General features: G+C 38.1%; 2 long non-coding RNA genes across 4 annotated transcripts; one reads left to right on the forward strand and one right to left on the reverse strand.

The window, feature by feature from the left end:
• Positions 1 to 24,116: 24,116 nt before the first annotated feature.
• Positions 24,117 to 46,101, reverse strand: LOC110135264 (uncharacterized). The gene is made up of 4 exons (XR_011487566.1): positions 46,030 to 46,101; positions 36,626 to 36,735; positions 25,057 to 25,174; positions 24,117 to 24,200 (listed from the first exon to the last, which is right to left on the reverse strand). It is a non-coding gene; the product is annotated as an uncharacterized lncRNA (long non-coding RNA).
• Positions 46,102 to 106,709: 60,608 nt separating this feature from the next.
• LOC139035199 (uncharacterized) lies at positions 106,710 to 228,593 on the forward strand. 3 transcript variants are annotated; one of them, XR_011487805.1, is made up of 4 exons: positions 106,710 to 107,072; positions 108,816 to 108,967; positions 191,938 to 192,018; positions 227,039 to 228,593. It is a non-coding gene; the product is annotated as an uncharacterized lncRNA (long non-coding RNA). The 3 variants fall into 3 exon arrangements; XR_011487806.1 differs by lacking the exons at positions 191,938 to 192,018; positions 227,039 to 228,593 and adding an exon at positions 179,972 to 180,153; XR_011487804.1 differs by lacking the exons at positions 191,938 to 192,018; positions 227,039 to 228,593 and adding an exon at positions 170,043 to 170,401.
• The last annotated feature ends 59,765 nt before the right edge of the window (positions 228,594 to 288,358 follow it).

Below are 288,358 nucleotides of genomic sequence, written 5' to 3' on the forward strand. Positions count from 1 at the left end.
TTAACATAAGTGAGGCATTTTCTAGGACTTGGAGTTGTTTTGGAGGGTTGAAAATATTCTTTGTTATTATAAGACTTAACCCAAACAGCTTAGATTTTCATTTCTCACTGTACAATTTTCCAAGGGCTCCACACCTGTCTAGTCCTTTCTTTCTCTGTTATCCTTGCCCCTTTTAGCCTTCTTTATTCATACCCCCCACCATGATTAAAAGTTCTTTGCATGACTGAGATTCTATGACTCTCTTGTTCGGGGAGACAGGCTTAGGTGTTGATTCATGTCTTCAGTATGTCAATATATGGAGCTCACAGCAATTTGACACTCCATACCTGATGAACCAAAAATTGAGTGAACTGTAGTTGTTATGTTTCCCTAGGTTGTTATAAGGTTTAACACTTACAGACAAGGGTGCAACTCCAGGGAAAAGACCTGTTTTTCCAGGGGTTACTGAACCCCTGGTCTTGGTTTAGACTAATCCCTCCTGTTAGCAGCACTTATTACTATTACAAGACAGGACAGCCTTCAGTGCCAGAGCTTCCCACCAACAGAGAAAAGCTCAGGGACCCGACTCAGTAGCCACAAATTCCAGGTATGATGTGGGAGAATGTCTGAGATAAGAGACAATAAAAGCGGTAGGAACTGTGAAAAAATCTGTTGTACAGAAGCTGAAAAGGGAGAGATTAACTCAGTAAGTTGTCAGCTCATTTTCTTACTGTGCTATCAGGAGCTTTAACTAAAAATTAAAAATAAAAAAATCTGTTTGATCTCCTGTATTGGAGATGTATTTCAAGGCCTGTACCTGTCACTGAAATCTACAAAGTGTGCTTCAGCTATAAATCTCTGTCCTTGAATGTACACATGCAATTATCTTAGAGAGATCTGGCTCCCATAAAAATGACAATTGTCATTCCTGGTCTTGCTTTCCTTCATATAAATGTAATGTTTATGTTTTAAAAATAGCCTTCAATTGATAGGTAACAGAGAAATTTATGTCATTATCATATTAAATGCCATATCAAGTATTTTTCAGTAGTGAGGAAAAAAACCAAACTTTTTCTTTAAACTTTATTTCTTCTGGGGAGCAACACTGAAAAGACATCAGTAAAATGACAAATTCAGTGTGAGATTCTGTGTTTGAAACATTTTAGATTTTCATGCATCCTGACTGTGATGATGTTTCTGATTATAACAGTGACTTGAGCTGCTTCCTCTAAGCTGCAGTGCAAAAATTGTACAAGTTTGCCATTGCCAGACTCAGTTTTCCTGCTGGTTAATGATTGTGCTATATATTTGAGATCTGGTAGTGCTTTTCAAATATAAGAGCCTAAACTTAAAATGAGTTTTAGTTTTAAAAAAAATTAAGTCTATATGGTAGGGTTTAATAATCATGAAAAACTCTCACGAGTTTTGCACTCTTGTCAGTGAGATTGTGGTTCTTTGGGACAGGGACTGTGCCTGTGCCTAGCATATTCTGTACTAGGTGATAGAGCAAACACACAAACACCTGTGGCCTGAGTTCAAAGACCCTGTTCTCAGTTACTATTAATATCTTACGCTGAATGAATGTTTTGACATTTCTATAACTAACTTACAGCTTAATAGCTTTTGTTTCATTGTTAATAGTAATAATAAGTAGTGGTTGTTACTTTTCGAAGTCATTATCCTGTGTCAAACTCAGTATCATGAACTTGCCATACGTTATCCTTTTTTAATCTTTCACTGGCCAAGAGGTTGCTGTTACTATTTTGATGATACAGCTGCTGCTGCTAAATCACTTCAGTCGTGTCCAACTCTGTGCGACCCCATAGACGGCAGCCCACCAGGCTCCCCCGTCCCTGGGATTCTCCAGGCAAGAACACTGGAGTGGGTTGCCATTTCCTTCTCCAATGCATGAAAGTGAAAAGTGAAAGTGAAGTCGCTCAGTTGTGTCCGACTCTTAGCGACCCCATGGGCCGCAGCCTACCAGGCTCCTCCGTCCATGGGATCTTCCAGGCAGGAGTACTGGAGTGGGGTGCCATTGCCTTCTCCTTGATGATACAGATGAAGCAATAAACTGTCAGAGAAGTCAGGAACCAACGCCAGGTCATATAACATATAACATAAGTGTCATACAGAAGTTCTGATATATATATGATTTTAAGAAATTAATTGCTTCAATTGCTCCTGTGAGGCTGGCAAGTCTGAAATGTATAAAGCAGGAGGACAGGCTGGAAATTCAACAGCGGCTGACATTGCAGTCTAGAGGTATACGCAATGGGGTTGATTATAAAGACCCTACATTGAAGTCCACTAAAAACATTCTACCAAACTGCATTCAAAAGAGAGCCCTCAAGGACCCACAGGATGGTTTCCTAGTCTCCACCTCTGCTCAGTCAGTACTGCCCTAGACTTGGGCAAGAGAGCCTTTGGGTCAAGGATGTGAGATAGGTTGGGACCTGTGACCTGGGACCTTTGCTGCAATGCTTGCTCCTAGACAAATGTCTCCCTAAACAACACAATACAGAGAAATTATAAGGGGTTAAAAAATAAGCATGCATGCACAGTTGGGGGAAAATTATGGACAGCAAAATACAAAAAAACCCCAAAATTCCCAATTGCAATTGTCACTTCTGAAGAGCTAGGAGCAAAATAAGGGTACTACACATGCCCCCTGCACACACCACCACTAAAGGGGTGGGCGAAACACCCAAGCCACCCCTTCAGCCCAACCTCGGGACACACCCTTACCCTCACCTCATGTAAGGAGCCAGCTTGCCTCCCCTCTGCAATGAACAAGCAAGCAAGGGAAGCTGCCACTTCTTTTCTTCCCACTACTACAGCAGTGGCCCCAACAAAGCCTTGCCTGAATTTCTTGCCTGACCTTTTGTCAATTTCCATTGATTAAGGAGCCAAGAGCCCTGGTTGGTAACAGCTTCACACAAAGCACCTTGCCTGGGTGAGTGTAACCCTCCCCGGGCAATACTATCTGAGATCTATGGGCCTGATGGACATGGGCCCACCAGGAGCCACTGCCTGCTCTCTAGGCCATTGTCTGGGTGGTACTCCAGGCTCTGGATTTCTTTGCTCAGATGGTCTGAACCTGAATAATCCTCCCCTGCAAGGTTTTATCATCCAAGGATGTACCACAAAGCCACTTCACAGAAACTGTGGGCAGTGCTCACAAGATGCCTCTCAAGTTCCACCATGGGAGATGGAACTGGGAATAGGAAGAAAAAGTGAGTGGAGTCTAGGCTGGGCACCAGGGACTAGGGGCCAGGAGCTGGCCTATCTCATTCCAGAATTTTCTGTCACAAACTCTGAGGAATCTAAGAATTCTGTATTTGAGCATGTCCTTACCCACCATTATGAATATTTATTTGATGAAGTAGGAGGATGGATTATGCTTATTTTAATGGTTGATTTCATTTATAAATGCTTCATTTTAAGTGTTTACGTGTACGGGCTCCATTTGCACCTTGGCCTGGGCCCCGTCAGTGTCGAGGGTGGAATTCTTCTTAGGACCCTTATGACCCCTCAGGGGTCCGTGAGGAAACGAAGAGGCCGAGGACACAGCGTACGGGCTTCCCGATCTTATTTCTAATCAGAGCAGTGTTTTTATTTGTTTCTTATTTCAGATTTTGTTGGAAAAATAATCATTTTACTGGCTTAAAAATAAATACTTCAGGGACTTCCCTGGTAGTCTCGAGGATAAGACTTCACCTTCCAACATAGGGGGTGAGGGTTTGATCCCTGGTCAGGGAGCTAAGACCCCACCATGTCTGGTGGACAAAAAGCTAAAACATAAAACAGAAACAATATTGTAACAAATTCATTAAAGAGTTTAAAAATGATCCACATCAAAAAAAATCTTAAAAAGTAAATGTTTGAAGAAACCCCAGCAATTATAGGACTAAAATTTAAAAGGACTTTCATGCTTATGCTCAGTTGCTAAGAGGTATCCAACTCTTTGTGACCTCATGGAGTGTAGCCTGCCAGGATTCTCTGTACATGAGATTTTCCAGGCAAGAATACTAGAGTGAGTTGCCATTTCCTTCTCCAAAAGGGCTATAGAAGTCTACTAAAACACTGATTTTGCTAATGAGGAAACCAGGTATCACAGAAGATTAGAGAGTTTCATAGTTCTTGTTTAGTGTTCTTTACCTCCTTGGTTATGGTTATGGCTTGCCTTTGGTTAGGCTTCTTGAAGAAGCAATCTGAGGTGAAATACAGAAGCATTTAGTTTTCTTTAAGATACCCAACATACCTTTTCAGGTACCTCCTCACACTTACTTCAGTGGCTCAGTTATCCAGATTCCTCTCTCCTTGCATCCATATTTACTGAAATTTGAGCATAAGAAAACTCAGTCATTTTAAGAATAAAAATTACATGGTACTGTTCCCAAGGGCAAAAACATTTTAGGCTATTGTCTGATAGTAGAACAAAGTGTTTTTTGGTGGGCAAGTGTATTTTGAGCATGCAATGGATTTAAAGCAGCAGGAATTTTTTTTGATTTGGGATGTTACACCATATTTGTCCCCTATCAGTCCCCCTCTAGAGGTAAAGAGTTATTAATGGTATTAGGTACCTGGAAAGAATTTAAGTTTCTCACTTTTTTTTTTAACCCCTCAGGTTGTAGGGAGAATCTAAAAGCAGTAATCCTACCTAACAGTGGTCTCAGATTTGCCATCCCACAACCCATGAAGCAGTAGAATGTCACTGGAAGACATCTGGAGGCAAGAGGAGAACCTCTCCTACAGCAATGAGATCTTTAGCTTTCTGCTTGAGAGACCAGAGACTTAAGAGTCCATCTTCCCTGGGCTGAGCACACCTTCACAACCAGTGCTTCTCTCCACACTTCCCATTCTGGACTTTACCCCAGCCACTGCTTTCCCCGGTCCTTCTCATCTCCCCTTCGCAGCTTTCATCTTTTCTCTGTTCTCCACCAGCACTCTCCGCATGCAACTGACTTCATCCTTTCACAAGGCTCTTCTCCTGACATCCTCTCCACTAAGATTTTATCATCTCACGTTCAATAGCTCGGTTTGCATCCCCTCAGTGTTGAATTAAACTCCTGTGGGAAATGGAGGAACACTGACTTTGTCTAAAGTTTCCATCTATGTAAATCCATGGCTAATTCATTTCAATGTATGACAAAAACTACTGCAATGATGTAAAGTAATTAGCCTCCAACTAATAAAAATAAATGGAAAAAATAAATAAATAAATAAAGTTTCCATCTCTGTGTGCTGATAGCCCAGAATCGCCATCCTGAGACTCTGGGGACACAGGAGCTCTTGGTGGATGACTTTTAGGAAGCAACTCCATTGCTCCAGGCAGCATACCAGGTGCAAAGAGCATTGTTTCTGGTTGCAGCAAATCCTACAGGTAGAGGAACCCAAAATACTAGCTTGTTGAGTTCAGGACATTATCCTCTAGTATGCATAACAGTTTGAGTAGGTAGCAAGACCTAATTATATATGCTGGAAAAAATCTGCTAATGATGATGATGACTCTAGATTCTTGGAACCAACAAAATGGGAATAAAAAATATAAAAGCATAATTTTGCTATTAAGAGTATTAACCATTATAGTACTTATACTGTGCTCTCTGGTTTGTATAACTTACTACTACACCACAATGATTATGCATTTTCTTATACATATTTTGCAATAATATTTTATATGTTTAATAATTTGATTATATACTATTTTCTCTTTAAGTTCAGTTTGCAAAATCTGTTGCTCAAGTAATATAATTTTTTAATGCAACATGATTATTTGCTTTCTTCATGCAAAAACAAAAATTAAAATCTGTATGTTTATCCAAAATATAGTGGCAATGCAAGATATTCTTAACAAAACCACATATGCAGTTTGTATAGTATACTTTGAAACTCCGTGATATTTTGTCTGCATGTATTTATTATAAGATGTATAATATTAACAATATATGATATTAAATAATGCATAATTTATTAAATAGAGTATAATCTTGCTCTCTGAATTTGAAGTTGGGTTAAAGATGAGCTAGGGGACCATAAAGACTACTGAATAGTTGGATTTTCTAACACATTTCAGGTGGAAGAGACCAGAAACTACCCTTCCTCTTAGGAAGTCCTTGGCTTATTGGAGAGGTTGTAACTGTTGCGGTTAACAATGTAAACTCTGGAGCCCTGTTGTGTGGGTTTAAATTTCAGTTTTGTTACTTATTGAACAAATTACTTAGCCTCTCTGTGTCTTAGTCTCCTCAGGTGTAAAATGGAAATAATAACAGAACCTACTCCATAGGGCTTTTGTAAGAACCAAACCTCTTATTACATATTCTATTTTTTTTTTAACTTTTTTTTTTTTTTACCAAATCAGTTTTACCTTTCTCAAAATGGTTAGGAGACCTGTGAATTCAGAAAGTGAAAAAAATTGTTTGATAGTTCTGGCAAGGGAATGTCGGCCTTCATTTGTGATGAGTTATAAGCAGAGATCAGTAGAATCCTATGAGAAAATTAAACATCTTCAACTGAAGATTCCCGAATGCTTGAGTCAGTAGCTGCCTATTTATCCCAGTGGACTTCAAGATTAAGTTCAAAGTTATTGTGAATACTGTGCTCTATTTGAACAGAAGACTGGAGTTAGACATAAAAATTATTAAAAGCTGATTGCATTAACTTGCACCTAACCATTATATTTCTTTAAGTTTTATATATATATATATATATATATATATATTTACTTAAATAAACATGTGTATATATACATGTGTATAGTGTTAAAATAGCAAAAAGTTAACAGTAAGAATGGCATATGTATGTATAAACTACATACACACATGAATGGAAGCAGGTACTAAAATCAAATATTCAGTCTGTTTGGGAAACTTATTTACTTACACAGAAGACCATAGTCTAGGCACCATTATTCACCCTGTGACAGCTACTGGAGCTGTAGATATGGTATCTGAGAGGAAATAAACAGTCTTACACATGCACACTTAGCAAACAAAACTAAACCTGATGATTGTTGTCACTTCTCCAGCAACTTTGACAAAATTTTTTCATTCCACTAAATTAAATGGGAACACCGGGAATCCTAGATGCTAAACCTGCCTTTACCTCTGAGCATCTCTGTGGGCTTGGGCCAACTACTTCACTTCTCTGAGCCTCAGCTTCCTCATAAGAAGTCTTGATTAGATGATTGATAAGGCATCTCCTAGATCTAAGATTATATAACTTTGAATTCCTTATATGTGAGGAGTTTGAAGCAAGATGGAGCCAAATCAATTTTGACAGGAAACAAAACATATGGGGCTCATAAATAAAAACTACTGAAAGAACTGAAATAAAAATATAAACTCCAGGAGAAAGTTCTTAGAAATTTGTATCAATAATTATTTTACATCCGTTTAAAAGGCTGTATACTTTTCCCTTTACTAATTTCTAGTTTTAGGTATGCTTTTTAGAAACACCATTGCTAACCATGAACACTTATCATCTCTCATGTCATAATTAACCATTTCTTTTTTTTAATGTTGATTAAAAGGGGAATAAAATCTTTCCTTTTGATAGGTGCCATTGCTTGACAGTTATAAGTCCCAAAATATGTCATAAAATAAGATGTTGGTTAATCTTTAAACCTGATCTTTGTTAGTTTGAGTCCTTAAAATCAGGAAGATTTTCTGCTATAAGAACCCTACTTCTTGATAACTATACTGAAGTTTCATTACCAAAAATGTATGTGAAGTGAAGTCGCTCAGTCGTGACCGACTTTTTGCAACCCCATAGACTATAGCCTCCCAGGGTCCTCAGTCCGTGGGATTTTCCAGGCATGAATACTGGAGTGGGTTGCCATTTTTCCTTCCTGACCCAGGGATCAAACCCAGGTCTCCCGCATTATAGGCAGACACTACCGTCTAAGCTACCAGGGAAGCCTCCTAATTAAAAAAATAAAATTGTCCATATTACTGGATGGTTGCTATATGTCAAACACTGTACTAAACATTTATTTAGTCCTCACCATAATCTACTGCAATAAGTGCTATAAAAGCTCTTTTTACAGATGAGGAAAAGAGAATGAAGAAATTTTAGTTACAAGTTTGTAAACATCAGAGTTAGAACTCAAACCCTTTGTCAGTTTGGCTATAAATGTTATACAGTGTTTTAAATTATCATCGTTGGCAATGTTGTAAATGCTTAGTTTTCAATGATTCCTTTTAATTTGAATATATACCATGATGCTGGAATATTTCATAATTGATGAATTTAGTTCTATGTAATGTAGGCATTCTTTCCTCCTATAGTACTTTCAAATCTGACAAGGGAATATTATCCTTTAACCAGTGACCACATCTTGAGAGTATTTTATGTAACAAATATCTAAATGAACTTATTATATATTAATCACCAACCTCTTACAGATATTGTCAATTAATTATCACTCTAATAAAATGAGTAAATACTATTATTATCTTTTATATGTATCCGATTTTACAGAAGAGAAAACTGAGACAAAGAAAGGTTAGAACTCTTGCCTGAGACCATAACGGCTAGTGAACGGCTAGAACTGAAACTCAGGTAGTCTGACTCAAGAGTATGAGATTTTAACTAACTTCTTGCACTTGGGATATTTTGTTTGTTTGCTTGCTTGCTTTTTTAAATTTTTGATATTGCCTTCTCACTTCATAGTTTTAGAGGTTTGAGCTTAAATTAACTGCTCTGACTACTGACAGATATTTGCCGCCTCTCACAGGACTGTATAGTGAACTCACACAGAAATAATCCGAAACCACCCCCAGCACTTGAGAATGTGCTGCCTAGTAGGCACTGGACAAAGGCCACAGGCAACGCAAGTTACAGAAAAACAAATACAGTGTATGTCTTTTTATTGCACTTGATTAACATCATAAATAGTTTGGCAGTGATCTTAGATAGTTTTGCAGTGACAAGAATTCTAGGAAGAAAGTAGAAAGCATAGAGTTTGACTTCAAAGTTTGTTCATGCTAGTTACTGAGCTACTTTTGTCTCAGTATGGCAGCATTTCCCAAAGGCTTATACTCCAAATCTGAGTCTTTCTGGGCTCCGCTGTATTGATGAGCTCCTTATTTTAGAAAGCTCAGCTAACATGAAGGCCATCAGCTCACTGTTGGGTGGGAAGTCTTGAAAGGTGGGTAACTTTGGCAGCATACCAACTATATCAACTACACACCCCCACTTTTCCTACCCTCTATGTTCCTTACTCCCCACAGGGTGCCTAAGAAAACAATCGGGTTATATTAGCTTGGCTTTATGGAAAAACTCAACTAACATATTTAACACACTGGCTACGGGTTCATTAAAAACTGCCTTACGAAGTTGGCCCTGATACCAAGCAATATGAGGAGGAAGAAGCAACTTGTATGGAAAATCAGGACTTTCCAGCTGTTAGAAAGAAACCCCCCAAGGGCTGTGGAGTTGTAATGTCTCAAGAATGGAAAGAAAGTGCTGACAGCACTGCATTTCTGATGGCACCCACAGTTAGCAGATATGCAGGTGATCCTGATGAGTTTAAGCTTCCTTCCCAGTTGGGGGACAGATGCTGTGACTGTGGTAATCGTGGGTGCATAAAGAGACCCCAGCAAGAGTATAAGTGAAAGGGAGGGCGCCTTCCTGAAGACATGAATATCAAAGCCGAATGCTGATAGAGGACACAGTCAATCGGCTTAGCTGGTGAAGGCAGGCTCCTGCTGTGATAAAAAATATGAGGCAAAATATGAGGCAAATCTGATAAAAAGCATATTTTTAAACTGCTGTGCTTGAGACAGCATGGTTTAGTGCTTGGGCTTTCTCCCCAGTTCAGTTGCAAACTAAGCTGGCTCTGAGAACCTCTCCTCTGCTTTGGGAAAGCTGCTCCTCCAAGACAGGGCCGACATTTTTGGCGTGGTGGTCTGGAGAAGTTTGCATTGGCACCCTCTGGATTGAAACTGGACGCTGCATAAACAAAGTTCTGCAGTTCCCAGTGCTGCCAGACCCTTAAACTCCATAAACATCAGTATTCATCCCCCACCCCCACTCCAGTGAAAATGAAAAGAAAATGAAACTACGTTGGAGATTGTTTCCCTTGAATAAACACCAAACATACTCCAAAAACCAAAGCTGCTCTCCTCTCTGATATTAAACCCAGTAATTACACTATGAAACCCAAGCCTATAAATTCAAGCTTGGGAAGGTAAAATTGTGGAGAGGGAGAAACCTAGTAAAACGTGTCCACCCTGTCCATGCATAGACCTTTTTCTTTTGAATGCTCTTCAGTATGATATAAATCTCCCTCCACTCCAGTGAAAATCATTACACCCCACTGTTTCTACGATGTACCTCCCTTTCATACTCAGAATACTTGACTCAAATACATAAGCATTCCAGGTACAAGAAAATTGGTGCCCTTCAGTATGTTAGAGTTTATTTTGTGTGTCTGGCAATGTGTGTTTCCCCCACATATCTGAAATGATGAAATCTTTGAAAATAGATGCTGGGGCTGTGTTATCCTGTCTAACAGGTAACCAGCTTACCAGGAGGCTAAGTGTCTGAGGACAAGTTATGTTGTTTCAAATCAGGCCCAATTTTGGGTTGTCTGTTTGCTCAGGTGGCCCCATTCTCCTAAATAAAATAATATCATTCAGGTTTCCCCAGAACTCTGGTTACAATGACACTCTTCCCTTAGTCATTCAGAATGAAATTCAGGCAAGGAGACTTTGGCACTGACAATTAGGTGCAAGCATTGGAAAGAAGATTTTTTTGGCCTCACTTCTTTATCCCTATTTTGCCTTCTTCTGAAGGTTGCATTCATCTGAAAATAATGACAGAAGAACTTTGAGTTTCAGTTCAGAATTTATTTGATTCATTTAATCTTTTAATATAGAGAAAAGTTTGGAATAGTTTGGACAATTAAAAGAAACTTTTGTAAAGAAAATTTTCTTATACTTGAAAAAATAGACCTTTTCCTGTTTAATAGAATGTTTTATATGCCAGAGAGGCTAAAGCTAATATAGCAGTGAAATAAATAAACCCTCAGCCCACTTGCCAAATGTATCCCTTCGAACTGGATTTCTCAATTTTGTATTTAAAGGGAATTTGTCTACATTTTGGGATATGTATTTGTGCGTACTTTTGTCCTTTGTCTCCAATCTATTCTGTTCACAATATCTTTCTCTCTCTTTCCAGAAAGATGCGATTAGGGTCTTATCTTGCTTTTTAATGTGGCTCTCTGCTTCCTTAATTTAGGTCACAGCTACATTTGTGCCAAGCAGGGCCTTGTACTGGGCCATCTTGCCACATCTCTAAGTGCACCTGCTGGACGGCAAGGTCAATGCCTTCTAGCTCCCTGTGGTGCATACCCCTTCCACTGACCCAAACTGGAAACAATTTAAAGTTTGCTTGTGGCCTTTTCTTTCTCTCCCACATTCTATTTCTATATGTTCTCAAGCCTTCTTTTCCTCAGGCAAAGATAGATGAGAGTCACCACTTTTTATTGTCCTGGTGCCATGGGGTGTTTTATTCTGCAGATGATAGCCTTTCAAACACCTGTGAACACACAGATAACCAGGATGATGCATAAAAACTATTTTATTAAAGGCTAAGATTTGCTAGAGACACAGCTATGTGGGGCTGTGGGCTCCCATTCTAGCACAGCTTCCTTCAGCTGCCTAATGTTCAACTTTTATAATTGTCTGTTTATTAATTTCTACTCTAAAATGACATATTAAAGAATCCATCTTAAGAGTAAAAGTAGAACAAGATAGTAAGACCAAACAGACATAAGACGCATTTCTGAATTAAATGGTAAAACTAGAGTCTCAACTTTCTAATGGGCTGATATTTATAAACTTATGCTAAAAAAATCAAGACCTCTGCTAATGTGACAATGGAATAATAATGATGTTAAATATAGTTTTTTAAAAACTGTCTTGGCCAAAGGGTAACTTCACATTTGGCTAACAGAAGAGAGGATGGGTTATCAGAGTGAACATGGATTAGATAGAACAAGGAAGATGAGAAAGACAGAAAATAAGCTATGAAGTGACTTCCCTGGTGATCCAGTGTTTAGGGGTTAAGAATCTGTCTTCCAATGCAGGGGATGTGGGTTCCATCCCTGGTAGGGGAAGATCCTGAATGCTGTGGGGCAAATAAGATCTATGCTGCAACTAAGATCCGACGCAGCCAAATAAATAGTTATTAAAAAAAGAAGAAAGAAAATACATTATGAGAAAAGCCCACAGACTATTTAAGACTTTGGGGTCTTCTGTGTTATGATGTTGTTTTTCAGTAAATACATCCTGGAAAGTCAAGTGATTATCTAAAGGGTTTATCATGTGTGTGGTATCTCAGATTCAACAGAACAATATAATTAGTTCATTTGCAAATTTCAGTTAGGGTGGGCAGAACAAAGTAGGAATGAACACTAATTGTTGTCAACCACATTCACAATGGCTAGATTTGTATCTCAGAATGCCCATTCTGTTAATTTAGAACAGCAGATATAACTGATAAAAATATCTCTCTTAGCTATGTGGAACTGTGTTCCTCATAGAGTCTATTTAAGAAATATATTCAATGAGGAATGAAGTTGTATTATCTTAAAGAAAGGTTACTGTTGTCAAGTAACAATCAATTGTTCTCCAATAGAATCATAAAGGGAACCGACCACACAAATGAGTGAGTAATTTGTGTCAGAGTGTATACTCACTCCCCTAGATCATGTGGATCAAGGTACACCTACATTTCCCAAACTTAACCTTTTTCGTATGACTATAGCATGGGGTATAGTTGATTAAAATTTAAAATTATTTTATTTTATGACTTTGCTGCTGCTAAGTTGCTTCAGTTGTGTCTGACTCTGTGCGACCCCATAGAAGGCAGGCCACCAGGCTCCACCGTCCCTGGAATTCTCCAGGCAAGAACACTGGAGTGGGTTGCCATTTCCTTCTCCAATGCATGAAAGTGAAAAGTGAAAGTGAAGTCGCTCAGTTGTGTCTGACTCTTTGCGACCCCATGGACTGCAGCCTATCAGGCTCCTCCGCCCATGGGATTTTCCAGGCAAGAGTACTGGAGTGGGGTGCCATAGCCTTCTCCGGGTTATGACTCTTTAGTTTCCTCAATAAGAGGACTGATTAGCAACCAAATTACAAATAACATAAAGGAAAATCTTCTAACAACTTGTTTCCTAAATTCTATTCTTACATTTTGGTTTGGTTAAGATATAATTTAAGGACACACACAGCTTTTTAAAATGATGAATTCATAAAAAAGGAATTGTTAAGAATCAAGGGAAGAACAAGAGAAAATTACAGTCAAGTCCTTCATCCCTTGCTTCACAAAGAAAGTGGTGAGGAAGAGGCACAACCCACTCAGTTATTCTGAATCTTTGTTTCAGCCAGTTCCCCTGATGTTTACCCTGTTCCCACTCTCTTAGTCCGGAAATTTATGGCTCTATACTTGTCATTGCTTTGGATAGAAAGAATCACTTCCTCTGGTATCTCAAGCTCTCTATTTCCCTGTTATATTTTCCTGGTTAATCAAGCACCGTGTGTTTTACAACTTTCATGTTTTTCTCATTTTTTTTTTGTTTGTTTCTAGTAGTCTATCCCTGCTCAATTTTTTTATTCTACCAGCATTGCATGGTATATGTTTGTAACTATATAACATCCTGCACTAAGTGGAACCGCAAGAGGAAAGGACGGTTGAGTCACACATGAAGTCTGCCATTTTGAACCAGTCTCTCATAAAAAGATTTCTTGGAGAAAGACTACTACTGGCTCAGTACTGGGGTAAACAATGACCAGGAGTATTAGAGGATGGTACTGTGCTTTTACTTAGTAGTTCTGTTCATTTTTTAATCTGCCCTGTTTTCTATCTATTCATTCATTAAAAAAGTTATTCTGGTTTTCATAGCTTTATTTTGCTCTTTCATATCTGCTACTACAAGTTCCTCTCATTCTCCTTTGAAAAAGTGAAGTCGCTCAGTCGTGTCCAGCTCTTTGCGACCCTATAGACTGTAGCCCACCAGGCTCCTCCATCCGTGGGATTGCCATTTTCTTCTCTCATTCTTCTTTATTTCTTAGTTATTAATAGTATTATTTTTTCTAAACAATCCTGATCATTCTTTGTCATCAGTAATTATATTAACTTTGGGTACACAATGCAACTGGTTTTTGATATGTAAAAATATCAATCAAGCAATTTTATAACTTCAGATAATGTGTATTTTAAGTTAGCAAACTTGATTTATGAGATATAATAGTTTTCCACAGACTTGGGAAGACATATTCATAAGACTACATTATTAAAAGGGGTGTAGGACATGTTTGAGAGATTTTTCAGATTTGCAAAAGACGTCAAAAATTAAACTGTATCATAAAGATTATAATAAATTTGAAAGTAATTTCAATAAAAATCTCATTTTCAACATTAAAACTTCTTATCCAAGAATATAATATATCTCTTAATGTATTAAAGACTTCTCACATCTCTTAGTAAAATTTTATAATTCTGAGTATTTTATATAAACTTAGGTATATTTGGTTAAGCTTATGTCTAGATATTTTATATTTTTGTTTCATATTAAGAATGATATTTTTATGTCATGATTTCTAACTTATTGTATTGAAAATCTATAAAAGTTACTTTTTTATACAATTATTTTATAGATGATTCACTTACTAAATTAGTTCATATTAATTTGAATATATTTAATTGATTCTTTGGGTTTTCTAAATAGGAACTTTTAGGTAAGAAATTATATTATGGGCAAATAATTTCCATGTGCCAGTATTCATGTATTTCATGCCTTTTCCTTGTTTTATAAAGAGGCTAAAATTTCTAAAGGTGGCAGTTTTTCATTCTTTTCTTGTTCTTTGTTAAATGATAATGCCTTTAGTGTTTAAACATTAAACATATATAGGCCAAAATTATTTATTTATTTATTCATCACCTTTTTTTTTTCAATGTGTCTGAGTATTGAGAATTATTGAAATACAGAAAGCAAAATAAAGACTTTTGATAAATTTAATGCAATCCCAATAAAAATACTTAGCAAAATGATTCTGAGATTTATGCAGGATGGAGACCTCTTAAAAATAAGCAAAATCTTTTATAAAAGGAGAACACTAAGAAGAAATTTTCCCTGTATGATAAATATATTTATGAAATATAATAACAAATATAATTACAAAATTATAATGGGGGTGTTCAATACATACCAACTGTATAGTTTTAGATTTAGCTGGTAAAAATATGGGAAACCAGTTAAATTTGTATTTCAAGTAAACAATGAATAGTTTTTCTTATTGTATGTTTCATTCAATATTTGCAACACAGTTATACTAATTCATATTTAACTGAAAGTCTTATGCTTTACTGGCACATTAACTGAATGCTTGTATGTAAATGTGTGTGTGTGTATATATATGTATATATATGCATATAGATGTACCCTGTGTACCACTGAAGTACAGAATGGAGAGACAGACATAATTCTCATAGAACTCTCAGAATATAACCCTCACAGAACATAACCCTCATAGAACTCTCAAAAATAGCAAAAATGAATACTTTAAAAAAATATTTAATTAATTTATTTTAATTGGAGGATAATTCTTTACAATGTTGTGATGGTTTTTTCCATACATCAACCAACATCAATCAGTCACAGGTATACATGTATCCCTCCATCCTGAAACCCCCTCCTACCTTCCTCCTCACCCTACCCCTCTGGGTTGTACCAGAGCACTTGCTTTGGGTGCCCCTGCTTCATGCATCAAACTTGCACTGGTCATCTATTTTACATACTGTAATATACATGTTTCAATGCTATTCTCTCAAATCATCCCACCCTTGCCTTCTCCCACTGAGTCTGTTCTTTCCACCTGTATCTCCTTTGCTGCCCAGCATGTTGGATCATCATTACTGTCTTTCTAAATTACATATATTTAATATTAATAAACAGTATTTGTCTTTCTCTTTCTGACTCACTTCATACTGTAAAATATGCTTCAATTTCATCCACCTTATTAGCACTAACTCCTTTTTATAGCTGAGTAATATTCCATTGTGTATATGTATCACAACTTCCTTACCATTCATCTGCTAATGAACATATAGATTGCTTCCATGTCCTAGCTATTGTCAATAGTTCTGCAATGAACACTGGGGTACATGTGTCTCTTTCAATTCTGGTTTCCTCAGGGTATATGTCCAGCAGAGGAATTGCTGGGTTGTATGGCAGTTCAATTAAACTTAAAAGCTTTTGCACATTGAAGGAAACTATAAGCAAGGTGAAAAGACAGCCTTCAGAATGGGAGAAAATAATAACAAATGAAACAACTAACAGATAATTAATTTCCAAAATATACAAGCAGTTTGTGCAACTCAATACCAGAAAAACAAACAACCCAATCAAAAAGTGGGCAAAAGATCTAAACAGACATTTCTCCAAAGAAGACATACAGATGGCTAATAAACAAATGAAAAGATGCTCAATATCACTCAGTATTAGAGAAATGCAAATCAAAACCACAGTGAGATATCACCCATCAGAATGGCCATCATTAAAAAGTCTACAAACAATAAATGCTGAAGAAGGTGTTGAGAAAAGGGAACTCTCTTACACCGTTGGTGGGAATGCAAACTGGTACATCCACTATGGAGAACAGTGTGGAGATTCCTTATAAAAACAAATCATTGATAATCAGTAGATAGTTCAAAACAGTTCTGGGTGTACTTAAGTACTTAATATATGATAAAGGTAGTTTTCAAAATTAGTGTGAGAGCAGATAAATTAGTTTTAAAGTATCAGTGGTATAATTGGTCATCCACTGGAAAGAGAGCTAATTAAACTAGACTGCTACCTAACACTTAAATTCCTGACAACTAGGAAAAAAAAATAAATGAAGAAACTGTAAGAATACATTTCATCTTTTTAGAATGAGCAAGATATTTCTGAATAAGATGCAAAACTTAAAATATGTGAAAGGAAAATATTGTAGACTTTAAATTAATTATAATTTCTTTCAACAAGTCCATAAAGATAAGTAATAGACTGGTAAAAATATAAGAATAAAATAATAATGTCAATTTTAAAATGATTGCTTACAAATTAAGAAGAAAAGTTGAAAAATGAAGAATGAGAAACTATACAGATAAAAATTTTTAAACCTATTAATAATGAAGAGAATTCAAATCAACAATGAAAAGCTGTCAGTTTTCACTTTTCAAATTTATAAGAACAAAGATAAAATATATAATTTTACCAAAAATAGGAAAAAAGCACTCCATGAAGTATTTTGTAGACTATACAGTGTTGTGAAACAATATTTTTCAGAGAATACTTGGCATTATTTAACAATATTTTGTAAACTGTACTCTTTGATTTTGAAAGTTTGCTTTTAAGAATCTCATCTAGCAAAATAGTTACACATGTGTACAAATATAAATTTCAATGATCATAGTTTCTGTATTGTTTTATTAAGAAATATAAAAACCTAAATAGCCACCATAGTACACAGCATAATGACCCCCACAGTTACCAAGTTTTAATGTCTAGAGCCTGTGACTATTACTTTCTATGACAAAAGGAGGACCATAATTTAGTTCCAAATTTGACTTAAAATTAGAATATTAATAAGCTAAGAATTTTGAGATGAGAAAATTATCTTGGATTATCCAGATGGGCCCTAAATACCATCACGAGTAGCCTTGTAAGAGGGAGTCAGAGGATAATTTAACACACACTGAAGAGAAGGCCACATGAAAACAGAGCAGATAGAGATCTGAAAATGCTGTCCTTGAAAACTACAGTGATGTGACCACAAGTCAAGGAGTGCTGGCAGGCTTCAAAGGGCAAGGAATGGATTTTCCCTGAGCACCTTTGGAGAAATCAAAAGCTGGAAGAGGCAAGGAATGGGTTCTCTGGAGGCGAGTGTAGCCCTACTGCCAAGCTGCTTTTGGCCCATCAATACTGATTTCAGGCTTTTGGTCACAGTATCATGAAAAAATATGATCCTGTTGTTTTAATTCATCTAGTTTGTGTCTAATTGTTTCAGCGGCCACGGGAAATTAATACACCCACCAAAAGGGGAAAAGTCATATAAATTATGTTCTGTCAATATACAGGAATTTAATCATTGCAATAAGTGGTAGCTTTATATTTATATATATATACATGAAAATTTTTCTAAGACATAAATTTAAGCAGAATAATATTTAGACTATGTATGTGAAAAAGAAAAGTAAGCCTGTATGTGTGTTCATATAAGTACAGAGGTGGGTACTTATCTAGATATTATTTTTAAATGTAAAAGTGCAATATTCACCTATAGAAAGGGTGTAGGTTGGAGGGAGAAGTTAGAGAATTTTCACAGTATTAGTTGTTTAGGTGTTCTGCAACATACATAATTTGTATAATATTTGTATCATTTTTAAAAGTGGAAAGAATTTCTCCAATCTATAATTTTTTTGCAGATCCCAAATATCCAATCTCTTGACTACTCATTAAATATTTGTCTCTGTCACTAGACTTAAAGTTGCTTGAGAGTAAGAACTTTGCTCACTCTTGTTTCCAGCACCTAATGCAGTGCTGTCACATAAAATACTTTTAAAAAATATCTCTGGAATGAATGATGGGCTGTAATGTCTGTCAGCAGCAGCCAAAGGTGACTACACCCATAAACTGACAGCCAAGTCAGGCAATACCTAAGGAAATGACAGCTCCTACCTTCGTTTTGCCTGTCCTTTCCCTCCAAGAATATGACGGCAGCAGCAGCAGCTTAAGCAGGAAGATAATCCTAAATAACCCACCTCTGTTTCCATCAGGCAACTAGTTCACTGTCACAAGCTTGGGATATTCTAAGGGAATCCCAGCTGGTGTCGCTCTTACTGTAATGCCAAGGACAGAGTCTTGTCGGTCAAAAGCAATGTGGTGAATCAGTGCAAAGACATAGGGCAAATCCAGAATGCCATTTGTAAGAACAAGTATGGTTCCTTTCCTGCAGAAGTTTCCAGGGCAGGGACCAGTGTCTTTGCCACCCATTCATCCTATGAGAGAAAGGCATGCTTGACTGAGGCAAAGTAGGGAACTGAGCCAGTTGACTGCCTTGGCCGATTAGCATCCCATACTACCTGTGGCTGCCGTGGACCGGATCTGTGCAGGCTGAGTGCATGAAGGCTCTGGTGCATGATACATTTAAGGAAAAATTAATCTGGAAAAAACAAAAAAGCCCATAGCACTCAAATGTCTAGCTATGTTTATAGAAGTTGTGGGTTAAATTTCACTTCACAGGCTTTGTCCCTTACATTGACAAGTTAGATAAGATGATCTCATTTTTTAAATAGCTTTTTGTGTTTAGGTATTTCTCTGGCAATTTTGTATTACAATTTAAAAATCAACTAGCTTATGCCTATACTCATGTTGGTTATGTTATTTTGAACTTGATTTCTGAGACTCCTGACAGCTTTTGAAAGATTTAACAACTGGCAGCAAGAAAAACTCCTATAGAATCTGTTTGACAAAGTTTTTTTCTTCTGAAAAAAACGGCATCATTTAGCAGGTAATATATTGCAATAAAAATATGGTTATGCAATAATGGTTCATTAACATGACAAATCATAACATAACCTTTTCTATTAAATGTAGAAAGCAATTTATTGAAATGAAGACATCTTCTTCCCTATGGCACTTTTCCATAGTCATTGGTTTGAAAGGATTTTTTTATTATTATTCAAAACAGTCATTTTGATTTGCAAGGAGATAACAGTTGTTCATGACATTTTTATTTCTGCATAAACAGATTTCCATTTTGGCGAAGGTTAATACAGTAGGAATTTGTTTTTACTTTTGGATATACTATGATACCACTAGAGCACTTTGTTTGGTATGGAACTGCTAATTTATCCTTTATGCCTTTATGATCTTGTCAGGGCTGCATGTCTCCCTTAGTTTTTCTAATCTAAAATAATCCCAGTGAAATCCTTTGATTGTCTGTTTGGACCTGCTCCATTCCTAAAGCAGGAATGTAATGGGCTTTATGGCACTACTTGGGAGTAATTTATCCAGCAGAGTGACTATAGATACTTGTTTTAATAAGAATATGCTTTATGGTAAGTGGGGACTGCTATTTAATTAGCCAAAGGGAAAGTAGTTCATGATACAATCTGTTCCAATCATCTTGGACATTAAACAAAAAGTCAGGCTAAGTTATTTATGTACATGCACTTTATTTGTAGTTGCTTTGAGCAAACCTCTTCTCTGAAACTTTATAGCATTTTCTGAGTGAGCTGAATTGTAGCGGGGAGGAATAGGGGAAGAAAAGGACATGAGATTATCCCATAAAAATTTTGAAGAAGAAACAGAAGGTTTGCTTATTGCTATCAAGGTTGTGAGTACAGCCATACCAAATGGAAAACAGGCAGAGAACTATGATTTATCATCTGCCATTTGGTACTTTGCATCTTTAGTGCTTTGTTGGTGGAAGAATGTTACAGGATGTTAGTAAAGCATTATGGGTGTGTGTGTGTGTGTGTGTGTGTGTGTGTGTGTGTGTTACTGTGTGTGTTTCCCTTAGATTTCCATTGCCTTCCACAGAAAGATGTTTCTGAAAATTCACAACTATGGTCTTATACTTTTTATTTTAAAAAAAGTAAAAGAAATTCAAGATGTTCAACAAAGATCCAATCATTTCAATTCTTAGAGCAAAATTAAGCAGATGGACACTTCTTAAGGATTTTTCCTCCCTAAGAAAGTTATAATGATGATATAATGAATGTGCACATATGCTCAGTCGTGTACAACTCTTTGTGACCCCATGGACTTCAGCAAGCCAGGCTCCTCTGTCCATGGGATTTTCTAGGCAAGAATATTGGAGTGGGTTGCCATTTCCTCCTCCAGGGGATCTTCCCACACAGGGATCAAACCCATGTCTCCTGAGTCTCCCGCATTGGCAGGTGGATTTTTAACCCCTGAGCCACCTCGTAATAAATGTAAGTAGTATTTATTTCTAATTGGCCAACACTTGTGGCAAGTAAGTAACTGATGATTCAAAGGACTGCTACAAGTATGTTTGTGGATGGATAAAAAAAAGGAAACAAAATACGAGGCTTTAATCCTAGGATATCATCTCTCAGATTATGACTTGCTCATTAGGTATATTTTTCTCCCTTCCTTGGTATAAACTAGAGCTTCTTGGTGCTGCTGCTGCTGCTAAGTCACTTCAGTCATGTCCGACTTTGTGTGACCCCATAGACGGCAGCCCACCAGGCTCCCCGGTCCCTGGGATTCTCCAGGCAAGAATACTGGAGTGGGTTGCCGTTTCTTTCTCCAATGCATGAAAGTGAAAAGTGAAAGTGAAGTTGCTCAGTCTTGTCCGACTCTTAGCGGCCCCATGGACCAAAGCCCACCAGGCTCCTCCATCCATGGGATTTTCCAGGCAAGAGTACTGGAGTGGGGTGCCATTGCCTTCTCCAAGAGCTTCTTGGTGGCTCAGCAGTAAAGAATCTGCCTGCCATGCAGGAGCTGCCAAATTGAACTCAGGTTCAATTCCTGGGTCAGGAAGACCTGCTGGAAGAGGGCATGGCAACCCACTTGCCTGGGCAATCCCATGGACAAAGGATCCCTGGTAGGCTAGAGTCCATAGGGTCATAAAGAGTTGGACATGCCTGAAATGACTTAGCATGCACACACAGGTGTAAACTACTCAGAGTCACCTGTTGTAAGCACAAAGAACCCAGGTGCTGAAATCATGGTTCCATTCCACTTCACTCTCAGGTGTTTGGGAAGCAAGGTCTAAACCACCTTCCCTAGGTTCTCTCTCCACTAGGTAGCCCTGCCCAAAGGATCACATGAGCTAACATTTGTGAATGCCTTTTGTAAAGTGCATGTCTAGTGTAAGTTAACACTTGCTTGTAAAACTCTGTGAGCATAAGGTTTGGATTATAATTGTGTTTGCACACCCTCAAGCAGGGCATTCTGCATAGCCAGGCTCCCTGAGTGAAATCTAGGTGAACTGGTCTCTGCTCTCCAGCAGTTTGAGGCATTCGGCCCCTGTTTCCTGTCACGTCTATTATTTCGTCCATAGTGCATGTCTTGCTCTTTTCAAAATGACTTATAAAACTACAACTCAAACTAGTGCGTTTCAAATTATGTAGTTTTTCTCTAGTAATCTGAGCAACAGATCATTACCTTCACAATTCACCAGTCTCTCGGTAGCAAGGCAAGGAGGTGGTGGCCAGTCTAGAGGCACAGTGTGAACCGAGAACTCTAGTGGCTGGCCAGGAAGTCAGTGTTAATGATTACCCTCCATAAGACCGTTGTATAACTTTCCTGTTATTTTCATTTTACACCTTTAGCTTCTCTCTACCATTAGCAGGCTTTCTCCATGTCTTTGTCTTCTCCTGGGAAAGTCTTTGCTGCTGCCTAAACAACACCTCAAGAATGGTTGCATATTGTCATATCCTAGACAGCTCAGAGAGGTTACAAAAGGTTTTGGAGTCATTACTGTTTGAACAATTGACTGCCACACAATCCAGGTCATCGGGAAACAGAGGCAGTGCAATTGCCCCCATGAAATGACACTGGTTGAGTCTGTGTTTAGTGCTTTTAATGTAAGAAGACAGAAAAGGAAATACTAAAGACCAAACTTTCCTTCAACTCTGCAATCTCGCACAGCCCTCAGTGACTTGGAAAGTTTTCTGACAGGAGACAGTGTGCAGAGCGAACAAGTTACTCCCCTGCCTCCTCCTGGAGACGTGTAAGCAGCTGGTGCCTGCAAGCCCTGGCTGGAAGGGAGTAAATGCACGACTGATATTAAACAAATATAGGCTTGTGCCAGGAACTCAGAAAAGATTCTATATACAATGGAATGGTACGGTTCAAAGGGCCTGGCATGGTTCATGATCACTTTAAGTGTTAGTGTCAAGGGTTGGTGTATCAGAGTCAATAATTTTTTTAAAGGCACTTATTTGATTTTTCTTTGGAGTTCTCTAGGTTATTTTGCTACAGTTTTATTAGCATGGCATATTGTTTCATTGTGCAAATTGTTAATTACCATAAAGCTAGTGTTCTTCAATTTTTGTTGGTTTTCATGGTCAGATTTGATTCACTTTCAAGTGTCACATTATTTTTATCTTTTCTTAACAAATCAGTTTAACATCATTTTTCATTCAACCCAAGGCTGCAACTCATTGTCACCAATCTGAGCTGAAAGTGGGGATAAAATTAAGTGTAAGTTCAGTTTCTTCTCATTACACTGGTGTTCAAAGGTCTGAGTCAGGCAATAGAAAGCTTGGACACACAGTTAACAATTCAGATATCTCATTCATCAAGTAATACTTATGAAATGAGTCTGAGTGGCACTGATCTAAGTGGCGAGTAAAATGAATTAAATACCCTATACCTGTTTCCTGATGGTTTCCTGATGGTGTCAGTCTTGTTGACATTGAAGCTGAGTGAGCCACAGTTGTCTTCATCTTGTTATGCGATAGCTACTCAACTGATTTGTTGACAAAATTGAATGAGATGTATAAAAAAGAAAAAGAAAAACCCTGAAAGTCAAGCAAACATAGAACTTAATATGAATGAACTAGATGGGCTAGCACCTTTTTTATCATCAACTTTGCAATGCTGAAAGTTCTGGAAGAGTTTAAGAGGAGTGGAGTGGATATCTAACTCTATATCAAGATTTATGCTTATTGTTACCATTATGGTGTGTTTCAGCTTCCCAGATTAGCCCTAGTGGTAAAGAACATGCCTGCCAGTGTAGGAGATGCAAGAGACACCAGTTTGATCCCTGAGTTTGGAAGGTCCCCTTGAGAAGGAAATGACGCCCCATTCCAGTATTCTTGCTTGGAAAATTCCATGGACAGAGGAAGCTGGCAGACTTCAGTCCATGGGACTGCATAGAGTCAGACATGACTGAGCAGGCATGGTGTGTTTCACATTGTATGGCTTATTTTTTTCTTTCTCACCAAATCACAAACTCCTAGAAGGCAGATTTCATGTTTTATTTTGTTTTTTCCTTTTTTTGTCCCCAGCATCTTTTACAATTTCTGCAGCAGGAAAGTGCTCAAGAACTGTTCCACATTGGATGAATAACGTGAATGAATGAACAAAGGAATGAACACAGCTTAGTCAGGAGTAGGGCCTTTGTGCATCAAATCCTAGTTGTTGTTTTCACTTTCCCAGGGTCACTTCACACCTCAGATGATGCTCTTTGCTATTTAAGTAAATTTTCAGAGAAAATAATTAGGTTATAATCCCATTCAAAATGGACCTCAGCCTAAAATTGCTGCACTAAAATGATTATCTTGTAGGAACCTGAGTGTCTGAAGAATAATTAGCATCCTGCGCCAGTTGGTGTTTTTTCTTCAGTCAGAGGTCCCATATTATGGATTTCCTAACATTATTTTTTAATAGGAAAAGGAAAAGTATAAATTATAGAAATTAAGATATTAATATTTCTATTTGTCCTATTGCTCATAATCATAACCCAATTTGTAAGGTTCTGTGCTAAGAGTTTAGTATATATAATCTGAACTTTATTGTGTTTGATTTGTTTAAACATTTTGCTATTTCTTGTTCTCGGAAGGCAACAAAAATAACTCATCACCTGTTTGGTAAAATGTTAAAAACCACCTTTAAAAACTCAAATTCTTTCAAAGCGCCCTTGAATCGATTAGCTCCTTTTTCTCATGTCAGCCGTGGAATGAGATCATACCTATATGATAGTGTGATCTCTATTTTACAAATATGTAAAATATCCCTATTTTACATATGATCTCTGTTTTACAAAGAACACTGAAGTTTTTTAATCTATTTAATGCTTGGATAGGACACTGCTTACATATGAGCCACAGGAGGTGCTGGATCTGCTTCCAGTAACTCATAGCCTAGATGAGGCTGGCTGGTCATTAGACTCAGGTATCCAGGGCCCCTGCATTAGACATGGGGCTTTAGAGCACCCTACTGCCCTCCTCTGACTGTTTTTGTTTTTTGTTTTTTCCCATTGGACCAAGGAGATGTGTTCACCTAGAACTTGAGCCACCATCCCTTCTAGACCACAGGCCAGGTACCTGAGACCCAGAGTTCCCCCCTCAGTGAGGAAGCCTTGCTTCTTGGGTTTGTGTAGAGCCTCTTCCCCAGGTTCATTCTCCCAAGGGCACACCACTAATTCCTAGGCCAGATAGGTTTCTGCAAAAGAAAAAAAAAAAAATGGCCAACATGGAGCAAGAAACAGCAAAGGATGGGAAGAGAAGAGTGGACAGCTCCAAACAAAATTTAGGGACAGGTCTGAGAAAAGGAGGTTAAATTAGGAACTACAACACTACCCATGGTAAGAGGTATGGTGGAAGTGAACAGAGAATGCTATGGAAAGATGGAGAAGGACACAACTCAGGTGGGCAATGTGGGTGGGAGGAAGACATGTTGGCAAAGGCTCTTAGAGAAGTTAAATCTTAGAGGCTTGGTTAGAATTATGTTATGGGGGCAGAAAAATGGAAGGTGTTTTAGTAGAGGGAAGGATGTATAGAGGCATGGAGGCATAAGATCACTTATGAGATCTTGAGGTCTTATGAGATCTTCAGGTCCAAGAAACTCATGGACCTGAAATTTCTTCCATGTGGCTGAAAAAAACAGAGGGGCACAAATAAATTGGAGGGGAGAGACGGACAATTGTTGCTATTTAGCTGCATTCACTACCTTTCTTATGGAAATATGAATTTGATTTTATTTGGATTCTTTCCATTGGGTATCATTGGGCAGGACTAATACAATGCCTGGTTTCTGTTAGCCTGAGAACAAAAAGAGTGACAAAAGACCAAAATTACTGAGATCCTTGTGTTTACAGAAGCATTCCCATGTGAAACAGTCAAGCAGCTTCTAGCTTTGAGACCTTTTGAAATACCCTGGTTTTCCCCAGCATCTAATCTTGCTTCTGCCACCTTCTATTCCAATCTATTAGCACCACATATCCTTCTAAGAAATTTGATTTTTAATTAAATAAATTATAGTCAGTATCAATAGATTGAAATCGGAGTCCTCGCTGGTATTAGAAGAAACCATGGACTGATTAGCAAAGGCCTTGAATGCCAGCTGTGGAATTTGGACTTTATTTTGAAGGTAATGAAGAATTGTAATAAACATGAATGAAATGGGGCTAAATGACTTGTCAAAATGTCTGGCCATTCTAACTTACCAACTTCCTAAGAATCTGGAATTCTCTGTAAAGGTAGTATATTAAACATGCAGCCCTCAGTAAGACAAAGAAAGCATGGTAACTGCTATTATTCTTCCTAATACTATTAAAGTCATTGTAGCTTTCCAAATGATTTAATTTTGTTCGAGAATGAATGAATATCGAGCTCATAGCACTCCTGTACTTTCCCTTTTTATATTTGGATCACAAAATAATAATTGTTGCCTAGATGAAGACATTTATAAGTCCATAGGAATAATGCTGTGTATGCATTCTTCTTTGCAATTTTCATACACTTTTATCTGTTCCATGTATAAATACTAAGAATAGATTCACTATGAATTAGTTAAGTGAGAATAAACTTGTGTATTCTGAAAGCATATATTTATTATGATTTACCTGTCCACATTGACCAAAAGTTATTTTTATGTTTTAAAGAAGAAAGATAATTGTGCAAGGAGATCCAACCAGTCCATCCTAAAGAAGATCAGTCCTGGGTGTTCACTGGAAGGACTGATGTTGAAGCTGAAACTCCAATACTTTGGCCACCTTATGCGAAGAGTTGACTCACTGCAAAAGACCCTGATGTTGGGAGGGATTGGGGGCAGGAGGAGAAGGGGACGACAGAGGATGAGATGGCTGGATGGCATCATCGACTTGATGGACATGAGTTTGAGTAAACTCCGGGAGTTGGTGATGGACAGGGAGGCCTGACATGCTGCGATTCATGGGGTGACAAAGAGTCAGACATGACTGAGCGACTGAACTGAGCTGAACTGATTTAACTCCTGAACTGATTTATTCATTCAATTAGCAGCTATTTATTAAGATATTTTAAAGCAAGGTACTATACTAGGCACATTTTATGATGATTCACCCAAGTAGTTCTTAAACATCAAGTGGGTGACAAAACAATTGTGTGCCATGCATTGTTTTAGAATCACTCTGGCAATTCTAAGTTTAGTCATTTTGAATAAAATCTCTTCAAATCTTTGAAAATATAGATGTTCCAGGGATCTAGCAAATGAAAGAAATTATGTATGACTGTCTGGGGGTGGGGTGTGCATCTGTGCATCTTTGTGGTTTTTGCAAATATGGGGATCACAGAGTAAAAATGAAACCTTGATGCCCTTATGACTTTACTGGCTATTGTACTCTGAAGACAGCAAGCTTAGATGTTTTGAAATTTATAGTTTCCTGGAGCTTTTCCACAAACAGTTTTGACGTAGTATAGAATACTTGATCAACTGTCACCCAAGGCGATTTGAAGGAAATGCAGGAAAAGGAAAGGTCTATTTTGAACCTTGAAAATGCAAGGTCTTCTCTTCTACCATGATGAGGAAAAATTGCCCTTTTCCTTCTAGAGAAGATCTATGGAACACTGAGGTTGAAATCCCAAACTCTGCAATACTAAGATTTCTGGAAATCATCACTAAACTGCTAAGGAGCATTTGCAGCTCTTTGCAAAGCTTGCCAGAAGACAACTTTAGTAAGAACTGGAACTTTATGATCATAGATATTATACCTGACACCATCCCATGGTTAAAAATGAATTTGGAAAGATACATGGACTCAATTAGCAAAGCAATGACGAACAAGCAGCATTCCAAAAATCCTCATTCTCTGATACTTTGACATTTATAGCTGTCTGATTTTAAGAATAATGCTTAATCTTATTCCGTCTCAGTCATCTCATCTTTAAACAGAGCTAAGAATACCTACTTCTTCAGATTACTGGGACAATTTCATGAGATAACGTACATAAAGTGCAAAATGAAATTCCTGGTATATACTAGGAGTTGAATAGATGCTGTGTCCTTTCTGCTCTTGTTAGTGCCTTACACGATTTATGCCTAGGAGAAGGTCAGGTTCCTCGGAAAATGGTATTCACTTTATCAATAGTAGGGATAAGAAAGTTATCTACCAATTATTGAACACCTACTTTGTTTCAGGTTAAGAAGCTGTTCAATATTATGTCTCTATCACACAATGACGTCAAATAAACCTTATTATCTTCATTTTGCAGATAAAGGAAATAAAACCCAGAGAGGCTAGGTGACTCATCTAAGAACATATAGCCAGTCAATGAAGCTGCATGTGATTTTAGGCCTGATTCCACAGCTTATACTCTTTCTATTTGTCCACACATGTCAGTTAAAAGACTGTAATTAAGAAGTTAATCAATCACTTATGCAAATGACTACCGGAATGGATACATCAAAAGTGGTTAAGCATTATAGACATCATAGTGATATCTGGGTATTTTTCTTATATTTCTGAACTCTATTGATAGTAAACATTTTATTTCTCAGTTTTCTTAAAATCTAAGTTAAAAATATTAAGATTTGATATTTACAAGCATGCTCATTTGAATTTTTTAAAGTGAATTTTCCTAAAGTGAATTTTCCCATGATGTCTCATCTATTAATACACATATGCTGTCCCTATACACACAGAGCAATGTGAGGCTTTCTTGTCTAACAGGAGCAAGCTGGAGGAATTGAAGCCATCATCTATACCTTAGTTCCCTGGGTTGGAGTGTTAATGTATGAATATCACTTGGCCTCAGGGTGCAGTCACATGAGGCATTCTCAGTTAATTTCACTATTTGATAAAGAATCAAGAATGTCTTATCAGAGGTCCTTCCACAGGGATTTGCCTTCCCATTTCATATTGTCAGTACCCTTTACAGTAAGGCTTGATAAATTCTCACTAATGATTATGATCCAATGTACTTATATTTTACTGTCAATAATTACATATGTGAATGTATGCATGGATGCCCAGCTGCACCAGATGAAGAGGGCCCAGAGGCTTATTTTCCCAGGTGATTTTTCTGAGTAACTATTTTGCCTTATTGTAGCCGTCATGGAGAGCAGTGAACTTTATTTCCCTTGCTGTTCTCTCCTTCCACTTGCCTGGTCAGAGTACTGTGGTGTGAGTGGGTACCCTCTGTAATCTCAGTGCTAAGCACATTGGTATGTTGTTCTAACTTGCCATTTTCTCCTCTTAAAAGTCTTTCTGTACTACATTATAAATACCAAAAGAATGTTAGTAGAAAAAAACACATAAATGCATGTTATTTTGTTTTTAAAGACTTTATAGGAGGTTGAGTTTTTTGGGGGGAAGCTGGGACAAGGAGAAGTATTGTTTTCACTTTTAATTTCATGTTGACCAATATTTTTACTGTGGGTAAAATTAAAATAGACTTTTTCCTGTGTTTTAACCAAGATATATATTTTTAAGCACTAGGCATTTTACAGCATATACCTAACTTCTTCCAAGAGTCAAGCCTATGGACAAATGACTTTTGCTTGAAGATATAGTTCCTCCCATCACCACCCATTAAAACTTGCTTATGATGACAAATTCAAGTTCAGCAATAAATGATTTCCCTTTGCCTTTTTTCCCTCTAAAGAAAGAAAGTGAATTTTCTTGTTGAATATTTGAGAAATGCGTATGGAAACCAATCACTGGGCCTAGTCTAGTAGGTGGTAATGAAACAAGTCAACTAAAAGAAATGAAAGGAATGGTGAGACTCAAGTATATGGGAGAGAGTGACAGAATGTTTTAATGCAGTCTAGTGAGAAGCATGACAGGTTTGGATTCCTACACCAAAGATGCCAGTGAGATTCCCTCCTCATGGCAAACAAATGTTTGTTTCTGATTAGTAGTGATAATAACGCCAACCCTAAAATGAAAAGCGACATGTGAACAAAGTACTGCCTAAGAATTGAAGCCTTGGAATGGTTACTTCTTGAAAGCATGAAATCTTTTTCTTTGAAAAATTCATGAGAAAAAAATTGAACAGCAATTTTAAAGACTAGTTTAGGTACTCTTTAGACCAAAATGTGTTAGTTGATTTATTTTAGGAACATATAAAGACACTATGCTTAATAAATGATAACATTATAGATTAAGCCAGAGTCCTCTTTAATCACAGCATGCCTGCATGCTCAATTGCTTCAGTTGTGTCCGACTCTTTAGACCCCATGGGCTATAGCCCACCCAGCTCCTCTGTCCATGGGATTCTCCAGGCAAGAATACTGGAGTGGGTTGCCATGCCCTCCTCCAGGGATCTTCCTGACCCACGGATCAAATCCCTGTCTCTTGCATCTAATGCAGGCAGATTGAAGGCAGATTCTTTACCCACTGATCCACTGTGGAAGCCCCTCTAATCTCAGAGGTAACCATTATTCTGAGTTTGATGTGTATTCTTCTAATTCATTTTTCCTCCCTAATCCCAACAATTTGTGTTACGACTTCTTGATTGAAAGCACAAGTGTGATTATAGCAGTAGCACTGATTTTCAGGTATGGCTTGTAGAATTATTCTCATTACTTTAAAGTCAGATCTTGTATAATTCATTTTTGTAATTCTGTTTAGTATTTCCCCAGGTCTTCCAATACTTAAAAAGAAACACACAACAGGGAAATAGCTCCTGAGGCAGCACTCAGATGGCGAGAATTCTACAATCACTTATTAAATTGTTCTCCTAAATCTTGAGTGGCTTTATAAGATGGAAATTCAAAGGATGCTACAATGTATTGAATACCATTATACTTAAAAGAAAATGGGAGTTCAGAAAGTTAAATCTAGTAGGGATTCTATGGGAAGCCTTCTTATTCTTTCACCTCTCATCACCTACCCCTTCTCTTAGTATCTTGCAGAGATAGGGAAGAAGAACTAAACATCAAACTAAAATTATCCAAACCTTTGCTCTTGCTTACTCGAAGTCAGCCAGTCTACTCTTTTATGATGCTGCTTGGTCAGAGAGTTATTATTAGGATTTATAAGCAGTCCCATGATAGACTTAGATTTTTTAGGTGTTTATAACTGTCATAAAAATTTAGTATGGCATGCAAGGTCTCAACCTGGCAGTAAATTTTGCAATAATACTTCTCTGTATTATAAGAAAGTTGTTTGTCCATCCTCAAGGAGTTGGAAAAATGGTGGAACAGAATAAGATTTTATTGTACCTGGAAAATTTTGACAGTGAGAGGAAGAAGCTATCTTGTTTTACACAAAGTGTTCTACGTGCCAAGAGGAATGATAACATAGGGTAAAGTATATTAGACCACAGAACAGTTTCTGCACTTACCAGCTAATTCACTTTGGACAAATTATTTAACATCTCTGTCCCTGAAATTCCTTATTTGCACAATGAGGATAATAACAGTAACTGCCTTATAAGGTTCAGGGGAACATTGAAGAAATTAATATGTGGTAAACATTTAGAATAGTACCAGGCATATAAAACAACTATGTGTTTGTTATTTAATATTTTCTTAGAGAGCCAGCTAAATTCTCTAAATTCTTGTCCAGACAGCTTTGCTGATGATTAAGGTATGTTTTCAGGTTACATATAGGTTAACACAAAACATAATTCTTATAATTACTATGTGACATATATAGTCAGAGAGTAACTGTGAGTAGCATTTCTCACTTTTATATTTTTGTTCGACACAGTCTAGGGACAAGAAACAGAACTCTATGAAATGCCATCATACACCCAGAAAGGGAGAGGCAGACAGACAAAGCTGACTCCAAAGTAGAGTAGAGGGTGTGCGTTGGACTGCAAGGTAAAGTATCTAGCAGAGATCATGGTTTTGATCTTGGTTAACCTGAGTCTCAAGCAGATGTTAGTCTCAGATCTCACTTCTCAAAGGGTCTTATCATTTAGGATTAGATATGATTGGCTGTAAAGAAAACATGAAGTTTCTTCTAAACAACTTTCCCCAAAGATAAGAATCAGTTTAGTGGGTAGACAGGGCACTTTCTCAACAAAGCCTTGGCAGGCTGGTGTTTGTAAGAAGCTGCCCTTTGAGTTCTTTGACTGCTGAATGATAATCTCTTTCTAAAGATCTTTGTAAATCTTTAGCATGACATATAGGAAAAAATGGGGTCAAAGCATAATGCTTCTATTTTTCACATTATAAAAGTGCCTGCTTCTTTTTCTTTCTCCCTCCTTCTAAGCCAGTGATGTGTGTGGTGTGAGTGTGTGTGTGTGTGTGTGTGTGTGCGCGCTATGAGCATTTGTGAATTTTTTTTCCAATGGTACATTTATCTCTACTATGTTTTAGGCCTGTACTGTGGTCGTTACACATTATGTCACAATAATATTGAGAGATAAATACTCGCATTCCCATTTAAAAGAAGAGAAAGAGGTCCAAATAAGATAAACTTGCAGAATTAGTTAGATAGGGAACCTAGGCTTGAGCATAGGTATGACTCCAAGACACGGGCTCTTACTATAATAATGAGCTCATTTTTGAGACAGGCCTGGATGTTCACTAGAAGGACTGATGTTGAAGCTGAAACTCCAATACTTTGGCCACCTGATGAGAAGAGCTGACTCATTTGAAAAAACCCTGATGCTGGGAAAGATTGAGGGCAGGAGGAGAAGGGGACGACAGAGGATGAGATGGTTGGATGGCATCACTGACTCAATGGACATGGGTCTGGGTGGACTCCGGGAGTTGGTGATGCACAGGGAGGCCTGGCGTGCTGCGGTTCATAGGGTCGCAAAGAGTTGGACACAACTGAGAGACTGAACTGAACTACCTTTAGGAGTTCCTAACTTTCTAAGTCATGGAAATATTAGTTGTCGTATAGAAGAGATAGGTAGAATTTGTTTCTGGCTCTCCTTTCACTCATTTTCTTATCATCATCCTTTCCAATCATTCACTCTCATGTTCCTTTTTTCTCATTTTGTTGTAAACTCAACAAATCAAATTCATTTGAAACTTAATTGCCTAGGTCTCAGTTATCAAGGCTATGTTTGGTAATTAGAGCTAATTTAGTAGACCAGTTTATACTAAATCTACTCAGTTTCCCTTGCAGAGCTGCACTTCTGGCCCTTCCACCCAGCCTACTCCACTGCTTCCAAACACCATCAGGACCCTTTAACATGGAGCATGCCAGCATGAATTGAAACTGACATGAAGCAGAAACAAAAAGTAGCTCTGACGTATTTTCCCACAAACAATTTCCACAATAGGCAGTACGGAACTATTTCCTCTTCATTCTTCCTGCGCCAATGACAAGTTCTTATTTGAAACTTTTTGAGGCTGAAGATTGATAACTTCCATGTTCAGCTCACATTGAGCACTTTTCCCCTCCTCTGTTTCCCCTCTTAAGTTTGCTATTTGTGCACACACCTCAATCCTAGTAGATAATGGATAGGTTTGCCTACCTAGGGTTTGGTGATTTTATTAACCTGTGAGATCTCTTCTTCAGCATCAGTGCCTTGTATGAGTTGCAGTGAAGCAGAAGTTAGAGTCAACTTAGGGGCATTTCAAGTTCAGATTCTTGCTCTGAGTTCAAATTCTTACTCTGTTAGTCATTAACACAGTGATAATGGGCAGATCAATAAGCCTTACTGAGTCTCAATTTACTCATGTAAAAGATAAAGAATTATAGAATCTAGTTCATGGAGTTGTGGATTCAACAAGACAATTCATATAAAATACTGCATATGTTATGTCAGTTATATCTCAATAAAACTAGGGGAAAAAATGCTTCATGTAAGATCTGACACATAATAATGCATCGGTGTTATATCTGGCAAAACTTTTTAAACTGTGAAAGCCAGCATCAGCAGGCCTGTAGTGCTGTGATTTGCAAAGACTGAGGTAGAACGCTGAGAATCATGGGAGATGTATGTGGTGAAACTAACCACTCGCTGTAGCTTGTTCCCCTTGTAATCTGGATTTGTGCCTTATAAGAAATATAAAAATATTGTGGATTCTGGATCCGAGATCATTAGTTATTTTTATTTAGTTATACTCTCAAATAACTATTGAATGTTTATTATTTACTAATGCTAGTTATCAGAGAACTAGTTATCTGAGAACAAGCTGGGTTTATAAAAGGCAGAGGAACCAAAGATCAAATTACCAACATTCCCTGGATCATATACAAAGAAAAGGAATTCCAGAAAAACATCTACTTCTGCTTCATTGAGTATGCTAAAGGTTTTGACTCTGTGTATCACAACAAACTGTGGAAAACACTCAAAGAGATAGGAATAGAAGCCCACCTTACCTGTCTCCTGAGAAACTTATATGCACGTCAAGAAGCAAGAGTTAGAATTGCACATGAAACAACAAACTGGTTCCAAATTGGGAAAGGAGTTAGTCAATGCTGTATAATGTCACTTTGTTTATTTAACAGATATGAAGAGTACATCATGTGAAATCCCAGGCTGGATGAAGCATAAGCTGGAATCAAGATTGCCAGGAGAAATATCAACAACCTCAGATATGCAGATGATACCACTCTAATGATAGAAAGTGAAGGGAAACTAAAGAACTTTTGATGAGAGTGAAAGAAGAGAGTGAAAAAGCTGGCTTAAAATTCAACATTCAAAAAACTAAGATCATGGCATCTGGTCCCATTACTTCATGGCAAAAGAAGGGGGAAAAGTGGAAGCAGTGACAGATTTTATTTTCTTGGGCTCCAAAATCAATGAGGACTGTGACTACAGCCATGAAATTAAAAGACATTTGTTCCTTGGAAGGAAAGCTATGACAAACCTAGATAGCATATTAAAAAACAAAGACATCACTTTGACGACAAAGGTCCATATAGTCAAAGCTGTGTTTTTTCCTGTCATGTATGGATGTGAGAGGAGGACTGTAAAGAATTGAGCACCAAAAAATTGATTCTTTTGAATTGTGGTTGCTGGAGAAGACTCTTGAGAGTCCCTTGGACTGCACGGAGATCAAACCCGTCAGTGCTAAAGGAAGTAAAACCTGAATATTTATTGGAAGGACTAGTTGAAGCTCCAATACTTTGGCCACCTGACTTCAGTCCATGAGGTTACAAAGAATCGGAAACGACTGAAACAACTCAGCACAAAAGTACCTGATTCAGAGTGTACTCATTGGAAAAGACCCTGATGCTGGGAAAGATTGAAGGCAAAAGTAGAAGAGGGGGGCAGAGGATTAGATGGTTAGATAGTATCACTAACTCAATGGACACAAATTTGAGCAAACTCCGGAAAATAGTGACATACAGGGAAGCCTGTCATGCTGCAGTCCGCTGGGTCACAAAGAGTTGAACATGACTTAGCAATTGAACAACAATAACAAAAAAAAAACAACAAAAGTTGTCAGAGCAAGTATCCTCAAAAGGTACAGGTTAGTAAACATTATCCCAAAAAAAGATATTTAAAGGTAATGTGCTTCATTTTATATAAATCTGTCTTTTATTAAAAGAAATTTGATGCCATATAAAATGCATTCAGTAATATGACATTTTCTTGATCTGATTACAAGATATGAGTTTTCTTGCTTGAAGGAAGAGTTAATTTTCAATCTACAGTCAGCTTGGTGACTCTAAAATGAATTTTGCTGTTTGGGACAATTTTTTTGCATCAGTGTGGTATAAACTATCATATATTGTTATATAAATTATAATATATGATAACAACCATTGTAGCTTACAATGTGGATTGCAACAACTGAAATTTTTTTGTATAGTCTGTTCACTCCTGAATGCTCAGCACCTAGAACAGTTCCTGATACATACTGCTAATGATACGTTTTGCTATTATATACTAGATTTTTGTGCTATAGTCTATCAACATTGATAAGAAATGGATCCTCCTAAAAAGATACTCACCATAAGCTAAGTGAGAATATAAGTAAATCCATTAAAATAATTAAAAGATATATGCTTGGGTAAAATAATGGCCATTTTGCCTGCTGAATTTAGAGATGGAGAATTTAGGTTTTCAAATGAGTAGTTTTCCAGATGAACATAAATAGAAGTTGGAAGACATTTAAGCCTAAAATGATGGATCTATGGAAAACCATGTTACCTTCAGTATTTTCAAATAGTTTGGAATGACAAGATCTAATAGCGTGAAAGAAGGGTGTCAAGGAATAAGGCAGGAAAAGAGGGCAGCACCCAGGTCTTAGAAAGTCTTTGTGCCCTTGAGAAGCAAACTCTCGTATCTTGTGGGAAAAGGGGAACCATTCATGCAGAGTTTTGAAAGTGGAGACATGTAATTTTTCCTCTGATAAAGATCAATTTTTATATGGTAATAAGACTGGAGGAAATCAGCAGGCAACTTGCTATCATTTCAGAAGAAATAACAAAAGCATTTAAATAAGACAAAGTCAGAGTGGCAACTTGAGTAGATGTTAAGAGGTGGAATAAAAGGAATGAATGAGGCAAGCAAAGTGGTCATGAATAAGGCAAGCAGAGGAAAGGCCAACCTTTCTTGCTTGGGTAGAAAGTGGATGGTAGAACCATTAATCAGAAAGGTAAATTCAATTTTGGAAATGTAGGATTTTCATGTGGAGATACCCAATAGGTAATTATTACATACTAGGTTTGTAGCACAGAAGTAAAGTTCAGGTTGGTGGTATATCTGGCATTTTCAGTGTTTATAAAATCATCCAGAAAGATTATTAAAAATTAAAAGAGAAACAGCATACCTTTAAAGAGAGTTCTCTGAGAAGTTGTCATAAAGCAGACGTCTCCAGTGGACAAGTCACATCTGCATAGACAAGGCTCTCCAAACAGCTTTCTGTATTACACCCTCATCCTAAAAAGATGAATGGAAATCTTAACATTAATATCATCAATAATAAACATAATAATAACCCATTGTATAAGATGATCCATTGAGATACAGAAAGAAAATATTGCAGCTTTTAAGTATGTTTATTGTACATATTATGAAAAAGAATGCAGTTAACTTATAAGAAAAATCTAGTAAGAAATTAAAATAAATCTCACTCAGTCCATGTTTCAAGGTCCTTCAGCTCAGTCGCTCAGTTGTGTCCAACTCTTTATGACCCCATGGACGGCAGCACACCAAGTCTCCCTGTCCATCACCAACTCCCAGAGCTTGCTCAAACTCATGTCCATCAAGTCAGTTATGCCATCCAAACATCTCATTCTCTTTTGTCCCCTTCTCCTCCTCCCTTCAATCTTTCCCAGCATCGGGTTCTTTTCTAAAGTGTCAGTTCCTTGCATCAGGTGGCCAAAGTATCGAAGCTTCAGCTTCAGCATCAGTCCTTTCAATGAATATTCAGGACTTATTTTCTTTAGGAATGACTGGTTTGACCTCCTTGCAGTCCAAGGGACTCTCAAGAGTTCTTTGAAGAGGGTAATAATTCTATAAGGCAAAATATTTAACAGAGTCCTCTTCAACTCATTTATTTTACCTGCATTGTAGTATTTTCCAGTTGGTGTAGGGCCAGTGATGAGAATTCACAGATTATGTTATCAGATTTCAACTAAACTAACTCTTCTAAGGGCTTCCCAATTTGCACCAGTGGTAAAGAACCCACCTGCCAATGCCGGAGATATAAGAGACACTGGTTCAATCCCTGGGTCAGGAAGATCCTCTGGAGGAGGGCATGGCAACCCACTTGAGTATTCTTGCCTGGAGAATCTGATGGACAGAGAAGCCTGGCAGGCTACAGTCCAAGGGTCTCAAAGAGTCAGACATGACTGAAGCAACTCAGCTGCCCAATACTTCTAAATTAGCAAGCAGTTCACAAAATTTCCAGTAAGGAAGCAATGTTGACTAAAGATAATACCAGTAAAGCAAGCACAGATGATATAGGAAACATATACAGCTGATATCTCCACTCACAGAATAAACTCAGGAACTAAAAACAATGAAAATTTATTTGGATATTCCAATATTCTTTCAAAATGAGTTTAAAAAAATCAAGAAAAGGTACTTGAAATACAGATTATCATCCATTATCATGACAATGAGCTTCAAATAGAAAATATGAATTGTGATATTAGCTAATGACCTTTAAAATAATCTTCATTCCATTATTGTAAACTTATATTTTGTGCATATATTTTAAGGTACTCAGAGACTATCACATAATGTAATTAACAAATAAGGTACATATATAGAAGACTGGTTTCTGGTGCTTAAATATTTTAAGTGTAGAAATGAACAGTCCACAAGATTTGGAAAGCAGTGAATGAAGGAGTCAATATGTCCTTCAAGTAGTATTCCCTATTAGTTCAATGGTAAAGAGTCTGCCTGCAATGCAGGAGACTCAGGAGATGAGGGTTTGATCCCTGGGCTGGGAAGATTCCCTGGAGGAGGAAATGGCAACCCATTTCAGTATTCTTGCCTGGGGAATCCCATGGACAGAAGAGCCTGGTGAGCTATAGTTCATAAGGTCACAAAGAGTCAGACACAAATAAGCATCTAAACGCACACACACAAGGATTGTCCAAAGGGATTGTGACTGCTTACACCAGTCACATAAGTCACTGCTTATACCCTTCATCATACCAGCTGAGAAAGGAGTTCATTTTATTTCTCTGTGTAATGCATCCCTGAAAAGAAAGCCACAATCTTCTCATCACACTATTGATCTCATTATTGAAATTAAATCTCTGAGCTGTAACAGGGCAAAGAGGCAAGAGAAGAAATTTTAGCAATGTGATGATTTTATTAAATGTTTGAAGGTCTTAGTGCCAGAAATTACAAGTGCAATCATTGGTCCTACTTTCACAGTCCATTAAGCAAACAAGCTGTTTCTGTTTGGACTATTTTATTTGATTCAGGTAACATAAAAGTCTTTCATAACAAGAAATCCATGAAGAAAAGTTGACTTATCAATATGTTTCCATTTAATCATGTAAACTTTCATATAAACAATATAGCTACATATTCAAGCTGTGGCATACTGGCTATCATTAAGATTTATGAATCTTCCCATAGCCCTCAGTTGGTTCTGGGTGATCAGAGAGTGCAATCTTCACTAGGAATCTTAGTTAAAGGTTTATAGGGGTAAGTCCAAAATAGAAATTGCAGTGAGAACTCCATTTACCTTCAAGGCTTGAATTGCTTCAGTAATGTGTGTTCCCAGAATGTAAAAGGCTATAGGAAAATAGTAGCAGTACATTCAGTAAAACCGAAGAGTAGACTTTCAGTGGCAGCTACTTAGGCACACATGTTAATGTCTCGGAATTATATAACTATCGATAAATAAAATAACTATAAAATTTAAGGAGAAAAATGGAGTCTATAGTAAATTTGTTTTTTTTTAAGGAAATACATATTCTTCATAACATGGGGGAAATTAATAAAATCTACAAAGCTGGAGATAAAAATAAATAACACCTGCTTTGTAGGTGGCATATTATAAGAATTTGTATTTGGCATTTAAGATTTTTAGTGGATGAGCAAAGGACAGGTAGAACTCAATGTGGAGAAGAATGTGGCAGTGATGGGGCTTATTTGTTGTGGTAGGAGAGGTCTAGAAGCTGGATAATATTTATAAAAAGTATAGCTGTAAGAATGTTAAGAAGCTACCTTCTTTGACCCATTCCAATCATCTACCATCAGGGACACATGCAGGCAGTTATGGGAAAAATGTTATAATCATCACAAGGATTCAGAATTTTACCTAACCATAATATTTCTTAACTTGCTTCCAAGTTGGCTCAAGAAGTAGAGATAAAGAATTTCTCTAAGTTCTCAAGTTTTCTGAGAGGGTTCACCAGTGAGTAATGAGGATAAGGAAAATGATCATTCAAGAATAAATTTAACCATTGGATCAAATATGGGATCTACCATGATAAGGCCTTACTATTAACAAAATGAAAAAATATGGTTTGCTGGATTAAAACATTTTTATGAAACAAATGAGGTGATATGGGAGCAAAAAAGCAAGAGTAAAAAACCCATGACCTTCTGATTAGGGGAGGGCTTGGGAAGTAAGAGAGCTAGGTCACTTAAGTCTTATCCAGAGACTTAGAGAGCCTCCAGAGGGAAGACATCTTTGGCCACTTGTGTTTATCTAAGTAGAAACTCATGTGCATCTTTGGGCAGTTTTGTGAGTCTACTGAAAATTTCGCGTTATGTACAAATCAATTGTCATCAAATAGTGATCAATTTTATCTTTAATCTATTTTGAACAATTTCACAGTGATAATTGACCAAGATTTTCTTTGGCTTTAAAAATGGACTGTTTTCCTCTTTTCTCTGTTACTGTTTTCTGCTCCTTCCAATAGAACCTACTCTGAATGAAGTATATTAAAAACAAAGCCCCTTGCACTTGGTCTACTTTACTTCATGCTGAGTCACTGATGAGTTCTCCTTTTGCCAGCTTTTGATCCCAGATGCAACCCCAGTTTTGGTTGTTCTTCTCTTAAAACTGAGCTTTTCATTTTCTTGACATTTATGCCTCTTTTGTTCGTTGGTTGGTTTCTTCTTCTGTCTTCTGTGACCACCAGCATGCCAGATCTCTTGGAAGGTTTTTCATTTTCTTGGATTCTCTTCCTCTAGTACGTCTCTTGACTGTGCAGCTGATTTTTCCATGTCCTGGGCCCATTTCACTTGGTCTCTCTTTTACACAATATAGTTCTAGTTGGAGAGGTCTCCTTACACTAAGATTTCATGAGCCAATTCTTCTTATATCTCAAATACTAATATCAAACTTTCCTCTAAGACATCACTGGAGCTTCATCTCTGAGCATACTCCAGAATTTATGTCTAAATACTTGCAGGGATTGGCAGACTTCTTTTAATTACACACAAGAATCTACCTCTAGTTTGCTGAAAGTGGAACATCTCATGCAAGCAGTATTTATGGATACAGCAGTAGAGACCTCAATATCAGGAAGTAGGTGGATATGGGAAGGGGAAAAGGGGTACAAAATGTTTGTCTTTCATAGATGACCAAGAAAAAAAAAGAAAACTAAAAAGGACTGCTACCATTCTGACAGTCATTGTATAAAAGTTTAAAAATAACCAATTGGGATAAATTCCTTTCAAGCTCCTCCTAACTCTGGATATTTTGTTTCTAAATTTGCCACCTCTGTTTGCCATCTTGAAATGGTTGCTAACCTTTGCCAAGGCTAGTAGTCTTACCTCCTCACAGAAAGCAGCTGATGTATAATTTCTAGACATCGACAGTGATAAGAGGGAGAAAAAGGCAGCAACAGAAGTTTTAGTATAGAATAATAGTAAAAGCTAAATAACAATAGGAGGCAGAGAGATGAATCTCTTGACTGTTGAAAGACTGCTCCTGATGATATGTAGAGCAGTTCCTGGAGTTGGTGGAAGTGAATACACATCTCTGGGAATCAAAGCAGAATCTAATTATGAATGAAGCCCAGGAGAATTCCCCCTCATCACCTGGTACTCTTACTATTGTCAATGAATGCCTCTCACTATCTATTAGGACTTTGGGGAATCGGCTGCATAACATGGGTTTTTGTGAGCTCCAAAAATCATAAGATATTTAGCATCTCTGCACTTACGTCTTCCTGTAACAATATGTTTTATCGTTTGGAGAAAGAAGGAGTAAATCTACTTGAAGCAAAAGCGGTGAAAGCTTTTAGTAATGTTTATGGTTGTATGTAAATATACATTTGGCAGACTCCATTGCTGAAAGATTTGTTTGTGTGTGTGTGTGTGGTAGTAATGGTTTTCCTCCGTTTCTCCTTCTGATGCCTACTTTTCTCCTCTTGCTCCTGTTGGCAATGCTCCTCCCTTTCCAATCACTTTACTTCCTCCCTCTGAAGAACAGAAGATAAACTGAGGTTGACCACTCTGATCCTTGGGAGAAGAAGCTTCTCTTCAGATACAGATACAGATTAAAGAACAAAATGACATGCTCCTCACTCATTTTCCATGATCTCTGTGTATCAATGGCTGTGTTTCAAATGTAATCTTGTAAGAAGCCCAAAAGAGGCAAGTTACCAGTGTGAAGCAACTAATACCAAACCTGGCCAACCTCAAAAGGATTTCAATTTAGACTAGAGAGAAGATGTCAAAACTGTGGTTTCTACTTCTCCTCAGCCATTCACTGCCTGTAGTCAGGGTGAGGTAGTCCACACAATAAAAATCCAGAGCAGCAAGGTTGTTGAACCAAAGCTTCAAGTCCAAGTATGTGCTCTGGAATCAAATGAGAGCACCTGATGCTTAGAGCCTGCTGAAGTGCCTGGTCATAATAGGTTTAAATGGATAAGTTATTAACCTGTGAGTTTTCTGATGTTGTGGGTTGAAAGGCAAGTCGTTGGTGCTGTAATTCTAATAGCAATGGTGATGATGGTGGAGGTGTTTCCTGTGTGTGTGTGTGTGGTGTGGATATTTATTGCAAACTTATTCTTCACTAAGGAAGTTCTTGGCAGGAATTTAAAATGCAAGGGTTATAAACTAACACATGTGCTTTGAACAGCACCAGGTTTACAGTCAAGAGAGGGCAGTACATGGCACTATTAAGGATAACAAGAAGAAGAATTCTCTGATGGGAACTCTAATAAATGTAGTAGCATGCTGTAATAAAGAGCACTGGAAAATGGATGAGGTATAACAAAATTATTCATAAAGAGAAATGGAAAAGGATGTCATGCTGAGTGGATACATGCAGTTATATAGACACTAACAAGGTTATCACGAGAAGCTGAGTGCTAGGACGTTCACATATGTTTTCTAACTAGCTCAAAGAGAGACTGTTTTTATCTTGAAGAACAGGAGAGCCTGGAGTTAGAGGTGTGCTAAATCTTGCTACTGATTTTTAATAATTCAGAGCCAAATAGCAATAATGGTTCATGTAGGTCAGTTTAATGAACAAAGCAACCTCACTTCAGGTTGTTTGATGGAAGGTTCTCTGCCGAGTTGCTAACTGGTATACTTTAAAGCTATCTCCAGGGTTCTTTTTGATATGATATTATCCTCCTCACATACTGTGCTTTCTATACACCAAAATATAATGTGATGCCACGAGCTAGAATGAAAACACTAAAAGAATTTTCAAATGAGCCCATGAGCTCTTGCTCTGAAGGGGCAGTAATACTAGAAAAACAGAGGCAGTTCCCTGCTCACACACCGTTCAATAAAGTTTTCTAGGAATTGCAGTAATTCAGAGTTGGCTAGGAAGTCTTCCCTGGGGAAGGAAATGGCAACCCATTCAAGTATTCTTGCCTAGAGAATCCCATGCACAGAGGAGCCTGGTGGGCTACAATCCATGGGGTCGCAAAGAGTCAGACACGACTGAGGGACTAACACACACACACACACACACACACACACACACACACACAGGAAGTCTTCTGTCAGTCCTTGGAACTAAGGAGAGCTTATTCACAATATGTTTATTATCTGAGGCTAACCAGCATAACATTACAACAGATCTGACTGGTATTAAATGGACTGATTGAAACCGATTCATCTAATGTATTGACAAGGAATCATTTTATTGTCATGCAGTATATGGAGGATCCTCTATTTCTGTGAATTTCCTTTGATCATAAATTAAATAGTGCAATTACATGTATGTCTTAAGTTTAACCCATGAAAAGAAGATTAATTATAGATTTTAGGCACTCAAGACTTTTTCTAGAACAAAATTATATCAAGACATGGCTAAGAGTATTGGTGGCTTGAAAGCCAATGAAAATAATTGAAAGTATTTTCCTACTGAAGTGGGCCCTTGTGGATGTGGATTCCATATGAGAGGAGACCAGAAAGCCCACTAATGTTGGGATGCCTTGCAGAATTTGGCAGTTTTGGCCATACAACTTTCTTGACTAAACTGAGCCTTATAGAATGGAGACTTGCTTCAGTTCCTTTTCATTTCAGAGGCCTCTCATGATATTTGGTTTTCTATTTAGCAGCACATGTGTTTTTCAGTATATTCACTTTTGGAATATTTCTTCTACTGCTTTCTCTGCTCTCGTCTGGCACTTCAAAATGCACACTTACACATTTTGAAACACTTGGGAAGCAAAGGCTAAGGCATGATGAGTGGACACCCTCTGACCCCCGTCCTTGAGGATTTTGTACCGAGAGGGCTCCTTTGACAACCAGCTTCACCTAGGGGCCACACCTCACCACACAATATTCAGTTACACTCAGCCTCTCTCGCCAGAGGTTCCTAGTGTCTTTGAGGTTTGTTCCGTCCCTCTCAATGCCACTTGCCCTAGATTTATTTAGTGGGGCTATAGGCCTGGAACAGAGGCTGGGTTCTTACTCCCAGCTTATAAATACTATCATTGTGCATGCACTGGTTCTCTAAGGCAAGTCACCTGTCCAAAGAGGTTGGGTTTCTCAGAGAGTTTTCACACTGAAGGTTTGCTGGAGCTAAAGCATTTATGAATCAGAAGCTTGAGGGCCGGGGGCTGGGTGTGGGGTTCAAATTGGAAACTGACTACCTGTTTCTTAACTCAGAAAAACACACCATACTCTGCTCTCCAGGAAAAGCCCTGCACACTGGGTGGAGCAGGGGGTCAACCTTTGTACTAAAAGTAAAAAAGGTTACATTTCTTCCCCAGTCACATGAATTAAAACAATATTGTTGTTAAACTTATAGTTGGCAAAGAAAGTCACCTACTCCACCTAATTTGAGCCTCTGAAGGCTATATATTGTCAATTCCATGTTATAGGTGAGAAAAGCAAGTCTTATAAACAATCAGTTTGCCACCCAGAAGAACTGGGAAGTGGAAGAACTGGTATGGGAATTGAGACCTTCTCTTTCTAAGTCCACTGATCTTTTTTAAATTCCAGAAAAATCTATAGGTCCTTTGTCAGATATTAGCAACTTTACCTAATTCTTTTTATAGCTGCTGTACAAAACAGGAAGCAGAGATCTCAGGTAGGAATACACAGGCAGGTAACCTTAGAGGAAGTTGTGTAGATTTGGGCTGTGACATCATGTCTGGGTCAATTTTCAGGCCCAGGGAAGCCAGTGCACCAGGGACTCGGGGAAGAAGCAGATAGTGGATGTTTCTAATAGAGGAGAGAAAGAGAGCTTGGATAAACTCTCAAGACCAACTTCTTCTCAAGTTTGCCTTAGGGAGCAATACAATCAGAGCCGATTAACACAGGCCTTAATGCTTTGTAGCAAAAGTGAATAACACTTATTGAGGGGAGACTAATGCAAGCTAAACTTTCATTTCCGAGGATAAATTAATATTCTGCTTAAGTTTTCTAATTCCCTAGCTCCCTGGGTCATACAGGTCAATAGTTAGTATGGTAGAATCCCTGGAACAAGTTCTCCTGAAGAGACTGTGTTAAAGAAATGAGCAATACAGAAAAAAGAAAAAATGATAAACACCAGAAAATGCTTCAGAGATACTGTATCATTGTTACTGGGAGGAAGTGTCACACGTAACTTCAGACTAACTGTTTATATGGTGGAAAATCAATTTTGAAAAATGTAAGCAGTGGCCGCTGTGGGGCCCTAGCTAGGGTTTGAAATAAAACTCCTTTAAGTAGGACATAATTATTTTCTTTGGTTTCTAAAATATTGGCTATCATAAGCCATAAAAAATATTTATTTAACACAACTGGCCCTAACCTATTTATCAAATGTAACCATAGCCCCAGGCACAAAATCCTAGCACTGGCTCACAGGCACGTGGGTGATGCTGCTACAATGGAGGGCATGTCTTGCTGACACACACCGGAGAGGTGGTCACAATGAGAGGCATGCAGAAGGTATGTACCATCTTATTCTCTATGCTGAACCCCCACCAGCCTTACCAGCTACATTTTATTTATGAAACAGATTTATGGTTCTAAAAAACAGAGCAAACTCATCAAATGAATTTATTTTAAATACTGAAGCCAAATTAGCAGTTTTCTTTGCATCTGTGACTTTTACAATGAATCTGTATGTGGTTTTGTTCCCACTTTCAGTCTGGAAAAAGACCGATCTTACGAAGTATTTGGTCTACCCACCTTCCTCTGTGAACCACCCTCACTCAAGTGGGTTTCTCCAAAATCTACAGCTCAGTAGGTATTTTCACAGCCGGAGAAGTGAGGTTGCTAAGTCTGTTGTTCTTTATACCCCTGGCCTGTGAGAAAGTGTCACATTTTAAAGAATTCTATGCTCTTTGAACTTACTTTCATATAGTGAGATAAACAAAGTCGGTGCTCAATAAAGCTTTAGGTTGTAAATGACTAACTAGGTTTTGCTACCTAGATTGTTGTTCAGTCACTCAGTCATGACTGACTCTTTGTGACATCATTAACTGCAGCATACCAGGCTTCCCTGTCCTTCACTATCTCCTGAAGTTTGCTCAAACTCATGTCCACTGAGTCGGTGATGCCATCCAATCATCTCATCCTCTCTCATCCCCTTCTCCTCTTGCTCTCAATCTTTCCCAGCATCAAGGAGATAGCTCTTTGCATCAGGTGGCCAAAGGATTGCAACTTCAGCTTCATCATCAATCCTTCCAGTGAATATTCAGGGTTGATTTCTTTTAGGATTGAATGGTTTGATTTCCTTGCTGTCCAAGAACTAGTTGGTATAGCTAACAAATAACTAATTGAATGTGACTTGAAGCTTAAAAGAAGCCTAGAGTTGTTGCCTTCTTTATTATGAAATACAAGGCATACACAAAAACCTCACGAATCAAAAACGTGCAGTTCAATGATTTCTTGTAAGGCAACACCTCTGTGACTACCACCTAGGCCTAAAAATGTAAAGCCTGTTGAAGTGTTTCTTATAACATTCATGAATTAATTTAGAAATTGTTCATGTCCCTACTATGCCCAGCACTATCTTAGGAATCCTTAGAGTCAGTGGGAAAGACAAACCATATGCAAATAAATATATAACATGTTAGGCAGATAAATGATAGGCAGAGAAATAAAGGGGTTTAGGGAGACACCAGTGAAGGTGCAGAGGGTTATTTTACATGTAGAATTACAAGGAGAGCCTTTGAAGGACAGGGGTCATGTTTCGTTTTAGTCTGTGTTTGGGGGTGACTCACCCATAGTATTAATTAATAAATGTCGATCAAGTAAACTGGATAATGATGGAATCAAGTATTCATGAGAGGACAAAGCAATCACAAAAACAAACAGAAGACAGAAAAAAGAAAAAACTAAATAAAAAAAAAGACCAATCACAAATTAGTTTACTATGGAAGAAGTCTAGGCAAATGGCATTTTGTTTGGAGCAGAAGAAAAAAAATGGTTCAGACAATGTGCAGCATTAGGACAGGAAATTTGATTCATTCTCAGGCACTTCCTTTCAAACTATTACACTAAGGTAAGATTTTGCAAGTTCAACAGAGCTCCAAATGCAGACTTGCTCAGTTGTGTCTTTGCAACCCCATGGACTGTAGCCTGCCAGGCTCCTCTGTCCATGGAATTCTCCAGGCAAGAATACTGGATTGGGTTGCCATTCCCTTCTTCAGGGGATCTTCCCAGCTCAGAGATTGAACCCGGGGTCTCCTGCATTGCCGTCAGATTCTTTACCATCTGAGCCACAAGGGAAACCTAAATACAAACACCGCGCTATAGAATTTGGGCCAGCGTCCACCTATCTGTGTGCTGGGCTTCACTTTCCTAAATGTTTCCAAAAATCAGTGATTATGTATTTTAAAATGCCAGTGGAAGATAAAGAAAGCAGTAGGCACAAAGTATTACAAAAAATAAAAATCTCAAGTAGTTAGTTAAATACTCTTCAATTTTAATATTGACATTGCTAAACAACCCACCAAAGATCACTTTAGACCTCTGAAGATAAGAGGAACTAACTAGAGAGAGGGAGGGAGGGAGAGAGAGAGAGAGAGAGAGAGAGAGAGAGAGAGAGAGACTCTTCCTTTAATATTGAGACCCAGGTCAATCAAGAATGTTATTTGGTCAATGCTGCAGAACCCATACATATAATTGGCTCAGAGTTTTAAATAAAATGGAATCTAAATGGAAAATTTCAAGGGCCAATTTTAGTAGAAAAAGAAATATTTGCAGGGTTTTTTTTTTTTTTTTTTTTTTGGCTTAGACTATTTAAGGATGTAGCCTGTAAGAGCACTGTAAAGGAAGAGAGAGAGAGAGAGAGAGAGAGAGAAACTTTTTGGGTGGGAGAGAGGGTAAAGCAAGCAGAGGAGAAGACAGGAAAGAAGGAAGGGGAGGAGAGAAGGAGGGGCCCTTGATATCAACAATTTGAGGAAAGTTAGAAATTTGCAAAACAGAATTGAAATGTGTGAGGAATTGTTACATGGCTCCTTTATTAGAAAATTATCTTCATGTTAAGCTGCCTCTGTATTTTCTTCCTTTTCATGCCCATTGCAAATTGACACAGTATTCCAAGCAGTGTGCTCTCCATGTAGTAGTCCTTCAATAAATGCAAATGATGACATTGATTTTACTAAATCTATTTCCCACTTCCTTTTTAATGACTCCTAATAATCTTCATAATTAAGTTAAATCAATAGTAGCATAAGTAGAGAACGGGGCATTAAAAAAAACTCATGTAATCAATCATTCCATCAACCAATAAATATTAATTGTACTTCAGGCAGTGTACTGGGGCTTTAACTATAAACAAGGTATATATGGTCTGTGATCTAAGGATTACAAAAACTAGCCAGAGTGATATTTGACAACAATCTTTATTATTGCCTTGGTCATCGTCTTTGTCTTCATTATCATTATTGCTAACACATTCTGAGAATTTCTTCAGTTCCAGGTAGTCTTTTAGAATTTACATATATTACCTCATTTGGGCTTCCCTGATAGCTCAGTTGGTAAAGAATATGCCTGCAATGCATGAGACCCTGGTTCAATTCCTGGGTCAGGAAGATCCCCCAGAGAAGGTATAGGTCCACTCGAGTATTCTTTGGCTTCTCTTGTCGCTCAGCTGGTAAAGAATACACCTGCAATGCGGGAGACCTGGGTTCGATCCCTGGGTTGGGAAAATTCCCTGGGGAAGGGAAAGGCTACGCACTCCAGTATTCTGGCCTGGAGAATTCCATCGACTGTATAGTCCATGGGGTCACAAAGAATCAGACGTGACAGAGTGACTTTCACTTTCACTTTTCACCTCATTTAATCTTCACAGCAACATTTTGAGTAGACGATATCAGCCTCATTTTTCTAATGAAGAAATTAAAGCTCTAAAAAATTAGGAATTATAGAGTGAATTTCAATACACTGCTAAAGTTGTTACGAACCATACTGTGATGGTTTAAATAAATGGTGACTAAAAGCAGCTATCAAAATTCAGAAAGAGAATCAAGATTCTCTTCCTCCATATACCCTCCCTCTGCTTAAAGAAAAATATATCTGAAAGTCTTCAAGTAGCTTTATTTTAAAGGTTATCTTTCACTTTCTTAACTTTTCAAAGAGGGAATCACTGGTGATAATGGTTACAGTGTTTTATATACTTGATGCTTTGGAAGTTAAGATAGGGAAGGTAATACAGATGATGTGATGTGATCCAGAGCCTTCTAAAATGAGGGGAAAGGGCACACCGATTGAGATGTAAGCCAAGGCACTCTCCTTGGGAATTTAGAGCCCTGTGTTTCATTTTCTGACCTCACTACAGAGACTTCCACATCATCCAGACCTGCCATTGGATAATAACTGTGTCCAGCAACCCCTGGGACCCAACCAATTTATCATCTACTCTGCTAGAGAGATTTTTGGTTCCTTGCATCCTGTCTTGTGCTGTGGGGTCTAGCGAAGCCAAAGGGTTGCTAATTGCCATGTTAAATTCTCCTGGCCTCAGCTATTCTCTCCCTGGTGTCTCTCAATCTCCCGGTCCAATTGGGGACATTCATAGGAATTTATCTGCACTCCAGGAGTTCAAAAAGCATTTACTGCTAGTTTGTCTGTATCAGCAAAGGAGAATGGTGGTTTTAGTCAGGGTGACTGTGCTCTGCATTTTATGATGCTATTTCATAATAGGAGGTTGCAATCTTCTGCCTACTATAAGATAAAAGGGAAAAGAATTCACAGCAAGTTGTGTTTGGGGAAACATTTTCTTGAATTTAAGGTTATCTATCAAGATAACAGTTATTACTAATGTCCTTATCTGATGTTGTCTAAATAAAGTCCATTAACTGACTTTACATTCCCAGGTCCAGTTGCAATAACTTTATTATAGCTGTCAATACCCTTTTGAAAATAATAATTCCAGCATTGATTTCTACTTCTTTTTTGCTTAAAGACCCTTGGCATCTCCACCAAATTTCTGGATTTAAAAAACCTATGGCATTGGGTAAAGGATTTTAAAAGTTATTGTGTGAACAAGAGTCCCTAGGTGATCCTTCTTATGCAATATTTTAGATAATTTAATTCTGTTCCACAAAATATAGAATCTGTGACTCAGGGTGATTTTTTTTTTTTCTCCTTCCACTTTCAAGTTTAAAAATATTTTAGGCAGCATGAAATGCATTTGCATTTTTCACATGCATCATAATAAACAAGGGCATGCCTACTGCAACATAGTTACTATGCCACCATCCCTGATCTGACCTACACATTTTTAGGCTGACCTAAGAACACAGAAAAAAACCTTCCTGCAGCTGACTCAATGTGAAGGATTATCATTTCTTTTAGTGAGGATATATGTTTGATATATATTTGATGGGAAATGGGCTTTTTTTTTTCTTCAGAAATTGGAAAGAAGAACAATGTTAAGTGCATCACCAACCAAACACAAATGAACAAAATGAACTTCCACCTCCCTACGCAACAGTGGCAGAGGTGGTTTGCGGGTGTCAGGTATATTTGAATATGTTACTGACTTACATAGCACACGATGTGATTGATGCAGGTACCACATTACAAATCACAGTGGTCTGTTCCATTGGAACATGGATTTGAAAGACTGTTGTTGTTCTTGGTGAGACCTTTTTGACTCCTTTCTGCTTGTACATTTCTTTTTCTTTCCAAAGCAGATGATGGGGACTAATGTCACAGCCCCTGAACAGAAGGATTGAAAAATTTGGACTTTATTCCTGGCCCAGTCATACAATGTTCTCCTCCCTAGACCATGTTGATTTGTTGTTCATTTGTTTGTTTTTCTCTTTCAGGTAAGACTTAAGCCCATGGTCTTTTTAGAGGTCACTTAATGCGGTGAAAAGAACACCAGCTTTGGAGTCAGCAAAACCTGAGTGGTGGTCCTGATTCTGCCATGAATAAGGTGTGAGACTTTAGGCAAATTATTTATTCTTCTGGAGATTCAGAGTCTTATCTGAAAAATGGAAATCAGATAGCCCACCTTGCAGAACTGTTTGTGAGAATTTAATTAAACTTCATAAATATAGTGACCAGCACAGTATAAGTTACATTGTAGGGACCCAATTATAATAATAATGGAACATAAACAGATAAGTGAAAACATAGGGTATTGTGATCTGGTATCTTTGTTTTTCTTTTTTTTTTTTTTTCAATGGGTGCAGTGTCACTTCTGGAGAAATATTAGTTGTCCAGTGAAAGAGGAATTTGTTTTTAGACACTTTCTCCCTTTAATAAATGACAATGAAGTTTGTATTATTTCTCTGCTTCTTTGATGCAAACATTGAGTGGAATAGCAAGGAAATTAAATTGTTAGGTGCGTCTAGTTGGAAAGCCTAAAAACTAATTGCTTTATAGCCTGTTTAGGAAATGTAGTGATCTGATTTTAATTTTCTTATTTAAAGGATATTCTGAACACCCATCCACTGTTTGAGCTGTTTCTTTGCATTTTCAGCTTCTGTATGTCCCTGAAGGTATTTTTCTGTGATGCACATATGAGGGGATATGAGCCTGAGTTCCCTGAACTCAAGAAGGGACCCTTCTTTCCATATGACTAAGTCATTTCTGGTTTGCATCAATCACCCATGACGTGGACATATGCTGACCTAGTCAGCCTCCAAGATGAGGACAACTTTCAATTTACCTCCAAAGAATTTGTTTTGAGGATTGATGTGAGATAGGCCTTGAATCCTAAATTTTCTGTTTAAAAAGTCATAATATCATTTTACAAGTTAACAACCAGTGTTTGATATTAAAACAAATGGCAGTATGATGAGCTGAATTTACTCAGAAATTTTAGTCTTAGATTTTTTTTTTTTAAACTGGCTGTGACTTCCCCCAGTGTCTTAACTTCTCTATTCTCTGATCTTTCATCTATAAAAGAAGGTTTTTCAAGTAGGAGATGCCAGATTTTTCTTCAATAGTAAGTTATAATAGTAAGCATAAAAAGGAAAAAAGAGCAACTCCCAAGATTAATCAGTTTTACAATCATTGGTGAGACCCTGAAGTTTGCCTGAATTCAAAGAACTAGTTATGTGACCTTGGGAACTTTAATTTCCTCACCTGTGAAATGGGAATACAAGTAACATGAACTTCAGAGGGTGGTTGTGAAGGTTAACTGAATAATACATGTAAGATGTTTGCCACAGCTTAACCATAAATGTCAGCCACTTGTAGCAGTGACGATAGCAGTGGGGACCAGGAACTAGCTCTATAATTCAGTTTTCACAGCCTGAAACTTTAAAAGTATTAGTATCCATATTTTATAGACGTAACTGAAGTTCAGAAAGGTTAAGCAATTTTTAAAATGTCATGTGGTTAGGAAGTGACAGTCAGATTTTGAAACTAGGTCTGTTTAATTTTAACCAGTAGGAAGGATATTTTCTAGCTCTATGATTCTGTGAAAATTCTATTTTGATTAGAATTACAAAATGGTACTTATGAGTTAGTTGTTCTGTATTTTTGCTCCCAAAGCACTTTATACATACATACATATATATATACATATATATATACACACACAAAACTAGCAATGCATTCATCATTTCTTGTAATTTTTTTTTTAACTTGTCTGACCAACAACAGACAGTAAGATTTGAGGACAACAATCTTGGTTTATGAGGCCAAGAGACGGATCTTAGCACACAGTAGGCATATAAGAATTGTCTTTTGAACAAAATATATTATAAGAAAATATAGCATCTAGGGTGAAGCAAAGCAGAACAAAACAAACAATTTCATTGGGTTAATTTGGCTCCAGGGAAAAAACAGAAAAATAGAGACTATAGAAATAGGATTTTATCAGGGCAGAAGGGTAACAGACATTTAAGGTTAGATACTATTTAGCCTTGAGGCAGGGAATGGGATTCATTTCAGGAACTTCCTCCTAAAACATTTGCTCTGAACTAAGACTTGACTGGTTCCTGCAATGAACATAATTAAAGTTAATCACATTTTTTATATCCAGAGTAGTTTTAAACTTAGAGACCTGATTATTAAATTTGGACCAAACAGAGGCAGTTCACTTTCAAAGACATTCTAGGAGATATTCACTACGGTTGATGTTTTGTATTAAAATTTATATCATCCATCATCCTAATAGATTATACATATGATTTGGCCATCACATTATAAGAACAAAATGCTATCTTGTCTCCTTGATACAGTGTCTTAAAGGAAAAAAAAAAAAAGAAAGAAAGAAACACCGCACTGTTCCTTTTCTGTTTTTTTTTTTTCTTTGAAGTTGTTCATAGCACACAAGGTCTGGCATCGGGAGTAATTAGAGTAAACCATGCAGAAATCCCAAAGGAAGCAGGCAGGTAGGGTAATGTTTGCTGCATTAAAAACTTAAAAAGAAAGCTTGGTGTTTTAGAGGACAAGAAGGTGAACAAACCCTTCCGAGGACGATTAAATGAGTGAATCTGTCTTACTTGTCTAAATGAGACTCCCTGGCCATACTCTGAGATGTAATGATAATTATGGGAAAAGCTTAAGAGGAAATTTTTAATAATTAACAATGCTACCCTATACAATAGGTGGACAAATGTTTTCGAAGATTATGACCAACAGTAACTGTGCACTAGGGTCACCTGAGATGCTGGTCACCACCCCAGGTCTAAGAAAGCTGAATCTACTCTCCTTGTGATGCATTCAGTCCTCGCCCCCCACAGGTCCCTCGGGAGACTGTAAAGTCCTATTGACAGGAGAAGACCTCTGACACATAGGGCCCTTACAGAGGGAGACTTCTTTTTCCTCAAACAGTGTCTTAATTTTTTTCAGTTAATTTGGTTTGTGTCAAATATATCCCATGCGTATTGCCTTCATATCTCCTTTCCTTATGAAGGCAGAAGGAAGCAAACTATTTAAAAGCAAAAATAGGGTGAAAATAGGATTTCTGGATTTAGCTAGTAAAAAAAACCCACATGTTACATGAAACATACTTATACTAAACAATTATTCATTATTTACCTCCAATTCCAGTGTAAACGAATGTCCTATATTTTATCTGTCTGCTCTATGCAAAAAGGCATATGTCACAGCCTGGAGGCAGCCAGCACACTATTTGCAAATGACCTTGCCTGTGAACTGATGCAGAGAAAATTGCATTTGTCACCTAAAATAATTAATCTAAATCTTAAAATGTTTCCTTTATTTAGGAAACAAGAGTTCAAAAGTAGTTTTCATAATGTAACAGCCTCTGTTATAGACTTTGATTTTACTGTGTTCCTGAATTCAACCTAATTCAATGCTTTATGGTTGTGGTGGTGGTTTTTTAAAGAACTTGGTTTTTAGTCAGTGAAAATAATCTGAAAGAAATGTATCTGTCCTCCAAACTCAAAGTCTACTTGATTTTTCACGTAGACAAGTGAAGTGGCTCTTTAAATAATTACCAACACTAAAATGGACCTAGCTCCCAAGAGCTTCAGGAAATCTACATAAAGTAGGTGATGATAAGCATCTCTCATACTCTGAGGTCTGTCTTGGCGTCCTGAACAGGGCAACAGGTGTGGCCACAATGTGAACAGATGCTTCCACATGTGGGAGTTGGGGTTTGAGTGCGCCCCTGCCTTTTCCTTTGTGTCATTCACTGTGGTGATGTGTGTTTCAAGCTGTTGAGCTCCTTTGACTCACTTTATGCCTCTATTTGGTAGAGCTGTGGGCTGTGGTGTGCTATTTCTTTCTTGCATATTTTTATAGGATTGTTAAGAACTTTTTTCTTTTTTTTAATTTTAGTCTTGCTGTTTTGAGACTTCTGAATCAGACTTTCTGGTCACTGGTTTAGGGTATGATTTTATAGCAGAGGGAAAGAAAAGAGAGAGAAACAGTAGAGGCATTATTCTTAAGGGGGGGAAAAAGGCCCCAGCCAAAGGCAGATGACCTTGCCCTTGTTCTGCCTTGACACGGGAAGTTGAACTGCCCCAGGAAGTCATTAACAGACTAGTAGTGACTGTTTTGTCAGGTCTTATTGTTTAATTAGATCACAACTTGGTCCCAATTCTAAAATCCTTTTGGCACATGCCATAATTCTCAGTACTTAGTATCAAATACTTCCAAGCAGCTGCCTATATAAGGCAAAAAGCAAGTAAATTTAGCATTTGAACTAATTTAATTAAAAACATAACAGACTCTTAAGAGTAAGAAGTTTCTAGTGGTCAGTCACTCAAACTTTTGTGGAAGTGATTGCTCCCTGTGGCTGCAAAGTGCTCTATTTGACTACAGGCTTCCTTTGAATCACATTTAAGTGTTTTGCACCATGTCTGGAGAATAAGTTTTCATTTCAACAGCATATCCTAGTTTGAAGATGCTTCCTCTGTGTTCATGGACTGTGTTCATTAGACACAAAGCTGAATCAAAGTTCTAAACCTGGAGAATGAGAGTTGTTGCAGACTTTACATATTTGGCTCTGAGATTCTGAGCCATCAGAGCTGAGCTTTCTGGGAGTGCATCATCACAATTAATGCCATGCAAAAATTAAAAAGAGGAAAGATCTGCAAAGATCTGAGAAATGTCAGTTTAAAATAAAAAATTTCCTGATCACTCAGTTTAACGTTCAAGGGCTAGGTATTTTCAGTGAAAAATGCCTAAATGCTGGGAGTTATCAACCTTACCAAGGAGAAGATGCCAGAGACCAATGAATTTGATTCTTGAGATATTTCCCCTAGAGGATCAGCCTGCAGTTCATTTTGATTAATTTCATTCTTCTGCCTCTGGTGATATTTTCTATAGACATCTTCCCTTTTCTTTTTTTTAAAAAATGTGTCAAAGTCCATCAATTATTTCTGTTGTTTATATCTTCTTCCATTATCTCCATTTAACCAAGCTCATCCTGTTGGGTTGTGTTAATATTTCCCTTTACACATCTCTCCACTTTCTGTATCTGTAGAGTTATGATTTTGTTTTTCCAAATTTTGTTTTCAATGTTTTTCCAAAATGTACTAAGTATTATACAAATTGTATTAAGAGGATGGTATAGAAAAACTTAGGAGACATGCTACCTCAGATTCTTGGCAGAGAAGGCACCTTATGTGTGAAACTCAAGAAGAGTATGAAAAGGGAGAATAACTAACGAAACTGCAAGTGTGATTTCAGTGTCAAAAGAAAATAAATTGTGAAGGTTGAGCAATAGATGATATGGCTAAAAAGAAAAGCAAGAATAGAATTGTAAAGAACATTGCATATCCAAATAGGGCTTGATTTTCATCCTGGTGGGAAAAGGGCATACTAAAAGATCTTAAAGAGAATAATTTCTGCTTTTGAAAGATCACTCTGGAAAAATGTGGAGAATGGATATGAGTAAGGAAAAATATGAAGTAAAAGAGTGGTAGAGGCTCTTTTGGTAAATTAAGCAAGAAACAGAATCAGAAACTCAGATAGTAGTCATGCAAAAAGCTAGGTAGAAAGAATCCACCATGAACAGTTAAATGATGAAAGTGTGAGTGAGTGGCAAGACAGTGAAGGGTGACTGTTTCCAGTCTTGGTAAAAAGAGGAATTGTGGAGATGATTCATTCATTTATTGAGAAAGCAAAAACAAAGATGAAAGCTCCAGTCTGGACAGGGATCAAATCCATTTTGGACATGTTGAGCTTACAGTATCTATTGTACACATAAGTGCAGATATTCAGTTAGCTGAGAGTCATAAATAGAGGATCCATCGATCTGTCTGTGGAATCTCGAGAATAAATGAGATCACCAAAAGAGCACTCTAGACTCTAGAGTAGAGTCTAGGACAAGAGGTAGGAATAAATTAAAGAGGACTTTATGTAACCAAAATGAGGAAGAAAGAATTTCAAGAATTTCATGTAAAGATGGGCAAAATAAAGGACAGAAATGGTATGGACCTAACAGAAGTAGAAGATATTAAAAAGAAGTGACAAGAATACACAGAACTACACAAAAAAGATCTTCATGACCCAGACAACCATGATGGTGTGATCACATCTAGAGTCAGACATCCTGGAGTGCAAAGTCAAGTGGGCCTTAGGAAGCATCACTACACACAAAGTTGGTGGAAGTGATGGAATTCCAGTTGAGCTATTTCAAATTCTAAAAGATGATGCTGTGAAAGTGCTGCACTCAATATGCCAGCAATATGCAGGCTACACTCAATATGTCAGAAAACTCAGCAGTGGCCACAGAACTGGAAAAGGTCAGTTTTCATTCCAATCCTAAAGAAAGGCAACACCAAAGAACATTCAAACTACATCACAATTACACTTATCTCACATGCTAGCAAAGTAATGCTCAAAATTATCCAAACTAGGCTTCAACACTATGTGAACTGAGAACTTACAGATATTCAAGTTGGATTTAGAAAAGGCAGAGGAACCAGAGATCAAATTGCCAACATCTGTTGGATCACAGAAAAAGCAAGAGTTCCAGAAAAATACCTACTTCTGCTTTATTGACCCTGACAAAGCATTTGATTGTGTGGATCACAACAAAGTGTGAAAAATTTTTCAAGAGATGGGAATACCAGACCACCTGACCTGCCTCCTGAGAAATCTGTATGTGGGTTGAGCAGCAATAGTTAGAATCTGACATGGAACAACAGACTGGTTCCAAACTGGGAAAGGAGTTAAGGCTGTATATTGTCACCCTGCTCATTTAACTTCTATGCAGAGTATATCCTGTGAAATGCTGAGCTGGATGAAACACAAGCTGGAAGCAAGATTGCCAGGAGAAATAACAATAACCTCAGATATGCAGATGACACCACCCTTATGGCAGAAAGCAAAGAAGAACTAAAAAGCCTCTTGATGAAAGTAAAAGAGGGGAGTGAAAAAGCTGGCTTAAAACTCAACATTCAGAAAACTAAAATCATAGTGTCTGGTCCCATCACTTCATAGCAAATAGATGGGGAAATAATGGAAACAGTGAGATACTTTATTTGGGGGGCTCCAAAGGTCACTGCAGATGGTGACTGCAGCCATGAAATTAAAAGACTCTTGCTCCCTGGCAGAAAAGCTATGACCAACCTAGACAGATTATTAAAAGCAGAGATGTTACTTTGCCAACAAAGGTCCATCTAGACAAAGCTGTGGTTTTTCCAGTAGTCATGTATGGATGTGAGAGTTGAACCATAAAGAAAGCTAAGTGCTGAAGGACTGATGCTTTTGAACTGTGGTGTTGGAGAAGACTTTTGTGAGTCCCTGGGACTGCAAGGAGATTAAACCAGTCAGTCCTAAAGTTAATCCGTCCTGAATATTCATTGGAAGGACTGATGCTGAAACTGAAGTTCCAATACTTTGGCCACCTGATGCAAAGATCTGACTCACTGGAAAAGACCCTGATGCTGGGAAAGATTGAAGACAGAAGGAGAAGGGGATGACAGAGGTTGAGATGGTTGTATGGCCTCACCAACTTGATGGACATGAGTTTGAGCAAGCTCTGGGAGTTGGTGATGGACAGGGAAGACTGGTGTGCTGCAGTCCATGGGGTCACAAAGAGTCAGACAAGACTGAGTGACTGGATTGAACTGCTCAATACTATCAGTTAGAGAAGTGGGCCCTGAAAAGTTCTTTGCATTCAGTAGATTGGCACTCACTGGTGACTTTATCAGAGATGGTTTCATAGACATAATATTATAGATCTAATTGCGATGGGATTTGTTGAGTTAGTTTTAATAATTTGTGTCTTTCAAAATTTTAAATTTGAAATTTCTCCATTTTTTAAATTTGTCCATTTAATCGAAGTTGTCATATTTATTGGTACAAAATATTTCATAATATTCTGTAATCACGATTTAATCTCTGTAAGAGTCATAATTATATCTTCTCTTTCTGGATGTGGGTAGTTTGTCTTTTCTCTTTTTATCTTGATTTGTCTAGCTGGAAGTTCATATATTTTTTTTTTGTTGTTCAAATAAACAATATATGGTGTCATTGTTTCCCTATATTATTTTTCTATTTCATTAATTTCTCCTCTTTATTATTTCCATTCTTATGCATATTCTTCCTCTTGTTTTTCTAGTTTTTAAGTTGGGAACTTGGATCATTAAATTTTGAATTTTATCTTTTCCAATAGAAACAATTAACACTATAAAATTTGCTCCAATTTTTAGCTACACTCATGGTTTTGATATGCAATATTTTAAGTTTCATTCGAAACATTTTATAATTTTTCTCATGTTTTTTCCATGAGTTATTTAGAAGCATGTTGTTTTATTTTCAAATATTTGAGGATTTCCCAGATAACTTTCTGTTATTAGTTTCTTTTATGTCTAGATAACATATACTATGCAATTTCAATTTCATTTTAAAAATTGTTGCAATCTGTTATATGATTTAAATGAACATTTGCAAATCTTAAGATATGTATTCCAAGGACTTTGGGGCATTCTATATATGCTAACTATAGCATATACTTGTTGCTTAGCATAGTTCAACTCTTTTATATTTTTACTGACTTTCTGTCAATTTGCTCCATCAATATTTGTCCTTTCGGTTTATTCAGATATTACTTTGTGCATTTTGAAGCCCTGTTATTAATTGCATAGATATTTAAAATTGCTTTGTTTCCTTGATGGACTGACCCCTTTAACATCATGAATTTTCAGGTAATACACCTTGTTTTATAGTTTAATATTATTTATAGCCACTCCAGTTGCTTTATGCTAAGAGTTTGCATAATATGACTTTACTTCCCTTTTTGTTTTTAACCTAGCTATGTTATTATATTAAAGTGAGTTTCTCATTAACAGCATAGAATTTGGCCTTTAAGTTTACAGTTTGATTATTTCTTTTAATTAGAAGTTCAGACCATTTGTATTTAATATGACTATAAATATAAATATACACATAAATATGTACTTATATGCTAAGGTTTGTTAGGCGAGTGTATGCTCCTCGATTCTGTCTCCTCACAACAAAGATTTGGAGTGATGGACATTAAAGCCCTCGGCAAGTCCCAGCTTTCAGGTCTTGGACAGACCATGTTACAACTCTCAGGTCTCTAACAGACCGTGTTATAGCTCTTAGACAAATGAGTGTTACAGCTCCGTGTTACAGCTCTATTTTATTTAGAAAATAGCAGGAGAATCCATCCTTGAGGCATGAGGGCATGCCCACCCAAAGATGCGAAGAGAAGAGAGTGGGGGAGCGTGCCAGGGCAGGAGAGAGAGAGCTGTTTGGCGCCTCTTTTTTTTTTTTTTGCGCCTCTTTTTATGGTTTTTTTTCCTCCCCATGGGTCTGCCCTTGTAAATTGGGCTAGCCAGGAGTGCTATTTGTTCTACCTGAGGTCCTCACTTCTGTCCTCAGACCTTCCTCTGACCTTCCTTTGTTCTATTTTCGCAGGCTTTTTCCCTTCCTTGTCTTTTAGTCACCGTCATTTTGGACTCCTGTTTCCTATTCTAACTACCTAACAGGTTTAAATTATCAGTTTGCTATTTTTTCTATTTGTGACATCTATTTTTTTTATTCCTTTTTTAGTCTTTTCATGCCTTTTTATGGACTGAATATTTTTAGTATTTTATTTTAATTTTGCATATTGGCTTATTAGCAATATTTTTTTGGTTATTTTTACTGATTGCCTTGGAGATAACAAAATGCATTTTACTATCATAATTGCTTTTCCATTTTGGATGACTAACCATAGCAGTGTGCTAAGTCTTAGGGATTCCCAGCTTGAAATTTTCATGCTAAAATCAGGAAAGTCTCAGGCATACGAGAATGAAATGGATCACTACTCTTCTCATATAGTATAAAAATATTAAAACATCACATTATAAACCCCAAAATGCACTACTATTTTGCTTGTTTTAATTAGTTGTATTTATAGTTTTTTTTTTAATAGGAAACTTTACTATGTTTATCCACATATTTATGTTTCTCACACTTTTTATTCCTTTGTGAGATCCAAATTTCCATTTGGTATCTTTTTTGTGGGGGGAGGGGTAAGCTTTTGTTATTGATTTCATTTAGCATTATTTATAATTTATATTTGCTGGTAACAAATGCAAATTTTTTTAATTTAAATTTTATTAAGATTTTATTTTTTAGAGTAGTTTAAGGTAGCTACCTAGAACAAGTCTTGTAAGAAACTTACATTTTATTTCAAGTGCAAAGAAGTCAATGAAGGGTTTTAGTAGGGGAAGGATGAAAGGTCTTATTTGTATTTGAAAGGAACCTTTGGAAAGTGGAATCAAAGAAAGTGAAAATTAGAGAAGGGAAGCTTAGCATTTGAGGTATGAAAATGGACATTTTGGTAAAAACACAACCTAAGGAATGACTGTGTTTCAGGATCATTGGAGTCAGCAAGCAGAAGAAACTGGAGAAACATACCATCTGTTTAGATGTTTAGCTCTTTGAAAATGATGATAATCAATGATGAAGAGATATACAATGTCTTCCAGAAAAGGGAAAGCCTATATATATTTGAAAACATGAAATAGTGACAAAACGTTTGCATAGGCCTATGATGTATTTATATGTTAAAAAAAGAAAAAAAGAGGAAACTGATGAGTGATAATGATAGGAAAATAGTTGGGCAACTCAGTCAAGTGCTAATGTGCACTGCGTAGGATGATGGGCTATAATGGATATCCAGAGGATAAAGTCTGATTTCAGTTAAAGTCAGAAATGGATTGAGGAAAATGGTGAATCCAGGAGACCTACTAATAAGAGAGCAGGTGTTCCACAGCCCATAATATGAGAATATCACAGAGAGGGTAGACAACCCACATAAGAACGTCTCTGCTGCTCTCACTCCAGAGCTGTTCAGGCTCTTGTGTGTAGCTTCCGGAATCACTTTGATTTGGAATCAGCACATCTGGCAACTTTGGACAGAGTAAACACTTCCATTCCATTTATAAAAATACAGTGGAAGTCGGTAAAAGTGGCTCAAACTGGAAGGGAAGAGGGGAAGATGAAGCATCTTAATTAGCTCAGAACAAAACATTAATGTGATCAGAGTGAGTGGCGGAGAGTGAGATACAGGGGAAAAAAAGCACAAGGAAACAAAGAAACAAGAAGAATGAAATTAGAGAAGAATGATAAAACTGACATAAAAGGAAGAGACCAGACAGAGAAGCAAGCATAGGATATTAGTGTGGGTTTTTTTGTTTGTTTGTTTGTTTTTGTATGCTGAGATATCTAAATATAACTGGACTTCAGTGAAAGAACTGAATATATTTCCTTGTCTATTAATTTGGTAATCTGATCAAAAAACATTTGGATTTATGTAAAGATAATAGACAACAGAGCCAGAAGAATTAGAGCAATTTTCTTTTTTTTAAATATCATTTAACTTCCATACATATGAAAAGTAAATGTTTCCACTAGGGAATGAAACACTGAGCAACCTGCTTAGCATCTATAAGTGAGTTTGTCATATGGTTACTAAAATGAGTTATATTCAATCTTCAGTTTGTATGTTCATTTTGTATATCCCTGGGCCTTGGCCTTAGGGATAGCACACATCTGCCGGAAGTCACATACACTCTATGAGAATCAAAATTAAAAATTATAGATACTTCATCTACTAAGACAATAGGGAATGTCAGCCTATTACAACCCTGCAGAAAAAAATTTCCCAATAATGTTTCAGTCACATTCTGTGGGAAGATATCAGGTGCTATGGTTTAACAAGTGTGTTGGTTCATTGCTTCATAAACAGTGGGCATACTGCAGTACTTTGGGGATGGGGTGTTCCCTTGACCCCCTTGAACCCTGGACTCCCAATAAAACATCCATCAACCGACCATCCTAAAGCTGTCATTATTCCCTAACAAGACTCTTTGCTCCAACCACACCATCCTGCATACTAGTCTCTCTCTATGACTTGCTAATTTTAGTACATATTGCTCTTAATCATAGCATGTCAAAGCTGACATGGCTCTTAGAGATTTAGATTAGCCCTCAATTTACACCTGAAGAAACACATTTCAGAAGTCCTTCAACCCCTAACTCAAAATTTACTTCCCACAAAATTGCCTTCCCTCTGAATTTGAAGCCAGCTCTGGGAATCACTCCTTTCCTTAGCACTTCTTTTGCTATTATAATTTCTGTTTGTCCAAGAAGGAAGTCTTGGATAAGTCAGTGTTCCTCCCCTGGCTTCCATTTCTTTCTCTGTAACAAGAAAGGGCTGGATCTGATGACCTGTAAGGTCCCTTTTAACCATAGCATGTTTGTTTCCCAAATCTCTCTCTGAAGTCTCGGATCCTTTATAAATTGTTCTTGGTCATACATGTAGGCAGTTGTTACTTTGCATGATTCCTTGTAACTGAAGTTGTTACCTACTGATACCAAGTCCTCACTGCAACATCCATGGTGTCAGAGGTCAAATGTCAGTTACCACAGAATTGTGCCAAGTTCTGTGCCAAGTGAAGAATCATGGCCAGTGTGCATGGGTTTCGGCTAGTATCACACAGTGCCAAGAAAGAACTGCATGTATATTTCTATTCCTTAGTAGTGTTTTACTTCTTGGACCTCATTCTTCAAATTTTCTTTGAAGAACGAACCTTGCCTTGATAGATAAACTGTAATTCAAGGACCTTGTCCTTCCCTTGCCAAGTGTGACTACATGACCAGAACTAGGCCAGTTAAATGTTCCCCGTAGAACTTATATCTTCAACCATGGCAATTCAAAGTTTGAAAAGGGCTGGAGTGGAGTCACAAGATGGCGTTGCTCTGAAGGGACTGTTCACCAGTTCCTCTCTGCTACTTGCTCTTAGAACTGATCTTGTTCCTGTACTTTCTCAGATTTAATTCTTTGGCAGTGAGAAAAACGTGCTGAGGAATCCTCTTCATAACCTGCCGGAAAATCTGCTAAATACCTAACCTGTGCTCACAGTTTTCATTGGCCTGATCCTTGTCACAAAGAAGATGAAGGACAGAAGAACCCCTGGCGCTTGGGCAACAGCTACTAGGGCACCACAGATAGTAGAGCCTTCAGAACACCCTGGGGCATGCACTGCTGCTCGCCTGTTCCGGGGAGGTTGAAGAAACAAGAAATGAGAGATTGTAAAGGAATTAAGACTTTGTTAGCCATATGTCCTTCCAGCCATAGGAGCGAGGACCTCCTACGTGAACCTGAGGTCTTCTGGAATCTGAGACTGAGTCGTGTGAGCTTTCTGCCGAGTTTGTTTTTGCTGTCTCAGTTTCCAGCATGGTGGGCTTATTGTCACTTCCACTGTGCTGGGTTTTCTTGTGTTCGGCTTCCACCACGAGAGCTTTTGCCAAGTTGGGCTTCTGCCGTGCTTGGCCTCGGCCTCGCGGGGGCCGAGCCAAGGTTGTTTCAGCCAGGTTAAATCCAAGAAATGGCACCATATATGTTGGGGGATTGTGTAACTTCCTTGGTTCTGTCTCGCAAAAATTTGAAGCAATGGACAAATCGGTGTTACAGCTCAGTTTTATTAGGAAAAACAAAGGATAGTATGCCCTCGAGGAGTAAGGGTGAGCTGACCCAAAAGACGAAGAGAAGAGAGGCCTCAATCCTTCTAGGCTTCCTCCATTTATACATTTATCTCCTCCCCCGTGAGCCTGCCCTATGTAAATTGTGCTAGCCAGGAGGGCTGTTTGTTTTACCTGAGGTCCTCACTCCAGTCCTTGGACCTTCCTTTGTTCTATTTTCATGGGCTTTTCCCTTCTTTGTCTTATAGCTACCAACATTTTGGACTCCCTTTCCCTATTCTAACTATGTATCATTTTGATTCTGAGAATTACCCTGTCTCATTGTGCTAAATCCTTATTTTGCTTAGGTTATGCAATTTGTGTTATAAGCAACAGTAGCATCTCAGCTGTTCCAGGGTTTCTGATTTTACTTGACCCAGCGTATTCATTTCTTCCTACAAACTTCACAAACCAGTAGCATTCACTGGTTGCCCTTCCAATTTCTGAGCACTTACTTGTTTCTTACTTTTATTCAATCTGACTCTTACCTCATTTGAACTCCACCTTTGAAAGTTACTTCTTGCTAAATATAAAGGTCTTTTAAATTTTATTTTAATTTCTCAAACTTATGGATATTTCCTTTCCAGCGTCTGACAGAATGGAAACTCTCATCCACCTTTTTGTGTGCCAGTTCAGCCCTCACTTCTCTGACAACTCTTACATTACTCTCTTAAGCCCTCCTTCTTCTTAAATGTTGACATATATAGGCTTCTGTCCCTAGCTCCCTGTGTTCTAATGGGGTTTATGTTGCTCAGCCTGGATCCTTCCTTCCCTACCCTAGAACATCTGATAGTCTGCTGAGAGTGAAGGCAGAGGTTACATAGGGCACATCTCCTTAGATTATAATTTCCCTTGACACTGTGGAGTAGAAAACATAATTTTTATATTAATTCAATATTAGGATGGATTTTTAGGATAAAAAATTTCTTCTTTCAGTGAGAGTTCCTATCTACTTCTTAATAACTAACCCTTTTCACTCAGGCAGAAATAGGATCAACCAGCATACTTCTTGGCCACAAGGTACCTTCCAGAAACAGCCTTTGAGAAGCACTGCTCTGGATGATTGTATTTACTCTTACACCAGTTTAGCAAAGTAATTAAGAGTAGGGGCTTTGAAATCTGAAGGACATGGCTCCACATTCCACCACTTACTAGGTATGTGACCTTGAGAAGTTTTTTTTAACATTTCTGAGTCTGACTTTTCATCTATGAAATGGGAAAAGAATATCTATCTCGTAGGGTTGCTGTAAGAATTAAACAAGTGCTGAAAAATAAAATGTGTCCAGCGAAAGCTAATTGCTGCAGAGAATTGGTCTTGATCTGTATAAATAATAGTCAAATCTTTATCTCTAGCCTTAGGCATCCTCTCAAGTTCTAGTCCATAAATTACAATGATCATTTAGTTGTCTTACTTGTTCCTTAAATTCTATTTATCTAAACTGAGGTTATCTCCCTCTTTAAACAAAGTATTGCCTTCGAACTTCACTATTTTTACCAATTGCACCACCATTCTGTCTAGAATTAAGGCATAAAGCTCTGACTCTTTCATCTAAATCACCACCACATGTCCAATCTCTTGACTAGAATAAAACTTAGAATCTTGCTTCTGCAATGTCTCTCATAAATCCCTTGTACCATCCTTCTTTTTTTTTATTTTGGTTACAGTTGATGAACTTACACTGATAAATTGCTATCACCTAAAGCCTATAGTTTACATCAAAGTTCACTCTTGGGTATCGTACATTCTGTGGACTTTGACAAATGTATAATAACATGTATTCACCAGTATCATGAAACAGTCTTGGTGCCCTCTCTATCCCTACCTTCCTCCCTGCAAACTCCTTGAAAGTTGTCTTTTAGTGCTCTTGCTCATCTTTTATTGGGTTGTTTCTTTTCATGTTGTTGAATTTTAAGAGTTATTTGCACATTTTGGCTAACAGTCTTTTACTGAATATATCATTTGCAAATATTTTCTCTCATTCTGTGGCTTGTCTTCTCACTCTCTTGACCATCTTCCACAGAAGAGAAGGTAATGTGACAGTGAAGCAGAGGGTAAACATCAGTTCAGTTCAGTTCAGCTCAGTTGCTCTGTCATGTCCGACACTTTGCGAGCACATGGACTGCAGTACACCTGGCCTCCCTGTCCATCACCAACTCCCGGGGCTGACTCAAAGTCATGGCCATCGAGTCAGTGATGCCATCCAACCATCTTATCCTCTGTCATCCCCTTCTCCTCCTGCTTTCAATCTTTCTCAGCATCAGGGTCTTTTCAAATGAGCCAGTACTTCGCATCAGGTGGCCAAAGTATTAGAGTTTCAGCTTCAGCATCAGTCTTTCCAATGAATATTTGGGACTCATTAACTCTAGGACTGACTGGTTGGATCTCCTTGCAGTCCAAGGGAATCACAAGAGTCTTCTCAACACACGGTTCAAAAGCATCAATTCTTCAGCACTCAGCTTTCTTTATAGCCCAACTTTCACATACATACATAACTATTGGAAAAACCATAGCTTTGACTAGACAGATCTTTGTTGACAAAGTAATATCTCTGCCTTTTAATATGCTGTCTAGGTTGGTCATAGCTTTACTTCCAAGGAGCAAGCATCTTTTAATTCCATGGCTGCAGTCACCATCTGCAGTGATTTTGGAACCCAAGAAAATAAAGTATCTCACTGTTTCCATTATTTTCCCATCTATTTGCCATGAAGTGATGGGACTGGATGCCATGATCTTAGTTTTCTGAATGTTGAGTTTTAAGCCAGCTTTTTCACTCTCCTCTTTCACTTTCATCAAGAGGCTCTTTAGTTCTTCTTCACTTTCTGCCATAAGGGTGGTGTTATTTGCATATCTGAGGTTATTGATATTTCTCCCAGCAATCTTGATTCCAGCTTGTGCTTCATCTAGCCTGGCATTTTGCCTAATGTGCTCTGCATATAAGTTAAATGAGCAGGGTGACAATATACAGCCTTGACACACTCTTATTCCAATTTGGAACTAGTGTGTTGTTCCATGTCCAGCTGTAACTGTTGCTTCCTGACCTGCATACAGATTTCTGAGGAGGCATGTAAGGTGGTCTGGTATTTCCATCTCTTGAAGAATTTTCCACAGTTTGTTGTGATCCATACAGTCAAAGACTTTGGCGTAGTCAATAAAGCAGATGTTTTCCTGGAACTCGCTTGCTTTTTCGATGATCCAAGGGTTGCTGGTAATTTGATCTCTGGTTCCTCTGTCTTTTCTAAATCCAGCTTGAACATCTGGAAGTTCATGGTTCACATACTGTTGAACCCTGCCTTGGATAATTTTGAGCATTATTTTGCTAGCGTGTGAGATGAGTGCAATTATGTGGTAGTTTGAACATTCTTTGGCATTGCCTTTCTTTGGGATTGGAATGAGAACTGACCATTTCCAGTCCTGTGGCCACTGCTGAGTTTTCCAATTTTGCTGGTGTATTGAATGCAGCACTTTGACAGCATCATTTTTTAGTATTTGAAATCGCTCAACTCAAATTCCATCACCTCTGCCAGTTTTGTTCATAGTGATGCTTCCTAAGGCCCACTTGACCTTGCATTCCAGGATGTCTGGCTCTAGGTGAGTGATCACACCATCATGATTATCTGGGTCATGATTTTTTTTTATTGTTCTGTGTATTCTTGCCACTTCTTCTTAATATCTTTAGTTTCTGTTAGGTTCAAACCATTTCTGTCCTTTATTGTGCCTATCTTTACATGAAATGCTCCCCTCATATCACTAATTTTCTTGAAGAGATCTCTAGTCTTTCTTATTCTATTGTTTTCCTCTATTTGTTTGCATTTATCACTGAGGAAGTCTTTCTTATCTCTCCTTGCTATTCTTTGGTACTCTGCATTCAAATCTTTCCTTTTCTCCTTTGCCTTTCACTTCTCATCTTTTTTCAGCTATTTTTAAGGCCTCCTCAGGCAACCATTTTGTCTTTTTTGCATTTCTTTTTCTTGGGGGTGTTCTTGATACCTACCTTCTGTACAATGTCATGAACCTCCGTCCAGAGCTCTTCAGGCACTGTCTATCAGACCTAATCCCTTGAATCTATTTGTTACTTCCACTATATAATCATAAGAGATTTGGTTTAGGTCATACCTGAATGGTCTAGTGGTTTTCTCTACTTTCTTCAATATAAGTCTGAATTTTGCAATGAGTTCATGATCTGAGCCACAGTCAGTTCCCAGTCTTGTTTTTTGCTGATGATACAGAGTTTCTCCATCTTTGGCTGCAAAGAATATAATCACTCTGATTTTGGTATTGACCCTCTGGTGATGCCCATGTGTAGAGTTGTCCTTTGTGTTGTTGGAAGAGGGTATTTGCTATGACCAGTGCATTCTCTTGGCAAAATTCTGCTAGCCTTTGCCCTGCTTCATTTTGGAAACATAAGGTCATCTAGGGTAAACAAGCAACCACAAACGAAAAGCTACTAATATCCAAGAACTTTCATAGCTGGATCAGACAAGGAATGGATTATTCCTTGGGGCCTCCAGAAGGAGACAGCCCCACTGACTGACTTTACTTTTTTCCCCATAGGGTCATTTTGGACTTTGGGTCTCAGGAGCTGAAAAAGAACACATTTTTGTTTGTTGAGCTGGAAGATCCAGCTACCAACCACTGGTTTGGTTTTACACCTTGTGGGAGAGAGCAAAGAGCATGACACTGCCAACCAGCAGAAGTAGGAACTCACAGATTGCTACTCTGAGTCACCAAGGAGAACTCCGCTCACAAGGTGCTTGTTGGAAGAACATTTCAATCACAAAAAGAAGAGAAAGCCTAGCAAGTGTAGGGTCTGTAGCATGAGCCTGTCTTCCATGGGCAGCAGGACAGGGTGGTGAACTGCACAAGCCCCTCTTGTCCTGTGAGTGGAAACTCTGTTCCCTTCCCTCAGAGGAGAAATGCTAGTGGACTGGCCAGATGCTATGCCATGCACCACTTAAGCAGTAAAAGGAAGTCCACTTTGTACTCAGAATAGGAAAATATTTCCCCTAATAAGGAAGGAGAATCTGAGCTATGTCTCAGCACTGGTCATAAGGGAATGTTTCAGGCTCAGGGCCCTGACTGGGCAATGTCAGAGACTGGTGATAGGTTGCTATTGTTTAAAGCATTAAATTTATCATGTTTTTACAGACACAATAGAGAATGAATACCATTATATTTACTAAATTGGATTGGGTTTTTAAGAGGATCAAATGATGAAATTGAACTATATAAAGTACCTACCACAGTGCCTGGCATAGTGTCTTACACAGAGTAAGTATCATGTCAGATCCTTTAAAAAAATGATCCTGACTACAGAGAGGCAAATGGATTGAAAATATTAAGATGTGTAGGCAGCAATTACATGTTTATAGTACACTCCATATAAGAAATGAAGGTGACAGCAAATTAGAAAGAAATAGAGAGATTTCAAGTATTTCAAGAGGGTAGAGAAAATCTGGCCATAGATTACATGGAGAGGAGTCCAGGTGGAAGAGAAGATTGACTTCCACCTTCCTGACGTGAACAATATAACCATCTACTCTTTCCTTTTCTCTTTGGGGATCTAAGGTTCACATTTGCTAAAGATGAAGTTGTTAGGTTGTGGCAGTGAAACAAAATATCTGGCCCACTGTTCCACTGGTGTGATATTTATTTGTCCTAAACACTCACAATCTGCAAATAACCAGAGCCATGGTTCACATTTGTTTGTTCGTTTTAATTCAGCATTTATTTCCTTAACATGCAGACTTATGGCACTTGCAGCTTTGCTCTATAACCTCAGAACGGCCTGAAGTCTGGCACAATGACAGCAGTCTCAGGTCCTTCCAAAGTACTGTGCTCCATAGAACTATTCCCTCGAAGAGAACAGTCAGGAATCAAGGACCTGATTCAGGAAACAAGGTACCCTGTCCAGAAACATTTGGCAACAGTGTGACTGTTCTGCTTTGCTCCTGGATAATTTAATCAAGTGACAGATATGTCCAATGGGTCTCCATTTAGTATGTGGGGTAGCCAGGAAAAAAAGAGATTAGAAGGAAAAGCCATCCAGAAATTTTGTTTGTCTCGGTCCACAGTTTATATGATGATATCCGGTATAGAATTCTTTCTCTTCTGATACAATCAATTACACTGACAACTTTTTTTCCTAATCTCAGATCTGTGTATACCTGCACATTTCAGTGTTTCCAGAAGACTCATTATAATCATCACTGAATATTTATTGAGAACCCACTGGGCACAGAGAACTGTACTAGGCATGTGATCAAGAGAGAGCCTATTTCCAGCCAAGTTCTTTTGTTTCCATCCTGTTCTGGGAGTAATAACATACCTAAGGAAAGTGGAATTCTACACATAATCAAACTTATTATCTGATTTGATCATTATTTTGATTGCTACTTATGATTTATAATAGAGGTCATTATTTTATTACATACTTTCTGTATATAATTAAGTTACTTTAAATGAAGACTTTCATTCAGCTCTAGTTAGTAAGAATAATGTATTTCTGATTTTCTCGTCAGCAACTGAAGAAAAATTGAGCCACACAAAAAAAGGTATTATACTACTGAATAGTTTTTTTTTTTTTTCAAAAGCTTAGAATTCATTGTATATATAAATGGGAAGATTGATGGCATTTAGCATGAGATAAATTTCATTGTTTCAAAAAATTATCAGAAGTATGTCAAGAAAACGAAGTTCCTAGTGTTCCATGTGGGGTTTGAATTCTCTGATCAAATTACAAGTTTCAAGTTTTAACAGTAAAAAAGATCACAGTGTCATAGTTGCACATATATTTTGTAAAAGACAAAGGGCTAAATTGATAAAGGAAAAAAGAAAAATCAGTAGCTTCCAAAACAGAATTTCATGATTTTCATTGTTAGTGAGTTGTTTTATGTGTCAGGTAAACTTTGATCTTAAAATATCTTTCACAGGCAGGATTTCCTCCAGAGACCATTTTCTGTCTTGATATCCTCATAAGAGAAGCAAGAATAAATATTTTGTTCCATAAAATATTCCTCCCATGACTACTCGTATCTCTCAAATTTGTCTTTGTGTGAAGACAGTTGTAGCCAATTTTGGGGAGACATATTTAGCTTTTAAGAAAGCTTCTCTCTCCCTCAAATGGGAATCATTTTCTAATATCCTAAAAATTGGGACGAGGTTTAGGGAGGAGATTCCCATATCACAACACCTTAATTTAATATCCATTGTCCTGAACAAACTTCATCTGGTTTCGCTCCCTTTATTTCTCTGCGCTCTGCTCTAATCTTTCCCTTCCTCTCTCCCTGTGCCCTCCCTCTCCTCTTAACAGGACGTCTGTGTCAGTGCAGAAAGTGATAGAATGTTAGCAGTTGCGCGGCGTTCCTTCCAGCTCTGATCTGGCAAGTGAAGACGCCTCACCCTTCTGCCCGAGCCATTTAGTACCAAAGCCGTTTAGGTACATTCTGTGCACCCCCTCAGACAACAAGTTTTCCTTACTGTGCCAAAATCTTCTTGGAAACCTAAGCCAGATGAATTAGTCAAAAGTACGTTCTCTATGATCACAAAAAGTAATCTGGACTGTGTTTGGGTTATATTTAAACTGAATTTAAAATGATAAGGTCTGCTTGTGTTTCCCTCTCCAACAGAGGAGAGGCAATTGACTTTCCCACTGGCTCCTATTTTTGTTATCAGAATTTTTGAGTTAGTCGTGTCCTATTTAATTCATTCATCAATGTAAATTTGGATATTTTTGCATTCTGAGCTTTTCCTTAACTCATTTGCAGTGTTTATAAAGACATCATGACTAACAGAGGCAGACAATCAGCTTTGCTAGGAACACCCTAAGTTTATCCAACTGAGGGAGTCCAGTTCATCTTCCCATTATTGAGAATTCCACTGCACAAGTGGAGTCCTGGATTCCATCCAGGACAAAACTCTCATTTCTTCAAAGAATTTGTTTCCTATGGTCTTCCCCAAAGAAAGTCAATAAACTTCTGTTTAGTACTTTCGTAAAGGGTTCACTATTAAGAATAGGTACCCCCCACAGGAAAAGCTTACAATTCCTTTTAAAAGGCTGTGTATGCCAACCCTGATAGTGATTTATACACATTTTATTGTAGTATTTAAAGGTAGTCTGACTTTTCTCATAGAAAGTTCCACACTTGTGAATTGGGGACTTGGTAATAACCTGAGACTATGAATAGGCAGTGGCAATGATGGCCAAAACTCTGCTCCCCCTGTACGTTCTTCCCACCACCCACCATCCACTCCATCACTGCTGAGATAATGAACTGGGCTTTGTTTCAAAAGTCTGAGTGCCAGACCCAAAGTATTACCTCTCCTGTGCCAAATAGACAGATAAGTTATCATTGGTCTGTATTCATCTTACCCAATACCAGAGTTCTCTCTCCGTCTCTAACAGGTCCTCTGATTGTGAATTTCTACACTTCTGATTGGAAGAGAGATGTGAATTATTTTCCATTTTTCAAATTAAAAGTTAATTCATTAGAGAATAGCATATTTTGTTTTTACCATGGTGATTGTCCAAAAGAAATAGTCTACAAGCAGTATCTGACCTGTCATTAGTTCTAAGTCAAAATGTTTAGACAGCATGATAACTGGTGTCTTGAATTCCACACGCACATACAAGAAAATCTATATTACTCTGGTATATATTTAGTCTGGAATACAGTACTAGTGGCATCAGTTCACCTATGTCTGAGTACCATATATCACACAGAGTCCATGAAAAATCACAAATGCGTTTACCTGGAACTCATACCCCTCTTATTTTGTGTTAAAACATGACAAGAAACAGTAAGTACTTTGAGGGTACCAGTTAGATGTTTACTACCTCTTCAAATGACTCTTGCCATCAATCAGTTCTTCACCTACTTAAAATGGAGAGTTGAGAACAGAAAGTTTACACAGACAGAGGTATCAGACTCAATCTGCCTGTAAACTTTTCGGATTGACAGCATCAAGATGAAGAAGAGAGACTATGCTGTGCAGACAGAAAGAGTAGACTTTAGCTTTAGGCTCCACTACTTATTGGTTGTTACCATTTTTAAATTGTAATTCTTATAAGTTAAATGATAACAATAAAACAAATCCTGAATGTTCTTTGGAAGGACTGATGCTGAAGCTGAATCTCCAATACTTTGGAGATTCTTCTGATGTGAAGAGCCAGCTTATTAGAAATGTCTATGATGCTGGGAAAGACTGAAGGCAGGAGAAGAAGGGGACAACAGAAGATGAGATAGTTGGATGGCATCACTGACTCAATGGACATGAGTTTGAGCAAGCTCCGGGAGATAGTGGAGGATGGAAAAGCCTGATGTGCTGCAGTCCATGGGGTTGCAAAGAGTCGGCCATGACTGAGTGACTGAACAGCTGTGTTAGACTTCTTGGGGAGTTTTCAAGTTGGAATGTAAAAGGTATACTTAGCACAATGTTTAACCAAGGGAATGCTAGATGTTACAGAAAACACTTTTTCTAACTATCTCATAAGATTTCCCCTTCTCAAGCAATTCATCCTCCAACCCCAGTTTTCAGGAATGAGGAGAAGCATTGCCTGTAATACTTCACTCTGTTCATTTAACCACAGCTAATTTGGAATGGACAGTGACTCAAGCTGGGCTAATTCTGGTTTGTGAATCAAGAGCCAGAAGCTGTTTCACTTTAATGGAAGCAGTCAAGAGACAATTTTTCAAAACTCTTGCAGTTGAGGTTGCAAAAGTTCAAGTTTCTTGATTGTTGATCTCTTCTTCAGATTCCATGAGATATTCTAGATTCTTTGGATAGATTCTTATCCCCACCCATTTTCTAAGTTAAATTGGATGCAACTGGTTTTTGAAACTTACAAAATAAAAGTTTTAAGCTGTAATTAGTAGTAGTCATTGTAATAGTGAATGAAAGTGACACTATCACTAGGAGTACTAGGGATAGTGTAATCCAAATTCTTTGGCTTCTCATGCAGTGTGTTACACCATCTAGTTCCAACCCTTATGTTTATTTCACCTTTATGTTTTGTTTACATCTATGATGATAAGGTTCAGAGATTACTCTTGAATCTATAGCTCTATGGAACCAATAGATATTGCAGAGAGAAGTCACTCATTAAATATTTGTTGAATAAAAAATGGAAAACTTGTGAAGGGAATTAAGTTAGATTAGGTATGTAAAAGTCTAGAGTATATAGTGAAAAATGAGGTTTTTGAAAGTACTTTAAAACAAGGCACTTTAATGGGCAGAGGTAAAAGTATATACATCTCATGGTGTCACTGGGTTACAGAATAAACCTGGACTGATTAATAAATCATTTTCTTTCTCTAAGTTAAATAATAGTGAGTAGAGGTTAAAGGGTAAAAGTTTTTATAAAGTTTTTTAAAAACTCTCAAAGTAAATGAGTCATAACAAACATATCTCTTTACTTGCCAAAACACAACCACTCCCTTCAACCTCCATAACACTTTTACTATTATAAGGGTCATGTATCTCAGTGACTTCTGAAGGTAGTTTTTTGTTTGAGAATCTGAAGCAAATAGGTGTTGAGTGCAGCTTTTGCAATCTTTTGGGTTGAGTGGCCTTTTGAAACTTGGGCATTTACCTAGAAGGGACTGGTTACTTTGGTGAGAGATCTGATTTTGAAAAGTCAAAATATTATAATGATGAGACATTGGAAAACACCTGTAGAAAGAACTTTTTAAAAAAAAAAAAATATTTTTATTGGCAAAGAAATTGGAGGCCCTGTGAAGAGGTATGGATATAAATATCCAGCAGACTACTGTCCTCCCGGACTTTCTACATGGGACTATCTCAGAAACTTAACCTGGTTGAGTTCCTGTTCTGTTGTTTTTAAGGGGCAGAGATCCTTTTATGGGGAAGTAGGAGGAGAATGAAAATGTATTTTAATTTATTTTATGATAAATATCAAGTCAAAATTTAAAGCTATATATTTTTATTTTCAGTTTGATGCCCATAATGCAAGAGGGAGTCATTTAATAAGAGATTGAAATGAGCATTTGCTAACAATGAAGTCATTATTTTAATGAAACCTGATCAACTTTCGTGAATAATTTGGGATTTTTTTAAACAACATATTTCAAGGCAGAAAAAAAGGGAAAAGACCATACGTTTGGCAGAAATGAAAAATGGTTACTATGGCAGCTTGATTTGGACATGGAAAACCTGTTTCAAGCTATTCATAAACCCAACTCTTGCAAACTATTTATTATGTACAATAAATTATATGAAACATGTAATGAAAAAATGAGAGAGACTTGTTTTAGAACTCGGAGAGTTAATGTAAACTATTTGAGAAGGAAGGACTGGGTAAGAAGTGGATCCTGGTGTTTGCTGCTGAACTAGCTTAATGAACTTGTACCCATACCAAAAGGACACCCCCACACTTCTCCAGTTGACACAAATGTCCCATTCTTTAAGAAGAAAAAATGTGGAATGTGCCCTAACCACATAAAGCACACCATTTTCACAATTCCAACACAATTCATTTAGCCTCTATTCTTCATGCCTGAGTGGACATCCCTCATTACACACCCAAGGCGAAACTTGGAGACAGTGATGGGAGAGATGCATTGCCAACCCTCATATGCTGAGCTGCTTGCTCAACATGAGGATTTAAAAAAATATATGATTATATTTTCCAAGTGGAGCATGTATGTTCCCCTGAGTCCTGAGAAGCTGGTATTCTGTATCAAAAATATGTGTTTCTGCATATGCATGACATAAGATGAAGACTTGGTTTCTGATCTCAAAGTCATTGTCAACACAAAATTTACATTCTCAGAGTAAGAATCATTAGAAGCAATACTCAATCAAAACTATGAGTCGTACCTGGATAATGAATGCTTTACAATGAGATGAATCAGTTTGTGTGGGAATAAAAATAGGTGTCATATTGCTGTATTTATTTCAAAATCTGAAGATTTGTGCTTTGTAGAATGGAATCAATTCAGAAAAGAAGTAAAGAATAAGGGCACAAAGAGATTTTAAAGCAGGAGTCTGGTGGGCAGGACACCGTGTGCTAATGAAAGCAATGCTTAGTATGTGTTAAAGTATTATCTTATAAAAATGCAGTAAAGAACCAACCTGCATGCAAAAATCTATTCAAGATATGTGGGCGGTAAGAAAATGAAAGTAAAATTCTATGGTACAGTCACTGAATCTGTGAAGTAGTCAAAATAAACTCTCTTTTTAAGCAAGATTAAACAGAGCTGTATCCCTGAAGCCAGACCACCTGGGTTGAAACCCAAGCTTTGCATTTATAAAACTGCTACTCTCTGTGCCTCAATTTCATCATATATAAGATGGGTATGTGTTAAGTCGTTTCAGTAGTATTCATCTTTTTACAACCCTATGAACCATAGCCCGCCAGGCTCCTCTGTCCATGATATTCTCCAGGCAAGGGTACTGGAGTGGGTTGCCTCCTCCAGGTGATCTTCCTGATCCAGGAGTATAACCTGATCTCTTACTTCTCCTGCACTGCAGGCAGATTCTTTACTAGTGCCCTCTGGGAAGCCCAAATATGGGTATAGATAATGCCATATACAATGAATAGAATTACTACAGAGACTAAATAAGTCAATACTTGTGATGCACATAGAATAGTACCTAGCACAAAGTAAGCAATTACTGGTCATTAAATTAAATTTTTGAAATTTAAAGATTATTTGCCTAATTTCTTAAAGCTTTAAAATACCTCTCCTCATGTAAATTTTAGAATTAACATCCTTATTAGGATCTTTTAAGTTTTTAATTTAATGTAATCTGTAATAGCTTTAAGTTATAACTAACACGGTTTTTCCAGTGGTCATGTATGGATGTGAGAGTTGGACTGTGAAGAAAGCTGAGCAAGCATCGAAAAATTGATGCTTTTGAACTGTGGTGTTGGAGAAGACTCTTGAGAGTCCCTTGGACTGCAAGGAGATCCAACCAGTCCATCCTGAAGGAGATAAGTCCTGGGTGTTCATTGGAAGGACTGATGCTGAAGCTGAAACTCCAATACTTTGGCCACCTCATGTGAAGAGTTGACTCATTAGAAAAGACCTTGATGCTGGGAGGGATTGGGGGCAGGAAGAGAAGGGGATGACAGAGGATGAGATGGCTGGATGGCATCACCGACTCAATGGGCATGAGTTTGAGTAAACTCTGGGAGTTTGTGATGGACAGGGAGGCCTGGCGTGCTGCAATTCATGGGATCACAAAGAGTCGGACACGACTGAGTGACTAAACTGATCTGAACAGACCTGCACATATTTAAAGTATAAAAGAGGTTGCCCAGGTGTATGCAGAGTACATCATACAAAATGCAAGGCTGTATGAAGCACAATCTGATAACAAGATAGCCGGGAGAAATATCTATAACCTAAGATATACAGCCTTGTCTAACTCAATGAAACTATGAGCCATGCCACATGTGGCCACCCAAGATGGATGCATCATGGTGGAGACTTCTGAAAAAATGTTGTCCACTAGAGAAGGCAATGGCAAACCACTTCAGTATTCTTGCCTTGAGAACCCCATGAACAGTATGAAAAGGCAAAAAGATAAGACACTGAAAGATGAACTTCTCAGGTTCATAGGTGCCCAATATGCTACTGGAGATCAGTGAAGAAACAACTTCAGAAAGAATGAAGAGATGGAGCCAAAGCAAAAACAACACACAGTTGTGGATGTAACTGGTGATGGAAGTAAATTCTGATGCTGTAAGAGCAGTACTGGGATGCTGGGTCCATGAATCAAGGTAAATTGGAAGTGGTCAAACAAGAGATGGTAAGAGTGAACACCAACATTTTAGGAATCAGAGAACTAAAATGGACTGGAATGCCTGAATTTAACTCAGATGACCACTGTATCTACTACTGTGTGAATCCCTTAGAAGAAATGGAGTAGCCATCATAGTCAACAAAAGAGTCCAAAATGTAGTACTTGGATGCAATCTCAAAAACAACAGGATGATCTCTGATCCTTTCCAAGGCAAACCATTCAATATGACAGTAATCTAAGTCTATGCCGTGACCAGTAATGCTGAAAAAGCTGAAGCTGAATGGTTCTATGAAGACTTACAAGACCTTCTAGAACTAACACCTAAAAAGATGTCTTTTTCATTACAGGGGACTGGAATGCAAAAGTAGGAAGTCAAGAAACACCTGGAGTAACAGGCAGATTTGGCCTTGGAATACAGAATGAGGCAGGGCAAAGGCTGATCGAGTTTTGCCAAGAGAATTGACGGGACATAGCAAGCACCCTCTTCCAACAACACAAGGGAAGACTCTACACATGGTCATCACCAGATTGTCAATAATAAAATCAGATTGATTATATTCTTTGCAGCCAAAGAGGGAGAAGCTATATACGTTCAGCAAAAACAAGACCAGGATCTGACCATGGCTCAGATCATGAACAGCTTATTGCTGAATTCATATGTAAATTGAAGTAGGGAAAACCACTAGATCATTCAGGTATGACCTAAATCAAATCCCTTACAATTATGCAGTGGAAGTGACAAATAGTTTCAAGGGATTAGATCTGATAGACAGAGTGCCTGAAAAACTATGTACCGAGGTTCATGACATTGTACAGGAGGCAGGGATCAAGATCATCCCCAAGAAAAAGAAATGCAAAAAGGAAAAATGATTGTCTGAGGAACCTTACGAATAGCTGAGAGAAGAAGACAAGCAAAAGGCAAAGGAGAAAAGGAAAAATATACCCATTTGAATGTAGAGTTCCAAAGAATAGCAAGGAGAGATAAGAATGGTTTCCTCAGTAATCAATGCAAAGAAATTGAAAAAAGCAATAGAATGGGAAAGACTAGATATCTCTTCAAGAAAATTAGAGTTACCAAGGAAACTTTTCATGCAAAGATGGGCAGAATAAAGGACAGAAATTGTATGGACCTAACAGAAGCAGAAGATATTAAGAAGAACTGGCAAGAATACACAGAAGAACTATACAAAAAAGATCTTCATGACCCAGATAATCACAGTGGTGTGATCACTCACCTAGAGCCAGACATCCTGGAATATGAAGTCAAGTGGGCCTTAGGAAGCATCATTACAAACAAAGCTAGTGGAGGTGATGGAATTCCACTTGAGCTATTTCAAATCCTAAAAGATGATGCTGTGAAAGTGCTGCACTCAATATGCCAGCAAATTGGGAAAACTCAGCAGTGGCCACAGGACTGGAAAAGTTCAGTTTTCATTCCAATCCCAAAGAAAGACAATGCCAAAGAATGCTCAAACTACTGCACAATTGCACTCATCTCACATGCTAGCAAAGTAATGCTCAAAATTATCCAAGCCAGAATTCAACAGTATGTGATTGTGAATTTCCAGATGTTCAAGCTGGATTTAGAAAAGGCAGAGGAACCAGAGATCAAATTGCCAACAACACTGGATCATCGAAAAAGCAAGAGAGTTCCAGAAAAACATCTACTTCTGCTTTATTGACTATGACAAAGCTTTTGACTGTGTGGATCACAACAAACTGTGGAAAATTGTTCAAGAGATGGGAATACCAGACCACCTGACCTGCCTCCTGAGAAATCTGTATGCAGGTCAAGAATCAACACTTAGAACTGCACATGGAACAGTAAATTTGTTCAAAATTGGAAAAAGAGTATGTCAAGGCTGTATATTGTCACCCTGTTTATTTAATTTTTATGCAGGGTACATCATGAGAAATGCTGGGTGGGATGAAGCACAAGTTATGTTCAAGACTGCTAGGAGAAATAAAAATACCTTCAGATATGCAGATGACACCACCCTTATGGTAGCAATGAAGAACTAAAGAGCCTCTTGATAGTGAAAGAGGAGAGTGAAAAAGCTGGCTTAAAACTCAACATTCAGAAAACTAAGATCATGGCATCCAGTCCCATCATTTCGTGGCAAATAGCTGGGGAAACAGTAGAAACAGTGACAGACTTTATTTTGGGGGCACTCAAAATCACTGCAGATAGTGACCACAGCCATGGAATTAAAAGATGCTTGCTCCTTGGAGGAAAAGTTATGACCAACCTACACAGCATATTAAAAAGCAGAGACATTACTTTGCCAACAAAGGTCTGTCTAGTCAAAGCTATGGTTTTTCCAGTAGTCATGTATGGATGTGAGAGTTGGACTATAAAGAAAGCTGATTGCTGAAGAATTGATGCTTTTGAACTGTGGTGTTGGAGAAGACTCTTGAGAGTTTTGGACAGCAATGAGATCCAACCAGTCAGTCATAAAGGAAATCATCAGAAGGACTGATGTTGAAGCTGAAACTCCAATACTTTGGCCACCTGATGCAACTGACTCACTGGAAAAGACCCTGGTGCTGGGAAAGACTGAAGGCAGGAGGAAAAAGGGCTGACAGAGGATGAGATGGTTGGATGGCATCACCGACTTGATGGACATGATATAAGCAAGCTCTGTAACTGCTTACCTGAACTTAACTGAAAAGGTATTTAGAGGTTTATCATTTTGATTCTAATCTTTTTTACCCTAATGATTAATAGTGTTAAGAATACTTCTTATGCTTATTTTTTATTCATATATCCTCTTTGGTGAAATAGCTATTGTGCAGTCAAGGTACTCAAGATAGCTGTTCTGTTATTCTCTGTATATCCCCTGCCTGTCCAGGGTCTGCTACACCTGCACCCTACTCACATGACTGACCTTTCTGCAAACTTGCCCCAGTGAATAATTGTTCTTATCAAAGGAGTGGTGAGGGGTGTGTGCCTATCTACTGGTTTCCTTGCTAACTAATGAGCCCATCCGATATCAGTATCCCTATAAGTGGCAATCTCCCCTTCCCTGGGAGAAAAGACTGCCACCATGTCCTGTCCTACCTGCCATAGTCCACACACAGGGGCGCGTCACTCTAACACTGCTTCAGAGTGTCAGCTCCCCCTTCCATTAAACCATTGTCTCTATGAAACACTGAGTTCTTTCTTCAGTCTTAAAACTAGGCAAGCAGAGGTCTTGTAGGCCTATGAGGTGTAGCGGAACAGCTATCTGAATCTTTTACTTATATTTCACTGTATTGTTTGTTTCCTTATTTTTGAGTTTCATTTCTTCCAAGCCTCTCTTGCTTTTCATTCCCTTTCAAATAAAAAGTTTTAAATTTTAAGTTGAACTTATCATTTATTAATTTATGGATTTTGCATTTAATGTAGCTAAGAAATCTACATAACACAAGAGCGTTAAGATTTTTCTCTTTTTTTCCTTTGGAGCTTTTATAATTTTGGATTTTATATTAAATTTAAGGCTCATTTTTAGTTAATGTTTCCATAATGCAAAGTAAAAATTGAAGTTTGTTTGTTTTTACATAGAGATATCCAATTATTTCAGCTCTATTTGTTGAAAAGATTATCTTTTCTCCTTGAGTTACCTCACACTGTTGTCAAAAATTGACTGACCATGTATATATGGGTCTATTTCTGAATTCTAGTTCATATCAGTTTCTGTTCCACATTTGTCTATGTCTTGAATATTATATCTTTAACAAGTCTTGAAATTGGGTACTATAAATTGTTCAATTTTATTTTTCTTCAAATCTGTTCTAGCTTTTCTAGGTTCATTGCATTTCTATATGAATTTCAGAATCAGTTTGTTAATGTCAACACTGAAATTTTTTTTTGAAATTCTAATTAGGATTGTATTATGTCTCTGGATCAATTTGAGGGATAGTGGATATCTGAACAATATTGAGTATACTGATCTATGATTCATATCTCTTTATTTATATAGTCTTTTTCAACAGTTTCTAGTTTTCAGTATGAAAGTTCATCACATATTTTTGTATATGTATGCATTCCTAACTATTTTATAGTTTTATGCTTTGTAAAGGGGCTTCCCAGGTGGCGCTAGTGGTAAAAGACCTGCCTGCCAATTCAGGAGACATAAGAGACATGGGTTTGATCCCTGGGCTGGGAAGATCCACTGAAAAAGGGCGTGGCAACCCACTCCAGTATTCTTGCCTAGAGAATCCCATCAGCAGAGGAGCCAGGCAGACTACAGTTTGTAGGATCGCAAAAAGTCAGACACTGCTGAAGCGACTTAGTATACACATTTAGTAAATGATATTGATTTTCAATTTCAATTGTTTAATGCTAGCATATAAAAAAGTACTGATCTTTTTGTATGCTGAACTTGTGTCCTGAAACTTTGATAAATTAACTCATTGTTCAGTTCAGTTCAGTTGCTCAGTCATGTCCGACTCATTGTGACCCCACGGATTGCAGCACGCCAGGCTTCTCTGTCCATCACCAACTCCCGGAGCTTACTCAAACTCTCATTGAGTCAGTTGTGCCATCCAACAATCTCATCCTCTGTTTTCCTCTTCTACTCCTGCCTTCAATCTTTTCCAGAATCAGGGTCTTTTCCAACGAGTCAGTTCTCCGCATGAGTTTCAGCTTCAGCATCAGTTCTTCCAATGAATATTCAGGATTGATTTCCTTTAGGATTGACTGCTTTGATCTCCTTGCAGTCCAAGGGACTCTCAAGAATCTTCTCCAACACAACAGTTCAAAAGCATCAATTCTTCTGTGCTCAGCTTTCTTTATAGTCCAACTCTCACATCCATACACGACTACTGGAAAAGCAATAGCCTTGACTTGATGGATCTTTGTTGGCAAAGTAACGTCTCTGCTTTTTAATATGCTGTCCATGTTGGGCATAAATTTTCTTCAAAGGAGCAAGAGTCTTTTAAGTCCATGGCTGCAGTCACCATCTTCTGTGATTTTGGAGCCCCCCACAACAAAGCCTTTCGCTGTTTCCATGTTTCCCCATCTGTTTGCCATGAAGTGATGGGACCTGATGCCATGATCTTAGTTTTTTGAATGTTGAGTTTTAAGCCAGCTTTTTCACTCTCCTCTTTTACTTTCATCAAGAGGCTCTTTAGTTCTTCACTTTCTGCCATAAGGGTGGTGTCATCTGCATATCTGAGGTTATTGATATTTCTCCCGGCAATCTTGATTCCAGCTTGTGCTTCATCCAGCCTGGCATTTCACATGATGTACTTTTCATATAAGTTAAATAAGAGGTTGACAGTATACAGCCTTGATGTCCTCCTTGCCTGATTTCAAACAAATCTGCTGTTCCATGTGCAGTTCGAAGTGTTGCTTCTTGACCTGCATACAGATTTCTCAGGAGGCAGGTCAGGTGGTCTGGTATTCCCATCTCTTGAACAATTTTCCACAGTTTGTTGTGCTCCATCAAAGGCTTTGGCATAGTCAATAAAGCAGAAGTAGATGATTTTCTGGAACTCTCTTGCTTTTTCAATGATCCAATGGTTGTTGGCAATTTGATCTCTGGTTCCTCTGCCTTTTCTAAATCCAGCTTGAACATCTGGAAATTCACGATCACATACTGTTGAATCCTGGCTTGGATAATTTTGAGCATTACTTTGCTAGCATGTGAGATGAGTGCAATTGTGCAGTACTTTGAAGATTCTTTGGCATTGTCTTTCTTTGGGATTGGAATGAAAACTGAACTTTTCCAGTCCTGTGGCCACTGCTGAGTTTTCCCAATTTGCTGGCATATTGAGTGCAGCACTTTCACAGCATCATCTTTCAGGATTTGAAATAGCTCAAGTGGAATTCCATCACCTCCACTAGCTTTGTTCGTAGTAATGCTTCCTAAGGCCCACTTAACTTCACATTCCAGGATGTCTGGCTCTAGGTGGGTGATCACACCATTGTGATTATCTGGGTCATGAAGATCTTTTTTGTATAGTTCTTCTGTGTATCCTTGTCAGTTCTTCTTAGTATCTTCTGATTCTGTTAGGTCCATATCATTGTAACTCATTGTTACATAATATTTTATACATAAGCAATTGTGTCATGTGAATAAGGAGAGTTTTATTATTTCCTATTAAGCTAGATAAGTTAATATCTTGTCTCATTTTGCTTTCTAGTGTTCAGTACAATTTTGAATCAAAATAATGATAGTATGCATTCTTCCCATTTACTTGAGTAGATTGGAGAATACATTCACTCTTTCAAGATTATAATTGATTTTAATGTTAGAGGTATGTTTTTCATCAGTGCAATTTAACAATTTGAATAAGTGCTCATGTATTCCTAATGTATTTATTTCAAATGTTAAGCCTGTCTTGGATTCATGGCATAAGCATCACTTGGTCATGTTGTATTTGCATTTTATATATTGTTGGATTAAATTTTTTATCTTTTTTATGAAGGATTTTGGTCTGTAGCTGTTTTTTGTTTCTTTGTTTATTTTATTTCCCTGGTATCTTATTGGCATAATACTGGCTTCACAAGCTGAGCTAGGACATCATTCCCTTCTCCTCAACTTTCTAAAAGAGTTTGTGCTGAATTGGTATTATTTCTTCTTTAAGTGATCCAGTGATGTCACCTAGGCTTATAGTTTTCTTTGTGGGAAGGTTTTTAACTACATAACAATTTCTTTTCTACATGCAGGACCATTTACATTATCTGTTTCTTTTTGAGAATGCTTTCATAGTTTGTGACTGGAAGAAATTTTTCTCTTTTCCTAAGTTGTCAGATTTATTTATATGAAGCTGCCGTAATATTCCCTTATGATCCTTTTCATAACTGTGAAAGCTGTAGTGATGTTACCTCTTTCATTCATGATATTACCAATTTGTATCCTCTCTTTTTTCTGATCATCTTGTTAGAGTTCTATTAGTTTCAATGATCTGTTCAAAGCACCAGCTCTTGGATTCATTAATCTTACCTATATATATATTTAAACTTTTTGTTGATTTTTGCTCTGATCTTCATTATTTCCTTTACTCTGCTTACTTTGGTTTATTTTTTTTTTCTACTAATAATTCCTTAAGCCAAGGCTACTAATTTATACCTTTATTTATTTCTGATGTAGATATAGTAATTTAGTAGTAGTTTAGTAATATAAACTTCCTTCTTCATTTCCACCAGTAGTGCATCTCACAAATTTTTATTAGGTTGTGTTTATATGTTTATTGACTTCAAACCACTTTCCAATTTCCATTTTGATTTCTTACTTTACCCGTTGGTTGTTTACACTTATGTTAACTAGTTCCAAATATTTGGGGACTTTTCCAGAGAGCTTCCTACTATTGATTTCTACTTACATTACATACACCTACATTGTCATCAGAAAGTACTTTTTAAGTTTCTTGAGACTTATTTTATTGCCTAAACCATGGCTTATTTTGGTAAATTCTGTGTGTATTTTGCTGTTTTGAGATAAGGTGTTTTTAAAATATCAACTAGATCTATATGGTTGATATAGTGTTCAAATATATGTCTTCACTGGTTTTTCTTTGTCTCTTTTCCAATTATTGAGAAAGGAGTGTTAAAAATCTCTATTTATAATTAAATATTTGTTTATATCTCTTTATAGCTCTATTTTATGTTATGTATTTTGAAGTTCTGTTATTAAATGCATAGGCATTTGTTATTGCTGTTCCATTGTCAAATTATGTCTGACTATTTGCAACCTCATGAACTGCAGCATGCCAGGGTTCCCTGTCCTTCCCTATCTTCTGGAGTTTGCTCAAACTCATGTCCATAGAGTCAGTGATGCCATCCAACCATCATTATATTCTCTTGATGATTTCATCCATATCTCATTAGTAAGATGTACTTCTTGATCCATGGTAATATTTTTTGCTCTAAAATCTACTTTATCTGATATTAATTTGGCTACTCCAAATTTCTCTTGATTGGTACTACCAGATTATATATACTTTTTCTCTCCTTTCCTGTTGTCTGTGTCTTTATATTGAAAATGTTTTTCTTGCTAGCAATGTCTTCCTGTTTTTTTTTCAATTTGATAATCCCTGCCTTTTAGTTATGGGCTTCCCTGATAGCTCAGTTGGTAAAGAATCCGTATGCAATGCATGAGATCCGGGTTCAATTCCTGGGTTGGGAAGATATGCTGGAGAATGGATAGACTACCCACTCCAGTATTCTTGGGCTTCCCTTGTGGCTCAACTAGTAAGGAATCTGCCTGAAATGTGGGAGACCTGGGTTCATTGGGGCATTTAAAATATTTACCTTTGAATGCAATTGTTGATATTGCTGAGTTAAAATCTACCATGTTTCCACTGGTATACCCCCTGGTGGCTCAGATGGTAAAGAACGTTTCTAATAGCTTCTAGTTATCTGATGTTCTTTATTTCCCATTTTAAAATTTCTCTTTAATAGTAATTGGCTCTTTTGGCTTATTATCTATAACTCTGTTTTGTGTGTTTTATTTGACTAGTTTATGGTATGTATCATTTACTTATTACAGAATATTTTCAAATGATTTTATGCTATTTATTGTATCAGGAACTTGCAGTGATATAGTTTAACTTATCCCACCCTGTCCATGTTCTATTATTTTTATATATTTACTTCTATAGATGTTATAGATCCCACAATACATTGTTTTGTTTTGTTTTTTCCTTTCAAGAGTCAACTATCTTTCAAAGAGATTTAGAAAATAAGAAAATAGACATAGTTACCTATATAATTACTACCTTAGGAGTCTTTCAGTCTTGGATGCAGTATTCCTTTTTAGTATAATTTTCCTTTTGCTTGAAGAACTTCCTTTAACCATTCTTCTTATAGTGCAGGTGAACCAGTGATGATTTCTTTCTTCTTTTGTATGTCTTAAAAGACTTTTTCTTCATTTTCAAAAGACATTTTACCTGGGTATAAAATTCTAGTTAGCTTTTTTTTCTTGAAATACTTTAAAGATATTATTCCTTTGTCTTCTGGCCTGCATTCTTTTTTTTTCCTCTAAAATAAGTCTAAATAAATTTATTTTTGTTCCTCTACATGTAATTTTCCAAATGTGTTTAAGGTTTTTTGCATATTACTGTGTGCTTAGTTGCTCAGTCATGTCCGACTCTTTGTGTCCCCATGAACTGTAGCCCACCAGGCTCCTCTGCCCATGAGGATTCTCTAGGCAAGAACACTGGAGTGGGTTGTCATTCCATCCTCCAGGAGATCTTCCCAATGCAGGGACTGAACTCAGGTCTCCAGCATTGCAGGCGAATTCTTTACCATCTGAGCCACCAGGGAAGCCCAATATATTGCTGGTTTTAAGCAATTTATTCTGAGTGTTGATATAGTTTTCTTCAACTTTCTTATGCTTGGGGTTCATTTAGTTTCTTGGATTTGTAGTTTCAGAGATTTAAGCACTTAGGGGAAAATATTTTAGCCATTATTTCTTCAAATATATTTTTTTTCTTATCCTTTCTGCCTTTTCTTTTCCCCTTCCTTCTGGGACTCCTATTACATGTGCCAGAATGCTTAAAGTATTTCTGCTAATCATTAATGCTTGATTACACTTTGCTTGATTATTTTTGGTTTCTTTTCCCTCTGAGTTCTGGGTAATTTCTGTTTCTGTATTTTGAAGCTCATTATCTTTTCTTCTGAAATGTCTAATATGTAATTAATCCAATCCAGTGTTGTTATTGTTGTTTTTCATCTCAGAGTTGTAGTTTCTGTCTGAGAAGTTTCATTTGGGCCTTTCTCATATCTTCTTTTTTCTCTACCTAGCATACTCAGTTTCCTCTTAAGCCTCTTGAACATGTAGTATACAGTTACAATGTTTTAATGTCCTTTTTCTATTAGTTTCATCATCTGTGTGATTTCATGATTAATTTATTCTTCTCCTCATTAGGAATTGTGTTTCCCTGTTTCTTAGCATGTTTTGGTAATGTTTGATTGTATGCCAGACATTGAAAATTTTGCCTTGTTGAGTGCTGGATAACATCTCTATAAATATTCTTCAACTATGACTTAGGGTATAGTTAAGCTATTTGAAAAAATTTGGACCCTTTAAAGTCTTCTTTCTAGCTTTCTTAGACAGGAGCAGAAAAGCGTTCAGTTTAGAATTAATTTTGTGCTATTACTGAGGCAAAAATCTTTGTGAGAGTGTATCTTATCTACCATTAGTTATGAGGATTTTCTACTCTTTTGGGAACAAAAACTTATTTCTGTGTGAGCTTTGCGCATTGTTTTTTTCAAACTTTTTCTGGGTTTGGGAAAAATCCAAGTAATGGCTAAAATATTTCCCAAAGTACTTAAAGTTTTTCTGGGGTTTATTTTCCAGCTACAGAGAGTTTCCTTATACATTTGTACCTGCCAATACTCAGCTGAACATTGAGGGGAACCTTCCTTCTAGAGATCTCTGGAACTTCCTCTCTATACGGTTCTCTCCTCTCTGTTATTCTCTTTTGCATACTCAGTTGCTTCAGTCATGTCCAACTCTTTGTGACCCAGTGGACAACAGCCCACTGGGCTCGTCTGTCCATGGGATTCTCCAGGCATGAATACTGGAGTGGGTCCTCCTCCAGAGGATCTTCCTGACCCAGGGATCAAACCCGAATCTCTTATGTCTCCCCATTGGCTGGTGGGCTTTTTACCATTAGTGCCACCTGGGAAGCCCAATACTTTTCCTTTTATTAAAAAGAATTTAAAATAGCTGAGAGAGTGACCCAGGAAGATGCTTACTCTCTTTCAGAAACTCCCAATTCCTTGGCTTCTCAAAACCCCAGTCTGTTTTTTCTCAACTTAAGGGAGATCACTGGGCTTTATCTAGGTTACCCCTTTCTGAGCTATAACAGAGAGCAAGTCAGGGCAAATGTGTGATTCATCTTATTTATTTCTTCTCTGTCAAGAATCCTTGTCTTTCATTAGTAATGGCAAATATCCTGAAAGCTTTTATTTCATGTATTCCATCTAGTTTTTCAGTTGTTTCACAAAGAAAGATAATTCTTGGCTAAAGTAACTTCCTCTTTGAAAGCAAATCTTTCTTCTTATTTACTCAACTTACTACTTTCTGATGCAATTTACTCCTTTTTTCCCCTGATATTCCACAGGCAGTGGGCTATAGGCTATGCTTTTAATATATTCAGAATACAACCTCATCTTTCCATCTCTTTCACAAATAACCTCATGAAAGCCATCATCATGTGTTTCCTGGGTTATTGCAGGATTTTCCCCAGGGCTTTCCTGGATTATTTTTAATTGTTCTCCTTGATCTGTCCTTTAATCACCTATTAGCTATTCAAAATCCAATAACTGGAATAATCTCTTTAATTTCTATGGAAAAACAAACAAACAAAACTGCTCTTCTGCTAAGAAGCCTGCAGTGGTTTCCTGTTATATCCACAAATAATAAAAGTTAGATTTTATGACGAACCCATGCACTTGATTCTGCTTTCACTTTATCATCACCTCCAAGTATAATTCCCAGCTGTTTCAGCTGGTAAAGAATCCACCTGCAATCCAGGAGACACAGGAAACATGGGTTTGATCCCTTGGTTGTGAAGATCCCCTGGAGGAAGAAAAGGAAACCCACTCCAGTATTCATGCCTGAAAAATCCCATGCACAGAGGAGCCTGGTGGGCTACAGTCCACAAGGTCACAAAGAGTGGGATAAGACTGAGAGACTGAGCACATCAAGAGCACTCAAAACTGGTTATTCCATTTTAGTTATCAAGTCTCCTTCCTGTTCTCTGAACCACCCAGACACATGCCTTAGAGCCTTTCTACTTGCTATTCCTCCTGTCTAGGTTATTACCTCCAGAACCTGCAAGGCTTGCCTCCTTGCCAACTTTTTCAAGTGAGTCATTTTATGTACTTAAAGTTGCAACCACCCATGACATCAGCCCAGACACTCCTAATACCCTTTTGCATTTGACCTTTGAACTTAGCTCAAATTACCATCTGACAGAATTATTCTTTTCCAGTCTCTGGGACTCCTTTCCATTCCATGAACACAGTAAGTTCTTTCTTGCCTCCTTTTTGTATTTACTATTCCCTCTTCTTGAAAGAGCCTTCTGGTAAAATGTATCCAAGGTTCTCTCCTTAAAACTTTTCTTCATATGCACTTTATGCATGATCTTTATTAACCATTGTATTTTAAATTGAATCTCTCCCCTAACTGTCTGCTTTGTTTGTCCCCTCTCCTGGTTTATTTTTTTTTAAGACATATAAAATGACGCACTATATATTTTATTATCTGTGTTTTATCTTTTCTCTCTCCTACTAAACTGTAAGCTACATGTGGACAGAGACTTTTTTCTTTTCTTTTTTCTCTCTCTCGTTTATCTCCAGAATTTAGAAATATACCTAGTATGTGGTAGGCCCTTAGTAAGTATAATTGATTACATTTTGAAAATAGTATTTTTCTAAAAATTACCAAGTTCATAACCTAGAAGAGAATAATTACACTGATTTAAAATATTTTCCATATTACATATGGATTTCAAAATACCCTAGTTGCATTTTTTTCCCTACAGAACTCCATTTTTTGTTTTACATAGTTAAGAGTTAAGAAGTATCTCTGAGTGCCCAATGTCGACATCACAAAGTCTATGTGGAAGAAAACTGAGACTACTGGTGTCTTACTCCTCAAAAAACTCATTAATCTGAATTTGTATGTAATTCTTTCAACTCTATCACCCAGCTTCCATTTCCACAGCAGAATAAAAATTGCAAAATTCATTTTTATTAGTAAGCGCCCTGATAAGGAACAGGAACTAACATTGGTTTATTTTTCACTATACTTAAGACCTATTATTTAATCTTTACTTGCCTGCAATGTGGGAGACATGGGTTGAATCCCTGGGTTGGGAAGATCTGGATTTGATCCTTAGATTGGGAAGATCCCCTAGAGAAAGGAAAGGCTGCCCACTCCAGTATTCTGGCTTGGTGAATTCCATGGACTGTATAGTCCATGAGGTTGCAAAGAGTCAGACATGCCTGAGCAACTTTCACTTTTCACTTTCACATCTCAATTAAGTGAGTTGCTGTGATCATTTTACAGATAAAGAAATTGGATTAAAAGAGTGATTGATCCCCAAATTAAGAGCTTGGATCTGAACACAGTTTCTCTTCCTTCTAATCCCACCTCTTTTTGCTTCACTATGAGCAGCAAGAATGGCAACTGGGGATCTATCAGGAAAGGAAGAATATAACCTAGACACAAATATTCATAAAGACTAATAGGACCACAGGCCATCCTACATACTACAAGCAGTGTCTAGGACAGCATCTCTGGATAGTACAGCACAGTCATTAATGTTCACAATGATAAAACCAAGTCATCAAAAAAAGATTAATTACATTCCATCCACTCTGTTTAAGAAGGCAGGGAAGTGTGAAATCCATTTTAGAAAGATTTCCATCAAAAATGATTAAAATTTTCAGCTATCCAGAATGATTCATTCCCTGGGGTTTCTACATAGCCAAATATGTAAATGAAAAAGCACAAATACTGCCCATTTCTCACAAAACAAAACAAATGAGCAAAACACAAAAAGGTGCAGTGGAGACTCAAGTGAACTGAAGACTGGATATCCCTACAGTGGATGCCTAAGCTAGTAGACATTCATTTCTTTATATATTATATCTGTTCTCATTGGTCAGGTCTACACTTAATAGCTGGTACCTTTGCTTGGAAGGTTTTAATTATTTTGATAGTTCTTCTGCTGTACAATCTTTTAGGGTGGGTTAAATGTATTGCTATACTCCTGGGTGCATAGCTGGAATGATTGAGTCTGCCTTAGAGCTTCCTCAAAAACTTGACGTTGCTTCAAATACAAAAGAGGCTAACTTAACACTAAAAGTGAAGCTAGCCACTACTTAATTCAGATTTCAGTTATAAAAACAAAGACAAATGTAACTCCTTACCTCAGTGTCATGCCTGTGGTATCTGTTAGCTAATTAATAAAGGTTAGTTAAAAGAATTTTTGCTGTTTCGCAGAAGAATGATAAAATGAATTGTGTGAAATTGTGAACTATCTAGGTGATGTAAGTCTGTATATTTATTTCAAACGATGACCTGACAGATGTTGACTTGGATGTTTATTCACTACTCAATCTCCATAGCCTAGAAAAAATTTTGGCATTTAAAAGCTTCCATAAATAGTGGTTTCAAGCGTGAATGCATAGGTAAAACATAATATAAATGTTGGGAAGATCCCCTGGAGGAGGGCATGGCAACCCACTCTGGTATTCTTGCCTAGAGAATCCCATGGAAGAGGAGCCTGACAGGCTACAAATCCTAGGGTCACAAAGAGTTGGACACAACTGAAGTGATTTAGCACAGCACAGTGCAATATAAATGAACAAGTGGTTAAAACTCTGATTATTGATATAATGATATGACTAATATGATATAACTTGGGGGAGGAGCATATGAATTTATCTGAATCGAGAAATATTCTGGAATGCCACACAATAGTTCCTCTGGTAAATGTGGTAAATTTAAGAAACACTCTCACTTTTTACTTTATTTATACATTATTTAAATGTCCACAATACATATATACAACTTTCATAGTTAAAATAGTTTATTCTATATTTATCACAAAAAATTATTTATTATATCAGACAGTTTGGAATTTAAATGTTCATTACAGAAATACAAAAACAAGATGATATCAGCTGCCTACAATATAGAACACTAAACAGAATAAATGCTAATGAAGTCAGAAACTATCTTTTAGCATAAAAATTCTTAACTGGGCAGAGAGTAAGAGGTCTGAGAAGTTAAGCAGAAAAGAAACTAGCAAAAGTATTCACAAAGTAGACAGTAAATGGGGAGAAACTGCCTAAAGTCTAGGAGTATCCTTTTGGGTTTTTAAAAAATGCTTTGGAACTAGTAGAGGTGGTGATTACACATTATGAATGTACTAAATATCGCTGAATTGTTCACTTTAAAATAATTACTTTTATATTATGTAAATTTCCCTTCAGTTTAAAAAGAATGTAACTGGGACTACTTTCCAAAATAAAGGGATAGAATTGGTTCTAGTCACTAGAGACCAGTTCTTTGAAAAGTAAATCCTAGTATGTATTCTTGAGATAGGAGCTTTCCAACTGAATTATCTTCCAGAGAAAGATATAGAGGAAAAATAACTAAATCCTGATACCAGGAAAGATCAATCTGCCAGCTACATAGACCAGAGTATGCTGTGCCTAGCAACAAGCTCCTTACCAGCAAAGACCACAGGTACTCAATTTTTGTGTCCTCAGTAGAAGGTATAGTGCCTGACACAGTAAATGATGTTGAACAAGTGGGAGTTTACAAGAGTAGTGAGGCTGGAGGGGGAAATTGCCCTCAAGTCCTGTTTGATGCTGACTAAAGGAGAACTGATTCAGGAGCTTACAAGGCCATCTCCAAGGCAAAGCAAGAAACTAAAAGGGTTCATTCCTTCCCAGAAGGGCCTTCTATCCACCCAGACATCCAAGAATCAGTAAGAAGCTAGTGAAAAATATATACTCCTGGCTCCACCTACAGATATTCTGGTTCAGAAGGTGTCAGGTGGAGTCATTTCAAAAGTTCTCAGGTGGTTTCATGTAGGTGGTCTATGGACCAGTTTTAGAAAAATGGAAGCTCAGGATTGGGAATAGCCAATTCCCTTTTACATAAGAAAGTTCAAGATTAGTAACCACTGCTTTCTTTCGACATGTCTTCATTGAATATTAGGACTTTATAACCACTAAAACTGTCCAGCAAATGAAAAATCCTTGTGGTGTCATGAGCTTTAGAGACATTTAACAAGGTTGAATAGAGCCTCTCTTGAGCTTCTTAGTGGCTCAGATGGTAAAGAATTTGCCCTCAATGCACAATAACTGGGTTCAATCCTTGGGTCAGAAAGACCCCCTGGAGAAGAGAATGGCTACCCATTCTAGTATTCTAGCCAGGAGAATTCCACGGACAGAGATGCCCGACAAGCCACAGTACACAGGGTTGCAAAGAGTCAGACATGGGGAACAACTAACACTTTCACTTTCACAGACATGTTACGACAAATTCCTTTGTACTAAGCAGGGTTTCAATTGGTTGACTCCTAGGGTTCTTGCAGCTCAGATTCTCTGATTCAGTAATGAAATCAGGTTGAAGGAGAAGAGCCAGATAATTCACATATATGTAACTTCTTTGAAAAAGTGGATTACTATAAAAATGTGAAATACTACTTTTGCTATTCATGATTTAGAGGTCTAACTTAATTTTTGAAAGTATCTGAACTTCATTTCTATTTTTATGAAAATATTTAATAGGATATTGTTTACAAACAGGTGAATCTGGGGAAACTTGAATTTTATTTGTAAAATATAATAGATATGAAGTTTCCAGAACTTATTTTGTCTTCAGTAATGATCATTTTATTTTCTTTCTGATTTTAAAACTAATGAACCTTTTGGTAGGAAATTTGTGAAACTCATAAATATTAAAGAAGAAACGTTAAAAAGAGAAAAGTTAAGAAAATTTTACCACTGAGAGATAAAATCTATTAGCACTTTGGACTATTTCTCTCCCCCTCCCAAATATAACCACACCAACAAAAATGTTCTTAATCAACAATTTATTACATCATTAACAAAGGAATTGCCATTAATTGCCAGAATGGCATGGCCCCTTGGGTCAAGTCTGATGTTGGCAAGTAGAGAATTGAATTCAAGAGTCCATATTCCCATTTTTAAATTGGGCAAACAAAAACAGTTCTGTTTTGATTTAATTAGCTTCATATCTTTGAACATGTAGAGAATTTCCATTTTCTCCCTTACAATATTCAGTGAAAGTGCTTTCATATGATTCCCTGACATCTTTAGATTCTTAGGTATGGAGACTGTGGTTCAAACTCCATGAACATTTGTTGATATTCCATACATATTTTCAAAGTACTTTACAGAAAGATCGCACCAAATTGTGCTTCCACCAAGGCTTCCCAGGTTGGTCACTGGTAAACAATCTGCCTGCGATACAGGTATTGCAGGTTCGCTCCCTAGGTTGGGAAAATCTCCTGGAGGAGGGCATGGCAACCCACTCCCATATTCTTGCCTGGAGGATCCCATGGACCGAGGAGCCTGGAGGGCTACAGTCCATAGAGTCACAAAGAATTGGACACCACTGAAGTGACTTAGCATGTGTGCTTGCACTCATATTTCCACCAACAGTAAATAAGAGTATCTCTCTCAGTGCCCAGTGGCGAGTATGAGTATTAATAATAAAAACAAAACACAAAACTTTTTGTCAAATTTAGTGAGCAGCAATTTGAAATCTTGCTTTTACTTCTCCTTTGATTACTAGTTAAGTTAAATATGTTTTTATATCCATATTATAGCTTGTATTTCCTTTTAATGCTTCCAGCTATACTGTAATAACATTGCTACACCTAAAGCATAACTGTAGGAAATTCTTTTTGAGGGGGAGGGACATGGATTGGGATGGAGAATATTTTAAAGAAGCAGATATAATTATCAAGTTATTTCCATATTTAATTATAAAATTTGAAAAATGGTGTGGCATTACATGGTATTTGCAGAGCTATGAAGCAGTAGCTGTTTTCTTCAGAAAAGTAATATAACAATGAATATGAATGATTTTTTCAAGAGCATTGGAAGACACAGGCGATAATAAATATATATCTTACAAGTAAATATACCAAAGTTTTTTCTAATAAACTGAGTTTTCAGCCAGAAAGAAACAGTTCCAGTCTTATTTTTTATATCTTAAAAAACCCAAATCTCAAATTGACAAGATTTCTTCAACTTCTGTGATGATATAATTATCCTAAGCAGATTACTTATGAAATGATGTCTTTATTAAAGTGATATCTGTTGCCACCTAACAGCTTTGGGACACCTCCCTGAAACTACATGTCCTGTTTCAGTATCTGCCAACAAGCTATTGGTGATATTTGACTTGTGAACATGAGCCCGTTCTACAAGGCTAAGTTGTTTCAGTAGTGTCCCACTGTTTGTGACCCTAGGAACTATAGCCTGCCAGGCTCCTCTGTCCATTGGATTCTCCAGGCAAGAATACTGGAGTGGGTTGCATGCCCTCCTCCAGGGGATCTTTATGACTGAGGGATTGAACCTGCACCTCTTATGTCTCTTACATTGGTAGGTGGGTTCTTTACCACTGAGTCACCTGAGAAGTCCCACAAGGCACTGTGCAGTCATACATTTCTGAATTTTATACAGTATATGTTTTCTCTCAATTAAACTTTTTCTTATAAAACATTTATTAAAATAAAAATAGATAAATTGCTTTTCATGTTTTTGCTTAAGTTGCTTTAATTGTGTCTGATTCTTTGCAACTCCATGGACTGCAGCCCATCAGGCTCCTCTGTCCATGGGACTCTCCAGGCAAGAATATAGGAGTGAGTTGCATGCTCTCCTCCAGGGGATCTTCCCAACCCAGGGATTGAACCCAGGTCTCATGTCTCCTGCCTTGGCAGCAGGTTCTTTACCACTAGTGCCACCTGGGAAGCTCAGATAAATTGCCACATTTTATCATTTCCACAGTATATCAAAAGAGGGACACAGTTTAGAGCAAGATTTAAATAAACACAACTTTATAGAAGCTATACCTTTAGTAATAAACTTTATCCTAATCTACTTTATTTAATCCCAGTTTGTTTGTTTTAGAAAACAAGCTTTTTCCTTTCATCTGTGATGCTTCAGGTTTTGAAATGTGGATTGTGTTCAGTTTCCTAGGAGTAGCACCCATCTTAATAACTTAATCCTGTGATGTGAGATTGGCCTTGCTTTCCCATTGCTATTCATATTGCACTACATAGTCTATTTTCCTGTACAAAGGAAAACTTGTCTTATTTCCAATTTTTTTTACCTACTTTTCACTGTAAACGAAAAAAAAAAAGACAACAAAATATTATGACAACTTAAAAAATGGCTTTCACAAAACCATGTTTTCCAACATTTTTGTTACTCTCCTATTAGTTTATGTATCAAATGTGTAGTCTGTGATTCAAAACATGCGAAAAAGAAATTCTGCTGCTCATTGCCATGGCTAATGCTCAAGCCCTCCATCCTGTTGGGTATAAGTAAATACAAACCTAAACCTAGTAATTAAAAGAATCCCAGACTTTTGCATTTAAGCAGTCTTCCGGAAAATATTCAGTTAATTTAAAGGTAAGCTTCTTCATAGTGGTATTTCTCTTTTTTTCAGTCCTTTCTCTCAAGATGATGTCTGGGTTTATGGAAAAGCTTCTGCATTCTCCTTGCAAAGAGAAAGCTGGTCTACATGTTGTCCTTCATATCTTTGCTGGTCTATGATGTAACAAAGGCAGTCTGGTTTCTTTAGTTAGTAGATATATGGCACTAGTGCCCACTCAATTGTTGTTAATACTGCTTTTTTTTTTTTTTTTTTGGTGTGTGGTGGGGATTGGGGTGGCACTCAGTAATGCCATTACTGAAATTTATGGCTTATAAATGTCAAAGATAAATCTATCTCAGTTTCCATTGGTCTATCAGCTTTACCTCAGCTTTTATTGATTCTAAAGAATCTCTGGTTAACTTCCTTTCATCTGCTTCTAGCCTCACTATGGTGGTCTCATTGAACATCTGTTGCTTCTCAATTCAGCTCCTTTCTCGTGCCTCCTGCCTTCATCAGGGAACATCTAGATTCCTCCCCACACCCCTTCCACTCTCCCTCAGTGTGCCCTTCAGCCCTTTCTCCCTGTAGAGGTTACCTTGGTGTCAATGTGAGCCTGCCTGTGAGGTTTTTCCAGGACTTTCCTCTGATTAAACACTTCTAGGACAGCAATTTTTAGAGGACATCCTAGAAACATCTTAGTTGGCTCCATGTAGTCACCATCATTCTGATCTGAGGTATTTTCTTCAGAGGTCTGTCATTTTCCTGAGCTACATCTGAAACATCTAGTACAGGGAATTTTTTCAAACCTTCCCTCTTACCTTTTGCAACTTCTTTAGGGGAAAGCCAGGACACATAATTAGTATTCTTGCCTCCTCCCCTTGAATTCTCTCAGAATCACTATCAGGACCATATCTTTTGCTTTGTTTTGTTGAAGTTGAGCTTTCCCTACTTTTTTTTTCTTTCTATATATGCTAAAGCATATTTTCATATCTTCAAGATTTAATTTGTATAAGTAAGTAGCTCTTGGAATTTAGAAAGCCACTTTCTTTTGCCACAAATCCTTATTCATAAACTTTTGTCTCACTACACACTGATAAAAAATAAAAACAACAGCCTTCCTAGAACACTGATTTTTTTCCTCTTTGTATCCCTGCTTTAATAATCCAAATCCTGCCTCAGATAATGAATGCCTCTGGCTGAATGGGGGAGGGTCAATTAATTTATTTCAAAAAGTCTTATCCTTGTTACAGCTGAATTGATGATATTGATAAATTACTCTTATCTTCCAGTTGTTTCCAAATTCATTTCTTAGAGGAACCATTCCTTTTCTCCAGAACCTACTTTTTAAAAAGCACAGTGTTTTAAACAAAGATATACTATAGTTTATCTTCAGCTACACAAGAGTTACTATGTTGTACTATACATAAAGATTTCAATGAATAAACTTTTTTTAAAAATTTCAATCCAATTCAATAAGAACAGTTAATGTTTTTTTAACCAGACTATAACTGTTCCCTGTATAGGAAAGAAAGGTTTACAAAAGGGCAATATAAGATTTGAACTTTTTAAATGTAAACAATATAATTTAATATGTCAAATATATTAAGAGAATGAGAGGATGTATACATGAAATAATCAGAATACTGTACAATGCAAGACTTAGAGTAATTGTGTCCATGTATGTGCACTGTTTATAATAGGTATTTAATAGATATTTTTTGTTCTTTTTTATGCATTTTATAGACAGTACAGTGTAGTTTATCTGAGCATCTTGAAACTACTGTGAGTTAGAGAAGATATCAAGGACGAAGTACGATGGAGTAGAGTTCACATTTTGGGTAGAATCTGGAAATGTGTTAATGAGGAAATAATCTATTCCAGGCACGAAGAAAACAACATGGGGAACAACTTGGAAAACAATTGTGGGCTCAGAAGACAATTTTGTTATGTTAAGTTTTAAACTGGCTGAACAACACAAGTAATTCTAGAAGAATGTATTTTTTTCAGATATTTGTTCTTGGCATTGTCTCCCTCTTTCTCGCTACCCCCATATTTTTCCTAAAGCAAATGCTTTGTCATATTCTTCCTCTTCATGGGATTGATGTTGGCTTATTCCACTGCTTCTGTTTGCTTGGTCACACTATCCATGAGAGTCTCTCCTCTCCCAAGTGGTCTGACTAAGTGAGACTCATAGCATGTATTGGGCAGCCCAAGGGCAGCCCCAATGGGGCTCACAAGCCCTTAACTTTGGACTAAAGCTGTTTTTGCTACTAGTGAGTCTTATGAGTTTTTTTTTTTCTTCTAATGTTGCAGCTAAATTTCCATTGAAATAATAATAGCTCAAGAAAAGAAAAACAAGAGGCTACCCTTTCATTTTTTCTCATTCCTTTTGCTGTCAAATACATTAAGAGAATGAGAAGATATACACTGCTGAAACCCTCTCAACCTACAACTCTGCTGACACTGCATCCTTCAGGGTCCTAGTGGCCTGAAGAGATCCATCTAGAAGACTTTTACGAAGACTTCTAGTTCAGTTTAACCATCCTGACCTCACTGCCATCCTTGGCACCTTAGCCAAACCCTCTTAAGATGTGTTTTCTTGGTTTCTAGAATGGAACACTCTTCTGATTTGCCTCCTACCTCTCCAGACTATTCTTCTCCTGCCTCCTCTTGCTCCCCAAATCAGATATTTTCTCAGATCTGTCATTATTTCTAATTTTTCTCTCCCTGAATTCGCTACTAAGGTAATTTTATTTACCTTTAATATAATGTCTGTGCACAGGACCCCTATATATGTATATACATATATATATATATGTAAAACTGATTTTGTCACTGAACTACAATCCAGATTTCCAACTGTTTGCTAAATGTTACCATTTAGACCAATTTGCCAAAACAAGAGATGTAAGAGAAGCAGGTTCAATCCTGGGTTGGGGAGATCTCCTGGAGAAGGGTATGGATAGAGGAGCCTGGAGGGCCACAGTCCATAAAGTCACAAAGAACTGGACACAGCCGAAGTGACTTAGCATGCATGCATGCAATTTCGATACTCTCACTAACCCCTAGACAGATATTAAAAAGCAGAGTCATTACTGTGCTGGCAAAGGCCTGTACAGACAAAGCTATAGTTTTTCCAGTAGTCATGTATGGATATGACAATTGGATCATAAAGAAGGCTGAGCGCTGAAGAATTGATCCTTTTTTTTTTTTTTTGAAAGTCACTCAGACATGTCCGACACTTTGTGACCCCATAGACTATAGTCCATGGAATTCTCCAGGCCAGAATACTGGAGTAGGTAGCCTTTCCCTTCTCCAGGGGATCTCCCCAACCTAGGGAATGAACCCAGGGCTCCCGCATTGCAGGCAGATTCTTTGCCAGCTGAGCCACCAGGGAAGCCCAGAATTGCTGCTTTTGAACTGTGGTGCTGGAGAAGACTCTTGACAGTCCCTTAGACAGCAAGGAGATCAAACCAGTCAATCCCAAAGGAAATCAATCCTGAATATTCATTGGAAGGACTGATGTTGAAGCTGAAGCTCCAATACTTTGGCCACCTGGAGCGAAGACCTGACCCATTAGAAAAGACCCTGATGCTGGGAAAGATTGAAGGCAGGAGGAGAAGGGGACAACAGAGGGCAAGATGGTTGGATGGCATCACCAACTCAGTGGAATAAGTTTGAGCAAGCTCCAGGAGATGATGAAGGATGGGGAAGCCTGCGGTGCTGCAGTCTATGGGGTTACAAAGAGTTGGGCACATTGAGTGACTGAACAACCACTAATCCCTGTAAATCCAATATGTGCAGGGTTGAGGTTTCCAGCTCCCTTCTCAGAGCTCCTCGACTTTACTCCTTCATGTCCATCACCGGCAGAGATATGCTAGATCTGACTCTTATCAGAATATGAGGGCTTACTGTGTGTGTCTCTTCCCAACACTGAGGTTGGCCATAGTGGAAATATTTACACCACAGATAATGGCAAATGCTACAAATCAGGGCTTCATTTTCTTCTTCCTTCTTTCTTTCTCTTTTTATAGCTGATTGTTGAACATTTTCCAGCACACCATTTATTATCATAAGCCCCAGTAAACTGAGCTTAAAACTTGGAGGTAATTTTGGACTATTTTCTTCTCCTCAACTTCTAAGTCTATTCAACCACTCAGTCCTCTAATGTTTACACCACTCCAGACTTTATCCTTTCCACTGCTCCTGGCCAGCTTCTTACTAGGCCTTGCCTTATCTCTAATGAACTCAGGAAAATGCTGCTAAATTAATCTTCCTAAGGAAGCTGTGACCATGATCAAAACTTTGTGATTGTCTTTGCTTACCAAAGTGAAGCCATTAATTTGCAGTCAAGATCAGCCATAGTCTGGTCTCTAGTTCCACTTTAGCCTGTCTCTCAATGTTCCTATCACGTAACTCAGTATCCTGACCTCTTAGCTTACACTTGCTTCATAAGTACCTGGGAAGACCTGGAGGACAGATTATCTGATTGACCAAATGTGAAGGCATTTTTGGTTCTGTGCATATTTTTTTGTCCTGGATTCTTCCTTTGCCATTTCCACAAGCCTACATCTTACCTATAAGTTAAGGCTCAGACCGATGACCATTTCTCCAGTCTAAATGATCTCTTTTCATCATCTGAGAGCCCAATATCAGAACATTTTACTTCTACAGTCACATGACCATTATTATTCTTTGCCTTTTTTTAAGATTTCTGGTGAACATACTATATTCTAAGTATATAAAAGTGAGCAGGACCATGATGAGTTTCTTCTTGAGTCTAATGAGCATACAACCAAACTGTGCTGAAATGAATTAATATAAACAAGAACATCTAGGATTTATATAGCATATTTTCTCTCATAGATTTGTAGTATTTCTTTTATTTTTCATAATATTATAATGCAGGGAAAAAAACAGAAATTTTATCTTATTGTACTATTACTCACTGGGAAATTGAGAGCTACTACTGAGATGAAGTTTATGTATGAGACTTCAGATTTCCCACTTTGCCAACATTATTTCCTAGCATGCACACCTTTGCTCTTTAAATTCTAGGTAAAGTTTATATGATTGGATGATTGATTAATATCTACCTTTCCTGAATGTAAAAAGAAGGATAACTGGGATACTATGCAATAATATCATAAGCTCTATGAGGACAGAGACCGAGTCTGTTTTATTCTCCAGAATCATATCAGCACCCAGTTTGGTTCAACATTATTCTGTTAAATCAACAAACTGCACTGCCTGTGTTTTTTCAACACCATAGGTAGAAAGATAAATATAGTTCCTAGTATTATTTTACAAAAGTTTATTTTCCAAAGTTTTTTTTTTTCAAGCTACAAAATCACTGTGTTGTAGATTAAGGACTTTCTCCCTAGGGTTTTATTGGTTTATTTATTTACTGAGTTTGACTATAGCTTGGCAGATAGTATCAGTAACCGAGCACAGAGAAAGAGTAATTGGGCGCTGTTTTAAAATTTACAGATGGTCTCTTACAGCTGTAATACTTTAACGTGGGCAGTGTAAGTAACATCTCTAAATGTTTTTTATCCTTTTTATCTGTTAGATGATGTCTGTCAACCTTAAGTGCATAAGGTTAGAGTTAATGATCATTGAGCATATTTATCTTGCTCCAAATATATTTACCTTGTTCTAATTCTAGAGAGTTTTTTTGTTTGTTTTTGCTTTATTTCTTAACATAAAACTGAGAGGTTTCTCCTTTGTTTTACTTTCTGATCTGGAAATGGCTCCACTAGCAAAAGCTAAATATCTCTTCAAAATGTATGTACACGGACTGGTTGACAATATAAATTGATAAACCATATGAGTAGCTATTGCAATCTAAAGAATATCACCATAGGCCAAGATCTAAAATGAGAAAAAGACATTTCTGAATCCTATGAAGGCAATAGATAACATGTCAGGCTTAAACAAAGTTGGTGACCCAGCTATTAATATGCTATGTATACTAGTACATCTTATTTTGCTTCTCCATATCTTTCTCTCAAATATAGCACATATTTTTGTCATATTAATATTTTATCTGCAGTTGATTGCCTTAATTATTTTATACCATGCTCCTCATAGCAATATTTATGATGGAATCCTTGGTCTACTAAACATACTTCTCTCATGGAAGGTTTTAATGTTCTTCATGCCTCTTGTACAACTAACTAGTATTAGATTTGGGTTTATGGACGCTTGCTTCAAGGTGCAGATTCAATAAACTTTTTTTTTTTTTGGTATTTAGTATCAAAATGGACCATTAACCCATCTGACAACCTATTTTAAGATAGGATTCTAAAATATGAATATAAAAATGAAAAAGCATTATCTTAGCCTAGTCTCCTCCATTTCTGTCTCTGGGTAGTATTTTCTCAGATCAGTATAGCTGGTAGACTTGTTTAAACTACTCAACACAAATTAGCCTAGTAATTTCCTTTGTAATAAAAGTCTGTTCTTACTCACCTCATCTGTAGTTGAGTATTATTCAGGCTGTTGCTTTGAGCTCCCATTAAAGACAGAGGAGTCAAAAGAGTGGTAGATATAATCCACAGTCATCTACTTCAGGAATGGGTTTTAAATGATTCTTTTTTCTTCACATTAGTTTTTCTTAAATTGGATGAAACATTGGTTGTTATTTTGAAAGAGCTATACTCTACATTTTTAAAATAAAGTTCTTTGAAAATAGTAAATAATTAAAACTTCCACCACTTATGGCCAATGACCAACACTACCTAATTCTTACACCAATAAAGGAATAACATGTAAATTTATAAATGATATGAATTATATTTTCATTGCAAGAAAGTGGTTGTAAATTAAACAAGTCCTTTGGCTTTCTTAATAATAATAATAATCGCCATAATAATAGACATCATTTATTGAATGCTACCTATCTGCCAAACTCTTAAATGTAACTTAACACTAATCCTCATAACAACTCTAAATATGTATTATTCCTGTTCTTCAGGTAAGGAAATCAAAGCTAAGAAAGGTTATACAACTGGCTCAAAGCTTCATGTTGGACAGTTAGAGTTAGAATATAGGACCATGTCTCCCTGGTTTCAGTGTCCATCCTCTTGAATATCTTTCTCCCCATCCTCAAACCCCATATAGCTAGCTCCATCTATTTGGAAAATGTAAACTTCCTGGTAAGATTTATATACTTCCTAATGGATTTAATTCATAACATTTTTTCATAAGCAAGATTTTTCTTACCAATATTTTTAAATAGAACTCTAAATACTGATTTTTATGGATTTTATTTCAATCTTCCACATGGCGTAAAAGTATATGTTGACTTCTGACTCACACCTCAACTCCCACAGTCAACACTGATGACCTTCTCAGTCAGCTAGTTGCTAAATCAACCTATGTTCCTATGCTAGGAAGGAGCTTTGCCTGGATGCCTCCGCCGAGCAGGAAGCTTCTCTTCTTCATTTCTTATCTTCTGCATCTCTCACGATGTCTGGCACTAAATGAATGGGAGTTTTTTAGTTAGTTGCTTCTTTACATAGACCTAGAGTTCCTTGGATTTAGGACCATCTCTAAGTCTTCTAAGGTGACTGCTGCAGTGCCTGGAAGGGTAGAGGCAGAGCCCACACCCACATGATAAACTGCACTGAAGTTAATGATTAGTTAATCATTCAATCAATTGACCAACTTCTTGAGCAGAAAGAAAGAGGCAAAGTAGAATAGCACCCTTCTGAAAAAGAATTAGAACAATAAACAAAAAGTCTAAGCATTGGCTGGTTTTTTTTTTTGCTAGAATTCTTTGCATAATAATACAATTTATACCAATAATAATAATAGTTATCACTCAAGGACCTACTACATCCCAGAAGCTGTGTCAGATTTATATAAGTATTTATATAAGTATTATCTCATTTAATTCTTAGAAGATATGGGTAATTTTTTTTTTTTTCCTGTTTTAGAGGTGAAGAGCTTGAAATTCAAAGTTACTGCTATGAAATGCAAAGATACAATCTGGACAGAGGTTTGTTTCCCTTTAGTTCACATGCTTTTCCAAAATGCCAAATATGGAATTTTTCCAGGAAAACAAGAGATTCCTACATCTTTTAAAATACCGCTGATTCTTTCACATACTTTGTGTAGGTACATATTTACAGCAGTTTAATGAGCTTTTATAAATTATTACACGCTTAAAAACATACTCTGCCCTAAACAAAGTTATTTTTATAAAATTATCAAGTGTACATCTAAGAATTGGAAGCCAAATAAGGTAACCATTAGCCACATTGCTACGGTTAGATTTGTTTTACGGAGATGTGTGTGTGTGTGAGTGTGTGTGTGTGTTACCCACCATATTAAGAGATCTCAATTCTTGAAATTGATAATTATTTTCCATTTATCTCCAGGGTTAAATAAAGAAGAAGTCCTCAAAACACATCATTTATATTGTAAGCTAGCTTATGCCCTATATGATGAAAGACAAATTGAGAAACATTGCAATGTTGTATGCAGGCCTCAATTTTGGGTGCTATTTATTGGAACTGCATGTAACCTTGTTATGATATTATCCAAATAAATGATAGTATAGAGAAGTAGAATAAAATACTAAGCATAGCTTGTTCTTTACCTAAGTTCACCCTGGAAGATGTTTCCTTCTATTTCTTATTACAACTTCTTAATTTAGTTTATGCTTATGTAATTATTTGTTTATTTCATAAAGAAATTTACCAGTAAAATCACTAATTTTTAAGAAGAAACCAAATTTATCTCAGAGACTCTGCCAATGTGTGATGTCTTCTAACACTGGCCAAAAATAGCAGTCGACTAATTTTGAAATAACTCTTTTCTCTGTAGAATTCTTGATGCTATTCTCATTTGCCCTCTTTTCTTGAATCCTCCACCTTCAAACTCCCACCCCGGAAAAAAAGAAAAACAGATTACAGTAAATTTTGGCAAGGAATTCAATTTGCATCATTTTCTTAGAAGTCACGTGCTTTGGATTTCCTCTTGTTTATGATATATTAAAATGCCTTCCAGATGTTTTTAATTATAAAAAAAAAATCTTCAAGAAAGCAGAGTAATCCACAATAAAATTTCCTCTTTTTTTAATGGCCAATAAATTAGTATATCCCAGCTTATCAAACTGCCCCATAATTCTGAGGATGACCTCTTTAAAGAAGGTCAGGCATTGAGTTAGACAGCTAGATTTGGGCAGATACAGAATTTTACCAAGAACACTTTCAGTTCCTGTTTCCAATTGAGGCTGCTCCCTGCCTGGGGCCTAGCCCGATGTAAAAGCCCATTGGCTGGAACTGCTTAAATGTCCCACACAAATATAAACACCTCCACAGTGTTGAGAAGATGAAAGGCACAGCTTATTGATATTGTATATGCTAACGTTTGGATGTGGGACAGGAAAGACAGCCTTTAACTGCTGGTATGCAGTGCTGAATCTGGGCTGCATGAAGAGGTTTTCATTTACTGATGTTGGATGTGTGCCCAGATTGCCATAGTAGAATTTAGGAAAAAGCACAGTAAAGAGAAGAACCACAGAATGGTTTGGGGAACATCCACATGAGGCAGAAGAACAAATACATCTGAAGACTGTTTCCAGAAATGAAAGGACTAACCACTGGGGAACAGTTGTGAGCCCCCCAAATCCCAACCTGGCCCTCTACTTGAAGGTAACTGTCTGTTCATCCTAATTTTCATTCAGAGTAATAGTAAGACTGTAATTCAGCTGAAAGGGAAAGAGAGAGCGGGCAGGGCAGGGCAGGAAGAAACCTTAGCTTGCTTTGCCTGTTGTTTTAAGCTTAGCAAGGAAAATAAATGTGTTTTTCTTTTACTAATGTTACCAAAAGAGAAAGAGCTTTGTGGATTAGAGACATGGTGGCTTTTTAAAATGTATCTGCTAATTATCTCTCATGTGGGACAGACCAGGAAACTTTGAGGGCATAGAGATTTTGTGACTCACAATGTAAATTTAAATTTGAATGGGTCATTGATTCACTCACTTCATAGAACATTTTCTGATAATTAACTCTCTCATCACTCTACTTCACCCCTTCTCTTTGTTTGTAACTTTAGCATATTTGCAAATATGTGTAAATGATAACGGCTTTGGAGAGGTAGTTCATCAAAATAGGTGTCTGCAGGGACATGGAGCTTGAGGAAATGTTAAATAAAGAAAATCAGACACTGTGACATGTACAAACTAGTCACACAATCCATATTTATTGAACTCCCATGTTATACAAAAAAAAAAGAAAGGATCCTATAGAAGGGAAAAATTGAAAGAAGTTTCACTGAATAAGAGTGAATGGATCAACAGGAAAGCTATGGAACTACCATGGAGGTCTTCCAGCTCAAAGATTAGGAGACTGGAATTTGCAGGAAAGAACAGGAGGACTGAATATGTGTTTCAAAGGCAGAGAGGAAAATAAAATAGATCACCAGTAAGTCAAGGACAGTTACCTGGCTACAGGCATCTAAAGACTTGAGTTTTGTAGACATGCACAAAATAAATTCCAGATGGGGTCAAAATGTTATTATTTGTTTCTGCAGTCAAAATATGCCTATTAGTGACGAGCAGAAGATACCAGGACAAAGGAATACAATGTGGGATTATTTATTAACAGCAGCATTGTCTGTAGTGACAGCACTATAGTAAGAAAGGAAGGATGAAGGAAAGTATAACTAATGACCATTCTTTATAACTACTTGATGCAATTTGAGTTGAAAATTTAGAAGAATCTCTGCAACAGTGTCGCATTTGAGAGAAGAACAGATCAACAGATGATACCATGCAAAATAGGGCAAATTAGGAAACTTCCATCCTCACTGAAATGATGAGGCTTTTGTAGTTACCAAATAGCATCAACCCAATGAATGGAGGTAAAGATTGAGGAGCTCAAGAACTGAGCTTAGTAAACATTTCATGGATTCTTTACCACTCTGCTACCTACCTGGGAAGCCCTTAGCAAACATTTACTTCTAATTTATTTCGACTTAGCCAGAAATATGCCTGATTCCCAGGTGTGCTGGTGGTAAAGAATCTGCCTGCCAATGCAGGGGATGCAAGAGACATGGGTTTGATTCCCGGATAAGGAAGGAAACAGCAAAGCTGGAGTAGGAAACCTCAAACCACTTCAATATTTTTGCCTGGAAAATTCCATGGACAGAGGAGCCTAGTGGACTACAGTCTACGGGGTCGCAAAGAGTCAGACATGACTGACTTACTGAACACACAATACGCACAGGCAGAAATATGGGAACTACTAAAGAAGCAAGGATTATCAGTTACTGTGGAGCAAGAATTCTCTTAGCTATTCTAGCCAGATAATGCACTGGCTGATGTGGCTTCAACCAAATTTCATCTCTTTTAGATGTAGGAAGCCCACTCTAATCATTCGAACTTTCAACTTTAGGAGGAAACCAAATGGAACAGTGAAAGAACAACTCCCAGCCCTTCCTCCTGCTAAATCAGAGCTGTATTCCACAGAGAGAAATAGCCCAGCCAGATCACTCTCGTGTACAAACAGTATTCCTTGTGTTCCCCAGTGCATGGTCCTTGCCCTAGGTAAGTTTATTGTTTTGCATTCCAGGTATGTTCTACTCAGAAATAACCTGATAATAACCTTTGCTATCTCTTTCTTCTCTTCTCCCTTCCTCTCAACCTTGCTCTCTCCATTCTAGGTGCACTGGTTTTCTTACCACTCATGGAATGCACCAAGCATACTGTTATTTTTAGATTCTCTTTGTCTATATATTCTTATCCTAGATATCTTCATGGTTCAAACTTTCTTCCTTGGATATCTGTTAAAACGGGTTCAGGATAGCTCCACTCCCTACCCCCAATCTTGTTCATGCTGCTTTATTTGTCTTTAGATAATTTATCACCAGGAGGCAAACTATATAATCTTTAGGCTTTTTGTTTGTTTCTGCCACTTGAATGTAAACTCCATGAAAGCAAGATATTTGTCTATTTTGTTCATTATTAGTCTCCCAAGCCTCAAACTGTGGCTGGCTCTTAGTAGGTACTCAATAAATATTTGTTGACTATATGAATAAGTACCCAAGGAAAAGCACAAAATGCATTTGGACCACAGTGGTGAAAGGCAGTATCAGATGACTCATAATTAAGTATCTTTCAAACTGCCTTTTTGTACATTCACACCCACACAATAGTCTTTTAATTCTTATAAATCATTCAGCTAGTTTCTAAGATAGAGGATACTCAGTTAAAGTTGAAGTTTAGATAGGCAATGAATATTTTCATTATAAGTAAATTGCTTGCATTTTTTAGGGAAAAATTATACCAACTTTTTCTTCATTATTTATATGAAATTTAAATGTAACTAGGCACCCTATATTTTATCTGGTAAGCTTATGCTGTAGGGAGCAACATAATGAAAGAGAGTTGTGTGAGATTCTTCAGAATTTATATAACTAATGTAAGACATATCAATCAGGGGGATGGCATACCACAATTCATACATACATCTCTGGCCTTCATAGCTTTGGGGCAGGTTAAGGGTACTGATCTCATAGTCACACCACTCAGGGAGGTTCATTTATTTTTTTCACTTAAAAATCATTCTTGACCAATTATTTTGCAGTTTTTGAGAATCCTAAAATGTATTTAATGTTGGTGTTGCTTTTTTGCTCACCACATTCTCTCCAAAATTTCACAGAGGTCTTCGTCCTAAGTGATTCACAATGCATTATGGTGGCTATTTGGCTTTCTTGCTATCTTCTTATCAAATCTAACTTCTAATTCAAAGTTATTTATCTGGGGCATATTTCTTTAGTACTAATTATTAGCATTAATGTGGACAAGTGACTGGATTCACTTTTAATAGGCTATAATTTTAAAATGATAATTGTATTGAAATTAAAATAACTACAAAATAGTAAAATGATTTAAGATAAATAGAAGCATGGCTTAAATGATCCTGACAAAACAAGAATGTTTAGAAGCTAAAGAGATGCTTTCACAAGGCTTAAATGTAAAACTATGAAGTTGTAAGATTCTTAATAACTTTTTAAAATTATAAATTAATTTTAAAAAAATTATTTCAAATTGTGTGCACAAAGTGTTATTAATATTTTAAGTTGCACTATTTCAAAATGCCTGCTTTAAAGATTCACAGAAGTGCAGTGGCCTTGTATAGGACTGTCTCTGACCTCAGAGGCTTAGAAGTACTTTGAGAGGTAGTGTGCAAAGAAGTCAAACAGTCACAAGAAAATTGCTCACTGTGCTGTCAAGTTTGAAAACCAAAAAACTCGAAGAATGGAACAGTTGGAAAGCTTCACTGGGAAATGGGGGCTTAATTTGTGCCTTGGAGGATGGACTGAGGGACTTCCCAGGTGGTGGCACTCGTAAAGAACCTGGCTGCCTATGGAGAAGATGTGAGGCTCAAGTTCAAACCCCAGGTCGGGAAGATCCCCTGGAGGAGGGCATGGCAACCCACTCCAGTATTCTTGCTTAGAGAAGAATCTCATGGACAGAGGAGTCTGTTGGTCTACAGTTCATAGGGTCGCACAGTGTTGGACGTGACTAAAGCAACTTAGAATGCACACACAGGATCGGCTGGGAATGTATTCTTGGAGAGGAAGATGAATGTAAGGTCAAGGAATAAGCAGTATGCACAAAACTTTGTAGAGGAAAATAAGAATAAAAGTTGGAAGAGCCAGAGAACAAGGAAAAAATAGAAATACTTCTATTAGGAATTGCTGGGACATGATCAGGAATAAGAAACATTAGTCATATTAGTCAGAATCTTAAGGGCCATAACACAGAATTTAAACTTAGTGTCCTGGCGTATACAACCATCGTATATATGCCCATGGCAAAAGTCAGCTCAGCAAAACTGGCTCAGGATATGTATATACCCTCCCACCCAAACTCGGAGGACAGTAATTGGCATTTTCATTTTTTGAGCGTATCTTTAAGGAAAGTTGTCTTCCTTTACAGATTTTCTAGCTTGCAGAGTTATTTCTACTCAGAATGAAGCTCCATGTACTTCTGTCTGTGGGTACAAATCAATACTTAGGTTTCTGAGAATCTCAAGTGGGTCGGTGGCTTTGTGACCAGAAGGAAAGTCTAGTTTGATCCCGCATCCTCAGCACAGGCAGGTCCCCCATTGGACAGCCACAGGGGTTCGGCCGATGCCACAGTCCTCAGATCAGGCACCAAGATTACTTTCCAAGTGCTAATCTAAGACCAGGCACACTGTTCAAAGAGATGTCACTTTGGTGCCATTCTCCCCAATGGAAGACAGAGGCATTTTTGTGAGATATATTTTTGCCAGCTCTTCCATCAGAGAATATTTATTTGTTCATTAATTTATTTTATGAACATTGTACAAGTTACACAGTACAGTACCTTCTGATCATTTATTGCCCAGATTTACACTCTGTGACTTGATAGAAAGTGCAGCTCTGGAATAGAGTTCTCTCGCTCCCCGTGTAAGCAGTTGTGCTGCGAATCACAGGATAAAGACATTCTTTTTGGACACTGTAATTAGCACTTGTCTTATTTATACATCTCCTTTAACACTGTGTCCCTTTTAAAAATATTTTATTTCAAAATGGCTTGCAAGGAAATAGCTTGGCATGGATAAGAAAAAAAAAAGAAGAAGAAGAAGAAACAACAAACCACTGATAAATTCATCTTTAAAAACCACAGTACAGAAATTACAAGAGTAAGTTAACATTTTATGTCTTAATCTCCTAGCACCATTGTTCACACTTACTGTTTCTTGCAGAATATTCAAAGCGTATTTTTTCCCAGTAGACCAACTCTTTTTTGTTCACACCTTGGAAATGTTTTGCTTGTATTAAATAGCACTATTATGTTCTCAGGCACCTATATTTTGTAGGCCCAGCCTTAGTAAAATGACTGGTCTATATGGTTTTCCTCTTCTATTATTTATTTTATCTCCAACTCTTCTTTCAAACAATTACTAGTTACCAAAAGATTTATTAAATTCCTCACCAAAGTTTCCCTACTAAATGCAAAGTGGGATTCTGCCTCTAGCAGAGCAAGATGCAGTCACTCAACAGTCCAAAGATTTCTTTTCTTAATTCTTAAATGTTTCCCTTCCTCCATCCCTTGTGAAGATAGGTGAGAAAAGCAATTGCCCCCACCACTTAATGCATCACAACTCAGAAACTCACTCCATCCTTGTAATTTTGAATCCCAGCCCAGCTGGCGGTTCCTGGATTTCAGACTCTGAATATGAGTTCAGCACTTTTAAATCAATCACTCTGAACAGTATTTCTGTCAAATGGAAATCTTTTCTTCTTTGGCAGAAAGGCTTTCCTGATTTCAACTGCAGCCCTGGAGAACTGAACAGTGTCATAAATGAAACCAGGATGTAGGAGAAAAATTAAACTAGATATAATTTTCTAACGTTGTCATTGGAAGAGTCTTGTTCCATTTACTGTTCAGTAAGATGAAGGCACCTCTGTAGCCTGTGAGATTTTTCAAACAGTTCCCTCATTCCTGGCGAATGGGTTACTACAGTTTTACTAGCAAGGGGTTACTTGGAATAGGTGGAAGTGGAAGGAGAAATGAAATACTCCTTGGGTTATATTTCCCAAACTTAAAATTCTCCTTTCAATTATTAAAACACATTTAGAATTAGTTGTTTCATAAATTTTTCTCGTTATTGCTCTTAGCAGGTTATGTCCTCCTCTGAACGTCCTGTTGGTGGTGGTGGGATTGATGAGACAATATGGAATCCTTTTGGCTTAGCTATTTTTGTAGCTGTAAAAATAATACCTCTTCCTCCATTTTCCTTGGACAAGCTTTAATATCAAGCCTTAAAAATAAAGAAAAAATGTCAAAGCTCTGAAAATGATATAAAAACCCAAATCTCTTTGGAGCCTTAAATAATAATAACAAAAAAAGTTTATAAATTTTACTTTTCACAGAGTGCTATTCTTGACTCTTCACATATACCTTCTGTGACTACATGATCCATTGGGCCCAAGCATCAGTGTAATACAGAAATTAATGTTCCCTACATGCTCAAACTTTTACTATGCTCTTTATTCTATGTATACATGCATCTCCTTTTATATAAAATAATGTAAAATATATACAGAAAGAGAGACTATAAGATTTATTAAGAAACATCTGTGGAGAGGTGCTAATTTTTAACACCAAATTACATAGAAAGAAATCTATAAATGTCATTCCCTGCCAGTTTTTATACAATGACTATGTTTCCTATATGTTAATTTGCTCACAGTCCCCTAAATTTTCAATATAATCTCTTAGATACTTTGAAATTATTGTATCTATAGACAACCATTGATTTATGGACATTAAATAAGAGATTTTCAAGCTCTCAGTTACATTGGAGTTGGTAGTTACAAAGAACTGTGAATAGTGAATAAAAAAGATTTAAACACAAATGAAGTTGAGCATAGTGGACAAATTTATGGGAAAATTTGGAAATAAGTACATTCATTCATTCAATATTCATTCAACACATATTTATTGTTTACTATTATTGAATATTGAGTGCCAGGTACTATGTTAGCTATTGAAATTCAGTGGTAAGAAACAGAGACTTGGTTCCTGACTTCATGAGTTCAGGACATTGGCCTCTGAAGCAGGAAGGCAAAGTTCTTGAATCCTTTAAAGAAACGTTGTTGGACTCCATTACTACAGAATTCTGAAAGCACAGCAATAAGAAAGGATCTCTAAGGAGCGGCCGTATAAGAGGTGTACTTCAAGTGAACAGCTAAGAAAATTATACAAAGTTTGAGATAAATAGCAACTTGAGGATCAAATATCCCAGCCTCATTACCCAAATGAAACCCATGTTTATATTTACACCAGTGGTCAATGGCTGAGTGGAGTCCAGGACCCACCTCTCTCTCTCTCTTTTTTTTTTTTCCAGAACCTATATCTCTTGACATCCAGGAAAATACTTATCAAATGAGTGCTCTTCGAATATTTTTATAATAAACTTCCACTCCTGAGTGTGTAAGAAAGAAAGTGTTATGCATTGAATTGTGCCGCCTAATTCATATGCTGAACTCTTCGTCGTCTGTACCTTAGAATGTGACCTTATTTGGAAAAGGAGTCATTTTAGATGTAATTAGTTAAATTAAGATAATGCCTGGAATTGAGCTGCAGGAGTTGCTTGTATATTTTTGAGATTAATTCTTTGTCTGTTGCTTCGTTTGCTATTATTTTCTCCCAATCTGAGGGCTGTCTTTTCACCTCGCTTATAGTTTCCTTTGTTGTGCAAAAGCTTTTAAGTTTCATTAGGTCCCATTTGTTTATTTTTGCTTTTATTTCCAATATTCTGGGAGGTGGGTCATAGAGGATCCTGCTGTGATTTATGTCGGAGAGTGTTTTGCCTATGTTCTCCTCTAGGAGTTTTATAGTTTCTGGTCTTACATTTAGATCTTTAATCCATTTTGAGTTTATTTTTGTGTATGGTGTTAGAAAGTGTTGATGACTGTGGCTTTGTAGTATAGTCTGAAGTCAGGCAGGTTGATTCCTCCAGTTCCATTCTTCTTTCTCAAGATTACTTTGGCTAGTCGAGGTTTTTTGTATTTCCATACAAATTGTGAAATTATTTGTTCTAGTTCTGTGAAAAATACCGTTGGTAGCTTGATAGGGATTGCATTGACTCTATAGATTGCTTTGGGTAGTATAGCCATTTTGACAATATTGATTCTTTCAATCCATGAACACGGTATGTTTCTCCATCTGTTTGTGTCCTCTTTGATTTCTTTCATCAGTGTTTTATAGTTTTCTATGTATAGGTCTTTTGTTTCTTTAGGTAGATATACTCCTAAGTATTTTATTCTTTTTGTTGCAATGGTGAATGGTATTGTTTCCTTAATTTCTCTTTCTGTTTTCTCATTGTTAGTGTATAGGAATGCAAGGGATTTCTGTGTGTTAATTTTAGATCCTGCAAATTTACTATATTCGTTGATTAGCTCTAGTAATTTTCTGGTAGAGTCTTTAGAGTTTTCTATGTAGAGGATCATGTCATCTGCAAACAGAGAGTTTCACTTCTTCTTTTCCAATCTGGATTCCTTTTACTTCTTTTTCTGCTATGATCCAATCAAAATGGGCCAAAGAACTAAACAGACATTTCTCCAAAGAAGACATACAGACGACTAACAAACACATGAAAAGATGCTCAACATCACTCATTATCAGAGAAATGCAAATCAAAACCACAATGAGGTACCATTACACGCCAGTCAGGATGGCTGCTATCCAAAAGTCTACAAGCAATAAACGCTAGAGAGGGTGTGGAGAAAAGGGAACCCTCTTACACTGTGGGTGGGAATGCAAACTAGTACAACCGCTATGGAGAACAGTGTGGAGATTTCTTAAAAAACTGGAATTAGAACTGCCATATGACCCAGCAATCCCACTTCTGGGCATACACACCGAGGAAACCAGATCTGAAAGAGACACGTGCACCCCAGCGTTCATCACAGCACTATTTGTAATAGTCAGGACATGGAAGCAACCTAGATGCCCATTAGCAGACGAATGGATAAGGAAGCTGTGGTACATATACACCATGGAATATTACTCAGCCATTAAAAAGAACTCATTTGAATCAGTTCTAATGAGATGGATGAAACTGGAGCCCATTATACAGAGTAAAGTAAGCCAAAAAGATAAAGACCAATACAGTATACTAACGCATATATATGGAATTTAGAAAGATGGTAACAATACCCTATATACAAAACAGAAATAGAGGCACAGATGTACAGAACCGACTTTTGGACTCTGTGGGAGAAGGTGAGGGTGGGATGTTTCGAGAGAACAGCATCAAAACATGTATATTATCTAGGGTGAAACATATCACCAGCCCAGGCTGGATGCATGAGACAAGTGCTTGGGCCTGGTGCACTGGGAAGACCCAGAGGAATCGGGTGGAGAGGGAGGTGTGAGGGAGGATCGGGATGGGGAATACATGTAAATCCATGGCTGATTCATGTCAATGTATGACAAAAATCACTACAATATTGTAAAGTAATTAGCCTCTGACTAATAAAAATAAATGAAAAAAAAAAAGATAATGCCTGGCTGGCATAGGATGGGCCCCTAATCCAATATGTCTGGTATCCTTGGATAAAGAAGAAATTTGAAATCTGATATATGGGTACACACAGGGAGAATCCCATGTCAAAATAGGAGTTACACTGTCAAAAACCAAGGAACTACCAGAAGCTAAGAAACAGGCCTGAGACAGATCCTTCCCTAGTGCCTTCAGAGGAAGCAGGAATCTGTTGACACTTTGATCTCAGATTTATAGCCTCCAAAACTGAGAGAACAAATTTCTGTTGGTTAAGTCATAGTTTGTGATACTTTCTTACATAAATTCTAGGAAACTAATACAGAGGGCAGTTCCATTTGAGGTTTACTCAGTTTGCTTTTTCATTCATTTACTTATTTATAAAATAAATATTTATTGAGTACCTGCTATGTGCCAAGTAATGCACAAATCATCGGGAACACAAAGATGAATAATACCCAATCAACTATCCTCAAAGTACTAAATAATTATATTGCTGGGTTCCTCCCACCCCAGTCTGGGGTCCACTTCTATCTGTGTGGTTCTTTCCCAATAAGTATGATTTATTCCTCCAATTGACTCTGAAAGACTAGATTCCACTTCTATCTTGGGCCCAGCCTCTTCACTGGAAATATATGAAACTATTGCTTCCCAGAAGTAGTATCTCTCTCCAACCAGTGAGTCATGGACCAGGGTGGAATCCAGGCCAGTGACAGTCCCTTAGTGTGCTATTAAACCAAGCATCTCACATGTCCCCACCAGAGGAGCACAGGGAGGCAGGCACTGAGTCCCTGTCATGCTTTATCAGGGCTATAAAGTAAGTATTTAAAATTTTAAAGTTTTCAAATGAAATATACAAAAGTGGATTATTTAGCAGTTTATCAACTTTACCCTTCTGTGGCACAGGGAACAGACAATAAAATTGTTCAAAGGAGGCTTCAAAGCTACTTTCTGCCATTTTATTGCAACTTTAAAGAGGACTGAAAACAAGGCCCGTGGTAGGGCCCTGGCTGGCTCTGTGCTACCACTCCTGAGAGCGCCTGTGTATTCCTACAGCTGATGCTACTGGAGTCAGGCCCTCTCTGCCCTCACTGGACCACGTGGTCACGGCTTCCAGAGCTGTCTGTGACAACCAGAAACCAGAGGAACTGCAGGAACTCTGGTCCACCGAGCAAACAGTGGAGCAAGTTGCCATGCACTTGTCCCTGCTTCACAATTACCTGTTCCCTACCTCCATTTCCCAGTAACTGTCTGCCCCAAATGTCCCTGTCCCAATGACACAGCAGCCACTTTCATGCAGAGGACAGTAAGAACAAATTTAAAAGGAACACAAAATTATAAGGTTATATCCCTTCAGTCTTTTCCCTTTCTGAGTGTGTTAGGAGTCTCACATATACACTTACAGGAAAAGAGGGAAACAGTGTATTTCTCCTGAATTTTGAGGAACAGCCATGCTATTTATGGGCTTCCCAGGTGGAGCTAGTGGTAAAGAACCTGCTGCCAATGTAGGAGATATAAAAAGATGTGAGTTTGATCCCTGGATGGAGAAGATCCCCTGGAGGAGGACATGGCTTCCCACTCCAGTATTCTTGCCTGGAGAATCCCATGGACAGAGGAGCCTGGCGGGCTATACAGTCCATAGCATTGCAAAGAGTCGAACACGACTGAAACAACTGAGTGAACGAGCAAGTGGCACTACTTATGCTTCTAGAAATCTCACTGGGAAAAGCCTGAAAGATGAACTTTTAAGTAAATTTATGAGGGTCTTACTGTCCATGGTGTTAGTACAGTTGCTATTTTTTACTTGAGGCCAATTCCCTTTAAATCTCACCTTTTTATCTAGAACAATAAAATATAGGCTTATAACATCCAGAGTATCTTTTAGACGGCAAAAAAGGAGCCAAGAGGTCTAGTGCACCCCAGATCTCTTTAGGGCCTCTTGGCCCTTCTTTATTTTTCTTTTATTGTCTCTTCTCAGCTGCAAGAGAGCATAATGGGAAGCTGAAATATTTTCCCCCATGGGTTTATAGAGGACTTCCTGGAATTAAGTGTCTGCCACACTGGGTACCATCCTCTCACCTGCCAGTCAACATACAGCAATGGGAGCATCGACAGCTGCACCTAGAAAGTAGGTGACCCCAAGTACAATGCAGAGAAAAATCCAGTTTCCAGAAAATGGCTGCGATCACATAAAGGAAAGAAAATTAAGGGAGAGATTATTGTTACGGTTATGTAGTCATTCATTTATTTACTTATCCAAAAATATTTATTGAGCACCTACTATGTGTTGGGTTTATATTACTTTAGGGATGGTATAATGTTGCACAAAAACAAGCATACTTATCATCCCCATAGATATCACAGTTTGATGAGAAGGAGGCATCCATCAAATAATGATGTAAATAAATTAATTAAAAGCACAAGTGTAACTTCTGTGAAGGATAATTATGAGTGATATGTGGGCATAAAATGAGCCAGTTTTACCTAGTCTGGGTAGAGGTAGTGGTGAGAGGGTCTCAGAGAAGCTTGCCTGAGAAAGTAATTATTGAACTAAGGTTTAAAAAAATGGTAGGAATCAATTACACAGCTAGATTGGAGGTGGGGATGGGAATAGAGTCAGGACCATTCCAGGCAGAGTGTAGGAAGAAGTCAAACATCCTGTGCCAAAGGAAGAAGGGCGCAGTTAACTTACCTGAACACCTGGAGAGAAAGGTGTGAAATGAAGCTGGGGTAGTTGGTAGGAGGCAGCCAGTCCATGCAGGGCTTGGCAGGCCCTACTAAAGCTTTGGAAGTGATCCAAAGAGCAATGCAGTGCCACTGAAAGGCTTAAAACACAGAGAGTAACATGAGCAGAAAACCATTGTTCTTGCTAAGATCAGGCGGAATTAGCTGCAACCTACAAAAATTTCATGCTACTCCAAGCCCAGAGTCACATCTCTAGAAATCCAAAATAATCCCAGTTTACCACGGGAATCCTAAAGGCTCAAACTAATTTTATTTTCTTGAACATTGATTGGATAACTTCATATTTTCCAATAAAGGAGATGGCAAATAGCTATTTAGAAATGCAGCAATTTGGACTGCACACCTAGCAAAGATTAGCAACTAATAATAGATTTAGAAAACAAAACGCTCCATTTGGAATATCTCAACAGAGCCACCTGCTAAGAGAACAAGTGAAACTTTTTCACTATATTTCTGTATTACCTTTAATTTGCTTCAATATCTGTCCCCAACTTCTAACACACTATATACTCTAGGCTATCAAAAATAATCAAAAGTGATAATAATATAATTTAAGTTGTTTACTTTCAGAAATAATGAGCTGATTCATAACAACAGAGTAATAACCACACTTCCACGTTACTGGCCAAGAAAACCTGGCTATTACCCAAACTTGGGTAAATCACACCACAAAACACATGTTAATTTTGGCTGCCCCTGCTTACTTAATGAAATGTTTATTTCAAATTATCTGAGCTCCCTGCATTCATTTTTCTCTCGTCTTCAATACACTGTGGATTGAAGGTTCATTTCAAAACTTGAATCTACTCATGCCATTTTGCCTGCTACAAAGCCTTCATTGGCCTTTCGATTGTTTAGGGGCTGAAGGTCAAACTCTGAAACATGGCCATGTACAAGGCCCTCTGTGGCTCAGAGTCTGATAATCTGTAGCCTCACCTGGTACAATGCTCCTGAATATTTTCTGTGCCGTGCACTCCATGGGAGGGAAAGCAGTGCTCTGAACGAAGATTTAGCCCCTCTCCTCAAGAGGAGCATCATTCCAGAGAGAAGTTAAGTTACCATACATGGATTCCATTAATGCTATGTAAATGGGCAATTTTTTACAGGGTAAATGCAGGATGCCCGCAGAACACATATGACCAACACTTAATCCAGGCTCATAGAACCTGAGAAGTTTTTCTGAATTTGGCATCATCTAACATGCAGCTTCAGAAGTGACCTACACAATTTAAAACTTCATTATATACAGTCTCTCTTTTTTTTCTTCTGTGGTATAATTTTGTTTCCCAAATCATATTGAAAACTGCTTGAAGGCAAAGAACATGACTCTGATATATCTTAAACATTGCCCATATAGTGCTGACCACATGGTATGTGCTTCTAAATACATGTTGACCAATTAATAGGACAGTAAATCCTTACTGTGTGGGGCAAGGGAGGGAGTGGGAAAACACTGGATCCACCAAATCAACTCGGAATGAAAAGCATGGTTATGTGGACTGGGCTGGCACAAAGACAAAGCTCTATTGGTACTTAATTTTTTTTTCTCACAATTTAACAGTGATAATGATATAATGACTGTATGATTTAATTGGCAGGTAGGAGCCAGAAAAAGACCTCACTAACTCACACTAATGAGAGGGAGGCCCACTGCAGTCCGACTGAGGTTGCTCTTAGTAATTGATTTTCTATTTTTAAAATATGTGCTTAGTTCCCTCTCGCCAACATACACACGATTTTACTGCAACACAGAATACACTTTGTTCTTTCATTTTGTCAAGTGCAGTTGCATTTTAATTATTTATGATAATACTTAATAGTATATTAGTAAGTGTCCTGTAGTGTGGCATGTAAAAATAATGAAGTCTTAGTAATAGGAGAAGATGATAGAGCTCTCAGCTATTAAATCTTTGCTGAGAAGTGAGGTGAGACTGCGGGGTTCTTTGTGAGAATTGGGGTTTGAAGATTAGGGAAATGAAAATTAGCAAAGTTTTTCTAAATTACACTTATAAAGTATATAGACGGTGATATTTTAAAATGCATTGAATATGACTAATGTGTTTGACTATGACAAATATGTTAAGATACATGTTTCTTTCATGTGGGCTGGTTAGTAGATATTAAGACTTAAAAAAGGGATAGACCTCAGCTGGTTTTCTACTTCATGGCATACTTTTATATGCTTTATTTTTATTTCTGACTCCCACAAAACACATTCTATCTCCAGATTATTAAGAATAATTTGAGCATGTGAAGGTTTTTTAAATTTCAAATTAATCTTTCTTGTGGTTATGGATGGAATTATAATCATTTCCTGAGGAACAAATAAGATAAATGTTTTAAAAGTTATATAACTCTTGACTTTGTAATTTTGTTATTGGTATATTTTACATAGTTTCTTTTTTTTTTTTACTTAAATATTCTGTTACATCCAACTTTCCAATTCTAAATTCCAGAAATAAATTTTACAAGATTCAGTTGAATAAACGTCTGCCAGAGGACTCCACCAAATTCTATGTCCAAGTAGTTCCCCATCCCTCATTCTCTGCAACAGAGCCTTTGTTCTTCTCTACCATTTTAAAAGTGTTTGCCCAGTTACTTTGTCCTGGTAATTGCAAATGTTTCCCAGTCCTTTTAGGGCTTTCTTTGCAGACCATCTCTTCCCTTTCTTTGAACAGCAGCTATTCCTTTCCTTCCAGTTTTGTCCTCATTCCCTTGATCTCTCACAACTCATCCCTCATTCTCTTTAACATCCTCATTCTAATTGGCCCTATTCCCTCACCCACCAGTTTTATGAGTTCTTTTTTTTTCACCTTGTACCACACTCACAGAAGACTGAAAGAAAGGCTTTTATCCTATTACTAGCATATTGAGAATATCTATGTTTTGGGGTTGCACATTTAAAGTGGACAATTTTTATTGTAGAGGTGTAGTTGCTTTAAGTTTGTTGGTGAAAATAAGAATTAAATGCTCACAGTAAGAATCATCATGGAAAGTATGATCTATTATATTATAAAAATAAAAATTCAGAGACAAAGAAGGTCATCTCTATTTTAAGGATGAACACATAAGGCAAACTTGTAAATAAATATAAAAATTATTAACCAAGATGAATATTTTGGCAACTCATTTTTTATTTATGTATTTTGTTTATAAAATGAAGTGGATATATACATGGCTAATTCATTTCAATGTATGACAAAAACCACTGCAATGATGTAAAGTAATTAGCCTCCAATTAATAAAAATAAATGGAAAAAAAATGAAGTGGATATATATAAATATATTTATATATGGAAATAGTTTATAATGACATCAAATAGTTGAAATAACTTATCTGAAAACTTGGTTGTAAGAATTTATGATACCTTTCATGAACAGGGAAAAGATATTCAAGGCATGGTGTCTAAAGAACATGGCTAGCATAGTTAACTTAGGAAATATGACCTATCAGGCTTCCCAAGTCAAGGTCCAGGGCCCCCAGGCCAATGGACAACTCATGGAGGTAGAGAATACAAGATGGTCTATACTTGTGAGAGTTCTTCAAGAGGTTTAGTGATGGTTGCAGTGCCTCTATCATAATACTTGCAATTGGGGCAGATGTTCTGTGAAACAAAACAGTAGAGCAGATTCAGATTCAGGGCTAAGCTATCTCAGAACAGGAATTTTTAAGACAACGGGCAGAAACTCAGAAAGAAGTCAATTAAAGAACTTAGGCACATGAGGAAAAGCATTAATTCAGGTGCTCAGTGGTCATTATGGAGCACTGGATCCTTAGTCTAATTAGTAGCACACAAAACATAAGGGTGCAGTGGTTAGGGCTGGAATGATTAGATTCCACTGAACTGGGGTTGTGCCAGAAAAATATCACCAACTCTGATTCCAAACTGCTTTGGAAACTATGGTGAATGCCACTCCTCAGGAGAAGTAATTAAGAAACACAACTAGATAAGAGAATCAGAAACTGAAGAGCAGCAGTTTCCAAAGTGAAATATCTGCCCATATATCTATCCATTTATGTACACAAATAAATATGCATCTTTGGACAACTATACACATATACCAATATAGCTATTCTCCATCTTGCATCAGAGAATTTTGTGACATAAAGGGTCTAGACTAATCAATAGAAATATCACTCTTTTATATATGAGTGCAAATGCACCCAGACAGCTTTGAAATTTTATATATTCCACATTCTAGTGCTGTCTAGTTTTCAAAGCACACTAGGTACACACTATAGCACAAAGTGGGAAATACTTTTTTGACAACTTTCATTTCTAAGCATTGATGGGCTAGATGACTTGAACACTCTCCCAACAATGGAATATCTATAAATTTTAGAAAAATATATTTCACACATTTTTAATGCATAGGCCAGATCACAAGAAAGTCAGGGGAAACCCCATGGTTCAAAAATAGATAGTAAATTGACCAGCAGTGCAGTGAGCTGGAGCTGATACTTCAATGCTGGTAGGAAAGGGTACTAGTCTCAGCAACCAACCGAAATACCTAGAAGTCCTAACCAGGGAGAGAGTCAAAACTCAGACCTCATTTATAAATCTGGAACCAGACAGCATAGATTTTAAAATCCTTCCCTCTTACATAAGAAAATGATAAATATGCTTTTCTATGTAAATATAAACTCTAATAAGAAAAAAAGTGCATACTTTAGATTTTTAACCTAATGCTTTCTTCAAGTGGGGGCACTTTAAAATTTATACTATCAATGTGAGCAAGGATCCCCTCACAATAAGAAATTTATGTCATAGACCAGGTCTGGGATGCTGTGTGCAAGCAAACATAAAAACATTTATGGAGGAATAGATCTGCAATGTGCTAAATATGATTCTCATAGATAAATTTCTATTCAAAATGAGCTCACAACTTAGACTTCACTAAAAATTTCATGTTAGAAAATAATTCATCATAAACAAGACTGATCACATATAGGAAAAAGGATTATACATTCTACTCTCACATAAATTTAGATACTATAAAATTACTGGGTTTAAAATAACTAGATTTTTAAAAGGCAATTAAAGTATGATAAAAGAATACAACACTCTAAGAAGACTAGGCCACTATGTTAAGAAAGGAAAAATAACATTTTAAAAAATTAAATATAATCATTGAAAATATAAAACTAATGGTCTATTTAAACAAAAGATTAGATCGAGCTAAAGAGAGAATTAGGAAATAGGAATATAGATCTCTGGAAATTAGTGCAGCATAGAAAGATAAAGAGAAAGGTAATATGGTGGAGAGTTTAACAGACATAGAGGATCAAATACAAAAAGTCAAACATGTATTCCAAATGAGTTCAGAAGAACAGTGGGAATGGAGAAATACAATGAAATAAAATATGAAATGATAATTGAGAAATTCTTCCAAAATTGATGTGAATATGATTTGTCAGATTCAGGAAGTACTAGTGGTCTCAGACATGATAAATATAAGTCAATCCATGCTTGGACCATAGAGAAATTTAAGAACACCAAATTTTTTTAAAGTTTATAATAAAACTATAATGATAGAATTATCAATAGCAACACTAAAAGTCAAAAGATACGGAGCAATGCTTTCAGTATGTTGAAACCAAGCAGTCATCAACTAGAACTGTATGGTGTTGTAATCACCACCACATAAGTGGTGTAATCACCACTTACACCAAATGGTGTAAGTATGAAAAACTTTGTTAATCATAGAATGAGGCTATATGGAAAAAGCAGACTCAGAAGCCATTCTGAAAATGACTTGAAGGAGGAGGGAAAGGTAACTGTCTTAATGATGGCTATGTAGTTAGAGGCTGAGGTGTGGATTTCCTTGAATGATCCCAGTTTGCTTGATTTGAACTTTCTGTCTCCACCAAGGGAGGGTGCCTACGTAGCCAGGTAAAGTTATATTATGTCCCTTTGAAGGTGAAGGCAACCTGTGACAGAGTCTGTTGAAACAGGCACAGGATAGATCTAGCCAAATCTAGGACTGAAAAGGACTTATCAGTTGCTGATTGTATGGAGTCAGTAATTTCAATAATATTGAATATGAGAACTACAGTATTACAACTTCCCTGGTGGCTCAGAGGTTAAAGCGTCTGCCTATAATTCGGGAGACCGGGGTTCAATCCCTGGGCTGGGAAGATCCCCTGGAGAAGGAAACGGCAACCCACTCCAGTATTCTTGCCTGGAGAATCCCATGGACGGAGGAACCTGGTAGGCTATAGTCCATGGGGTTGCAAAGAATCGGACATGACTGAGCGACTTCACTTTCACTTTTCACAGTATTAAACTGCAGTAATCCACCCTAGCTGCTATTTATTCTTTCCAGGTTAAAAACAAACTAAATTGGATTTTTAAATAGAAAAATCCAGTGGTGATAAATGCTCTTTCTTTAAATAGGACTTGTATAATATGTTTCAACCCTTGAAAGCCTTATTTTAATTTTTATTGAGTGTTTAAACTATTTTAAATCAGGGATGGGAAAGTGAGGATATCCTTCAGGTCTTTTTGTCAAGCCAATTGAAAGTACCAAAGACTTAATTTAATTTTAATTTATTATCATTGGGTTAGAGTATTTGTGTCCATTATGGGATAGTTTAGGGCAATGAGTAATATGGCTCTGAGAGATTTAAGCACAGCAATAGTTCCAATGTTTAATCTGTGTTATACCAGTGAGTATTCTATTTTATGTTCAATAAATCCCCTAAGATTGAAGGTAGTGTTATGTTTAAATTTAGTTGAATATCCATGTATAACTGTAATTTGAGTCCCAGCAGTGACTTAAGCCATGAAAGTTTGCCAATTGATATATATTACTAGATGTCAAAGTTAATTCAGAACCTTTACTATAGAGGTACCAAGACCAATTACACTCTTTTTGTTGTATAATTTCTTTCAGTAAAATTGAAATTCCAGTTAGGTCAACATATGGAACTCTGTGTCAGTTTTTTGTTTCCTTACCATATATCCAGTCTTCTAAAAATGTATTTATTTGTTTTTTGTGGCTATTATATAACCTCTAGAGTATATGTATAATAATACTAGCACCATCAGGGCTCAGGTTTTCCCTCATGGTAACAGTTGAATTAACCACTTGGCTGTGTCACAGGGTTGTCATAGGTGTTATCCTTATAACCCTCAATATCAGGATATCTTTTTGGTGACTGAGACACAGCAACGTCAAAGGCATTTTTTCGGATCCCAGTGAGACATCTGATTTTCGAAGCATGAACCTCAAATGCCACAGGGTGAATATTCTTATGAGTGTTCACCCAATAGGTCTGTGTACTCCACAAGGCATCGGTCTTTCCCCTGAGAGCTCTGTAGAATGTAAACCAATACTTGGTTAAGAAACAAACCCCAAAACCACAAGGTGAGAGTCATTCCCTTTATCTTAGCATCAGTCAAGACTTATACTGGAGTCAAGAAGACAGTTCAATCTGAGACATTCTAATAGGCCTGTGTTAAGCACCCAACCCTAGGCCACTCTCCAGAGGACCCCAATCCAATATGCTTGCCCTTAAATGCTAATTATCAAAACTTTCAAATTAGGTTCAGGAGGACTCAGCACATATAGTACAAAGAAGCACAGTTCAAAGTGCAAGCTTGCCAGCAAGAAGCTCCACACTAAAAGAACACGCTAGTCAGCAGGCAGCAGCGCCATTTATCAAGAAAAGAAATACCTTTGATGGCAAAGTTATTGCCTAGATACCTTGCTTACTGCACTGATTATTGTGTGACTCCTCAAAGAGAGACTGGATCTATCCCAACCCCAAATTTAGTTCAGATGTTGAAATGAATGTTGCACAGACACTAGGAGGATATGGAGAGCTTTATTAGTCTCATAATGAGGCATTTTGGAGAATGCAGGGCAGGTTCCCACGAGGGTCCAAACATGGCTTGAGAGCAAAGAGCAGTAAATGGCTTAGGGTTCATGGTGGTTATGGACTGGATATGGCATCAGGGTCCTCTTACTTGCATCACATTTGCATGGTTTGAGCTTCGTGTTCACATTTGCACTGTGTGAGCTTGCTGTTGGCTCCAAAAGAAGGAGCACCCAGGCTTTCTTATTTATTAGCTTTCCCAGATGTACAGCAGAGAGAGAGGGGAAAGTGGTGGAGCTTGAAAGGAGTCAGCAGTCAAGCACCAAATATGGACCCAAATTCAATTACATATGCTTACTTAATTATTATTAAAAGTGGGGATAAAATAAAATATTCTTATGAAGCAATAGCTGAGTTTATCTTGATGAAGGATGTACATCAAATCAAACATAAAGAAGTTCAGAGGAAGGTCGGAGATATATGATGGAACGTTGAGTCAAATAGAAGGAGAATGGTGGTAATGGTAAAAGCTATGATGACTGCCAGCTCTTTTCCAGTCCACTAAAGTTGTTTAAACTCGTTGACTTATTTGATAACATTTATAGAGCACTATTTTAGTTGCTGACGTTGTAACAGTATACAAGGTAAAGTGTGTCCCAGATCTCCGGGACTTTACCTTCTGGAGAAGAGAAAGCTAAGAGCATTCAGCTGACTGCTGTGCTGCTGCTTCAAGTTCTTGTGGTCTCAGCATCATATTCTGTTGGTTCCCATGCTTTGACTTTACAGGTTATTCACCTCAGGTGCTGCTGCACATCTATTGCTCTGCTACTTCCCACAAAACAAAGTGTGCTGGGGATCAAGTTCACAGAGCCTCAGGTTTCTACCCCGAGTCAGGTGAGAGGGCAACTCAGTTCCTGAAACAACCACCAAACACTTTAAGCTGGGATTCAAAACTCTCTTGAAGTCACCGAAACATCTATGGATGAACAAGCAATGCTGAAGTTCCTGTGCTGTGTGCTTAGTCGTGTCTGACTCTTTGCAACCCAATGGACTGTAGCCCACCAGGCTCCTCTGTGCATGGGATTTTTCAAGCCAGAATACTGGAGTGGGTAGCCTATCCCTTCTCCAGGGGATCTTCCCAACCCAGGTATCAAACCCAGGTCTCCCGCAATGCAGGTGGATTCTTTTTTTTTTTTAATTGGAAGCTAATTACTTTATAGTATTGTGGTGGTTTTTGCTATACATTGACATGAATCAGTCACAGGTGTTCATGTGTCTCCCAGTCCCAAACCCCCCTCCCACCTCCCTTCCCGTCCCATCCCTCTGGGTTGTCCCAGTGCTGCAGTTGGATTCTTTACTGTCTGAGCTACCAGGGAAGCCCAAAGTTCCTAGTTAAACAATTTAAAATTAATTATTCCTTATTCTGTTCTCCCAAAGAACTTTTTCCTACCTCTTTTTAAGGCTCCCTCCCGCCACCGCCCCCAGTTCATCCTACCCTTTGCCAGCCACTAAATCATAATGCTAAAGATCATGATTACTGAATTTAGAAGATCTAAACTTGATTCCTGGATTGCTTCTTTATTGGCTATTGCTCTTAGGAAAAATGACTTAACTTTTCTCAGCCTCAGATTCCTTTTCAACAAAAAGGGAACACTAATAGTACTTAATCACTTAGTGCGGGGAAGATTAAAAGTGACACAGCCTGTTTGAGTTTCACTCAAAGAGTGGCACAAATGACAAAAGCAATGGCAGCAAATATTATTGATCTGTTTCTCCGTTAAAATGTCAGCCTTTCCAGGTGAGAGAATGTCTTATGATCTGCTTGTTAGGTCAACATCCCCTAGCATTGTACTATGTACATGGCCATACATTGATACATGACTCAATCAAATTAACATTTATTTTTAAATTCAAATTCAGATTGAATACTGCCACTGACTGGATTTATTTTCTCTCTGCTTCACATGCCCTTTTTGCTTTATCTCAATGCTGTGTCAGATTTTTTTGTTCTTTAACCTTTTTGTCTTCTAAATCTCAAGAGTCATGAAAGTCCCAAGAAATAGGTGAGAAAAATAAGATTAAAAAATAAAATCTTTCAATAAAGCAAAGTAGTCATGAAATGTAAGTGAAATTTCATTTCAGAACCATACTAGAATAAGGATTGCTAGGCATCAACTTCTAACTCCTTGAATGACTGTCACAGCAACGGGCCTCCCTACCGGTTGCCCAGCAGAGGGTGGGCTAGCATGGAGGTGTGTTGTGTGCAAGGGTAGTGAACTGTAGCACTCGCCTGGGTGAACGTAGACGTCCTTATGTGACTGTGCTCCCAGGGTCTGGCAAACCTATCAGGATGTTCTGTCTCCATGCTGATCTCTTGAGTATAAAGCTTCAAATTCCCCCCACAGTGACTACCACTACCTGATGAAATCAATTAAGCTAGCAGCACTATCTGCTGAAAACTGACTTAGCAAAGACAGAGGGAAGGAAAGGCAGGGTAGCACAGACAAAACAGAAAAACAGGGAACTGGGTTCTGTTCTCACTCTGCTCCTAGAAGCATTAAGTTCCATCTATGTGATCTTTTACTTTGCTTTGAATCACTGCTTCCCCAGTAACTCGGAACGGCCCCCTACCGGGCCCCATTCCTTACCTCACTGAGTGATTACAGTGAATACTGTGGTTAATGGTTTCTGGAAAGACGGTATCTATCAGCATCAGAGTGTACACATTTGGGCCTAAATATTGAGAAACCGTAGGAATGTAATGCAAAGCCTGGGTGTGCCTGCCTGTAGAAAGGAGATCATTAGGATTAATCTTTTACCAAGTGACTAATGAGAAGGGAACGAGGCCCTTTTCTCTCTGACTTGGCAGAGATTTTGTTCAAACTTTCGAACAGGTCTCTTTGGAATGAGGCTGGTCACTGGTGAAGACTCTCCTTAAGCATATGGAACTTAAAAACCATGGTTTTTTTTTTTTTTTTTTTTTTTTTACTTTTGTATACTCTAGCAAGTTCCTGAAAATCAAATGGCAGAACCTAAGCACAGGACCGACTGCCAAAACGCATGCCCAGTTGGGGAAACGTGTGTGGGGAATCATCCAGCATGCTTTGAGAGCTTCCAGCCCAGCCTGGTAGAACTCTGTATTACCTTCTGTGCCTGAGCTCTGCCAGACTTTTGTGTGAAAAAGCATCTTTATGAAGCAGTACATTTGTTACGTTGTATCTGCAAATCCTTTCTTTTCACCTTGGTCTCTGCTTTTAACATGGGCGGTATGACTTCCTCTCTTCAGCTGCCCTTAGAGGAGAGACCCAAAAGAAATAAAGCAGGTGAGGGTACCAGGGAGACTTTCATAGTGGGGAGGGGGGTGCATTTGTTTCTCCTAAAATTAGCATAAGACAATAGGAATTTTTGTACAACTTCTGTAGTTGGCTAATAGAAGTCAAATTCTTTTCCAGGGTAATGTATTTGTTAACCCCGTTAAAAAGGGGGGGAAACTGCTGCTTTATCAATAAAAGCATTCCAAGCTGAATACCTACACAAAGAAATTTTCAGTATAATTTATGGCATTTCATCATGTTGAACTGCATTTCAAGTAATTCACCCCGGCAGTTTTACTCTCAAAATGGAAATCTTTGTACTTCTCTTGCCTTCATCACATAAAATGAGCTTGTGATCAACTGTAGTCCATATACTCGATAATTTGTCTGACTGGATAGGGTTATTAGCAATTTAAGAAATAAACCCATTTGGATTTTCAGAGAGAGTTAAATGAAATAGGAGATTGCTATGATGATCTCTTAAAAATTACAATATAACACAAAGAAGTGAGACTTAAGTAACAAGCTTTTCCATATACCAGTGAAACTCAAGCTCAAATTCCATTGACTAATTTCCAGGGATTAAGTGATCCATATTGAAGTCAATGAAAAATAAATCTTACAAAGCTGAGAGGTCAATTCAGTTCAGAAAAATAGGCCAAATGGCACACTATCTTTAGAGATTCTGAGGCTAAAATGCATCCAGACCAATTGGATGAAAGATTTCATAAGATTCTCCAGATCAGTCAGAGTAAAGTGAATAGTGGTAGTCACAGCCTGTGGATTCTGGAGGTTCAACTGATAGAATGTCAGACCTGTAAGGCACTCAAGGATTACTTAGCACAACCTCCTAGTTTTATAAAGAGGAAATTGAGGCTTGAGGAGATTAAGTGACTTGGCTAGCACCACTCAGCAGGCTGTGTAGATGCCCACCCCCTATATTTCAGATGGATATCTCTGTAACTCTCCCATCAAATTCTTTCAGAAATTAATGATTTTCTTGAGTTGGTTTCCTTTAATTTTATATTGTGTAGTGGGGATGAAAATATAGGGTAAAATGCTGATACAGAGAATTTTCAAAATTGGTACTATTTTTAACTTTTATTTTGCCTCTTGAGACATTGCATAGAGGCAGATAGCATTCATTTTATATTTGGGTTCAACTTTTCAATTTACAAAACATTGTATATCTAAGACTTGCTAATAATATAAGCTACTTACTGTTTAATCCATTTATTGATACATTATTAGGGTGGGCAAAGTTATATAACATTGCCAAGGTCAGGTAACCAGGCAATTAAGAATTAGGAACTTGAACCCAGTACTTTTTATTGTTTACAACTTGTAAGTTGTTCATGGATAACTAAGGGAAAGGGATCAACCCATAAAGTTCTGAGTAAAGTACTTCTGAAACTGAAGTAGTCATTTGTTATTTTCTTGTAAGAACTTCACTTGATGGCTAAAAGCATGAGATTTAGACTCAAACAGAAATCCTACCTCTACCTTAAACTAGTTTAAGGACATTGGTTAGCTGATCTCTTTAAACCCCAATTGTGTCATCTGTTTAATGGTGATAATAACAACCATAGGTTTTATATAGCTATTAAGTAGATAATATATGTAAAAACAGTGTATCTCATTGTTTGGCTTACAATAAATACTGTATGCTACTATTCCATACTATTATTCTGTCAGCAAGACAAGTAAGGCTTCTCTTTTGTCATTAATATATGAAGATGTATATACATATACATATAATTTATTTATATATGATTATATATAGATGACTTCCCTGGTGGCTCAGATGATAAAGCATCTGCCTGCACTGCAGGAGACCCAGGTTCAATCCCTGGGTTGGGAAGATCCCCTAGAGAAGGAAATGGCAACCCACTCCAGTATTCTTGCCTGGAGAATCCCATGGACGGAGGAGCCTGGTAGGCTACAGTCCACGGGGGTCACTAAGAGTTGAACACGACTGAGCAACTTCACTTTTCATATATCAATAGAGATAAAGTATATATGAGCTTCAATAAACTGTCAGTAAATATCCTTTATACCTTTCAGAATGCAATCCCCTTAAGAGCAAAGACAGTTGTTTTGTCTTTGATGTAGAATATCAGCATGACAAGGTATGGAGAGCCATATATACCAGAACACAGTATATTTTTTGGAAGAGAATAGTTGTTCAATAAACAGTTTTTATTGTTGAAGTAGAGTTTAATATTGATTTTGAAAATAATTCCTACTCTTGGCTGACTGGCTGATTGGCTTGCTTATATTTATTTATGTGTCTGGAGTTTGAGATGAGATGTATGAATTTGATCGTCTGTTTTAAGGTCTCAGTTCCCACATGATGCTCATATGGAGTATCTTCCCCTGCAGCTGCTCCTCTGGTGTTTAAAGTTATAGTATATAAATCTTACAACATGGTTTCTAGCTCTTTATCTAGCAATAATCTACCTAGTCCAGTGGTAGGGAAAAAAATTGACTGTGTTGAACATATTGAGGATATGCTTACTGCGCTTTTTTAAATTTAAGGGTTTTGATGATACACAGTTTTTAATCTATACACTAACTTTGACTACCTTATAAGATCCAGATCAACTGTTCAAAAAGTGATGTTTTTATTTTACATTGCATTAAATTTTTGTTTACAAGTGAGATAGACATTTCCTACAACAATTTGATGAGGAAAAGAAAGCTCTGGCCCAGTTTACAGATATTTCTTCATGAAGTTCAGGCACCACCCAGAAGTAAGCAGCTGTAGCACCACAGTCCCTTTCTGGGACACCCTTAAGGACCATGATAAAGGGAAACCCTACCAGTGGGCAGATCTTTGAGAAGGACATATTGGAAGAAGAAATGGCAAGAGGTAAGAGTCTATATAGATTCATGCACTGTGGCCAATGGTTTAACTAAATTGTTAGAGACTTAGAAAGAACGTGATTGGAAAATTTGCAACAAGTAATGTGGGTAGGCTTCTCTGAATGGCAAAAAAATAAGTAAATATATATTTGTCCCATGTGAATATTCACCAAAAGGTGATTAGAGTAGAAGAGAATTTTATTAATCAAGTGGAAGGATGACCCATCCTGTGAATATCAATAAGTATCCTTCCCCAGTCACCCCTATTATTGACAAAGGGACTCATGAACCAGATGGCCATGGAGACAGCGATGGAGATTATACATGGGCTCAGCAACATAGACTTACATTCAACCAACACTGACTTCAGACACTGTTAAGTGTCCAACATGCCAGCAGCAGATACCAATACAGAGTCTCTGATATGGTACCATTCTCTAGAGTTATCAACCAGCTACCTCATTGACTACATTGTACTGATTTTATCATGGAAGGGGCAATGCCTTGTTCTTACTGAAATGGACACTTATTCTGAGTAGGGGTTTGCCTGCCTACATATAAAACTTCTGTCAAACTACCATCTGTGTTTGTATAGAACTATATAATGTCATGGTATTCCATATAGCATTGCTTCTGATCAAGGAACTAACTTCACAGTAAATGAACACGAGAAAGGAATCTTAGACAAGGGAGGAAGCACATGCAAAGATCAGAGTGTATTCAAAAACACAGAGGCAGGAAAGGCTATGATACATTTGGTGATTGCCAAATCTGAAGGCCTGTTTGTGATGTAGAAGCCTATTGAGGGGTGATGGGAATTGAGACTGACTGTCTGAGACTCAGACAAAGAGACTCAGCCTTCTAAGAAGCTGGCAGGAGGACAGTCTGAGTAGTTATGCTGTCATCTTCAGAATCACCTCTTCCTCTGTCATTAGTCTATAGCTCTTAAGCCAAAACTTCTCTCTTTGTGTCTGTCTTTGGGTTTATCTTCCCTGAATATTTTTTTTGTTTTGTTTTTCTTAAAGGTTCTAAATTTATTATAATAATAGAATCCTACTAGGCAGCCTTGCCTACCTGGGCCTATCTTAGCATGCCTATATTCTATAGTGGACTCAACTGATCTCATACCCATTCAGGGCCTATTGAAATCATCTTTGCAAACTATGACAAAGGCCTGAACCAAGTCAGTGGCAGAGTTAGTTGAGAGGTAGTGACATTAACCTGGGGAATTCAGGACACCAATTCATTCATGAATGTACCCATTCATGGGTGATATTCAAAATATGTACCAATCAGATTATCAAGAATATTGATCAGCAAAGTTGATGCCACAAACAATCTGAAGGGACCCGAGACATAAACTACACTCTAGATGTGAGACATTGTGTGCTGGCTGAACCTCAACTTGACTTCCATGACTGTTTTGTGTCATATTTTCAAAAGTTCAAGTTAAAAGAGATTTCTGAGCATGGAGGCTAGAGGATAAGAAGGGAAGATAATTACTGAAGTGCTCTGGCAGAGGGCAGGTAGCTGATAGAATCATCAGTGGTTGTATTGCTATGTTGTTATTGTTATTGCTGTTGTTCAGTCGCTCAGCAGTTTTCGACTCTGCAACCCTGTGATATGTAGCCAGGCCTCTATCTATGGGGTTCTTTAGGCAAGAATACTGGAGTGGTCTGCCATGCCCTCCTCCAGGAAATCTTCCCAGCCCAGGGATCGAATCTGCATCTCTTACATCTCCTGCATTGGCATGTGGGTTCTTTACCACTAGTGCCACCTGGGAAGCCCTCATATTCTATAAGCTGGTCGAAATGAGTGAGTAGCTGACCACAGTTTAAGAACCTCTGGAAAAGACCCACCCTTGAAAACTCACCAGAAGGTAACTGCCTATATCATACATAGAAATTAGACTTCTGTTTTCATAATCATACAAAGCTATAGAGTACACAGACATTTCACCTATTGATCTGACTTTCCTGTGGACTTAAGCAAAGGCAAGAATTTTTACAATTCGTGAAATTAAAACATCATTCTTAAGTTGATGATAAGCCTGCTAACTGTTCATTCTGACCTGACCCAGAAATGCCTTATAACATTTCACAGTGCTAGACCTTTCAAACTGAAAGATTAATTTCGATATGGGGGGAAAGTTGCATTGCTATTGTATTTGATCTTTGAAACAGTAAAATTCTTGATTATTTGAGGATCTAAAGCTTTTCCTTTTTAATTCACTAACCTTGCAAGTTTTATCAATAATACAGAGAACAAATAACTAACCTGATCAATGCCAGCATCTCCTTTAGATTTTCCTAAGTATTAAAACATAACTTTAATATTTACATTGGGTTGGAGTTGTATGGTTTTCATTTGTCTCTGAGTTAAACATTAGCTATTTTTACCCTCCTCTATTCTGTTATCACATACAGATACAAAATTATGCTTTTTTGTTGACAAAGAAAGAAAAAAAAAGTTAATGACAAAGTATTTTGTAGGTGTCTTGAGGGCCCAAAGAATAAATAGGAATGTTGTTTGCAATTTTTCTGTATCTTATCTCTGTCCCCTCTGACTAATATTCTTTTCTCTACATTCTCTAACAGATTTTAAAATGTCCAGTTCCTCTTTGTTCCTCATGAAGGGGGTGTGGAATGAGGTTCCAACTTGGTCAGACGTGCTCTGACAAGAACTATTCCAGCAACACATAAAGCAGAGACCTGTTAAGGATTTCACCTTTTAAGAAATGACAGAATAATTACAGGACAACATGTCCTTCATGAGTAAAAACAACCAAACTAAAGTGCTTTCAAGGCTGAAGTGGCCTACTTCTCTCCTGGCAAGCTGCATAAATCATCAGCTGTGAAGGGACTGGTTCACGGCCCTTGGCACACGTGTGTGTGTGCGTGAATGTGCGCCCATGCACGTGCATGTTGGAATGTACATGGACACATCATGGGTTAATTCACTCAGTTTCAGGTTAGTTGAAACTCTGATAATAAACCCCCAATACATTTTACCTCCATCTCTCTTCCCCTTAATCTTTAAACCTCAGGCTGCTTTAAAGGGAAAATTTAATCCATATATGTCTGCCTCATTTTCATTTAAATCGTCAAAAAAAGTTGTTTTAAAAGAGTTCTTTGATGTCCTACACTCCCTTGAGCCTTTTCTTAGCCTATTTTCTTAAAAACAGGAATTAGCATTTTCCCAGGTAGAGGAGTTCTAACTCTTTTGCTCCCCAAATACAACCCCCACCGTCCCCACCCCAGGTCTCAAGTGAAAAAAAAAAAAGGAAAAAGAAGTGTTGGAGTTACTGAGGGAATGCTGGTAGAGAAAACAGCTTATCAGAGGGTCAAAAAGCATTTACAAATATGAACTCAATGTGGGGCCCCACATTGGGGTTAATAATTAACATTTCTGCTCTTTGGGGACCTCGTTCTACCCTGAGGATACGCCCAAGGAAATATTGGATCTCCCCACCCTTGACTGGTGCCTGCAGTCTGGAAAATTCAGAGATATGGATCTAAATGCAAGCGGCTTTTTTTGCCTTATCATGTTTTTGATAGAACTACAGATATGCCCATGTTGGAACCCGTATTTTATGCCTTCTGGGTGGTACTTTACTCGTTTGCTTTATGCCTAATGTGTATCATCTTGTTCCGGTTTTCACATTCAGAACAGCACTTCTTAATCATTTTTAGATACACAAAAGTAGGCATATTCTATCTTATTGTGCACAGTATTATCCAAAGAGTAATCTGAGTTTGGCTAAAACTCAAGGGTTCCCACAGTGAAATCCTAACTTTAATCAATGGAGAAATCTCAGAAAATTCTTTAGAAGAAATGCACAGTTAGAGAAAGAAAGTAAATATCATAGTGCCATAATTCTTACTTTTTGAAAGACTTTTTAAAATAAGGGAGTTATGTTTCAAATATGCTTTCTCTTTCCTCAACACTACTGAAGCTTCCCATTTCAGATTACACTGCATTAATACAAGACGGTCTGAATTTGTGATCATGGACTCTATGAATCAACCTGAAAAATTCAGTCATCATGTATCAAGTGGCAAATAATTTGGGAATCTGGATATAAATTCCCAGTTCTAGAAGCTCACAATCAATGAAGTGTTTCTATATGGCTTTGGAACGCAAAGTTGACCATGATACTCCATTTAACATCTTCAGTGACTGCTCATTGATTTCAAGATAAGAATCAAAATTCAGATTGGACTCAGCAGAGCTCTGCAGGACCACACTGTGCTGAGGTCTCTGTTCCACCTCCATATGAGTGGTATCAGAACCACAGAGGTCCTCTTTCTTCTTCACTAGTTCAGTTCAGTCACTCAGTCATGTCCAACTCTTTGCGACTCCATGAACCGCAGCACACCAGGCCTCCCTGTCCATCATCAACTACTGGAGTCCACTCAAACTCATGTCCATTGAGTCAGTGATGCCATCCAGCCATCTCATCCTCTGTCATCCCCTTCTCCTCCTGCCCTCAATCCCTCCCAGCATCAGGGTCTCTTCCAATGAGTCAACTCTTCGCATGAGATGGCCAAAGTATTGGAGTTTCAGCTTTAGCATCAGTCCTTACAATGAACACCCAGGACTTATCTCCTTTAGGATGGACTTGTTGGATCTCTTTGCAGTTCAAGGGCCTCTCAAGAGTCTTCTCCAACATCACAGTTCAAAAGCATCAATTTTTCGGCACTCAGCCTTCTTCACAGTCCAACTCTCACATCCAAATGTGACCACTGGAAAAACCATAGCCTTGACTAGATGGACCTATGTTGGCAAAGTAATGTCTCTGCTTTTTAATATGCTATCTAGGTTGGTCATAACTTTCCTTCCACGGAGCAAGCGTCTTTTAATTTCATGGCTACATTCACCATCCGCAGTGATTTTGGAGCCCAAAAAAATAAAGTCTGACACTGTTTCCACTGTTTCCCCATCTATTTCCCATGAAGGGATGGAACCAGATGCCATGATCTTCGTTTTGTGAATGTTGAGCTTTAAGTCAACTTTTTCACTCTCCTCTTTCACTTTCATCAAGAGGCTTTTTAGTTCCTCTTCACTTTCTGCCATAAGGGTGGTGTCACCTGTGTATCTGAGGTTATTGATATTTCTCCCAGCAATCTTGATTCCAGTTTGTGCTTCTTCCAGCCCAGTGTTTCTCATGATGTATTCTGCATATAGGTTAAATAAGCAGGGTGACAATATACAGACTTGACATACTCCTTTTCCTATTTGGAACCAGTCTGTTGTTCCATGTCCAATTCTAACTGTTGCTTCCTGACCTGCATAGGTTTCTCAAGAGGCAGGTCAGGTGGTCTGCTATTCCCATCTCTTTCAGATTTCCACAGTTTGTTGTGATCCATACAGTCAAAGGCTTTGGCATAGTCAATAAAACAGATGTTTTTCTAGAACTCTCTCGCTTTTTCAATGATCCAGTGGATGATGGCAATTTGATCTCTGGTTCCTCTGCCTTTTCCAAAACCAGTTTGAATATCTGTAAGTTCACGGTTCACGTATTACTGAAGCCTGGCTTGGAGAATTTTGAGCATTACTTTGCTAGCATGTGAGATGAGTGCAATTGTGCAGTAGTTTGAGCATTCTTTGGCATTGCCTTTCTTTGGGATTGGAATGAAAACTGACCTTTTCCAGTCCTGTGGCCAGTGCTGAGTTTTTCCAATTTGCTGGCATATTGACTGTAGCACTATCACATCATCATCTTTCAGGATTTGAAATAGCTCAACTGCAATTCCATCACCTCTACTAGCTTTGTTCATAATGATGCTTTCTAAAGCCCACTTGACTTCACATTCCAGGATGTCTGGCTCTAGGTGAGCGATCACACCATCGTGATTATCTGGGTCATGAAGATCTTTTTTGTACAGCTCTTCTGTGTATTCTTGCCACCTCTTCTTAATATCTTCTGCTTCTGTTAGGTCCATACCATTTCTTTCCTTTATCGAACCCATCTTTGCTTGAAATGTTCCCTTGGTATCTCTAATTTTCTAGGAGGGATCTCTAGTCTTTCCCAGTCTGTTGTTTTCTTCTATTTCTTTGCATTGATCACTGAGGAAGGCTTTCTTATTTCTCCTGGCTATTCTTTGGAACTCTGCATTCAGATGGGAATATCTTTCCCTTTCTCCTTTGCTTTTCACTTCTCTTCTTTTCACAGCTATTTGTAAGGCCTCCTCAGACAACCATTTTGCCTTTTTGCATTTCTTTTCCATGGCGATGCTCTTGATCCCTGTCTCCTGTACAATGTCACAAACCTCCGTCCATAGTTCATCAGGCACTTTGTCTATCAGATCTAGTCCCTTAAATCTATTTCTCACTTCCACTGTATAGTCATAAGGGATTTGATTTAGGTCATACCTGAATGGTCTAGTGGTTTTCCCTATTTTCTTCAGTTTAAGTCTGAATTTGGCAATAAGGAGTTCATGATCTGCGCCACAGTCAGCTCCTGGTCTTGTTTTTGCTGACTGTATAGAGCTTCTCCATCTTCGGCTGCAAAGAATATAATCAATCTGATTTCAGTGTTGGCCATCTGGTGATGTCCATGTGTAGAGTCTTCTCTTGTGTTGTTGGAAGAGGGTGTTTGCTATGACCAGTGCGTTCTCTTGGCAAAACTCTGTTAGCCTTCGCCCTGCTTCATTCTGTACTCGAAGGCCAAATTTGCCTGTTACTCCAGGTGTTTCTTGACTTCCTACTTTTGCATTCCAGTCCCCTATAATGAAAAGGACATCTTTTTTGGGCGTTAGTTCTAAAAGGTCTTGTAGATCTTCATAGAACTGTTCAAACTTCAGCTTCTTCAGCTTTACTGGTTAGGGCATAGGTTTGGATTACTGTGATATTGAATGGTTTCCCTTGGAAACCAACAGAGATCATTCTGTCATTTTTGAGATTGCATCCAAGTACTGCATTTTGGACTCTTGTTGACCATGATGGCTACTCCATTTCTTCTAAGGGATTCCTGCCCACAGTAGTAGATATAATGGTCATCTCAGTTAAATTCAGGCATTCCAGTCCATTTTAGGTCTCTGATTCCTAGAATGTTGACATTCACTCTGCCATCTCCTGTTTGACTGCTTCCAATTTGCCTTGATTCATGGACCTAACATTCCAGGTTCCTACGCAATATTGCTCTTCACTGCATCGGACCTTGCTTCTATCACCGGTCCCATCCACAATGGAGTATTGTTTTTGTTTTGGCTCCATCCCTTCATTCTCTCAGGAGTTATTTCTCCACTGATCTCCAGTAGCATATTGGGCACCTACTGACCTGGGGAGTTTCTCTTTCAGTATCCTATCATTTTGCCTTTTCATACGGTTCATGGGGTTCTCAAGGCAAGAATACTGAAGTGGCTTGCCATTCCCTTCTCCAGTGGACCACATTTTGTCAGACCTCTCCACGGTGACCTGTCCATCCTGGGTGGCCCCACACGGCATGGCTTAGTTTCATTGAGTTAGACAAGACTGTGGTCCTGTGATCAGATTGGCTAGTTTTCTGTGATTACGGTTTTAGTGTGTCTGCCCTCTCATGCCCTCTCACAGCACCTACCGTCTTACTTGGGTTTCTCTTACCTTGGACGTGGGGTATCTCTTCACAGCTGCTCCAGTAAAGTGCAGCCGCTGCTCCTTACCTTGGACGAAGGGTATCTCCTCACGGCCGCCCCTCCTGACCTTGAACGTGGAGTAGCTCCTCGGCCCTCCAGAGCCCGCGCAGCCGCCGCCGCTTCTTGGAGGCGGGGCTGCTCCTCTCGCAGCCGTCCCTGACCTCGGGGGTGTGGTAGTTCGTCTGGCCGCCGCCCCTGACCTCGGACGTGAAGTAGCTCCTCGAGTCCGCTCCTGCGCTGTCGCAGCCTGGCGCTCTTGGTCGCCACCCCGACCTTGGACGAGGGTAGCTCCTCACAGACACACTTCTGCGTGAGTAGGTACTCTCATATCTCTGTGCTTTTGTGGGTGCTGATGCATCTTCCCAGAATACTCCCTACTTTTTATGCCTGCTGCGTGTCTCCTCATTTTTCAAGACTTACCTCAAAAGATATCCCATCCCCTCTGCATAGCTTTCCTAAACGCCTTCAGGTAAGGTTATTATAATTCATCTCTTTACCTGTTTGTTGCTCTTTCCCACAACAACTTAAGCTTTCGGAGGGGAGCCACTGTATAGTACTAGTTAAATCACCAATACTTAGCAGAAGGATGCTCTGGGGAGAGTTATCTGCACATATCACCCACTCCCCTCCAGAGTTGTAAGCCTTAAATGCGGCCAAGAGGAAGCCACCAATGCTGAGCTCTGGCTCCTCTAGCACACTTCAACCAGAGCAGCCTTGCTTTCCACTGGTGACGTTCTAGGCTTCCATAGAGGCACACATTAGGCACATTTTTATAAGTGGCTGGAAGGACAGATGGGTGGATGGATGAATCCATGGTTGATTAGGGTTCAAAATCTTAGAATTCAAGCCAACTGAACAAATTCACAAGTGTTTCTTAAGCACTTACATACAGTATTTCAGCACGATCTAAAGAGGTCTCTATAAGGAAGTAAATAATTCAATGTCCAATTGGAGTTTGGGATTAGGTAGCAAGTCAAGTTTTTAAAAAATAAATTACATTATAAGTTACATTTTAAAATAACCAGGAATTCCAGAGTCAAACAATAATATTACAAATCCTACAGGCAACTTTTGAGGCTGAAGCAGTAGATGCAATTCTAAGCTGAAGTAAGGAGGGCTAGTGATTTTATAAATAATGTTTTAAATAATGTACTATTTTTAACTTCCCAAGTACTTTTCTGTAGATAACCTTCTCTAAAATTCACTATTGCCTTGCCTTTAAAGTATTCTTCTGCTTGCTTTAAGGGAACATGAAGGAGAATTATTATTATTACTATAGCAATAAATAGAAAAGTTAAGTGACAAGCCCAAATTTTCATAGCTAGAGAACAGAAGAGCCAAGAAAGAGGAATTCACATCTCTCCACCAGAGGATGGTCCATGTTTTGCGGCGCCTAAAGCATATACAACTGGAGTGGGAGAGTTTCTTCAAAGCAAGAAAACATTATTTAAAAAATAAATTATAAAGTAAGTATTTATTTAGAATGAGAAAGAAATCACAACATAATTTTAACTAATTGTTTGACATACATTGATGGTGGTTTTCTTCCCTGTATGTTTTTAGCCATGTACTTTGCTCAGATTTCCAGCCCTAGAGTTTAGCCAGTATTTATATGTCAAGACAATGGGAACCAGTTAGATTAGAAATAAAGCCATAAGACTGGAATAAGAATCGGACTTCAGTTAAGCTGTGTGGAAGTTCAGAACACCCTGCAATATTCATTTATGACTTTACCTGTGTGTGTTATTTGTTCAGTCATGTCCAACTCTTTGTGACCCCATGGACTGTAGCCCACCAGGCTCCTCTGTCCATTGAATTCTCCAGGCAAGAATACTGGAGTTGGTTGCCATTCCCTCCTCCATATGACCTTCCTTCCTTAAAGAGCAGTCGGGTATGAGCACAATTTAAAACTGAAAAAAAATTGTGTTTGAAGTCGTGAAATGGTCCTTCAGATAATCAGAAAGTCTGTGTGCTGGGGTTATTGAAGAAGAGGTCATCTTGTTCAGATCCACCTCATTCCACAATGAGTGTTAACCAAAACAGTTTCGCCTTAGTATCAGTTATCATGCTATGTCTAGTTCTAAACATGGCCATGGCATGCAGACAGTGCATCAACCATATTTGGTGAGAGAATGAATGAAAGAATGGTAGGACAGTGTTTCATATTAAAGACTGTCATCCAGAGCCATGATGCTGAAGTGCTGGTTCCTGTGGTCCAGAGAGAATATTGAAGAGGATTCTCTGATAGACAGATGCTGGAAAGAGCTCCCCCATTATTATCTAAGAAGTAGGACAGTTTATATAGAGCACAGAAGCAGCAAGGAGGTAACGGGGTCAGTCAGCAAAACAGCAGGAGTTTCTGGGACTTGAGCTTCCCTTGTGGCTCAGGTGGTAAAGAATCCACCAGTAGCGCGGGAAACCCGAGTTTGATCCCTGGGTCGGGAAGATCATTTACACTTAGCTGTACCCTAGACAATTTCTTCTTTTCATAGCATAGGAAACTGGTCTTTGCTACATGGCCAGATATCACTATTGATTTCATTGTAAATTTTTTGTTGATTTTATTAGAGGAGCTGCTCTGATTTGCTTTCTGTGCCTCCATTTTATTTTTCGGCTTTCATAACTCTTTGTCAATTGATAGTATTTATCATAAGCCCTGGAGAGCTGGTAATATTGCTAACAACCCCATAAGCATGTGTGCTAAGGTGCTTCAGTCATATCCAACTTTTTGCAATCCCATGGACTGTAGTCTACCAGGCCCCTCTGTCCATGGGATTATCCAAGCAAGAATACTGGAGTGGATTGCCAAGCCTTCCTCCAGGGGATATTCCTGACCCAGGGATCGAACCCTTGTCTCAGGCATCTCCTGCATTGACATGCATATACTTCACCACTAGCACCACCTGTGAAGCCCAACAGCCCTGTATACATATATATCCACAATAGAAAAAGGCATTTTGTAAAGTTTGGAGGCAGAGGAGTTCTCTCTTTCCTCTCTCATCATTGGTACTCACTGCAGTCATGCACTTTGGATGCTAAGCATCAGCCCAGATCTTTTAGTTAGTGTTCCTACATGTATAGCATCTCCCGCCGACTTTGGTAATTACCTCCCACATTACTTCACACATAACCAGATTGATTCTAATACCTATATAGTTGGTTCAGTTTTTGGTCTTACATCTATATTTTTTTCCAGCCATGTGACTGCAGCTCTTCTGGGGCTCAGGATAGGGAATACTGCTTTATGCCTCACATTCGTCTTTCCAGAAAGTTCAATTACTAACCCGTTTCCATACCAAGAGTTTTTCATCTTGGTTACCCTTCTGTGCACCTTTCTAATTCTTCTCCAGTATATATTTTCTGTAATATGATATTTGTGTGGGAGCCTAACCATGGGGTTGCTATGCTCTGACCTTTGGTGTTCAAATCATTTGTGAAATCTGCTGTCTGGCCTTTTCACTTTCAGTTTTCCGTCATTACTTCCTTCCGTTATTTTGCTTCATTCACATCTGTGTTTGCTTATTGTGCACCCAAATATGTCAGATATTTCAATGACAAAAAGAAAATACACAGACACACCATCGTTTTCTTTTCTGAGTTATCATAAGGTAAGATGCCTAAACAGACTCCAGAGTACTCTGCAGAAGATGATTATAAATATAGGACAATCAGTCATGGTAGAAACTCAATGATCTTCTTAATAAACTAGGCTGGCCTGAATACAAGGAGAGAAAGGGCATTATTAAGATCCCTTTTTGACATTTTCCATGCAGTGCTCTTGTAATTTATCCACCTAATCTTTGCTGGACAACATATACTAGCCTTTCAGATTCTAAAGCACTTTGCAGAGCTTTGAAACACTCTTCAAACTTTATAGTTGTTGTCATTGTTCAGTCTCAAAATCATTACGACTCTTTGTGACTCTATGGCCTGCAGCATGCCAGGCTCCTCTGGCCTCCAGTATCTCCCAGGGCTCTCTCAAATTCTTGTCCATTGAATCAGTGATGCTATTTAATAATCTCATCCTCTGCCACCCGCTTTTCCTTATGCCTTCAATCTTTCCCTTTATAGTTATTGGTCAGTATTTATCTCTCCTCCAATAAAACTGGATAAACACAAGGAAGACAAGGAATTCATCTGCTTATTTACTGTTGCACACCAGTTCTAGAAAGATAGTAGGTCCTCTATGCATATTTGTTGGAAGTATAATGAGTGAATCTCACCTTATTCTTTTCAGTGGTCATTTATCTTCAAAATGGACCTTCTCTGTTTTATATATTCTTTGTTCTAACTCATCTTCTCTTCTCTTCGTTCTTAAACTTGTAGTGCTTCCTGACCTCCACTTCAATCTTATCTTTTACATTATTTTCCTCTTGTGTTGGCTTTCAATTTCAGAGGCATCATAATGTGTTTTCCTCCCATTATTCTCTACCTTGCTATGGCTTTTGAACAGCTTGCTTTCCATAGTGAAGGTGGATCTGGGCCTTTTGCAGTCTGGGATAGAATTAGGGGTGCCACTCTGAGACAAATAATTAAAAATTATAATGTACAATTCAAAGCAGATTCGTGAGGATGGCGAGTTAGCTTCTGCCCACTGAACAATTTTTGGTTTGTTTCCCATAGATGTGGCAGGTGATGTGAAGACACTGAGAATAATTCTGAAAGCAAAACAAATTTAATTTAAAAAATTAACAGAATAAGGAGATAAAAGTGCTGTATAGGTAAAGGAGTTGTGATGATAGTTAAGCAGAACTAGCGATGAAAGGATAAATTTGTGAATTGGGAATTTGGGGGTTAACATCAGTGTGGCTCATGAAAATCAATTATAGCATTGCTGGTAACATCTTTTGATTTATAAAGGCTTGGATATCACATTAGCTCTGTGACCTCAGGTAAACTTCATAACCTCTCTGTTTATTTGTAAAATGCCACAGAGGGTCTCTGTAATGTTTAAACTGGAGGATATGTGATGTAGTAGTTCACACAATGCTCAACAAACAGCAGTTGTTACTGTTAATGGTTTCTTCAAACCATAAGAAAAGCCTTTGTTTAGGAATTGCAAAAAGAAAGAACAAAGCAGGAGGGGAAAAAGCAGTGTTAACTAAACCAGCTTCCAATTTCCTTGGCATTATTCTACCTTCCAAATTATCCAGCCACCACTATCCACCGGGAAGCATGAAAAGAATAGAATGTCTAGCTCTTGAAGGACCTAGTTCAGTGAGTGAAGTGAAATGCTTGCATTCAGCGATGAGTACTGTCCCTGGTCAGTTCAGATGAGTCACAGCAGATCAGCTGGAACTGTAACATTGGCAGCACATAGCCAGTCTCTCAAAAGAGTATCAACCGAATGGTGAGGGTTCGCTTTGCCCAGGCCATGATGAACTTGCTCTGGGGGACTTTCACTATTGGACACTTGGCTATTGATGCTCTGACCAGAAAGCTCAAGGAAAAGCTTCAGTTTGGTCCTGTGATTTCTCTGGTGGAGAATGGAGAAACTGGAGAGGCCCATTTTTCTAAAGCAGTTTGCCTCCAAGCTGCAGACTATATCATAACGGTAAAATGATAAACACTGATGGTTACCACCCCACATTTGCATCTATATTCATAAAGCAGAATGCATTCTATGTGGCAAATCCAGCACCATTGTTTATGATTTCTTTGTGCAACATGAAACAGGGAACTGAACAAATAATCTTCCCCTAATGTTTAATGTTTAGGCAAAGCTCTTGTTTTTTGCTTTTAGACATGTTCAAAATGTTCAAAAGTTCTGCTAAACACTATTTCTTCTTGAAATACAATATTTTGAGCTCTATTATTCCACCTTCATCTGCTCCCCATGTAATCTCATAGTGTGGAGTAATTTAAAAGAAATATTGTTCCTCTGTGACTTTCTTGTTCTAACTTAAGACCAAGTTCTGGGCTATTGTCAAGTTTTAAGAAAACTACCTCAAAAATCTGAATACTTAGCTGTATTCACCACAAAGATTTTGTAACATGCTTTTTTTTCAAGTACTAAACCCTAGGTAGCCCATCCCATCCATTTCTCTAAACATTGGCTCCACAATTCAAAGGTTATTTTAAATGACCAAGATGAAGCTTGATTATATGAAGCATTTCTCCCTATTTTGTGCAAACCCTGGAGGCTGGTTTGGTTTGTTCTGGCTTACTTCTAAAGAGTCAGTCTTAAGGAGATCAAAGCAAGCATGGAAGTCTTCCAGGTAAAGCTCTCATCCTCACATGGACAGTGTGTGCTTAGGCTGGTCCAGAGTTCTCTGACCTTTCCACGAGCAGTTTGGTGTTGAATTTCTGATGTCATCCTGGGATCTACTAGGTGTGTTATGCTTTGGTTTGTAGCAAGCCTACATATTTTAGACTTCTACATATATTGGAGTGGAATTTCTGAGCCTATTCCAGGTCTACTCTAGAATTAAACTAATTTTATAACATGGCAGGTTATGGCAATAGACCAATAATAATTCATCTCCATATTTCTGACTGCCATCACTTCAGAAGGAGGGATTTCTTGCCTGTTCCATTGAAAATTCCATTTCTTTTGTTTCTTCCATCTGTATCACCCTCTCTGAATCTTAAATTATAGCACATCTTCAACATGTTTGTGTCATCAATGTGTATCTGCTCTTAATATATAACATTGAAAATTATATTGCTATAATTTGTAACTGTGGATGTCATTTATCTGATCATCAAAGAGCGAAAGGGATAAAAGGATGTGTAGCTTTGGCCAGACATGACACAAGATGAAGCATCACTAGGTTGCTCTTGGTTTTTGAAGGTAGGACTCCTTTTTAAACAGGGTAGAAGAAGCTGTCTTTAACATGCATGGCCAGCCACCAAGGCAAAGCATGACGGATGCCATTTAAATGGAGATCGTATCTCTGCAAGAGCCAGTAAACTTTTTTTTGGAAAGAAGTGTTCATCGAGGACTTAGCATCAACTTTGTATGTAAATGTATACTAAAAATAAACTATGCATTATGGATGATAGGTACATGGCTCTGTCTCAAGGATTTTGCAGACTAGTTGGAAAGCAAGTCCCTTACCTACAAAACATTTCATCCAAACGTCCATGTTCATTTCCAACCAATGTGTTGTGCTGTTTTTTTTTTCCCTACAAGAGCCTCCAGACTAGCTGTCGGGGTGACAGACACTCTGCCTTATCACTAGCTCCATGTAGACCAACATATGGAAAAGTAAAAAAAGGATCTGCAGCCCAAACAATGTGCTTCTGTTGCTTGTTTCAGAGTGTTCTGTTGGGCTGGTGCTCTAGCTGTCCCACTGATAATGTTTTCTGGTCCTAAAAATGATGAAACCAAACATAAGTTAGAAAAGTATCCAAGAGGAACAAAGGAAAATGTGGAAAATATCTGTTGTCTCAAATGATATGTTTTCATTGAAAATGTTTGCAGATCTACAGTATTTGAAATGTATGGCTCTCCCTTGAAAAATGTAACTTTCAATATAGGCACAGTCCCCAGTAAAGAACTATAGGGGTATCACTGGATGACAAGTTAACCCAAAGTGACTGTTTTTGAGAATGTTCTCCCAGCATTTTCCATATTTAACAGTATAGAATCACTTCTGCTTTTCCTTGCTTTCTGTGTATTTGGCCTCTGCCTCTACATTTAGTATGTAGATCAGTCCTTCCATATAGCCCTGGATCCAAACTTGGAGTCCCTAGTTCTAGGCTGAAAAGATGTTCTCCATCCCACTATTTGGTTCCCCATCCTGAGGTGTGGGCCATGTCCTATGTACTTGGCAGAAAGCATCCAGGACAATCTCCACACTCAGATGGTTCTCCAGGAAGGTATAGAGGTTGACACCCTCATGAACATTTTAATTTGGTTTTTAAGATTCCAGCTTGTAAGTGCAGCTCACTGTCTGTGGTCTGCATTGCACTTTTCTGAGCACTGCTTAGGTAAGTGGAAATTCTTTCTCTGGCAAAGAAATTCTGACCCCATCCTTTGCCCCATTGCCTGAGAACACTGGCACAGACAAGAGAGGCTCTGAGCACAGATAAGCAGCTTTTGAGAAATCTGAGGGGGACCAAGATGACAGCCTCTGACATGGACAATCATTGCAGAAGGATATTAATTATCTATACATGCAAGCATTTCCATGCACATACTGTCCATCTGCTGGGTCTAACTCTGTGACACTCTGACATTCCCCACTGTGGGAATCTCTTAAAGGCATCGTCCTTAGGAATGGTCTTTGAGTACTTGCAATGTGAGAACATTCTGAGAGGTACTGGACATCAAAAGGAGAAAAGACAGATCTCTTGGACACTAGAGACTCACAGAAAGAATTAAACCCAAAAGCCGAGATACAAAGAACACTGTGTTTAGTGCCATTTCAGTGATGAAAATAATACATGCCATGTGATTTTAGAAAAGAAGTAGCACTTTGGTCTGGCAATGTGAATGTCTTGGATTAGGCCATTAAGTTCCTGGGGACAAGCACTGTGGTCCAGTGCAATGGACCCTGGTGTGGAAAGATTTCAAAAGGCTAAAAACAATAAGGTTTTTTAAGTAGTGGATTGCTTTCCAGTTGGAGTTGTATGCACTTTCTCATAGAAGTAAGAAACTGGAATATAGAAGCAATCAGCCCTGTCTCTAAGTGTGTTAAGTCATGTAGATGAAGCTGCTGTAGCCCTTGTTTGCACAGGAAAGCTTGATAGATAAGAAAAAACACTGAGGCTGCAGGCTCCTGCTTTGAACTGCACAGATGTGAGATGTGCAAAGAATGTTACAAACCCCCTGCTTTGACACAGATAAGAGAAACAAAGATAGAGCCCTGGGTCGGAAGGCAGAGAGCCTGGAGAAAAGGCAATTCCCATGTATTTCAACCCGTGAAGGCTTCTAGCAACCTGGATGTGAGAGAGTCAGGGAGAGGAAGGGTCCCAGTGAGAACTGTAGTTTCAGACGAAGGAGAGAGATATATAATGACGCAGGAAAAAACAGGAAACTTGAGAATCAGAATCGACTGCTCTTTTAGGAGAATCCTTTTCACCTGGAGACCTCACACCCCTAAAGAGAATGTAAACCACACACTTTCTGAACCACCGCCTATATCTCCAGCCATTTTCATTCTGGCTGCAGACTAATAAACTCATAAGCCCATGGTGCTTGATTGACCTGTGGGTTCTTAGTAAAATTTGAGTGCATTGAAATTGAGTTGCTAATCCTCCAGAAAGTGACCCAGGGTTGACTCTCTACTCTTTCAGATTGTATAAAAGGATTCAATATCCCCAGAATCATACACATTTCTAATAGAACCCAGGAGCTAGGGGATGTTGGTGCTTTGTGTCAGTTTGGGGAGGCTGATGTGTTCTGGGAGATATAAATTCTTCAAACATTAAGTTTGTCTTGTTCTTGCCAAAGCACGATAGCAGAGTCTTTAGTAAACTTTTCACTTGTCATTAATGATGCCTTTCATATCAGAATATTCAAGGGCATTGATAGCTGAACAAAAAGAAAAGGCAAGCAGAGGAATTATAAAAATAGGCAATCATTCATTTCGGATACAAAAGGAAAATGCACCTCGTTGAGGGTGTTTCAAGAAAGAGAAAAGTGCATTTTTGCTGATAGGTTGCTGTTAAGGACACCTCTAAACCTATCAGCCACAAGAAGATTGCTTTGCCATTCCTTTTGTAAAGAAAATTAATGAAGTTGGAAAATGTAAAACCTACAATGTGGTTTCAATTGTAGATCATGGCACTTTCATCCCAAAATTTGGGGAAGATAACTTTTAATTACAGTAATAAGAACCACATGGGCAATGATTGATATGAACCTGATGTGTCCTATTCCTTTATTAATCTTTTTAATTAGAGGCAAAGAATGTTTTATCTGCAGGGAAGGGGATGAGCTGGGCCATGACGCTCTGCTGCACTTTGGGATGGAGGACCTGATTGCTCACCGAGGGTCCCTGTTAACCCGGGGCAGGAGGTGACGGACCCAAAGCTGGGATCACTTGTTTCCAGCTGGAAACAGCTTTGCTTATGCCTCTTGCTGCAAATCATCTGCATGAAAAACCTTTTATTTTTTTAATTTTTCTTTTTTTTTTCTGTTGGATTGGTTTTCTTGGCATTGTTAAAACTGGACTTACGGAGAGAATTTAAATCGTTGCCACACCAGAGTCGGGAGTTCTCATCTGCCATGAAAATAAGGGTGCAGAATTACAATGGTGGATGTCAGGGCAGCTGGAAAGGGAGCCTTGCTCTGATAGAAGCATGTCAGAAACTGGACTGAGGCCACAGAAAGAAAAATAATGAAGTCAGCACTAATTGGGTTTGATGGTTTATGACCAAATTGACAAAATAGAAAAGAAGGGTTGGGAAGAATAAAAAAAAACTAAGTAAATAATCAACAATTACAAAGCATGGTATAATGCCCACTTGAACTTGTGAGGTTGATATAAATTAGTTCTTTGAGCCCTATGGTATAGAATTATATATTCATTCAGCAGGTTTTTATTGAAGTCACACTATGCATCAAATTATGCCAGGTACTGGGATACTATTATTGGAAAGATAACCTGAAAGAGTCATAATCTCATGGTTAACAGAGATACATATGTGAATCTGGAAACACAATTAAGAAATTATCTTATTACTTAGAAGTGGGGAAGTCAGGGTAGAACTGGACAGGCTTAATAGCCTGTGAGTTGATGGTTGAAGAATAGGAATTTTCTGGGTGTGTATGGAGAAAAGTTGTTTTGGTAGAAAGGATAGCCTCTCAAAGCTATGAAGCTATGAAACAGCACTTCCTATTCAGAAAACTACACTAAGTTGGGTGTGGATCTGGATTTGCCTCAAGTGAGGCTTGAGGCAGATAGAAGCCAAGTTAAAAAGGAACTTCATCTTGTGTGTGATGGGAATCCACCAAAGGAGATTAAATTAGAAGGCATTACAGTGTGTAGGGGCTTCCCTGGCAGCTAAGCTGGTAAAGAATCCACCTGCAATGCAGGAGACCCCATTTCAATTCCTGAGTCATGAGGATCCCCTGGAGAAGGGATAGGCCACCCACTCCAGTGTTCTTGGGCTTCCCTGGTAGCTCAGATGGTAAAGCTGCCGCTGCTGCTGCTGCTAAGTCGCTTCAGTCATGCCCAGCTCTGTGTGACCCCACAGACGGCAGCCCACCAGGCTCCTCTGTCCCTGGGATTCTCCAGCAAGAATACTGCAGTGGGTTGCCATTTCCTTCCCCAATGGTAAAACCTCTGCCTTCAACGTGGGAAAACTGGGTTTGATCACTGGGTTGGGAAGATCCCCTGGAAGAGGATGTGGCAACCCACTCCAGTATTCTTGCCTGGAGAATCCCCATGGACAGAGGAGCCCGGTGGGCTACGGTCCTTGGGGTCACAGAGTTGAGCACGGCTGAGTGACCAAGCACAGCGCATGTAAAAGCGCATGGAAGGTAGTAAATGCTCAACAAAGGTGATGTTCAGTTGCTTGTGTAATTTCTCAATTAACAGCTTTGTTGCAGAGAACTTCAAGATTTGAAATGCATGTTGCTTTTTCATAAGTCAGGGTGCTAGCTCCATTCAGGGAAAAATTGACAGAGGTTCAATTCTAGGTTTTCTAATGAGCTTAAGCAATTCCCAAACAGCTAAGTCTTTCACAGTCCACTTATCACATGTACTACAGTCAAAATAGGTCAGCCCAATAAATACTTCAAAGGAAAAAAAGGCTTGGGGAGAGGAGTGACTTGTTAGGAGCATTACTGAAGGAAGAGCATTCATAAAAGACTTTGGTTGAGGACAACATCTATTCAGATAGACTCAATCCTGTTTCTTCTTCTTCAAACCTAGTTTGGAACCATCTAGAAGTGCCTTTTCTTATTCAGGAGGTGTAAATATGTAGTGGGCTTCCCCAGTGGCCCAGTGGTAAAGAATCTACCTGCAATGTGGGAGACACGGGTTCGATCCTTGGGTTGGGAAGATCCCCTGGAGAAGGAAATGGCAACCCACTGTTGCCCAGAGAATCCCATGGACAAACAAGCTTGGTGGGATGTAGTCCATAGGGTCACAAAGAGTCAGACACAACTGAAGTGACTGAGCACACACACACAAATACATAGTACAGGGTGAAGGATAGGAAGAAGAACAGGGTATGATGGGTTTGCTGAAACTGAAGGCAAGGTCAGACCAGAGCAGAGGAAGGCTGAGCTATGCTTAGGAGAGAGTAAAACAGCTCATGCGTGGCCTGGAAGACTTCAAGGTGGAGGAGCAACCTTCCACCAGCCAGCCTCCCCCAGAGGGGGACTGGAAGGTAGCTTTTTGGCCGTATCAACACACACGTTTCCTGATAGTGTTTCTCCAGGCCTCTCATCCTCCACCACTGGTGTGTTTTTCTTGTTTTATGATCCAGTTTGTGTTCTTGGACTTTGATCAAGATAGGACACAGAGCTCAAAGAGATAAATTTGGCTTTTCTTTTCTAAAAAATTAAAGAGCTTTTTAGTCAATGCTCCTGAACATGACCCGCCCTTGGGTCTTTTTGCTTTGGCATGCTGCTCTGTGTATGCATGGGAGAGAGGAACCACCGAGTGTGTGTTCCAATCCCTTCAAATACACTATCGCCCACGGCAGATGTCAGAATCTCCTGGCTCTCTTCATGTATGTAGTGACCTGGAGGAGTCGAGCTGCGGGGCTCGCGAATAGAACGGAAATGCAGGAAGAGGAAAACCAGCCCAGGCTGCCCTTAAGGGAACGTGTTCTTGCTCAGAAGCTCAGTCACATCCGACTCTGCAACCCCACGAGCTGCAGCCCACCAGGCTTCTCTGTTCATTGGATTTCTCACGCAAAAATATTGGAACGGGTTGCCATTTCTTACTCCATGGGATCTTCCTGACCCAGGAATCAAACCTGTATCTCTTGTTCTCCTGCATTGGCAGGCAGATTCTTTACCAGTAGTGCCACCTGGGAAGCTCTAGGGAAAGGGACCCATCATTAAACAATCTTTTTCCAGATAATACGTGATCAGTTTATTCATAGTCCACTATTGTTTTGGTGAGATTTGTTGCCAATACACCCCCAAGAGCCAGCAAGTATCCCTTTTTAAAATTTTCTTTGACGGGACAAACCAGTATTGAATTGCTCAAATTAAGAAGCACAGAATAAGGGTTTGTGTCCAGTATTGCATGCTGCCTCCAAGGAGTATCAGCAATGTCATTCATTGACATTGTCATTGGCAGAAAAACCAGTGAAATTATGCACTAAGTAACATTCATGATAACAGCTGCTGGCGAACTTGTGTTTTAGGGTGCCTGACGCTCCCCCACTATACTCCCCTATCAACCCTCTTGGCACACCCCTCCTTGAGCTCCTTAATCATGCAAACCAATGTCTGTCTCCACACACACATGCACACAACATGTTACTTGCTGGCTCTTGAAGCTGTGTTAACATTCCCATTGAAGTAATGAAGATTCTGAGATAGCATGCAGTAGAAACTTGATTTAAACCCAGCATTTCATGTTTAATTGATTAGGCTCAGTTTTGTGGGACCTACAATAGCAATTGATTAGGTATTCTGATAATCTTGTTTCTTTATGCTTGAGTAAGAAAAGCTGGTGGAAGAGAGACTTTGGAAGTTTCTGAAGGATTTTTGACACCCAAATCATACCATGTTGGATGCCATCTACTCTCTCAATGGTCAGGCTAGCCCTTGCCAGTTACCCATGACAGCTGTGTGGACACATGTGGCATATGCATTTGTCAGTTGCTGCCCTCTTCACCTTGCATTTTTATTTCTGCGTTTTCTCCACGGCTTGCTCCTCCCCCTCTCTCTTCATCAGATGTTGAATATTCTCTTATTTGTCTGAGATTTAAGCTTTAACTCTAGACCATTTAGGTTCTTTTGAGTTTTAGCCAGCATAGAACTGCTCCAAGATTAACTTCATCTCTTAAAGATTACTAATTTGATGGAAAGTTGGAAGCCTAAAGGGAACTGTAGAAAATGTTTTGACTTGTATTTTTCCTATGATCTTAGTTCTGCCAACTGAAGATCAGTGAGAAGAAAGATAAAAGCAAATCTCAGGTTAATTTAATCCCATCCAATTTATCTATCCTAGGATCTCATTAATTAATAGGTCATGTTATTCAACAAACTTATTGAGCATTTACTATAGACTGAGCTGAAGTTACATCTTGGAAGTTAGGAATACAAAACTTAGTTTAAAAAATGTCCGTAGTTGATCAACAGGTGTTGGTTGAGAGTTTAGGATCTACATTTCCAACAATCAGGGAATTCTGGTGTTGGTGGTCTGAGGATTGAATTTTATGAAAGGCTGATGAGCAGTGATTCAATTTTCTAAAACCTAAATTAATTTCAAAACTGATGCAAATAGAGAATATTAAATGCCCTTAATTCTGATGTCTAGTCCTGTCTGCAACATAGATCTGGAGTCTAATCAGTAAAGATTATGGTAAACAGGGCATATGTTGATGATAACTCAATTGATATCAATGGCCACAACTGAAATCTATTAATGATAAGAACTGTCCAGCTTAACTCAACTGATGCCACAGATCTCTTCCTGCATATATTGCCCACAGGTTCCCTGTTGGTTTTCCAAACTTAAGTGGCACTAACCCAAATGTTAGGGGGAGCAGAGAGGGGGGTGATGTTCCTATCTGCCTTAAATGCCTCAGCATTAGTGAAGGCAGCAGATTTGAGCAGTTTATATAACTCTTTGCTCATGAGAAGAAGCAGCTCTCTCCATTCAGTTTTGGCATTGCTTTCTAATGTTCTTTCCTCTTTCCTGTAATTAGAGTGTTGATTTAAGTCCTAACAAAGTACTTAGAAGTACAGGACACTCTGGACCTATGGAGGGAAAATAGAAGGCTCTGCTCTTCTAAATCAGTGTCTCTTGGACTGGACATGGAGAACCCCAGGTCAGGTTATGAGTATGCCCCAAGCAAAACAGCGTCTTCAGATCTTGGAACAGCTATTTGGCAAGGGCATCAGTTCATCCCAATAACCTGCTCAGATCACAATATAATAGCAGTAGTTTATTCACAGGGTATTGTATTTTAAGTGTTACTGTGGAACTCTATAATCACTTAAGTACATATGATTAAATGAGAGAACTTTGACATTTGAGGACCTAATGCTTAGATTATAGACTTTTATAAGCAAATGTCCCAAAGAGTCCTCTAATTTATGGAGCTGATATTCAACCAGTACCCATGAGTTTATCTCAACTAGTTGTTTAGGGCTGACATCTATTCTGATTGGCTGGGTGTTCACTCCGATCAGTTGCTAAAATTTTACTGGTATTTACAAATTTTTGTTACCATCCCTGTGATTTGTGGTTTTGTGCAGATGTGCTCTTGAGTCCCACCTATTATGAATCAATAGGCCCAGCTGGATCACTCTCATCAGGTCTGAAGCGGGCCCTCACAGTTTTCAAATAGACTTCACAGAACAATATGTTCTATTAATGTCCACAAAAACAAATATTTTCAAAGTTTTTAGATGTATTTATCAAGAACGTGAAGAATCTGCAAAATTGCAGGTCAACCAGGCAAGCATAGATTTTTACATATTTTTAAACCTGAGCACAGTATGGTTATTTTCCATGTTCTCCCCATCAGACTTAGGTTTATAAAGATATTCTGTTGACACTCCTTTTATTTAAAAATAGTGATTTCAACAACCTACTGAGCACTAGGGATTCAATGAAGAAGACAGACACGGTCACTGCTCTCAGAGTTTACACTCTGAATCACAATATGCACCTACATTTATGACACATTTCTATCATACCCCGAGCGTATCATGTGACCACCACTGTAGTTATGCTGATACTTTACTTCTCTGACTACTCATGTTTCCCAGACCCTTATTGTTCTCATCTCTAAGAAACACTTTAGTCTATTTGGGGGCTTCTTTGGATTGATCACCAATTACTATGCTACAGACATTATTTTAAGTGTTTTCTATCTATCATTTAATATAACCTACCCAGTAGCACTGTGAGAGGGATACTTCTCTAAACCCATTTTTCAGATTCATAACCTTAGTTTCATAGAGCTTAACTTGTTCAAGTTTACAAAATTAGCAGTGATAAAACCTCAGTTCAAATTCAGTCTTACTCCAGAGTTTGTAAAGACATAACTCAAGTTGAGTCAACAGTGAATAAATCAATATTATATGTTAAGGAACTGAACTTAGTGTATGCTATACATTTTCCCTTGTCTAACCTCTGAGAGTTATGGGAGTCACTGACTTTCTTGGTGAGAAGGGATCTTAAAGTGCTCACAGAGGAAGCAGGAAATAGTTTCTTCAGCATATCTCTGACTGAGGATCATTCAGCTTGAGGCCAACAATCAGGTGTGTATTGTCTAAGGTTCTCCAGAGAAACAGAATTGATAGGATGTATATATATATATATATGTTGGAGAAGGAAATGGTGACCCACTCCAGTATTCTTGCCTAGAGAATCCCATGGACAGAGGAGCCTGGCAGGCTACTGTCCACGGGGTCACAAGAGTCGGACACGACTTAGCGACTAAACCACCACCACCACCATATATATATGTGTATATATATATATACACATGGCCATTTATATGTACTATTTAAGGAGATTTATTATAGGTGTTGGCTTACATAATTATGGAGGCTGATAAGTCACACAGTTTGCTGTCTGCAAGCTAGAGAACCAGGAAAACTGGTGATGTAATTCAGCACTAAGTTAGAAGAACTGCAAATCCAGGGCCAATGATGTAATCCCAGTTTGAGTCTGAAAACTCAAGAACCAGGAAGCCAATGTCAAGGGCAAGAGAAGACAGCTCAAGCAGACAGAATGAATTCACCTTCCCCTGCCATTTTGCTCCATTCAGTCCCTCACAGGATTGGATGATGCTGCCCTGCCTTGGTGAGTGTGATCTTATCTCAGTCTACTAATTTAATGCTGATCTCTTCCAGACATACACACACAGATATACCCAGAAATAATGTTTTACTAGCTATCTGGCCGTCCCTTAGCCTACTTAAGTTGACTCATAAAATTAACCATCACAGGATGCTTGTCACTTCATGAACCAAAACCATTTCACTCATTGAAATTTCACTTTGAAGGCATTTTTTTCTCCTGAGGCACTGAAATATTCCTGTTCGTAACTTTCATTCATTGGGCTAATTATCTCTTCTAGAATGATCCAGAATACATATACTCTACTAGGCCCCCTTTCATGTGTCCGGCTCTGAATTTCCTCTTTTATGGTCTATTTTTCAAAGATGTCATGGATGCATATACCATACTTGTCTCATGAATGTGATTTGCTTCACTTCTACAATATTGGTCTTCATGGAAGTATTTTTCTTTTTATTTACAATATAACTAATATTTAAAACTTGGGAGATTTTTATGTCAAATAGTGGATCCCCATCTTCTCTTTATGATACTCTCAAAAGTACGTTCCAAGTAACCACTGCTCCAAGAGACAGGGAGTCTCCTCTATTCAGATCCCTCTCAATGACTCAGCATCCTGCTTACTTAAGAAAAAAGTTACTATTTTTTTTTAAGAAAAAAGTTACTATTTCTTGGACCCATTTTACTAGCAAAGGATGGGTGGAGAAAAAAGTACTGAAGTCTGCATTTTCAAATAAAATAAGAACAAAAATAACACTTTAAGGAGGGTGAAAACTGTTCATTATACCTGGCCTGCTGTGCTCACATTTATTGATTGATTGTCCTCTAGAAGGCTTTTGAGTTCCTGATCTGGGCTTTAATTTTATTTTTCCTATTAGATGTTTGCCAGGCTTCTAACTATTTTTTTCACCCTCTCAAAAACCCTATAGTATCTGTGCTTCTCCAGATGTGTTTCAACCAGTGTGGAATGCATGGGTCTTTGACCTAGAATGACAGTTTGTGCCTTCAACTTCTATTTGTATTGCCTCTGTTTTCCCCTACCATCATCTTTTTTGTCTACTTAACTACATTTTAAATGTTAAGACAAAGAAATGGGATTCATTCAGGTAAATTTTCTTTGAGAATTATAGAAAAGTGATAAGGAGACAAATCTTCAAGACATGACATGGCAAGACTAGGCCAAGGTCAGGCCTTAAATCCCAAAATGCAGAATTTCCAAGCTGGCTTTCTCAACCAAGGTGTCAGGATGTCATGAAACAAATTGGAATCTCAATTGAGCATCTTCAGGCATTGTATTTTTAGAAGAAAAAAAAAGTGGTCTTTAATAACTGTAACTGAGCAAGAGATCATCTTTATGGCCTATTATATTGTCAGAAAGAGCAACCAATGACCCCTCATTAAAATCTAAAGCTTCCAACTATTTTATTATTGTTATTTGATAGCTATTGAGTTCTAGGGTTAATTTTAGCCTGTTGTGCCTATAGATGTAATATCTCAATTAGTTGGTATGGAACTAATTTAGGCTTCTTTATGGACCAATCTCCAGAACCTGTTTTGAAGGTTCTTTTTTTACTCCTCCCAATTTTTTATATTCCTCCCAATATATACACATACTCACACTATCACTTGATACACAAAAATCTGTTCCTTTCCTTGGTATAGTTTATTTTCTCTATAATTTTTATAACAGAAAGAATGGAGGGAACTTACTAGAAGATGCAAAAGGAAATGTGGCTTTATTCTAATCAACTGTTGAAAGAGGATTCTTTTAACTCTTTTTACATCTACTATATTTACAGAATTTGCACTCTGTGGTATTTTGTTCAAATATAAGTCAATTTTTTTTTCTTCTTATTCCCTGAACTTTAAATCTGAACTTCCCTGATCAATGACCAAATAACATACTTCAGGAAAAAGATCCTGAAGTGGGAGCATTTTGCTTTTCAACTGAAGAGATTGACCAGCATACCACAGCACACTGTTACTTCCGGGTCCTGTAAGAAAGGTCTGTCTCCTCTTGAGACTCAATCTTCAGAAGCAGCAGCTACATTTCTATCCCAGCCCTTGCACCAAGCAACCATAATATACTTTATTCCTCTGTATATTTTCCTTTTCTGGATATTTGACATTAATGGGATTATATAATATGTGTCATCAAGTGTTGACTTCTTTCACTAAGCATAATGCTTTTGAGATTTGTCCCTGTCAGAGCATGTATCAGTAACTTATTCCTTTTTAGCACAAAGTGGTGGGCTTCCCTTGTGGCTCAGTGGTAAAGAATCTACTTGCCAATACAGGAGACACATGAGACAGGGGTTCAATCCCTGTGTTGGGAACATTCCCTGGAGAAGGAAATGGCAACCCACTCCAGTATTTTTGCTTGGGAAATCCTATGGACAGAGGAGCCTGGAGGGCTACAGTCCACAGGGTCACAAAAGAGTTAGACACGACTTAGTGACTAAACAAGAACCACCACCACTTAGTACTTCACTGTATAAATATACTACATTCTGTCTGTCCATTCACCAGTTGACAGATTTTTTTTAAGTTGTTTCCAAATTTTGCTGTTGTGGATACTTTTGCTAAGATTATGAATACTATGCAAATCTGTATGGGTGTACATTTTCATTTCTCTAAGGTAGATACCTAGCAGTGGAATATCTGGGTCATATGAGACAGTGAATTATAATGGGCAGGAGAGAGCAAAGTCTTTGAATTTATGCAGATTTTAATTTTAGCTGCAACTGTTACATTACACTCTCTTAATCTGTTCCTAAAAGTTTTCATCTGTAAAATGGAGATACAGTAACTTTTATCTTGGCTTACTGTAAGATTCAAATGATGAAATATAGGTTAAATTCCCAGTTTAGAGCTAGGCACATAAAAGTTACTCAGTATTTGGTAGCTATTATTAATTAAACAGTATAATTAGGAAAAAACATTCAGATTATAATTATTTAACATTATCAGAGTAGAAAGTAATAATGTTTCAGGCCAGGCTTAACCATTTACTCACTGTGGACATGGGTAGATACTCAACTTTTTGAACCTTCACTTTCCTAATCTGTATAATCCACCTTTCAGGGTAGTTTGAAGGATTTGGTGGGATCATATGGATTAAATAAATGATCATGGATCTTATCTGCTTTAGATGTTTAGTAAATGGTAGCCTTTGACATTATTTGGGGGAACTGTCTGTCATACACTTTTTTCTACCACTTAATTCCTCAGATACGTTAATCTTTCTAGAAGCCAGAAGGTGGTCACTTACATTGACCTTCTTTCATAGAATAGGAAAACTGAGTTTCAGAGTAATTAGCATAGTTAAAATGATAGCTGATATTTCTGAGCATTCATTAATATGTGAGACACTAATGTAGCTGCCAGATGGAATCTTCTTAATAACTCTTATTAGTAGAGACCCAGATTGGTATACATACCTTTTTTTTTTTTTTTTTTTTTATTAGTCAGAGGCTAATTACTTTACAATATTGTAGTGGTTTTTGTCATACATTGACATGAATCAGCCATGGATTTACATGTATTCTCCATCCTGATCCCCCCTCCCACCTCCCTCTCCACCCGATTCCTCTGGGTCTTCCCAGTGTACCAGGCCCAAGCACTTGTCTCATGCATCCAGCCTGGGCTGGTGATCTGTTTCACCCTAGATAATGTATATGTTTCAATGCTGTTCTCTCGAAACATCCCACCCTCACCTTCTCCCACAGAGTCCAAAATTCTGTTCTGTATATCTGTGTCTCTTTTTCTGTTTTGCATATAGGGTTATCGTTACCATCTTTCTAAATTCCATATATATGTGTTAGTATACTGTATTGGTCTTTATCTTTCTGTCTTACTTCACTCTATATAATGGGCTCCAGTTTCATCCATCTCATTAGAACTGATTCAAATGAATTCTTTTTAATGGCTGAGTAATATTCCATGGTGTATATATACCACAGCTTCCTTATCCATTCGTCTGCCAATGGACATCTAGGTTACTTCCATGTCCTGGCTATTATAAACAGTGCTGCGATGAACATTGGGGTGCACGTGTCTCTTTCAGGTCTGGTTTCCTCGGTGTGTATGCCCAGGAGTGGGATTGCTGGGTCATATGGCAGTTCTAATTCCAGTTTTTTAAGAAATCTCCACACTGTTCTCCATAGCAGTTGTACTAGTTTGCATTCCCACCAACAGTGTAAGAGGGTTCCCTTTTCTCCACACCCTCTCCAGCATTTATTGCTTGTAGACTTTTGGATAGCAGCCATCCTGACTGGCGTGTAATGGTACCTCATTGTGGTTTTGATTTGCATTTCTCTGATAATGAGTGATGTTGAGCACCTTTCCATGTGTTTGTTAATCATCTGTATGTCTCCTTTGAGAAATGTCTTTTAGTTCTTTGGCCCATTTTTTGATTGGGTCATTTATTTTTCTGGAATTGAGCTGGAGGAGTTGCTTGTATATTTTTGAGATTAATCCTTTGTCTGTTGCTTTGTTTGCTATTATTTTCTCCCAATCTGAGGGCTGTCTTTTCACCTCGCTTATAGTTTCCTTTGTTGTGCAAAAGCTTTTAAGTTTCATTAGGTCCCATTTGTTTATTTTTGCCTTTATTTCCAATATTCTGGGAGGTGGGTCATAGAGGATCCTGCTGTGATTTATGTCGGAGAGTGTTTTGCCTATGTTCTCCTCTAGGAGTTTCATAGTTTCTGGTCTTACATTTAGATCTTTAATCCATTTTGAGTTTATTTTTGTGTATGGTGTTAGAAAGTGTTCTAGTTTCATTCTTTTACAAGTGGTTGACCAGTTTTCCCAGCACCACTTGTTAAAGAGGTTGTCTTTTTTCCATTGTATATTCTTGCCTCCTTTGTCGAAGATAAGGTGTCCATAGGTTTGTGGATTTATCTCTGGGCTTTCTATTCTGTTCCATTGATCTATATTTCTGTCTTTGTGCCAGTACCATACTGTCTTGATGACTGTGGCTTTGTAGTATAGTCTGAAGTCAGGCAGGTTGATGCCTCCAGTTCCATTCTTCTTTCTCAAGATTGCTTTGGCTATTCAAGGTTTTTTTGTATTTCCATACAAATTGTGAAATTATTTGTTCTAGTTCTGTGAAAAATACCATTGGTAGCTTGATAGGGATTGCATTGACTCTATAGATTGCTTTGGGTAGTATAGCCATTTTGACAATATTGATTCTTCCAATCCATGAACACGGTATATTTCTCCATCTGTTTGTGTCCTCTTTGATTTCTTTCATCAGTGTTTTATAGTTTTCTATGTATAGGTCTTTTGTTTCTTTAGGTAGATATACTCCTAAGTATTTTATTCTTTTTGTTGCAATGGTGAATGGTATTGTTTCCTTAATTTCTCTTTCTGTTGTCTCATTGTTAGTGTATAGGAATGCAAGGGATTTCTGTGTGTTAATTTTATATCCTGCAACTTTACTATATCTGTTGATTAGCTCTAGTAATTTTCTGGTAGAGTCTTTAGAGTTTCCTATGTAGAAGATCATGTCATCTGCGAACAGCAAGAGTTTCACTTATACCTTTTCTTTAGTGAAGAAACTTTAGTTTCAAGAGATTGAGGAGCCAAGAGTCAGGACTAGGACCAGGCTCTCTGCCTCCAAAAGCATAATCTTGTTTTTTCCAAACTTTAAACTTTTTATTTTGTATTGGGGGTATAGCTGATTAACAATGTTGTAGTTTCAGGTGAACTGTGAAGGGATTCAGCCATACATATGTATGTATCCAAAACCCACATTCCATCCAGGCAGGCACATAACACTGTGTAGAGTTTCATGTGCTATACAATAGGTCCTTGTTGGTTATCCATTTTGAATATAGCAGTGTATACATGATCATTCCAAACTCCCTAACTCTCCCTCTCCCCTGGCAACCACAAATTGGTGAAACCATAATCTTAATATTCAGCTCTCTATTGTTCTACAGCAAGGCATAAGCTCAACCTACCTGACTCCTAGCCCTCCTGGGTCCTTTAAGACACATGTGCTCTCTGAAAGGTGATTTCCAAAATCAGAATAAATCTAACTCTTGCCTTCCTCCCTGTTATCTTGCCCATGCAGTAGAGTTGATGGGAAATCAACCTCAGCTAATTTTCTAGGTTTCTTCTCTGTCTTGGAACCACATGAGAATCCTAGAGTTTATGCAATCCAAGAACTTAAGAAATTGTGGAAGAGTCTTCTATCCTCTTGCTTTCAGGGCATCCTGGTCACTACTGAGATGCATAACATCCATGAAAGTCCTTGGGAAGCCCCACAACAATCCAAGACCATCAAATCCTTTATTCATGACATCGACCTCTTATTTTCTCACATCCTGTCCCTGGAGATGCCCCTGACTTCCTAGGCCTTTGTACTTACTGTTCCTGTCTCATCTTCAGTTTTCATACCTTGAGCATGACCGAATCTCTGTGGTTGGACTACTCTTCTCTGTCTCTTTTCAAGTAAGCTGTTACAGAGTCCTAGTTTTGTAAATCCTTTTCAACTCTCCCCTGAGGAAACAGAACCTAAAACCATCAAACTCTAATGTGGTGGCTGCCCTTTTTTAAAAGTGTTGGAAAAAAGATTCCCTGTATTTCATGGCCGTTCCATAAGGCACAGTTAATTTTCAGCGTGGTTATTCTGCCACATTAACTTTTTGATAAACCATTGCTACAAATATATTGGGTATTTGAAAAAGCAGATTAGAGAGTGAGCTGACACTGCTGATATTTCACACACTTTGAAAGGGGTCTAACATTTCCCTAAATCTTTGATTCTTAATATACAAAGTGATAACATTGCAACAGGAGGTATATATCTGAAATACTACTGGTCCCTAAAGTTACTGTTAGGAATGGTTGCTGGCACAAGCTGGTCCAAATAGTACAATTTTTAAAAACTTTTTTTTTTCCATTTTCCTTTCCCTATGTGTATTTCTTTCTTTCCTAATTCTATTTGGGAACACAATTAAAAAGTGGCAAAATATGTGCTAACATTTCTAATTATATAATTATAAGAATGTAAAGGAGCTATGAAAATGGTGGTAAGGAAAAACAAAAAAAAACTCACTTGTACCAATTAGGAAATAATGAAAAGTCCTGTACCCAGGCTCACACTATTCTCTGCCCCACATTCCCCTTTAGAGGGCATCGTCACCTAGTCATTAGTATTTTCAGGACATGGACACAAGGTCACTGGGCTGTGTGAAAGGTAGATGTGTTAGTCTTACCTTAGGTCTTGGGTGTCAGGAGGCAGGGTGTAGGTTGTCCTGGGGAAGGGACTCCATAGTTTCAAACAAAAACTTTAAACCCTTTTTGAGACCATTCCCTCTGATCCTGATAACCTGTAGAGCTCTATAAGTTACACATGGAATTGAGTCAATCCTAGAGAGAAATCTGCTCAGCATCACTTTCATCACAAATGTGTCTTATCTGAAAGAGTTTTAAAATAGGTGTTTTAACACTGGTTTAGGATATGTAGGTCTGAGCAGGTGACATCTTTTCCCAAAAGGTTATCTCTCCTGAGCTCAGAAAAGTTGGTTAACATTGGAGGAGGTGAATTTAATAGATTTATTTAGCCCTTATTAAAGGTCAGGAAATACTGCCTGCCTGCCTTGGTCCTTCCTTCCTCCTTCTTGTTTCTCCCTTTTTCTCCTTGTCTTCTTCATTCAATGCACTTTTGTTTTTAATTTAAAAATGTTCTAATTAAATAGTATACACAAGAATATTTGTAATATATAGGTATATTACAAGGTCAAAAGCTAAAAATAAAGCCAATATCCATGTAACCACCTAACTACTGGGTGAATAGAACACATAAGTTTTAAAGCTCCTCTTTACACCTATTTCCCTAGAGTTAATCATGATCCCAAATTTTATGTTCTGTATTTCCCTATTTATTTCTCTATTTTTCCTTACAGGTTCCTACACATGTATTTTTCTCTAAACAATATATTATACAATACAATAATTGTATTGTTTCAATCCAGTAATTGATATTATATGTATAATTTGCCTTTCTCAACTAACATATTTCTGAAGCCTCTCCACGTCAGTACCTACAGATAAATTTTCACCATATATATTATTATATATGTCTCCTGATTTATACTTCTAGAAGAATTTAGTGTAGCAATTATCAAACTTTCTGGTCTTACAACCACTTTTCATTCTGAAAATTATTGAAGAATCCTAAGAGCTTTGGTTTATGTGGATTATACATTTGTCTATACATTTTCATAGTATTAGAGATTAAAATTCAAAAATGTTTAAATTTTCTTAATTTATTTAAAACTAATAATCCCATTGCATGTTAATTTTAGTAACATTTTTACAAAGACTATTTTTAAAACAAAAATAAATTAATAAAAACAGTGACTTATTCTAAATTTTTGAAGATCTTGTAATGTCTGAATTTAAGGAAAACTTTAATTAAATTCTTGTATCTGCTCTTCATTCAATCTGTTGAGTTTTTAGTTTTGGTTGAAGTACCTAAGAAATCAAATTGCCAACATCCTTTGGACCATCAAAAAAGCAAGAGAGTTCCAGATAAACACCTACTTCTGCTTTATTGACTATGCTAAAGCCTTTGACTGTGTGGATCACAACAAACTGTGGAAAATTCTTATTAAGATGGGAATACCAGACCACCTGACCTGCCTCTTGAGAAATCTGTGTGTAGGTTAGGAAGCAACAGTTAGAACTGGACATGGAACAACAGACTGGTTCCAAACAGGGAAAGGAGTACGTCAAGGCTGTATATTGTCACCCTGCTTATTTAACTTACATGAAGAGTACATCATGAGAAATGCTCAGTTAGATGAAGCACAAGCTGGAATCAAGATTGCTGGGAGAAATATCAATAACCTCAGATATGCAATGATACCACCCTTATGGCAGAAAGTGAAAAAGAACTAAAGAGCCTCTTGATGAAAGTGAAAGAGGAGAGTGAATAAATCGGCTTAAAGCTCAACATTCAGAAAACTAAGATCATGGCATCTGATTCTATCGTTTCATGGCAAGTAGACAGGAAAGAAATGGAAACAGTGACAGAGTTTATTTTCTTGAGGTCAAAAATCACTGCAGATGGTGATTACAGCCATGAAATTAAAAGACACTTGCACCTTGGAAGAAAAGTTATGACCAACCTAGACAGCATATTAAAAAGCAGAGACGTTACTTTGCCAACAAATGTCCGTCTAGTCAAAGCTATGGTTTTTCCAGTAGTCATGTAGGGACATGAGAGTTGGACTATAAAGAAAGCTGAGCATTGAAGAATTGATGCTTTTGAACTGTGGTGTTGGAGAAGACTCTTGAGAGTCCCTTGGACAGCAAAGAGATCCAACCAGTCCATCCTAAAGGAGATCAGTCCTGAATATCCATTGGAAGCACTGATGCTAAAGCTGAAACTCCAATACTTTGGCCACCTGTTGTGAAGAACTGACTCATTTGAAAAGACCCTGATGCTGGGATAGGTTGAAGGCACATGAGGAGAAGAGATGACAGAGGATGAGATAGTTGGATAGCATCACCAACTCAATGGACATGAGTTTGAATAAACTCCAGGAGCTGGTGATGGAAGGGAGGCCTGGCATGCTGCAGTCCATGGAGTTGCAAAGAGTCAAACAGGACTGAGCAACTGAACTGACCTGAACCTAAGAAATATCTGGTCTCACACAAATATATAGATGAAGAGAAAAGGACCTTGCAAACTTCCTGAAAAAATTCTTAGATCAAATTTTGAGAACCACTGCCTAGGAGTTGAAATGCTTTCCAAAATAATCCTAAATTGTCTTTAATAGTAGTTACATCAATTTATATTTTTTTAGCAGTATGTTCTTATTGTCCATGCCCTTGAAGACATTTAATATTGTCAGGCTTTTATATTCTTAAAAATCTATTGTATAGGAAATGATGTCATATCATGGTTTTAATTTTCTTTTATCTAATGACTAATGAGTTGAATATTTTAGGACTATACACATATTTTGTCTCACATGTCAGTTCAGTCTCAGTCGTGTCCAACTCTTTGTGACGCCATGAATCGCAGCATGCCAGGCCTCCCTGTCCATCACCAACTCCCAGAGTTTATCCAAACTCATGCCCATCGAGTCGGTGATGCCATCCAGCCACCTCATTCTCTGTCATCCCCTTCTCCTCCTGCCCCCAATCCCTCCCAGCATCAGGGTCTCGTCCAATGAGTCAACTCTTCGCATCAGGTGGCCAAAGTATTGGAGTTTCAGCTTCAACATCAGTCCTTCCAATGAACACCCAGGACTGATTTTTAGGATGGACTTGTTGGATCTCCTTGCTGTCCAAGGGACTCTCAAGAATCTTCTCCAACACCACAGTTCAAAAGCATCAATTCTTTGGTGCTCAACTTTCTTCACAGTCCAACTCTCACATCCATACATGACCACTGGAAAAACCATAGCCTTGATTAAATGGACCTTTGTTGGCAAAGTAATGTCTCTGCTTTTTAATACACTGTCTAGGTTGGTCAAAACTTTCCTTCCAAGGAGTAAGCGTCTTTTAATTTCATGGCTGCAGTCACCATCTGCAGTGATTTTGGAGCCCAGAAAAATAAAGTCTGACACTGTTTCCACTCTTTCCCCATCTATTTCCCATGAAGTGATGGGACCAAATGCCATGATCTTAGTTTTCTGAATGTTGAGCTTTAAGCCAACTTTTTCACTCTGCTCTTTCACTTTCATCAAGAGGCTTTTTAGTTCCTCTTCACTTTCTGCCATAAGGGTGGTGTCATCTGCATATATATTCTCCTGGCAATCTTGATTCCAGCTTGTGCTTCATCTAGCCCAGCATTTCTCATGATGTACTCTTCATGTAAGTTAAATAAGCAGGGTGACAATATACAGCCTTGACGTACTCCTTTCCCTATTTGGAACCAGTCTGTTGTTCCCTGTCCAGTTCTAATTGTTGCTTCCTCACCTGAATATAGGTTTCTCAAGAGGCAGGTCAGGTGGTCTGGTATTCCCATCTCTTTGAGAATTTTCCACAGTTTATTGTGATCCACATTGATCACTTTAATGTTGAGCTATTTATTTTTTATTGATTGGCTCTTTTTGTATTCTGGAAATCATTCCTTTGTCTTTTATTCATATATACACATATTTGCTCAACTTGTGGTTTCTGTTTTTATTCTCTTTATGCTGCTGCTGCTGCTGCTAAGTCACCTCAGTCGTGTCCAACTCTGTGCGACCCCATAGATGGCAGCCCACCAGGCTCCCCCGTCCCTGGGATTCTCCAGGCAAGAACACTGGAGTGGGGTGCCATTTCTTTCTCCACTCTTTATGCTAACTTTTGATGAACTATTATAAATCTTAATGAAGAGAAATTTATTGACCTTTACCCTTATAATCTGTCCTTTTGAGGGTCTAGTTTAGGAAAGCCTTTCCTATGCCAAGGTCATAAAAATGTTCTCCTAAACATACTTCCAAAAGCTTTGATGTTTTCTTTCCACATTTAAGCCATTAGGCCACAAAGAATTGTGTAAGTTATGAGCTTGGATTTTTGCATATCTATAATCATTTAGTCCCATACTAATTTACTGAATTGCCTGTACTTTCACCCACTGGATTGCATGGCCAGTTTTTCACACATCAAATTTCACATATATTTGTGTCTCTCTCTGGGCTCTCTTATTCAATCCACTTTTCCTTCTGTCAGTTTCTGACCAATGTCGTAACATTTTCATTACTTTGTTTCTGATATGTCTTGATATATGATAATGCTAATCATTCCAGCTTATTTAGGAACATATTGGATGGTTTCTATTCTCTTATTTTCTGCGGTAGATTTCAGAATCACATTACTTATACCATCTACCTATGATGGGTGGGAAAAAAAGCAACAGCTTTGAAAATTTGTTTGGCCTTTCACTGAATCTATAGATCAAATTGGGGAGGATAGATGTCTTCATGAAATTTAGTCTTCTTATCCTTGAACATAGTATACCTATAAATTGGTTTTCATTAATATCCCCTTGAATAAATATAACATTTTGTTCCATAAAGTTCTTGCATGTATTTTGTTAGATTTATTCCTTAATCCCTTGTATTTAGTGATGTTATTATAATTAATATTCTTCAAATTTTTTATATTTTTAAATTATTACTGATATAAAGAAACACAGCTCATTTATATCTAGCATTTTAGTAAAACATCTTATTAATGTAATAATTTGTGAACAGTTTTCAGGGAATATCTTTTAGAGCTTTGCATACTGATATGTTCTCAGTTTGCATGCTCATATTGTATTATACTCTTTTCTTTTCTAATCCCTGTCTTTTTTTGTCTTACAGCTGTGGTGCAGCATGTGTGCATGCTAAGCTGCTTCAGTCATGTCCAACTCTTTGGAACCTGTAACCTGCCAGACTCCTCTGTCCATGGATTTTCCCAGGCAAGAATACTAGAGTGGGTTGCCATGTCCTCCTCCAGGGGATCTTCCCAACCCAGGGATGGAACTCATGTCTCTTACATCTCCTGTACCATCAGGCAGGTTCTTTACCACTAGTGCCACCTGGGAAGCAGTGATAAGAGCTTCAAATACAATGATAAGTAAAAGCGTTGATAGTTACCATTTTTTCAGATAACTGATTTTAAAGAAAGCATTTTAAAGTTTTACTATTAAGTATCAGAATTGTAATAGGACTTTTCTGCAGATGCCCTGTATCATTTTAGAAAAATCCTTTCTCTCTTTATATTAAGACTATTTTTTTCATAAATAAAATTTGAAAATTATAAAAAGCTCCTGCATCTTGAGAAAATTTTGGTTTCTTTCCTTTAATCTGCTAAACTTGATAAAGTATGTGTTAATGGAATTTTTTAATGCTGACTCACATTTCTGTGATAAGCATACAATGGATTTGATATATTTTCTTTTTTATACATGGTGGGATTCTATTTGTTAGTTTTGCTTGGGGATTTTTGCATCTGTGCACATATGTGAGAATGACTAATGATTTGCCTTGCTCTGTCCTTTGGTGTTTTCAGTTTGCAGGAAGAATCTCACAAAATGACTTGGGGCATGTATTTTCTTCTATTGTCTGCCAAATTTTTATACAGAAATGACTTGTTCTTTAAAAGTTCTGTAAAAGTATTTTCAAAATTACTTGAAATGTAGTATTTTCTTGGTGGGGAGTTTTCAACCTCTATTTTAATTTCTTTAATAGTTGAAGGACTATATATGTCCCTTTTTTTTTTCCTTGACTCAGATTTGGTTGTATTTTCCTAGAAATATATGTCTTTCATGGATGTTCTCAAGTTTATTGCCAGAGAGTGGTTCATGCTATATTTTAATTCTTTTAAATATCAACAGCTTTTGGTAGTGACCCCTTTTACTTATAAATGTTGAAAAATTTTACAATTATCTAGTCAATCTTGTCTGAGTTATATAAATTTCATTAATCTTTTTGAAAGCAAATAGTTTACATTGATTTTCCTCTGTCTTCTATTTCATTAATTTCTGCTTTATCTATCTTTTTTACTATTTCATTTTCTTAGGGTGAGTTCTGCACTTGTTTAAAACTCCAAAACTTGATTTATTGCTCATTAATTTTGAACATTTTGTTTTTATAATGTTACCATTTTTAAGGCTATAATTTTCCTTTAGGAGCATTTTAGCTACATTTCTCAAGTTTTGAAATCTACTACATTTAGTATTTTTATTACTATTAGATACTAATTTCTAATTTCTATGATGATTTATTCATTAAATCACTATTTTAAAGTATTTTGAATTTTGTTGAGATTTGCATAATGGTCTAGTGGGTGGTAAATTTCAAAATCAACTGTTAGATGTTTATGTTTAATACAAATATTTTAGATAAAGTTTACTATGCATGATTTTCAAATCTATATTCTCATTTATTTTTGTCTGTTTAACCTAGTAACTGCTGAAGAAGTTGTGTTACAATGTCCCCAAATTAAAGTATATTTATCAGTTTCTTCATGCAGTTCTTCCCACTTTTTATTTATAAATTTTTGAGGCAGCGTTAACAGCAACAAGGGTCTTCCCCAGTGATTCAGCAATAAAGAATCCAGTTGCAATGCAGGAGCTGCAGGAGACGTGGGTTTGATCCCTAGATCAGGGAGATTCCCTAGAGGAGGCCACAGCAACTCACTCCAATATTCTTGCCTAGAGAATACCAAGGATGGAGGAGCCTGGTGGGCTACAATCCATAGGGTCGCAAAAAGTAGAACATGATTGAAGCAGTTTAGCATGCATTCAATAGCAATAAACATATTTACAACTTTTTAATCTTCCAAATATAAATATTTTTGAAATATTAATTATGCAATGAACCTTTTCAATACATAGTAATTATTTTAATATTGAAGTCTATATTAATATTAGAATTATTTTGTTATTACAATTTATAATCCATTTTGTTTAGTATTTTTTCTTGTTTGTCATTCTATTTTAAGCATTTTTTAGTCTTGTATTTTGGATTTTTCTTTGTAGGTATCATATGGTTTTTTTAAATCACATGGATTTTTTAAAAAAACTCCATCATCCAATATTTGTCTTTAATTTAACTGGAATGCTTAGTTCATTTCAGTGTATTGTGGCCCTCAGTGTATTCAGATGAATTACTCTATTTTATTTTGTACTATTTTGTTCATTTTCATGTTTCATCAGCTTTCATCTGGGGAAATACCTTGAGACCTAGTTTCAAGGGGCTTTCCTCTATAAAGAATATTTGTTATTTCTAATTTGGAACTTCCAAATCAGAATATCTCTTAAAATAATTTCTGGATTTGAATTTTTTGGCCAAAACAGGTAGTATGAATATGTATGAGCTATAAACTTGAGTGAGGGTTGGCTTATGAATTAAATTTTTTTCTCTAACCAGACATAAATTTTTCTGCTATTCCTCTGTAAGACAAGTTTTCTTCTTCACCCATTCTCTAAGAGTGAAGAACTTTGTGATCTTGGCTTTATGTGATATTGCCCTATGAGATTCCCCAAGTTAAGCATTCTTTAATATTTGCCTCCTGTCTTTGCCCCTCAAATTCATCAAGACTGAACAGATCCCCACGGATTACCAGTTGCTTCTCAGTTATTTCAGCTTTGCTTGTTTTTATTTTGGGCTTTAAGGCCTTTACTACTCTAGATTCTTGCTCTCATGTTTGGTCCCTGACAATTTCTCTACCTTCTTACTCAGTTAAACATTTTTAAAATTTAATATGTATTCATATCAAACTTTTACAGCAGGATACTTGTTTAAGTTATCTTGTCTCTCACATTACCAAATCTGGGAGTTCTTTCCCTTTTCTTAAACATTTATGTTGTATATGCATTTTGAAAAGATATAGAGTTCATCAAATCATAAAATTAGTTCTAATTCATGACAGAACTATGTGAGGGGGTAGTAGATATGGGAGAGTTTATGGATTGTGAGATTAAAAAGAATCTGTTGTATGTTTGTTGGACTGAGTACATACAGTGTTAGAAGAGGCTGCTGCTGCTGCTGCTGCTAAGTCACTTCAGTCGTGTCCAACTCTGTGTGACCCCATAGACAGCAGTCCACCAGGCTTCCCCGTCCCTGGGATTCTCCAGTCAAGAACACTGGAGTGGGTTGCCATTTCCTTCTCTAATGCATGAAAGTGAAAAGTGAAAGTGAAGTCGCTCAGTCATGTCCGACTCTTCGAGACCCCATGGACTGCAGCCTACCAGGCTCCTCCGTCCATGGGATTTTCCAGGCAAGAGTACTGGAGTGGGGTGCCATTGCCTTCTCTGGTTAGAAGAGACAAACACTAGTTAACCTGGGAAATGAAGGTAGAAGGCAGATGTTCATCCATGTATTCATCCAGTGAGCAGACAGGCATTCTGCACTTGCTCTAGATCAGAAACAGTGCTGCATGCTAAGGGGAAAGCTGAGAATAAGACAGATAGGATCCTTGCCCTCACAGAGCTTACTGTCTGAAAGTAAGCTGAAAGCAGATACAACTAAAGGGGTCAGAATGAAGAAAAGCCAAAGTGTGAACAAGAGTTGCTGTAAACCAACAGGAAAGCCATAAGCTACAGGAGCAGAGGCTGGTCAAATAAAAGACAGTTGAGGAAATAACAAGAAAAACCAGTCTCGCACGTAGCAGACATTCAATAATTGGCATAAATTCTTCAGAGGCAAATAAGACCTCTTAAAGAGACTGTGATATCTAGATAACGATGAGCATTTAGGAAAACGCCTTAGCCAATTCTTTAGAGTTTTTAAATATCTGTTAATGATTTTTGCATCTGTTGTGTATTCCAAATTACAGTAGATAAATTATTATGAAATATCAATGAATGAACTAGAACTAAGATCCCAGGTATCACTTTTGTTTTAGGTGGACAAGAAGTCTTGCATTGAACTTAGATTTTAAATACATGTTACACGTCTCTGATCATTGGTCACTTTTCGAATGTCAGAGATGTCCTTTTTTCACATTTTATGCTGCCAGAGCTGTAATCCAATAACAATTTTCCCAGTAAGTAAGTGTTTCTCACATGCCACTAGGGAGCAATTGCTTTGCTACACTGCACTTAAAAGGAGTTTGAACTAAAAAGACACAAATTTCACTTTTTTCTCTACTGTGGCTGTGAATATGCTAAAAAAAAATAATATTTTAAATTATTGAATTTGCACTCCTATGAGACATAGGGCACCTTTAATTTTTTTATATGCTTGTTTATTAATAAAGAAGAACTTTCTATTCATATACCAAAAGAACGGTCCAGTGGAACAAAACAATAAATGCAACAAAACCTCTAGCTCATTAAATTGGAATGCTGGGATTGAATTACTAATTTATGTTGTTTTTAATTTCATGTAATAAATTATACTGTTTTAAAATATAGGAGGAAACTGTTCCCTTGGAGTCTGCTTACCTCCAACTCTGACTAGGAAAGTTTTATTTGTCCCCGGGGAACTGGGAAGTAGGGGGATTCACTGAAAAATTGCAGTTTCACAGGAGCATACCATGAAACATTCATAGACATATTCTGGCATTACAGGAGGCTTAATAAACACAGCCAATCACTTGAAACTACACATGGCACTTCCAAGGCGTTTGAAAGGCATTTTCCTGAAGGAAAAGGTGGACTTTGGAAATCTGGTTTTGGGAATGTCACAGATATATATACCAGAAAGCACATTCTTAGTTGAGGACAGTGAACAGCTGACACGGGATCAGTACTTTGCAAAGAAGGGAAGGGGGCATGACTGAGAAGCTGGACTGTAATGTAGTCTCAGATAAGGCCTCAGCCAAGCTCCTGGGAACTCTGGAACTGGACTGACCACCAGAGTTGGATGAGACAACCACCCTCATGGGTGGACAGGTCATGATATGCAGGTTGACACTGGGAATGAGCATGGAATGGAGTGGGGTAAATCTCTGCATAGCAAGGCCACCTATGAGGGTTGTCTGCTGGCAATGCTCGCAGCACTCACAGAGGAAGGGAAAGTACATCTTTCACTCCTAAAGATAGATTGAGAGATCTTCATCTGCAAGTCTCACATAGATCTGCATCATAGGATCGATCCATTATTAAAAAGAATTTAAACGAAACGGGACACATTTGTCCAAAATTAATGAAGGATAAATATCTGATTTGAGAAATTTTAGTCAGTTAAACTTCCATCCTAAAGAAGATCAGTCCTGAGTGTTCATTGAAAGGACTGATATTGAAGCTGAAACTCCAAAACTTTGGCCACCTGATGTGAAGAACTAACTCATTTGAAAAGACCCTGATGCTGGGAAAGATTGAAGGTGGGAGGAGAAGGGGATGACAGAGGATGAGATGGTTGGATGGCATCACCAACTCAATGGACATGAGTTTGGGTAAACTCTGGGAGTTGGTGATGGACAGGGGGGCCTGGCATGCTGCAGTCCATGGGATTGCAAAGAGTCAGACACGACTGAGCAATTGAACTGAATTGAACTAAAACATTATCTTGGCTCTCTTAGCCACCATGCCTTTAGTAGTACTTATTATGTGCAGACATGTTACCAGATGTTGTGGAAACACTTGAAAATGGATCCATCAGAGGAGGACCATGAGCACTGAGAACCCACCAGAGTCCAAGCATTTTAGATAGATTTTTTTTTAATCCAGTTCTTGCAAACTCTGTGTGTAGTATAATTCTGATGAGAAAACTAAGAATTTATGAGTCTTAAAAAATTTGTCCAAGGCCATATAGTAAGTAAATGGTAGAGCAAAAATGTAGTCTGTTTTGCTTGAGCCCAAGTATTCAATCATATTACAAAGAAGGAAGGGAAGCAGGAAGGAGAGGAGGGAAGCAGGAAAGAGAGGAAGAAGAAAGGAGGAAGGAAGGGAAGGAGGGAAAGAAGAAGGTGATTATTCACTTGAATAAAGAGAGAATGGAGAATCACATCTGGAAATTCAAATTTATATATTTTATATTATTAAAAACTTTTGGATGGAAAAAAAGAAAAAGAAATTTAGGCCATTCCCATTTCAGAATATTTCAATATGAATGCTAAAATGTGCTTCTTCAACTAGAGGATATTTGGTAACAATTTTGAAAAAGAAACCAAAAAAAATTAATATTTTCAATCCTTTGTAATATCTGTACTGCTGTGATCTTACATTTATTATCTTAATTCTTTTGGAGTTTCCCTAACAAAAAAACAGATTTCTTTAAAACATTTTACTTTTTTGACTTTTTTTGCTTTGTCATGCAAATCAACTCTCTCCCCCACAATTTTGTAACTTTTCAATTAGAAAACTATTATATGCTTATTATAGAAATTGTAGAAACTACAAAAATATGTAAAGAATAAAATTCACCTCAAATCCTCCTACAAAAAGATTTATAAGCATTTCTCCATCTTCTCCTTCATTTTTTTCTTTATAAAAAAATTAAGCTATATGCTCAGTTTTACCTTACACTTTTTTCTCCACAAAGCAAATATAAAAATTTCCCCAAGTCATTAAAAATGCCTCAAAATAGAATTTTTAGTTGGAGTGAGGTATTAAATTATATGAGCACATCTTATTCCACCTAATTCCTTTGTCCTTGGACATTTAGGCTCCATTTTTTTCAATGAATTGCAACTAAAATATAAATTAACATTGAGTCAATAATAGCCAGGAAGTGCCTCATATTTAGAATGATGACTTTAGTTATACCAGCCCTCTCTATTTAAACTATAACTATAATTTCCTTAAGGAAATTATGAGATTCACTTGGTATCCCTTAGAAGAAGAAAACTTGTCCACATTTATTTTTATTCATTCATCACATATTAATAATTGCTCTTCTGTGGTTTAGGTCTAAAAACTGTATAGGCCTTTAGAAAGAAGCCTTCTGAGAGCATATGATTTTCTATGACAAGCAGTCATGAACATAATACTGGTGGAAAGCTGTGAGCTCAAAGCTGTTAGAATTCAGGTAATTAATACAATAGAATTTCTGGAAAGAGAGATCTTTTCTAATGGGGTACTATAGAAGGCCCTAAGGTCATTGGAATCTTCTAGAATAACTTGTTTGTCATTTATTTATGTGTGCATATATGTCTGTGGAGGGGCTTCCCTAGTTGCTCAGTGGTAAAGAACCCACCTGCCAAAGGAGGAGACACAGTTTTGATTCCTGGGTCAGGAAGATCATCTGGAGAAGGAAATGTCAACACACTCCAGTATTCTTGGCTGGGAAATTCCATGGACAGAAGAGCCTGGCAGGCTATAATCCATGGGATTGCAAAGAGTCAGACACAACTGAGTAACTAAACAAAATGTATGTAGAGATGGTAAAAGGTAAAATATTGTTTTTTGTTCAAAGTTCTTAATTATTCAATTTAAAAGCCACACTTCATTAGTAGTAATACTCATTCAAAAATAATGTTCAGAAAACAAGTTTTATTTCTCAAAGATCATCAGAAAAGTAAATTGTAAAAGCAATTGTGACTTGAAGATATCTATAAGAAGAACAGGTACAAGATACATAACGGTCTATAATATTAAGGTTTATTTCTCTATGATTTGTAATTTCTGAGAAAAATGGTTAGGTTTTAAAAATTGTGTGATGATTCAAACTTCTCCATTAAGCTGTAAAGGAAATATTTCTCCAAAAAGAAAAATCATATTCTCTTATTACTACAAATATTTGTAGTTGACTTGCATTCACTGAAGCATATGTAGCTTACTTTGGAGGTGCCCTTTATCTGTCTTTATCTCTGGTGGGAGCTCCTTTTTTTTTGTTTGCCTTAGTTCAATTCAGTCGCTCAGTCTTGTCTGACTGTTTGCAATCCCATGGACTGTAGCACGCCAGGCCTCCCTGTCCATCACCAACTCCCGGAGTTTACTCAAACTCATGTCCATTGAGTCGGTGATGCCATGCAACCCTCTCATCCTCTACTGTCCCCTTCTCCTCCCACCTTCAATCTTTCCCAGCATTAGGGTCTTTTCAAATGAGTCAGTTCTTGTTTGCCTTAAATCCCAATTTATTGTAAGTTTGCAGAGTTAGAAGGAAGTGTGGGTTCCTGTGCAATCCTCCTCCAGGCATGCCTGGGTTTTATTTTTGGAGGTCATGCTCCTGGAACATGCTAATTTGCTCTCATGTTATGGCTATTTCTTTAAAAAGCCACCCATTTCCTTCCTTAGAGAAGGAAATGGCAACCCACTCCAGTATTCTTGCCTGGGGAATTCCACAGATGGAGAAGCCTGGCAGACTACAGTCCATGGGGTGACAAAGAGCAGGACACGACTGAGTGACTAACCCACATGCTACATAACATACAATTCCTTTTCAGGATGATAGTCTAACCACCATGGACCTTGAATATTTCTGAAATTTCAAAGAGAGTTCTGAGTCTGATTGCCGCTGTCAACTCATTGTCCAAGCTGTTTTCAAGGTTACCTTTTCATGCCCTATTGGCTAGGAGACTCTTAAAGATTGTTTCCATGAAACAACACATCTGAATGCAAAGAAGATATGAATTATCAAATCTGAATCAGATCTTTAAACGATACAGTATATAATATTCATTATCTTTTTTCTCTGTTATTTTCATCTTCTGCTTACATGTGGAAAAGCAGGATGGATGCTAATGTGTTTTATATTTATCTTTCTGGTATGCATAATTTTGAAAGTAGTCTTCTTACTAAAAACGAATTCTTCTAATAGGATCCTATGGTTCTGTCCTGGGCTGTTTCCTGGGGTAAATTGGGAGATTGGGATTGACATATACACATTACTGTATATAAAGTTGTTCACTGAAAAGGACCTCCTGTATAGGACAGAGAATTATACTCAATACTCTGTAATAGCCTATATAGGAAAAGAATCTATGATGAAGAATCCAAGATGAAGAGTCATATCGCTGAGGTAAGGGACACAGCTGTTCTTCTTGCCATGATTCTTCAAAGATGAGTGCCATTAATGTAAAACATATGTCTTATAATCCATGAGTTCACATGTGAAAAGCATTGTCCTCTGAGTAAGAAATTGGTGGTAGGTCCGGGAGAGCTCATATGTAGTAGCAAATGAGCATTGTTTCTGTCTTAGTACCCAGGGCCATCCTTAGACAGATAGCCAGTCACAGTCAGTTGCAGCCACTTTTTTATGATTTATTTATTTAAAATTTTATTGGAGGCTTTCTAGGTGGAGCTAGTAGTAAAAAATCCACCTGCCAATGCAGGAGACGTGGGTTTAATCCCTGGGTCAGGAAGATGCCCTGGAGAAGGAAATGGCAACCCACTCCAGTATTCCTGCCTAGAGAACCCCACGGACAGAGAAGCCTTGGCAGGCTACAGTCCATGAGGTTGCAAAGACATGACTGGAGAGACTTAGCACACACCAGCACACAGTTGATTTACAATGTTAGTTTTAGGCGTACAGCAAAGTGAATAAGTTATGCATATACATATATCCATTCTTTTTTAGATTCTTTTCCATGTAGGCCATTACAGAATATTGAGTAGAGTTCTCTGTGATATACAGGAGGTCCATTTTAGTGAGCAGCTTTATACATAGTAATGTGTATATATCAATCCCAATCTCCCAATTTACCCTGAGACACAGCCCAGGACAGAGCTACAGAAGTGGCTGTGTTCTCTTGTACCAAAGAACATATTTTATGATTGTTCTATCCTTTACCTCCATTTCTTTCCTACAACCATATTTCCACCAAATACTGTGTCTTAGTTTTACTATTTTTTTTTTATACTTTTTCAATTGGGTGTTATCCACAGCTGAGAGTTAAGTAGTGTAATTGCTCTCACCAGGTCTCATCAAAACTCTGGGTAGATTCATTCTTATCCACTTGTGGCATCCAAGAGATTTTTGTGCATCTGGGAGACACAGCTTACAGCCCATGGCAGAGGATGTACACAGCCTGGACCGGTGGCAGGGCAATGAGGAGGAGGCAGCCATCTTTCCACAGCAAAATCCTGGTTTTCTGCATTCCTGCACTGGACTTTCAGAAGTAAAAATAGTTATTTACAGATGAGATATTTGTAGTAATTACTCCTAAGCATGAGAATTTCCTCAGAGGTAGTTAATCATATTTAATGTTTATTAAAATTATGGAGAAATACATGGAATTTTCAAAATACCTGGTGGTCATTTTAGTCATTTACATATATGTGACACAATACAGTCAAAATATTTGTAGGAGAAATGTATTTAAATCTGATTCTGACAGGAGGAAATGCTGTTGGTTTAGTGTTTCCTGGGGTGAAAGGTTTTTTTTTTTCAGATTTTGCTTTCAAACTTGTAACTTGCCTCTGTATACCCACTGTTCTACTCACAAAAGTGGAAATATCTTTACCTGAAGAGGTTTTGAGTAGGTTAAATAAAATAACAGGTTATTGCAGGTTTATAGAAAAGCATAGTATGCCCCCCACCTCTTACATTTGATTTAAACCTGGATTCTGCTTCCTTTTGATTAATTGATTGCATTTGTACCGGGATAAAACAATGCCATTCATTCTGGTATGAGCCCTTATTTTCCCTCCTAAGAAAAGTGAATGGGTTAGCCACTGTCCCAAATACCAGAGAAGTTAACACAGATATACTTTTAGAGGAAATTAGAAATGAAATGTTACTGAAAGGGCTAAGTTCTCTTTCAGGATGTAGTGGTGGGTTCCACAAAATTTATGATTTGAAAATCTAAGGAGATGCTCAATTATAATTACATAAAACACATTATTTTTGATAAAAGCACTCTGAAATCTGCAGTTTTCTTCATTGGCATGCTTCCCTACACTGTGCTGTACTGAACATGTGCAGTACTATTCTGAGTTTTCCGGAAGTGAAACAACTTTATGGAAATCATATGCAAAATGTTTCTCAAGTTTTTTTGCAGTTTACTTTTTTATGAGTCTGTTAAAAATTTAAGAGAAGCCTTGTTGACATTTTATATGCTTATTTTTCTTTCAAAGGAAAATTGGAGGATTTTAAAATTTTCATATCTATGAGGATAAAAGTTGAAATAACATCATAATTCTTATCTTGTTCAATTTGATATTTAGTTGTTTTATTTTTTTATGAGTTTTATTCATCTTGTAACCAGTCTTGTATGTCTTATAAAAAGAGGTTTATTTTAGTTTTTTGGTTTTGAGGAATTTGCCTAGAGCTAAAGTATCTAGGCAGAAAACCTGTTCAAAAGATCTAAATTCTTAAAATGCTACCTCTAAAATATGTTAATAAATAAATATTTTAAATATTGTCATTTCAATATTTTAAGTACCTCAGCAAATGATTTTGGTAGAACTTTGTCCTCTGAGAAGACTAAAGAAAAGAACATATTGTTGTCTTGAATATATCTGAATGTCACAATCACATTGTTTCCCTCCAGTGTGTTTATGAAATGGAATATTTTTAGTAAAAGGATGTGGCTACAGCCATTTATTACTTTCTATAATGTTTAATTCATCCAACTGAACACCAAGATTTTTATAGTTTACTGTCCAAGTACTTCTTTGGCCATCAAAATCCCTTTGTGATCTAATAGAGAAATGTTATGACATTTGTAGGTACAACAATTCATTAGGCTTAACACAACTATTAGGTCTTTAATTAAATATTGACTCAAACCTCCAGGTTCTACTTCAGGTGAAAAAGTGATTTTTTTTATCTGCAAATGGTTGCGCTGATTCATTGCTACTCAACCAACATTTATTAAGTGCCTTCCATGTGCAAGCAATGCTTAGGCACTGTGTGTATGCCTCACAGTGTGCTGGGAGATGGATATAAAGATGGAGCCCTCAAGTTTTATTTTTATTGTTTTTACAAAGACAAGAATTAGAAAGCTATTGAAAAAGCTGCTGAGCGCTTTCTAAATAGGCAAGCATGCAGCAGCTGTGGGAGGAGGAGATGGAATGGTGGCATTTTTCAAAATGGGCATTTGGTATTGCAGATTGGTGCCCAAAAAATAAAAACAAGGATAAACTATCCAGTCAACAAATTATTATTATAGCTATTTTTATGGGATGATCTTATTCTGCATTTGAATTAAACCACAAATTTCAGTCACTCATTAGCATTCCTTCTTTGAAATGACTTTAATATGGTTGTATATTAATTCGATTGCTATGAGTTTCCTGAAATAGAAGATTGACTTGACCTGTGGCCATTGCTATAGAGATCACATCCGGTGTCACATTAGCAAATTAGCACTGAGTTTAACCCTTGTATAGTAAAGCCCAGCGCGGGCAAAACAACATCATTGCTATTTTCCTAACTTCCAGCACTTCATTAACTATGGCACCACATAGGGGTTATATAACTGCGATCATAACTTTGTAAAGTTTATAAACATAACAGAGAATGTTCTCACGGGTGTCCTAGGCCAGGCCGCAAGCATCGTTCCTTGAGGTCACCCAAAGTTCCTTCTCCAGACACTGCTCACCCTTCAGTTGTAAGGGGAGGCAGCCTGCCCACATTGGCTGTCCCAGCGCTAACCCCTCCAGGGATCGGACTCAGCAGCCCTGTACTCCTGCCAGCATGTCACCGGAGGAAGATTGATTGCCTCTTAATAATGTTTCTCATAAGTTTGACCAATCTGGGTTTTTTTTTTTTCCAGTCCCTGGATTCTTAGCACTTGACCCCACAATGTGGCATTCCTTGAGGCTGTGGCTAAACAAGACCATGGAGTTCCTGAGAGAAGTGGATTTTAGTCACTGCATCAGTAAGAATCTAGGACTATGAAGTCGAGAACACTCATTCAATGCAGGCAAAGCAAGGACTGCCGCCTTGTTCCCAGCCTCAGTGCAGGTTTAGAAAATTCCTACAAAGTCCTCCTGTTCTTGCCACTGGCCAGAGTGGGAATCAGCTAGGAATGCTCCTTAATTATGACTCTTCTAGCTCTTTACCTCCCTCACCAGGCAAACATACATATAGAGAATTTTAAGGCCACCAGGAAATTCTTCCTAGGGATCACCTGTCCCGGAACCTTGATATTAAGAGTTCATATCCTAGACTGCCATATGGACCCCAACAATTTTTTGACATTGTTATCACATGGCCCTGAAATATCAAATATTGAAGTATAGTGGATGAGTATATGTGTGTATGTGTGTGTGTTGTGTGTGTGTGTGTGTGTGTATGCCCTGTTGGGAAGAAAGCCCTAGCCTTTTGTAAGTATAGGAGTACTGGATAGGAACATGACCTACCATATGGGATAACTGTGTCATATTAGGCTTTATTCTTTGGTGTTATATTTCAAAGTAATTATTTGAACCATAGTAGGTTCAAATGTCTGCCACAATAACTTGGGCTTTATAGAACTTGACTTCCTCCTTACTATATCCTTTCAGTCTTGAATTATTAAGAGTGGCTTGTATTCCCTCAATTTCTGGGCTGTGTTATGGAACATAGAAAATGATGTTTCCCTTTCACATTTTTTTCTCATGTAGTGCAGTTTTACATTTTTACACACACACACACACACACACACACACACACAAATAAATACATAGACACAAACCATTCTATCTTTCTTTGCCCAAATTTAATGGCTGTAGATAGCCATGTCTGTTGAAGGGAGATGGCTTATTCTTCTGCCAGCCTTCAAAATGGGGGACTTTTTTAATTAAGAACTCACTCTGCCTGAGATTCTGTGGGAAAATTTCTTCCAAAAATTTTGGAAGATCCTAGGAGTCATGGATTTCGGTAGTAGTCAGAATGGAGTTTAAATCCTGGATCTGGCATTTAATTACTAAGTGACCCTGGGCAAGTTAGTTACTTAATCCTTTGTGCTTCAATTTCCTCACCAATAAAATGCAGGTCATAAGAACTACGTGAATTAAGGATTTAACAAGTTAAGATACATCTAATGTACCTGGTAGTGACTGGCATGCAATAAGTACTTAATAAGTAAAAGTGAGGGTTTGATGGGCTCTTCTTGAGATTAAAAAAAGCTCCCTAGACTTTATTTCCTATACAATGACATTTAGTTCAATGTCTAATTTATTTTATATTTTTACAACAAAAATACCTTTTTTGACTTACCACCACTTACCCTCTTTCCTGTGTCCATTTCTGCAGACCACACACTATTAGTTTGCATGTGATTTAAGACATCAAGCCAAAGGCATCTCCTCTGCCACCCTCTCCCTCCATCGACTGCTACTGCCCCAAATTAGAACCACATTAAAGAAACTTTTTTTTTTAATCTTCATACCTACCAAGACCCACATGCAAGCTGAAGTTCTTTTCTCTCAATATGGTACAAGCACATGAACTCTAAAGAGAAAACCAGTTTTCCTTTGTAAATGAAAGATTATTTCTTTGCCATGGAAATTAAGGAAAAAATAATCAACTCCAGATTCCTCTTTAGTGACTTTATAAGTGATAGTTGTTCTTTCTGATGGTCAACTTCACAGATGTTGCCCAAGTAGCATTGTGTTATTTGTTAAAGTAAAAACTCCAGTTAAAATGCAAACATTTTAAAGTGTAAATAAGCAGAAAAGCTACTTAGGAGCAAAAAAAAAAAAAAAAAAATCAGCAAGAGTGCTTTTAAGAATAGGGTGCAAAGTTGTGTTCTTAGCAACTCTCTTCCCATAAAGCTTTTGATAACAGGAACTTGAACTAAACCATGAAGCTAAAGTAAAACTTGCTTAACACTGAAGCAAACAGTTTTGCTTTGCTTTTTTTTAACACCTCTACTCCATGATCTAAAATACCACAAACAGTCACAGAGAGAAGCAGTTATGTGTGTGTATGTGTGCATGCTCAGGCATGTCCAACTCTTTGCGACCTCATGGACTATAGTCCACCAGGCTCCTCTGTCCTTGGTATTCTCCAGGCAAGAATACTGGGGTAGATTGCCAGTTCCTTCTCCAGGGGATTTTCCTAACCTAGGGAATGAACCTGCATCTCTTGTGTCTCCAGCATTGGCAGGTGAGTTCTTTACCACTGAGCCACCTAGGAAGCCCAGAGAAGCAGCTATAGTCACACTTATAACACTGAGCTTAGGTATATTCACTTATTCCTCCACTCACCAAGTCCTTTGAGCACCTAATCTTTACAAAGCTTTAAGAGAAGTCTTGATGTATGTCTGTAAAGAAAAGGGTCCCAGTTCCTGTCTTCATGAAGCTTAGAACTGCAGAATCAAAGAATAAATCATTAATAAACAGGTAAATATACAATGATATATACATATACACAAGCAGTTATAAATACACACATATACATATATACACACATACACACATTATATACACACGTACGGGGCTTCCTCAGTGGCTCAGATGGTAAAAATCTGCCTGCAATGTGGGAGACCTGGGTTTGATCCCTGGGTCAGGAAGATCTCCTGGAGAAGGGAAAGGCTACGCACTCCAGTATTCTTGTCTGGAGAATTCCATGGACAGAGGAGCCTAGTGGGCTACAATCCAAAGGATCACAAAGTGTCAGATATGACTGAGTGACTAACACACACACATACATAAGTACAGTTATTGTCTCCTTGCCACCAAGGAGGCAAGTTGATCTGAGGACAAATATCTGGGCAATATACTTAGATCAGATGTTCCAAGGAGGCCTCTCTGAGAAGGAGCTGGATCAGAAATGACTGAGAGATGAGGGGTCACCCTTGGGGAAAGTTGGGCTACAGAGCTAGCTCTAGTTAGGGGAAAAACCAAGAGCAAAGGCCTTGAGATGGAACAGACTTGTAGGTAAATGGACAGAGAAGAAAAGGATGCAGTAGTCTCACAGATTTGCCTCCAAACCTTGTCTGTGTGTTACATGAGTGATTTATCTTGGGATAGTGAATATTATGGACAGAGTGTGAACTACAGACTCAGGCTAATAGGGTTCACTTGGCTTCACCACTTACTAGATGTGTGTGCTTTAGTTATTTAATCTCTCTTATCCTTCTTTTCTTCCTTGTAAATGGGGATAATCACACCTACTTTACTGGATTGTTGTGAAGATTACATAGGAATAAATGTAAACATGCAGAGTAGGATGTATCACATAGAAAACCTATAATAAATATTAACTATTCCTGCTCTTCACCAAGGACTTCTTTGGTGGCTTAGAGGTAAAGAATCTACCTGTTAATCCAGGAGACACAGGTTCAATCCCTGGGTCAGGAAGATCCTCTGGAAAAGGAAATGGCAACCCACTCCAGTGTTCTTGCCTGGGATATCCCACGGACAAAGGAACCTGGCAGGATACAGTCCATGGGGTCACAAAAGAGTCAGACATGACTTAGCAACTAAACAACAACATTTCCTATTCATTACATATTTAATATTGTTATTATTAATGATTAAATCTCTCTGACAGGGGGTTACAATGAGGTTATAGGTTTCCCCACTGTTTGAAAGCAGAGCGTTCCTGTGAAACCTTTCATAAACTGAAGTGATATAAAGTGAAGAAGCAATTGCCTTATAATATATCTTGCTAATGATACACAAAATACATGGAGATAAAGGACAGATGCGCACAGACACAGCTGAAGGCTATGGGGCTTGATGCTGAGTGCAGATCCCGTGGAAGGAGCTCTTGGTGGGGCCACTTCCACTGCTCTGGGTGTTCACTGACTGTATCATGGCTGGCTGCAAAACCAATATTTTTGCTTTTCGCCTTTTTTCATAAAGCAAAAATTCTCTTTAGATTTCTTTCAGTTAGTGAAAATAGGTACCAATGTAAGTCTTCCATAGAAGTGAAATGGCCTAAAGTGAACTTTCAAAAGCTGGGGACAACTGTAATTCTAAAATTAAATCCCACTTTGTAGCATTCTGTTGAAGATTGTGTGGGATGACATACGTAAAATTCGTAGCACATGTTGCCTGGCACATACCACTCAATACTCCAGTAGCTATTACTATTGTTGTTTTTTAATTAATAGTAGCATTGACTATAAGTTAAAACTAGTATCAGATCTACATGTTTTCTAAATTGACTGAACTCAAAATATTCTTAGAGTATTGAAATGTTTTTAGAACTGAGCTTTAGCCAACATTTCATTTGGTTTGAGTCCATATTCTAGACATAAAAAAGCACATTTGTTATACTCAAGCTTTCACATCTGCCACAAGGCCATCTTCAGTTGTATCCTGTAAACACTGCCTTCACCTCTCAGGAACCTTGATAGATAGCTAAATGTGCCTGTTGATGTTAATCATGTTGCCTTACTAATAACCTTTCGTTCTGGCCTCAGATGGGAACAGAAGGAACGCAGAGTTACATATGGCCCACCTCCAAACTTCTCACGATCTCTATCTCACCAACGTGTACCACAGATAAGGGAGTAAAGATGCAGGATAAAGAAAGAGAGTTTTTAATTACCAGCACCCACCAGTCTGGCCATTTGTGTAGGATATCCAGTGAGGTGTAGAAGGTTCTGAAAATAATTTCAAACAGATGGAGGAAGGGAAGGAAGACAAAAAGGAGTCAAGGGTGAAGGAAGTAGGGAAAATTTAACTGAAATTCACCTTTTGCCTTGTGATTGACGTATTTAACATACGACCAAACAGGATTTTTCCTTTTTCCAGCTTTTCTGATCTTGCATCAGCTCTGCATATATTTGATGAAAGAAGGTATTAAGGCCCCTCTGGAATGACATGGGGAGACGTGAAGCTGAGGGCCAGGGCATGGATTTTTAAGCAGTATATTCCCTATGGCTGAAATGCTTCCATGCATTTCAGAATTTATGGCTTTTCAGGATCAATATTATTTGAAAACATATATCTAGGATGCTTTAATGAAACTACGAAAGTTATTTATTCTAAGAAACACTTACCAGTTATTTCTTCCTGTTAAATAAAGCAAGGGGACACCCACAATTTCTTTCCTCAGAATTTATACATTCACCTTCTCGTCAATGTGATAAAAGGAGCTCTGGAACTAAAGTCAGAAAACCTAGACTTTAGCTGACTATATCTACTAATTATGATACCTGAACCAATTACTTAAACACTCAAAATACTTGGCCCCAACTATACAAAGTGAGAAAGTTGAATTATATGATCTCCATGTTCACATGCGTTCATGAAGATTTAAGCCTTCAACTGTAATCAATTCTTTGAGTTCTCTCAGTAATTATGCTCCAAACTTTGATGAACTATGTATTTCTATATACCAAATAGAGGCCAACTTATGAATTGAAGGGTTCTGTGAATATGACTCTTTTTTTAATAAACATCATTGTCTCATCCAAGCAAGAGTCAACCTAAATCTCAGCTTTCCAATAACTGCCTACAGCTCTCATGTGTGTGTGTGTGTGTGTGTGTGTGTGTGTGCGCGCACACACACACGGCATACCTGTGTTAAGCACCATCCCAGTTGAGCTTATGGTCATTTCAGTGTACAATTCCCTTAAAATTGATCTAATGCAGGAGTAAGGAAAACTCTACCACCACCTTTCACTACGCTTGGACTTAGGGAAATGTCTTGAGGTTACAATTTGTCAAAGAAACATAATGTGGTTTAGAGTTTTATTTTTCGTTTTTCTAACTACTCCGTTGGACATCTTTGTCATTTGAAATGAAAGCAGGTAGAGAATGAGAGCAAAATCACCTCATATCAAAGTATTGAGTTTATACAGGATAATGTTCACATTTTCCCCTTTAAGAATAACATATAGATACTGAAACTGTTTACCTTCTGTTTTTTAACCCTCTTGCTGCTTGGGGGAAGGGAAGGTCAGGATTTAATAAGAATGCCATCAAGTTTATTTAGTAAGAAATGTAGAGAAGCGGCAACAGCTGAACAATATTCTTTATCAATGTGATGGGGAAGGAGAGGCTGTCTGACGAGCATTCCTTTCATAGTTTGTAGCTCTAAAAGTAGCCAGTTAATTAGATTCCATGGTTACTGCTATTGTAATATCTGCTTATTTGAAGTGCAAAGATAATCATCAATTGTACACTCTTGACTACACTATTGATGGCTCTAATACCCACATTGTGTTTACATTTTGCTTGGTAACAAACACTTAGCTATTGTAGTTTTTAACATGTAGTAATTTGGTGAATACTGTCTCTATGCGATGCCCTTGCCATTTCATTCTGCAGTATTAAGTGCTGTTTTTCCAGTAAGGTCTTGAAATGTGGGGCATTATGTATGAGTTATGCTAATTTGTTAGGGCAATGAATACATTAATTTCATTAGTAAATGGCCTCAAAGCAATAATTACCAGTGTAGGTGTGTCAGAAGCGATCATGTTCAGTTTTGCCACTTAATTATTAAGATTTTGTTCTGAGGGGCCCAGATTTGACATTCAGCTTCAATTTAGCCATAAATAAAACCCAGAAATGTATGTAGGGATGAAGAAATGAAGCCAAGAACATGTTTTGTACTTACATTCTTCCACTTTTTGTCCAATTGTGACTGCCAATTAAATGCAAAATAATTAGTGTCGTATACCACCCAAAAGCACATTTTATTAAAAATGGCAATTTTATTTTCTTGATTCCCTCCCCTGCCTTTCATAGCTGGATTTTAAATTGTCCACAAAACAGTATGTAATTTGTTAAGAATTCCATTTAGAATTGTTGTCTGCAGTTCTTCCTTAAAGCTAAAGTCACTTTATTTTTTTTAATAAATGGAATTTTCCTCTAATGGATTAATTGGCTCCCTGAGCCTGTTATATTATTATACTACTTGAACCATTTGTGGCTAAGCAGTAATGGTAGAACCTATATTCCAGTATTAATTTCCACAAAAATCTGACATTCTTTTTATAATCATGCACCTGTTGGAACCATTTAATGCATCTCCATTTGCTGAAATGATGTGTGAAGGTCATTTAAAACTGAGCAATCACTCAGGCTGTTTATGGAATCTTGGAATATTAAACCATTCTCAGTGTCCTGGTGTTCTGCTGTAATGGGAAAATAATACGCTTCAGAATTTTTGGAGGAAGGAAATACAGTGGAGTTTGAGAAGCAGATGGCACATGTGTATAAAGAAAGGATGTGTGAGACCTAACAGAGAAAGGCAAAAAGCAAACAAAGCATCAGAATATGAGAGAAGGGGTCATTACAGAAGAAAACACTAGAAAGGAGCTGGAAGAAAGCTTGTTGTTATCAGAGTTTAATAAGTCAAAAAAGCTTGAGTCATTTCTGCAAGGGACTGTTGTCAAATCAAAGACAAACAGTAATCCTAGATAGAATAGTGGTGATGGTGAGGATGGAGCTGACCAGCTAAGAAGTTGATTCATAGGTGATGTTTCTGTTCTCCTATTCAGTTTTCCATGTGGTAACTCTGCATTGCAGCCTCTAACTTCCACCTGCCCTTAGCTTTGGCAATGTTTTTATTTTTTAATGCTTTTAGACTTCAACCAGATTCTTGAAATATGACGCTGGGATGCCATGAGCACCAAACCATCCTACCCTCAGGATTTCGAAAAGACAGAATTTTTTAAATCCAAAATAAAGTTGAATTTACCTTGATGGATAACCAGCATTGAATGCTATTGGTTTTCACAGCTCACAGAAGTTTGGGCAAAGATCCTACAGTCTGTCAACTTGCAATGGTGGTCCTCAGTGTTAAGGACTGTTTGAAAAAGATCTTTTCCTCCCCCCTTTAATTAATACATGAGTCCAAACTTTAGATTTAATTCTGATTTAGACTAGCAGGGTCTAGAAATAATCTAAAGCTGTTTGATTAATATTAATTTATCTTGACTAGGATCATTGGTAATGATTTTGACTTGTTTAGCTATTGCTACATTGAATCATGTTTACAGACATGAAAGGCTGTTCTGTGAAATGTACTCAGATGTATGAATGAATATGTCTGCAAGCCTGTTACAAGGCAAGAACCCAACTAATATTAATTGTTATTGTTACTACTATTAATGATGTTATCGAATGGCAACACACTGCAGTATTTTTGCCTGGGAAATCCCATGAACAGAGGATCCTGGCAGGTTATGGTCTTCGGGGTTGAAAAGAGTCGGACATGACTTAGCGACTAAACAATACCAAAGCAGCGTGAAAACCTAGGCCCATACATGAAGGCATACGTGCCTGCCCCAGCTCTTGACAATAGTTCAAATACTGGGTTGGCCAAAAGTTGGTTTGAGTTTTTCCCTTACATCACATGGATGTGGGCCGAGTGAACTTACTGGCCCACACAATAGTATGGCCATTGCCTATATTAACACTGTTGCAAATTCTCTGGTGAAAGGGTCTTCTCAACTTAATGGTCTCCTGCAGAGATTTGAAGTATTCACCCAACTCCCTAAATGGCCTTCAGTTGTTTGCCAATATTCTTTTTCTTGCACTTTCACTCTTTTTTTCTTTTTCCTCCAAAGCTCCCTCAGTTATGGTCACATTTGTCACATCAATGATAGCCCTGAACTGTTCCTATTTGTCCCCATGTCCTCAGTGTCACATGCAAACACTTAGCTCTGACCTGTACTGAAAACCCTACACAGTGAAGTTGGAACCAAGTAATTTTAAGGAGAAATACCCAAAAGGGCTTAAACTCTGAATACTATTCCCTGAAAACTTTTTTCTAGCCTGTCACAAAGTACATAAACTACTACTACATATTTTGAGTGCTACTATACACCATCAACTGTGCTCTTTACATAATTTTATATTTAGTAATCACTAACTTCTAGGTATAAATACTATTGCTCCCTTAGGGATGATAAAACTGAGATTTGGAGAAAGTTTGAGTTACTTGCTCACATATAGGTGGTAAGTATTGAAATATTTATTTAAGGCCAAATATGACTCTAAAGCCATTCTTTTAACTACTTTTTATTCCTTTTCCACAACATTTATAGATTCTTCCTATTTGAGTCAAATACATCATTCACAACCATTCAAACGTAAACCCTGGAACACTGCAGAGAAGGAAAAATAAGGTAAGTTCTACCAGCATGTGTAACCTATTTTTCCTGGTCCTCCATTTTTTTCTTAAGTGCAGACATACCATTAATATGAAAAACACCACAAACCTTCGAGTTAATGATATAAAGATGGTGAGCTTATCCACGTGGTTGAGGCACGCTTATCCATTTCATGTTTTTTGTCCTCTTGGATTTATCTTCTAATCCAAGCAGGCTCTGTTTTTAAGCACCAAAGAAATATGATGATACTAGCAGGTAGATCCCAGAAGATTCCAAAAGATCAACTCAGTTAATATTGTTGCACTTAAGACCGTAGCAAATGTCTTGCAGAAGTCACCTCCATTCAGGGTGTTAAGTGGTTGCCAATATGTGGCCTCCAGGCTCCTGGGAAACAGCAGAGTGAATGGCAGAGGTGAGTGAAGCAAAAGCCAAGGATTATCTCAAATAGCATTATATTTCATAGAGATGCATTTATTTTATTTCAATGTATTTTCAAAGGTCTAAAGAGGTGGATGTGCTTAATAATACACATTTTAAAACACATATATGGAGGATCATGAGACTTCGTAACAAATTAAATGGTTTTCCCCAAAGAAAAGATGGAAAACCATTGAATTCCATATTCTAGCCTCAAGAATTCAGTTAAGCAGGAAACAGAAATCTAGGTACCAAAGGGTACTCTAGCTCTCTTTGATGAAAGAATGTGTCCATTGATTCTTCAGTTCCTGAAACAAATAGTGGACTTTTACAGTTTCATACAGAAAAAAAGCAGGTTCAATTATAGGAAAATGGAAACAAAACAACAAAGACACAGACAGAGTAGGTAGTTTCTACCATCCATTTATCCTGCAATTTCTGCTAATGTCACTGCCCTTCTCTTTAAGCTACCTTAAATTTAGTAAAAGGAAAGATACCCCCCAGAATTAAACCAAGTCACATGAAAAGGAAACCACAACAGATATCTTTGTCTTCATGTTTTACCTTCTTGAGCACTATTAGCAGCAGCATGCTGTCTGCTGTGCTTTGTGCAGTATTCTTCAAGGAGGAGAGCTGGAGAGAGCTAGATTCAGGGGCTGAGTGTCCAGTGAGAGTCTCTTGGCTCTTAGGCCCTGGAAACATAGCTTGGATTCGTAAGAGATAGCCCGTAATACCCAGCAACCATATCCTATCATCTCAGACTCATCTACTTCCCAATATGCCTGGCACCTCTTAGGTTACCCTCTTGTTCCATCATATTTGAAAACTGTCCCAACCCCTGAAGCATTAGATATGGCTGAGCAGTCAGAGCCTGCCTTAGCATATACCATGTCCTAGATTCCAGGAGGAGAGCCGTCTGTCCTGCCAGGATTGCCACACTCTCTTTACAGAGATCTCTAAGTTGTCATGAAAGTCAGCTCACAGATCTCTGCTCATTGGGAAGGCAGCACAGCTGTCTTTCTGGCCTATGATGTCCAAAAGTCAAGCAATGTTTTGCTGGTGGAGCTAGAATGTGAATCTAGAACTTGTTAAACAGTTTGTCTCTCTGCTTATTCACTTGGATTTAGATGAAATCTGAACTTCTGAATTTTAAATTAATATTTATGGCACAATTTAATACACATTTAGTAATGTAAAGAATCTGATTGAAAGATGTGGTTTGCACATAAGCCCCACCAGAAACTCATTTACTAACAGAATCCAACTCTAAGTAAAATAAACAGCTTTGCTTTCTACTGACATTTTATAACCACCTTAAGGGAAAGGTGGAGAGGGGAATTGGGTTTCCATGTGGATTTAATTCAAGAACTTCCCAAGAAAGTGCTTGAAGGCAATACAGTAGTGAGCCAACTTTCTTCTGTTAAGTCACAAAAAAATAGATTGTACCAAATAGAGGGGATCAACCACAGCTGCAAAGAGGAAATTTAGAATTATCATCATACCAGTATCAGAAGGTCCTTTATGTTTATAGCTTCATAAAAGTTCACAGTTAGAGTATTTGCTGCCAACTAATAAAAAAGTAATGAAAAATTTTGCAGATTTTTTGTGTAGACAGCAGTTACCTAATCCCCAAATCCTGATGAATTCATATATTCAAAATATTTAAAAGGCAAAATATACCCAAGAATTTATTTGTGATCCCTTTAAAGGCATGGGTCTTAACCTCATTAATAGATGAGGAATGACTATATTGTTTGGCTGTACATCAATATGTGTTTGAAAATAAATTCTGGTTCCTTTATGGCCCAAACATTCAAAAACCCATAATTAAGCAATGACACTCCAGGGTGGATGTTATTAGGTAAAAATGAAGGCCTTGTCCCTTTGATGCCCCTTGATATGTGTTATTACCCAGGAACCCCCTGGTTTCCTTGTCTTTTTGTGTTTATAAAGGAGGTCTCTTACATTTATTTTTTTAATGAATTCTAACAAGAGGGCTTTTGTGTTTATTGTACTAAACACATCCATCCATTTGTGGAAAAATAGTTCCTATTAGAGGGGCAAAAGAAGGCAAACCAAAAGCAAGTGCTTGAAAATATTTTTTCTGCTATTTTTGGTGCTGAGTTTTCTTCCCCCCAGTGTATTTTTAATACGAAAGTGCAGACACCTTCCGTGTGTTTCATAAGTTCTCCATGTCTCCCTTCCTGTTCACATCACTTTCTCAGCCCTGCACCATCAGCTGGCCTGCTCTGTGTAGTAAGCTTTAGCCTCAAACAGATTGCCCTTAACCTTTTCTTTTCATTAGAGAGCACAAAGCAGGAGGCGGTGGGGGAGGAGGGGAATGAAAACTGGAGGTGTTTCAAGAGTCTGTACTGTATTATGCCACTATATGAAAAAGTCATAGAGTTTAAAATGAAAGGTGAAGTATGGTGCTTGAGATCTGGCATGAAAATTCATTGCTGTGTAGAGCTCATAAAAATCTGTATATAAATGTTGCTGTTATTATTTATGAATAATAATTATATGATAAAGCTTCTTCTTTAGTTAATTATTTGTGTGGAGGCCTAAGTACATTTAGCTATTATTGTTATTTATAAAATCTGTACATTTATAGAGTGCCATATGCCAGTCTTAACATACTTTACATATATTATCTCAGTTAATCTTCCCAATAACTAACGTATATAGACATGAGTTATAGTTGGTAACTGATCCCAAGTCATAGAGCTTGTGAGTAATGAGGAGAGATTCCTGCTCAGGTCAGTCAGATCAAGAGCCCAATATCTTAACTAGTTCACTCCATAAATCACTGCCATCCCGAGACTCATGTTAAATAAGTAAATAAGGAGTAGCCTTTTCCAGCTGAAGAAATCGAGGCTGAAAGAAAACAATTAACTTATAAATGTCACATAGCTATCCAGCAGTGGACTAAGGAAAGCAAAGCTGACGTTTCTGAATATGGCTCACTGCGTTGACCGCAAAACCACGTAGTCTGAAGTCAGTTTGATGATCCTTTCTATGGGAGTGGTTATTAACATTGGAAAGCTTGAACGACCATGATGGAAGTCTAGATTAGCACCAATTGCACTTTTTTATTAACAAAAATATAAGCTTACCCATGAGAGCTACTGCCTGGGAGGTATGAAAGAAATATCCAGACAGAGGATCAAAATAAAACAAACTCAATTTAAAAGCCCTCCTTTTGCCATAAATTCAGTGTTCTAGAGGTCAAATCAGACCCTCATGTGCAAATGAAGTAGAGTACATCTCTCTCATAACACAGATGTTTTACGCTCCTCTGACAACCACTTATTTTGGTAATAGGATTCTATTATATATAAAATAGAAATGCTACCAGCTTGGATTTTTTGCAAATTTTCAGAGTTTTTTACACTCTTCTTTGTAGGGACCATGTGAATCAAATAGAAATCTAACCAACAAACCACACACACACACACATTCCCCTGAACAAATGTAAAAAGCTCTCCTGAGCACCCCTCCTGGTCCCCACCCTGCTGTTTGCATCTTGTCCTGCTGAGATAGATTTCAGGAGGGCAAACCACCTAAGAACCCTTGGACTGGCCCATTGTTCTGATTTTGCTGGCGTGTCATTTTTCACCAGAGCACAGTTGCCAAGCACCAGCGAGATGCCCTGGTACTAAACCCGCACCGCACAGTCTGCAGCCGCCCTGCTCGTCCCCTTGGTCCCAGCCGTTCCATCATCTCGCGTGGAACTGCCTGGAGCTGTTTGTTGAACTGCTTCATGTTACTCCTTGACTGAGAGAGAGACAAATGTTCCGTATTATCTTTAATTTCCATAAAATTGTTTTAATCTTTGCTTTATAATAAATGTATAACGGTGCCCTCGGGGGATCTCTGTTTTGTATTATAGGTGTCTCCATTGGAGTTATATGCAAGATAGAACTGCTCAGCATTTGCCTTTCACCCAAAGGACTAAAAAAGATACTCTGAAACAAAAGATTCCTCTTGGGAATCATCCATAAGCATAAAACAGAAAATTTCCTTTCCCCCAATATGCCTCCATTCAACCTCCCCATCCTGGGGACATGATTATTAGCCAAATCAGATCAGTAACATAAGCAGTGGGAACAGAGAGATATTTGTCCTCTTTCTGACTGTCCCAGTTTGGGTGTAATGTTTATATGTGTGTGTGCATGTATTATATAATATATATCATTACAAATATAGCATACATAAACATTGTCATAAAATATAATTAATTATCTAATCCAAAGCCTTTGCCAGCATGTCCATTTTAAACATTTTTAGCTCCAGTAGGTTTTTTAACCAGCTTGATGAAAAAGAAGGGGAGGGGTAGGAATGGAGAAGGTCCTATGAATACATTTTTGACATTTTGTTTATTATCATTTTATCTAGGCTAGTGGTAAATGGATGGACTTGTCAGCAGAAATCTCTTGGTGAAGTAAATAAAGAATCTTAATAGGCAAGGAGAATAGAACTAACAGCAAATTGCTCACAAAGAGATCTAATTTATAGGTTTCCTTTTCACGGAGATTCTGTTCTGGATTCCGGCTTTACCAGAAGAAACAGCTGAATGATGACATGAATCCATATGCAGAGAAAGTGCTCTATCTGGGAGAAAAGGGGGAAATGCAGAGGGATTCTCTGCAAGGCCTCACCCCAGGCCTTGTGAAAGTTAGCTGTCATAGTACTGTTGCGGCATCTCTATGTAAAGCTAACTAATGCCTGGAAGGTCCCCTCTATTTTTATTTTCTGGTCTCTGTTAATAAGCCCATGCTGCATTCATGAAAGAAAAATATTGAATGTGGCCACACCAGTTATAATATTATGGCTATTTGGGTTTAAGCATAATAAAGATACCAACAAAGGCTCCTCAGTTATTAATATTTTTTCAGGTTAAAAGGCAGCAATAAATCATAAAGAGCATTTCCAAGCAGTAGCACTTTTATAGAAAATTGCTTGCTATTTAAACAAAATATTTGCTCTTCATCTCAGGAAAATATGTGGATGCTTCTGAACAAGGAGCTATTTTACCTACTCTCTGCCTCCTATAATTAGCTCCATCTTACTTGAAAAAAAATTTTATTTTATTTGCTTGCATGGATCACAGCAAAATATGGGGCTCAAGTTTGCATTGGCCAAATGGGTAGTCCCTTCATTAGTAGTCTATGTTTTCCCACAGAGTGTAGAGCCCTGAATTTAAATATCTGTCCTTCTGTATCCATCCTTCCAAGGCGACTAGAGACATCTCAGTAGCTCTTTTGGGGACATGGATGAAACAGGATAAACAGAGAGGAAGTTTTGATCCCAGACGTGGATATTAACTTCTTACCACCACTTGTCAGTATAGACCCTCTTTCACTTCTAAACTTGGGAAAATGTCTTTCCCATGAACCCAGAGGTCTTCTCAGGAAGTGGCCATTTATCTCCAAAAGTTGGCTTATGTACATCTTTGGACAGGAGTTGGGATAAGAAGGTCACACAGATATTAAGCTATCTTTCTTTCCTTCTAGATTAGACTTGCAGGTTAGCAGGAAGTAAAGGATATTCTAGACTTGCATTGTGCAAGTCACTTGACCTTCACTAAACTACAGTCTCTTAAAGAGGCCAACAAATTTGTCCTACAAATACAACTACAAAGACTAACTATATCTCAAAAATCACATCGCTCACGATGGTTTATTGTTTATTCATTTATACTGGAAAGAAAATGTAATTCTGAATATCTGTTTAAATACTCCCTTTGGCCAAAAATAGCTGTGTCAATGGCAGATGGGATCTGGACCATAGGTGAAAAACAAACTAAGCCACCTTCTTCCAGGCAGATTGCAGTGCCAATTTCATATTCTGAGTTAAACATGTTTTTTCTCTCTGGAAAATAAGTTCCTAAAAAGAGTTCCTGGCATTCCAAGTAATGATTATAAATCTACCAAGTTAATTTATTAACCAATAAAGTCCTGTCAAGTTTCCTTCTCATCTTCTAGAAAACAGGTCTGCAAAGAGGGGGAAAAAAGACCAACTAGTTACTAAGGAAATACATTCTTGCTTCACATATATTCATCTCAAGCCTTGCTTTGGAGTCCGCTTCTGTGCATTATGGAATATGGAAATCCCTACAAACACAGAAGGCATTTGGGGTGATAATGGTCTACATTGTTCGATAGTAAGGCTGTAAGGAAATTAACAATAAATGCGTCATTATTATATCCAAACTGCCATCAGATTAAATTCAAAACTCTAAATGAAAAGCTGAGGCATTCTATTCCTTAGGCACATAACATAAAATCAAGGCTGTTACAAGAAGACAGTATTTAAGTTGTCCCCTTCTCCTTTCTCTTCAGTAAACACCTTGTAAATTTGTCTGAAATTTTCAAATTTTGCACTAATTGAGACTCCTTGCCTGTTCATTTGAGTTTTTGGTGTGAAAATATATCAAATCATAACACACAAAAAGCTGCTCTCTCAAGCCACATTTCATAACATGATTTCATCAGATGGTCTTAATTTTCTGCATGACATTATCTTTCAAGCTGACATAAGACTGGCTGTGATATTTGCACACTCAAGACAGAACCATGTAGCTTAACTGTGTTTCTGCTTGTGTGGGAATTTGGAGCACTTTTACTTTGAGGAATCAAACAAATAAACCTTCCAAAAATAAAAAGATTTCCTCTAGTCTTTGAATGACTTCTTGCCTTTCAGTGAAAGAAGCAGAGTTGCTAAAAAAAAAAAAATAATAATATTGCTATAGTATTCAATTCAGTTTTCCCAGTATATGTGAGGTGTGTATATCTCTTGAAAGTTTCTGAAGTCCAGACCAATTAGTCAAGGTGGCTTGGTAATTTCACTTGGCTAGTATCATATAATTGTAAATGTGCAAAAAAAGAAGGTGGTGTGTTTATAGATGGAAATATTTAACACTTTAAATATTGCAATACAGAGAAAATATATTATTAAACTTGGAGTTAAAACATCTAGCCCTTGGTACCTATTTGTCAGCTCTGACTGGGCAAGTCGGGCTTCTCTGGTGGCTCAGTGGTAAAGAATCCAACTCCCAGTGGCAGAGATGCGGGTTCAATCCCAGGGACAGGAAAATTCCCTGGAAAAGAAAATAACAACCCACTCCAGTATTCTTGTCTGGGAAATCCCAAGGACAGAGAAGCCTAGCAGGCTACAGTCCATGGGGTTGCAAAGAGTGGGACACGATTTAGTAACTAAACAACAATGACTAAGCAAGTCACCTAGCCCTGTGTCAGTGTCAACTAAATGTACACTCACTTTTCATTAAACATGTATTTCTTGAGTGCCCACAACATATTAGGTGCCATTTGGGGTACTAAAAGTTTTTGTTGCTATTTAGCTGCTCGGTTGTGTCCTACTCTTTTGAGACCCATCTACTATAGCCCACCAAGCTCCTCTGTCCATGGCATTTCCTAGGCAAGAATATTGGAGTGGGTTGCCATTTCCTTCTCCAGGGGAATCTTCCTGACCCAGACACCATCTCCCATGTCTCCTACATTGCAGGCAGATTCTTTACCACTGAGCCACATGAGAAGCCTTCAGTTCAGTTCAGTCACTCAGTCGTGTCCAACTCTTTGCGACCCCATGGACTGCAGCATGTCAGGCTTCCCTGTCCATCACCAACTCCCAGAGTTTACTCAAACTCATGTCCATTGAGTCAGTGATGCCATCCAACCATCTCATCCTCTGTCATCACCTTCTCCTCCCACTTTCAATCTTTCCCAGCATCAGGGTCTTTTCAAATGAGTCAGTTCTTCACATTACGTGTGGTCAAAGTATTGGAGTTTCAGCTTCAACATCAGTCCTTCCAATGAACACCCAGGACTGATCTCCTTTAAGATGGACTGGTTGGATCTCCTTGCAGTCCAAGGGACTCTCAAGAGTCTTCTCCAACACCTCAGTTCAAAAGCATCAATTCTTTGGTGCTCAGCTTTCTTCATAGTTCAACTCTCACATCCATACATCACTACTGGAAAAACCATAGCTTTGAATAGACGGATCTTCATTGGCAAAGTAATGTCTCTGCTTTTTAATATGCTGTCTAGGTTGGTCGTAACTTTTCATCCAAGGAACAAACCTCTTTTAATTTCATGGCTGTAATTACCATCTACAGTGATTTTGGAGCCCCCAAAAATAAAGTCATTCATTGTTTCCCCATCTATTTGCCATGAAGTGATGGGACCTGATGCCATGATCTTAGTTTTCTGGATGTTGAGTTTTAAGCCAACTTTTTCACTCTCCTCTTTCACTTTCATCAAGAGGCTCTTTAGTTCTTTGCTTTCTGCCATAAGGGTAGTGTCATCTGCATATCTGAGGTTATTGACATTTCTCCTGGGCAATCTTGTTTCCAGTTTGTGCTTCATCCATTCCAGCATTTCTTTTGATAAACTCTGCATATAAGGTAAATAAGCAGGGTGACAATATACAGCCTTGATGTACTCCTTTCCTGATTTGGAACCAGTCTCTTGTTCCATGTCCAGTTCTACCTGCCTACAAATTTCTTAAAAGGTAGGTCAGTTGGTCTGGTATTCCCATCTCTTGAAGAATTTTCCACAGTTTGTTGTGATCCACACAGTCAAAGGCTTTGGCATAGTCAATAAAGCAGAAATAGATGTATTGCTCTTGCTTTTTTGATGTCCAATGAATGTTGGCAATTTGATTTCTGGTTCCTCTGCCTTCTATAAATCCAGCTTGAACATCTGGAAGTTCATGGTTCATGTACTGTTCAAGCCAGGCTTGGAGAATTTTGAGCATTACTTTACTAGCAAGTAAGATGAGCACATTGTGCAGTAGTTTCAACATTCTTTGGCATTGCCTTTCTTTGGGATTGGAATGAAAACTGACCTTTTCCAGTCCTGTGGCCATTACTGAGTTTTCCAAATTTGCTGACATATTGAGTGCAGCACTTTCACAGCATCATCTTTTAGGATTTGAAATAACTCAAGTGGAATTCCATCACTTCCACTAGCTTTATTTGTAGTGATGCTTTCTAAGGCCCACTTGATTTCGCATTCCAGGATCTGGCTCTAGGTGAGTGATGACACCATCATCATTATCTGGATGGTGAAGATCTTTCTTATATAGTTCTTCTATGTATTCTTGCCACCTCTTTTTAATATCTTCTGCTTCTGTTAGGTCCATACCATTTCTGTCCTTCATCATGCCCATCTTTGCATGAAATGTTCCCTTGATATCTCTAATTTTTTTTAAGAGATCTCTATTTTTTCCCATTCTATTGTTTTCTTCTATTTCTTTGCACTTATCCCTAAGGAAGGCTTTCTTATCTCTCCTTGTATTCTTTGGAACTCTGCATTCAAATGAGTATATCTTTCCTTTTCTCCTTTGCCTTTCACTTCTCTTCTTTTCATAGCTATTTGTAAGGCCTCCTCAGACAACCATTTTGCCCTCTTCCCTTTCTTTTTCTTGGGAATGGTTTTGATCACTGCCTCCTGTACAATGTCACCAACCTCCATCCATAGCTCTTCAGGCACTCTTTCTATCAGATCCAATCCTTTGAATCTATTTGTCACTTCCACTGTGTTCTCATAACAAATTTGATTTAGGTCATACCTGAACGGTCTAGTGGTTTTCCCTACTTTCTTCAATTTAAGTCTGAATTTGGCAATAAGGAGTACATGATCTGAGCCACAGTCAGCTCCCAGTCTTATTTTTGCTGCCTGTATAAAGTTTCTCCATCTTTGGTTGCAAAGGATATAATCAATCTGATTTTGGTATTGACCATTTGGTGATACCCATGTATCTACCATGTGTAGAGTCTTCTCTTGTGTTGTTGGAAGAGGGTGCTTGCTATGACCAGTACGTTCTCTGGGCAAAACTCTTTTAGCCTTGGCCCTGCTTCATTCTGTACTGCAAGGCCAAATTTACCTGTTACTCCAGGTAAATTTGACTTGCTACTTTTGCATTCCAGTCCCCTATAATAAAAAGGACATCTTTTTAGGATGTTAGTCCTAGAAGCTCTTGTAGGTCTTCATAGAACCCTTCAACTTCAGCTTCTTCAGCATTATTAGTTGGGCTACAGACTTGGATTACTGTGATATTGAATGGGTTGCCTTGGAAACAAACAGAGATCATTCTGTCATTTTTGAGATTGCATCCAAGTACTGCATTTCAGACTCTTTTGTTGACTATGATGGCTACTCCATTTTTTTCTAAGGGATTCTCACCCACAGTAGCAGGTATAGTGGTCATCTGAGTTAAATTCACCCATCTAGTCCATTTTGGTTGCTAATTCCTAAAATGCTGATGTTCACTTTTGCCATCTCCTGTTTGACCACTTCCAATTTGCCTTTGTTCATGGACCTAACATTACGGACTCCTATGCAATATTGCTCTTTGCAGCAATAGACTTTACTTCCACCACCAGTCACATCCACAGCTGGGTGTTGTTTTTGCTTTGGCTCCATCTCTTCATTCTTTCTGGAGTTATTTCTCCACTGATCTCCAGTAGAATATTGGGCACCTACTGACCTGGGGAGTTTATCTTTCAGTGTAAGCTTAAACATATTCATTAGTTAGTCTAGAAATACAGAAGGTTAACATTGGAATAGAATCTAAATCCAATCTACCATAGAGATGAAGGAAATGACACCGACTTGGGTTAACGACCCATTCAGGATATGCGTGGAAGTGGTGGGGAAGAATTTAAGCTCAGCTCTCCTGCCCTGAATTCCATCCTCTTCCTAAAACTCACTTTTCATGCCTCTCTTGCAATGTTCATAACCAGTTAAGACTGGGAAAATATTATTACTTGGAGAAAAATACAGTCACCCTCTCCCATATTTATTGAAGTCAAATCAATAAAAACTACTCTTTTGTTTATTTGATTGGTTGGTTTGTTCTTTGTTTTAATGAAAAGAGAGGTGTTGTACTGGGTTGTTTTTGATAAGCATAGATCCTATCAGAGTTGTGGCATAGTAGGTACATAATAAGAATTCTGGTTTTGGCACATTGAGTTGAAAATATCCTTTTCAAGATCACCAGTGGCCTCCATATTTTCAAAACCACTGATGCATTTTTCTTTATCTCTCATAGCTGTATTTCCATCCTTGAAACATATTATTTAAGTGGCTGCTAGGACACCATGTGGATAGGCATCTCTCTTTGCCATGCCTTTCTGCCTCCTTTGGGGATCTGCCTCTCTAGCTTACTTCTGATCCATGAGAGCTACAGGCTCACCACTTACAGCTGTTCCCCTCCTTCTCAATCCTCACTCCCACTGTCAGCTTATCCAGTCAGCTCCACAGCTTTAAATATTATTTACGTGCCAACAGTGACTGGTATGTATCTTCAGACATAACCTCTTCTCTGATAAGTGAAGTCAGGTGATAAGTCAACTTTTGTACACATTATCTCCACTTAGATATTTAAAACACATTTGTATGAGTTAGCATTTGTATCTTTACTTTCTTCTCTAGGTAACAGGAAGTTTGATTGACATGGTTTAGACAGACAGGTGTATTTATGTCACATGGTCCAGGGTAGACACTGGTGCTCTGGTTTACATTAAGAATCCACTCTCCTTCTATCTTACAGCTCTACCATCTTTTGGAGTATATTTGGTTCTATCATCACAGATGGTTGCTACAATTCAAGTGTCCTTCCTGTATTTCAGGAAGAAGGTGGAAAAGCTAAAAAGTATGCAGGAAAAAAGCCTCTCTTCTCTCTTGTTTTAATCTTCCTTTTCTCTTGGGAGTTTAGCTAAGTACTTTTACCTACATCTTACTAGCCAGAACTCTATCACAAGGAGGCTAGTATTTCATTTTTCAGTTTCTATTCTAAAGGAAAGGAAAGAGCAGGGATTGAAAGGGTGTTGACTGAGACAAAGCACGTTCATCTGCAACAGCACTTCACACTCAAGACGTACCCTACGTGTAAGTAAACAGCCCTGTATTTTTCATACTCAGACTAAAAACTTTGTCAGCACTGGTGTCTCTCTTCCTTTCCTCTCACACATCAAACTCAATAGCAAATCCTTCAAAATTTATTCAGACTCTGACCATTTTGCACCACCTCTTCCCTTCCCTCCTTAGTCCATGGCTCCATCTTCACCTGCTTGAATCATTATAAAATCCTTCTAACCAACTTCCTGCATCCTACCTTCCGTCTTACAGTTTATTCTCTACTTAGAGACCATATGATCCTTTTAACACCTGTGGGTTCATGTCTCTTTTCGCTCAGAAACTTCTTGTGACTTCTGCCTCATTCAATATCAAATTCCAGCTCCTTGTAAACAACTGCCATGACTGTCTTGTTCTTGCCCCAGCTCAATTTGGATCTCCTTTTTCTCCACCCACACTGGTCTTCCTGTGTTTCTTCCAGCATCTCTCTGCTTTCTCCTGCTTTGGAGCCTTTTTAGGGCTCCATCTGCATGACTCCTATGTGTCTGCCCTCTTTACTACTCCATTTCCTGTGTTGTTGTTCAATTGCTCAGTTGTGCCCAACTCTTTGTGACCCCATGGACTGCAGCATGCCAGGCTTCCCTGTCCTTCACCATCTCCCGTAGCTTGCTCAAATTCCTGTCTGTTGAGTCAGTGATGCCATCCAACCATCTCATCTCTATTGTTCTCTTCTTCTCCTGCCTTCTATCTTTCCCAGCATCAGGGTCTTTTTCAGTGAGTCAGCTATTCACATCAGGTGGCTGAAGTACTGGACCTTCAGCTTCAGAATCAGTCCTTCCAATGAATATTCAGGACTGATTTCCTTTAGGATTGACTGGTTTGATCTCCTCTCAGTCCAAGGAAGAGTCTTCCTCAAAACCATGGTTTGAAAGCATCAATTCTTTGGTGCTCAGCTTTCCTTGTGGTCCAGCTCTCACATCCATACATGACTACTGGAAAAATCATTCCTTTGACTATATGGATCTTTGTTGGCAAAGTAATGTTTCTGCTTTTTAATATGCTATCTAGGAGCAAGTGTCTTTTAATTTCATGGCTGCAGTCACCACCCACCGTGATTTTGGAGCCCAAGAAAATAAAGTCTGTCACTATTTCCATTATTCCCCCATCTATTGTCATGAAGTGATAGGGCCAGTTGCCATCATCTTTGTTTTTTGAATGTTGAGTTTAATGCTGGCTTTTTCACTCTCCTTTTTTACCTTCATGATTCCTTTAGGTTCCTAATATTAAGTTACATGTAGTGTTATCACAGAAGCTTTTCCTGATCTCCTTCTGTGAAGCAGAAACTTCATCCAACTCCATCACTTATTGTCTCTATATTGCTTTGATTTTCTTTGGGACCACAGGATATATATTTTTGTCAATTTCTTGTTCCCTCAACTAGAATATGTCTCCAAGATTCTGGGGGCTTTATTTCATTAATTGCTTGCACATAGTAATCCCTCTGTATGCAGAAGCAAATTAATTCTTACTGGGTATCAAAACAATGATAGGTATACAGTATGGATTACTTGATTTAACCTTTATAGTTCTGTGAGGTAGGTACCATAGTATATCCTCATTTTAAAATAGATCAACAGGAGATTCAGAGTAGCTTGCAAATTACCCAAAATCTCACAATTAATAAGTGGCAGAACCAGGATTGTTTGTGTATACATCTGACTCCAAAGCCAATCTTATAGCCCACCTTTCATTGCCTTTCAATAAATATTGAAAGAATGATTGATATATTTACAGAAAAACAAAGCTTAACTGAATTTTCCTTGTTCCCCAGAGCTTTTCACAGTTTAATTCCATTTGGATTGGAAACTCAATTGTAGTCTTTTGTTTTCTCTGTTTTATAAATTTTAGAGGAGTATTTCACAAGCTTCAGAAATCCTCTAAAAGGAGCCTCTAGAATGAACCTACCCCTTACCTCCCATGGAGGATTGGTCTTATTAAAATAAAGGAAAATAGTGTTAGCACTATCTAATCAAATGAACTAGGGTAGAAGGAATGGAGATATATTGTAAGACTGCCTATTTATTTCAAATCCTCATTTTTTAATTTAGCCGGTTGCCTGGCATTTCTTGTGAGAAACTTAAAGGGAATTCTAAGCAATGTGGAAGAGTCTACTCCTCAGGAAAGTTTAAGAATAGAATTGATAAATTTGCAAATTGGCATGGGATCTGGACTTCAGAGTAATTAGGCTAGATTTATTTTAAAAATGCTTTTATTAAAATAGAAAGTCTTAATTCTACTGGACTTAGATACATATTTTCTGGGACGGTAACTGATGGAGAAAATTTGTGAAGAAATTTGGCATGCATGAATTAAATCTGTCTGCAGCATGGGCTAGGAAAGTTAATAATCCAAACTGCTGCATTCATTTGTGTGTATAAATGTGTGCATGTCTAGCTTATATTTTAAGTGGTGGTTTATCTGGGTCAGCCAAACAGGGCTGTTCTGAGTCAGACCTTTAATACTTTAAGATTAAAAAAAAAGTCTGGTCTATCAAATATAAGCTGCTCTCTATCAAAAAACCAGACTAATGAACGTGATTGGGTTCACCCCATTATGGCATCTTAACAATGTCTGAATTAATTTTTAACTCAACACTTTAAAAGGGAAATGAAGGGTGAGAGAAAAACCTTGGAGAAACTACAAATTTATGAACTCGTCAACTTAAATAGATAAATACATAGAGTAAATCCCCTAGTAAGAAAGCATATAGCTCCTAGGTGCCTTTAACACTATCTAACCAACCCCCAAACTGTCATTTGATGCAGATAGTTTCTCTACACAACTCTCACTGCCTGGGTTTTAGCCTGATATTATTGACTTGCTGACTCCTTACTCTTTCATATTGGAATGGCTGGAGGGATTACTATGAGCAAAAGTGCATGCATGTTAAGTTGTTTCAGTTGTGTCCAACTATTAGTGACCTTATGTATGGACTGTAGCCCACCAGGCTCCTCCGTCCAAGGGATTTTCCAGGAGTGGGTTGCCATGCCCTTCCCGGGGGCATCTTCCCAATTCAGGGATCGAACCCTCATCTCTTGCATCTCCTGTATTGGTAAGTGGATTCCTAACCACTAGCACCACCTAGGAAGCCCCCTGAGCCAAAGTAGTTTATGTAAGTATTAGCTAAATTTGGACCATCTGAAATAGGGGTATTAGTATCTTCTGGCACATAGTAAGCACTCAGAAATGATGGAGGAAATTGAAACACAGAGATATTAGGCAGGTGCCCAGGAATACTCAGCTAGGAAATGGAGAGTCTCACTACAACCCGGGTAGTCTGGCTCCAGAGCTTGGGTTCATCACCACCATGCAATTCCATGCTCTGCAGGGCTGCTGGGTGATGAAAGTGTACGAGTTTGCTTCATGAACAGAGTTCATCCCCTGGTATGTTTGCTGAACTACCATTTAGAAAGAGATTTTAGACCTGAATTCAGAGACCTGGTTTCAAGCAACAACTCTGCCACAGACTAGACGCATGACATGGGACATGTTATCACCTCTCAACTCTTCAGTTTCCTCAACTATAAAATGAGAGAGAGGGACGCTAGATGATTTTAAGATCCCTTTCAGAGGAAACATTTTATGAATTTGTTTCTTCTATTATCTGTTCCTGTTTCTAGCGCCTTTTAAAGGGTTTCAGTAATTGGCTTCTGAACTGATTTGTGCACTGCAAAAGCAGTAGATGATACTTTGCAGGGGTATTGAAGTGACTGCCTGTGTCACTGAGCATGACCACTTCCAGGGACGCAGTGTCTAGAGTGGGAGCAGACATAAACAAATGATGCTCTAGTGCATGAGAGGACCAGCACAGCCTCCTTACCCGAGGAGGATTTGTGCAAGAGGAAGCCACTTAAAGTGAATCCACTTTAAATGAGGCCAGATTTTCACAGGAATATTCTATCATAACTCCATATCAAAAAAGAATCTAAAATGGATGAAAATAAGTATAGTATTTTGTCTTATAATAACACAGTTTCATGCCACTGCCAATGAAACCAAAATGTGTTATCAATGTGAAGCCCAGTAACTTTAAAGACTGATGCTAAACATGTTTTTTTTTTTTTGTAAAGTTACAGTTTTGATTATATTTCCAACTAGTTTTCATTCTTAAACAAGGAATGAATCAAATGTTTGCTCTTGAGGTAACATTTTTCCAACAATTTTTATGGTAGCCTGATTAAACAACCTTTATTTCAAATTTGACCCTCTAAGTGATCATAAAATTTTTTTTAAAAATGCAATATTCAGGAAGCTTCAGTTTTCCTAGACACATATATTAATCCTTAAATACCAGTATCATTCTCATTTAAGGTTTCATTTGCTTCTCTCTTCCATTTCTCTTCTTTAATTGCTAACATACATTTTTACATGATTCTCAACTCTCGTGGTTTTTCTAGTCATTCAGAGAGTTATTCAACATCATTGTCAGCCACTTCAGTTTTTCAAGATTCTCTGTTTCACTGCATAAAGTATCTGTTGTGTTTGCCTTCTGTGGAACAATGTTTGACATTCAGTGAAATGCTGACCAATGGAAACTTTGGCTTGTCTGAAAGGGAGAGATCCTGGTCTAAACTTGGTAAGGATATTTGTGTCAGAACTAAATGCAAGTGGTCAGTACATTAGAGGATATTTTCATAATATGTCAAATTTTGCTTCCTATGCAATTCCATAACTGCAAGTATTTTGGCATCAACACTTAGATATCAAAGATATTTAGTATAATGTAGTAATTATGGCAAGCAAATTTAATTAGATATATAGACATATGAATTTCATTGATCTGCTTTTACTTGAACACTTAACTGTATTCAAACATATTCACAAGGCTGGACTCTCTTTAATCAAGTAAGTGATTAGTTTAATGGCTAAATGTCTTGTATGTGTACCTTTTGGGGAACTACAAGAAAGGTAAGTCTTAGATGTCACGTGTTGCAAAGTAAACTTTAGAAAGCCTCTTTGCCATTCACTATCAACCTAAAAATGTCTACATATTCTATTACATATTTAAGTAAAGAGTATTTATTTAAAATATAATTAAGGTTAATGAGATTTTTTTTCTTTCAAGGGGCAGATATTCCTTTATCTTCTTAGCAATGATATGAGTGCTAGATGTTTGTCTACTGACCACTCGCCACCCTCCTCCTGCACTGACCTGTGCCAGAGGGAACTACATTTTCCAGGTTCCCTTCTCAACTAACTATGAGGTAGTTTCAGCCAATGGGGGGACTTAAAGAAGCCCAGAGTGTGGGAAGAAGAGGCAAGGCGAGGGGAGAAGTTAGGGAATTTCTTCCTCTGATGCCTTCTAAAGGGGCATCTCTCACTGTGGCTATATTACCTCCATTTCTCCAGCTGCTGTCAGACCCTACCCCTGATTTCAATCCTGCTGAGATGCCCCTCCGTGATTCTAATCTCAACTGGTTTTCACTAGCTTTCAGTCTAAGAACACCAGATTTGTTGTTTCTCCAGCCCTCAGGGTGACTGTGTGGCTTCCTGCCACAGTTGATATCTTCTGGGTTGACTCACTATTCCCTGGTTTCTCAGCTCTTCTATCATCTGAATAACCCATTCCTTGTGTTAAATTCTCTCAAAACACCTACAGTGATTTTTATTTTCTTGACTTGATCCCTCACTAATATGATACATACCCAATTAGATCCTAGTGAACTAATAGATAAAATATATTAACTCCTAACTCAAAAGCACTTCATGAAAATTTCCTATCCAAGATTGTTGTGCTTTGAATAGTTGTTCAAATATGCAAGGGTCATTTACAAATATTCTTTGAAGTGGGAATTATCTCTGGCATGTACTGTACAAGATGCAAATGTATTAAGGTGAAGAATCATTTCCTGATTTTTCTAAGAAATACGTTATCACTTCTTTCATTATGTCAGTTTTCCAATCCTCTGTTTCAGCTCCTATTTCATTGTACTAGAGCAACATTCCTCTACCTTTGTACCATTGACATCTTGGATGGAATAATTGCTTGTTGAGGTAGGAGAAGGGACACTGTCCTATGTGTTGTAGTATGTTTAGCAACATCTTGACCTCTGTCTGCCAGACTCCAGTAGCAACCCCCCATTCCACTTAGTTGCAACAGCCAGAAATATCTCCAGACATTACTAAATGTCCCCTGGTGGGAGGGGAGGAGGCAAATCCATCCTTAGTTGAGAACCACTGTACAATAATTATTTGTTTACAAATAGATTTCTTGTCTAGATTAAAAGTTCCTTTATGATAAAATCATAAGTGGAACATATTCTTCATTTGAATATAGTAATTCAAAACTTTACTCAAAACTTTATATAACTATGCACTCAAAACTTTAATCAATGTATGTGTGAATTAATAAAGTATTAATAGCTATATGGATTGATTTTATCACATCAGCTTTCCTTCCAGAAGTTATAAGGGAGATAAAATATATACTGTTATGTATATAGTTAAGGTAAAACTAGGAACCTTAAGGGCAAATTTTATTAATGTTAGAATTAAATCAGTTCCAGTGGGAATTATATAATAATGAACACATTGTTCACATGGTGAGTGTTTTATACTATATTCAAGATGGTCAAAAAAATTATTCTGACATGAGTCTTATAACATCCTCTGTGGTACATAGAAATTATCACTATTTAAAAAGTGAGAAAACCAGGGCTCAGAGGGTGATGTGATTTTCCTAAGCTTTCATACATGAGAATGTGATAGCTAAGATTTGAGAAAGTCTTCTGCCTTCAACCTCAACGCTTTCAGTGTTCTTTTTAAAAGGTAGAGCTACCTGGGGTCATGTCCTCTAGAAGCTCTCTCCTTCCTGGCCTTGAAGGACTTGCTGTCATCTAGTTCTCGGTCATCTTCTCTACCTTTTCAGGCTCCATCTCTGCCTGGGTCTGCACACGGCCTGCCTCTATGCTGACCGCACATGACTCTTTAGGTCATCTTCTTATGTCGGCCACTAGGGGTACGCCTCCTGCACCCAGGAATTCTGTAGCCAAGGCCTGGCTTCAAATCCTGGCTCCCCCAAAACTTAGTTTGCTGCTTTGGAAATTACATAACTTCTGTACATAGCAGCTTCCTTACCTGTAAAATGATGACTGAAACTAAGACCCATCTGAGAGTCCTAGGGGAGCTGCAAGGACCACAATAGTATAAGCTACATATAGTGCTTAGAAAAGTGCCTGGAACTTTGTAAAATTTGATACATACTAAGATATACTAACAAATTAAATAAAGCATATAGGCCTCCTTATCCCTGGGTTATCTCTCTTCTGGATTCTGAACCCAGAGCAGTAGAGATGATAGAAAATGGAAGCAGCCCATAGGCAAGTGAGATAGAGACATCAGGAGACAGATAATAAATGATGAAAAAAAAACTCCAGACATTTCTTCACTGACTCATCTAGAAACAGTGTTTCTGTCTCCCTCTGTTCGCTTCTGTCTCTAATAAGCCACTATTGTTTTACTTAGCACCCTACATTGTAATTTGTGTTTAGATGTGTCTTTTCCTTCCAGCCTGTGAAACCCTTAATTCAGTGCATAGGCCATGGTCACCTCTTTATCCTTGGAACCTAGCAAAGTGCCTGACATGTCATTAGTACTTAATAAATCAATACTGAATGAAAGAATGAGTGATCCAATGAATGAGTATGGATAGCTTTAGAAACGCATCTCCAAGGGAAAGCAAGTAGTTGGCTATATGGTCAGTACATGTGGTTGTCAGGATTCTGTAGCCATGCCTTAAAGAAGCACTCAACAACCAGTTCTTGCCCCTTGGAAACACTCATACACTAGCTACTGCTTTAGAGCTTTAGCAAACCTGTAGCCTGGGTCACAGCCTTTTTATCTTCAACTCTTTCAGAAACCTTTATTTTTTCCTAAGTTTTAGTACTTTCTGTTACACATCAGTTTTCTATCTCTGCTCCTGATGTTTCCTAGTATTTCACAACCATACTGCGATGTCTTGACTAGGTGTGGCATAAAAGCCTTTGTATTGGCATTGGCTAAATGTAGCGACGCCCAGAGGCAGGAAGCTGGACCCAGATGCCCTCAGAGAATTCCTTTTAGCATTAAAAGTCCCCAAGGTAGATCCTGACAGCAGTACTTCTGTATTTGCTACACTTCTGTTAACCAGAGTTTAGTGGTTAAGATCATATCTAAAGAAGGACTGCAGAGAGAAAAATCAGGGCCAGGTAATAACTTATGGATGTCATACCAAGTGACAAGTAACTGGAAGGAAAAAAAAAAAAGTCTGTTTGTATCCTGGCTGGATGAGAAACAAGGAGAGAAGGGAAGGGAAGGGGCCCAGAACAGATATTTCAATCAATTTTCTCCACAAATAAACAATTCCACTCTTAATAAAAAGAGGCTTCTTTTGATGATGGCCAGCTGAAGTGAACATTCTTTGCAGTAAAGTAGCTTTTAAAACAAATTTAAGGGGTTAGAAAGGCCTAGGAGAGTTTATAACTAGCTGTCTTCTGCTTTTATGCTTCTCTAGAATCACCATCCTCCAAATTATCCCTTCTCCCCAACCCAAGGGAAGAGCAAATTTTCACTGGTCTAGATTCGTGTTGAGTGAAGACTTTTTTGGCATCCAAACAGAGCTCAGTCTACCAGTTCAATTTCAGGTTCACAGATCTGGGGGTGATGTTTTGGCTACTGACTTAAATGTGTTAATTTTTTAACACTCACCAGGTCGCCTTTTGAAGTTAACACCTTTTTAGGGAAAGTAAGGGAAATTCACACCTCTTCAGAAGCAACTGTTTTCAGAAGATTTACAAGAGTGTAATGTATGTTGATCCATGTTGAAACTCATCACTTGGAAAAAGCATAGAAGTTCGCTCTGGAAATTTCTTTTTGAAAATCACATATATAAAGAATGAGTTTATTTATTTGTTAAAAAATATTTATAAAAGGCACAGCAAAAGAAGTTCCTGTGCTGGAAATTGTGGGGATACAAAAGTTACTTCTCAAGGAACTTAAGGTCTCAGTAGAGACCTTTTATACATACTGGCTGTCTTCTCCACAAGATTCCTGCAGGCAGACTCCTCTTAAGCTCCTCTATTTTATTTATTTTTAAAAAATTCCTAGCCTTAGCCCAGAGCATCTAAAGAATACCCTTAATAAATGTTATTGATTGCCATTCCAAGTCTTGAGAAATTCAGGAAATTTTTTTCTGTCTTGCCTTTGTACTTGTTCTGGTAAGTCAAAAGGTTTCATGCAGGCCAACAAGCACATGAAAAGATGTCCAACATCATAATTATCAGGAAATGCAAGTCAAAACCACATGAGAAACCACTTCATATTCATTAGGATATCTACTATCAAAAAAGAAGAAAAAAAAACAGAAAATTACAAATATTGGCAAGGATGTGAAGAACCTGGAACCCTTATACCCTATTTATAGAAATTCAGACTAGTACGACTTCTATGGAAAACAGTATGACAGTTCCTCAAAAAAATAAAAATATAATTACCATAAATCCATCTATTTCATGCCTGTGGATATACACAGCAAACATGAAGGCAGAGACTCAGATATTTGTATACCTGTGTTCATAGCAGCATTATTTGTAATTGCCAAAAGTGAAAGCAACTCAACTATCTATCAGTATGAATGGTAAGCAAAATATGGTATATACATACAATGGAATATTATTCAGCCTTAAAGAGAGAAATTCTGACACATACTACAACATGGATGAACTTCAAACCTTATACTGAGTAAAAGAAGCTAGTCAGAAAAAGACAGTGTATAATTCCATTTTTATGTAGTACTTGGAGTTGTCAAATTCATAGAGAATTCACAGGAATAGAATGGTAGTTGTCAAAGTCTGAGGTAAGAGGGGAGATGGTTAATGGGTACAAGCTTCAATTTTGCAAGACAAAAAGGATTCTGGGGATTGATTCCACAAAAATATGTATATACTTAGCTCTACTGAATTGTATACTTGAAAATGATGAGGATAGAAAATTTCATAGTATATTTCTCTTACTACAACTGAAAAAAAGCTTTCATCCCAAATGATGAATGAAGCAGTTATGTCAATGCAATGCTGAAGGGTGTCCTAATTCCCTCTGGATTCTTATACGTGAATGATGTAGGTCACAAATATGATATCACTCTGATTTTTATGAGCTGCAATATTGGAATTGTATCAATTTCAGAGTCCATTAACTTTTGATAACCAGGGTGGTTAGTGATATATAGTAGATTCTTTGTGTAGATAGCGTTCAGGTGTATGGACCCCACCCCACCATGTGTACACTAAATATGATGATGCTTAAAGGAAGTCAAGGCACATATTAAATAGTAAGGGAGTAATAATGTCTGTTCTTTTACAGTAAAGAGCCAAGAACTCTTGTGATTTACATGCATCATAGCAAACATGGCAAATATTTAGTAGTAGAATGTTCATTTTGTCCATAATACTTATCTCTAAAGCGAGGCCTTGAGAAAACGTAGCTCTGTGTTTCTCCATTGCTCTCTTCATTGTGGATTTCTCAATTTGTTGTCAATTAGTCACTTCAATGCAGCGCTGTAACCCTTAAATAGGAGACATCACTGTAAATAATATAGCTGGGAATTTGAAGGGTATACACTATTAAAGAAGAACTTTTTTCCTTCGCATTTCCTTTTTTTTTTTAAGAAAAAAAAAATCCTTAAACACTGTGATGAAATGTTTTATGTCTGTACTGTCTGCAGTAGGAAAATGTGGAATTAAGGAGAGCTATAAAATATAAAGACTCTAGACCTGCATATGATTATCCATATTAAATTGAAGTAAATTTACTTTCTATTGCTCACTGCATTTTTCACTTGCCAAACAAGATTTTACCCCCATTGGTCTTTTCAGTTTTCACAAATCCAAATGACTGGGAAGATTTGGGATCTCAAAGCAAGTTCTGTTTGCTTTTATACACTCACCATGCTAGATTAGACTTTGTTATAAAGGTAATTAATTCAAAATAATTAAAATGGATTGGCTTTTAAACTCATCTGCCAGCTGAAGGAAAAAGCAGACAGTCGAAATATCTGCAAATTTTGGGTCAAATCCTTTTTGGTCAAAAACTTGGAAAGAACAGGTTTTCTTGAAATATATACAAGCACACATATATGTACATATACATTTATACTTATATATGTACATATATGTATATACACACATATATTAGTTTGTTTCCCATCTATAGGAACCAAGATTAGACATTGATACTTATATCCCATCAGTTGCAGATATTTTTAGGCACTCCTATCAGTGACCTTAGGATTTTTCTTTTTCTTCAAACCATTTTCTTACCAATTTCCAAGTAGTCACCATCCCATCTGGCCACTTTGGGTCCATCACTATCTTAATTTAGGACTTATTATTTCTCCATTCAGATCAGTGTAGTCATATTTCTGACTCTAGGATTTCTTCAACCAATATATACTTTTTAGTGGTGCAAAATTAATCTATTTAATCACCTGGTTTTCAACATGCCCTTTTCTGGCTCATAAAATTCCAATGGTCTAAATATCCCATTACATTTAGTCCAGCTCCTGAGTCTTTGAAGTTCGCCTCAATCTGGACTTAGCCAGTCTCCCCAGGTTCACCTCCTAATGTCTTCCCTGAATTCTCACTTCGAGCCACACTTGGCTTTTTGCAGTTTTCAAAGTACTTTCTCCTGTGCTTCTGCTACCTCATCCACATGGAGCTCAAGTCCTAGTTCATTACCTACTAATTCTTTCTGCAGAAACCAAACCAAATGCTATCTCTGTAGCTCAGATGGTAAAGAATCTGCCTGCAATGCAGGAAACCTGGGTTTGATTCCTGGGTCAGGAAGATCCCCTGGAGAAAGGAATGGCAACTCACTGCAATGTACTTGCCTGGAGAATCCCATGGACAGAGAAGCCTGGCAGTCTACAGTCCAAGAGGTAGCAAAGAGTCAGACACGACTGAGCAACTAACACTACAACCTTCCTTATCATATTGAATGAAAGTGATGCCTCTCTCTTCTGAATTTCTGAATCAAGACTCTCCCCTCACATGTTACTGACATTTAAGATGCTTTATACCTTAACTTTTTGTATATGCTCTCTTCATTCAGTTCAGTTCAGTCACTCAGTCGTGTCTGACTCTTTGCGACACCATGAACTGCAGCACGCCAGGCCTCCCTGTCCATCGTCAACTACCGGAGTCCACTCAAACTCATGTCCATCGAGTCGGTGATGCCATCCAGCCATCTCATCCTCTGTCGTCCCCTTCTCCTCCTGTCCACAATCCCTCCCAGCATCAGGGTCTTTTCCAATGAGTCAACTCTTCGCATCAGGTGGCCAAAGTATTGGAGTTTCGGTTGCAGCATCAGTCCTTCCAATGAACACCCAGGACTTATCCCCTTTAGGATGGACTGGTTGGTTAGATCTTCTTGCCGTCTAAGGGCCTCTCAAGAATCTTCTCCAACACCACAATTCAAAAGCATCAATTCTTCAGTGCTCAGCTTTCTTCACAGTCCAACTCTCACATCCATACATGACCACTGGGAAAAACCATAGCCTTGACTAGATGTACCTTTGTTGGCAAAGTAATGTCTCTGCTTTTAAATATGCTATCCAAGTTGGTCATAACTTTCCTTCCAAGGAGTAAGCGTCTTTTAATTTCATGGCTGCAATCACTATCTGCAGTGATTTTGGAGCCCAAAAAAATGAAGTCTGACACTGTTTCCACTGTTTCCCCATCAATTTGCCATGAAGTGATGGGACCAGATGCCATTATCTTAGTTTTCTGAATGTTGAGCTTTAAGCCAACATTTTCACTCTCCTCTTTCACTTTCATCAAGAGGCTTTTTAGTTCCTCTTCACTTTCTGCCATAAGGGTGGTGTCATCCATATCTGAGGTTATTGATATTTCTCCCTCCAATCTTAATTCCAGCTTGTGCTTCTTCCAGCCCAGCGTTTCTCATGATATACTCTGCATAGAAGTTAAATGAGCAGTATGACAATATACAGCCTTGACATACTCCTTCTCCTATTTGGAACCAGTCTGTTGTTCCATGTCCAGTTCTAACTGTTCTTCCTGACCTGCATACAGGTTTCTCAAGAGACAGGTCAGATGGTCTGGTATTCCCATCTCTTTCAGAATTTTCCACAGTTTATTGTGATCCACACAGTCAAAGGCTTTGGCATAGTCAATAAAGCAGAAATAGATGTTTTTCTGGAACTCTCTTGCTTTTTTGATGATCCAGTGGATGTTGGCAATTTGATCTCTGGTTTCTCTGCCTTTTCTAAAACCAGCTTGAACCTCTGGAAGTTCATGGTTCACATATTGCTGAAGCCTGGTTTGGAGAATTTTGAGCATTACTTTACTAGGGTGTGAGATGAGTGCAATTGTGCAGTAGTTTGAGCATTCTTTGGGATTGCTGTTCTTTGGGATTGGAATGAAAACTGAACTTTTCCAGTCCTGTGGCCACTGCTGAGTTTTCCCAATTTGCTGGCATATTGAGTGGAGCACTTTTACAGCATCATCTTTCAGGATTTGAAATAGCTCAACTGGAATTCCATCACATCCACTAGCTTTGTTTGTAGTGATGCTTTCTAAGGCCCACTTGACTTCACATTCCAGGATGTCTGGCTTTAGGTGAGTGATCACACCATCATGATTATCTGGGTTGTGGAGATCTTTTTTGTACAGTTCTGTGTATTCTTGCCATCTCTTCTTAATATCTTCTGCTTCTGTTAGGTCCATACCATTTCTATCCTTTATCGAGCCCATCTTTGCATGAAATATTCCCTTGGTATCTCTAATTTTCTTGAAAAGATCTCTAGTCTTTCCCATTCTGTTGTTCTCTATTTCCTTGCATTGATCGCTGAAGAAGGCTTTTTTATCTCTCCTTGCTATTCTTTGGAATTCTACATTCAGATGGGAATATCTTTCTTTGTCTCCTTTGCTTTTTGCTTCTCTTCTTTTCACAGCCATTTGTAAGGCCTCTTCAGACAGCTATTTTCCTTTTTTCCATTTCTTTTCAGTGGGGATGGTCTTAATTCCTGTCTCCTATACAACATCATCAGGCACTGTGTCTATCAGATCTAGTCCCTTTAATCTATTTCTCACTTCCACTGTATAGTCATAAGTGATTTGATTTAGGTCATATCTGAATGGTCTAGTGGTTTTCCCTACTTTCTTCAATTTAAGTCTATTTTGTCAATAAGGAGTTCATGATCTGAGCCACAGTCAGCTCCTGATCTTGTTTTTGCTGACTGTATAGAGCTTCTCCATCTTTGGCTGCAAAGAATATAATCAATCTGACTTCGGTGTTTACCATCTGGTGATGTCCATGTGTATATGCTCTCTTAGCTCTCACATTTTTTTCAGGAACTCTGCTCCTGGACATTCTTATAGGACCTGGTGTTTTGTGCTTTATATAAATATTTATTGATGAAATATGTTTGGTTTACTCAATTTCCATAGTTTATTGAATAAATTTTTAAGTTAATCAAATTTACAGTAGATAAGAAACATCATGCATGGATTATTTAACCAGCATAGCAAATTCAAGAATCATTTATTGAAATGCTTGCATTGTTCAAGCACACCCTAGGTGTTGGGAGATAAAGAAGCTCTGACAAAGTAGCTCCAGGCCATCGGAGGAACTGAGTCAGGAAGCCAGTACCCAGGGACTAGCTGCCAGTATGGATCCTTGACTCCAGCTAAGACAGGCCCCCTGCCCTCACAGAACCACTTCGAAGAGGAGAGTAAATGGTAGCTTTTGTGATTCCTTTGAACCTGACAATGTCCATTAGATACAGAATACAAGCCTTCTTTATGGTGGTCTATTTTCCTGACCATTTCTTCTCTCTCTAGTGAAGTCTAATGTCCATCAAACTTTTCTTCCTTTCTACTTATCTGTTCTTTTTCTCTTATAGGTTTTGAGATTTACCTTTTGTCTCTGATTCTCTTAAATATTATGATCATATATCCAGGTGTATGGATTTTCTCCCAGGAAATATATTCTTGTTTGGCAATCTATGAGTCTTTTCAATCAGATGTGTTTCATCTCTATTTCTTATAAATTTTCAGATATTTGGTCAACTACTTCCTCTTACATCTACTTTTACCTCTCCATCTGGATCTTCTATCCATGTCTTAAAATTTCTTCTTCTATCCTCCACAACTTTTTTTTAATGCTTCCCTTTTGTCTTCTGAGAGAAAGTCTTGACCTGATCTTTAAACACACTAATTTATTTTTGAGATGCATCTGTCTTTTAAATACTTAGGGAGTTCTTCTTTTGTTTGGTATGTTTTCCCCAGATTTTGAGTTGATTTCTTTTTCTAATTTGTATTTGATGATTCTCATTATGTTTATTTTAAATTCTTGCTATCTTTTGTCCATTGATTCTTTTTCATATATAAAAAATATAGTTTCAGTTTTTGTTTTTTCATATGCTTGTGCACTTCAAATAGTAGAAGGAGAATAATAGTCATATCTGTGGCCTTCTGCTCTTCAATTCACCAGATCTTTGCTCCACCTTAGTCACCCTAGCATATCAGGTGGTGCTGGACTGGAAGGGTACTAGTGTATTCATGATGCAATGGAAAATATGTACATCTAAGACACTCACCCTGAACCTTTACCATTATACAAATTTTTGTTTCCACTTTGGGTTTCTTATCTTTTTCTTCTTTACACACAGACCCCATGATCTGAACACTTTTGCCTCCCCCAGGGGTTTCTCACAGTTTTCTTTTTCTTTTTTTCCTTCTCAGATTCAAGAACATTTTTCTTCCTTCTGTGGTATCTCTAGGGTAGGTAGGCTTGTGGGACATCAAGTTATCAGATGTGTTCATCAGCCTCTCTCAGATTTTTACATGATTTCCCAGTTTAAAAATTGTACCCATTTTTAAATGTCCATTTGCCAAATGAACTATTTTAAGAAGTTTTCCTTTGCTTTTGGCATGATATTCAAGGTTTAGTTTTTGCTGATGTGTTCTTGGCTGGAAACATAAGGAGCAGATCCAACTTAAAAGGGACATGCCTGAAGCTTAGGCTACTGGAAAGCCTTAGTCAGGATTCAATCAGAGATGAGAAACCGCTAGAACATATAGATAAGTAGCCAGACAGACATAGATATGTATAGTGGGTGTATATATTACAAAGTTATATGTGTAACTCAGTGAAATAGAGAAAAAAAAAATCTATAACAGGGATTTTTTTTCTTACACAGTTATGGGAGTAAGCTAAACAGTCTCTGCAAGGCTCTTTATATCTTATGCTAGAGCTTGAAGTCCTGGGGTCAGGGAGTTGAGAAAAGAGAATGAATGTAACGTGTAGGAGAGCAAGAACAAGCCAGAAACCACCAACACATGTTCTATGCCACATGTCAGTTCCCTGCATGAGAACCCATGTTAGTTTTCAGTGCCTACAACCTTGAGGATAATCACATCATGCAGAAATTAGTACTGCTCATCGTTGAGTTTAACACCTGGCCCAGGAGTTGGAAAAGTTGAAGGAGAATCCATAGGAAGACAGAACAGTTGCAAGTCCAGTTGCTAGCCCACTTCAATGCAGTAAGTCAATACATGAGGGACAAAGTGCATTTCCTACAAAATTGCCTGGTGACCTTGCGCTGACCTTTTGAGAATGTAAAACAGCCCCAGCTGCTTTACTCCCATCCTCCAACAGTCATGCCAAAACATTTCTCTTGTAGTCTGCATGGGTCGGGGGAGGATTCTGGGAAATGTAGTTCAGCCTAGTCAAATATTTATGGTTCCTTATTGTCTCATCCTATTCTATGTTTGTCCCATTAAACTAAACATCATAATATTTTTCCCAGGATGAGAAAAATGGTTAAACTGTTATAGGAGTAAATATATCCTCCAACCCATCCTTAGAATTTCTACCTTGCATTGACTTTTCAAGATTTCAAAAATCAGTTTCAACCAGATGACAAAAAATATATAGAGTATGAACCATAGGCCTGGCCAAAAACAGATTTCACCTTCAAATTAGGTATATTTGAAGACAATTTATGAAGGAAATATTTAAAATCAGTGGGCAGGATCTAAGGAGACCACATGGATAGTGCAGTGGCTAGTAACAGAGATGCTCTTGACCTGCCTTTGCCCAGAAGGATGGGAGAGTTCAGTTATGAGGGCCCTGATGGGGATATCGCATAGAGGGAACTGCCTTGAGAAATCCATAAACCTTCCAAAGGGAGACACAGCCAATCCAAGCCATCCCTGAAAATAGATGTGCCAGAAGAGTAGGTATTTTGACCTCTCTCCACCTTCCCTCTGATCTGCCATAGGGAGTTCCCATCAACTACACACAACAAAAGCCAGAGGGCAAAAGAGTGTGTCCTCATTCTCCCAGGGCAGTGAAAGTATATAAAAACGAATAAGTGGACAAATTCAGCAAAACCATCAACATCATCATCTATACAAAAAGTAGAAAGACCTGAACATGGCTTGGGCCATCATTGCTATTTTAGAGATGAAGAAGGCAATGTGTTGAGTAATTGTGATTTATTAGAATTTAAGATCCTTTAAGGTCAGGAATATCTAAGTCATGTCACATTGCTAATACCTAGCACAATGTTTGGCTCAAACTAGGGGCTCAATAAGTGTTAAATTAACTGATCTGAATGAATCAAATTGGATTATATAAAAAAGAGCCACAATTTAAACACTTCTGTCCTGAGTGCCAACTGTGTGTCATCATCTCCATATATCACTTTAATTTTCAAATATCATACATGCTAGATACTGAACAATTTAACTTCCTTTTTAAATCCCTACCCTACCATAAATGATAAAAATCAAAAAATAGGAAAGAAAAAAATGAAAGAACCTGTGTCATTTACCAGATGTGTAATTGTCCTCCAATTAGATACCAATAGGCTGCAGCATTCTTAGTCCTGTTGAATCTTTTAGTATTGGGCATGAGTTGAGTGAGTGCCTTTTCATGCCTTCACAATTGCACAAATGCTGAAGCCTTCTTACACTTGGAAAATGACTCCATATTTCTAATACTAGTTTTTCTTTGAAACTATTTGTAAATGATTTATTGTTGTAGCAAATCAGATCATGATAACATAAAGCTTTTTAGAGGTCATTAAAGAGTTTGGGGGAAGTTCCTACAAAGATGCTAGCCTTACATTGTCTGAGTGATAAGGCAAGTTAACAATTTATGTCAAAGTTTGCAAAATGTGTTTGTCTGATAAACAGTTTGCTCTGCGGGCATCAATCATACTTGCTCTCCGTGGTGTGTTGTATTTTTCATGAAGTGAACTTTCGTGACTTTGCCCATCTACAGGTTTTTGAGATAGTGGCATGCTAAAAAGAGCTACCATCTCCCCCTGCACAGTTGCGTTTCAAATCTCGTAAGGCAGCTGCCATAATGCAGGTTGCCAGCATAGGCAACAGCAGCAGGGTTGGTACAGAAGAAAGCTGGTGTTATTGGTAAGGGAAGTTTCAAACAGCCCTTGGATCAGAAAAAAACAGATACACTAGGACAAAAAAGATAAAGTGTACATGTAAATGCACACTTTCTCAACAACAACATTTCTAGGTGGTATAAGGATCAAGTGTATACAATATCGCTCTGTAAGACTGCAAATACTCAGAAATTTGAGGCGCTTTATTGGGAGGCATTCTTATGACATGAGGTAGTGCGCTGATGTCCAGTTTCAGCACTGGTCCTTGCTATGTCTCCTCTGGAAAACGAGGATAATAATACCTGCACCATCCACCTGGTCAGGTCATTTGGAGATCAGACACACACAAGCATGAGTCAACTTTTTGAAGTAAATCACTATGCAAATATAAGCCATCACAATAAATGTTGGCTCAGGAGAGAGGATATATTTGTTGTTCTTCCATGATTTTAAAAATAAAATAGAATAAAACATTCAAGACCACAGGACAACTTGGTGAACATACATTCAGCTTTCTGGAATCTTACCATTTTAGAAGCATTTGCAACTGCTTATAAATCACTTCTCAAAATTGCCCTGAGCTGCAATGATATTTCTGAGCGTGTGTTAAAAGCCTGTAAGTGCTTCTGTTCTTGAACAAAGTGAAATCAGGTTACGTTAATAGAAGTATTAATTAATTTTCTCTAATTTTATTCAGAAGAATTAGCATTATTGAAAAGTCTTTCCCATTCTTGAGTACCCTAAAGTGCAGGAGGCTTTCAAGACGGGGGCTCTGGCTGCAACCCCTACCAGTAAGTGTGCAGAAGATTATTCTCTAATTTGGAAACCTGAGACGTTACTAGGAAGTGCTGTGGGGTGTGTTATAATGAAAATACCAATCCACATTAGCCATGGTTGCCATAAGCAAAAATCTTAATATCTTGGCCAAACCTACTTAAGGTTCATGTAATAAACCCGCATTCCTAATTTTATTAGTGATGTGCCAAGTTAAGCACTTTGCAGGCCTTTAGACAGATTTATAACTTGACTGTGCTGAATTAGTGGTGACTGACAAGAGGACATTGTTTTATAGGATGCTATTTAGATAAAAACCTGCAGGGTGTTTCTGTAATGTTGTCACTTCAAGTCCAAACAGGAAAAAAGAAATGTGTATTAAGGAGGCCTCTTCATTAGCTTTTATGAGTTTAATCTAGTGCAGTCAAATGCTTCCATATAAGGCAAGACATTTTAATGGACAGAGACAACCTTATCTCTGTTCCAGGTTTCAGAATAAAACAATCTCTTAGGCTTAAGTACAGCATCAAAAAAGAGTGTTCAGTGAATTCGTGTTTGTTAAGCACTTAGAACAGTGCCTGGCACATAGCAAGCACACTCTGTTTGTTAAGTAAGTTAAATAAATTGAAATTTGTTTTTCTTGTTCTATGGTACTATCTACATGTTTACTCCCCACTCCACCACTCCCCACCTCCCCCAAATCATGGTTACTCACTCTTCCCTTCATTTTCTTGCTAGTGGGTTTTTCCAAATTGTTAGTCACTAATTCCCCCCACGGTTTTTAAAATTCACATACCTCTTATTGCAAGGAGGAAGATCAGAACCTTCTATTTATTCATAGACATTAACACAAACATTCCTGCTGGGCTTTCATCCTAAAAGTGATATCCCTGTAAATTATAGGAGATTGTACTGGCCTCTGATGACTTTCATGAAGATGTGAAGTTCAGGTGCTCACTATACGTCACTATTAACAATCGAATGATTTCTGTGAACACAGTCCTTGGCAGCCATCTTGCTTTGGTTACTGGGAGAATAAGTCTTTTTTAGAAACTAAAGCTAAGGTCTATAAAAGTGTTTTCCTCATTACCAAACAGGTCATTGGCCTGGACATCAAGTTCATTAATCCAAATCCTTACCCCTTTCTTTTTTCATTAAAAAAAAAAAAAAAAAAAAAAACCCCCTGAACTCACTCTTCCCATCTAGACCAAAAGAAAAGATAACTCTATCCAAAGCTGATTTTATACAGTTTCACTGTAAGACTTGACTTGAAACACAAACATTCAAATGAGAGATTTTAAAGGGTATGTTAGAATATGCATTATACTCTTTAAAAACAAGCCAAACAAAAAAAAGACAGTCAATAATTGTGATATTGTTCTATCATTTAGCAAAAATACGTCCCTGTTGCTCCATATGATTAGCAGAATTGGATAATAAGCAGATTCCAGCGCATTGGGAGGGAAACACTGAAATGTGTCTTCGGTTTCTCCTGAATATCCCTATGCACACACTTTGGATCCAGGTGGAAATTTACCAGGAATGCTGTAATATCTTACATCAGCATTGTCATATTTTATTTAAGGAGCTCAAAATATCTAAAAATCATTTGTTATTTCTCCCAACTTTTGTCTAGCTGCAATCTTAATTTACACAAACCCAGAAGTTAAATTACTCAAGCAAGGTCCTGGTGATGGAAACCTTCGCCTTTAATGGGGCTCATTTCCACAAAGCACGGCCCCTCCCGGCGGGCTCTCAGCCATGTTGGTAATTCAGGTAAAAGGACTACAAATTAGGCATCATCTGTTCCGGCTCTTGTTCCTAATGCTTGGGTCAAACGTCTGGTTACAAAGTGCAGGCTGCCTGGATTTGGATCCCAGCCTCCTCCACAAACTAACAGTATGATTACTTGAGGCTCACTTTTCTTGCCTGTAAAGCAAGGTTGATAATAATATCTCTTTATTGAGTTATTTTGAGGATTGCATAGGAAAATAAATGTAAAGTTCTGTAAGCAATTGTTGGCACATAGAAAGTGTCTAATACGTACTAGCTTAAGCATTATCATGATTACTACCCTTATTATTCGTCACTTTCTCTGAAATGGACAAAAATTCAAACTAGACCAGGTCTGACTCCTTCTCTGTTTCCTCTGCACGGTCGCTTTCTAGGCATAACAAGGGTGAGTTTAGCTTGAGTATACTACAGGTACAGGGTGCAGAGTCCTGAAAACTGTCGCTTGTCTGACATCCCAGGTTCATCTAGATTCCTGCCTGCAGTCTGAATGTCTGCTCCAGCACACAGATTTAAATATATTTGTGCATGTGTGGGAGCGGCGGTTTGCACATATGTCTCTGTGTGTAACCATGTATGCATAAATATATGCATGTATATATTTCCTATGGTAAAATTACATGATGAGTATGATTATGCATGGCAACCCAGCACTAAAATTTTGTTTCATAGGTACTGTATTAAAATTCCTATAAGACTAACTTTATCTCACAGTTTTTGGTTTTATGCAGGTTCGTGTACTTTGACTCCTAGGTAACCAGTTGTCTATTTGAATTCTGGTTTCAAGGGCAGTTCCCATCACTACACATGGATCTTATGGCTTCTCTTCTCTCCTCCTCTTCTCTAGTCTTGGATGGCAGATAAGCCTTCCTCTTCCCTCATCTGCACCATTAACTGCTACATGCTTTCTGGGGCCTGAATAAAGTCACATGGCTGAGATGCCATCTCTAATCCCATTTTCCATTTGTATACTGGATTTTGTTAACCACTTTTTAAATAAAAATACAGCATGATTCTAATGTACTAAGGAGTTCCACGGATAACCATATAATTTCGAAACGATACTGATTTTGTTTATATGCAGCATAATCTTTTACAGTCCTTAGTCTTTATTTGAAGCATTGCAAAGTGGATTTTTATGAAAGGTATTATAAAGGACTCCTTGTTTCTTCATAACAGATCTGAACGTTAACTGATCAGAGTTCAGATAAATAGTCTTTACTCTCCATTAAAATATTAAAAAGCCTTTGGTAAGAAACTGGCATAAAGATCCTTCATTCTTGTTTAATGAACACTTGTTGGCAAGTATAACACTTTAATAGCTTTGCAAAATGAATTTTGTGTGTGCATCCTCCATTTCCCTGTCAGACACTTGTCCAGGTGCTGGAAATTTATTGGGGGAAGCATATTTTTACTCATTAGTTTTGTATTTGATTACAGAACAGTAAAATATGAACCACCAAGTCCCCGAGGCATAGCTGTGTACATTGAGATTAGTAATTGCATGTCATCGTGTTTTCCATTGGAATTTATATGGACAGATAGGATAGGTGCTTCTTAAGTAGGTTTAAAAGCAAAGCAAATTTGTATTTAATCTTTTTTGCAGCTATAGTTTCCCTAATGGAGAAAAGGTTAGCCTATATCATATATTTTAAACATAGTTTTAATTTATTTTTTTCTCTTCTCTGTTTTTTTTCCTTCACAGTTGAAGCATATCAGATTTTCATGCAACCACTACTAAAAAAAATCAGTGCCTATAAGGACGATATGACATAAAACCTGTCAACAGACACCAGTTTTGCCCACATTCCAGCAAGCACAAAGAAGAAGGATGATTATAGGTGTAGACAAGCTTTGCCATTCAAGCAAGGAACTTAAATACAAAACAGAAATTACAGGTTGATTTTCAAGATACATTTTTCTTGAATCTACAAAGTTGCGTTTATATATGTGTGTGTGAAGACTGTAGTTTTCCTCTTAAGCAAGTTATGTGTTTGGAATCTGAAGTTGTATATTTTTTAGTTATGCTTGCAAAGAAAAATTATCATTTTATTGTTTGGCAGTATAATAATAATAATAATAATAAGTGCATTAAATAAGTGATATTGCTTTAGACTGTGTTATTGTTAAATAGTGCCAATCATGCTGTGCTCTTTTCTATAAAGATGCTCATAAACACAACTTCCAAAACAGAATCTAATGAGGTACTTAATGGTCACAAAAATGGCACGTTTGATAATTAATGTTCCTTACTGATTTTTCGCTGATGCAGCATAGTGATAAATAGGAACACAAGTTAACTAAACATATTCTTGAACCACTAGTTAAAATGAGAGCACAAAAAGAACTTTAGTAACATCATTTACTATAGACCAAAACAACATTTGATAGCCTCCTTCTAAGATGAGCAGGAAAAGTCTAGGCAGACAACCACAAAGATCTTCTGTTCTGAGAAGCAGAAACCCCTTTTCACATGGAGGAGTATGAGACAGTTTATGACTTTGCTTATAGTATATTTCATTGACAAAAATTAGGAGACTTTGCTTGCAAGATTCCCAGCTACCAAGAAATAAATACAATTTTTTTTAACACTTACTATGTGCCAGGCAATTCTGTACAGAAATTATATTATACAAATCATTGTTCTCATTTTAAAGATTAGTTACTGAGGTTTAGCAAAGGTAAGTCTTTAACATAGCGATTAGTAAGAGAGGCCATTTACAAGAAAGGCAGTGATGAATAAAGAAAAGATTGCAGTTCTTACTGAGCAATGAAACCCGAGTTTGAATTCATGAGCTACTATTTATTTTGCAGCTATGTGAGACAGCTTCTTTCAGCCTTAGTTTTTTATCTATAAGATCAGGATAATAATACTTTATAGTGTTTAAGGATTAGAAATCATATCTGTAATGCAGGTTGGATATGACTTGAAGATACTAAATGATTGTGAAATGGCCCTTTCACGATCCTTTCAGTCCTTTCTTGGTAAAATACACACACACACACACACACACACACACACACACACAAAATACTTCCAAAGAATTCAGCAGGAGTGAAATTGGAAGAGAGGTACCCCTACCTCCAAAACTCAGGACCTTACCAATATACCACTCTATCTTCCTTAAACATGTGCTAAAGGGAAATTTCTTGTCTCACAGCATACAAAGCAAGTTTAATTGTATTAGATACCTGAGTCTTCAAATGTGACACATGACTTTATAATTATCTTTAATAAAAGTATATTAAAGACTAGTCAACCTCATGACTCCAAATCTAGCTTTGTGTGACCTTTGGAAACTATTTGTAATAATACTCAATGAAATTCTGTTGCTCAAAAGACATGCAGAGATTGATTCTCTATATCCCCAGTTACTAGTTATGGAATCTGATTTGAGGTGTGGCATGTGTGCTGTTATTGACATTACATTGAGTGGTTGACTTGAGACTCCTTATTAATGGAGAACAATCGAAATCAAAATTAAAATGTAGAAAAAAAAATATGACTTAAAATCTTCATTAGCCATTAGTCTTTCAAAAAGAAGAAAAGATTACTGCAGTTTAAAAACTACCACTTCTAGTTTTGTTTTTTTATTCTTAAATTGCATCAGTGTTTTATGGCAGATGGATCTTGTTTATTCTTTATTGTTGTTGTTTGTAAATTCCCATTGACTTCAAAAGGGGCATGCCTACTAAGAATAGTGTGTGTTTCACAGCTGAGATTTAAGGGATTTGAGGGACTCAGAAAAGCTGAGAGATAATTGAAGACTCACAGGGGAGGCATAGAAGAGATCAGAATAGCAAAGGGAGGCTCAAGGAGGATTTGGGGAGCTCCAAAGGCTATGAGGGGATCAGCGTAACGAGCAGAAGGCAAAGGAGCTCCTAACGGTAGAGGAATGATGGGAGGGAATTAGAATGTCATGGGGGACATCAACAAAGAGCATATAAGGATGGATAACTATCCCCAGAATGCTCCATTCATCCTGGGCAGCCTCACCTATCCCCATGGACTAGAGCTAGCCTATATGCTAACAAATCATTCCTTAGTGTCAGGCCACAAACCCACTGTCTGCTGAACATCTTCACTGAGTTGGCCAATAAACCCTTCATTCTCAGCGTGTCCCAGATTGAAGTCATCATCTCTCATCCCTGACCCGCATCTTAGGTGTCAGAATAGCTCAGAGAACCTGTCTGACTTGTACCCTCCTTTTATAATCTTCTAGTGCTGAACGGGAATTCTTGCACTTGGCTTCTCTCTGTTTAATTACTCTAGGTTGATGTTTTGATTTCAGTGCCTGCCTGACTTTCAGCTTTACCTTTGCTCTATGCTTTGCAGTCCCTCTGGTCATACCTGGGTCTTACAAGCCCATATCCCTGAAGAGATCCAGTGTCTATCTTTGTACTTGTCTAAGAGAGGGATTTATTTTTTATCTAATCTAGGTATTGTAACTTGCTCTAGATTCCTCCCTTTTCCTTATCTTCTTTCTCTGATAAGCCATCAGGTCTTAGCAATTCTTTTTTTATTTTCCCATTAAAAAAAGGCTGACTGCTAAGAATTGATGCCTTCAAACTCTGGTGCTGGAGAAGACTCTTGAGAGTCCCTTGGACAGCAAGAAGATCAAACCAGTTAATCCTAAAGGAAATCAACTTTGAACATTCACTGCAAGGACTGATGCTGAAGCTGAAACTCCAATACTTTGGCCACGTGATGTGAAGAGCTGACTCACTGTAAAAGACCCTGATGCTGCAAAAGATTGAGGGCAGGAGAAGGGGACAACAGAGGATGAGATGGTTGGATGGCATCACTGACTCAGTGGATGTGAGTTTGAGCAACTCCGGGAGATGGTGAAAGACAGGGAAGCCTGGCATGCTACAGTCTAGGAGGGCGCAAAGAGTCAGACGTGACCGAGCGACTGAACAACAAAAACTTAGCAATTCTGTCTCAAAAAGATTTTTTCCCATCCTTTATGCAATTCTTACCTTTTCTTCCACTGTCATTTCCTTGAATTCATTATTTTATCAACCTTCTCCTGGAACAAAGCAATAGTCTCCTACACATCTCCCTGTCTGCACTGGTGGTGGTTAGTGATTTGGTCGCTAACTCATATCCAATCTTGTAGCCCACCATCCATGGATTTTCCAGGCAAGAATACTGGAGTGGGTAGCCATATATTTGCCTAAATCATGGTTCTGAAATATATATATATATATATATAATTCAGTGAAGTTCAGTTGCTCAGTCGTTTCTGAATCTTTGCAATACCATGAACGGCAGCATACCAGGCCTCCCTGTCCATCACCAACTCCTGGAGTCGACCCAAACTCCTGTCCATTGAGTCAGTGATGCCATCCAACCATCTCATCCTCTGTCGTCCCCTTCTCCTCCTGCCTTCAATCTTTCCCAGCATCAGGGTCTTTTCCAATGAGTCAGCTCTTCGCATCAGGTGGCAAAAGTATTGATGTTTCAGTTTCAGCATCAGTCCTTCAATGAACACCCAGGACTGATCTCCTTTAAGATGGACTGGTTGGATCTCCTTGCAGTCCAAGGGACTCTCAAGAGTCTTCTCCAACACCACAGTTCAAAAGCATCAATTCTTCGGTGCTCAGCTTTCTTCACCATCCAACTCTCACATCCATACATGACCGCTGGAAAAACCATAGCCTTGACTAGATGGACATTTGTTGACAAAGTAATGTCTCTGCTTTTTAATATATTATCTAGGTTGGTCATAACTTTCCTTCCACGGAGCAAGCGTCTTTTAATTTCATGGCTGCAATCACCATCTGCAGTGATTTTGGAGCCCAAAAAAATAAAGTCTGTCACTGTTTCCCCATCTATTTATCGTGAAGTGATGGGACCGGATGCCATGATCTTAGTTTTCTGAATGTTGAGCTTTAAGCCAACTTTTTTCACTCTCCTCTTTCACTTTCATCAAGGGGCTCTTTAGTTCTTCTTCACTTTCTGCCATAAGGGTGGTGTCATCTGCATATCTGGTGTTATTGATATTTCTCCCAGCAATCTTGATTCCAGTTTGTGCTTCCTCCAGCCCAGTGTTTCTCATAATGTACTATCCATATAAGTTAAATAAGCAGGGTGACAATATACAGCCTTGACATACTCCTTTCCCAATTTGGAACCAGTCTGTTGTTCCATGTCCAGTTCTAATTGTTGCTTCCTGACCTGCATACAGATTTCTCAAGAGGCAGGTCAGGTGGTCTGGTATTCCCATCTCTTTCAGGATTTTCCATAGTTTGTTGTGATCCACACAGTCAAAGGCTTTGCAATAGTCAATAAAGCAGCAATAGATGTTTTTCTGGAACTCTCTTGCTTTTTCTATGATTCAGCGGATGTTGGGAATTTGATCTCTGTCTCCTCTGCCTTTTCTAAATCCAGCTTGAACATCTGGAAGTTCATGGTTCATGTATTGTTGAAGCCTGGCTTGCAGAATTTTGAGCCTTACTTTACTGACGTGTGAGATGAGTGCAACTGTTCAGTAGTTTGAGCATTCTTTGGCATTGCCTTTCTTTGGGATTGGGATTGGATTAATATGTATAATTAATCCAGTTAAAATCTTTCAGTATCTCTCCACTGCCTTCCAAACAAGTCCACTTTAACATGGATAGAAACTCATTCTACTTTCATTCCCCTTACTTCTTCAACATCCCTTTCTGCCATGCCTCATCTCATGTCACCCTCCAGGCTGTCCTGTCTTGCTTCCACACCTTTGCTGCTCCCTATATTTGAAAGTCCTTCCCTCAGCCCATTCTCCTCCCACTGTCAACCTGGTGAACAATTCATTCTTCGCAACTCAGCTCCAGTGTCACCCCATTGAGGTCTACATTCAGTCTGTACAGTCACGGCCAGACACACCCGAACAGCACTACCATGGAAGGAAAAGGGCCAAGCCTGTCCTGTGCTTACAAGTAGACACACACCATACAATGGGAATAGTCTGGCCCATACCCCAGTGAAGACACTGGGAGGAGGTCTAGCCCAGCATATGCAGCATGGAATCTTTGGAAAGAGTCAATATGCTACAGAGGAAAACTCAAATCTGGAGAAAGTCAGATGAAATCCATGGGTTTCCTAACAGGGAGATAAAGCTTGACAAAGGGAATCCAATAGCAGTCAGTTATTGAGTAGGCAGATGGTTACCAGACACATGGGAATTTTGTTAGAAAGAGTCGAACAACAGGCTATATGCTTAGGGATAGCTGGATGGCTTAATAAAGTAGAGTTTCAGGCACAGAAAAAAACACAGGACAAGGTTAAAAAGAAGAAACTTAGAAAACAAATCAGTTGTGAGAAATGGAGGCATGCATTAAAAGAGTCTATGCAACAGAAGGTGATTTGATGTGGTAGGGAAGCACCTCCACACTGGACCGGGGCCTCAGCCCTCAGCCCTCGGCTTAAAACTGATGGAGCTGGACCCTAGTGAGAAAGTGTGGCCACAGCCTTGCCGTGAAGGGACTGTGCAGCAGAACCAGTGAGGGCCTAACACCCTCCACATGCCAGCTGACATCCATTCTGTCAGGGGACAACTTTTCTTGCCATTTGGCCTGATCTTTTTCTTTAATTTAATTCAATGAAATTTGAAGAGCAATCATTAAACCATTATGCCTTACTCTTGTTACACTTTCTCATATTCTTCTTCAGAAAAATCTCTTTCTGATATTTGCAGATTGCCAGTGTTTGTACATTGTCAGCACATCTCTGTTACTAGTCGCTTAGTAAGCCCTCTTTCTAGTTTACATCCTTCACCTTCCTGTATACTCCAGGTCTTTTGTTACACAAGCGTGTCCCTAGCGCAGGTTTGCCCTCCTCTAACATGGGAACACCCCTTTCAAATGGGGAATCCAGGAGGTAGCACTCTCAGTGCTGTATACACACTGTTGACCAGGCAAACTGGTGCAAAATCATAGCTCCTCATCCTCCCCGGTGTCCCAGAAGGTAAAGAATCTGCCTGCCGTGTGGGAGACCTGGGTTCAATCCCTGGGTCGGGAAGATCCCCTGGAGAAGGAAATGGCAACCCACTCCAGCTCCAGTGTTCTTGCCTGGAGAATTCCATGGACAGAGGAGCCTGGCAGGCTACAGTCCATGGAGTCACAGAGTCGGACACGACTGAGCATAGCACACCCTCCCTGAAGGAGGCCCAGATTTGCCTGCTTCTCTGGGAAAAACTTCCATTTCCTTTCTCAAATTATAATGATCTCCTTGTCCGAGCTGGTAGTAAGCAGTCAAATCACATCCATATACCTGTAGGATTTAGTTTGATTTTTTTGCTTAGTAGTTACCTGCAGCAGCTTTAAAGACAACCCAGCTTTGTGATCGGGTGTTTGCTATACAAACCTGGGCCAGTTCCTTCACTTCTATGTGCCTCAGTTTCCCTGTCTGTAAAATGCATGTGATCTATAGTTCAAAAAGCTGCTGTAAGGAGAAAATATATGTGATCACTTCATACAGTGTCATCTAGTAATTGCTCAACAAACAGGTTAGTCATTGTTATATATGTGGAACATTCTGGGATCCAGATTCTTCATCAGAGCATTTTTCCCAGTTATAAAAACTGACATTCTCTGAGACTGTAGGAATTGACAGAACATGTTTTCCAGGCTTTGGGGGTTTTATTCCACTCCTATTGGGGGAACTGTGTTCTCCTCTCTCCATATCAACAAGGGTAGATGTCTCTACCATTTCATTCACTCTTCATAAAATTGCCTGTTGGGAAATTCTAGGACATTCCTGTCACCTAAAAATTAATTTGTGTTAATTTATATCCTCTCCAGTTGGAGATTCATGCTTAAATGTATTTAATAAGTACTATCCCTTCTCCTTCCCAATGCATATCAAAAAAATGCTGACAGCATGTTACAGATAAAACTTAGAGGCGAACTCTGATTGCCCAGAAGTGCTTTGATTGTTGACGGCCTGCATGGTTCACATCCATCCATCATCTTCTTCCTTTTCATCTTCACACCAAATCTATAATGTATCTATTACTATCCCCATATTACATAAGAGGGAACTGAGGTTCATTGTTTTTAAGTACATTAGAACCAATTACCTGCAAAATCTAGATCTCTTCATCCCATCTCTCAAACTTATTGCACTCTCAGGTCATCGGCTCTAAAGGCAGTGGATTTTCAGGACCTCCTCGGCCACCATATGGCTCTTAGCAACTTTAAGTTTGAAGACAACATTTCTGGATTTGAATCCTGTTTTTATCTTTTGTGAAATGTGCAATACTGAGCAAGATTTTGCTACTAGAAGCCTGATTTCCACCTGTAAAATGGGTAGTATAATCTTTTCATGGGCTAGATGAGCAAACTTCCTACTACATAACATGAATGGTAGCTCTTTTCTTTTCTTCCCATTCTTTTCTTTCTCTTTCAATTCTTTGGCAAACATCCTCATCTGTCCCTTTTTCTTCCTGAACAAAGCTCCTTTGTCCATGTAATCATTAATAATTTTTAGGTATATTCAGTCAAGGCCAAAACTTTGACTTTTATGTTAAGGATCCAAAATCTTGAGATATACCTCACCAGTTTCCACCTGAAACACTTTATGATTGAAATAGGCATAATTCTACTTTGTCATATTTTTAAAAGCCACCACCTGTTGTACAGGAAGAAATGAAAGTAATATGGTGTTAGCTTGAGTGAGAAGAGGGGAATTAATGTTTTTATTTTAAATATCACAGAAAGGAGTCCCTACCCTGCCCCTGCCCACAGCAGAAAATGTCACAGCAATTGAAATTTGTAGTGTGACATCACACTAGTCATTAAATTATTTCTGAAACTTCAGAATAGTTTGTCAGAAGTTGTTTGGGGAATAACCAAATGCTTTAATTTTCTACCCAACTTTGATGACTTTGTTTTTAATCTAGAACATTCAAACCAATTTCTAGCAGCCAGTAAATATCACCAAATTTCTCTTTCCTGATTTTGACCTACCGTCAAATTAACAAAGCTGATCCTTGTCAGTTCTTGAATACACATATAACCTCTGTTTTGAAGTTAGTGTATCTCAATGCAGAGAGACTGGGCCACCCTCAGACTTGGGTTCAAAGGGGAGTTCCTTCACTTAATGTCCTGTGTGACTTTGGGCAAGATCCTCTGAGTCTTCATCACCTCATCTCTAAAAGCAGAGTGTTCATTCATCCTCCCATAAACAATCATGACACAGGAGCACTGCTCTAAACTCTAAGGTTACATCCGACACAAAACCTCCTGCTTTCATGAACTTGTGTTCTGGCTGAGAAGGTGGATACTAACAAGTAAACACATAAATAATACCTAATCTGTAACATGTCATATGGTGAAAAATAATCCAGAAAAACATAATGCAGGCTCAGGACAGCTCAAAGTGCCAATGAGAATGGGAATGGACTGCTGTTGACCCCAGAACACCAGGGAATTTGCATTGCCTGCCTGCTATGAGGGGTTTGAAAATAGATTTCCTAAAAGAGTGTGGACAAGAGTTCTTGTGAACTTTCGGTTGAATATGATGGGTGGAAGCAAAAATGGCAAATGTAAACACAACAGACAATGAAACAAATATTTAAAGTATACTAACACACATCCTAGGAGACATACAATGTCAGGCTTTCCTGTGTGATTAGTTAGCGTATTGGAATTCTGTTTCTGATATGTAGCATGGGAAAATTAGCCACTTTGTCCCTCTGCACCTCAACTATCTTCTCTGTCAAATGGACTGAATAAAATATCTCCCCCAAGGAATGGTCCCTAAGGATTGTCATATAGTAACTTTATGAAATGGCTATTACTTGTAGAAATAGCCCACATTTTGGAACCATGTGATAAAAGTCAGTCTAATCAAGCACAGGGTTCTGCCCCAACCCTTTAAGTATCAAAAGTAGAATTCATTGTTCAAATTCTGAGAGTCAAATTTCTTCCGTAAATGTTAAAAGCAGCGGCCCTCTTCACCAGTCTGCCATGACTATTTTAAACTCAAGTGAATGCAAATGTTTTTAGTGGGATGTCAGTTGTGTCAGTGAATGAAACTGAAGTCACTCCAGCAAATGATACAAACAGATTGTTGTAGCCTGGATGAGCTCCATAGAGCCAAACAGAGGAACAGCATACAAAATCCCTAGATATGTCCTTCCTTTTCTGACCCTGACTGTTGTCATGGGCGATATTCAGTTGGCAGGTGCTGTCACCTGCTGTTTATGATTACCCCTTGGAGAGCTCTTAGAAGAATATTGTCATTCTGAGATTCCATACTCACCTCTTGTCTGATTTCAGCTCCACTTGAAACTGAACGGAATCCCATTAATTATCACTTCAGGTAGTAAGTCAGTTTCTCATATGTGAAAAGAATGCGGCAACTCAAGTCCTTCTTTTTGTTTGGGATCGCCAAAGAGTTATTACAGATGGTATTGAACTCATAAGAATAATTTTAGCATTACCACAGCAACAAAGCATTTTGTAAATGTATAACCTTGTTTTTCCTTAAAAAGCCCTGAATAACTGGGAAGTCATATCACTGGCTTAAGTGCGATAGCTCTTCTCTCTCTCTCCCCCCTCCAACTTTAAAAGCATGCATTCAGTCCCCTGCTTTAAAGTCAAGGCAATGTGCTGATTGACTGTGCTGACATAATTGTGTTAATGACAAGACACGACGGCTACATTGTTAGATGGGTCGCTTATCATCACTATTTATTTAGTTCGCTCTGCCAAGTCTGAATTATACTTTTATACATTGTGGTTAGAGTCAGTCATTTAAAGTGCTTCACTGTTGAAACAACATTTTTTTACAAGTCTTTTAGCTGTAGTTCAAGAGAAAAAAAAAAGTTCTCTACAGCATCATTAAACAGGGTTCAAAGTAAGTCCTTGCTGAAAGATGTGAAGTTTGAGCTCTTAGGAAATGAAATCTTTGATCTCCAAAATGATTAGTGAAAACATTTTTGTCCACAGGCCCATTTTTATCTCATGGTAAAGAAAATAATACAATTTAATCTACATAATACTTCTCATTCTGAGGCCTCCAGTCAGCCTCTGGCCCCAGTGTCTGCACGTTCTCCCTGATCTTTGCTGGAGGAAGAAACTGGAGACAGGCCTATCTCTCAAGGCATCAGCTCTCTTTGGCTGAATGGAGAGGGACCTCACTTACATGGTGCCACCACCTTATTTCAAGGCTGTGACGTTCCCAGGGCTTTATTTTTCAGGCGAAAGCTAATTTAAAAGTTAATATAAAAATGAATAACCCTGAGTCATTAGAACTGTTGAAGCAATGCGTCTTCCACAAGCCATGCTGTGACCATAAGAAGTGCAGTCTTAGGGATAAGTGAAAGGGAAAGCATTCGTTGCTCAGTCTGATCCAACTCCTTGCAACCCTACAGACTGTAGCCTGCCAGGCTCCTCTGTCCATGGAAATCTCCAGGCAAGATACTGGAAGGTTGCCATTCCCTTCTCCAGGGGATCATCCCAATCCATAGATTGAACCCAGGTCGCCCACATTGCAGGCAGATTCTTTACCATCTGAGCCACCTAAGAAAGGAGAATAAATGCTAGTGTAGTTAGCACATGGGCTGAAGAACTCCAGATTGGCTTGTCAGAAAAGGATGTAAAAAAGGAATAGTTAAACCAAATGTGCAGATTGTCCTTCAAGTTCATAGATCTGACTTCTATTCCAGTCTCATTTTTAATTTTGCTTTAGATGTATTTTAATGCCATATTTATTTACCAGGTACCAGATCCTACTTTAGTCTCTGAGCTATACTAATGAACAAAACCAAGCTCCCATCCTCATGCAGCTTCCATTCTACAAGAGAGACACCAGAGCAATCGTGTACATGAATGTTAAACACTTGAACTAGAATATCTCTAGAATATATATAAGGATGTGGTTGCTGAGCAAATGATATACTTATCTTTAGCTTTATTGATATTACCAAACTGGTTTCCAACATGTTTGTGTCAATGTATGTGTATGAGAGCTCACCTTCATCTCACCAACATTTGATAGTTCATACTTTTAGATTTTGCAAATCTGATGGATAATAAATTTTATGCCATTATAAGTTAGACTTGTTTTTCATGCCTGTTAAGGAGGTTCACATGTTCGTTGTTCAATCACTCAGCTTGTTGTTGGGTGTTAGCCATTCTGTCTCTTCTTTTGCCTGTCCGTGTCGCCTGCTCATTTATTTTTGCCACTTGCTTATTTTCAAATGAAAATGCTTGTCTTTTCCTCATTGATTTATTGGGAGTTTTTATATGTTCAGATAATAATGCTTGTTGGTTTATAAACTGCAAATAATTTCACCCAGTTTGCACTTTTTATTCTCTTTCTAGTATCATTTTCAGGACAGAAGTTTCTAGTGCTGACAAATTTTTCCACTTTTTTCCTTATGACTTTATTATTGAATTGACTTGTTTGTCATTTGTATCATAAAGATATGTTCTAATTTCTTCTGGATTTTTTAAGTTTTGCTTTCATCTTTAGATCATTAATTCACCAGGAATGAATTTGTGTGTTTTGTATGAGGCAGGAGTTCAGTTTTTTCTCATATGATTAGTAGGTACTAACATGACAGACCATGGATTTGTAGTGCCACCTGGGTCACACAATATATTTCTGTATTTCCATGGATCTCTTCTTAACAACTGGTCCAATTACTTTTCTATTCTACTGGTCTAACATGTCTACTGTGTCTGCAAGATCACTGACTCAGTCATGTTCAACTTTTTGAGACCGCATGGACTGAAGCCTTCCAGGTTCCTCTCCCCATGGAATTTTTCAGACAAGAATACTGGAGCAGGTTGCCATTTTCCACTCCACGCAATGTGTCTACTACTGACCCAGTATTACACTGTCCTAATTCCTGTAAGTACAATTATAATGATAATGTTCCTTGTATATAATATGATATGTGCGCTCAGTTGTGTCCAACCCTTTTGTGAACTCATGGACCATAGCCAGGCAGGCTCCTCTGTCCATGGGATTTTCCAGGCAAGAATATTGGAGTGGGTTGCCATTTCCTTTTCTGGGCAATCTTTCTGACCCAGAGATCGAACCCACATTTCCTGCATCTCATGCATTACAGGCTGATTCTTTACCACTGAGCCACCTGGGAAGCCCTCTATATAATATGATCTGCCCCATCTTATTCTTATCCTTCTAAATCAATCTATTTCTTTGAATTTCTATATTATTTTTATAATAATTTGTCATATAAGATTTTAAGTGCTATTTACATTTGATTACACTTCATAGATTAATTGGGAAAAATTATATCTTTATGTCTTTTTATGGACATTATAATAATGTCCATAAACATGGTTTCTCCATTTATTTACATCTCCTTGAAAGTTTAAATCTTTCTGTTTTAAACTTTTCACTTCTTAAAACTTTTTTTGGAATCTCTTTTCTAAATATTTATCTGATTGTTTGCTAACTTACAGGCATGAACTGCATTTTTTATATTGATCATTTAGAAAAAATTTGAAGGTTTCTTTGAAATCTTAAAGTTTATCAGTACATGATCTTTGTTTTCTTTTCAATGAGTTAATGATAAATTATAAATTTTTATCTTTATTTTTATTTTTAAAAATTTCTTTATCTTATGTAATAGGTACAGAATCCCCAACACAAAAGTGAGTGCATATTTATATTGTCTCTGAAAGTTTTTAAATGTTTCACCATTAAATATGATGTTGGCTGCAGATTTAGTCATTATTTTATTCATTTTGAAGAATTTTCTCTTTACAGGTTGCTATGGGGCTTCCCAGGCGGCGCTAGTGGTAAAGAACTCACCTACCAATGTAATAGACACAGGTTTGATTCCCGAATCAGGAAGATCCCCTGGAGGATGGCATGGCAACCCACTCAAGTGTTCTTGCCTGGAGAATCCCATGGACAGAGGAGCCTGGCAGGCTACAGTTCATAGGGTTGCAAAGAGTCGGACACAACTGATTCGACTTAGCATGCACGCACAGAAGTTGTTATGAGTTTTTATCAGAAAGTATTAAGTTTCTTCAGTTTTTCCACATGTAGTAAGTGGTCTCATGCCATTTTTTTTCCTTTAATTTGTTAATGTAGTGAGTTGTTTCCATAGATTTTAATATTAAGAAAAACTCACATTCTTGAAATATATTTAATCTGGGCATGATGCATTTATTTTAATACAGTAACATTATTGGATATATTTTATTCATAATTTATTTTGCTTCATTTTAATTATAGTAAAATACACATAACATAAAATTTTCTTTCTTAACAGTTTTAAAGTGTACAGTTCAGCATTACTAAGTATATCCACATTGTTGTGCAATCTCCAGAACTTTTCATATTGTAAAACTCAAACTCTACACCTATTAAAAAAACAAGTCCCCATTTTTTTTCTCCTCCCAGCCCTCAACAATTACTGTTCTACTCTATCTATTTATTTGACTACTTTAGGTATGTTATAGAAGTAGAATCACAGATAAAAATGTGTTTTATTTGTGGTTGCCTTATTTCATTTAGCATGTCCTCAAGATTCATAGGTTCATCTGATATATTGTAGCATTTGTCAAAATTTCCTTCTTTTTTAAGGCTGAATAATATTCCATTGTACATTTCATTGTTTTATAGCCTCCACCTTTTAGCTATTGTGAATAATGCTGCTATGAACATAGTGTACAAATATCTACTTTGTTTTATGGTTTTTAATCTACATTTCACAAATGAGATATGGTCTCAATATTTTTTCTCACAATGTCCTTATCTGGTTCACATTACAATACCTAATAAAATTAATCATAAACAATTTACTTTTTTCCTTCCTAGAACAGTTTATTTTTTGCTGAGATTTTCTGTTCCTTAAATGTTTGAAAGTGTTAGTTGCTCAGTCATGTCTGACTCTTTGCAACCCTATAGCTTATAGCCTGCCAGACTCCTCTGTCCACGGGATTCTCTAGGCAAGAATACTGGAGTGGGTTGCCATACCCTCCTCCAGGGGATTTTCTCAACCTGGGATTGAACCCAGGTCTCCTGCATTGCAGACAAATTCTTTACTGTCTAAGCCACCAGGGAAATCCCTGGTGTTTACTAGAGACAATCTTTAAAAACCATTTGGGTATAATATTTTCATTATGGTATAATCTTAACTATTTTACAATTTATTTATTATCCCAAAGCCTATTCAGATTTTCTATTACTTTTTTAGTCAATTGTGATAAATTAGTTTTTTAGAAATTTGTCTACATCATCTATTTTTTTCAGATGTATTCACAAAACATGTCTCATACCATTTTTTTCTTAATTTGTACTTGTTATAATTATTCCTTAGTTTTTATTCTTAATATTTTTATTTCTTTTCCCTTATATCTTACTTTTTTTCAACCAACTTGCCCCATGATTGACAATAGTTTAGTAACCAAGATTTTTAAGTTCTTTCTCTTGTATTTTTTAAAAATTGTATTAATTGTGGCTCTACTTTTCAATGTTTCCTTTCATCATCTTTGTCTGGATTTATTCTTGTGTTTTTTTTTATAACTTTTTAGTTTAATAATAATTCAATAACATTCAGTCTTTCTTCTCTTATGAGAATTTAAGACTGCAATTTTTCTTCTTCTATATATCACTTTAGCTTCACTCCTGGCTGGATGGATTACAAGCTGGAATCAAGATTATCAGGAGAAAAATCAACAACCTCTGATATGTAGATGATACCACCCTAATGGCAGTAAGCGTAAAGGAACTTAAAAGTCTCTTGACAAGGGTGAAAGAGAAGAGTGAAAAAGCTGGCTTAGAACTCAACATTCAAAAAACTAACATCATGGCATCCCCCATCACTTCATGGCAAATAGATGGGGAAAAATGGAAACAGTGGCACATTTTATTTTCTTGGGCACCTAAATCACTGTGGATGGTAACTGCAGCCTTGAAACTAAAATGTGATGCTTAGTCCTTGGAAGAAAATCTATGACAAACCTAGACAGCATATTGAAAAATCAGAGATATCACTTAAAGATCCGTATAGTCAGAGCTATGGTTTTTCCAGAGGTCATATACAGGTGTGAGATTTGGACCATAAAGAAGGCTGAGAACTGAAGAATTGATGCTTTCAAATGTGGTGCTGGAGAAGACTCTTGAGAGTCCCTTGGACAGCAAGAAGATCAAACCAGTTGAATATTCATTGGGAGGACTGATGCTGGAGCTGAAGGGCCAATACATTGACTGCCTAATGTGAAGAACCTACCTCATTTGAAAAGACCCTGATGCTGGGAAGGATTGAGAGCAGGAGGAGAAGAGGGCAACAGAGGATGAGATGGTTGGATGACATCACCAACTCAGTGGGCATGTGTATAGTAAACTCTGGGAGATAGTGAAGGACAGGGAAGCCTGGCTTGTTGCAGTCCATGGAGTCACAATAGTTGGACACAACTTAGTGACTGAACAACAACAACAAATTTTATGTAGTATTTTCATTAAATTTTAAATATTTTCACATCTGTTATAACTTCTTTTGACACATTATTTTTTTTTCTTTTGACACATTATTTTTAAAAAATTTTAAGTTTAAAATAAGGAGTTTTTAAAATATTTTTCTTTCTTTTGGATTGTTAAATTATTCACCATCTTTAACTTTACAAATTGTTAACTTGAACTAATAAATTTTTAATTTTCTAAGTGACTTTTTAATAATTGAATTTTAAAATATATCTCCATCACCAGTAGCAGCAGCAGACATTTTGTGTTTTGTCAATTTCATAGTAAACAAAATAAAGTTCTATAATATAAAACTCAAGTAAATTGTTGACTCTTGAAAATTTCTCTTTTTGTGCAATTTTTTTTAAATGTATCTTCTTTTGATGAAATTTTGGTAGTTAGTTCTAATAGTATACATGCTGGAGCAGAATATCTTAATGATTAAATCTTGTTAACCCTATCATTTTACCACATTCCTAAAGAATATAATGATGAAAAAATATTGAAGGCAGAGACAATGTAGGGCTGAAGCCTATAACCCATATGGTGATCTAGTCTACTGACCTCTCTTATCCCATAGAAGAATCAAGGGCTTCTATTGCCAACTCAGCAAACCCAGAAGTGGAAGATACCCAAGCATCTCTCAGTATTCACATCCCAGGGACCAACTCTGCTATCTCTTGCGATCTTCTAAAGGTAAGAAGGGTTTCTTTATCAAGATAAGTCTTTGGAACTGGCCCTACAATATCAGTCCCATGGAAGAAAAGTCAGAGAAGAGAAAACATAAGGGGGAACCAAAAAGAAAGAAGTGAAGTCGTTCAGTTGAGTCCGACTCTTTGTGACCCCATGGACTGTAGCCCACCAGGCTCCTCCATCCATGGAATTTTCTAGGCAAGAGTACTGGAGTGGGTTACCATTTCCTTCTCCAGGGGATCTTCCCAACCCAGGGATCGAACCCAGGTCTCCCACACTGTGGGCAGAGGGGAACCAAAAAGAGGAATGTGTTTAACCCAAGTAGATTCATTTTATCGTATTATTCATTCCTTTCAATAAAAGCACCACATTCTAGAAAAGGAGGGACACTTTGCGTGCATAAGGACTTCATTTTTGTCTCTGACCCACTTCAGAATTCCTTTTTCTTGAGGAGGAGAGATAGAAGCAATGGCATTGATCTCCTGCCCCACACCTCAGTCCTCAATAGTCAAACTGATGACTGCCGGCAAGAGCACTTGCCACATCCAAATAGGGTTGCACCAGGACTGAAAGATCGAATGCTTCCTACAGCCAGATTTTAGCCTTGACCTTGTGATTAATTCAAGATGGAAGTGGAAAAATGAGTTCATAAGAGAACTCAGGTGCTTGGGATTTTATAAAGTGACATGAATGGAGGAAGGATATGAGTCTGGGAAGAAAAATGAGGATGGTATCTCTAGTGAGAGGGGGATGTCTAGCACAAATTGGGCAAATGTGATACTGAGGTTGGTTGATGGATCATTCATTATTACTGAATATTTAAAATAATAATAGCAAGTATTTATATAGCATCTACTAGGTACTAAGTTCTTGATATTTATTAAATTATTTAACATTTATAAAAACTCTATGATGTTATTGCCATCTCTAGTTTATGCATGCTACAACTGCAGCATGGAAAAATTAAAGATCACATCACTAGTAGGTGACAGAACTGAGATTCTAACCTAGGCAGACTAGTCATAGAGCCCATACTCTCCTTAACCACTATGCTACATATAGTCTTTTAATATATTATTATATATAGATATTTATATTAGAATATAAATACATACAAGGGGCTTCCCAGGTAGCTCAGTGATAAAGAATCTGTCTACCACAGGAGCTGCAGGAGATGTGGGTTCAATCCCCAGTTTGGGAAGATCCCCTGGAGGAGGGCATGGCAACCCACTCCAGTATTCTTGTCTAGAGAACCCCATGGACAGAGGAGCCTGACAAGCTACAGTCTATAGGGTCACAATGAGTAGAACATGACTGCGCATGCACACATGCATATCTACATACAGCAGAGGGTACATCAATACAAAGATGGCACACAAGCTTGAACAAAATGTAGACCCTATTCTCTGCCCTCAGTGAGCTTAAAGTCTCACTGGATTAATGCTCAAGTAATGATAGTTGAAATACAGCATTGAATTGTAATATACCTAAGAAAAAGGAGCTACCAAAGAATTTAAGAGAAGAACACAATGATTCTTATAGATTCATCCCAAATGGATAAAATTATATCTGAGACCTAAGAAAATAAATAGTAATTGTTCAAGAATACAGTCAGAGGTGGATTCCAGGCAGAAGAAAGAAGAATATGAAAAGGACCCCAGGCTTGAAATATGTGTATTTAAAAGGTACATTGAATACACTATGTGGAGAAGCAATACAAAAAGGCACTGCAGTAAACTGTGGCATAACCCTACCAGAGAGGTATTACCAGAGTTGGATCCAACTAGATAAGAAATAAAATAGACAAAAAAATAAAATAAAATAAAACCCAAGGGAAGCCATCTTCCTCATGGGTAAGAAAACAAATGCTTGAAGGGTAAGGAAAACAAAGACATAGCCAGAAATTGTTTTCCTGACTTCTGGCAAGTTGATAGACTGAAACATATCAGACACATAAATTATAGTGTTCAATAATTTTTCATGTGTTTCCCTTTATAATCTTTCTACAAGACTTTAAGTTAAAGTAACAGAAATCATGTTGAAATTATGTCTAAATTCCATTTTAAAATAACCCAAAGAAAACATCATAGATGTGTCAACATTATTTTTGACTGATGAACAGTAAGTCTTCACTATGATTATTTACATCTTCATAAATATGCTTTGTTAACATTCTTCTAGACCTTGGTGTAGCTGACTTCTAAGGAAGTAAATAATAAAAATTTTAAGACTACATGAGGTAGTATACTATCTTCAAAACAATCTGCTGAGGGTGAATTTTATCCCTCAGAATAATAGCTCCTTGTGATCACTAAGGTGTGAGTAAGCATGGATTTCCATGGAGGGAAAGTGAAAGTTGCTCAGCCGTGTCCAGTTCTTTGCAACTCCATGGAATGTAGCCTGCCAGGCACCTCTGTCCATGGGTTTTTCTAGGCATGAATACTGGAGTGGGTAGCCATTCCCTTCTCTAGTGGATCTTCCCAACCCAAGGATCAAACCCTGGCTTCCTGCATCACAGTCAGATTCTTTACTGCCTGAGTTACCAGGAATGGATCCTAAATTGACATTATTTTTCCTATATTTTACTCTGTCACAAGAATAAATGGGCAACATAGTTTTGTTGCACACTTTTTTTCTTGTTCCTTCAGACAAATTCTAAGCCATTAGAGAAATCAGCATTTTTGATACTTGTTAAAAACAATAGACATACTTCACATTGTAGACTAAAGATGGAGATTTTCTCAGATTTTTTGGGTACTTTTGAGACCACAAGGTCATTCTGGCCATGCTACATGAGTTTGAAAGTTAAGCACTCTTAATTTTCTTTAATATAGTGGGGACATGTAGGCAAAAAAGATTTCTGTTGTCCTCATTTAGCTCTGTTTTTAGAACATGGTGGGTGGTTGTATGACACAGGGTGACTTTCCTGGAAACCACTGTAAAAATTATTCACATATACATATCTGTGAATACAAATATGTATTCTTTCTCCCCTCTTTCTCTTTGCTTCTTTCCCTCTATATACAAATATGTATATCCATAAATTAGCATCAGAATATCAGAAGCTTATTAGCTATGAAGATAAAAAGTCATTAGAGGAAAAAACTACTTTTACAGAAAGTTTTATTTTTAATTAATAAGACAGATCCAACTATTCCCACTATTTACTAATCTCAGGTATCATTTATTCCAAGTAGTTACTGAGCTCTGACAAGGCTTCAGGCACTGTATTAGGCTTTGGGAATATAGAAGTACGTAAGACAAACACACCTACTGTTAGAGAGCCAGGGCTTACTGCAGAATAAATAGTCCCTTTAGGGTAAGTCTGTGAGTAGGTCATGTATATGACAGATATACCTCCTGTGGGAAGCCAATTAGTAAATAGCTTCTGTCATTACCTTTGTCTGAAGCAGACACTGGGAGCTAAAACAATTGTCTCCTAAATCCATTTTGTTCAATCCTTAGCTCATTCAAACAGGACAAACACCAAACAAAATACAAGTAAATATTCAGCAAGTTTTGACAATGCTCTTTAAAACTGCTCCATGCTAATTTCCTTATGTGTCCATGTCTAAATGTCTCCTGCTTACCTGCATGATGTAAAGAAACTAACATCTGGTTTTTGTTAATTTGACTCCCACATCAGACCATATCATTTAACCAACTCCAGAGCTAAAAAAATTCTTCCTTATCACATGTCAAGTTTAGTAACTACTACAAGGAAAACATGACCATGCTTCCAAAATGTAGTCCACTTCACACTTGGTTACACGTCAGCTGATGTGTAACTCAAGGTTTGGTTTCAAGGGAGTTAAAAAAAAAGTCCTGTAGCCTACCATGAAATTAAAGATCAGCCTAAGTGGGTATTGTGGCATTGTTTGCCTTATTATAATTCTTTGTTATCTAATTATAATTAAAGAATGCTAGTAGAATTTTGTTTTCAAGTTTCTTAAGAACAGTTTTTTTGTTCAAGCTCATTTCTTGTTTTTAACATTTTTTTAAGCAATAGATTTCTTCAAGAGTATTATCTGTCTTTCAAAATAGAAACTATGAAATTTTAAGTGATTTATCCATTCTGAACTCATTCCCTCATGAAGGCTGCCATATGTCTTTTCTTTTCCTCATACTTGGAATTATATTTTGTATTTGAGTGGTATTGTTTCTTTTTTTATCAGTGATGAAAAGTTTGGCAAATTTCTAAAAGTCTGCATATTATATTTTACTATCATTTTGATCAAAATAAATGGAATATATCCTGTTAATATTTTTACAGAACAAGAAAGAGAGGTAAATTCTTAAAAGTAACTTGAGAAGTTTCCTAGACAAACTATAAGGATTTGCAAAATTCTAATCTGGGAAAGATGACCATACAAACCAGTCCTGGGGAATTAGTACTTGACTTGGATTATTGTTACCCCGTTTCAAAATTCTTAACTGGCAACTCCTGGTGATTCATAATTTCCCAGAAAAATTTCAGGGTGATCAGCATCTTTTAAAGAAAGTCAAATACTTTTGCAGCCATTGGTGTCGTACAGTCAATGATTTTCTTTTAAACAATCTGCATGAAATTGAGTAAATTCTCTTTTATTCTCAGTTTATGAAGAACTTCTTTATGATCATGAATGGATATAATTTTTTATCCATTCTTTAATATTCATTGAAGTGACCATATTATTTTTCTCATTTATTTTATTAAAATGGGTGACTCACTAATTGATTTTTGAATGTTAACCTTGCATTCTTGGGATAAATTTGACTTCATTATGATGAATTTATTATATTTATATATTACTAGTTTCCATTTTCTAATGTATTTTTTAGGATTATTGAAGCAATATTTGTATAAGAAATTAGCCTGTACTTATTTTTCCTTTCTTTAAAAGTCCTTGACAGGTTTTAATATTAAGGCTATCTTAGTCTATTAAAATGAATTTAAAAGTGTTTTCAGTTTGATTGTCTAGGAGAATTTTAAAATTGGTGTAATTTTTCTAAAATGTTTGGAATAATTCACAGGTGAAGCCATCTTGAGTTAAAGACTTTTTGTAGAAAGTTTTTTATTAAGGATTCAATATTTAATGGATGTTAGAACTATTCAAATTTTCTATTTATTATTTTATTAGTTTTGAAAATTTGTGTTTTTCTAGAAATTTATCTATTTCATCTAAATTTTCAAGTATAACAGCACAAAGTTTTTTCACATTATGCTCTTAGTATCCTTTCAGTGTTTCTAGGATAGTAGTAATATCCTATTTTTTTAGTTCTTACATTAGTAATTTGTGTCTTTTTATAAGCCTATCTGTCAGAGAGTCTTTTCAAAGAACAAACTTTTGGCTTTGTTGATTTCTTATAAATACTTGTCTCTTTCATTACTTTTTGCTTTTGTCTTTAATAGTTTCTTTATTGTACTTTTTTTGTGTTAATTTGTTGTGGGTTCTTCTCACACATTTCTTCAGATGAATTATTACAATATTGATTTTCAGCCCTTCTTTTTTTCTAGTATATCTATTTAAGGTCATAAACTTCCCTCTGATCAGAAATCTGGGAAATTCCTAAAAGTTTTGATATGTTATCATTTCATCATCATTTAGATCAAAATATTTTCAATTTTCCTAACAATCTTTTATTTTCTCCAGAGATGATTTATAAATATGTTTGTTGACTTCCAATCATTTGGATTTTTTTAAAATACTATGTTCTATTGATCTCTAGCTTAATTCCACTGAGGTCAAAAAACATACTCTAATTGAATTATCTTCTAAAATTTGAGACTTCCTTGATTATCCAGGGTATGGTCAATTTGGGAAAATATTCCACATATACTTTAATATAATAAATCATTTTAGGTTTAGATACTTACTGTCTGCTTTATCCATTAATGTGATGTATTATAGTCTATTACTATGATTATGCCTATTTATACATTTGGGCTTCCCTGGTGACTCAGCTGGTAAAGAATCTGCCTGCAATTCAGGAGAACTGGATTCTATCCCCAGATCGGGACGATCCCTTGGAGAAGGGAATAGCTACCCACTCCAGTGTTCTGACCTGGAGAATTCCATGGACTGTATAGACCATGGGGTCACAAACAGACGGAAATGGCAGAGCAACTTTCACTTTCCATTTATACTTTCATTTCTGTCAGTTTTTAACATGTATAATTTGAAACTATATTTTCAAGAGTTCATGAATTTAGATTATATAAACCTCACACTTTGATCATTCTATCATTTTGAAAAGTCATTACTTGTCTCTAAAAATACTTATTTCTTTGATATTATTATAAATACATTAGTTTTCTTATGGTTATGATTTACATTATTCCTTTGTCCATTTTTCACTTTCAAGTTTTATATTTACATATATTTAAAATGAGTCTCATGTAAGCAACATACAGTTGACTTTTATTTTTTGTCTAAGCTGACAATTCAGCTTTGAATTGCAGTTCTGGGGCATTTAACATTAAACATAACTAGTAATATTTACTGTTATGTAGCTATAATATTCCTACTTCTTTTCTATTTGTTCCTTCTGACTTATACAGGTTTTTTTCCCCTCCTTTTTTCCCCCCTCATTTAAACTAGTTAGTTCCTGGAGAAGAAAATGGCAACCCACTCCAGTATCCTTGCTGGGAAAATCTCATGGATCAAGGTGCTTGGCAAGATACAGTCCAAAGGGTTATAAAGAGTTGGACAGGACTGAGCACACACACACAGACTAGATATTTTCAAGCACTTAATTTTCTAGTAGTTTGTTACTATTTTATAATTATTTTAAAGGGTTACACTAAAGTATGAATTCTTGCTTTCTTACAGTCCAACATAAATTAATGTTTTCATCCTTTCCCAAATAATGATGTTATTACATCTTTACTGACTTTACCCTTTCTCCCATTCACTGTTATTTTCCATATATTTTAACTTTAGATATATGTTACACTACACAAGAAATTATATTATCATTTTGAAAGCAATCCCTATTAGGTTGGAAATAAAATTTAAAGAAAAAATAAAATTTCTTGTTTCTTTATCAGTTCAGTTCAGTTCAGTTCAGTCGCTCAGTCATGTCTGAATTTTGTGACCCCATGAATGGCAGCACGCCAGGCCTCCCTGTCCATCACCAACTCCCGGAGTTTACTCAAACTCATGCCCATTGAGTCGCTGATGCCATCCAGTCATCTCATCCTCTGTCGTCCCCTTCTCCTCCTGCCCCCAATCCCTCCCAGCATCAGGGTCTTTTCCAACGAGTCAACTCTTCACATGAGATGGCCAAAGTATTGGAGTTTCAGCTTCAGCATCAGTCCTTCCAATGAACACCCAGGACTGATCTCCTTCACAATGGACTGGTTGGATCTCCTTGCAGTCCAAGGGACTCTCAAGAGTTTTCTCCACACCATAGTTCAAAAGCATCAATTCTTTGGTGCTCAGCTTTCTTTATAGTCCAACTCTCACATCCATACATGACCACTGGAAAAACCATAGCCTTGACTAGACAGACCTTTATTGGCAAAATAATGTTTCTGTTTTTTAATATGCTATCCAGGTTGGTCATAACTTTCTTTCCAAGGAGTAAGCGTCTTTTAATTTCATGGCTGCAATCACCATCTGCAGTAATTTTGGAGCCCCCAAAAATAAAGTCAGCCACTGTTTCCACTGTTTCCCCATCTATTTGCCATGAAGTGATGGAACTGGATGCCATGAGCTTAGTTTTCTGAATGTTGAGCTTTAAGCCAACTTTCTCACTCTCCTCTTTCACTTTCATCAAGAGGCTTTTTAGTTCCTCTTCACTCTCAGCCATAAGGGTGGTGTCATCTGCATATTTGAGGTTATTGATATTTCTTCCAGCAATCTTGATTCCAGCTTGTGCTTCTACCAGCCCAGGATTTCTCATGATGTACTCTTCATAGAAGTTAAATAAGCAGGGTGACAATATACAGCCTTGACATACTCCTTTTCCTATTTGGAACCAGTCTGTTGTTCCATGCCCAGTTCTAACTGTTGCTTCCTGACCTGCATACAGGTTTCTCAAGAGGTGGGTCAGGTGGTCTGGTATTCCCATCTCTTTCAGGATTTTCCACAGTTTATTGTGATCCACACAATCGAAGGCTTTGGCATAGTCAATAAAGCAGAAATAGATGTTTTTCTGGAACTCTCTTTCTTTTTCGATGATCCAGAGGATATTGGCAATTTGATCTTTGGTTCCTCTGCCTTTTCTAAAACCAGCTTGAACATCTGGAAGTTCATGGTTCACATATTGTTGAAGCCTGGTTTGGAGAATTTTGAGCATTACTTTACTAGCGTGTGAGATGAGTGCAATTGTGCAATAGTTTGAGCATTCTTTGGGATTGCCTTTCTTAGGGAGTAGAATGAAAACTGACTTTTTCCAGTCCTGTGGCCACTGCTGAGTTTTCCAAATTTGTTGGCATACTGAGTGCAGCACTTTCACAGTATCATCTTTCAGGATTTGAAATAGCTCAACTGCAATTCCATCACCTCCACTAGCTTTGTTTGTAGTGATGCTTTCTAAGGCCCACTTGACTTCACATTCCAGGATGTCTGGTTCTAGGTGAGTGATCACACCATCATGATTATCTGGGTCGTGAAGATCTTTTTTGTACAGTTCTTCTGTGTATTCTTGCCACCTCTTCTTAATATCTTCTGCTTCTGTTAGGTCCATACCATTTCTGTCCTTTATCGAACCCATCTTTGCCTGAAGTTTTCCCTTGATATCTCTAATTTTCTTGAAGAGATCTCTAGTCTTTCCCATTCTGTTGTTTTCCTCTATTTCTTTGCATTGATCGCTGAAGAAGGCTTCTTATCTCTCCTGGCTATTCTTTGGAACTCTGCATTCAAATGGGAATATCTTTCCTTTTCTCCTTTGCTTTTTGCTTCTCTTCTTTTCACAGCTATTTGTAAGGCCTCCTCAGACAACCATTTTGCCTTTTTGCATTTCTTTTCCATGGAGATGGTCTTGATCCCTGTCTCCTGTATAATGTCATGAACCTCTGTCCATAGTTCATCAGGCTCTCTGTCTATCAGATCTAGTCCCTTAAATCTATTTCTCACTTCCACTGTAAAGTCAAAAGGGATTTGATTTACATCATACCTGAATGGTCTAGTGGTTTTCCCTACTTTCTTCAGTTTAAGTCTTAACTCGGCAATAAGGAGTTAATGATCTGAGCCACAGTCAGCTCCCGGTCTTGTTTTTGCTGACTGTAGAGAGTTTCTCCATCTTTGGTTGCAAAGAATATAATCAATCTGATTTCGGTGTTGACCATCTGGTGACGTCCATGTGTAGAGTCTTCTCTTGTGTTGTTGGAAGAGGGTGTTTGCTATGACCAGTGCGTTCTCTTGGCAGAACTCTGTTGGGGCCAAAATGCCTGTTACTCCAGGTGTTTCTTGTCTTCCTACTTTTGCATTCTAGTCCCCTCTAATGAAAGGGACATCCTTTTTGGGTGACCTTCTAAAAGGTCTCGTAGGTCTTCATAGAACCATTCAACTTAAGCTTCTTCACCATTACTGGTTGGGGCATAGGCTTGGATTGCCGTGATATTGAATGGCTTGCCTTGGAAACGAACAGAGCTCATTCTGTCATTTTTGAGATTGCATCCAAGTACTGCATTTCGGACTCTTTTGTTAACCATGATGGCTACTCCATTTCTTCTAAGGGATTCCTGCTCACAGTAGTAGATATAGTGATCAAATTCACCCATTCCAGTCCTTTTTAGTTTGCTGATTCCTAGAATATCGACTTTCACTCTTGGCATCTCCTGTTTGACCACTTCCAATTTTCCTTGATTCAAGGACCTAACATTCCAGGTTCCTCTGCAATATTGCTCTTTACAGCATCAGACCTTGCTTCTATCACCAGTCCCATCCACGACTGGGTATTGTTTTTGCTTTGGCTCCATCCCTTCATTCTTTCTCAGCGGAGTTATTTCTCCGCTGATCTCCAGTAGCATATTGGGCACCTACTGACTTAGGGAGTTCCTCTTTCAGTATCCTATCATTTTGCCTTCTCATACTGTTCATGGGATTCTCAAGGCAAGAATACTGAAGTGATTTGCCATTCCCTTCTCCAGTGGACCACATTCTGTCAGACCTCTCCACCATGACCTGACCATCTTGGGTGGCCCCACACGGCATGGCTTAGTTTCATTGTGTTAGACAAGACTGTGGTCCTGTGATCAGACTGGCTAGTTTTCTGTGGTTATGGTTTTAGTGTGTCTGTCCTCTGATGCCCTCTTGCCACACCTACCGTCTTACTTGGGTTTCTCTTACCTTGGACGTGGGGTATCTCTTCACAGCTGCTCCAGCAAAGCACAGCCGCTGCTCCTTACCTTGGATGAGGTCTCTTTATACATAATAGCAATTTGGTAAACATTGAATAAATGAATGAACGAATGTGAAAATAAGGGAATTAAATTTTACAGAATTTAAATTTAAGCAGGGACATAATTGTGACTGAATGAAACACATCTTGGCAATATCTGGGACCATCAGAGTTACTTGATTCATATGTTTAAAAAGAATCTTTTCCTGAATGGGCCAGCAATTTTGTCATCACAGACTCATGCTATAGTAATTAGTATTTTCCAGCACTATTCCATTGTAACCATATAGAAATGAATACTTATCTAGGGAAGTTCAAGGCTAGGAATGTCCATGTCTGCTTTAAACACTGCTCCTTCTCATTTCCTCTTATCTTGAAAACTTCATGCTGAAATCTATCTGTAATGTTTGACTCGTTAAAGTTACACATTATCACTCACAAAGTTTTTACAAAGAAAAGAGCATTCTATATTGTATACCTGTGTCCACTGTCCAAAATTCAACTCACTCAAGGAACGATTAGTCTTATTTGACTTAGGCAGGGAGAAAATGTTCAGTTTTCTAACAAGTTCTCACAATCAACTTATTTTTCATCTTGGAAATAGATTCCAAATACTAATTTCTTTTCCATGGTTTTCTAATGGCTCTTCTTTCATATCTCTTCATAAAACATTGCCTCTCCTAGAATTTACTATGGGAGGGTGAGGAAAAGACATCAGTAGCTTCAACAATTGGGAATGGACATTGGAATCAAAAGGGATAAGTCTTGTTCTCACAGAGAAAGGGACAAAGCTTGTCCTTGTGAAAGAAATTTCTTCTGGATGGATCTTCAGCATGCGCACAACCTTCTGAAGAACTCTGCGTGTACCTTCTCCTGGGCTGTGCTGTGCTGTGTTTAGTTGCTCAGTCATGCCACACTCTTTGGGACCAAATAGACTGCAACCCAATAGGCTCCTCTGTCCATGGGAATCTCCAGGCAAGAATACTGGAGTGGGTTGCCGTGCCTGCCTCCAGGGGATCTTCCCAACCCAGAGATAGAACCCAGGCCTCCAGCATTGCAGGTGGATTCATTATTGTCTGAGCCACCAGGGGACCCCAAGAATAATGGGGTGGGTAGCCTATCCCTTTTCCAGGGGATCTTTCCAACCCAGGAATCGAACTGGAGTCTCCTGGATTGCTGGCTGATTCTTTACCAGCTGAGCTGCCAGGGAAGCCCTACCTTCTCCAAGTAACTTAAAAACAACACATTTTCATGGCATGGAGCTTGGAAAAATAGTGTATGAAGAGGAAAACTTTAAAAGTATGAGTAATTTTGCCACACAGAATATTTGCTAATTCTGTGATGATTTTCTTCATCCTAAATCAATATTGTATGTGCAATTTTGTATCCAGTATTTTTTATTATAATTTATAGATGTACTAAAATGTATTTATTAATGTCCCTATTGATGAGCTTTTAGGCTATTTTTACATTTTAAATTTTTAAATAATTTTAGATGTACATCATTGTCCACAAATCTTTATATTCATAGTTAATTATTTTCATATGATGAATTACTAGTCATGGAATTAGGTATACTTTGGGCACAGCATTTTATAGCTCTAAAATTTCCAAATTACCAAGAAGACAATTTTTTTTTGTACTCCAAGCAGTGATGAACAAGAATGGCCATTTTTAGCAACCTCAACAAACCATATATGATAGCTTTCTTTGTTCTTTGCCAATTTTTAGAAGAATAAATGTATCTGTTAGTTTCATATGCATTTGTTTTACAACTTCTTCTTTAAAACAAAGAAGTTTAGCTGTACTGTAGAAAAAGGGTTTAATCAGAGGCTGAAGCTAGTGAAATGCAGATACTTGCATCAGCTGAACACATTTGGCTTCCTCACTTCTCCAGTTGTACAGGTATCTCTATGTGGGTCATTGCTAACATATTACACATGGTGCCACTGTTTTTCTCTCCCTAGCTGGCCCACAGCTACCTATAATCTATGCAATTGAAAGGTTCTTTTGTGCAGAGATGATCAAGCTATGACTTTTCTCTGATAGGGTAAGTTTGTTCTGCATTTAATACAGGACACCAAGGGTGCTTGAGACTCAGGTCCATAGAACCTGAGATTACTGTATAGATGTGTATCACTACATTGTGTGATGAGAAGGAAAGGGTAAATGCTGGACCTGATGCCAAGAGCAATGATGTTATATATTCATCAAACATTATAAATTTATTTCAAAAACTATCAGTATAAGTCAGTATCTTCTTATTTGATCCCCAACCTCAAGGTTTTCCAGAGAATAAATATGTTGTGGACAAGTTTGACTTTCGGGCAGAGGTTAATTGTTTAATCATAAACTTATTTTTATGCATTCTGATGATTTTTGTTTTGTTTCCTGAACTAAGTGTTCTTAAATTCTGCAGTGGTAAATGAAATCACATTGTAACTACTAAAAATCTCCTCCTGGTTTATTCAATGTTCAAACAATGTTTATTAACCACAGGCAGTTAGAGTGTATGGGTGAAGAATGTAATCTCTATGGTCTAACCAGACTAACTGGCTCCAATCCAGCTTCTCAACTTAGTAACTGTGACTTTGGACAATTTAGCTAGCCTCTCAGTGCCTCAGTTTCCTCTGTAAAATGGGGAGAATTTGGATCCTACTTCAAGAGGTGCTATGATTAAATAACCTGTGCTTATAACAATCTCTGAAACATGTAGCTGTTTATAGATGGTATTGATGTATGTAATGCATCTACGCACCAAACATTTTGTTCAACATAAAAATATATATATAAACACAAACTAGATGTAGTGGCTATTCTCAACTAATTTACAGCATAGTAGTGAAGATAGAACATGCACACAAAGATCACAAATTCTTCAATGCTCATATTAAATGAATTAAAGTGTTCATTAATTCCATCTTGTTCAATGTAATCTTTCCCACTGCACCTTAAATGGACTTCTCCTTAACAGGTTCTACAGTTTTATAATTAACTATGTACCTGTCTGTTCTTTCCTATCAGATTTTGATCTCCTCGAAACTCATGTATTTCATCCTCTCCTTCCATGCTTGGCTCCTTGGCTGGCACACACTAAGTGTGCAACAAATGAAGAATACAAGGCAGTCAATGGCAATTGCCACAGGATCAGCACAATCAACCCAGGTGGTGCTAGTGGTAAAGAACCCACCTGCCAATGCAGGTTAGACGTAATAGACATGGGTTCGATCTCTGGATCAGGAAGATCCCCTGGAGGAGGGCATGGCAACTCACTCTAGTATTTCTGCCTGGAGAACCCCATGGACAGAGGCACCTGCCAGGCTACAGTCCATAGGGTTGCAGAGAGTCAGACATAATGGCAGTGACTGAGCACACATGCATCACAGTCAGAACACTGCGGACACTCACCTTCACCTCTTGCCCTGAAAGCTGGGGAGTCCAGAAATACTAGCCCTGATTTGCACGACTAGAGAAAGTTTTATGAAAAACATGGCACTGGAGGAGATTCTTAAACAACTGAGTAAGGTGCTCAGTCCCACTGAGTTTTGTCTTCTTTAATCAGCCTTTTTTGACTGTCTCTCCTTATGTGAAATTCAGGAAATATGCATTTCTTTACTGAGCACATGCATCCTTAAATTTACAGAAATAATCCAAGCATTGATTTTGAAGATGAGGTTCACCCCTAGTGCACACGTTCTGGGAAATGGAGAGATATATGACAGAGATACACATCATGCATCCAAAGATAACTTCATAATGGTTTCTGGGTTGTTAACATTGGAGGAAACCATCGCCTTTTAGAGGAAAGTTACAGTAAATGTCACCATATGAATAAACATTGTAGTGACATGCTTAAGCCTGGTTTTACTTGTTATGATTATGTTGCCTGAATCTTACCACCAGAAGCAACTCCCTCATATTTTCCTTCACATTAACATTTACGATGAAGGGGCAGCATTCCCTTGGCACACATGGGCCAAAATGAGCCCCATTACACCCAGCAGTATTTCAACAGTCACAGACCAGTGAGAGACCAGCCTAAACCCAGCTTGTTCCAAACCTTAGCATGTTCCACCAGCTTTACCCCAGCCAACAGAACTGCCATTTGAAATCCATCTGCTACATTTCATGGACCTCAGTTCTGATGTAGCAGGTAGTTGTTGAGCTCAAACTGAGCAGAAAGGACCAGAGGTTCTAAGGGGAAACATTCTTCAGCTCTGCTACATGTTCCCAAGGACAGGAAACACCTAAGACAGAGCCGTGAGGCATATTTTTCAGTGCAGAAGCAGCAGAAAACAGAACGCGACTCCCCCTTCTTTATATACCAATGAGATTTGCTGGGTTAACCAGGGCTGCAGTACAAAAGCACTCGTGGTTCATGTTATATTAATAGTGTGGCCTGATTATCAAAACCCATTACTCTTAGTTATCTAGCAGCAGCTGTATGAAGCTGCTATAAGTCAGAGTGACTGCCCACACAGCATTTGCTCCCTGGTTATGATAACAGTATTCTTAATGCAAAAGTGCATTTGTAAAATTATTGCCATTTAAAGATCAGGTTTGTTATAAATGAGATGTGATCACACAATTGCTTTTCCTTGTATAAAAAAAATTAAATGCATAAATTGCACATCAGTATCCACCACTGTCATGGCTTCACAAGGGTCAGTTTCCTTGTGGTCAAACTCCGAGGTATGGTTTTCAAAGCAGATGCGTTGTTAGCTGAATCCTGGCCAGGGGCACAAGCAGTGGCTTTTCTTCTCCTGTTCTTTGATGTTGTCTTCTGTAATACTGATTGAAGGCCTTGTGGATCCAACCCTTTTTTATGCTGGTTGAGGGGTGCTTTGTTTAGTTTAGTTTTGTTTTTTAAAAGCAGTAATGATAATGGATCGGAAGCCATACCATTTCCCCATAGACTCAGATCATTGTTTCCGGCTCTTTGCAGAATTCCATGCGGCTCGGAGTGGCTGCATTCACCGCTCCTTTGAGCTAATGCCACTGGTTGACTTTTTAATTCCACCCCCCTTACTGTGACACTTTCACAGGCTCAGGGTTTGTATGGAAGAAGAGACAAAGACAGGAAGGAAAGCAACTCTAATAAAGTAAAAGAACTCAGTTATAATGCTCACTAATCTCCTTCTCTGGGTTATATGTTTCATTATACATGTTACCCCAACTGGGAATAAGAGAGATATGGCTTTACTTGCGAAAATGCAAGGGACGCTTACTGTGCATCTTTCCAAGCTCCTGAGTCCCCTTGTAAACAAACATATAAGGGGTAAATATACAGGACTCTCTCTCCCCTTATGCTTTTCGTATTTGAACAGCATTTTAGAATCCTTGATTGTTATAGACAGTTAAGCTTTTCAGCCCTAATTCATTAAAAAAAATACATTCATGACAAGTTGTTTGAAATGTGGTCCCTTAAGCTTTTTCTGTCTTTTAGAAACTGTTTCATATCACTATCTAAGAAGAAAAGCCAGCCAAGATTTACATTTTAATTTAGTTAACCAAATAGTTCAGACTGTGTTCTCCAAAGACAAAGACTGGTCTGTAAGTGGGCCGGATTTTCCTGTATTTTATTGCTGTAATTTGCATGAGAAACACCAGATCCTGTATAATTGTTGCTTTGTTGTTGTGATCCGAGTAGCTGTTTCCAATGTCAATAATTATAACTTGAAATGAAATTTAGTAGCAGTTAGGGGGTGGGGAGTGGAGGCGACTGCCAGCCAGTCAGAATTTCACATCAAACTAACCACAGTCTAGGCTCCTGATGTGATGCGTGCAGCCACCAGGCTTCCAACAGAACTCCACATAAAGTCCCTGCAAAGAGCCAGTCACTTGAGCCTGGCCGCACTCAGCATCTTGTGCTGTGCCATTTTGTTTGTTGTCTAATGAAAAATGAGCATGTTTTATATATGATGGTTGCTAATTGCTTCATTACCCATGCAAATCATAAAGGCAAAATGTGTCTTATCATAAAATTGGTAACTAGGCCATTGAAAACCAAAGCTTAGGAAAGCATTATGATGTCCATGCTTCTTTTGCTCCTGTATTCTCTTTCTCTCTCTTTTTTTTTTAATGACTTCGTATTAAGTTGGAGCACTTTCTCTGTGGTCATTTACTCCTTTACATCATTCTTCAATTATGATAAGTTTGTAATGGATGGAGCAAGGGGCTGTGTCAGATTGCCACTGTTGCTGAGGCTCTTAGCTCAGCAGCATCAGCAGACTGACCCACTGCTTTGCCCCGATGCTCCCAACATATCCAAGAGGAAGGACATTTCAAGGGAGGCAGCAACATGCTAGAGCCACATGCCTACATTGGCCCTTTGTCAATATGGGGAGACTCTATAGCTGGCCCTCACTCACTGCTTTACCGTCGTATTCAAAGTAACATGAAGTCAACAGTGTGGAAAAGTAGAATGAGAGGGTAAGCCAGCTGGATAACGGAATGCCTCCTAAGACCTCCAGGAAGAGTTGGGTGTCATGACAGACACTCACCTCCTCATTGCTTGAAATTTGGGACCTCCTAAGCCCCTTTCAGCCTTGATTCAGGCTACTTTCCAATTTTCCTGACAATCAGCCCAGAGCTAACAGTCATTTGTTGTCTTTCACGTTGTTTTTCTTATTGGAGGAAAAAAAAAGGTCTTCACTGAAGAAATTCCAAAAAACCAATAAATATATAACATAAAACCAAAATCTTATAATACAGTTTTCATGGGGGACCCCAACTCAAGGATGGCAGGGGTATAAATGAGAGGAAGGAAGAATCTTTTATACTCCACAGAATTCCCGACTACCTAGCAGAAGTAGTGTCAAGGTAACAAAGAAATTCTGCCTGTGCACTAATTCCTCACCGCAGCTGTTGGGGTGTTAGATTAGGAGGCTGTCCACCTTGCCCAGGAATATTAAAGCAGACTGTCTCACCGCCTGTGTTTGTCCTCGTAGCCTCATTCTTGCTGCTAGCAGAGCATGTCCCAACTGTTGTCAATTTATCAATGTAACCTGCACTGGTGGGCACAGTGTGAGCAGCCATTAGGACAGGTGCCTCTATCCATCACAGCCAGTCACTTATTCCACCTTGTCAAGGAAACTAAATGGAGCTTTTGGAGAAATGTAAACAACTCTCTAATGGACAATCAAAGCGCCACTTTCTGAAGCAAACAAGAGGAAGAAATCTGACAAGACATTTTTAGAGGGGGGTTGGATAATATTTAAGTGTTTTCTGAAAGAACTTTTTAATGGTTGTGGTTTGAAAACACTGGGGCAGTGTGGGCAGGAGAGGAAGTAAATGGGAAAAGTCAAAGAATTCAAGCAAAGTCCTTCTTGTGGCCAAAGACTGAGAAAAAGGCCTGTGAAGTGGTGACGTGCTGAGTGAAGGAGGGAAGCATCGACTGTTCCGGGGGAAGAACCATAAAGCTGACAAGAAATCAACTTCAAAAAAATCAAGAAACTTCTAGTGGAAATTAAAGGCTTGCAGTTGATCTTTTTTTTTTTATTAATGTGTTGTTAAAGTTCCAAATGCATATGAGGAGAGCAGAAAAACACTAATTAAATATCCACTACCCAAGACCACCCTTCATGGCAGAAGCCTAACTAAACAGATGGCCTTTTCAGCATGTCCCAGAACACAGAAACTTCTGGCTTTCTCAAACCAGAAGGGGAAGCAAATTCCTCAGAAAATTCCCTGACTTTAACCCCCACCTTGGGACCATTCTTAGCAGATCAGCGTCCCCCTACTGTGGTGGTGGTGAGGGGGCGGGGACAACCTCCAAAGTAGCGATTTCAAGCTAGGGCATTCAGGGTTACACCTTGAATGTCACTCCAAAGTGACGAGGTGGCTAGGGCAAAGCAGTAGACCAGGTGTTCCTGGCACCGCAAGCCCAGTGCTTTTTGGCAGATGGACAGAACCACTCTAAGTTGGTTGAAGCTTCTGGGTGGCCTTCCAGCATTGCTTTTTGCTTAGCCATTCCGGAGGCAACAAAGCCTGAAGTAGGTGCCAATGGTTGCATCATGGGAGAGGAGAGGTGGCCGATCTCAGAGCAGGACATCAATAAAGAGAAAAGAGAGATGCTGTGGGGAGAGGTGACTTTCTGGGATCAGGTAGATGCTAAGGGCCAAGAGGTCACTGCAACCTTATCACCTGATGTGTCTGGGAATAAAGGAGCCTGAGTCAGAAGCACTGAAATTAGCCCCGACATTTTCTCACAAGAGAATGCAGGCCTGAGACTACTTGGTTTTCCCTGGTGGGGGTGAGCTACTTTGTTCTTATCACTGTCCCTAATTTATGGGGCCCTGAGATCTAGAGGTCAATATCCTAATCACATAAGGTGAGCAAGCATTGGCTATTATCAGCCATCCAGCAGCACTATGACCCCAGCTCTCCAGCCATGTCATCCTAACAGTCATGACCAAACAAGAGGGTGGTGGTGACTAACCACCCCACTGGGAAGAATGTGCATCTTTGTTTCAGGTGAGCCATTTTCCAAGCCAGTGTTGTCCATTAGAACGCTGTGTGGTAATGGAAATTTTCTGTGACACCCAACACAAAAGTCATCAGCTGTAACTGGCTTTTGAGCACTTGAAATGTGGTAAGCATGATTGACAAAATAAATATTTAACATGTATTTGATTTCAATTAATTCAAACTTTGAAATAGTCCCAATTGACTAGTGGCTACTATTGTAAAAGACAGTTCATGACCCACTTCTTGAAAAAAAGTTTGACAGCATATGAATCTAATGAAGTTCTTTTGGAAATGTGTTGTCTAGTATAGCTATCCATGTGTAGCTATTTAAATTTAAATTAATATAATTAAAAATAAGCAAAAATTTATTCCTAGTGTCACCAGTCACATTTCCAGTGTTCAACAGCCACCCATGCCTAGGGGTGCTGGATCAGCCAAACACGGATACAGAATCATTCCATCATCGTGGCAAGTCCAACTGGACAGAGATGCACTGGGTGTCAGTGGAGACATCAACCCAAGGAGCAATGAAATCATTAAAAAACAGCAATTCAACAAAATGTTTACTATATCTACTTTTTGCCTTTCTTTTTTAGCCAAATTTTATGCTACAGTGGTAAAAAGGAGATGTGCAAATCTGTCCATATGGATTTAGAAATGAGAGGAGATTCAGAAGAGTAAATAATTTTATTTCTTTATAGTATTATAAAGAGGAGTGACTATTTTGAGCTATGGTAGCTCAGAGAAAAGATCAGCTAACCTAACTTCAAAGATCAGAAAAATTTTCTTAAGAGGAAGAAATGCCAAAGCTGAGACCTGAGGAATAAGGAGGCATTAACTGGCCATGTTGGTGGCTGTGGCATATTTTGCAAGGGGTCAATGGTGAGAAAGGTAAGCAAAAACTAGATCCTATAGGGCCTTGTAAACCCAACGTTTGACCTTAATCTAAGAGCTCTGCCGAGCCACAGAAGGGCTTTAAGCAGGGAAACAGACCAGTCATGGGCCCACTTTTGAAAATTCCCTGACTCCACTTGAGAAAATGATTTGCCACAAGGGGAAAGACTAGAGACCAGTTAGAGGGATGTTAGAATAACTCAAGCAAGACATGATGGTGGGCTAGAGTATGTTTGAGTAGGAACAGAGGAAAGTAAATAAATTTGAGAACTGCATGAAAATTAGCACACAATCTTTCTTCATTGTTCCACAAAGTCTGCTTACCTATCTAGATTACATTTATTTATTCAAACTGTGCCATTTGAAAATGAAAATAGCAAACAAACAATTGGAAGCCTCTCTGTTGCTCATTCTACTAATATTCCCCCCTAATGATATATGATCTTTATCTGTATCAATAGTGTTTATTGGAGATTAAAATCTTCTTAAGGCCAGAGGCCAAGCTTATTTCAGTTTGTACAGCACTCAACATAGTGTCATAAGCAGATTGGTAATTAATTAAAGCTTTCTAGTAATTTGGGAAGGTAGTTCAAATACTCTTAAGATAGATGTTGGTGGTACTATCTATGTTTCAAGATACATTTCTTTTCAAAGTAAAGCTTTAACTTCAATTTTCCAGCAGAAGTTAACTCATTGAATCATCCAGGCAAGAAGCATTCTTGATTTCTTGGTTTCAGATTTCTCAATTTCAGATTTTAAATTCCTCAATGGCTTATTAATTTGCATATATACCAGTGGCAAAATTAATTTTGCTTATATAGTTTAGGCATCTGTTTTCATTAATTGATTATGATGAAAATTTACTGGCTACCACTTTACAGTTTTCAATAAGATATGTGTTGGCTTTATTTAAATGGAGTGATTCTGTTATCCCTTAAGGGAAAATAAGGAAGAACAGAGAAGTTTTGCATTAACCTGGAGTAGAATCAAGTACAATTGAAAGATAATGAAAACCCACCTTGTGGCTTCCTTGGCGATTCAAAGACTAGGTCCAGCTACCTCTGAGATATGATGTGAATCAGGACACCTAGGTGTTTACTCTCATCTGCAGCCTATTCTCATCTGCAACTTTGGTCCCCAGGTGGATCCAGAAGTGTGAAAACACTTGAATTCTGTAGTACTACCAGTGTTCTATTATTGCCAGTTGAACCCTAAAATCGCATCATGTATCTTGGCATTCATGGCCTTAACAGTCATGGTTTTCATTATCTGTGAGTGACCCTGCATGAAGTTAATCACCGTGGCACCCTTTTCTAGTATTATAATGAAAACAGACTCAGAGCAGTTATGTCACTTGCCCAAAGGGCCCCCAGTTAGCAAAATTTGCAGACCCAGGCTTCCTAACTCCAAACTGAGCTTCTTTAACCACATTCTCCTGCTCCCAACAACACAGCGATTTAAATATTACCGAGGCATGAAATTCGGGGGCCTGGTCTTGTGGCTGAGGCAGAGTCTGAATCACTGAGCTGGTGGAGCGTCTGGCTGGCTACCCAGGACCTCCTCTCCTGGGTGCGTTAAGACCTTCCACTCCCCTCAATGAACAAATAAACAAAACTGCTTGGTGTGAAGCTGCTGAAAAGTAGACTAATTGTTTGGGCCTGGTGATAAAACTGAAAAGGAAATCACGCTTTTTAAGAACTTCAGGATTTAAAGAGTGCTCAGTCAGTGATAATCTGATGGCAGGCACTCGGGCAGGGCAGGTGGATGAAGCAGAGAGAGCGGTTCTGACGTTTGGAAACAGTACGGGGTTATTTCTCTGCTGATGATCAGGGGGTGTTGTTCTGGAGATTTACAGCCTCTGTAATCGCTGCTCTGGATGTGGCTGTAGTAGATGTGATTTGTGTCTGGCTAACATCATGTGACTGGATCGTATATGGCTCAGTCATTTCACGAACGCTACATTAGTATTGCCAAGAATACGTATGTGTATTTTCATATATCAGGTTCCGCTCAGTATGGGAAAACTTACTGTAAAACTAAATTCTCTAACTCCCATATTTTTTTATTGAGTCACAGTAAAAAGAGGAAGATAAAATCCAGAGTGGCTCTTCTATGAGCTGATCATTTTAATCCTGATGGGAAAATGACCCACAGAAGGTGTGGAAACAAGACTACACTTCAAAAACACGTGTCATTTTTAGAGAATAAAAGCAAAATTACCATAGGCATTCTCTTCCTCCTGAGACCTTCTCCCAGGTTCTGTTTTAACTTTCTAGGTCCCAAATCAGTCTTCACTGTTGGATTACACCGTTCTGTTTAAATAAGAAAGAGTGAGACTATAGAAAACCACAGTGCTTGAGGGAGGATTCCTAAAAATCAACATTGTCCCTAATCTAACTTTCTACCTTCCTCTTTAAGAGAATTTCTACCATGCAGAAGATTCTTAGTTTGCCAAATGATGCCTATTGTGTTTTGTTTTTTTTAATTTATTTATTTTTAATTGAAGGATAATTGCTTTAGAGTATTGTGTTGGTTTCTACCAAATATCAACATGAATCAGCCATAGGTTTACCTATGTCCCCTCCTACTTGAACATCCCTCCCATCTCTCTCCCCATCCCACCCCTCTAGGTTGTTACCGAGCCCTCGTTTGAATTCCCTGAGTCATATGGTAAATTCCCACTGGCTATCTATTTTACATATGGTAATATATGTTTCCATGTTACTCTCTTCATACATCTCATTCTCTCTTTGTTTTTAAGCCTGGGTCATAAAATCAGGAGATGATTCATTTGCCTTCCTTGGTCGTCTTTTCCCTGTCTTTGATTCTCAAAGCATCTGCAACGGCAACCTTCATTTACTTACAACTTTTTTTCTTATTGAATAAACGAATGCTGGGCACATCATGCAAGGCAGGCATTGCTCTAGGTCCTGGGTATTCCTACCTGCAAAAAGAAAACAAAAGCCCCTCCTCAAGGAGCTTACATACTGTGCATACCAGTGGTTAGTTGTTGATAGGGGCAATTTTGCTGTCCCCTCCCGCAGCCCCCACACCCTGTGACAACGGCCAGTGTCTGGGGGCACTTTTGACATTTCTGTTTGATGTTTTGTTTGACTGGGAAGTGGTGCAGGCCAGGGTAATATTAAACATCCTGCGCCACACGGAGTGATTCAGTCTGAAAGGTCAGTAGTGCCAAGGCTCAGAGACCTTGATGCATACCTACAGCATGCTAAAAGTTGAATGTCAGATGGGTATGTTTGTATAACACAGAGAATTCTGTAATTATATTTACACCTGTTTGGGAAGTTGGAATGAGAGATGGCAGGGGCTCTGAATGAATGTTTCAGAACCAAAGCTTGAACGTGTTGGTCATTTTCTTTGAGTTGCAAGCCACAAGATCAAGATATTCAACTAAAATGAGCTAGAAAAAGACATTGTATTAGCTTGCAAGGCTGGAAGAGACTGTAGAGCTTTCAGAACTGAAGGAAGGACTAGATATCAGGAAGCTTCAGAGGCAGAAATCAGGGGTTCTCCATCTTTCCAGGACCATTTTGTTCTCTTTTCGCTTTTCCCATTTGCTTCTCTCTTCTTCTCTTTGTGCAACGGCACCTCGTGTGCTATGACTGCAGAAAGGATTTTACCTAGTGGGGAGCAGCCACGAGAAGCCCTGGCATAGAAACTCCAGTGGAAAAAGAAAACCCGACTTTTTAAACATGGCAACATCCTTATATCAAGCAGTATCTTGATCTTGCTGTGGTCATGTGGCCAACCCCTGGGCCAGTCTCTGTTGCCTGAAGGATGAGGTGCTTTCTTTGGTCATTTCCTTCTTTAAGGCTGGCAACAGAGAGAGGGGCCTACAGTATTGTTATCCACAATTCATTACATCACAATGACTGGGCAAAAGATAACTCTCTAAAAGAAAAAAATGTATGCAAATAGCCATTCATTACTGGGGACTATGCAGGTGCGTCCACACCACACTAACTCTTTTTTGGACTATATCTAAGAATAGGATTTAAGCCCACTTTGCAAAGTTGGGATTTGAGACAAGAGTGCTGGTGAATTTACCCAATGATGAAACAGCTTACAAATGGCAGCACCTGGATTTGGCCCAGGCCTGTCTGACTCCAAAGACCGTGGTCATATTCACCATAATGCGTAGTCTATTCGCCATTTACACCTCTGTGAAGCAACCAGGTAGTGGAAGTGAAACATATGTTTTAAATGACATAATAATACTAAGAACTATAAGTATTCAAAGAGCAGAAAATAGAAAATAAACTTAAAACAGCGTTTGGAGGTAGAGTCTAAGGGGGTGTTCATCCCTTCCAGGGGTTCTGCTCTCAGGCTCAGGTCAACTACAGGATAGTGAGTCCTACATATCTCACATTACCCCAGCAAAGTAGGGATGCTGTCTACACCATGATATCCATTCCTGGTGGCAGAAACAATGGGGAAGAACCTACCTCTGCCAGATACTACATTAGACTCTACTACACACTGTCTCATTTAATCCTCCCAAAGCCCCAGGAGGTAGTCATCATATTCCCTCCTTAGGTGTGAAAACTATTACCCAGAATGACTAACTAGTGGGAACAAAGTCACAGATGAAAGTTGAGCCACTGGGATTAGAACACTGATGTATTTGTCTGCTTCTGTAGCCTGTGTTCTTTCCACTTTTCTGTGTTCTGTCTCACCCCACCACCACCACCCTTTCCTAAAGCCCCAGAAAATATTGGCCTGTTCAAAACAAGAGGTTAAAAAGCAAAACCTTCCCTGCTGGACTCTCCTCTGTAAGCACAATGAATTTCTTCTTCTAAGTAAACATAGAAACCTACACAGGCAATGAAGACTCTATCCATCTTGAGCAGTGCTAGTGTTTCCCATAAAACTAATAATTAACTTCTGTCAAGCTTGGTAAAAATGTTAACAGGGTCTTGCAATTCTCCACATGCACAGCAACATTATTATTATTAATTTTTAAATATGAGATGGTGGTTTTCTCTGTGAAAAATGCATTTGCCCTCACAGTCTAAGGCATTCAGTCACTCAAGTCATCATAGAAAAGTGGAGAATGCAGATTGAAGGGTATGGTTTGTAGATCTCACTTATTTTTGAAATAAAGGATGACTTCCAAAAAAATGACATGAGTACAGAGCTTGTGTAATCTCCATTTGCAGTGATTTTTCTTTGATTGATGTGCCATTAATACTTTAATTGGCAACAGGTGCAGCTGATTGTTGGTTCCTACACTGAGAAATCTGAAATTGAACATAAGGTTCTGATAAATTAATAAACTCCTCTGCTCCAAACAGTTGTTGCTGTGAACTAACTTTCCATGGAGTGCTGCTCCATCAAGCACACTGAATTCTTTATGTTAAAAAGAGAAGTGTTACTTAATGATAAATTAAAATTACACAAAGAGCCACAGAAAGAACACAATAACATCCCCTCCCAGGGAAAAGGGAAATTGCTGGAAGGAGCAGAAGAATGTGATTTATGACATAAACTGTTTCCCTTTTGTATACCAAAGTGTTTGTCTCTAGATTCCATGTCACATTATTAAAATAATTTTATGTTATTTAATATAAATAGGAGAAGGGAGAATAAAGGATTTTTACATAAGGTCCTTTTTCTCCCTGAGGTAAAATTTAATATTGAGGAGAAGCCTAGGGAAAAATATCCTGAAGTTTCTATAAAGGATCTTTAAGTTATGTTTTGTTTTATTTATTAGTCTTACATATGTTGAGGCCATTTATAAATTTTTGCTGCAAAAATTTGACTCCAATGAAGACAGAGGGTTGTCGGCACTAATTTTCCATCAGTGAGGAATATCACTGGTCACGATGGCAAGTGAACATAGTTATTGTCTCCGTCCCCTGAACCAAACATAGAAGATGACTCAGGATGTAAGGAGGCAGGTGAAGGTCAGAGCATCACCCTCCCATCCACTGGAGCACAAGTGGTGAGAAATAGTGATGAGCAATCCTAACAGAGGCAGAACGTGGGCCTCATGTAGGGAGAGGGGAATGGTAATTTGAATAGGAGGGGGTCGCAGACTGAATAGGAGAGACTGGACAGGGAAGAGCTTTCTTTTGACAGTTACGCTTCCTTTTCTCCCCTAAATGGATTGCTGCTGCCCTGTGGCTCTTACAGGTCAGAAAGTCAGCTCCAGAAACCTAGAGCCATCATGGGGCACTGGAGCTAAATCAGGTGACACCAGGCAAGGGTGAAGGTCCAGTGTCATTGAGTACAGGTCAGTTGGCTGACCACATGGGTATTTTCTCCTCTTCTCCCTTCCCCTCACACTACAGGCTATGCAGGGAACAAATGGTTATGAGATTAAACTTGTGGGATGGAAAAAACAAGGATGTATTAAATATAGAAAAGTAATCTCTAGACATTCTTGCTCTCCATCCTGCTCATCTCAAGAAAAACTTCCCCAGATGAGTATAGGCCAGGATTTAGACTTTTGCTCCTCCTCCCTTATTGACAGGACTAGCAAAGGCAGCTAAGAGTCCCACGGGAACAAAGGGGTAAGATCGCAGGGGAGAAAAATAAGGCATCTGAAAAGCATCACCAAAATGAACAACTGGAACATCCTACACCAAAGAGAGTTGAATAGACAGAACAGACAGAAAAAGAGTTTCAAATAAGCATAATAAATACCTTCAGAGAAACAGAAAGTAGATAATATAAGCATAAAATGCAAGCAAGCATTATAAAGGAACATCAATTAGAATTACTGTGTATGAAAAATATAACAGTTAAATTTAAACCTGATTGGGGTGGTTCAAGAGCAAAATGGACACAGAAGGTATTCAGTTCAGTTCAGTTCAGTTGCTCAGTCGTTTCAGACTCTTTGCGACACCATGGACTGCAGCACGCCAGGCCTCCCTGTCCATCACTAACTCCCGGAGATCAATCGAACTCATGTCAGTTGAGTCGGTGATGCCATCCAACCATCTCATCCTCTGTTGTCCCCTTCTCCTGCTGTCAATCTTTCCCAGCATCAGTCTTCTCAAATGAGTCAGCTCTTTGCATCAGGTGGCAAAAGTAACGGAGTTTCAGCTTCAACATCAGTCCTTCCAATGAATATGCAGGACTGATTTCCTTTAGGATGGACTGATTGGATCTCCTTGCAGTCCAAGGAACTCTCAAGAGTCTTCTCCAACACCACAGTTCAAAAGCATCAATTCTTTGGCGCTCAGCTTTCTTTATAGAAATACAGAAAGTATTAAAAGGGCTAAATAATGATGAAAGAAATGAAGGAAATGGGCATTTAAGCAAAAAACTTCAAAGTCTGGCAAAAAGGAGTCTCACTAGGAAAAAAAGGGAAAGAAAAAGAGAAGACAGAATAGTGAAGAACCAATGATAGAGACTTTCCACAAACTAAGGAAAAAATTTTAAATCTAATAAAGTGATATTTAGGAATACCAGTGACTATTTCAAAATTCCAAAAGCTTCAGAGGGCAAAAACAACACAGAAAGAAGATATGGCTGTTGATAAGCTTTTGATGCTGATGGAAAGAAATTAGAGAGGAATATAGGTATAAATCACTCCAGTACTCTTGCCTGGAAAAATCCCATGGACGAAGGAGCATGGTGGGCTGCTGTCCGTGGGGCCATGAAGAGTCAGACATGACTGAGAGACTTCACTTTCACTTTTCACCTCTTTGCATTGGAGAAGGATATGGCAACCCACTCCAGGATTCTTGCCTGGAGAATCCCAGGGATGGGGTCACACAGAGTTGGACATGACTGAAGTGACTTAGCAGTAGCATAGGTATAAATAAACTAGGACCATTCACTAAAAGAATGAAAATAGAATGTACAATCTACACAAAAACAAAATAAAAAATTTTGATTTATCCAGTGGAAAATAAGAGAAAAAGATGAAAGAATGAATTATAAATGGAAAGTATTAAGCTAAATTTCAAAAAATAAACCCTAATATAAGGAATAGTTAAAGCTTAAAAATTTTAACATCACACAAAAGTGAATTTAAGTCAGGAGAGGAAAAAATATATTTACAAGAAAAAAACAATATCAAGAAGGTATAATTGGCATGAGCACACATCTGCCTAAAAATATAACCTAAATTTCATGAAACAACAGCCAGCAAATCTTCAGAAAACAGTAGCTCAATCAACAGCAGTACTTGAAGATTTAACTGACCTCTTTCAGAATATAATAGATCAAGTAGATAAAAATTAAGCAACAATATAAAAGATATAAATAATAGCCTTGATCGACCTTATTTGTTATTAATACATATGCAACCAGTTATTTTGAGGAATAAACTCAATAGGGATTCCCAAGTGACTCAGTGCTAAAGTATCCACCTGCTGATTCAAGCCACAGGAGACTCGGTTGGGAAGATCCCCTGGAGGAAGAAATGACTACCCACTCCAGCATTCTTTTCTGAAAAATCCCATGGACAGAGGGACCATCAGGCCATCAGACCATGAGGTTTCAAGAGTTGAAGACAACTAAGCAACCGAGCACACATAAACTCAATAATGATAAACATGAAGTAGTTTTACCATTTCCAAGAACTTCTTTCCCTTTCAGTTCAGTCAGTCACTCAATCGTGTCCAACTCTTTGTGACCCCATGAACTGCAGCACGCCAGGCCTCCCTGTTCATCACCAACTCCTGGAGTCAACCCAAACCCATGTCCATTGAGTCGATGATGTCATTCAACCATCTCATCCCCTGTCGTCCCTTTCTCCTCCTGCCCTCAATAGTTCCCAGCATCAGGGTCCTTTCAAATGAGTCAGCTCTTTGCATCAGGTGGCCAAAGTATTGGAGTTTCAGTTTCAACATCAGTCCTACCAATGAACACCCAGGACTGATCTCCTTTAGGATTGACTGACTGGATCTTCTTGCAGTCCAAGAGACTCTCAAGAGTCTTCTCCAACACCACTGTTCAAAAGCATCAATTCTTTAGTACTCAGCTTTCTTTATAGTCCAACTCTCACAACCATATGACTGCTGGAAAAACCAGAGTCTTGAGTAGACAGACATTTGTTGGCAAAGTAATGTCTCTGCTTTTTAATATGCTCTCTAGTTTGGTCATACCTTTCCTTCCAAGGAGTAACCGTCTTTTAATTTCATGGCTGCAATCACCATCTGCAGTGATTTTGGAGCCCAGAAAAAAAAAGTCAGCCACTGTTTCCACTGTTTCCCCATCTATTAGCCATGATGTGATGGGACTGGATGCCATTATCTTAGTTTTCTGAATGTTGAACTTTAAGCCAACTTTTTCACTCTCCTTTTTCACTTTCATCAAGAGATTCTTTAGTTCTTCTTTACTTTCTGCCATAAGGGTGGTGTCATCTGCATATCTGAGGTTATTGATACTTCTCCCAGCAATCTTGATTCCAGCCTGTGTTTCATCCAGCCCAGGATTTCTCATGATGTACTCTGCATAGAAGTTAAATAAGCAGGGTGACAATATACAGCCTTGACATACTCCTTTTCTTATTTGGAACCAGTCTGTTGTTCCATGTCCAGTTCTAACTGTTGCTTCCTGACCTGCATACTGGTTTCTCAAGAGACAGGTCATATGGTCTGGTATTCCCATCTCTTTCAGAATTTTCCACAGTTTATTGTGATCTACACAGTCAAAGGCTTTGGCATAGTCAATAAAGCAGAAATAGATGCTTTTCTGGAACTCTCTTGCTTTTTTGATGATCCAGCGGATATTGGCAATTTGATCTCTGGTTCCTCTGCCTTTTCTAAAACCAGCTTGAACATCTGGAAGTTCTCGGTTCATGTATTGCTGAAGCCTGGCTTGGAGAATTTTGAGCATTACTTTACTAGCGTGTGAGTACAATTGTGCGGTAGTTTGAGCATTCTTTGGCATTGCCTTTCTTAAGGATTGGAATGAAAACTGACCTTTTCCAGTCCTGTGGCCACTGCTGAGTTTTCCCAATTTGCTGGCATATTGAGTGCAGCACTTTCACAGCATCATCTTTCAGGTTTTGAAACAGCTCAACTGGAATTCCATCACCTCCACTAGCTTTGTTTGTAATGATGCTTCCTAAGGCCCACCTGACTTCACATTCCAGGATGTCTGGCTCTAGGCGAGTGTGAGTGATCACACCATCATGATTATCTGGGTCATGAAGATCCTTTTTGTACAGTTCTGTGTATTCTTGCCACCTCTTCTTAATATCTTCTGCTTCTGTTAAGTCCATACAATGCATGAAATGTTCCCTTGATATCTCTAAATTTCTTGAAGAGATCTCTAGTCTTTCCCATTCTATTGTTTTCCTCTATTTCTTTGCATTGATCACAAGGAAGTCTTTCTTATCTTTCCTTGCTATTCTTTGAAACTTTGCATTCGAATGGGTATATCTTTCCTTTTCTCCTTTGCTTTTTGCTTCTCTTCTTTTCACAGCTATGTGTAAGACCTCCTCAGACAGCCATTTTGCTTTTTTGCATTTCTTTTTGTTAGGGATGGTCTTGATTCCTGTCTCCTATACAATGTCACAAACCTCTGTCCATAGTTCATCAGGCACTCTGTCTATCACATCTAGTCCCTTAAAACTATTTCTCATTTCTACTGTAGAGTCATAAGGGGTTTGATTTAGGTCATACCTGAATGATCTAGTGGTTTTCCCCACTTTCTTCAATTTAAGTCTGAATTTGGCAATAAGGAGTTCATGATCTGAGCCACAGTCAGCTCCTGGTCTTGTTTTTGCTGACTGTATAGAGCTTCTCCATCTTTGGCTGCAAAGAATATAATCAATCTGATTTCAGTGTTGGCCATTTAGTGAGGTCCATGTGTAGAGTCATCTCTTGTGTTGTTGGAAGAGGGTGTTTGCTATGACCAGTGTGTTCTCTTGGCAGAACTCTGTTAGCCTTTTCCGTGCTTCATTCTGTACTCCGAGGCCAAATCTGCCTGTTACTCCAGGTGTTTCTTGTCTTCCTACTTTTGTATTCCAGTCCCCTATAATGAAAAGGACATCTTTTTAGGGTGTTAGTCCTAGAAGGTCTTGTAGGTCTTCATAGAACCATTCAGCTTCTTCAGCATTACTGGTCAGGGCATAGACTTGAATTTCTGTAATATTGAATGGCTTGCCTTGGAAATGAACAGAGATCATTCTGTCATTTTTGAGATTGCATCCAAGTACTACATTTCCGACTCTTTGTTGACTATGATGGCTACTCCATTTCTTCTAAAGGACTCCTGCCCACAGTAGTAGATATATTGCTTGTTTAGAGTTAAATTCACCCATTTCAGTCTATCTTCAGAGAAGGCAATGGCAGCCCACTCCAGTACGCTTGCCTGGAAAATCCCATGGACAGAGGAGCCTGATGGGCTGCAGTCCATGGGGTCGAGAAGAGTCGGACATGACTAAGCAACTTCACTTTCACTTTTCACTTTCATGCATTGGAGATGGAAATGGCAACCCACTCCGGTGTTTTTGCCTGGATAATCCCCGGGGCGGAGGAGCCTGGTGGGCTGCTGTCTATGGAGTTGCACAGAGTCGGACACGACTGAAGCAACTTAGCAGCAGCAGCAGCAGAATGTCGATGCTTATACTCTTGCCATCTCCTGTTTGACCACTTCCAATTTGCTTGATTCATGGACCTAACATTCCAGGTTCCTATGTAATATTGCTCTTTACAGCATCGAACCTTGCTTCTATCACCAGTTCCATCCACAACTGGGTATTGTTTTTGCTTTGGCTCCATCCCTTCATTCTTTCTGGAGTTATTTTTCCACTGATTTCCAATAGCATATTGGGCACCTACTGACCTGGGGTAGACATCTTTCAGTGTCCTATCTTTTCATACTGTTCATGGGGTTCTCAAGGCAAGAATACTGAAGCGGTTTGCCATTCCCTTCTCCAGTGGAGCACGTTCTGTCAGACCTCTCCATCATGACCTGTCCGTCTTGGGTGGCCGCACAGAGCATGGCTTATTTTCATTGAGTTAGGCAAGACTGTGGTCCGTGTGATCAGATTGACTAGTTGCCTGTGATTGTGGTTTCAGCCTGTCTGCCCTCTGAGGCCCTCTCTCAGCACCTACCATCTTACCTGGGTTTCTCTTACCTTGGACGTGGGGTATCTCTTCACAGCTGCTCCAGCAAAACTGCTGCCCCTGACCTTGGAAGTGGAGCAGCTCCTCTCGGCCGCCCCTGCGCCCTCGCAGCGCGACTTGTCTTTAATGACAACTTGGCCAAATTCCCTAATTCTCTGATCACCGTTGGTTATTAAAAGTTAAATCCCGTTAGGATGTCAAACTCAGTTTCAACATAAATCCCTTCTCCTCCATCTCTCCTAACACTGATGGTATATAGAATCCTCAGGCAGCAGAAGTCACAAGTTTCCTGCTCTCTGCTCTCTCCACTCTGGGGGAGATCGTAAAGCCCAGGCTGATGATGACCCTGTCTGTTCCTTTCCTTAGACTTGCTAGACCTAACTCTTGTAGTCTAGAATAAGAAATCTCATCAAGTTACTAAGTTTTTAGTGGTCAGGAGTTTCTCTGTTCCCGCTCTGTTTATGTTGCTTTAAGGAGTCAAGAAGCCTCAGCTCTACCTGCTCCAGAAGAAGAGAAGCAAGAACCTCCCACCTGCGCTCCCTACAATGCTGAACATCAAGCGACCAGACTAGGATGAAGCAGTGAGGAACTCACCTCAGGCACAAAGTTTGAGGAAGTACCAGAAAAGCTCAGTAATCCAGATGAATAGTATATTAATGTAACATTTTTCAAAATCAAAATTAAGACCAACCAAATATGATCAACCAAATACCAAAATTTTAAATAATCATCAGAATTACTGACATTTCCTTTTGCCTCAGGCTCCAATGCGCATTCATCATGCCCCACTTTTTGCAGCCCCATGTTCTGTAGTCCGCCAAGCTCCTCTATCCATGGGATTGTCTCAGCAAGAATACTGGAATGGGTTGTCAAGCTCTCTTCCAGGTGATCTTCCAGACCCAGGGACTAAACCTGTATCTCCTCTGTCTCCTGCTTTGCAAAAAGATTCTTTACTGATGAGTCACCGGGGAAGCCCTCAGGCTCCAATGTGTCCCTGGAAATCTTGATTGTGACTGACTCTATCTTTCCCCTCCATAGGACTTCACCATGAACAGAAAAAGGGAGAGTCAGGTGGTAGCTGATAATACCAGGGCCAATTTTGCTTTCTCATAGTAAGCCCTGAGTAAGATACATGACTTGTAGCACTGATGGGCCCTTTCATAAAATAGGAAAACTAGTGCCTCATGATCCACAGCAGATGTCCCTACATTCTGGGTATTACCAGTCCAAGGGTATTACCAAAAGCCTAACAATAGTTTTAAGGATAAGGAGACTCCAAAGAGTACCAACAAATACAGAATGCATGTTATTTTCTAAGTGTACATGGAACATTTTATAAATCTCCATATTCTGAATTCCAAAGAATCATTAAATGGCAAAGGAAATATATACTGAAGATTTTTTAAAGTGCTAATATTCAGCAGTATTTGACCTACAAAAATGGAAATTTTACTTAGCCCAAGCAAATATATCCCATATACTACCTATTATCTGACCATAATACTGTAATATGAGCAATCAATAACAAAAGGAGGACTTGAAAAATGTTTCCAAAATTTTTAATATAATTTATTTAAAACTGTCTTCAGCAAGCTTGATTTGGACTAAGTAAATTAAAATCTACTATAAAACCTTTACAATAAACATGCTTAAAGCTTAAAACATGTTTTAAGTTGGTTGGAGAGCAACCAACACAGACAGAACTTGAAAGATTCTGATTCCTTGAGAGAAGAGAAGAATTCTGAGTGAAATCCATAGTCACCTTTTTCCCCAGGGGCGTTTGTAAATATTTAGCACAGGGGAATAGAATACTAACAGAAAGTGGCAGTTTCAATGGTCTAAGAAGATAGATCTTGGAGTTAAGACAAATGAAAGAGCTGGGGCTGGAAGGGCAAAATCCTGAGAGAAGAAAACAACAGGAAAGTCACTCTAAAAAGTCTCCATTAAAACTCCACTTGAGGTTTTGGCCAATTTCTAAACCACACAGAGGGCATGACTCCAAATAACTATCAAGAACCAGGAGTTAGAAGGACAAAGTGCTGAGCAGAGATTTTAGAAGAGTTGTACAATGGTCTGGGAAGACAGAGAAAGGAATTCAAGGCTACTAATATGAAATGCCCTGGTAAATATTCCAGGCTCTCAATTGGGATACTGGGAAATCATTATCCGAGGAGTAAAGACAAAATTAATAGAACAACCCTAATGAAATAAAAATGATCTGTATGTACTTTCTGCTGCCAAAATGATATTAACCCTCTCAGAAGGAAGAAAACACCATTCAGACTCTCTGTAATTTTTACTGCACTTAATACACAAAGTCCAGGATCCAACCGAAAAGTATGGGGCATGTTTAAAAAAGGAACCAGTTAATCCAAAGTCAGGTAGAAACAGACCTACAGATGAATCAGATATTAGAACTAATAGGTACATTAACTATGCTCAATAAAGGAAAATATGGAGGATTTTAGCAGAGACTTGTAATCTATATAAAAAAATTAAATGGAATTTTATAGACCCAAAAATATAATAACTGAAATTAACAATTCAGGAGATGAGTTTAATAATAGATTAGACAGAGTAGAAAACATAATTTGTAAACTAGAATACAAGCAAGTTTAAAGTATCCTGATTGAAGTACTGAGAGAAAAAACATGGAAATTAGGAAAAAGAGTGCTAGAGATATGAAAATGTCCACTATGCGTAATTGAAATCTTGCAAAGAATGAAGGGTAGTGGTTCAGATGGTAAAGAATCCACTTGCAATTCAGGAGACCCAGGTTCAATCCCTGAGTCAGGAAGATGCCCTGGAGAAGGAAATGGCAACCCACTCCAGTCTTGTTGCCTGGTGAATTCCATGGACAGAGGAACCCGGCAGGCTACAGTCCATAGAGTTGCAAGGAGTTGGACATGACTGAGCAACTAATAAAGAAAAGAAAGAAAGGAGAGTGAACATGAGACAGAAACAATATTTGAAGAAATACTACTTGAGAATTTCTGAAGCTGACAGGCATCAAACCACAGCTTGATTAAGTTTAAAAACCCAAGCAGGACAAATATAAAGAAAACTACATCTGACACAACATAGTAAAGTTTGCTAAAAAACAAAGACAAAGACAAAATCTTAAAATTTGACAGAAGGGGAAAAAAAGACACATTGCTTTCAAAAGAGCAATAATAAGTCTTGAGGCTGATTTAGCAACAAAAATTATGGCTGTCATAGGAGAATGAAAAGACATATTTAAAATACTGAAAGTGGCCAACAACCTATAATTTTATAGCCAGTCAAAATATTCCTCAAAAATAGAGATTATAAAAGACTCCTTATGCTAGAAATAAAGACATGCTTAAGAAATTATGAGGATATATCAGAAGGACATAAAAGACTGATCAAAGGGGCTCCCATTGGCCGAAACTAAGACAATTTATTAAGCATCAAAATAAGAAAAAACATTAAAGGATTATACTTCATTGAATAAAATAAGAATTCTTGAGTCCATACGGTTAGTAAATATATTACTGAGCTAAAGCATGATGTCAACCAAAAAAACAGAGAGGAAATTATGGATTTAGAAAATTATCATTTCACAACCATCAGGGTAATAACTGATTCAGGTCTATGGATAATAAAACTGCATGGTGAAAATGTGATGAGGAAATAGGATATTTTGATGGTCTCAAAATATCTGCCTACTTATTAGTTACAGAGACATCATGTACTTTCTAATGTGATGCTTCAAGAAAAGAAGATACATTTCTTATGTATTATTTCTGCCAAATAATGTATAATTTGACTCTAAAAATAAGAAATCCCAGTTAAGAAATACCTGTAAAAAATCTGGCCTTTACTCTATAAAATGTCACTATTATTAAGGAATTAGGAAGCTGATGCTATCCGTCAAACTATAGACAATATTGACATGGACTAGCGAAACAGCAATGGAGATTTTGAGAAGGGATCAGAAACATGCTACAGAAATTGTACATTTTCAACAAATAAAGACTTCTGAGATGTGGCAGGAAAGAAAGAGGAAGTACAAGTTTTCCAGCTGGAATATTAATTCAAAGTGAGATTTAGAAGAGTCCCTTTCCACTACAAGGTAAGATATGGTTCTGTTTTAGAAGTAGACTTACCATGAGATACTCATGAGCCATCCTTGTAAAGATGTCTGGCCACTGGTTGGGTTGAAGGATGAGATCAGGTCATGACACAAATTGTGGAGACATCTGCTTGTAGGGAGTGAGTGAAGTGGTGGGATCAGGTAAGAGCACCCAGGGGAGCAGGAAGATTAAGGACAGAAAGAAGAATGAGCGTAAAGACCATCGAAGGACCGAGCAAAGAAAGAGGAACCAGCCAGGAAAATAAAATGGAGAATTAGAGAATTTAGAGGAGAATCGAACAGGTCTGGTGTCCAGAAAACCAAGGAATAGGAGAGTTTAAGATCGTACTCCAAGTACATCCCTGTGACGTCCCCGGTGGCTCAGACGGTAAAGCGTCAGAGTCAGACATGACTGGGCGACTTCACCTTTCCTTACCAAGTACATCAGACACCAGCTGTACTGACATGTCAGCACACGTGCTGTGCTCAGTCACTCGGTTCTGTCTAACTGTCTGCGACCCCATGGACTGTGGTCACCAGGCTCCTCTGTCCATGGGATTCTCCAGGCAAGAACACTGGAGTGCGTTGCCATGCCCTCCTCCAGGGGATCTTCTCAACCCAGACACATGATTCCTGCCCCCACAAAGCTCAAAAGTCTGTCAGAGGAAAAAACATAAATAACACAAAACTTTTACATCTTGCACATGAATCTACACAGAACACAATGACAGAAAAACACAGATGCATTACCATGAGAACACAAAGGGGAAACGTTTTCTCCTCTCCTAACACATTAGGTACCCATGTCCTCTGGGTTCTGTGGAGCATCTCTGGGTTCTCTGGAATGAGTAGCTGAGTGTGGTAGCACTCGCTTCCTGCTGGTCATTACCAAACCCAGAACAACCACTGGCTGGGTTGAGTGAACTAAGTATTTATCCTCAGAGGTTCATGAAAAGTAACAAATGGGAGTCTTACAGATTACAATGTGCAGCCTAGTCACTACTTTTTGTTTTCAGTCACCTCTTTTTCTAGAGAAAACCAAGAGAATCTCACCCATTCTCAGTCCCTTTTTCATTTTTGGTCTTTTTCTTATCACATTGTTGTTTGGAAACTGTGGAGAAAAGGATATATTGAGTCGGGGAATTCTCCACAAGGTCATGGAAACTTCAAAAAACTGAGTGAGAAATGCAAGTAGGTTAGTGCCAGGAGAAAATAGCAAGAGATTAAATTGGGAAGAAAGACAGAAATCCAGTCAAGAAGACAGCTACAACTTGAGATGAAGTGATGAAGAAGACAGATAAGGAAATTGCAGAACAAGTATACAGATGGTACTTAATAGGTGCCACTCTGCTGTGTTCTACAGGCATTAGCTCACTTAGATTATATCTGAGATACACCTATCATTATCCTCATTTTCACAGATGAGGAAACTGAGGCCCAGAGAGATTAAGTAACTTGTCCGCAGAGTTAGTGAATGGTGGAGCCAGGACTCAAACCCCAGCAGTACACCTCCAGAGTCTATCTGTGCCCTCACCCACCACACCCTAGAGCAGGATTCGTATGCTAGGTAAAGACAATTGTGATAAGTGCTCTGAAAGAAAAGAATAGGAGACAGTGAGAATCATTTCCTGGATGGGGAAATCTTAGGCAAATTGAGGGTAAATGATCTTTCCCTGATTGAGCCCCATCAGTAGTGCAGCTGAGGTCTACATTTGGATCTCCATACTTCTAGCCCAGTATGGACTAAATTCCTTTTCCTGGTGCTGCAGTCTTGAAAAGGCTGAAATTGAAACTTGAGAAAGGACTTAACCATGAATCAGCTAGAATACCTCAAGGAGGGACTGAAAGAGCTCTCGACAGGATAGAAAGACAGACATATTCAGTCTTGCCTCCTTCATTAACACCTGAGAGACACCAGGTGGGTGTGTGGAACTCTGCGCCTTGGTTTCCCCCTTTGTAAAATGAGAGCATGCTATTAGATCATTGCTGTAGCCTTGCTTGGCACCTCTCACATTTTCTGACCTTCACCTCAACCAGGCTTTCGGTGGGATTGTGGACATTTTCCAGTTCAGTTCAGTCGCTCAGTTGTGTCTGCTCCTTGTGACCCCATGAACTGCAGCACACCAGGCCTCCCTGTCCATTACCAACTCCCGGAGTTCACCCAAACCCATGTCCATTGAGTAGGTGATGTCATCCAACCATCTCGTCCTCTGTCATCTCCTTCTCCTCCTGCCCCCAATCCCTCCCAGCATCAGGGTCTTTTCAAATGAATCAGTTCTTTGCATCAGGTGGCCAAAGTACTGGAGTTTCAGCTTCAGCATCAGTCCTTCCAATGAATATTCAGGACTGATCTCCTTTACGATGGACTGGTTGGATCTTCTTGCAGTCCAAAGGACTCTCAAGAGTCTTCTCCAACACCACAGTTCAAAAGCATCAATTCTTCGGTGCTCAGCTTTCTTCACCGTCCAACTCTCACATCCATACATGACCGCTGGAAAAACCATAGCCTTGACTAGATGGACATTTGTTGACAAAGTAATGTCTCTGCTTTTTAATATATTATCTAGATTGGTCATAACTTTCCTTCCAAGGAGTAACCGTCTTTTAATTTCATGGCTGCAATCACCATCTGCAGTGATTTTGGAGCCCAGAAAAATAAAGTCAGCCACTGTTTCCACTGTTTCCCCATCTATTTGCCATGAAGTGATGGGACCAGATGCCATGATCTTAGTCTTCTGAATGTTGAGCTTTAAGCCTATTTTCTCACTCTCCTCTTTCACTTTCATCAAGAGGCTCTTTAGTTCTTCTCCACTTTCTGCCATAAGGGTGGTGTCATCTGCATATCTGAGGTAATAGATATTTCTCCCAGCAATCTTGATTCCAGCCTGTGTTTCATCCAGCCCAGCATTTCTCATGATGTACTCTGCATAGAAGTTAAATAAGCAGGGTGACAATATACAGCCTTGACGTATTCCTTTTCTTATTTGGAACCAGTCTGTTTTTTCATGTCCAGTTCTAACTGTTGCTTCCTGACCTGCATACAGGTTTGTCAGAGGCCACAGTATTGCACTGTGCCTAAAAGAATAATGTACTTTAAATATATGGTATGCTCAAATAAGAGTTACCCTTTAAGAGACTTACCTATATATCTGTAAATAGTGAAACCAGTCCTGCTCAAATGAGGACAGCTACAGTAGATTACACTAACAAAAAATATTTGGCGTGACTGGATCTGAGTGGTACAAATACCTACCAGTGTGGGACTATACCTAGCACCTGCCCAGCCATAGTAGATATCTGAATGATATTCACTAGCCCCTTCTCAGTTTTCTGTTAGCCTGGCGAGTGATTTCTTACAAATTCATTGTCCCACTTATTGTTCTTTTTATGAGTTTAGATAATGTTACAATTATTAACTGCTTTTCAAAGTAAACTATTGGCTCTTAAGGGTTTTTTGTTTTTGTTTTGTCGTTTTATATGATTTCCCACTTTTGGAAAAAGACTTTTTACCAAGTGTCAATAAGCATACCCAACTGCAAATGGGCACATTTTAAAGCATTTGTCAAGCATACTAGCATTGGTCTGAAGGAAGACACCAAGTTCAATGTCTTGCCTTTGGGAAAATAAAAATGTTTGAGATAAAAATAGAAGCTCAGCTTCCTAGGACTGATTGGTATGTCTTTAGACATCTAACACTTTTAGACATCAAATGCATCATCATTGTGACATTGGTGAATATAAATGGGCTGGCAAAATCTTTTAGATGAGAAAAAATTGAGATTTGATTGATTGACTCTCTCTGCAATATAGATGGACTCAAACATAAATGTAAATTCATATATCCTGAGAAGTTATAAAGGGATTCTCAGAGAATAGTAATGTCAAAATAAAGTAGCATTTATTGAGTACTAACTTTATGCCAGTCATATGCTTGGCAACTTATATATATATTTTTAAAGTGAAACCTTACAACATCTCTGTGAGGTATGTATTATAATACTCATTTAACAAACGAAAAAACAAACAAACAAAAAAACGAAACAAAACTGAGACTTAGAGAAGCTAAGTAACACCCAAAGAATTACCAGAAAAAGACAAATTCCAAAAAGAAGGATTCACATTGGAGGATTCACACTTGAGTGAGGGTTAAGACTCTCCTCCTAGTGTGGCTTCTGTAACACATAACCACAAACTGAGTGACCTAAAACAGCAAGTAGTAAATCTCTTACATTTCTGGAGGTCAGAGTCCAAAATCTATCTCAATGGGCCGAAATCAAGATATCAGCAGAGCTGAGTTCTCTTCCAAAACTTCAGGAAAGAATCCATTGTTGGCCTCTTGCAGTTTATGTGACTGCTGCTACTCCTTGGCTTGCGTCTGTATCACTCTCCATGGCCTGGATCTTCAAGTCTCTCTCTGTTCTGCCTTCATGTTGCCTTCTCTTCATCTGTGGGTGTTACCACTTAACTCTGCCTCTGTCTTTAAAAGATACATATGATTGCATTTAGGACCCACCTGGATGATCCAGGGTAATTTACTTATCTAAAGATCCTAGTTTCATCACATCTTTTACCTTATAAGGTGATATTCAAGAGTTCAGGCATGAGGCCCTGTTATCTTCGGGGGCCATTATTGAGCCTACTACAAAGGACACACAACGTTCTCCTCCATACGAGATTTTCTGTTGTACCTGTCACTCTCCTGGACTTCAGGATGTTTAACAACAGTAGTATAGGCTCACAATCCCTTGACTATGGTCATGAAATCCTGAAAATTGAAATATTTCTTCATAAATTTGGTGTAAATTCCTCAACAATGAGAGCTGATGCAAATTGACATGAAGCTTTTTATAATCTTTGTTTATCCCCTTATCATGACTGTTCATACATTCACTATGGAAATATTAATTTCTTATGTTACTGACTGCACTGCTAAGGATGTTACATAATTTACATTATTTCTATTCTAACATCTGAGAAGATCTGAATTCTGAAAAACATTTGATCCCAAGAGTTTTAGATAAAGGATTGTGAACCCATGGTAAGATAGGAGACAGAAATAATCCCAAAAGATTTCAAAAGTGATGGAACCTGTAAGACAAACTAAAGATTACTTAAGGACTCTAGAGTATAGCTGGAGCCTTCAGGGAGTCAAGGAACCATCACCTTTAGGAATTCCTATGAGGTGCTTAAAAAATAATTTGTAGGAAGATAATAAGTGTCATAGAAAAAAGTGCAAGTAATGGGAAGAAAGGACAAGGTATTCAGAGAATAACCCCTTCATCATTTTATCTCTAAAAAGTATTGTACCCAAATTGTTTGGATTTCTCATGTCTCTTGAGTACCAGGACTGGAATCCTAGTTCCTGACCCATAGGTAACAGGTCCTTCTGTGCCATGAGAGAGGGTGTCAACAGCAGAGTGGCAACTGGTCAGCTGGCTTATGTCCTAAAATACTGGTGCAGCCACTGCTTCAGACTCTGCACAAAGCCCCGCAGGGAAGGACTTGCCCATGTTCATTAGACATGTACATGTACATTAGACATGGTCCATGAGACCGTGATCAGTTCATGGATGTTAGGGCCATGGAATCTCAGATTTCGATCACCTAGTGGAGTTACCCTTTCCCTGCCACGACCGCCATTGCCATCACCAGCTTTATCACCACCACCAGCACCACCACTACCCTCATCATCTTCCTCTCCTGAATTTTATCTAGCCTTTCTCTCACCTTCCCAAAACATGTCCCAGTATACCCAGTCCCCTTCTCCCACACACACACACACACACACACACACACACATCTTGGAGAGGAGGTGCATTTGGTACCTTTGAAAGGATGGCCTCCTTATGTATATTCACACAAACACCACAACTCACCAATACCTTCCTTGTAAAGATCTAAATACAGAGCTTTAAATGTTATTGCTTCCCCAAATCTTAGTTTGAATCTTTAGTTAGTATCCTAACATAATCCTCTTGGGTCAACTATTTGAAAATGCGTAACCTTGGTCAAGGAGAATGTGAGTGGCTGAAGAGGGGCAAATCCATCACGTTAACAAGAAAGGAATTATTCAATGAACATGAACTACTTTCGAAAGATGGAAAAGGTTTAGTAGCATCATTTTCCTTTGAAAATGATAATCTATAGAGATATCCCAAAGGAAATGATATTATCTCACTTGGTGACTCACTGAAGTTTGTCATAAGCATTCTTATTCTGTTTCTCTTATCATCAATATAAGTGACATCCCTTATGGTCTGGATGATATTTTAAGTTGGCCACCAAACTTTTTATTGGTATTATAAAGAAATGAGAGATTCCACGTAAGTAAAATTTTCAAAGAAATAAAACACACTTTTATAAAAGCTAAAATGTAGAAATAGGGTTATAATAATTTTAATGGAAATATTTGTGGTGTCTTGTTCTGTTTTCATAAGAAAGAGATAGTTAGTGTTTGAATTCTGGCAATTTGATGTTCAGAAGTCCCTAAACATGGAGGCAGCTCACTAAACTCACATGATCAGTTCTTAGCAAAGAGAGCAGGAGACTGACAAACAAGTGTCCTCAACTAATTCTTGCCACAGTCTGACAGACTTCACAAGAGTTCCCTGGCCTTTAGTCTCAGTCTACATCACCCTCTTCCATAGACCTAGAGGTCTTCCATAGACCTCTCCCAGATATCCACAACAGATAGCAGCACTAAGCACTCAAGAGTCTGAGAGGAAGATGGTGGAGCTCCAAGTAGTGAGAGAAGGTGAATAATGTGGATATGTTGAGATAAAATGTCTAGTGTGACAGAGAAAACACACCTAAAAGCAAATTTCATAAAAACATTTTGGACAATTACACTAACATTTGAATAAGTTCATAGCATCCGAAAGTAGGGAAAACCACTAGATCATTCAGATATGATCTAAATTGAATCCCTTACGATTATATAGTGGAAGTGAGAAATAGATTCAATGGATAATATCCAATAGACTGAGTGCCTGAAGAACTATGGACAGAGGTTCATGATATTGTACAGGAGGCAGGGATGAAGACCATCCCTAAGAAAAAGAAATGCAAAAAGAGAAAATGGTTATCCGAGAAGGTCCTACAAATAGCTGTGAAAAGAAGAGAAGAGAAAGGTAAAGGAAAAATGGAAAGATATACCCATTTCAATACAGAGTTCCAAAGAATAGCAAGGAGAGATAAGAAAGACTTCCTCAGTGATCAATGCAAAGAAATAAAGGAAAACAATAGAATGGGGAAAACTAGAGATCTCATCAAGAAAATTAGAGATACCAAGGGAACATTTCATGCAAAAATGGGCACAATAAAGGACAGAAATGGTAGGGCCTAACAGAAGCAAAAAATATTAAGAAGAGGCGGCAAAATTACAGAGAAGAACTATACAAAAAGGATCTTCCTGACCCAGATAATCACGATGGTGTGATCAGTCACCTAGAACCAGACATCCTGGAATGCGAAGTCAAATGGGCCTTAGGAAGCATCACTATGAACAAAGCTAATGGAGGTGCTGGAATTACAGTTGAGCTATTTCAAATCCTAAAAGATGAAGCTATGAAAGTGCTGCACTCAATATGCCAACAAATTTGGAAAAATCAGCACTGGCCACAGGACTGGAAAAGTCAGTTTTCATTTCAATCCCAAAGAAAAGCAATGACAAAGAGTGCTCAAACTACTGCACAATTACACTCATCTCACACGCTAGCAAAGTAATGCTCAAAATTCTACAAGTCGGGCTTCAATAGTATGTGAATCATGAACTTCCAGATGTTCAAGATGGATTTAGAAAAGGCAGAGGAACCAGAAATCAAATTGCCAACATTCATTGGATCATTGAAAAAGCAAGAGAGTTTCAGAAAAACATCTACTTCTGCTTTATTGACTACGCCAAAGGCTTTGACTGTGTGGATCACAATAAATAGTGGAAAATTCTGAAAGAGATGGGAATACCAGACCACCTGACCTGCCTCTTGAGAAACCTGTATGCAGGTCAGAAAGCAACAGTTAGAACAGGACACGGAACAACAGACTGGCTCCAAATAGGAAAAAGAGTACCTTAAGGCTGTATATTGTCACCCTGCTTATTTAACTTCTATGCAGAGTACATCATGAGAAATGCTGGGCTGGATGAAGTATAAGCTGGAATCAAGATTGTTGGGAGAAATATCTATTACCTCAGATATGCAGATGACACTACTGTTATGGCAGAAAGTGGAGAAGAACTAAAGAGCCTCTTGATGAAAGTGAAATAGGAGAGTGAGAAAATTGGCTTAAAGCTCAACATTCAGAAAACTAAGATCATGGCATCAGGTTCCATCAATTCATGGCAAATAGATGGGGAAACAGTGGCTGGCTTTATTGTTTTGGGCTCCAAAATCATTGAAGATGGTGATTGCAGCCATGAAATTAAAAGACACTTGCTCCTTGGAAGAAAAGCTGTGACCAACCTAGACAGCATATTAAAAAGCAGAGACATCACTTTGCCAACAAAGGTCCATCTAATCAAAGCTATGATTTTTCCAATAGTCATGTATGGATGTGAGAGTTGGATGGTGAAGAAAGCTGAGCACCGAAGAATTGATGCTTTTGAACTGTGGAGTTGGAGAAGACTCTTGAGAGTCCCTTGGACTTCAGGGAGATCCAGCCAGTCCACCCTAAAGGAAATTAGCCCTGAATATTCATTGAAGGGACTGATGCTTAAGGTGAAACTCCAATACTTTGGCCAACTGTTGCAAAAAAAACTGACTCAGTTGAAAAGACCCTGATGCTGGGTCTTTAGAAGGATTGAAGGTGGGAGGAGAAGGGAACGACAGAGGATGAGGTGGTTGGACGGCATCACTGACTCAATGGACATGAGTTTGAATAAATTCCAGGAGTTGGTGATGAACAGGGAGACCTGGCGTGCTGCAGTCCATGGTGTCGCAAAGTGTCGGACACGACTGAGTGACTCAACTGAACTGAACTGAACTGAACTGAATCCGAAGGGAAATGGGGGCTGCTAATTAGACAGGACAGCTTCTTGGAAACATCAGCTTAGGA

This window comes from Odocoileus virginianus, chromosome 5 (genome assembly GCF_023699985.2).
Source record: "Odocoileus virginianus isolate 20LAN1187 ecotype Illinois chromosome 5, Ovbor_1.2, whole genome shotgun sequence".
Taxonomy (NCBI): Eukaryota; Metazoa; Chordata; class Mammalia; order Artiodactyla; family Cervidae; genus Odocoileus; species Odocoileus virginianus.